The sequence below is a fragment of the Panthera onca genome, chromosome B2, assembly GCF_046562875.1.
Source record: "Panthera onca isolate mPanOnc1 chromosome B2, mPanOnc1 haplotype 2, whole genome shotgun sequence".
Lineage (NCBI taxonomy): Eukaryota > Metazoa > Chordata > Mammalia > Carnivora > Felidae > Panthera > Panthera onca.
Window position 1 is genome coordinate 106946722 of NC_138343.1, and position 288358 is coordinate 107235079.

At 38.0% G+C, this 288358-nt stretch overlaps 1 protein-coding gene and 1 pseudogene across 1 annotated transcript; both read right to left on the reverse strand.

Annotated features, from left to right (window-relative positions):
* Nucleotides 1-50234: 50234 nt before the first annotated feature.
* Nucleotides 50235-212459, reverse strand: MAN1A1 (mannosidase alpha class 1A member 1). The gene is made up of 12 exons (XM_060616531.3): nucleotides 211718-212459; nucleotides 172709-172805; nucleotides 170115-170230; nucleotides 155098-155178; nucleotides 118556-118650; nucleotides 77932-78055; nucleotides 75934-76027; nucleotides 68385-68500; nucleotides 63300-63519; nucleotides 62213-62385; nucleotides 53406-53521; nucleotides 50235-53004 (listed from the first exon to the last, which is right to left on the reverse strand). Exons 1-12 carry the CDS (start codon nucleotides 212336-212338, stop codon nucleotides 52878-52880), a joined length of 1980 nt encoding a protein of 659 aa, XP_060472514.1. The 5' UTR covers nucleotides 212339-212459; the 3' UTR covers nucleotides 50235-52877.
* A 5344-nt stretch (nucleotides 212460-217803) lies between these two features.
* Nucleotides 217804-223299, reverse strand: LOC144616416 (large ribosomal subunit protein uL6 pseudogene; annotated as a pseudogene).
* Nucleotides 223300-288358: the final 65059 nt, after the last annotated feature.

Consider the following 288358-nt stretch of genomic DNA (forward strand, 5'->3'; position numbering starts at 1 on the left):
ATAAAAAATATATAAATTTTATATATTTATATAATATATAAATTATATATTTATATATAATTTATAATATATAAATTATATATTTATAATTATATATAATTAATTATATATTACATTTTATATAATTTATATAATATATAATATATATATAATAATTTATATACTCCTCCTGTATAAAGGAGTTTTTCTCCTTTTACTAACTCTTATCAGCCCCAAGAAAGCACCAGAAGAATCTTCAAACAAACTTTACTCCGTTAGTTCTCTTCCATATATTTATGTTTCCACAATTTGCTGTCATTAGAAGCCTAAAACTCCATTGTAAAAATCAGCAATGGAGAACCACCATTGCATCAAATCTCCCTCATGCTTTGAATCTCTTTCCAGGGAGAGCCCAATCCCTTTAATGGCTCATCTGATTAGGTCAGGCTCACCAAGGATAATCTCCCTATCTGAAAGTCAACTGATTTGGGACCTGCAAAATCCATTCATGGCAGCACCTAGGTTAGGGTTCCATTGAATAACTGGGAAAAGATGTATGCACACTGGTGGCAGTGGGGAGTCTCAGAATCCTCTACCATGGGGTAACAGTGAGAGGACAAGATCTAGGGTCTCACAAGGGAAACAGGTAGCTAAGACTGTTCTCCACTCTTCAGAAAAAAATAACACATGCAGGCCATGGGAGGAAATATTCTGGGTTTCTCGTGATGTCATTGAACCTCATAGAAAAGGACTTAGCCTAGCAGTTAGGAGACCTGCCCTTTCCACTAAGTAGCTATGTGATTTTAGTCAGATCTTTTAACTTCTCTGGGTCTGGAGCTGAGGGGATTGAATAGATCAGGAATTCCCAACAAGATGGGGAAGCAGGAGTAAGACAACTACCCTGAAGTTACCTGGGGTGCTTTTTAAAACCAAGCCCTTCCCCTTCTTTCCTAAGCTGTAACGGTGCCGGGAGGTGGGAAAGAAAGGCTGACAAAGAAGCAGGACGGGCATACGAAATATGGAATTGTTCCTCAGGTCATTCACTCACTCACTAGTTCATTCCACAAATATCCATTCAAGACCACCTACTATGTGCTAAACACTGTGCTAGGCCCTGGGGAAGTTAGAAAAAAGCATACAGGCTCTTTGCTCACCTACCATCTAGCCAGGGAGACAGAGGCAAGTGAGTACAAGATGGTGAATGTTACTGAGTGGGGACCCTATGGGCCTGAAAGCAGGGGTCCTTCTTGAGGATGCTTAAGGAATAGGCATTAGCTGAGAGAAGAGATTGGAAATGCAATAGAGTGAGGAAGGTGGAGACATTCAGGCAAGGAAAAAGCATTTATGAAGGGGTGGAAGCCTAAATGGCTAAGGCACATTTAAGGCATTATAATCAGCCCACTGTGACCTGTTTTGGTATAGGCCATAACTGGCCTTATAAATTTTTTTTTTTTCAACGTTTTGTATTTATTTTTGGGACAGAGAGAGACAGAGCATGAACGGGGGAGGGGCAGAGAGAGAGGGAGACACAGAATCGGAAACAGGCTCCAGGCTCCGAGCCATCAGCCCAGAGCCTGACGCGGGGCTCGAACTCACGGACCGCGAGATCGTGACCTGGCTGAAGTCGGACGCTTAACCGACTGCGCCACCCAGGCGCCCCCATAACTGGCCTTATAAATCATGTTAATGAATTTGGATTCTTATCCTAAGTGCAATGGGAAAACATCAAAAGGTTTTAAGCAAGAGTGACTTAGAGATTAGCACTTTAAAAGTATCATCCTGGTTATAGTTTGAAAAATATAGTGAAGAAGGTGGTTATAGCAGAGTCAGGAATACCACGGCAAATGGGTAGGGCCAGGATGGTGTCAATGGGTTTAGAGAGAAGGCGGATATGAAAGAGATGCCGAGTTTATATAGTTGCATTTAAGGAGTGATCCGTGTTTCTCCAGATATAGGAGCCACAGGATTAAAGGTGGTTGCATGTATTTTAACTCACAATTGCCCCTTTATACTACTCAAGTTGGCTTCTCCATTCACAAGATGTTTAGTTACAATAAGACAGAAGATCTTCTGTATCCTTTGGACTGTTTATTCCATTGATTTGGAATATTCTACTGTCAATAAGTATTTAAGCAGGATACAGAAGATTTGGGTTCCAGTGCCTGGTTTCCTTATCTGCTCAGCGAATGGGTTGAATTGAAAACCTCAAAGACTAATTCTAGGGCTAACCCTTGTGAACCCATAAAATCCACTTGGAGACGCTGGGCGTATTCCAGTTCCTTCCCAGGCTCTCCTGAGTTGCTGGCTGCAGTAACAGAAGAATCAGCAGAACTCCCTGAATGCAGCTCACATTTGGATCAAGGGATACCCCAAAGGAAGAATGTTTGTAGTGCTCTTGTCCCAGGAATATTGCAAAGTTAAGGGCCAGAGACAGCCATGCATATAACTTTGGCTTTATAGCCTGGTATCTCTGGAATTTGCCCAATGTGACACATGGTAGGTATCTACCTTCGGCACATGGAGTATGCACCCAGATTCAGTTTCCCTTTAATTTCTCCCCTCTCAGTGAAAGAAGATGCATTGAGTACATATTCAACATAAAATGCATGGAGTTTGAAAACTTCATTTTGCTCTGTAATCAGAAATTCCAATCAGCAGTGGAGCTATGTGCCTGGGCGGACACCTGAATGCAATTTGCAGGGGATGGCCATGAGAAAGTTCTTCCTGTGGCTTATTTACTAGGGTCGACCTGGGCTCCCCCCACCCAAGGCAAAACCAGCCATATAGCAGACATTGTGGGACATTTCCACCCTGTTAGGGCCCAGACCCATTTAATTGGGTGCATATTGCCTTTTTCTGGCTATATCTCAAAATTTCTCCTTATGTGCATTTTAATCTAATTTCATTCTCATAACTGCCTGGATGATTTGTAGAAAGTGTGTGTTATCTTAGTCCACTAGAGGGAACCAGAGGGATTTAGACATTATTGCCAATGAGACTATCTAAGGTTCTTAGTGTCAGTATTAGAGAAATTTCCAGGAGTTCTTAAATTGGACTTACTGTCAGAATCACTGGGGATTGGTTTCTTTCTTTCTTTCTTTCTTTCTTTCTTTCTTTCTTTCTTTCTTTCTAATGCATCTGCATTAAAAAAATAGGCTTTATTTTTTAAGAGCACTTTTAGGTTTACAGCAAAACTGAGTGGAACAGGAGTTTTAAAAATATGTAGGTTTCCAGGCCCTGCTCTAGATCTATGAATTCAGAAGCTTTAGGGATGAAGTCTGGGAATCTCTACTGAAAGGGTGGTTGGAACCCCTGCCTTAAACCAAGAATGGGGCAAGAGCACACTGAACATTATGTAGCACACGGCAAGATGTAAGAAGAGAGGCTCACAAGGATTAAAAAGAAAAGACAGAGGTTAAACACTTGGAGATTGTCAATATTTAGAATATGAGTCATATTTCTCCAAATAATTTCATTTGTTAAGTAGAATTCACGTGATTTATTTAGAGCCAGAGGAAGAATCCAAAAACCACCATTACAGCAAGGCTTATAGGTCCAGAAATAAGATTCTAGGGAACCCCCAAATCATGAAACGTTATTTCTGAAATAAGCATTTCATGAAAGACTGCCAGATTCCTGTGGATCTTATCCAGGGAACAGAACTAAGTGCTCAAGATCCAATTGCCACCAGACACAGATGTTCCCATAGTATCAAATACATTCTGGCAAACTGGCCAAAAGACACAAGCTGCTTAAAAAATTACAGCAAGAAAAGAGGGCACATGGATCATCACACAAGGTTTAATTTTTTTCACCATAGAGAACAGCTTAAAATAAAATGAAAGTAGTCTTATTGATTTATAGGAAAATATGTTACAAAACCCAGATGATATGAAGGAAATTAGCAATCTAGTTTAAGAAACACTGGACTGCCTGTCCCCATGGGTGTTAAGAGCCTGTGGAAATTTACAAATTTGTTTTTTGGTGTCACACACCCAGAATCCTGTGATAAGAACTAGTCTTTATAAAAGGTCTCTGAAACCTAGCTTGACTATCAGATCAAAACTCACAGTAATGCTCTTACACACTGCCCAGGTCCACCCTGACTGGGAATTTGCCACAATGTCATGATCAGAATTGTAGTTACTGATGGCCAATGTTATTTCCTAAGCCAAAGGTAAAAAGGAACACCTCTTGATTTATTGCTCCTTTTAAAGACATAAAGATTCTGAGCACAAACTTGAAATATTTCTCCTTAAATATTTTTTCTGGATTGCCAGGCTCAAAAGGCCCAACAGACCCTGATAAGTATGGAAACAAGATTCCTCACTTTATGTGTTTGCCTGAGGAATCTGGGCAGACTGGCAGCAATTTTAGAATTCTTTATTATTCTTTTTTCAAAGGTTTGTTTACTATGTGTGAAGGGCCCTTACATGCTTCTGTAACCTAACTACTCAATCATAAAATACAGTCCTGTATGATGTTTTATGTTATGGATATATTTCAATACAGAAAAACATCAGAGTATTGGGAGATGAGGGGTGTGTGTGTGTGTGTGTGTGTGTGTGTGTAGGGGATCATTGTATGGGTAAATCTATTCTTCATTAATTTATTTTCAAACTAGTATTTGGAAGGGAAATCATGTGAAGGAGAACAATATGGTAATTTACACTTAACTCTCCCAAGTAAAGCATAAAGAATAAAATGAATAAAATTTCATTTCTAGCTAACTTGATTATCTATCCTTTCCTACATAATCATGTCCCATTGTGAGAACAAAATTTCGAGGTTCATTTCTCCTCATTAAAACATTCCACTTTTTTCTGTTTTGAAATAAATGCCAAGTTCCTTGTAGATTTTAATGATATTAAGTATCAGGATATAGAACATTTTTCTCATAATAAAGAATGAATCTACACTGTTAACCAGTCCCTAATAACTGCAGGATCAATTTCATTTCTTTGCCTGTGCCTATCTGCTAAATATTTTTCCTCCTATCAGCCTATGGTTGCGAATGCAATACAATTTGCAGTAAGTTAACTGGTTGCAAACGCTGGTAACTCCTACTTGGCTGGCTTGGCTAGAGGACAAGAGTTCTTGTTTGAGGTTCTGATGCAGCTCCAACCCCAGGAGACCATTAAAATTGTCAGCTGGTGCTACAACAGCTGCCTGGATCCCAGTTTCAACAACTCATGTGCACTCCAAACCTACATTTTTGAAGAAAAAGGTAACTCCAACTGTAAATGCCACTTCTTGTTCACTTGCAAATTTCTTTTTTACTCAGTCTCTTATTTTTTCACATGTTCGCCACTCCCCATTTTTCTACCCTGTTAATCCCGCTGGTGACAGATATATCTGATGGATTACAGCTTGCTTTTCCTTAGAATGGGATATAGCCCTCTAATACTTTACAACACAGTGATCCAAACAGTTCCTACCAATTGTTGGAAGTGGTCACATGAGGTGAAATCTATTTACTACTCTGGCTTTAAGTTCTACCTTTCAGATAACATTAGATTTCAATTAATTTTACACGTGGTAGTAAAAAGCTTAGAGGATGGGTAGAACTGGGACCCAGATGTTCACATAATGCTCCCTTCATTTTAACCAGCCCTTAGAGTTGAAAATATTAGGGGACAAAGAGCCAAACTAGGCAATAAAGACAGGCTTTGTTCATAAATATTGCTGGTCTAAGACTTGTCATTGAGTTGAAAAACTGAGTTGTAGTAAATCTTGTTTGATGGTGCTTGTTTATACTCAATTGTGGATATTTTTGTGTGACCAAAGAGTGATCATCTCATCAGAGGTTTGAGAATCAGTAAATTCTCAGGAGGAAGCATGTATTCAAAGGAGAAAGTTTGGCAAAGTGTTTGGCACATAAGAAAACACTACTAATTGGTTGTTGCCAACTGCATTCAGCAGCTCAGTTTCTATGCAGTCTTTTCCATGTGGGTTTTAATTTATTCTGGATTGTTTTACTAAAGAATTCTGAAATATCTTGATCACAAAATGCTGGAGATCTAATTTATATTTTTATTTCTGGTAGTGCGGTAGACTAGCTATCCAAAATGAGATTCCTACTTGAAGTACAGAAATCTTAGATAAATAAATTTTTAAAGCCTTCCTTCATTTCTTCCTTCATGCACTGGAAAGTCTGAAACAGAACTGAAAGCAGGAATTATGGAAGTTAAGATATTAACTGTAGTTTTAAGTATGTATGTTAAAAGAGGTTGGATTACCATTAAAAGGCTAGAAATGATATAACTTCCAAGCAAACAGAGGAGGGAAATGGAATGGGGAAAACATAGTCAATCTAAAAGGCAGCATGAAGAGGCATCCATATTGGTGAGGAAGAAGTCAAACTGTCAGTATTTGCAGAAGACATAATACTATATATAGAAAACCCTGAAGACTCCACCAAAAAACTTTCAGAATAAATGAATTCATTACAGTTGTAGGATACAAAATCAATACCCAGAAATTGGTTGCTTTTCTATACACTAATAATGAAGTAGCAGAAACAGAAATTAAGAAAACAATTCCACTTACAATTACTCTCAGAAGAATAAAATACCTAGTAATAAACTTGACCAAGAAAACTTTGAAAGACTTTCAAAGACTTTGAAAACTATAAAACACTGGTGAAAGAAATTGAAGGTGACACAAACAAATGGAAAAAAATTGTATGTTTATGAAGAACCAATATTGTTAAAATTTCCATACTACCCAAAGCAATCTACAGATTCAATGCAATTCTGGCCAAAATACCAAGAGCATTTTCCAAAGAACTAGAATTTGTACAGAACTATAAAAGACCCCAAACCGCCAAAGCAATCTTGAGAAAGAAAAACAAAGCTGGAGGCATCACAATCCTAGATTTCAAGATATATTACAAAGCTGTAGTAATCAAAATAGTGTGGTAGTAGCACAAAAATGGACACATAGATCAATGCAGAGAAGAGACAGCTTAGAAATAAACTTATGCTTATGTGGTCAATTAATCTACAACAATGATGGCATGAATACACAATGGAAAAAGACAGTCTCGTCAGTAAACAAAAGCAGAAACAGACCCATAAATATAGACAACAAATAGACAATTGCCAGAGGTGAGAGAGGTAGGGGGATGGGCAAAATGAATAAAGAAGAGTGGGAGATACAGACTTCCAGTTATGGAATGAATAAATCACAGGAATGGAAGTACAGCATAGGGGATATAGTTAATGGTATTGCAATAGCGTTGAATGGTGACAGATGGTAGCTACACTTGTGGTGAGCACAGCACAATGTACAGACTCGTTGAGTCACTGTGTTGTATACCTGTAACCAATGTTACGGTGTGTCAACTATACTTCAATAGAAAAATAAATAAAAGAAGGCAAGAAAGCTACAAGAAGAAAATATAGTAAAATAAATAAAAATCACATGATACAGATCTAGAGATAAATCCAAATAGGTAATCATAATAATTCTCTAGCTAAAGGCAAATTTTATCAAACTAAATAAAATTCCGCAATATGCTCTTTGTAAGAGATATACATAGCATAAAAAAAACACACACAAAAAATTGAAAGTCAAAGGACTGAAAAGGCATATGGGAAACATCTAAATGAAAACTAGTATACCTAAATTACTATTAGACAAAATATAATTTAAGAGTTAAATATGAAGTCACTTCATGATGGACAAAGTTAAATTCATTAGGAGGATATAAACAATTAAAACTTGTATGGACTTAATGAAGTCTCAAAATATAAAAAGCAAAAATGGGCAGAACTATATAAAGATAAATAAATCTATAAGCATAGTAGGAGATATTAAATATCTCTCAGAGTAAATGATAGTAGACAAAATATCTGTATGTATATAGAAGATTTAAAGAGCAAAATCAAGAAACTCAATCCCTCAATTTGGAGTGTATATATATATTTTTAAAAGTACACATGAAACATTTTGAAAATTCACATTGTGCCAGGTCATAATCAGAGCTTCCTCACTCACTGTATATAAAGCCTCAAGTCAAAGGAATGGTATCATATAGATCACTTTTCTAACACAATGCAACTAACTTAGAAATCATTAAACATAACTAAGAAAATCCTATATATTTAGATATTAAAAAACATATATATAAGGTTAAAAAATCATGGAAATTGGAAAACATTGAGATCTGAACAAATAAAAGTACTACCCATCAAATCTTTGGGGATTCAAATAAAGTGGATTCAGGCAGCTCACCTGTGGATAATGAAAAGTTTTGTGGTCAACAGGAGTCCTAATAATAGCTTCATTCCAGTAAACTGTTGAGTCACACATAGAACTCCAAATCTCACTCAAAGCCTCTCTTCCCCAATTAAGGCTGCTCCAAACTGATGCTATGGGAAAAGAGAGCATGATGGCTTTTTTTTTTTTTTTTTTTTTTTTTTTTTTTTACTGTATCTGAGCTTCTGACCATGCCTCTCTGTCCTCTGTTCATGGGGCTAATCCTGGATCCTCACAGAAGGGGACCCAGGGAGAGACAAGGGTAGGAGCAGGACAGTTACTGCCTTCACTTGTGGCAAGGAACCTGGCACTTGTTTCCTCCAGCTGGAAGAGGTTTAAAGCTGGTATTTCTCTGGTGTGTGTTTGTGGATCTATGGAGGCTCCACCTGGAATATATCCCTCCATTGCTCCTGAGATAGGGATGATATTTTTCTCCATTCAATGTCTTCCCTCAACCCCTGGGACTTGGAAATCCACTCCTTCTGTTAAGGTCACAGCCTGCTTTAAGAAGACTATTGGGCAGACTAACTCTCTCTCCATTGTGGCCACTTCTAACCCAGGGAATATCAAATAAAGTGGGTTCAAATACAGAAAAATTATATTAAAAAAAGAAGAAAGGCTCAAAATCAATGAGTTAAATATCTAACTGAAGAAATTAGAACAATGGAATAAACACAAAGAAAGTAAAAGGGAGAAAAAATGCAATTGCAGAGTAGAAACAATGAAATATAAAACACACAATAGAGAGGATCAACATATTTCAAATTTGATTCCTTGAAAAGGCTACAAACAGCAAACCTCTGGAAAAACTAAGGAAAAAAGGGAGAATATTCTCAAAGCATATCATGAATGAAAAGAAGGACAAAAATAAAGATATCAAAAAGTCATTATGAGAAAAATCAATAAATTATAAACCTCAATCGAATGAATACATTCATATGAAAATATGACTTGCTAAATCTATCCCAGGAAAAAATAGAATCTGAAAATTCCTATAACCATTAAAGACATAAATTAGCTAAAAATCTTTGCACAAAGAAATTTTGTTCTTCAGATAGTTCTAATCTTACACACTTACAGAGAATAGAAACTGAGGGAATATTCCCCAACTTATTTCATGCAGTCAACATTACCTTGATGCCAGATCTAGACAAGGACATTACAACCGAAATGAACAAGCAAAATACTCTCAATCATGACCATAGATACAAATCCTTAAAAAAATTCATATTAGCAAACTGAATCCAAAAAGGCATAAAAAGATTGTATATTATGATTAATTACATTTATCCCATGAGCGTAATATTGGTTCACTTTTAATTTGTTTACTACCTCATAAATTGAGAAAAAAATCATGAGATTATTTCAACATTGTGCAGAAGAAAAACACTAGAAAAACCTCAACATTTATTCAGATTTAGAAAAATTCTTGGCAAACTGACAGTTATTATCACAGCTTGGGTTCCTCAGTAAGAAGAGTCTGAGATGGAGATTAACATACAGGAGGTTTGTTAGGGATTGTTCTTGGTATCAGTACCTCTTGAGGGAAAAGAAAGAAAGTAGAGGTACACAGAGGGAGGAGAAGTTGGGTTGTAGTGTAGCCTCAGGGAAAGCCTCAGCCAACCCTAAAGACAGCTCTGAAAAGAGGCTGGCCCTTTGGAATTGCCCTGATTTGGAATGAGTAGGTTGGGCCTTACCTCATGTCAGCCAATCACCTGAGGTAGGCTGCTCCAGGAAGTAGGTGTGACATAGGTGAGGGGACTCTTCTCAGCTGAAGAAGGCAGACAGCTGAGGATTATCTGCTAGCAGGACTCCTACCTGCTGGGAAGAATTACTTCAGCTCAGAAGGGGGACCTCAGAAGCACACACAGTGTCCTTTACAAGTACATACAAAAAGCATATAGCAGATGTCAAATTTAATGGTAAAATGTTGAGAGATTCCCTTTAAGATTAGAAAATCAAGACAAGGAGGTTCATTATCACCATTTCTATTCAGCATTGTGTGGGGAGGCATGAAAAAAGAAAAGGTTTAAGGATTAAAAGATAAACAAAATGAATGTGAATTGCAGGTGATGTTACTTTCATCACAATCTACAAATAATTATAATAAAAAACAGTTTGAGTTTTTGGATGCAAAGTAAATATATGTAGGTATCTGTATGTATGTGTGTCAACTGCATTTCTATATTCAAGAAATAATTTAGAAAACCTTATTTAAAAATACAATTTACAATGGCATAAAAATAACTGGAAATAAATCTATCAAAAATATGTAATACCTTCATGGAGAAAATGATAAAGCTTTATCAAGAGATGTTAGAAAATGTGTAAATAAATAGAAAGATATATAATATTTATGGATATAAGACTTTTTAAAATTTTTTATTTATTTTGAGAGAGAGAGAGTGTGTGCGAGAGAGTACAAGCAGCGGAGGGGCAGAGAGAGAGAGGGAGAGAGAGAATCCCAAGCAGGCCCAGAGCTGTCAGCACAGAGCCAGATGTGGGACTGGATCCCAGGAACTATGAAATTATGACTTGAGCCAAAATCAAGAGTCAGACGTGTAACCAACCGAGCCACCTAGGCACTCCTAGAAGACTCTTAAATAACTATATTAGTTCTCTCTAAATTGATTTATAGATTTGATGAAATTCCAATAAAGCAAAAATACCGCTGTGGTTTTTGTGAAATTTAACAGGCTGATTTGAAAATTTATATGGAAGAATATAACACCAGGGAGGAAGAAGAAATATGGGAAAACTTGCATTACTGGATATAATGACTTATTATCAGACTACATAATTAAGAATATAATGTTGATACAGGATGAGACAGACAAATGGAACAGAACAGGAAATAGAGTCCAGAAAGAAATCTGTGCATATATAGAAACTTGATTTGTATAGATCTGTGGGAAAGAGCAGATTATTTCATAAATGGCTTAAGGACAATTTGTTATCCATCTATTTTTTAAAAATCTGAAGATAGATTTTTATCTTATAAATCAATCTAGGTGGTTAGATACCTAATGTGAAAGGCACAACCATACACTTTTAGAATAGCATATAGGAAATATCTTCAAATTCTTGAATAAGGAACAGTTTCTTAAAGAAGACACAGAAATGAGAATTACACAGGAAAACATTAACACACTCAACTGTCTTAAAATTAAGCATTCAGCTGATAAAAGACACAGTAACGAGAGTAAAAAAAAAACTCAAAAATTGGGAGAAATTATTTACAACTCCTATTATTAACAAAAGATTAATATCTAGAATATAAAAACTTAGATCAATATAGGAGAGGCAAAGAAACCAAATTAAAATGAAGAAAACATATGAGCTAGATATTTACAAGAAAGGAACACAGTCTATGACCAGAGGAAAAGATGTCAACCTCATGAGTAATCAGGGAACTTCAAACTAAACTAAAAATGAGCAGTATAAGTTATCAGTTATCTTTTGCTCCAGAACTCAACAGCTTAAAACTACAATAAGCATTTATCACCTCACATAGTTTCTGTGGGTCCAGAATTTGCAAGTGGCTTAGCTGGGTAGTTGTTGCCTGGGGGTATCTTCTGCGCTTGCAGTCAAGAGGTTAGCTGGGCTGTAGTCTTCTAAAAGCTTCACCGGGACTGGAAGATCTGCTTCCAAGATAGCAATAACCAACATCAACTTGCTAGCCATGCAAGTGGCCCTTGTGGAGAAATAGCTTAGTGTCCTTTTAACATGGCAGCTGGCTTGTCCCAGAGCAAGTGATCCAAAAGAAAATCTGGCAAAGCTGTGATGTCCTTTATGAGCTCACCTCAGAAATAAGAGCCTTTCATTTCTACAACATCTTATTGTTTATGTAGGTCAGCGGTATTTATTGTGGGAGCACAGTCTGGAAGGAGAGGAATATCAAGAGGCAAGATTCACTGAGAAACATCTTGGGTGCTAGCTACCTCAGGCATAATTGCACATCTAACAGAATGCAAGAACTTAGACATCCACCACTCCCTGTCATGAAAGGGACAAAATTATACTCACTAGGACCACATGGGAAAAACTCAAGGCAGGAGAGTTATTGTGTTCTATAGGCCCCCTTTCTTACTATTTTTCTGGCAAGAGAGAGGAACAAGGACCATTAAGACATGTCTCTCCTTAACCCAAGAGGCTAGAGCAATAGAAACTCTGTCATCTGCATGTGCAAATATAAACAGGCACAACCATGTTAAGGAATATTTGCATTTCCTAGGTGATTTGAACTCATTATGAGTTGAACTCATTTGAACAACCTGTGATCCAGCAACTTCACTCCTGGTATATATGTTAAAGATAGTTGTACACATGTGTCCTAGAAAAGATGTTCACAAAAGCCTTGCTCTAAATAGCAAAAATTCATAAATAATCCATTAGCAAATAAACTAATTATGGTATATTTCCTCAAGTGGAATATTATACTGTAATACAAAATGAATGAACTAAGTATATGCATCATCTTAGATAATCTCAAAGACAATGCTGAACAAAACACAAAAGTCACAAAGGAAAATGCACAATTTATTCTTTAGAGATCTATGTATAGGAGATAAAACTGTAAAGACAAGAATGATCAATACAAAATATCGGATGGTAGCTACTTCTGTGGGAGAGGGATACTCCTGGGTAAGGGAGGGGCACTGATAATGTTCTATTTCTCAATGCCATGCAAGTTTACTATGATTCTTTAAACTCTACAGATACATGTTGTACAGCTTTTTTTGTAAAGATGATATGCTTCACAACAAAAAAATTGCAAATTAAAGTATTCTTAAAAAGAGACATAGCCCTGGCATTTTAAATTATTTCAGTGAGCAAATTGTTCTAAAATATTCATCATTACACATCAAGTATCTATCCAACCTCCATTCTCCTTCATCAAAACAGAAAAGTATAAATATATCAAGCCTGAAAAAGGGAGCAGAGTTTCCTCAATTCACAAATGTTACCACAAAAGTCATGGTAATTTGCCCTCAGAGCTCCTTTTGATTCATTGTCTGGCTCCAGATCTTTGATGTGTATTTTCAGGAGAATAGCTAAAATAGACTGAGAATAATAAGCCCAAACCTAACCCTCATGCAAAAGAAAGATTAGAATTTCATTGAAATTGATTCACTGTGTGAATCCTACTCCTTTTCAAGTCTGTGGCATCCATGCCATTTTAATATTAAAATACGTATTACTCTCTTTATTCTTCTTAATGTTCTGCAAATATTTCAGCGTAGAAATCTCATCATCTCCAGATGAGTTACCCAGATGGCCCTAAATATTAGGATTCTCCTGTTGATAAAAGAATCAACAGAAAAAAATATTTCCAGAAATACAGTACAATTTTTCAAACATGTATGTTAATCACTAAAAATATTTTTAAATTCATTCCAAGTTGCAGACAGTTTTCAGTAATGTATATTCATTTTAGCTGCATAATTTTATCAAAAACAATTCATTGGCATTAAAAAAAATCAGCACAGATTTGATAGACTGGACTATCAGCAGGGTTTTGGGTTCTTGGTTTTTTGGGTTTTTTTTTTTTTTTTTTTTTTTTTTTGCATTTGACAGTTCATATTTTACTTGATTTGTCCATTAACAATGACATTCAGAGTAGAGCTACAGATCACCAGACAGGTGTGGCATCACACAAGCTTCTGTTTCCTGATCCATTTGTGGTGGCAGTGCCCATGGACAGGCATACAGGAACTCATGTTTAGTCCCTGTCTCTTACATTACTCCTTCCAGAGTTGTGGTGAGGAAACCAGAACTATAGAAAACCCAAGTGTTGAAAGCTATCTTTTACTTCCTTTGATTCAGGCAGTAAGTGCTGCATACGACCACGCAGTAGTGTGAAAGCCATAAAACATCTGAGATCGGCCTTGGGCACTTCTTAACGTGAGTATCCTGAAAAACAAGGGAACTTCATCATGGAGCTAAACATACACACCTGGCCCAGGAGTCTAAGAGGCTGAGGGATTACGGGAAGGTGGATAGTAGCAGGTCTGGCTGTTGCTTTACACCCAGGAGGTGAGCCAGCAGATAAGTGACAATGGATGTGAGCTACCAAAACCAAATCTGACTGATTGAAACTATAAAAGAATTTACTGGAAGGACTTGGGGTACCTAATTGAAGTGAAGAAATAATTGACCCATCAGACTTTGGAAAGGGCAGGAATTAGGGTAGATCCAGGAATCTAGATAGTGGGGCCTAGACAGTATTTTTTTCCTAGGTACTATCATAAAAATAAATTCACGTCAGTATTTCTAAGTTCTTGTATCACTGTGCTTAACTTTCAAATTCCTGTTATAGTCTGGCCTGGTTTGGGTCATAGGATTATTCTTGACAAGACGAAGTTATGCTGTGATGGAAAATTTGACCTAGGTTTGCTACAGTGATAGGTTTGGGATGGGATGGGAAGAGATCCCGTGTTTTCCAAAGGAAAATCAAGGGTCGTTCCTAAAGAATATGGGCATTGATGTTGGGCTAGAAAAATAGCAGATATCCACTAGAACCCTTTGATCAGAAATTAATTTTGCTGTATTCTTACCTAGAACCACTGTACAATTTAAATGAATGCTATAAACGTTTGGGCCTTAGTCTGCTTGGACTGCTATAACAAAATACCAAAAATTGGGTGGCTTGCACAGGAGAAATTTATTTTCTCACAGTTTTGGAGCCTGGAAGTCTGAGATCATGGTACCAGCACGGTTGGGTCCTGGTGGGAGCCCTCTTCCTGTTTATCGATGGTCACCTTCTCCTTGTGTCCTCACAAGGGATCTCCTGTCTCTCTCTTCCTCTTATAAGGCCACAAATCCTATAGGATTAGGACCCCACCCTTGTGACTTCATTTAACCTTAATTATGTCTTAAAATTCTCATCTTCAGATATAGTCATATTGAGGGTTAGGGCCTCAAAATATATATTTTGTGGGGACATAATTCAGTTCTTGGCAGGTGCCCACTATGGGGCTCACAATTTGCCAAATAACTCACTTTGATAGTCCTCTTGTCCTCATGCACAAATTTGATGCAATGTCTGCTGAGTGAGCGCCATTTCCTGAGCAATCTGTCGGGGTTTGCCAGGCTCTGTGGAGAGCCCTTCCTCTACTCCTGGACCAAGAGTGAGCCCCCAATGTGAGAGGCTCTGCCTCTGATGGCTCATCTGACTCTACTACTTTTTTGCAGTTCAGCTCTATGGCAGGCACTGCTCCAATCTTGGTAGTGTCTCCTCTTCTGTTTTTCTGACACCCCACCAGAAATTACTAAGAGAGGCCATGTGGAATTGTGAAGATGTGAAAGTCAGAGCACCTGTGTTCTATTCCCAGCTCTAGCATTTACAAGCTGTGTGACTTTAAGGAAATCACTTAACTTCAGTAAGCTCACAGATGCCACAAAAGTGTTGCTTTCTTACAAATTCAGGGCTAGGTGTTGAGAAGCCGGTGATCTGTGCTACGAAGAAAAAGTGTAGGATGCTATAGAACATGTGGGGAGGGTGGGCAGCTACCAACTAATCTGATAGCGTAGGTCACTGAAGTCTTTCCAGAGGAAATGATCTTGGATAAGAAAAATGAAAGAGGAGCAGGAGTTGCCTGGGAGCAGGGGAGGGGGCAGTGAGGGGTAGGGGTGGGAGAACACACAAGGCAGAGAGAAGAGCCTGTGTCCAGGCCCTGAAGTGGGAGGGACCTGGCACATTGAGCTTTGCCTGGATCAAAGAGAGGTGTGGCAAGAGTCATGCATGTAAGGAGAAGGTGGGCAGGAAGGCAGACGTAAAAGCATACAGCCATTAGCCCTGTCAAAGATTGTGTTCTCTTCGGTGCCTGGGTGGTTCAGTATTTTGGCTGAGGTCATGATCTCATGGTTCGTGAGATTGAGCCTTGAGTCGGAGTCTGTGCTCATAGCATGGGGCTTGCTTGGGATTCTCTCTCTCTCCCTCTCTCTCTGCCCCTCCCTCGCTCACACTCTCTCACTCTCAAAATAAGTAAATAAACTAAAAAAAAAAAAAAAAAAAAAAAAAGATTTTGTTCTCTGTCCCAGGACCTAAGGTAGGAGTAGGGGAGAGGCAGGTTCCAATATGTGTTTTCAAAAGATCATTTGGACTGGTGATTCTATTGGGTTTGGTGTAGGGTCAAATGAGATATATAAACTACTCATGTGTGTATGGTTACTTGGGATCTCTAGTTCCCTGATTACTAGAGAATATGATTTTTCAACTTCCTTCCTGTATTAGTTTTTATATGGCTGCTGTAACAAATTACCACGAACTTAAAACACTACAATGTATTACCTTCCATTCTGGAGGTCAGAAGTCCAAAACAGGTCTCACCGGGCAAAAATCAAAGTGTAGGCAGGGCTGCGTCTCTTCTGGAGGATCTTAGGGAGAATCTGTTTCCTTGCCTTCTCCAGCTTCTAGAGGCCATCTTCTTGGCTCATGGCCCTTCCATCTCCAAAGTCAGAAACATCCAGTCAAACCTTCCTTGTTTCCTGTCACACTCACACTCTCCTTCATCTCTTTCTCACTTACGAGGATTCGTGTGATTACATTGGGTCCACGTGGGTAATCCAGGAAACTCTCCCCATCAGATCTTTTGCTTAATCACATCTGCAAAGTCCTTTTTGCCACGTAGGGCAACACACCCACAGGTTCTGGGGGTTAGGACATAGACACCTAGGGTGGGGGGCATTATTTTGCCTACCACTCCTTAGTGTAGCTTTACCATGTCCAAATAATGGATGGAATTGTTTTCTCTTTTCGGTTTTGTTCTCAGTGTGTTACTGAACAGTAAGGTGAAACACAGGGGACATCCAAAGTTGGATGAGTCTTTTGTTTGTTTGTTTTCCTTGTATCTGAGAGATTTCAAGAGAATCCCAGAGAGCTTCCTCTTTATGAGAGGGTCAGGTGTCAAAACCACAGCCCTCTCTCAGCTGCTATGCAGAAGAGCTCAGCAGGTCGTTTCTGACTCTCACAGCTGACTCACTGTTCTCAGACTATTCCAGTCAGTATCTGGAAATCTTTAACTATGAGTGCTCTGTTGAGCAAGATTTCCTCCCTACAGGGTTACTCGTGGGAGGGGTGGGGAACACTTTAAAGAATATGCCCTGACACCTTTTAGCAGAGGTAGGAAAAGATTCAGGTAAATAAGAGAAGATAGGGACCTTGTTTCCTTATGGGGGAAAAGACACTGAGCAATTCCTTAACGTATTATACTTTCCCATACTGCTGCTATGAAGGTATGAGAAAAAACACCACTGGGGATTGTTAGTGACCCACTTAAAACTAAATTAATTGGCAGGATGTAGTTTTGGAAGTCCCTCCAGTGGCGGCTCTGGAGGAGTTCTGAAAAGGCAATTAAGGGTTGTGTTCAAGTTCTCTTTTTCCCTTCAAGCAAATGACTAGGGTTTCCTGATTCCAGGTGAAAAAGTGAGCATTTAGTCATGGCAAGTGAAAACTTACTCCCTTCAGATGCACGGTTGTGTGAGACATGTGTGAGTCTGTGGTGGCCTCACTTTGCTGAGACTGCCAGGTTCGGTTTGGGTGTCAAGCCCCAGCAAGTGACAGAGGTTAAGGACTGGCGGTGGGGGTGCTCTAAGCTGTGTGGTGAGAATGGGCTTGAGGAGGAGGAGGGTGGATACTGGAATGTTTAAGAACACAAGGCCATATCCGAAAGGAAAATGGTGCAGTCTGCCCTCGTGAGTTGCCTTCTGTGTGACAGGGACAGGAGTTGACAATAAAAAGGTATGCTGACAAAAGGGACAGGAGAATTAACTTTCTGGCCAAGTGTCTTTATTGTTTGCCATATGCCACACTAATGGGTCGTCTGGTCAGATTTGCTTCTTCAGGGAAAATGATTCTCCATTCCTCCCCCCAACCCCCTAGCCGCCTGGTGAGAAGGCCCTTGGGGGAAGCAGCCAATGAACTTCAGGCAGGGTGGGCCTCATCTTTGAAGGACAAATGCCCGTGGCACCCAATACGCAATATCCACTTTCCCGGACTCACAGGGCATCTCTTTCTTCCTTTCTCAGCCATTTTCAGGACTGTGCTCTCTGCTTTCCATCAGTGCCTGTAATCAGCACCATCTCCTCCTCACCTCTCCTCCGTTTGCAACACAATGCCTGAAACCTGGTTCCCTCCCCTCTGTTCTCTGTGCTGCAGTCTCAAGTCTCAAGGGCACTAGCAGAAGAACAGAGAGGCTCCTTTTGCCAGAAGTTGAGTCTCCTTTCCCACACTCCAAGAAGGAACATGCGAGAAGGGTTGGGGGGGGGGGAGGGTCTTTCTTTCCCTTTCAGAATCCTGGCATCAACACCCTGCTGGGATTTGTGCGTGGAGCTTCATGGTGCATTGCGGTCTAGGGCCGATGTCTCTATTAAAGCTAGAATTGATTCACTAGGTAATAAATTGAAGAATCCTCCCCAGGCTTTCCAGCAAAATTACTTATGCTATTAGTAGCATTAAACAGGCTTTTACAAGTGGAGATAAGCTCTCCTGAAGTCCTGTCTGTCTGGATGCGTGAAATCCAGGGCTACGTTTCATGGCTGCGAATTGGTGGCAGGACCAGAGGAGAATGTGGACTTTTGCGTCTTGAGTCCCTTACTTAGATTTGTTCCTATGATGAATCAATCTTTAATGCGTTCACTAGAAAGCCATAGCTCATTAAAACTGACTAGATACAGAGGACAAAAAATAACAACACTTTTAAACTATGACTTTGCCTTAGGGTTCAGTGGCCTGCCTATCAAATTGCCCTGGTGTTGATCTTAAAGCAAATCTGCCTCTGTCAATAAATCACCAGGTGGCCCCGTCCAAGTCTCTGAGCGGTCTGTGTCACCAGTCTGTCACTTCTCCCTCTGGCTGCCTGCAATTTTGACAGTTGGGTGCAGGGCTGGTGCAAATCTAAGCAGTCTGGTTGCTGAGCTGCTGAGCCGTTGAATACGGATCAGCTGGACTCCTTTAAATAAAGTCCATCTCAGGGCCCCCAGAGTTACAGGTCCTGGAAGGAGGCTGTGTGATAGATGATCAGGTGACATTTTCCAATAGAGGAGCTCAGAACAATTTTAAGTAAAATCTTCTATTATTGTTATTAGGCCATCTCCTTTAAAGACCCATGTTCACGAATCCTTTTTAAATACAATCATCCCCTAATTTTATCTCTTCTAGAAGTGCATATTTTCATATGTTGGAAAATGATTATTCCTCCAGAGGAACAGGGCACATGGGTGAGCGAGCCATTTAGCAGCAATATAGTTAAAGTGTGGAGAGTTAATTATTTCTCTTCCTACTCCCACTAAATCTGTTTTGTGTGTCCCAGCTTGGAACGTTATGGAGGACATGGAGGAACATCTGAAGACAATATATCAGTGAGGCAGCACGGGCCTCCCTGGGGTGCGGTATTTGTGGATGTGGGGACTATTGAATGGGCCGGGGAAGGACGCAGTGACCTTGTAGGCCTGATGGTTTTACTTCCCGACAGTGTCCCAGGCACATCGTTTCTGCCTGTCCTCCGGGAAAAGAGGGTAATGAAAAGCAGCAGAGGACATGTTCTTCAGAGACCAAAAGCAACAAAAAATACAAAGGGTAAGGAGCCGACTTTATCTACTGAAGCCCGCACTTAATGTTCTTCCTCCTCTCAGGAACAAAAACGACATTGAACATTTAACAACACACAGCGAATGCAGTCCCTGCAGGAAACCAGAGGGCCACTCAGTAAACAAGAATGGACTTAACACTCTAAACCAAGCAGCACGGAGAGAAGGAGTTGACTGTGATTACAAGGCACACAAACTGTCAGCCTAGCCATAATCATCACTCCCTTCCAACGTGATGCTACAGGATTTACAAAATACATCTGCTGCTCACAGAGATCCTGCAGGGTGGGAGTTACAGGTTGAAGTATATCTCCCTGTAAGTAATGTTGAAGTCCTAACCCCATTGCCTATAAACATGATCTTATTTGAAAGTAGAATCTTTGCATATGTAATCAAGCTAAAATGAGATGATACTGAATTAGGATGGGCTCTAATCCAATGACTGGTGTCCTTATAAAATGAGGAGAATTTAGATGCACACAGAGAGAAGAATGCCATGTGAAGATACAGATACACCAAGGAAGACAGCCATGGAACAATGGAGGAAGACATTGGAGTTATGCTGCTATAAGCCAAAGATGCCGAGGATTGCCAGAAACCACCAGAAACTAGGAGAGAAGCATGGAACAGATTCTCCCTGTGGGCTGCCAAGAGGGAACCAATCTTGCTGACATTTTGATTTGGGGCTTTTAGCCTTCAGAATCGTTACAGAAACATTTCTTTTGTTTTAAGCCATGCTAGTTTGCAGTATTTTGTTACAGCATCCCCAAGAAACTAATACTGTGGGTATTATATTTTTATTTTATAGAAGAACACAGGTTTCAGAGATGTTAAGGAAGTCACCCAAGATTGCATAGCCAATAGAAGGTTAACATGGAGACTTAAGAAAACCCAGAGCTGTGTCTTCAAATCCCGGGCCCTTCTCCCCACACCACCTCTGAAAGTAGTTGACATGGAGGTGAATAAAAAAGAGATGTGCAGCAATTTCATTCTGAGTATATACTCAAAAGAATTGAAATTAGAAAATTCATACCCCCATATTTATAGAAGCATTATTCACAACGGCCAAAAGGTAGAAGCAACCCAATGCCCATGGATGGATGAATGAATGTGTGACGAAAATGTGGAACACACATGCAATGGCACACATGCAGCCTTAAAAAGGAAGGAAATATCACACATGCTACAACACGGAATGAAAACCCGGAGGGCTGTTTGGTCACTGGAATAAGCCAGTTATAAAAAGACAAAGACTGTACGATCCCACTTGCATGAGGTATCTAGAGTAGTCAAATCTGTAGAGACAGAAAGTAGAAGGGGCGGTTGTCAGGGACTGGGGAGAGGGGGCAATGGGGGGTTGTTTAATGGAGATAGAATTCGGTTTTATGAAGTATACCCAATTTCCAGAACTCTTCAACAATATAAATGTACTTAGTACTACTAAACTGTACCCTTAAAAATGGTAAATTTCATGTGTATTTTGCCATAGTTGTAAAAAGAGAGAGATGTGGATGGGGCTTGTTCTGATAATAGGAGGGTTAGCTTGGCCTAGCTACGAGAGGGCAGCCAGACTGCACAGACTGGTTTCCTCACACCAGAAAACAGTGTGCTGCCTGCCTGCGACTTGCATCCGATGGAAGCTTTCAAAGAAGGAAGGTCACCTGCCTTTCTGTAGGAGGTCTGGAAGCCCACACACTGAGAGTTGCCAGCTTTGCCCTTCACACCAGTATACGCTCAGCCACTGTTACTCCAAATGCTGTGAGAGGCAGCTTGGCTCAGGGGCTTAGCATCTGCCCTTGAGACTTAGCTATGTCCTTCTCTCAAAAGATTTGAGGAAAACACCCGTTTATTTGTTACTAGAAGAGTGATTTTAATCACACCACTTCCTGATTTTGCTAGCTTGAGGTGAAGAGGAGAGTCATGAGGGTCCCTTCCATGGACTATTCCCTTCACCTCCAATCCCACGCTTGTTGGTAGCAGAGCTATGGCTCACCAACTGAGACATGGCTTTAGCCCTCTACTTTATGGATGGGATCTGAGTGCTGAGATGCTGTGAGCTCCTGGGCAGCGGCCCCTGGCCTGCTGGGGTGCTCTGTCAGCACTCTAGGTGGGTGGTACATGCCTCCATTTTGTTTGCTTTGCTTGTCTTTGTGCTGCTGACACACATTTATAGTCTGATTCACCTGACGTTTACAATTCCTTCTACTGAGAGTTTAAGGGGTGCAAAGGGGCTCCACAGATACATAAACATCATAGTGTTATATGAATGTGTTGGTTACTCTCCATCTGGCCCTTTAGATCCACTCTCTGCCCTTCTCTGCTGACCTCTGAAAATGACATTTCCAGGGCTCCCCTTTCTCTCTGGCTTCCAGTTGGGTTCAGCCCCTGGGAGACCCTGGCAGGGGAGAGCAGGCATTCACGGTAGGTACTCCCTCTGCTCCCTCCCTGCTGGCCTATGACTGCATTCCTCTGGTGAGGCCACAGTTTCTGTGGGTATAGAGTGGGGTGACGTCTCATGGCTTTGGCTTTCCCAGGGTTCCAGCAGTAGCTTCCTCCTGACAAATGACAAAATGAAAATGATTTAGTAGTAACGAGTTTGGTGTCCTTTATTCAAGGGAAAACAATCCATGGGTTGGGGGAGCACAGTGCCTCACAAACAGTGGAGCACTCTTCCAAAGGAGTCTGGACCAGGGTGAGTTTTATACAGTATTAGAAGTGGCAACATGGAAGCTGGGCAGGATTGGCTGGGGCTGCATATCTGACCTTATTGAGAAAGATCAAGGAACAAGGAAATAAGCATAGAGCCCAGAGTTGGCTTAGAGTTTGGGGACTGGCTGCCTGGGTATACTGGGTTCCTGGTTAAGTGGAACATTTACGGCAACACAAAAGTTCTGTTTGCTGACATAGCACCCTGGGAAGAAGCAGTTTCATCTTGGGTCTAGAAAAACTTGAACACTCCTTTTGCCCTTTAGGCTTTGGGGTGTAATAGCTTACTGTTGGTGCTAGGCCCTGGGTGTTTCATTGTCTTTTGCTGGCTCTTTAATTCTTGCCAACACCTCTATAAATAGCTCTATTACTAAACCCTTCAATTGCTCCTTTGAGTACCATCTGAATCCTGCTGAGACACTGACTGATATATGGTGAGTACCAGGAGAAAAAAATGTTATCACACAGAGCCAAGGAGCTGGGAAAGGATAGGTAATACAAAAAAAAAAAAAAAATACAAATCAAAAGTTGATGGATATACTGAGGTTCTCTGATTCACTGAGTGGAATTTTTAACATAAAAGGCCCAACAGTTCTACTGTTGATTCTGTGGCTTTTTATTTTTGGTAGTCTTAAAATCTTTCAAGACTTCCACCCTCTGTATATTCTGACCATGATTCCTGTCCGCAGATAAGTGTGAATGTTTTGAGGACCAGCTATGAGGGGGGAGCTACAAACTAGCAACCTTGTCCAAAAGGATAATATTAAGAACAATAATAGTGACATTAAGAGAGACAGCTAACATTTATTATTTATCATATGCTGTGAATTGTGCTCAATCTTTTATGTAGCATCTCACTGAATCCCCACAACAGCTCTGTGAAGCAAACACCCTCATTTACAGATGAGAAAACCAAATATAGAGACATTTGCTTTAGGTTTTACAGTTAGATTTCAAACACAGGCAGCCTGATACAAGAGCCAGATTGTTACTGACCACACGATTTTCCCCAAACATGGCCCTTATACCCCTGCTGGTGTAGGAGACAATTTGGGGGCAGTGTGTTGAGTGAAGAGTTTGATATGATTAGTTATGTGCTTTTGTTTAGGATTACTTCCTATTTATGACAAGTGATAATGGTTTCCCATTTTCAATACTGAATTAGTTTCCCTTTCCAATGTAAAGGGAAAGACTACATAAATTTAGAGAAAAATATTACAGAATTATGTAGGCTGAGTCTGGATATGACCAAAATGATGACTGAAGCTTGGGGAACACCGTGTCACTCCACACTGGCCCTCAGTGAGCTCTAAGTGTCGACACAAAACAAAACTCTGCTAGAAAGTAAAAAAATTAAATATCTGTCCATCTGCTCCCAAATGCCTTTTCTGATTAACATACCCATATTTTGCCTATTACCAGAGACTGTTTGAATACACTTTTGCCACAGCTAATGTGTCTGTGCCACCAGTTGGGTCATGTGGAGTTGACAGCGAAGGGAATAATGTCAGTATTATATGGCAGTTGTGTTGGTTCATGTGTAACTTCCTAGCTGAGGAATGATGTACAAGTGCGAGTATGGTTATAATCACTAATAGGACCGGAAAAGTCCGTAGATCCCCTGTTGCATAGACTGGGGTTCTTTGTGCTCTACTTGAATTAAAGTAGGAGCTCCCCAGCCTTGTATTTGCAGCACCCCTGCCCTCTCCAAATCATGGCCACTGCCTTTCTAGGAAATCAAATAGTTTCTCACCAGGATAGGGCAAGGTCCCCAAGCCCTCATTAGGGGCATTAAGATACCCCGTAAGACAATGTCAGGCTCTGATTCATGTTTCATACCTACCCCAGAGGTAAGAAACTGCCCACAAAATGTGCCACCATCACTGCCACCGTCACCACCACTGTCACCACCACTAACACCACTTTCCCCTCCTGAAGCTGAAGTCTCTTCCAAGTTCCTCATCTAGTCCTGACTCAGGCAGCAAATAACCAGGCCACATATTAGTGGCTACATAATAGTGGCAGGAAGGAGGGTGTTCAGCATGAGCCCATCTGTGCTGCTGGTCTGAGCCATTATATACCCCAGTACTGGCCACTGGGCTTCTAAATAGTTCTGTCCCCTGAAGACTTGGTTCTGACGTTGGGGGGGGGGTGGGGAGGTAGGGTGGGGTGAGGTTTTTGTTTTTGTTTTTGTTTTTTTCTTCCAATTCCAAGTCCTCATTGTCTGACTCAAGAGGAGGCCTTCAGCACAGATTGTTTACTCCTAGGCTGATCCTTGGGGCATAGCCCCTCAGAGCTGAGAGACTGAATGTAGCAACAGACCAGACCATATATAAAAATCTGTAGCAACCTGCCCAGAAAGCCTCATCTACAATAAAGAATGCAGGAAGCCAGCCGGCTCTTCGTCAGACTTCTAGGAAGCCAGATTGCTATCTCCAGTGACAATCCAGGAAGCTGAACAATACCTTCTGTACAATTGGCCCCAGCTGACCAGGACTTGATTAATAACTGACAGCTTCCCTAATTTTTGCCCTTGTTTTTAACTTAGGACCAACCACAGAAAGCCAAATACGTACCCTCACCAGTCATATAGGAAGCCCCACTTCTAGTTAGCCTGCCTACAGCTTCCCCAGACCAACAGCCTCCAATAAGGGCATGCCTGAGGTCTTCACTTCGTTCCAATCTAAAGCCTCCCACCCTCTGTCTGGAGACTATGCCAAAAGGAGGGTGGTGGTGGCTGACTCCCTTGTTAATAGCCAGCTCAGAATAAATAGCATTTGCTTTTCTCATCTGGTTGGGTTTTATTTCCACAGAGCACAACCCATGCCTCTAGCACCCTGCCTGATGATGAGACTCCAGATCCTAGAGTCTCCTCTGTGGACAAGATTCCCATCATCTTCTGGGGAGAAGAGTATGGCCAGCAGAGTGTGTCAGCATTAGCACTTTTCTTCCTTTCTTTTTTAAGTGTATTTATCTTGAGAGAGAGAGACAGACAGAGAGAGACAGAGACAGAGAGAGAGAGAGAAGGGGGAGGAGCAGAGAGAGAGGGAGAGAGCGAGAATTCCAAGCAGGCTCTGTACTAGTGCAGAGACGTGGGGCTCGAATTCACAAACCATGAGATCATGACCTGAGTTGAAACCAACAGCCGGATGCTCAACCACCTGAGCCAACCAGGGACCCAGGATGAGCACTTTTCTCGGGAAAACCCAGGCAGGGCTTGGCTGGACTCCCGAGTAACACGTGTGGGTTGCCTTGCTTCTTTTACGAGCCAGTGACCAGGCAAGACTGTAACTGGCTTTAGCTCTGTTTCTTTATTTCCAGGTTCTACCTACCCCATGAGGGTTGGGGTCTAGCCTTACTCTTGCCAATTCCTACTTCTCAAGGAGTAAAGTCTGTCTTGTGAACGCAAACCCACTAGAGTGGCCCTCATCCCCAGTGGCTATATTTCCTGTCTGTCAGCTGTCTGTCTTTAGGGCCAAGTCCAGCTGCTTGGCTTCCCCTTGTCCCACCCTTGCTCTGCTTTCAGGGATCCTCAAAGCCCTTTTTTTCACCCTCTGCCAGCACACACACTACTGCTGCCTGTATCAGATGCAGACTAGCCAGTTCTGTTGTCACAAGCCGCCCAGCACAATCCTATCTGAATCATTCCAAGTCTCCCTGCCAGGCTTGGCTCTAGCCAAATTTTTGAACAGATTGAGAAGTGACCACATGATGGCACTAGACAGCTGCCAATGCTCTCAGAGAGTTGGCAAACTAGAGTCTCTAGGGAGTCCAGATCTGTATTTCTCTGTTTTTGTGAATGTCAGAAAACTGAAAAATGATAATGGTCAACAACCTCCAGAAAAATCTTAATATTATTTTGCCAAGAACTCTTCCTAATCAATGGCCGTTGGTGTTTGACACTCGCCAGACATCAATCAACTATCCTTCCTCTGCACACATCCTCACCGCCCAAGGCCGTCTTCTCTTTGCACCAACACATGCACTTTCCGTCCCAAATAGTCTGTCAGTTGCCATGAACCCGAAAATACACACACAGAGATTTAAGAAAGATTAAAATGTCTTAGCTAAGCATGAGTGAAATGATTTCTCCTTTTGTTTTGGTCTATCGTTAAGCTAAGTAAATAGAAGACTTTTCCCTTTCTATATGCATAGCTGGGCAAATCACATGCACGAATGAAAACTGCCCACATCTAGAAAAATCCCTCAGCTGCTCTGGCTGATTAGTCACTACATATTTACATAGCACAGGCAAAGTTGCCCAGGTAATCATACAAACATTTGATATTTTCCTATACCTTCCCTGGCTGATTCAGATTCTTAGGAAATGAAGTCTGTTTTGTGCATGCCTTTAAAAACAGCACCGGTGAGATTTTCTTGGACTTCTTCTTCTTTTTTTTTTTTTTATGTGATGAATGATAGCCTGATAGTCTCTGAGCTCTGTGTGAAGGACAGCAAAGTGGGGAGAAATACATCTTCAGGATCAAGGTGGAGGGGCGGGGGTGGCCTGAATCCTGGCTCAACTCTTACTTTATTTGTGACCTTGGTCAAATGTTCTCAACTTCTTTGGCTTTTAATATGCTTATCTGTGAACTGAAGTAAAGAGTTTTTGACTTCTAAAGTTGTTTGGGAGGTTAAATAAGATAATACAAGTCTGCATAGTAGGGGCTAAATCACTGGTGCTCTGTGTAGATGCAGTGATCACAGAGCATAACCTATGGATGAACAACTGAAAGATCAGGAAACTTCCTGATGCTCTTTTGGAGACCCCATGTGGCGATTGGTAGTATGGTCTCTTGAGTCAAACCGTCTGGACTCAAACCCTTGTTTTGCCATTTTTGCAGCAGGTGAATTCAGAGAAGGGAAGATAAGCTTTCCAAGCTTTGGTATCCCAGTTTGTCATGGTGATAACCATATTCCTTTCCTCAACATTAAGCAATGCAGGTGTTAAGGAAAGAATTTTGTCCCCCCTCAAAAAGATGTTGAAGTCCTGATACCAGTACCAATGAAGGGGACCTTATTTAGTAATAGGGTCTTTGCAGATGGTCAAGTTAACATGAGGTCATTGAGATGGGCCCTAATCCAATGCAACTAGTGTCCTTAAACAGAGGAAATTTAGACACAGAGACACATACACATGAGGAGTACAACATATGAAGGTGAAGGCAGAGATCGGGTTGATGCATCTACAAGCCAAAGATTGCCACCAAAGCACCAGGACCTACGAAACAGATTCTCCCTCACAGGCCTCACAAGCGACCAAATCTGCAGACACCTTGATCTTAAACTTGTAGCCTCCCGAACTGTGAGACAACACATTTCCGTTAAGCCACCCAGTTTGTGGCACTTTGTTACAGCAGCCCCAAGAAACTAATACATGGATGCACTAACCCAGTGCACCTAGTAAGCATTCGACACATGTTAGATATTATTGCTGTTGCTGTTGGCCAGTAAGGTATCTCACCTTTTCTAAAATCAGTTCCTTTGCAGAGGAATATTCCCAGCTGTTTCCTCCTGCTTGGTTACTAGAACCTACATTTTATTGTGATGCTTAAATACATGCAGAAAGGAATCTATAAGAGCAGATTTCAACCAAGCTGTTGTTTAGATTTTAAAAAATCTAAACACTTTGAGCAGAGCATCACTAAACAGAAAGCCTGGTGTATAAAGAACAATTTTATGCAAGGTAAGGGTGGAACGAAACAACTTGTGTAATTAAATTGCGGGGTGTACTGGCAGGTGTCCTGCCCGTGGCTAGCAGGAGAGAGCTGGCAGTGCCGAGGGAGGGAAGTGGCATCCTGTTTTGCTATTCACAGACCTCCAGGGAGTGGACGTTCATCTCATGAAAAGCACAAGATTCCTAGCAGGGCTCCTTGGTGGCTGCTTTATTTTATGCTTGTCCCGTGACAGCACAAAGGAAGCAGTTTTATTTCTCATTTCTTGATATAACCTGTCTCGCTGGTGACAATGAGGCAGAACTCTTGACTGATCTGGCCTGTGACTAGGTTTTGAATCTTGGCATCCGGACTGACTCTGAAATTACCTACACATCAGAGAAGTTCACACAGCTTCTGACTCCCAGAAGGTGCTCAATAATACATATGTGCAGTAAGACTAAATGGGCGGCAAAAAGAAATATGTATTTTACTCATACTTGATTCTGGGCCTTAAAGATCATTAGGACAGTTGCACAGGAAAATAAAAGCTTGAGGTAGGAAGCGTTGGTGGTCTTCCTTTCTGGAGAAATTAAAATTACAAGCAGTCCCTTCCTCTCATACATGCTGTGTACAAACAATCCCTAGAAATGAACTGTCTGGAGTATTTTATTTCTTAATTAATCCAGTTTTGCTATTTGGTATAAATAGGATGATGTTCAGGCTGAATGAAAGAACAGGAAAGTTTAGGGGATACAATCCAAGGAGGAGTTTCAACTCCCTCCACATCTGCTGCTCTATTTTGCTTTAAATTAGATTTTAAAATTAATTTAATTTTTCATTTCAAGTGGCTCAGCTTTCTCTCAGCCCCTTCTCTTTTTTTTTTTTTTTTTTTTTCCTAGCAGCTGGTTCTCCTGTCTGTGTCTCTGGGACTTCCTTTGGAGACAAAACACTGTTTTCTACATGATCTGAGGATTCTTTTCTCAATATATGTATATGTGTATATATATATATATATATATATATGTATATATATGTATTTATATGTATTTATATTTATATATGTGTGTACATATTACATTGATATATGTGTATATATATGTATATATATTCCCACTATATATATATTTCCCATTATTTATAATTATAATATATATATTTATGACCTAGGCAAATAGGTAATGTTTTAGTAAGAAGAGTATGACATCAGTTGACAGGACTACACTTATCGGTATATGAAAACAATAACTCTCCTCCACTGATGTTAGAAATTCTACCCTGTGATCCACCTCTTTCTGAAAGCACCACCCTCTTTCCATATGCAAACACTCAAGGTACATAGTACACAGCCCGGTACCTCTTCATCTCAGTTCCTCATCTGGAAAACTGAGACATACCACAGGGCTATTGCACAAGGATATTGCTGGGAATCAATTTTTCATGTATTTATTAACAGCTTCCCGCCAGGCAAGATTTTTATCTGCTAACTGCAGATACAAATAATGGTAAAATAAAATTAGGGAATGAGGAACACGAATATTATACACAATAACAGAAAGTAAAGACTAAGTCAGGAAAAACATGTGCAGGTATTGGGGGTGGGGTGGACAAATAGTTTCCGTAATTAAGCTTTGAATATGATTCTGAGATCCTTGAGAGGTCAAAGGCCAAAGGTCAGTTACATGGTTTTCACCATCAGAGAAAAGAGTAAGTCCTGTAAGACATGATGTGTGGAACTTGAATGCCCTTAGTCCCACCAGTTGTGGGCAAAATGAATGACTTTTCCATTAATAATATACTTTCCTCTAACTTCTGGCCCCCACTTGTCAGTCTTGGCACCTTATCTTTCACTTACTGCTCTTCTCCACTGCTCTATATCTTTATATTTCCTTTAGTCAGCCTCACAAACAGTAACAATGGCAACCACCAGACAAGAACGATTGCCTGTGGACGTCTGTTTGTGCAGACAGTCACCCATCTTCTGCTAATTAGATGAAATGAGATTTGGGATCCCATTTAGGCTCTCCTGTGGAAAGTGTAGGATTGCATTCATGTGTCACTAATAAGAAACCATTTAAAAGGTGGAAATGTGGCCCCTTCCCCAGCTTTGCCTTGGCTCTAGGCTTTTTTTGCCATTGTGAAACCAAGGTTTCCTTAGTGTTCTTAACAAATAAAGGTGGCTGTCTTAGTCTACTTAGGCTGCTTAGCAGAATACCATAGATTGGGTGGCTTATAAATGACAAGCATTTATTTCTTATTTATTTCTCTGCTGGCAGATCTGATATCTGGTGAGAACCCACTTCCTGGTTCATAGATAGCCATCTTGCTGTGTACCTCACATGGCAGAAGGAATGAGAGCACTTTCTAAAGTCTCTTATAAGGGCACTAATCCCATTCATGAAGTCTCTACCCTCAGGACCTAAGCACCTTCCAAAGACCCCAACTCTGAATACCATCACATAAATTTCAACACATGAATCTGAGGGCACACTCAGTCTATAGCAGTGGCATATTCCTCTCCTGCGCAGTGGGGTGGGTATGGACATGGGAGCTCAGATCTTTTTTGTTAAAATTGGACTCCTTTTTAAGTTGCCTATTTTGAACACAGCTAAAGTTCCTTGAGTAGGAAGGATAATGCAAAGTTAGGGAGCTAAGAAACCATGAGTTTACCTGCATTTGGGCTGAGGAATAGACTGTTGACCAATAGCCTGCTATGGTTTCTTCCCTCCTTCCTTTGCAGACCTCCTCAAACTGCACCCCACAGATCCTCAGCAGAGTATTAACCCTTGTGCTAGGCATCATCATCTTTTATTAATTTGTCTGTCTCTCTTTCTGGGTTCTACAGTTGCTTGAGGGAAGGGATTTTTGTCTTTTATCTCAGAATCACCAATTCCTAGCAGATTCTGAGTTCCAAAAGGGCAGAAAATCCATTTTGTTATTTTCTGTATCTCATGCTCAATCTCTAATAAGTATTTGTTACAGGAATAAATAAATTAGCCAGCAGATTGTAGTCACTGAGTAAGTATTTGTTCAATTAATGAATTGTACGTGGAAATTAAATCTTTTATGCAATTGGGGAGTTAACTATCTTGAGAAACATTTAATATGTACAGTGTAAAGTGATTATCTTATCACTTAAAATCTCTAGTTCTGCCTTTAGGCTTTTCTGATTATACAAGTTATGCATGTGCCTTGAAGAAAATCCAGAAAACAGCAGAAAATAAAAATGAAATTATGAACTGTTAATATTACCCCACTCATACTGCACATGCAACTTTTTATGTGCTTTTTACTTGATCATGAATATTTTTCAACATCATTAAATCTTTTTGGTTAACATCTTTTTTAATGGCAATGCAATATTCTGACTTATTGATGTGGCCTAATTAATTAATTCTAATGTAGGCTGATTTTGAGTTTTCACTGTTATAAATAATATTGCAGTGAAAACTGAATATAAATTTCTGACTATGTTTCTGTGTACTTAGAATAGATTACTAAAAATCTTCTTTTTCTCCCAAGTTGTCCAGGGCAGTATACTGGCACATTCTGCTTTCCATTAGTGACCCTGGGTAAAGGTAAACACGGTTACCAGGTATTAGCTTACCAATTGTCCCTTTTTCAAGATAGTGACCCAATAATTTCTACCATTCTAGCCTTGTGACCTCAGGTATTGCACTGTTATTTCAGCCAATCTTGCAATGCCCTCCCCCTCTCCAGGACGGTCTGGGTGCTCTGGACATTTCTTTGACATCCAAGGAAGGGTTTTGAGAAGGGAGATTGATGGGGTCCATTTAGGAGTATGCTCTTTAGGTGGAAAGAATAAAAGGTAAGTGCATTTTTATGATAGCTTTCAGTCATCCTGAACACCTATCGACCTAACCAACCCCCTGAGTTTATGCCCCTTGTAACCCTCTGAAGAGTACTCTGGACTCACACAAACTCAAGGACATGCTGAGTCTATAAACACAGCATGTGGCAGTACGTCATCCTTTCCTCTTTCTGCCTAAAATATCTCATTAGAGGAGGAGATGGGTGTACTTTAGCCCAGTACACTACCTAATGAATGCCAGCTTCTATAGCAGGAGGAATAGCTTATCTTGACTGTCCAGAGGCAGTTCTTTTTGTGGCCAGGACCTAAGTAGCTATGGTAGATTTTAAAATGGGCTGAATAGAAATTGTGAGGCTAAAGACACAGACCTGGTCCTGGTTATGAGCTCTGCACTAGGAAGGCTCCTGTGTAAATCCTTGTGCTGCTGCCCTATGATCTCCACCTGCACTGGGATACAGGCTGAGTGGTCTGCATAATAAACCAGAGCTAATGGCTCAGGATGGCGCTCAGCATGGTCACATGGCTCAGAAGAGGGTCGAGAGGGACAGAATGCCAAGGGCCCACTTCTGTTTTTAGAAATTTTATGGGTTACAGTTCTCTGAGAGGTCGGCTGGTCCAGAAGAAAGAAAATCTTTAGGAAGTCAGGGTAATTGAAGTCATGTGTTGGGAAGCTGCGTATCCCAGGTATGAGTTGAGCACAGAGCCAAAGACAGGGTAAGAATGTTGGCAGACGGAGGGTGTAGGTCACCGTTAATATGCCCAAGTTCATAGCCAACCAGTAGTTCATTCTGCTACTCTGAGACTTTTTGTTTGAAAACAAACAACCCCCCTCCCACTTTTTCTGGAAGTCAATGACAGGCAGGATTAAAGTAGACATGTATTAATTAATAGCACGAACTCTAAATAAATGATACACACACTTAACTGTAGCCCAAACACTGCGGTTTAAAAGAATATCACATGGCCAACAACCCTTGCCAATATATTTTTACAAGGCTGTTAAATACTGCCAACACTCTGCAATGTTGAGCCAAATTACCCTGGAATATTGTGGTACAGGCACAACACCATGTTTTTGTGAAAGATTGGAGATGCCAGGGGAACAATCCATATAGTTCATGAACGTGTCAGCAAGAGCCAGAATACATCGGTGGGAGCCAGCCTCTTAGTGCCGAGTGTTTCTCCTCTGTACCTCTGATGGCTGTGGGCATAGAGTTCGGCTGAGTGGGACATCGCATTTGGAGGCAGGAAAGCCCAGACCTGGGTTTGTCTTTCAAAACCCCAAGAATATATCTCCTAACTAGAGCTGGGAACTTCTCCCAGCCTAACCTTTGCCTGAGTGCATGCTGCCCTGTAAAGTGCCAGTGATCTTTTCCAAGAGCCAATCTCAACACTGGCTGGAGCTCAGCTTTCAGGAGCCTAGAGCAGGTCTCCTTGAGATCATCAACCTTAAAACAGGCCCAGCATCCACCAGACGCTTCCTGCATCTGTGCCAGGCCAGGCTGCTACCTGCCTTAATTAATAGCTGTGCCCCCTGTCCCCTTCCGGAGCAGCACTGCTTCCCAGCCCTCCCAGTGTGGCTTCCTTCCTGCTTCACTGAGGCTCCTCTTAGTTCCCTGACATTTAGCCAAATTTCACGATTAGGCAGCTGTGGTTCAGGCTGCACTTCAGTACTAGGAGAGGCAGAGGCCCTGGAGTTTGGCTAAGGTTTGGTAACCAAACCAGATTAGAGCTGAGAGGCTGCCATGTGGGCAGGCGGGTTACTCACATCTGGCTTTTTCCTGAGGTTCTCCACACAGCTGGCTCTTGCCTCATGTAGCACACCATCTCCCACAGTGCAACCGGAGAGGTGTATGTGCTGCTGAGCGAAGGCATTGAGAGTTACTGGGGAGCAGCAGCTATGCAGACCATCAATGTAAGCATGTGCACTTGCCACGGAGCGTGGGCAAGTGTGCCATAACTGTTGACTGAATGAAGAGACCAAGGATTTCTGCCACAGGAAACACTGTGAGAGATGGAAAGAGGAACTGTTTTTTATACTAGAAAATGTAGATAACTAGTCCTTTTCCAGGCAGCCACCACGCTCCCCAGCCCAACCTCCACCCTCTGAAGGAAGGATGATCCAGAATATGTAATGAGGCTACATTTGCCTTTTCCTTTCCTCCCCTGCTGTTTTTCTGCTATTAAGACTAAGTTATGATGACTGAGTAGGGAAGGAAGAGGACTTGACCTATGGGAAGTCCTTGCCAGATGGAAAAAGGAGAGGTGACTGCTCCTTCCTTCATAGGTGGATATAAAAATGGGAGGGGGCATGAAGTGGAAGGTCAGGGGTCACCTGTGAACGTCCTGGTGACCATCTGCTGTGGCTAGGTGAGGTGTCGGCAACAGGCCGAGGGGTAGATTCTGTTACACCGTCATGGACCCTGAAGCCCCTTCTCACTGTCTCCCTCTCCTCACCCACCCCAGCTCTCTGTCATGAAATGTTTCCCCGGCCACTGTGGTTGGAACCTGGAAATGCAAAATAAAAGAACAAAAATGGACGATGCCAAAACAGTGCAGTCTGCGCTTGCCATCTGCGAGTTTTCAGAGTGATTTTGCTTCCAACCTCCTCTCCAGAGGCGGCTGACATTATTTTCATATGCAGAGCTTCCCATATCCTGGCAGCCTTCTTTGGCTGCCAGAAATAGAGTATCAGGGTCGAGAAGCTTCCCCAGAGATCCGATCCATTCAAGAAGAACATCCTCTGTGGCTGCCCACTCCCTGGGACCTGAGCAGCACTTGCTCCTGGTGATGAATTGAGTGTGTGAATTGGGTCTGGAGGAGGCTCAGGCCTGGTGTGAAGCTGAGAGGGGCCATGCAGCTGTGCTTCCATCATCAACATCAGCCCAACACGGGAAACCTTCAGTGACCCTGTATTTCTTCCTGGAGAATTTGAAAGTTTTCCCCTTGCTTTCAACACCCTCCTTAGTCTGGCCCCACCCTGCTTATGCAACTTGTTTTTCACTTGCTTTTCAACATCCCCTCTTGAGTCTGGTTGCCTCACTGGCCTTATTCTTAAATTTCTCATCTTCCAGTTCTCCTGGCTCTCTTCTCTAATCACTGGTGGCGCTTATCACACATTAATTCTCTCTCTCTCTCTCTCAAAGCTTCCCCTGGTCTCTCATGCCAATTTTGTCTCCCCCAACTCATCTAAAAATGCACTGAGGTCAGAGTCACTGCCTAATTCTTCCCAGAAGCCCTCTCTTGGTAAATACAGGCAAGGGTGGCACTTCCCTGGGGTTCAGGAATTGGGTCTCCTCCCTGGGACCCAACACTTTTAGCTGTGACGTGCTGTGGAACAGGGAGGGACCAGGCAGCTAGGTCCTGGAAGTGCAGGAGGAATGGGGAGCTGCTGGGTGACAACCTGGATGAATAATTCCTGGAACTCTTTTACATGCAAGTGGAATAGGTCCTGGGTTGGCCACTTGGGCTCCTGCCCCTTCTTGTCATTACTCATCTTCTCTTTTCCCTCTAGGCTGTAGGAGAGGGCTGGAGAGAAACCACTATGTATGGTCTGTGGGGAAGGAATCCACACCACCTCAGTGTGCTGGGCTCCTCCCTGCTTGGGGAGGTCTCTGTGAAGGAATGAGATCCTGCTTTTGGAAATCTCGCTGCAGCAGATGTCCATCTAAGCCTCTGCATCTCTGAAGTAGGAAGGGGAGACTTCTCCCTTTTGATGTCAGCATTTGACTTCGTCTCACTGGCCATAAAAGAGGTGAGAGAAGCCCCAGCCAGGGCAGTTGCAACTAGCTTCTCCTACCACCAAGGAATCCCAGAAAGGGGCAGCAATCCAGATTCCTTGGTGCTAAGCATTCCTCTCCAGGGAAGGCCCCCTCCTGCTCTCTGTCCCTTCTCCAGTGTGCCCCCTTCCTGTCCAAGAACCTGTTGGTCCACACGCACTTCACTCCTCACAGAAGTAAGTGCGGAGCTCTTAGTTATACCCAGTGGCATACAACCAGGGGGCTCACATGATACTGTACATCTGGATAAAACCCCACCACCCAGTTTAGAGCTTGGTCAAGCATGGGTGTGAGAACAGGGAGGGGAGACAGGGAGGGAAAGGGAAACCCCTTGGGAGCAAGATTTCACCCTTGACCTTGGGTCTCTAGGGTGGTCCACTGTCCACCTGCTGCCAGGGGACTGTGGTGGCTGCAAGCTTGGACTGCTGGTTGAAGGTAGTGAGAAGGTTCAAATTTGTTAGAAAAACCCCCCTTCGAATATTTTAAAATAATTGCCCTCTGCTACTTTGATGTGGGGCATAGCTCCTGTTTTCCAGACCTAAGTTTGGGCTCATTTGTAAAAGCTGTGCCATCGGAGGTGGAAGAGGTGGAAAGGAGAACTTCTGATGTTTGTGGAGGCTCACTTTGTACTATGTGGAACTTTAGTACTTGTGTACTATGTGCTTATTATCACATCCTCACCAGACCTCACAAAAAGCCTTGTGATATACATTGTGCCCACCAGGAAAGGAGGGCTGAGAAGAGGGGCTTGCCCCTGACAGTGGTATCAGTGCCCACCCCCACCTTTTTTTTCTCACTCATGCCCTCAAGCACTTCACTCCTGTTCCTTCTCCTTGTCATTCCTTGACCTTCCATGCCCCATCCCCTTGTCCCATTGTATCTAAGTCCTTTGTTCTAGCCAGCCCCTCTGTCTGGAGCACTCTTCCCCTGGATAACCCAAATAGCTCCTTGGCTAATTCTTCATACCCTTCATGCCTTTGTTCCAGTCTCTTGTTCTCAATGAAGTCCACCCTGACCACTTCATCTTCATTCTGCAACATGTGCAGCAGGTACTATTCCCACACTCCTGATTGTCTTACCCTGTTCTACTTTTAAATTTTCCTATAGTTCTCATCTCCTATTGTTTTTAGGGTTTCCTTATTTATGAAGTTTATTGTCTTCTGCTGAAATGTAAGCTGCTCAGGAACAGGAAGCTTTGTCTGTTTGTTCGATGTCTCCAAAGCGCCTGGAATAATGACTGGCATATGGTAGGCTCTCAATCAACAGCTGAGCTCACTCAATCAATCTAGCAAGAGGAGAGCTGGATTCGAACTCCCAAGCTAACCTCAGAAACCATGGCCTGTTCTGGTGGAAAGCGAGTTATTGGCCATTCAAGAGATGCCTGTTAATTAGATTTTTCCATCAGACTGCTCCCTCATGCAGGGATACCAAACATATCCATGAGCACAGTGCTTTGCTTTGTTTTTCCTGAGGAACAGGTTTACTGGCATCCTGCATGTCCTGATGAGATGGCATGGTTCTGGTCACAGCGCACCAAGCTCTCTCCTCCTTGGCAGTGTCCTGAATGGGCTTTCTGGAGACAACACAAGCTGTTGGGCCCATGCTGAGTGCTCAAGAAACATGCCTGAGATCCCTCCAAGTCAGACACCTGTCAAATCCAGAATTGGCTCCTGGCCTTGCTTGAAGGATTTGCTCTCTAGGAAATGATGGAGGGAAACAGCTGGGGCTTATAAGGCATGAGCTGGAGGTGTCAGGGCAGGACAGAGCCTGAGAGGGCATGAGAAAGAGCCAGGGGAGCAGGGGTACCAGGCACTGTCTGGGTGGCTGTTCTCTGGGCAGAAATGCAGCTGAGCCCCTGAGGGTTGGGTTGCTGTGATGGTTTTCTCTTTTTTGCTTTTAATTGGCATCTAGAATGGAGGTGTTTTACTGTGAAGAAACTGTAATGTGAAGGGAGAACTGGGCCAATGCTTCATTGGTTTCCTCAGAACAGATCTTCCCTGAACTCCCATTCACCTGATCCTTTGCTATTGTTATGCTGGTGGTTTTGGTTTCCGTTTTGTTTTTCTCGTTTTTGTTCCTGTTATTATTATGTTGGCATTAAGGACAATTTTCATCATAATCTCAATAGCTTGGTAATAGAAATTTAGGCATTGTATAGATTCTGAGTGAAAGGAAACGTTTATATTTATTCTCATATTTAGCGGCTCAGTGTTAGTGTTTCTAGGATAGCTCGGGAATTAATGTTTTAATGAATACCCCTACTGCTCAGGAATACCATTCTGGAACATATTAATCCAGTCAGAGAGCAGCCAGTTAGGCTGGTATTTGGTCAGCAACAAGCATTTCTTTCCCACAAAAGAGAGTAATGGGATTAATTTAGCATTTCCTAGCTTGTAGCATCCATTTAAACATAAATCTCTATATAGAGATCGATTGCACATATAACCATAAAATGGAGTATTTGGGGAAATAATATGATGAGGAAAATTGGAACACAATCACAAATCAGGCCTTGGCTTATGACGTACAGGAAACCAATGCATGTTCTCGGGAACAGCACTTAGAAAATGGACTTAATGAAAATAAATCACTTCTATATAATTTCCCATTGCAAGAAGTTGACATCTGTAGATATCCCAGTATTTGGAATGGCCATGGCATTGTTGTAATTAATTCCAGATGATCCTGGCTGATTCAGTTTTGCTCCCACTGGATATACATTTTCTCCTTATGAAAAATTTTGTAACAGACTCTTTTCAAAGTATGTCTCAGGATTCAGATGGTCTCTTTTTGATCACCTAACAAATGAATAAAACACATCTTTTAAACAGCACCTTGGTGACTTGAGAGACTATACTTGCCTTTCCAAAGTGTATAGTTTATCAGGATGCACTTGCCCCTGGCCGAGCTTACCTGGTCTAGCAGAAAATACATAGGGTGTCACACACAGTAGCAACTTCCTTTTTCACCTGTGCATCTCTTCCTTGGTATTATCATAAAAGCTCCCAAATGGATAAAAAAGAGGCTCACATTCTTCATCATACATACTGGGATCATACTGGGATCATGGAATAAAAATGAGCAATTTTAGCAAAATTCTCTGGATACAAATAGTGCAAGGAACTTACATTTGGGGAGCTCCTGGGTTAACTCGACCACCTATATTTACTTGGTGACTGTAGCATCTGTTTATAAGAGTGCTTTCCAATATTTTTCATCTTCTTTCCCCTTTGAGAGTCTGATTAAAATTTTAGATCCTCATTCCTGAAAAATGCACACACACTCACAGGCCCCATCCATGGATCCCTACATCAACAACTGCTCACCTGACACCATACCAGGAATTTCTTGTGTTTATGTTACTTGTGCGCTTTCAAAATGTGCCAAAATGCATTGTTTACAGTGAAACATGTATACGTACTACAGACATATATGAATGACATTTTCTCCATTAGAATGGTGAAATGAAATAATGTATGTGATGATATGCCATAAAAAGCCAAATATAAGAATGTTGATAATATTATTTGCACTGGGCATTTAAAAATTCAGCACTAAAACTGTTGGTTGACATTACAACAAATAATTTATTTTGTTTGAACTGCTCTAAAATACGACCTTTTCATTCTCATAATCCAAATGTCTCTGTATTCTTATTTCCTTTTAGTGATTCATTAAAAAAAAAAAAAACCCACAGCATGCCTACCCTCCACCATTTATGGGATGGGTACATTTGGGTATATACCATATGGGAGGCCATTTGTGTTCTATAAAATGACCACTCCTCTGCAGTACTCTGATGGGCTGGTAACTTACTGTAAGTCCAACAAAGGTCTTGCCAAAAGCAATTAAGTCCTGACATGAATTAATAATTTTATTAATTACATTTTAAGCAACCTAATTACTTGTTTGTTTAGCTGATTTCTTGTTATGAAATGATTATAGACCGTTACTGTTTATTAATATGCCACATTAGATTTTACATCTCCTGTACCATAAACTGGAAATAAAACCAGTCAACACTTTGCTAGGATTGATTATAAAGGATGTCTGTTGCAATCACCCTCTCATTCAGCCTTTGGAAGCAGATAACCACTCAGGAACAATTTATGAGATTGCTAATTCTTTTTTTCCCCCCTGTGCCTTTGGCGGTAATATACAACTCTGGTATGGAAAGCCCTCAAGAGTGTTGTCTAAATGAAATTCTTAGAGTTGGGCAGAAAATAACTTATGAAACGAATAACTTTGTTCCAGCATATGGTTTATGGATAGTGAGACTTTTGCTTAACATTTGGGGAGGAGGAGTAGGGAATGGAGAAGCTGGGAATTGGAGAAACAGACTGAGGGAAGAGGAGGGAAAGAAGCATTGTTTATTCCCTCTTTCTTAACTCAGTAGAATCACATTTGAACTAATGCATTCATGCAAAATCTTCGATAAAGAAAGACCTTTGAGCATACACACCTTTCAGTATACTGAAAGAATGAATGCCACTCATCCATATGGATTGAACTCAGAATAAAAAAGAACAAAAATTATATTCATACTGTTTCAGTACATTCAGGCTGCTATAACAAAGTACCATAAACTGGGTGGCTTATAAACATTTATTTCTCACAGTTCTGGAGACTGGGAAGTCTGAGACCAGGGTGCCAGAACATTTGGTGTCGTGCGAGGGCCTAATTCCTGGTTCAGAGTATTTTTGCCGTGTCCTCATGTAGTAGGAGGGGTGAGGGGGCCCTCTGGGTTCTCTTCAATAAGGGCACCAGTCCCATTCACGAGGGATCCACTCTCATGACCTATCACCTCCCCAATGCTACACCTCCAAATACCATCACACCAAGAATTAGGTTTCAAAATGTGACTCTCAGAGGAATGCATTTAGGCTACAGCACACACTCATTTATTAGATACTTATTATATATTGTGAGCTAGCATCAAGGATGAATAGGCACCATTATAATATTCTTCTATAAAAAGGAAAACATTACTTACATATTGTCTTCCAGCCAATCAATTTTGGACTTTGAAGTTGTTCCAATTTGCCTCCGAATACTACAAATTTGTTTCAACCAATCTCCTAAATTGGATAGTTTGGTTGTTTCAACTTTTACAAATAACACAGAGTAGCAACAACTAGCTGAAAATACATCAGCAAAAATAAGAAAAGCTCCAGTCCCAATTCTGAAAAAAAAAAAGGAAAATGACAAAAAATTCTTAAATTCAGGACTCACAAAGCATTACCAAACAACCCCATTCTGCAACCAAATGGTCAAACTTGGCAACGGGGACTGGGGGATTAATTTTTGACCAAATTGTAGTGCAAACTCAACTTATATTTGTCCAATTTGTAAAGTTAAATTGGTTTTGAAAGGTTGTTTTGATCTAAATCACTACTAGAGAGAGTTAGACTGGCAACAAATACTTCCAATATAATATAATAAGTACACCCATTTAGGTTTATACAAGGTGCTACCAGAACAAAATGGAGCAAGACAGACAACGGTTCAGAGGTAACTGTTTGAACTGGGCTTGGAAGAGAAAGCATTGCCATCTAAACCAAGTGAGGAATGAAGAGCAAAATGCTCCAAAATGTCTTTTCTCTAGGTAATTTTTTTTTTTAAATCACAGGATTCTATGCTGGTGAGGACTATTAAACTAATAGAGTCAGTGTCTTAAAAAAAAAAATCTAAGTTCTCTCTCTTGCATGATCATTTAGCTTTCATCATTTTTATGCTCCACTAAGTAGGATATAAAACTAGCCTGATGTATTTGGGTTGGCAGATAAAGGCTTAAAAAAGTGCTATCAGTCATATGAAAATTTGGACTTAAGATCAATTGCGATCTAAAGCAGGGTGGCCAAAGTTTAATCACTGACTTCTTAGACAATCATTTTGATGGCCATGCTTTCTGCAGGTTTTATTCTAAGCCAATATGCCCTTCTATTCTCTGAGAACAAGTGCTTCATGGACTCACAGATTTCTTCCCCTGAGTCTATTCTTTGATTGAAAGCACTTGTTAATATTTTTTTGAACTTTCATGGATGGGCAGATGTGTCTTCTCAGTAGCAAGTTGACTACTGAGATATGAAGGATCAAAAGTATGTGCAATATTTTTGCTGTGTAGCTCAGGGAGGGTGCATTGATCATTGCAGTCAAAGCTCTCAAGCTATCAGTTTCTAGCAGCTGGCAGTCTTAGGGCTTGTTTGTTTTTTTGTTTTTTTCTATAAAGAACCCTCAAGATAAGCAGAGATCCCAAACGGTGAGTATACTTACAGTCACTTTTGCCAGATATTTACCTGTTTTCTCTCATATCTATTTCCTGAACATCCTCAGCTTGGCTCTGCATTTTAGTGAACTACATTTCCCAGATTCCTTTGCCCTGTTTTCCTGATAGTATTGACCAGTGGAAAGCATTGGTGAAGACTGGAAGGTAGGAGACAGAGAGAAGCAAAGGTGTTTCTTCCATTCATTGTGTTTTTAAGGGTGTCTCTGGCAGTGCTAAATCACCTTCATGATTCTAGCTCCTGTTGGGACAGTTGCTTCCCTCTAGTTTTGGTTTCTGCCAGAAAGTCCTCTGTTGTAGATCTAGCTGAGCTTTGACCATTTCTCGTCTTTGATGACGTTAATTCCACCTTGTTTCTTTCCATTTCCTGCCAAAGACAGTGGCATCCTGCCATTGCTAATTCCTGAATTGACATCAGAATTCACCATCCCATTTGGCTTCTTAGTGCTCCTATCACGTATGCAACAAATTCCTTGTGTTAAACTTCTTTTTGAGACAGAGTGGTTTCTGTTTCCTGGCTGATACACTACTTGTAATAATTACAAAGATAACGACCATGTAAGAACACTGGAAATCTCACTTTAAACTGATCTCTTGACAATGTCACGTCTACTCCTGAGGCCTCTGTCTAGGAATTTTGGTATTTTAACCATCAAAATCACAGGAAAAGGAGGGTCTCCCTGACTCCTTTAGAGGTGTGGGGTACATCAGTAGTTTAACCAAAGGTGTTGGGGCAGTTCCTAATGCGTAGTAGGGAGTCACTCACCAAGTGACTTCTGCCCATTAGAGCAGTAACTGGCACTTGATCTTGGATTTTTCTTATTGTCAAATGGATTTTTCCTTCTGCTTCCAGCTTTTTATAGAAATATCATGGGAAAAAATGTAATGTAGCATATTTGCAGGGTGGGGGAGGGTACATATGTCTCATTTTTCCTTTACACCTTTTAGTCCAAAATAGAATAAAAAATTTATTTTAGAGAGTATCAAGATTCATTTTAAACAGAATATCCTCTACAGTTAATCAATAGATAAAGACTCTGGAGAAGTCTTTGCTCCTGCCTGTACGTGCTGAAACTCCTATTTAAAGATTGAGCTGTGCACAGGAGCCAAGAATGCTTTTTGGTTTGGCAGTCTTTATCTGATCTTTGTGAGAGGTTAAAAGCCCAGATATACAATGTGGAAAATTTGAAACTTCTCCTTAATGCAATCATCATTGTATGAAGGAGACTAAAGGAAAAAAAAAAACAATCTATCCTATACTTTTTTTAAAGTGGCAAAATAAGTCCAAGTTCTTATTAAAATTCATTATATTTGTTTACCTTTTAATCATGGTTTTGATGTATGGTTTTTATCCAGTGATTAAGAAAATCCTGCATATTGATTTATAATAGTGACAAAAGTCACTTTCAGATTTTCAGGGATCGATTAATCTCTGTAAGATTCTTTGTTTTTCTCCTTCTCTGTTATTTGTTCATTTATACAAACACTAGAAAGTGAGACCCCTAGAAGTGAGAGACAATGTTAATGAAGTGAAAATTTGAATCAGTCACCTGTTAGAATGGTTAAAGAAAGACAAGCTTGGGGAAAAGAAGCTGAACTTATTAGAAAAATATAATCATATAATTTTTAACAGATTTACTTCAGACCTAGCTAGAATTCTTTGTCCTATTATTGGAGAGGACTACAAAAAGGCTGCAGACACTAGAGAAGGAGCTCTTTATCATTTATATCACAGATAGTGTCCCTTGAGTGTTTCACCGACCTGAGGAAGCCAGTCCCAGATGTGTGGGCATGCTGTTGAGAAGGCTTTATCTATGATGACTGAAATGACAACCCCATACCCCCAAAATAAAATAAACTAAACAAGCCAAACCCTAATGGCGTTGAAACTATGTGTTGGGTCTGTTCATCTTAATGACAGCGAGTATTCCAGAGCAATTAAAATGGAGGAACACAGCTTGCGCTCCTATGGGTTTTCTCTGAGACAATTGATATAATTTGAGCATACTGAAAGATGAGAAACCTGTCCTATTTTCGGTGAGTTTGCTTTTGCAAGTACAGTGATACAAATTTTCTAATGACAGCTTATAATTAGGTATCTCACAGTTAAGATAAACACTAGATTATCCACTAAAAATAGAATTTACATTCAACTTTGAGTTAGTAGGGCCCAGCAGGAGCTGTGTTCTGTTGGAGGCAAACTTAAGATGAATATTATGTTTATATGTTTTGAACAGAAGTGTGAGACTTTTTATCCATTTCTTAACATTTTTTTTTTCACTCTTTACCAAATGCTCTCTTAGTGTCTCCTATGTTCAGGATGGAAGGGCGCAGTTGGGTTAGAGACAGGTATGTGCCAGGTGCCATATTAAGTCCTGCATTTATATTAATGAACAAGCCCTGGCATCTTCCTTTTTAAGTTTTATTTTTTTTTGTGCATAGTTGCCTTTTTCCTAGTCTTTAGCTCTATGAAAACAGGAAGCAAGTCTAACTCGCTGCTCCCTGGTGATTTCCTAGGACCTAGGACAGTGTCTGGAACATTCTTGGTGCTTATTATTTGTGGGAAGAAAGAAAGAAGAAAGAAAGAAAGAAAGAAAGAAAGAAAGAAAGAAAGAAAGAAAATAATGACACCATAGTATGATGCATGTGAATAGAAGCGTGGTGAGAGTGTGACAGGCCAGGAGAGGCAAGGGGAACTTTGAGCATTTTCTTAAGCAGAATCTGGAAGCAGAACCACGAGCCCCTTGCTAGAGGCTAACACTCTTATGTTCTTCTGGTGGGAAGTCCCAGAAGAAGAGGGAGGGGCACTCTCACATAATTCGTATTCTGCATGCTGTGTAAACTAAGGTCTTTCTTACCTTTCTTTCTTTCCTTCTTCCTTCTTCCCTCTCTCTACTTTGTCTCCTTCCTTCCTTCCCTTCCTTTCTCCTTCCCCTCCCTCTTCTCCTCCTCTTCTTTTGCCACCTCCTCCTTCTCCCCCTCCTTCTTTTAGGTGGACTGAGCAGACAAATCAATTCTCAATCAAAATAACTATGCACTTTTCTTTGGATGTGATTAGTTTTAAGTTACTATAAGTGATTTTCAAATATATAAGCTGATTTGGGGAGCAATACTGTTCTTTCAGAAGAGTTATCTCAGTAATCCTGCCTAATTCATAAAATTGAGTTCGTTGGTTTTCAAAGCTTCTCTGGGATGAAGACAAAACTAAGAGTTCAGTTTAAAAGGAGTACTTAAGTTGTAGCCACTGTTTTATTTTCAAGGGATTAGTTGAATACATCAATGACACAACCGATATGGTGTTCTTACCAGTGCAGCAATCATGCAGGGTGATCTCTATTTCTTTGTCTTCTCATGTCAGAAAATAAATGCTAAATTCTGACCTTGGAAGATAAGCAATAACATGTATTTGACACAGCCTGATTGAAGGATGGCATCCAAAAAAAGCCTAGGGTAGCTGGAAACAGCAGGCAAAGTAATAGCAAATGTGTTGTTGTAACAAAACAAGCAGGAGGCTTCTCGAGGTAGAGATGATTCTTTCATTGGCTGTAAAAGCTGAAAATAGGGGCTGGAACTTATGGATTAAAGGTATCATCCAACCAGGTATAGAGCCAAGAACTTGTACATATATTAGTTATTTTAATTCTCAGGAAGTAGGTACTGTTACTCCCATTTTATAGACGAGGAAACTAAGGTTTTGATGCTTGTTATCTGGGTGGAGAGGACTCTAGTCCATACACAGAAAGGTCCTGCTGTTTCCTGGTCCAGCATTCATGACAGACATCATTCAAGGCATAACTTAATTGCTACACATAGGCTAATTGCTCCTCTCACTTTACAGATGAGGGAACTGAGATGTGAAGACTTTGGTGCTTGTTCCAAATCAAACAGGAAGTTGGTAACAGAGCTAAGTTTAGAATTCAGTTGTCTTGATTCCTAGGGAAGTCAACTTCCCATTGGCCTAACTGCATTTACTTTCTACTATTCCTTCTATACTGTATCATATAAAGAAGAGACACTAGAGGGACTTAATTTGTTATATGGCAGAACTTAAAGTGTATATAATTTGGGGGTTCTGGTTAAGATTACGTAAGACACAAAGTTATCAGTTTGGCAATAGCAAGACAGAAGAGGAATATGAGTGGCAGTAAAATGTACTCAGGGTTATATACTCAGTAAGGTTAAAGTGTGTATTGTGATGAGATTTTGCACCCAGAAGGGAGAGTGTTTGTTTTTCTGTCACTAGAGGCTTGGGGTTACAATGAGCCAAAGTCATATCCATGAGATGGGACCAATAACACTGTGCCTACCTTAAGTTGATATGGTGGTCTCCCATCCCGCTTTTAAGCCACGTGCCTCTACTTTGTACAAAAAACTCCAAAGGAGTTGCAAAGTCAGGAACAAAGTTCCCAATGATTCTGTGAAGGAGGATCTTTCACTTGTTTCTCCTGGGAGAGTTAAAAAGCAAAAGAAAACAAAACTCTCAGGTGCCAGTAGTTTTGGAAAATGCTGTCTGAAAGCAGTACATTTATAGCCCTATTTGCAGAATTATGAATTAATGTGTGTTCATAGCCTATGGCCAAAATACCCCAGTATGTGGAGAAGTTTTTTTTTTTTGAAAAAAGCTATATACATTTATTACTGTTTTCCAAGGTTTCGTGGTAATTTGCATTCACTGGAGAATTAAATGGATCTGTGACACAAATTTACATTAATTTATTCAGTAAGTAATGGCATGTTTTAGGGGGTTCAAAGTGATCATCATAATGGTGAGCCAACAAATCTGACGATTAGCATTGCAATGAATGCAAAAACACAAGGCACAGGGGATAGAAATGAGAAATGAAGGTGCTCTTCAGAGGTTGTTTCCAAGAACATCATATATATTTACATGGCACAGGGCAAAACTAGGAATTCTGTGTAGTTTGTGCAAGTGATAGTCGTGTTAAAACTCAGCAAGATCCAAAGATAAGATTTGAGAACTGACTTTAGAAGCGGCTATTGGGAAAGAAAGCAAAGGAAACTCACTGAATAAAAAAAAAAAAAAAAAAAGCAGTGATTGAAGTTAATACTTTTGAGAGTCCCTCAATAAGAAGAATTACATTTGAAAATCCAATGTGAATCTGTTTCCAAAACATTTAGGGGTATGGCTTTTTGCTCAGAAATGCTTTCTGTAAAAGGACAAATCTCTGTTTCCAAAACGATGCAAAATGCGTTTCAAGTTGTGCTTAAATCTTGGAGTAGAAACAAAATATGCTTGTCATGACTTGCTAATTTATTCATTATTTCTTCTGGGAGGGTTGGGACTTATAATTCCCAATTTATACAGTTGCATAGCTTACAATTGTGGTTTCCAACTTTAGCATGCTCAGTAAGAACAAAAAGAGCTAGTGGTGGACTTCACCACAATTTTGATCTGCTAAGTTTAGGGAAAGTCTGTAAAATCTGCATTTCAATAGGACTTCCAAGAAACTCTGATATAGGTGAATAGTTATATCTTGAAAAAGAGCCTTAGACCAGTTTTCAAGGGTGAGCTCTGAATTTACACCTTTAGTTTGGAGTGGCTGGATGAATACAATATATTGTTTGTTTTCTATTACCATAAATCTTACCGAATCCCTGTGTCTGGAAGCACAGGACAAAAAACAGTTCCTGTCCTTGGGAAAATCCCCCAGTTTTCTCATATTTAAAATAGGAGTTAGACTAAATGCTGTCTAGACTCTTATGTAGTTCTGATCCTTTATATGCATACCTGATGCCTGGCAAATATTTCTTGAAGATTATGACTCATGTGTTGGCCAGTGTTGGTAGAATGAGCCAGGGAAAAACAGAAATCAGTCTTTGGGACATTAAATCAATTAAAAAGATTAAATAAGAACCCCACCCCCACCCCCCCATTTTAGTCCAACAGAGGGAGCTGGAATGGCAATTAGATATACAAACTCTATGCTCAAATGAGAAAAGATTTATCTAGTTTTCTTAAAATGTTTAGCAACTGTCTATATATAATTATCAGAAATTAGATGTATTGAGTGCCAAGCTGCCATCTCTGTGGATGGTTGATGGTTAGTATAATAAGAATCATGTTTACAATATCCTTTAATAATTCTGTCAGCAATGAGTAGACAGAGCAGGCATTATGTATGTTACAAATAACTCAGAAGGTTCCCATTTGAGTAGCTATATGTTAAGTGAAAAACCAATTCCTTTGCTTGATGCTGCAGAAAGTTTTCTTATGAGACAGGGATTATGAGATTAAATCATAGAAATAGTAGGCTCTTCAAATAATAATACTGAAAAAACTCTGTATTAGAAAATCATGACTTACATTTTTCTGCTGTGTATTTTCCAGAGGGCCACACATAAGTTTTTAAAAATTTGGTTGGTGGAGAGTTGATTCTAGCCACAAACACATATTTACTCCATATTTCCTTAAAACAACTACAGGTAGCAATAAAAAATGGCCATCCTTATGATGATTTGTTTAAAACAACAGCATGTTATATAATACTGATACCTAATATTAAAAAAGAAATTACTGCTTATTGGGCACCTGGGTGGCCCAGGTGGTTGAGCGTCTGACTCTTGATTTTGGTTCAGGCCATGATCGTGGGGTCATGGGATTGAGCTGTGCTGAGCCCGGAGCCTGCTTGAGATTCTCTCTCCCCACCCCACCCCTCTCCCCTCTCAAAAATTGCTGCTTGTTAAAAGCCATTTGAAAATAGCCATAGCAAAAGTTAGGAATATAAGGCTCATGCATTCATTCAGTCACGACATTCACCATGTGCCACCAAGTGCTATATGCTACTTAAGATGGGCCGCCTGGGGTGGAGGAAAGCCAAACAAACTTTTGGTTCTCATGGGGGTTAAATTTTAAGGGATTAGAGAGACAATAAGCAAATAAGTAAAGAAATATGTAACCCACACCTTGAGAAAGAGCCTTAGACTAGTTTTCAAGTGTGAGCCCTTGAATGCTAAGGAGAAAATAAAATAGAGCAAGGAACAAAGAGTGATGGGGAATTTTCTACGAATTTGTCAAGGAAGCTATTCTGATAAGGTGACAACTGAGCAGAGACCTGAGTGAAGTGAGGAATGTGCCAGAAAAACACTGGGGAAAGAGATGGACCTAGGGGTATTTACTAAGTGAAATACATCAGTCAGAGAAAGGCAAACACCGTAAGATTTCACTTATGTGCAGAATCTAAAAAATAAAACAAATGAACAAACAAAGCAGGAACAGACCTATGAACACAGAGAACTAACTTCTGTTTGCCAGAGGGGAGGGGGGTAAGAGGGATGACTGAAATGGGTGAAGTGGAGTGGGAGCTATAGGCTTCCAGTTTTGGAATAAGTCACGGGAATGACAGGTACAGCACAGGGAATACAGTCAGTCAGTGGTATTGTAATAGCGTTGTACGGTGGCAGATGGTAGCTACAGTTGTGGAGAGCATAGCACAATGTGTAGACTTGTCCACTCACTATGTCACACACCTGAAACTAATGTAAGACTGTGTTAACTATACTTCAGTTAACAAAAATTAAAAACAAACAAACAAACAAAAAAAACATCGGGGAAAGATTTCTAGGCAGAGATAACAACAACCAGAATGTCTGATGAGACATTCTAAAAAATCCAACATGAACTTGAAAAACCTAGGCTTTTTCATAAATATTGGAGGCTCTCCTGTAACTGAAGTTCTCCCTTTTCTACTAAGCTTCTTTGACTGCTCAAACCCTAGTGACCTCCTTCTCCCCTCCTCCCCCAACTTCTACAGAATTTAACTGGCGCCTAAATGCTGTTTTGTTTTGTTTTGGTGGTGGGGTGAATCTCATTTCCTCAACTGGATTGCAAACTTAAGAACAAGGATCGTACTTCATGCTATTTCTTCCACTAACTCCCCATCTCTACTCTATATGCCTGGTGTTGAACATATTTTGGAGTCTTAATATGATATTTGATTAATCAAAAATGTATATGCAAAATTTTTTGCAATTTTAAGTTTGTAATGAGAAATGTTTCCTTGTCTAGATTCTCTGGGTGTGGTATGGAATCACTATCAGGATTAATAATAATGACTATTATTTCAACTTGCAATTGTACGCACTCACCCCGACATATACAAAAGCTTACTTAAAAGGAGAAAAACAACAAATGAGGAGATATATTAAAAGGCTTTATTCACAATAGAGAAATTTTACAAATATAGTTTTTAAAAATTATGTGTCAATCTATTATGTTTCCCATAACATTAGAGATTTATATAAAGTTGGATATGGCAGAATAGACTTATGTACAAATTAAAAATAATCAGTGAACAGAATGGGTACTACTACATATGAAGGAGTCATGACAAACATCTTCGAGTTCTGTAAATTTCCATACAACTTATATGTGTAATATTAATTGTGCACAGTATACCAAAAACATATGCAGAAACACAAAATTAAGTGCTATTTTAATTATTCACCTTTCAGGATGTGAATACATATGTAAACTTAACTGCACAGTTTTGCTGAAAATGAGAGTGTCTACCTAAGGACTTAAGTTGTTTAAAATAACTAACACAAAGTACAACTTTAAATTACATCACCATAATAATCATCTCTCATCTTGTTTACATTTTTGGTGTTTTGGGGACTTACGTTAAAAAATCCAAGTTTTGGAATTGAAAAACTTTGTTCTTGCCATTGGCAGAGCAAAAGGTAGTACAATCATCTTGCCTATTTATATCAGGATACAAAAGGTACATTATAGTGCAGTGTGTACACATGACCTGATTTTAATATCCTCTCTGCTGCAGAAATGCAGATCACCTTTGTGCTCTTACAAATCAAACTGAAAATCAAAGAAAATAAATTAATTTAAGTTGCTAGTCCTAGGACATTCACGTGAGAATTATCATCTAAATACATATGGCCCAATTTTTGCAATAATCTTTCACACTTTGCTTTGAAGTCCTGGGAAGAAAGGACTCTCAACTATCTATTCATTTCATAAGGTGAGCTGAAGATATGAGTGGAAGGAATTATTCTGGGTCACAGGAACTCATTAACATGGCAATAATGATGTACTAAAGGATCTTTTTCATTTACTAACTTTATTAATTTATTCTTTGACATAAACCAATGTACAGTACTGAAAAAAGAGCAGGTCACACAGGTGGTCCTTTCAGACAAAGGAAATCTTGAAACACTTTCAAAAGCTGAAACAGCTAAAACAATGGAGTCTACTGAGAGCCAATAAAATAATTAAAAAACAGTATGTTGAACCATACGAAATTGCTGATATAGGATAGTTTTTAAACTACAAGTGCAGCAATTTCATATGGTTCAGCCTAATTCATGAGGTTGCACTGACCTATCTGACCCCTCCAGGTTGAAAATGCAGGTGCTCAGAGTCTCTGTTCCTCAGTAAATGCATCATCATTATTAGCCCTTTCATGGGAAATATGACATGGGGTGCCACCAAATTTATTCTTGGGAAAGCCACTCGTATCTCAAAATAATGCTTGTTCTTAAAGAAGAATCATATCATTATTTTGATCTGCTCTAGGACTGTGGGGAATTAGGAATGTCCATTCCTATATATTGCTTTCAAGCTGGGATCTCTATGTTGAATTTGACCACACAAAATGTACTATATTCTTATTTGGCCTAAAAGTTTATTAGATTTTCTTCAATTGAATATCTATTCAAAAGAATAGATAGATACACTAGCAGAGCTTCTTTCAGAGTTAAATTCTGCTTTCGTAAACTGAAATGAAATAACTTACTACATTTGAGAAAGGGTCTTTTTCAAATCTGAAAAATCTGAGCCAAATGTAATGCTTTTTTTTTTTTTTTGATAACAAGAAAAAAAAACCCTTAAAGATGAAATACAAACTAAAAACCATGTGAAATACCCTTTTTTAGAGAGACTCAATTTCTTCATATACTCAGTTAAAAGCAAAAACTAATGCACTAAAAGTTATATTGTTTCCTTTAAAAAAATATAATTCCGTAATAACAGAGCTCTGCAAAACCTGAACGATCAACCCATTGTGTGGTAGGGAATGGGAGAAATTAACCAGGGCATGATCCAGAAATGACACAGGACATTTAAAGTAAAATTTGAGAACTAATTCACAAATTAGGAAACACTAATATAATTAACTAACAAAAATATACCATGGTTCCAATGAAACGAGGTCAACATGAGATGATCCTTTTGGGATGACATTCTAATTTGAATTACAATGTGAGTGAAGTATTTTAGAAGACATTCTATCAAATAATGATAGACCCGCATAAAGAAGCTGTCTGTCACAGTTATAAGATCTGTCTCTGGTGGATAGACAAACCAGATTAACATAAAATTGAAAAGGAAAAAGCTTTTTTAATATTTAATTTATTATTATGGCTTTTTGCAACATGGCAAAACATTACAGCTTAAAGCAGACATCATCTCCTCATAGAGGAGGAAAAAGTTTTGCAGTCAAATCAAAATTATAATTAAGAGGTCACTGGTATACCATTCTATTCAGTGTAATAAAAATGATACACCTTCATGAACTCCAGATTACTTAAAAAACTGTAAAAAACCTATGATCCACTGACTGAATAATAAAGGATAGGATAAGGAATTTAGGTCCATCTATGCTTCTGATAATAAACCTAAAAGACTGCAAAACAATTTCAGAACTTAGAATAATCACAGACCTACTGATAAAAATTCATCATGTGCCTGAATACCAGAAAAGGAATCATTAAGGTATGCAGTGGAGGGAATGGAGCAGAGTAAAATATGAAATGTCTTTTTATTTTTCATTGACTTCAACTTCCTTTTTATTCGTAGAGAGTACAGGGAGAAGATGTGCCTCGGTATTGAAGATCCAGTGTTCCAGTGGAAGTAGATCGTCATCAGAAAATATTAAGTACAAATACCTGGAGGGAGAAACGTGAGCATATGAGACCCGAGAGACTGTGTCAGGCAGGGAAAGCAGAAACACACAGCAAAAACCACATCAATGTCTCCATTCATCTCACGGAGAATCACGGACAACAGTCAAGCACTGCAAAACCCTGAGGCAATGCCGTCACTAATGTGGAACAGAGAAGCTGCTTTGTGTTTGGGTAGTAGTATGTGAAAACCCACAAAGCAATTCCAAGTCATCAAACTTAGGTGATGACTGGAGACACGCCTGCAATTATTGCCAGGCATGTAAGGATGGCATTCGGAAGCGGTCGTACTTGATATTATTTGAATGTGTCCATGATGAAGACATCGCCAAAGAAGATCTGACCAGGTACCTCTGCCACATACGTTTAGAACACATTTTACTTACTTTAGTGTCTCTGCTAGGAAGAAACTCTGTTGCACATCGTCATAACTCTCATGTCTGAGGTAAACATCTCTTAGGCCTGAATAGCCTCCATTCACTCTGCAGTGATTTTCCAGGGCCTACATTACAAGGAAGAGGGAAAAAGATGGTCACATTTCAATAAATTGCCACCAATTTTTATTGTGAAATTGCCAAATTCAATAAAATAAGGATTCAAGTTGGATGATGCATTGGAAGAGTTTCAGGTGACAATTTAAAAGGCCACAAAATGTAAATGCATATAAAGTATGAAAAGTTAAAGGGCACATGGACAATACATCTCACCTAATTTGGAACACTTCTACATTTAATTTTGAGACAATTTTTAGTGATTTTTGTGAGTTTGGTTCCCGACCACTACAATAAGTGAATATTGCGATTAAGTGAATCAAGTGAATTTCTTGATTTCCCAGTGCATATAAAAGTTATGTTTACACAAAATCTATTAAGTGTGCAGTAGCATTATGTCTAAAAACAGCGTACGCACCTTAATTAAAAAAATACTCTGTTGCTAAAAAATGCTAAACATCATCTGCGTGTTCAGTGGGTTGTACTGTTTTTGCTGGTGGAGGGTCTTGCCTTCATGTGGATGGCTGCTGACTGATCAGGCTGGTGGTTGGTGAAGGCTGGGGTGGCAGTGGCAAATGCTTAAAGTAAGACAACAATGAAGACTGCCGCATCACTTGACAGTTTCTTTCGCAAATGATTTCTCTGCAGCACGCAATGCTGTTTGACAGCATTTTACCCATGGCGGAACTCCTTTCAAAATTGGAGTCAGTCTCCTGCCACTGCTCTATCAAACACATTTATGTCATATTCTAAATCCTTTGTGGTCATTTCAACAATCTTCACCAGGAGTAGATTCTATCTCAAGAAACTACTTTCTTTGCACACCCATAAAGAGCAACTCCTCATCTGTTCAAGTTTTATCATGAAATTTGGCAATTTGGTCACATTATCAGGCTCCACTTTCAATTCCAGTTCTCTTGATATTTCTATCACAAGTGCAGTTAGTTCTTCCATTGAAGTCTTGAACTCTTCAAAGTCATCCATGAGGGCCGGAACCAACTTCTTTCAAATTCCTATTAATGTTGATATTTTGACCTCTTCCATAAATGACGAATGTTCTTAATGGCATCTAGAATGGTGAATCTTTTCCAGAAGGTTTTCAATTTAGTTTGCCCAGATCCAGAGGAATCACTGTCAATGGCAGCTATAGAGTTATGAAATGTATTTCTTAAATGCTTAAAGTCAAAATGTTCCTTGATCCACGACCCGCAGAATGGATGCTGTGTTAGCAGGCATGAAAACATTAATCTCATTGTCTTCCTTATAGCTCTTGGGCTACCAGGTACACGGTCAATAAGCAGTAATATTTTGATAGGAATCTTTTTTTTTTCTGAGCAGTAGGTCTCAACAATGGGCTTAAAATATTCAGTAAACCATTCTGTAAACAGATGAGCTATTATCCAGGCTTTGTTGTTCCATTTTAGAGTGGCAGAGTAGATTTAGCCTAATTCTTAAGGGCCCTAGGATTTTTGAAATGATAAGTGAGCACTGGCTTCAATTTCAAGTTACCAGTTGCATTAGCCCCTACAGAAGAGTCAGCCTGTCCTTTGAAGTTTTGAAGCCAGGCTTCTTCTCCTCTCCAGCTATGAAAGTCTTAGTGGGCATCTTCTTTCAATAGAAGGCTGTTTCATCTACATTAAAAATCTGTTGTGTAGTGTAGTCACCTTCATTAATGATCTGGGCTGGATCTGCTGGAGAACTTGCTGCAGTTTCTACATCAGCACCCGCTGCCTCACCTTGTCCTTTGATGTTATGGAGATAGCTTCTTTCCTTAAATCTCATGAACCAACCTCTGCCAGCTCCCATCTCTTCTTCTGCAGATTCCTCACCTCTCTCAGCCTTCACATAATTGAGGAGAGTTAGGACCTTGCTCTGGATTAGGCTTTGGCTTAAGGGAATGTTGTGGCTGGTTTGATCTTCTATCCAGACCACTAAACTTTCTCCCTATTAGCATTGCACTGTCTTATCATCCATGTGTTCACTGAAGTAGCACTTTTAATTTCCTTCAAGAACTTTTCCTTTGCACTCACAATGTGGCTGTTTGGCACAAGAAGCCTTCCTCATTAAACCTAATCATTTCTAGCTTTTGATTTAAATTGTAAGATATGTGACTCTTCCTTTCATCTGAACACTTAGAGGCCTTTATAGGGCTATTAATTGGCCTAATTCCAGTATTGTCATATCTCAGGAAAGAGGGAGGCCCAAGGAGGGGGAGAGAGTTGGGGGATGGCTAGTTGGTGGAGCAATCAGAACACATAACATTTATCGATAAAGTTCTGTCTTATAAGGGCGCAGTTTGTAGCAGCCAAATCAGTTACAACAATAACATCAAAGATCACTGATTACACATTCACCATAATAAATATAACAGTGAAAAAGTTGTAAATATTGTGAGAATTACAAAAATGTGACACAGAGACATAAAGCAAGCAGCAAATATTGTTGGAAAAATGGCACCAATTAGACTTGGTTGACACAGGTAGCCACAAACCTTCAATTTGTAAAAAAACAAAAACAAAAACAAAAACACAATATCCACACAGCACAATAAAGCAATGCACAATAAAATGAGGTACGCTTTTAGTTGTACTTGGTCCCTATGCCTAATTTTCTCTGGCTCTTATAGAAAAAGTTTGCTGACCCCTGATCTAGAGAGACTGTTAATGTCAATTGGGATTATAAACCCCAAAACTTAGAACATATACTGGACCAAAAACAGCTGCTAGTACACTCAGAACATCTTATTTTATAAAAACTGATTGCGGAATACTAATTAGTGACATTGGTAACAGATATAAAAGAAGAAAATGCAAAGCAGTGAAAAAATGTGGCTGATATCTACTTCTAAAAAAAGTGTTTTTTTTTTTTTTTTTTTGTTGTTGTTTTTGTTTTGCTCTGGGATGGAAGAAAATAGGATGAGTCCATTTCTTAACTGTCTAGAGAGAAATGATGCTACATTTCTGAAGTTCTCTGACTATAACGAGTATTTGGAAAGGAGATGGGTTGGGCAGTGTGGAAATGAAAATTTAGGTAACAACCTAACACAATTTGCAGGCTACATGAATAAAGAAAATACCTCATGATTTGGTACTTTTTAAAAGCCACTGGGAAAATAAGATCAACTTAAAAAAATGCTTTGATTATATTCTCTGTTGCAGACAAACAAACCAAGCAGGGAAAGCCTGCGGAAAGGAACTTTCAGGTCCTAATATTTTTTTCCTTCCTTCCTTTTTTGACAGAAGTTCTTTTTGATTAAAAAGTCAAATACCAGATACACTGGAGTAGACCAGAGATTATTTGTAAAAAAGAAAAAAAAAAAAACAGGATTTGGAAGAAATGGACAAGCTTGTTATGGAACATAATTAAACCCTACTTCCAGACATTTCCTAAAAAAGATTTTAACAATGAAACTTTTTTCCCCCCTTGAAGTTCTTTGGTGATAAGCTAATGAGAGGACCAGGCATGATCAACTGCCACTCCTCTCTCCCATGGAAATTTCTGTTAAGTTCCCTCTTTCATTATAGGAAAAGAGTTGTTCTGTGGGGTAGACAATGCCCAATCTTTTTTCTTCTTTTCAGTTCACCCCCATTCTTCTTCTCTCTCTGTCCTAATGTGGTGAGCCATAGTGGTCCAGAACACATTCTAAAATCTTAGAAGAGGGGGCCAAATCCCAGCCCTAGACTCCCTGTGACCTCAGATGTTTCTGGACCTAGGCAATGTCCCTTTGCTCAACATGGGGCTGTCATGAGAATAAAACAAGATGAAGACACGCTTACCATAGTGACAGGGATCTTTCAGAGGCTTTTGGCAAATTAAAGAGGAAAAAAAAGGGAACTGCCACAGGCTTTTTTTTTTTTTTTTTTTTTTTTAACTTTCAAAAAATGAAAAACCTTCCTGTCAAGTCTAAACTTTGAAACTTTAGGAATATGGAGCCTCCTGGGCACCCATAACAGGTCCTGGTTTCACAGTAACTCAACAGTGGAAGCAGTCACGTATTTATGCTGCACAGTCTGATTAGAACATCATTTTACTACAATCTGTTCTTGGGACTCTCAGACTCTAGGCATAGGGGTCACCTCGATTTTATGTAAATGCTTACATTATTAGTGACCATATGTGGCTGGGATGTGCTAATAGCAGAGAATAGAAAATAGGAAAATGTTTACAGTTACTGGAAGTCTACACAAAGGATGAAGGACAACCCAGACACCAGTGACTATACCTTTTTAGGGGGAAGAAAGGTAAGAGAATAGGGAGCAGCATGAGTTAAAATCCTAAGTCAGAAAGATAAAGAAAAGCATTCTCTTATCTTTAGGTTAAACAGCTTAGATAAACAGCTGATCCGTGGAGATTTCCTAGAGTGGATCCCAGGCAACAATGCTAATAATAAACCTGAATGGTTGAGTTTGGAACCTAGCAAAACAGACATATCAAAGATTCTGGAAACAGGGTTCCAGCCTGAGAAGGGACAAGAAGGGACTGAGAAGACAATATGGAAAAGGTCAGATTTAGGAGACCAGAAAAAAATGTGCGTAAAAAGAAGAAATACAAAATCCCTATATAAGGCTTATCTGCTATGGTGGACCAGAGGAGACCTCATATAATTTATACATACCTATAATTATAGATGTTGTCAAATCTATATTTACCAACACATATGTGAATGTATATGTATAATTTGTAGTAGACCTTTATCAGAATATTATACCTACTTAATTGGGAGGAATTTAATAAAGTTTTCATGACATTATTGAGAAAAAGCAAAAGAACTATCAGGTAAATGTTATTTCTGCTACATAGATTCACAAATGCATGAATATCTGTGATTAATGGATTGTTGGTAATTTACGGAGAAGTTTCTAGTGCTGTATGCTGGATTATATAATCTCGTATCTTGTTCGACATTATTATTGTGTTTGGCATTACCATTCAGGAATTTGGTTAAGACATGGAAAGCAGGTTTACTGAGTGTATCAATGAAAGAAGGCTGGAAAGGGAGAATTTCATTAGAAGACAGCAGGGCTGACAAATACTTTACAAATAGCAAGTATGGGTGAAAACAGATATGGAACAAAAGAGCCGTCACAACAGTGGCTATGTAGTAGCTAACACCATTTGACCACAATTTCAGTGTAAGCCAGGAATTTTACAATCTACTAAAAGAACAAGTTGGACCATAGGCTGTGGGAAATGATACTCAGAAGAGAGGTTATTGATTTGCAAAGCTCAGCCCTGAGAGACCGCACATGTCATGAGGACGCAAATGGAGGGAAGTGTTGGGTGGGGAAGGAACAGGTGGCAGAACATGCTGTCTTCAGATAAATGAGGAGCTAAAATGTAGAAGAGAGAAGGGAGTTTTCCTCAGGACCCCCAGAACACAAAACACTGTAAATTCTGCTTTCAAAAAGTAACTTTCTAACACTTTCAGACATTAAAAAATTGGAATGAATTACTTTATTAGTACCATATTCCTTTTGCTACAAAGTCCTTGGATTGATGAGGAATATCCATTTGGCAAAGACGAAGACAAGTCCTTTCTTTGAGTGGAAAGCAGATAGACTAGGTTAGTTTGAAGGTATACTCCTATGTTTTAGTTTGGCTTCCCCTAAAAACAGAGCATGAGACAGGGTTGGATGCAAGAAGTTTTTAGGTGATGAATGGGAAAAGTGAACGAAGCAAGGGAGAATAGCCAGTGAAATATGTTGACTGGGTTACAGCTGTGGGCCGCAAGGGCTCCGTCCCACTGGAAACCATCTGAGGAACCACGCAGAAGGAATCTCAGAGTTATTCTTCAAAGAGGGAAGACTGACATAGTTGTCCATCAACTCTGAAGCCTCACTGCTTCAGAGTTGTCCCTGGAGACTTTAACTGTCCCGCTTCCCAGACCACAGCCTGGGAGGAAGCCCAGAGTCAGAGCAGCTGAGAAACACCAGGGAGCCCACAGCGATACTGCCCACCGCAGCTGCAGCTGAAACAAAGGAGGGCTGGGGGGTGTGACACAAGGGAAAAAAGTACCACCACACCATCTAAGTCTACGATTTGTGCTTTACAAAAGGCAAGTGTCCCAGCACTCCTCTGTCCCCACTACACCTCAAGTTCCAGCAGAAGCACTAGTGGCAAAAGACAAGGGTGGGGTTGGGGGTACACCTGTTTTGTGGCACAGGGAAATGATCTTTATTTTTTTTACTAAAAACATTTTTTTAATGTTTACTTTTGAGAGAGAGAGAGAGAGAGAGAGCACACGTGCGCGTGCAGGTTGGGGAGGGGCAGAGAGAGGAGACACAGAATCCCAAGCAGGCTCCAGGCTCTGAGCTGTCAGCACAGAGCCCAACGCGGGGCTTAAACCCACAAACTGTGAGATCATGACCTGAGCCGAAGCTGGACACTTAACCAACTGAACCACCCAGGAGTCCTGGCACAGGGAAACAATCTTACATCATACGCTATGCTAAAATTTGACAACAGACAAAAATCCTAACATCTGAAACCAATTTATTACCCCACAAACACACACACGCCCTGAAGAACCAAGCAAACCAAAGCTCTTCGACCACATGACAATATTGGTTTACTTATTTCTGTTTTTATATCAGTCCCTGGCCATATGCTTTTCACACTTTGCCATCTCTAAAATTGGCATGTCATAATTTAATTGGTAGTGTTGTATTCTCTTAGTGGTACATAAAATCACACTGTTATCAAATACCCTTATCAATTAGGGTGTTTTACATTTAATGAGATATATCCATTTAAACTGATATTCATAAGGTGACTCTTAGCCTTAATTATTTTGCTGGAGTGTTGAAAACCAAAATCATTTCCTATCACCAAAGTTTACATGAACTTCCATTTTTATACAGTTTTTCAGAGGGAAAACAACACACATTTAAAGAAACTGGAACTACTACTGGCTAAACATAACGAGAAAACTTTGCAAGAAAAAAAAAAAAGAAAAAAAGGGACCTAAAGAATCGTTATTCCTTAAAATGATTAATGATCAGTGATAAGACATGTTCTACACGGAGTGGGTAAAAAGCAATATTCATCAATGGCTTCCTAAGATATTAGTTAACGATTTACACAAAGGCAATATATTCATTTTAGATTTCCTGAGAGAAGGTCTTTTATTTTTTTAAAGTCTGTTTGTTTGTTTGTTTGTTATATATAGAGAAAGAGAATGGGAGAGAGGCAGAGAGAGAGAGAGAATCCCAAGCAGGCACCCTGCTGTCAGCACAGAGCCCAACAGGGGGCTTGATCTCATAAACTGTGAGGTCATGACCTGAGTCAAAATCAAGAGTTAGGCACTTACCTGACTGAGCCACCCAGGTGCCCTTACAGAAGTTATTTCTAATGGTCAGTTTTTAAAGACAGCTAACTTTGTAACAGAGTGTTAAAGAGTAAGTGAGTGTAATTCAAGCTTTGGCTTGCTCTTATTGCCTGGGTGCCCCATCACAACTCCTTCCAGAATAACAGCTCTTAAAATTAGACACCATTTGATACATATTCTGGAGGCAACGTCCGTGGGCACCAGCACACAGTGTTCACCAGATTAGTTTAGGAAGATGATATGCCATATTCGGCAGGAGAGACCCAAGGGGTGACAAAGACAATTAAAACAGTGTATTGGACAGATGGAAAGTTTATATAAGCCTGAGATCAGTGAATGAATACTATTGCACAAAGTAGTTCTATAGGTTCTTTCTAAAAGTTAGATCTAAGTAGTTAATTTATTCTGTGAAAGAATTTCAATCTAAAATGGAACTGGAAGGTAGAAAATGGAAAATCTTATGCATGTGCCCTCGGGAAAACAAAACTTGAGGACGGAGAGACTGATTTCCTACATATGCTGGATTTATAGAAAACTGATAATATTGGAATGGCAGGGAGTTGGTCAGGGGGTGCCTTATATCAACTTTGGGAAGTTTTACTTATGGTTTTCAGAGGAATGAACATGAAATGACACAGGCCTGGCTGGTCTCACAGAAGAGCTCCATTGAGCTATATTTGTAGGACTGGACTGGTTTTGTCTGCTCAGGGAATTTTCAAAGCTGGTCTCCATTTGTTTTTTACTTGAATAGACTCTAACTGAATTCTTTCTTCTTTACATTCCCTGTCCATAAATACAGCCTACTTCAAACCCTCAACTGACTCACCTGTAGCTTGCTACATTCTGTGTGTCCTGAATTGCAATTCCTCTGCTCTTCTGGAATCAACTTTTTTTTTTTTTTTAATATAATTTTGAGTTTGCCTCAATTTACCTCTTTATTTAGGTTGGAACTCTAAGTACAAGCATATATTTTCATTTCAATGCCTAAAGACTAACAACAACAACAACAACAACAACAAACCACAGAGCGGCTTCTTTAAACAGACAACAGGCAGGGGTGATTTTCCCCAAGTTGTCAACAAGTCCTTGTGGAATTAAATGATCATCATTTCTATGGCTGTGGGAACTTAATTTCATAATATGCCTTTCTACATACTTCCTTCAATCTCACAATTCGTATATTAATATCATTGTCACATGAAGCAAAGCCAGGGATATAGGATGACAACTGACAACACTCATTCCTAAGTTGGGAAAAAGTCTGATTAAAGCTTTCAAAACCATAGGAAAGTTGATATACTAGATTGATAGAAATCATTGAACATTTTTCCTGAGACATTTATGAACAAGAAATGTCAGCAGATTAAAATATCACCTCTACTGCTTCCCAGGCCCATTTCCTGTACTTTGGATCATGAGTCAGTCGCCACATGTACATGTAAGTCTCAACAACCTCTGGCCGCAGGATGTAGTATTTTTCATTTTGCCTTGTAGCAATGGCTTCAACACCACCATCGAATCTGAAAGCTTCTGGTCCCAGCTTCATAACTAAAGAGTATGCACAGTGACAAGGGTTATTGCCTTGGACACTGCTTAGTTCTATAACTTAAATGAAACTAGAAAGTACTTTACAACATTCAAGAGATATGCCAAAACAATCATTTTAAGAAATGGTTATACCATAAGAGACTCTTAAGGACTGAGAACAAATTAAGGGTAGGTGGGGGTGGGGGAGAGGGGAAAGTGGGTGATGGGCAGGAGGGAGGGCACTTATTGGGATGAGCACTAGGTGTTGTATGGAAACCAATTTGACAATAAATTATATTTAAAAAAAAGAAAAATAGAAATGGTTATAAACATCACATAATAATGTTCAAAATAATAATGTCTCAACTTTGAGAATATAGTCATCTGAGTCCTTTTTAGAAAATGGCAATGATCTTTTATTTTCTTTCATTTAACCATCATTTACTGAGTGCCCCCCAGGTAAATACAAGGCACTACAACACCCCTTATTAGTTAGCTGGAAAACTAATTCTAAGTCATTATGTCTTATGTTAATCTTTGTGCTTCAAACTCCTATTTCATAAGAAGGGACCCAGACTCTATTTCATAGAGACACTGAGAAGATTAATAATGGTTTATAAAATACTAAATTTCTTTTGCACTTGGGATAGAGAGTCTTACCCAATGTAATTTGCCTAAAGCAGGGTCAATAAATAGACTGGCTTAACCCTTTACGGCCTCAAATTTTGTTCCTTAGTAAACTAAGAGTAGATATTTTTATGTAGAAAGCAGTACTTCCTAAAGTAAAAAAATATAAATTCCTTTAAAATATTAATCATGAGCTTCCTATTTCATGAGGCACAGTGGATATTCTTTTGATGGCAGCAATGTCAATGTTCCTTAGGAATGAAATAAAAGCATGTGGGAATAGAAAATGAAGAGTAACATGTACTCACATGTGCGATTGTAAGATTCATAACAGGTCCGGGCAATTTCAGCCCCGAGTTGAAGGTAGTGTTGGGTCAGGCCTGCGGGAGCATCGTCCGCCCCGAGTGCAAACATGCCTCCAGCAAAGCAGGTCAGGTGGCCCATCTTGTGTTCCAGGAGGCCCCCTTTCCACTCCGCGATGTAAGTCAGTCCCCTACTAGACTTGCGGATCAAGTGAGTCTCAATTGCCTGAAAATAATAATTATTTTCAACATTTTTAAATCTCCTCTCAAATTTATACTAAAAACACTCTCAAGACTAAGAGAGAAAAAGAATATAACCTCACTCACGGTTTGAGTTTGTTATAAATCTGATTCAACCTGAAATTTTATGCTATTGCTTTCTGTATCTTCCTCTAGTATATGCTTTATTAGTTTGGTTCGTTAGAATTATCACTGTTGGGCCAGTCCAGTTGGTTTTGCCTGAGTCCATGATCAAACACTTTTAGTCCTCATACAACAAAAATGGTCTGCTTCTCAATGATAGGCCACTGGTGTAGACGTAATGCTTAATGCCTTTCCATTTTCACAATGAAGAAATAGCACAAAGCACAGGCCCTACTGTGGATGAAGAACAGAGCGTATCTGTATATAAAATCAGGCTGGTGGTATTACCCTTCTTTTTGCTCTCTTAGGCTCAGAGAGTGGCAAAACTGAGTGGGAAAGATGTGCTGTTCTTGAATCAGTTTGCTTGGCCTCAAAATTCCAGCTCTGACATTTACTATCTGTGAATTTGGTGGGTAATTTGCTTACTGTATCCCCAAATCTCAGTATCCTTATCCATAAAAGGAGAATAAGTAGTATTTACTGAGAAAATTCAGCAACATTTAGTTTATGAAGCAGTCAGTACTGTCCCTAGCACTTGATAAAGTTCATTTATCATCCTCATTCACATCTCCATTGTGGTAACATTTGAATTAAATTCCTCCCTAATAATTCTATTAAAAAGCACATTTGTGTACAATGGAAAAAAAAAAGACACATGAAAAAATGCTCATCATCACTTACCATCAAGTAAATGCCAATGAAAACCATGATGAGATACCACCTCACACCTGTCAGAATGGCTAAGATCAACAACACAAGAAACAACAGGTGTTGGTGAGGATGTGGAGAAAAAGGAACACTCACACACTGTTGGTGGGAATGCAAACTGGGGCAGCCGCGATGGAAAATAGTATGAGGATTCTCAGGTAATAATGGAACTACCATACGATCCAGCAATCACACTACTAGGTATTTATCCAGAGAATACAAGAACACTGATTCAAAGGGATACACGCACCCCTATGTTTATAGAAGCATTATTTACAATAGCCAAGATATGGAAGCAGCCCAAGTGTCCATCGATTGGTGAATGGATAAAGAAGATGTGGCAATAATAAAATATTATTTAGCCACAAAAACAAATGAAATCTTGCCATTTGCAATGACATGGATGGAGCTAGAGAGTATAATGCTAAGCGAAATAAGTCAGTCAGGGAAAGACAAATACCAGATGATATCGCTCATATGTGGAATTTAAGAAACAAAATAAATACAGGGAAAAACAGACAAATCACGAAACAAAGTCTTAATTATAGAGAACAAACTGATGGTTACCAGAGGGGAGGGATGGTTACCAGAGGGGGGAGATGGGTGAAATAGGTGATGGGGATGGAGGGCACTTATTGTGAAGAGCACAAGGTGATATATGGAAGTGTTGAATTATTATAATGTACACCTGAAACAAATATAACACTGTGTGTTAACTGGAATTAAAATAAAAACTTAAAAAAAAGGAATAAAGATCTGTAAATTGGGGGGAAATGATGTTTACAAATATGATCTGTAAAATATCTCTTATTTCTGCTGCAGGATTGTTGATATTCTTTTCAAATAGATAAGCCTTTCAAATAAGCCTTATATTCTAAAAAGCAAAAATGAAATATAACTGTTTGAAATCACTAACTTCCATCTACTGTAACAGGAAATGTTGTGTTTTTTTTTTCCCCTTTCAATTACTTCATAGAAGAAAAAGAGCTAAGACTACGTCTATACCTGTTACACTATTATAAAAAAAAAAAAAGAGTTTTTTAGGAAGCACATTTGGGAACAGTACACACAGATGAAACTTGAGATTGAGAAGAATGAATGAAAGTGAATATACAGACAGATAAAACCTTTCCTATTTTTATTGGAAATAAATACATGAAACCAAGATGGTAAGAAATAAATGAACATACTACTGTGCTCATTAACTGTGGTTAGCTAGTTTTATTGATGGTCTAGTTATATTAACATTCATTCTTATTCATGCAACTGAACATCTTAACTATTTACACTTCTTATAGCACAAATTACAGTAAAGGTCTTAAAGCAGATATTTGTTCATCACCCAAGAAATTATTCTTTCTACGTGGCAAAAGTTATAGCTTTGGATCATGGATTAGTGAAACATTATTACCCTGTTACAGATCCCGAAAAAAGTACTATATTCTTTCTTTTGGCATGGTTCTGACCAAGCTGCTACCTCTTAAATAAACTACAATGAAGTTCCAAGACTTTTGAAGCAATGTTTGTGTGACAGTGGGAAAATGTAAACAAATATAAAAGAGGAAAAAATAGTCTTTAGTGGCTCTAAAAAAAAAAGTGTCAAATCTACAGAGAATTGCTTAGGAAAAAAGAATATTACATATGTTGTGATTTCAGCCTTCCATATTTGAAAAGAATTAGTGTGATGAAACCTTTAGAAACTTAAATGTCTAACACATCATCAGCCCTGCTACCATTCATTCCAATGGACCTCTGGAAGAATGAACATCCACCACTGTGCATTCTTAGTGTGGTCTCTAGAGAAGAACTTAACAGCCAGCTGAAAGCACAAAGTATTTTGTTATTAAAACAACCAAAGAAAACAGACCATGCTGGGATTCAGTGCTTTCCAAAATCCACTTGAGGCTAAAATCGAAGAACTATATCCGCAGTAACTCAACTGTCCAGAACAATAACGTAAAGGACTCTCTCCTTAATAATAACGCTTTTTTAAACTACAGTTTAGCAGAAAGAAACTTTGCTATATGAGACATGGTTACTTCTCAAAATCAGAAATGTAATTGTTCTAGCTTTGCTTTCTGTGTTGAACATACAATGAATTGGAAATGTTTTTACTATTAAGAGAAACAGGAAACACTTTACTTCATTTGTTCTTAATGGATTTTCCTGTCCATGGTTTGTCTAAATGCAATATATTAAAAACTGTGTGGGTATAGTCTAAAAACTCAGGGAAAATATTTCAAAGAACATTTTAAAGTTACCTTGCAAGATCTTAGGGGACCTTTTTAAGATTAGAATAATTAAAATATCTGCCAGGATAACAAGAAAAAAAAAATGACACACTGGAAACCATAATGGTATGGAGAAGAATTCCCTAGCTTAAAACCTGAAACCTCATAGGAATGATGAGAAACAAACCTGGAAGAGGCCATATGAACCATATCCTACTTTGCTTTTTATGTTCATCATGCGCCTTAATTAAAGGTGTGCTAAACAAAAGCCAATGTACTAAGGCATTCTGGTTCCTGTATGTCAGGCAGTAAAGAATCATATCTGCTGTACTTAGTGATGCTTCTTATTGATCTTGGGAGGGAACCACAGTAATATTAAATCTGGACAACCAGAGCAAAGTAAGTTGCATTTATATTTCAATGAATAAATTGGACTATGTCTAAATTACCCAGACCTCCTTCTCAGGGAGACTAATTTTAGAACAGTGGCTACATTATTGGAATTATAAACTTCCACTTTTCTCCCCTATGAATTAATATTCTTGATTATAAAAAAGTTTCTGAGGAGTCAATAAAAAAGTCATTTTTCTGAGGATTTAGCCATAAGTTTATAACATTATTTGAGATGACTTGATAATAATTAATATTAAGAAAATGGGTTACCACATAAAATACTTATCGATCACAAATGTACTGAGTTCTGCTAAAAAACTTTGTTCCTGAAAAGTTGGGTATGAGTTCAAGCATTTTATATAAAACAATATTCTTCTTTTAAAGCTTTTTATACTTTCAAATTTTATTTTCAGTTTTGACTGAAGCTTACATTTGCTTGAGGCTTTGTTCACTCTTACACTGGCTACCTCCTATAGACTTTGCAGAGCAGTTTCGAACTTACTTTACTAACTTACTGCTCATACTTAAATGTACTATGGAAATTCTTTTTTACAAATAAATCCATAGTGATGAGGTAAAAAGAGACATGTGTTGACACAAATTTTAGTTTGACTTTTGGTTCCACAATCAACCTTTTCCAAGGTTCAGTTCTCTTATCTGTAAAACCAGGTAAATAATATCTAAACTACTGTGAGGAAACAAACAAATCCTTCATTTAAAGTATCTGCCTAACATACTACTTAGCACACAGTAGGCATTTCAACAAATATTTGTTCCCTCTCATTGCTCCTCCATTACAAGGATCATAGGAAACTATTAATTAGTTCGGATTTTTATTTGAGAGTGCTGTCTATTTATCTCTGGAGATAAGTTTATTTGAAATGGAAGTAGCCATTAGGGATGTTGTAATCATGGGAAATTTTATTTTTTCTTTCTTTTTTAATGTGTATTTATTTATTTTGATAAAGAGAGAGAGAGAGACAGAGACAGAGAGAGAGAGAATCCCAAACAGACTGCACTGCCAGCGTGGAGCCTGATGCAGGACTTGATCTCACGAGATCTGTACCCGAGCCCAAATCAAGAATTGGACACTTAACCGACTTAGCCACCCAGACACTCCTTGGGCAGTTTTAACTTTGTCAATTTTCAGAATACAATTTAGGATTTATTCCTCCTCATGATTTTGTGACTCATGCAAAATAAAACACTTTCAACTGCCCCGTTAGAATGAAACCCAAGTGTGATTACTATTGTTATATTAGCAGACACTGAACTCAGCCTAACTGGAAATACCTTGTAATTCACTCATGTGGTATTCCATTTCCCATTAAATGCTGATTAATATGCAAGTTGTAAGTTATTTTAGTGGCAAAGATGATTTAAATATTGGGCTTACCTGAACAGCATCAAAATACATCTTCTTAGCTTCTAGATCTGTCTTGTCAGACATTAACCACGCCTTTAGCAAATATTCATAAAAGCTGTCTCCGAGTCCTCCAACTGATACATGATCTGCAAAGAGAGGAAAATGAATTTTAGAGTGATTCAGGCTTTAACTCAGATAATGCAGCAAAATCACATTAGTAACTAGGATGCAAAAGCCTACGTCAACTGCAACTCGATGTTACATTTAAATTCCAACAAATCTCTTGTTTTCAGAAAGATATTCTGAACCGAGCAGATGTGCTGTTAACTAATGTGATATACTCTAAATAATTACCGGGGTAGTTTTGTAAACATGAAGATAAAAAATACGTAATCAACCTCAATTCCTAAAATCTGTTTTTCTAGTTAAAACTACCAAATTAAAATATTTCACGGTATATATTCAAATAAATTTTTAATTGCTTTAGCTTTCACTAACATAACTAAAGTATGTCAAATACTATGAGTATTAACTAATCTTAAAAAGGACTGGCATATGATAAAATGAAACTCCTCAGACTCTTTCATGATGATGATGGTGATGATGATGATGATGATGATTAGATAAAGTTTCTAGTGTTTTCAACCTATAAGGTCAAAATCCTTTGAGGGAGGCCAGTAACAAAGAAGACAGGGCAGGAGACGTTCTTCCTAACACTCCATTCCTACAATCCTCCCCTACTGCCAGTTATTATGCCACATCTACTACATATAGTACCACAATTTTGTAACTTATAGGGTAAGTATCCTCATTAAAAGTGAAAAAAATTAAGGCTTAGTGAGGCTAAATGAGATTGCATCACTGGTAAGTGCCATCTGACTCCACAGCCCATGCACGGTCTCGCACCTGGAACTTCTTGCTCTCTACCTTGTGACACTGAATGTATTCTTTTGCCTACTGCTTGAATTAATACTTTAATTTTTCAAGCATATCTACCTACAAAAACAGAGACATAATCTATTTGAAATATCATTTCTAGAATTCATAGAGAATTTGAGAACTAATAAAACAGGCTTATTTTGGAAATATGCATTTTAAGTTTCGTAACTCAAACCTAGTTTACATAACTATTTTAAAAAATTTTTGAATGTTTATTTCTGAGTGAGAGAGAGAGAGGGAGACAGAGACAGACGAGAGTGGGGGAGGGGCAGAGAGAGAGGGAGACGCAGAATCCGAAGCAGGCTCCAGGCTCCGAGCTGTCAGTACAGAGCTCAGCGCAGGGCTTAAACTCACAAACCATAAGATCATGACCCGAGCCAAAGTTGGATGCTTAATCGGCTGGGCCACTCAGGCACCCCAACGTAACTATTTTTTAAAATAAGACCTTTGTGTTGACTTTGTCATATAAAAGTGAACCCGTTTTTACACAGCTAACAAGACAATTTTCTCCTAACACCTACCTAACAACTCCACTTGGAGGCTTATGCGGGGACAGGATTAAACAGGTTAAAACTGAATTTATTCTCTTGTCCTTCTCAACCTTACCATCTGCCGTTGGTGCCCGTCTCACTAACATGGCACCATCATCCTCCCAACTGTGCAAGTTAGACATCAGAGAGTCATTCTTCACTTCTCTCTCTCTTCCCTATATCCAGTGAGCTACTGAACTCTACTAATTTCACCTCTTATATATTTCCTGAATCCATCCACTCCTCTGTCCTCACCAATATGATCCTGGATGAAGCTACCAATAGCCCCTGCTTCCAAGGCTTCAGTGCCCAATTATTTGGCCCGTTTTACTCCGATAGCATGCAGCTGTTTACATTTAAATTAATTAAAAGAAAAGAAAATAATTCAGTTCCTCAGCCATACTCGTGCCCAACAGCTACATGTGGTCCTTGGTTACTGTACTGCACAGGAAAGATACAGAACATTTCCATCATCACACCGAGTTCTAATGGTAGTGCCACTCCAAACTATTCCCCCATTAATACCAGAATAACCCTTTTGACATGTGAACTGGATCATCCCTAATTGGAAGCCTTCAATGGCAAAGACTCAAATCCTGGGTCTTCGGAGACTGAGAGGCCCTGCGTGGTCTCCATCTTCCCCATATTACCATCAATTCTGCTCTGATTGCTTTCTATCCTCTTGCCATATGGCTCTTCTTTTGTTCCCTTGAAACCAGCAGGCTCTACTGCAGGAATTCTAAAGGCGTTGTTCTCTGGGCCTGATGTGCGTTCCCTGACTCCTTTCCCTTTCAGTAGTAACTCTTACTCATATTTCATGTCTAGGATCAAATGTTGCTTCCTCAAAGATGCTTTCTTTCCCTGACCCTCACCCACTGGGTTCCCTCACTATACACTTTTTGATAACACGTGTTTACTACACTTGGCAATTTCAAAAGATGGTGGAATTTCTTCTCTGTCTTCTCTACAAGATCATGATCCAGGAGGACAGGGACTAGATCCACCATGTTGCCTGGTCCATTATCAGCCCCTGAAAGTAGCTTGCATATAGCAGGTACTCAGTAAACAATTGATGAACAAAGCAAAATTCTTGTAAGGACTATACCCAATCAGGGCTATATTTGTAAGTAGTGAAATATGTGATTTTTATTATTGTAAGAATGTCCAGATTTACAGTTTTAATTTTGATGTAAACATTAGTGTTTTTACAATAGTAAGGCTGATTCTTGAAACAGCAGTGTTTGAAGTGACCTTTGCAACTTCCTAAATAAATTACCACAGAAACCTCTGACATTTACAAACTAAATACACTAAGTACTATCTCATCAATAACAAGCCCTGTTGTTATAAACATGATTGCAGGAGACAAATGCAAGTGATGCATGGTAAAGCAAATCACTGTCTGGTTACTGTCAAAATAACAAGGTCTAGATGAAGTAATAGGAAATGATGGCCATGATCCAGACATGCCCTTCAGAGTTCAAGCACTGAGAGTTGAAAGCTAACAGCCAGAAGCAGCTTCATTTTCTTCCCCCTCGGGTTATGATTCTATAATGGACGGAAGAAGCAAGTTTGGGCATTTGATGATTTTTAAAAAAGGAAAAAGGGTTACATAACAATATATTTGCTTTAATTAATTTTGGTAAACACCAGATAATTTTCTATATTTTTATTTCCTGCCTATAGATTTTTCATATTTGGAAAGAATCAAAATAAAGGAACATAGAGGAGAAACAAGAGCAAGCTTTTTTGATAACTTAGAATATCACTCACTAAGTTTCCCCCAGTCTGGAGGACTGTTTGTGTTGGCAACAGAATTCTGTGTAAATATTTAGTGGGTGTGGGACAGAACATGCTCGATTTTATCAGCAGGAAGGGACCGCCCACTTCTAGAAAGAACATATATGGTATTTTTATTCCCAAATGTTCTAAACGTAATGTGTACTACGGTCACTCAAATATTATGCTCTTCTCTATGGAAGGCAATTTACTCTTTCCTTCCTGAGAGGAATAGGTCCCATAAAAGGATTCATAATACTTAAAGAGATAAAACGAGTAGCAAAAGAATCAAGACAAAAAGGATTAAATACTCAGTATCTTTAATGTTTAATAATTTGTACACTTCATCTGAATCTGAACTTCTCAAAGCATTCCCCCAATGATGCAAGTGACACTATATGTATATTAATCAAGAGAGAATGATAATTTTCCGTCTATAGACACAGAGTCCCAACTGGCCTCAACAGTTGCAAGATCTCTTTATATTATCAGTGACCAGGACCTGATGCTGTCTCTCAGCCACAACTGAGGAGCAGGGACAACTGTTAAAGGAGAATAAATAGAACCATTATTAAAAGCAGAGACAGAAGGACAGACTGGATACACAGTGCATGAGGATTCACAAAATTCAAGTAAGCAAACACCTACTAGGTGCAAGATATAGTGTGCTGGGCTAACAAACATCACTAAGGCAAAGTCACTGGCCTCAAAAGTTCTGGGTCCCTAGGAACAGGGATGTATACAAATCATTTTGAAAAAGACAATGATAGGAAAGCACTCAAAGTGTTGGGGCAGGGGAAGAAGAGGGTGAGTAGAAGGCAAGTGGGTGCTAACAAATTACAACCAGGGTCTTGAAGAAGAAGGTCCCCCAGAAGAAAGGGCAATTGAGCTGGATGTTGGCAAAGTCAGAAGAGAGGTAAAGGGCCGAGGAAACAGCACAAACCAGGACCTGGATATGCCCAAGCAGGCCTTGATTAAAGAATGAAAAAAACAAATTGGTCTCCCTTGTGGCTGGAACACAGGATGGAGGTGCAGGAGGCGAAACGGACATGAGACTCATCAACCCTATTTGTTTGCCATCAGGAAATTGGCCCATAAGCAATCCAAATATAAAGGGCCCTTTGTACCGGGAAACATGGCCAAATACACAATATACTGGTAACGCAGAAGGTGAAGCTGGAATATTCCAGTACAACTGATACTTTTTGTCCCTCTTCACAGTGGCTTCTAAATCACAGGAAGAAAAGAGTCAAAGATAATTTTTTTTTTCAATTTTTAAAATCATTCATGAGAAGGAAAATGCTAAAACTACCTGTCCTTTTAGAGAATCTTCTCTGGTCCTTGTACTCAGAAAGCAACTCAAATTCTATTTTATTTCAAATACTCTACTGGTCCTCAAACTTTTAGTCTCAGTACCCTTTTACACTCTTTAAATTTTTTTTTAACTTTTTTTTTTTAAATTTATTTTCGAGACAGAGAGAGACAGAGCATGAACAGGGGAGGGGCAGAAAGAGAGGGAGACACAGAATCGGAAGCAGGCTCCAGGCTCTGAGCCATCAGCCCAGAGCCCGACGCGGGGCTCGAACTCACGGACCACAAGATCGTGACCTGAGCTGAAGTCGGACGCTTAACCGACTGAGCCACCCAGGCGCCCCATACACTCTTAAAAATTAAGAAATACTCCAAATAACTTGTTTATGTAATATCTATAAATATCTACCATATTGGAAACTAGATTTAAAATATTTAAATTAAAAATATTTTATTCATTTAAAATAATAATACAACCATTATATTAACAAAGTTTTTTTTCATAAACATGTTATATTTTACAAAAGAAAAAAATCAGTGAAAATACTGACACTGATTTACATTTTTGAAAATCTTTTAAATTTTTGCTATACCAGAAGACAGCTGGATTTTCATATCTGCTGTATATTCAGTCCACTAGTGTATGCCATTCTGGTGGAAATACACAAAGAAAGTTCAGCCTCACACAGTTACATAGTTGGAAAAGGGAAAGGTATTTAAAGAATCTTTCTAGATAAGTATGGACATTTTTCTTTGATACTAAAATAAAACTTGACAAATTGTTTTTTAAAGGTTAAAAATGTCAAAAAATTTTTTTTTTAATCTTTATTTATTTTTGAGAGAGAGAGTGTGTAAGCAGGGAGGAGCAGAGAGAGAGGGAGATACAGAATCCGGAGCAGGCTCCAGGCCCCCAGCTGTCAGCACAGATCCTGATGTGGGGCTTGAACTCACAAACCGTGAGATCACGACCTGAGCCGAAGTTGGACGCTTAACTGAGCCACCCAGGTGCCCCAAAGGTTAAAAAGGTTTTAAAGGTTGGTTGTAAGGTGGAATTAGAAATCACATCAATGAATTTTTGTACTGTTACATTAAAATCCATTGGTCTATCTTGCACTTTGAATGGATCTTCTTTCTGACATGATTGTTTAATTGCATGTATTAGTCATTTGGAAAATACTGGTTCACTGAATTATGTGGATCTTCTGAATGCTGCACAGTTCACTATACAGTATCCAAAAACTGTATTTATTAATATGAACACCAATCTCATCATAAATGTCTCTAAGGATTGGTTAAAGGCATCAAGGTCATGGCAGCATATACACATTTCCTGAAATTCTAATTTTCATTTAGAAACTCAAATTCTGTCATGGCACCGACACCATCACTTTTCTTTGAAGTGACAGGCTCGTTTTTGAGAACATGTCTACGAGTTACCCAATTCTGAACAACCAAAGCGTGTCTTCAGTTGTTCTTTCAAGTAAAAATGGTACTGCACGGAGCAATCGATGGCTGGTGCAGTCTGCAACTAGAACAATCACACGAGTGCTTTTCTATGCGGCAAACGCTATTTTCTATTATGCAGCAAAGAAGTGTACTCAATGGCTGAGATTTACCAGACTCAATAATTTTTTTTTTTGACTTGTGATTTCGGCTCAGGTCATGATCTCACGGTTCATGAGTTCAAGTCCCCCATGGGTTCTGTGCTGACAGTGACGGGCCTGCTTGGGATTCTCTGTCTCCCACTCTCTCTGCCCCTCCCCCACTTGCACTGTCTCCATCTCTTTCAAATAAATAAATAAACTTAACAGGTAATTTTTTTCCTTAAAACTATTCATAAGTGCCTCTGGCATATTTTTATTTCTTATTGTCGATGAGGAATACAATGATTAGTACTCTCTGGCTCCTCTACCATGGTTCTCTCTGTGGCTTCAGTAGTTTTACCCACCGTTGCTCTTGCAACAGAAGTGCAAATATCAGCACAGTGAAGGTGGCAGAAAGCCTTAGTATTAATATAAAAATAGCTCTGACCTTGTGGACCTCCTGAAAGGTCCAGTATATGTAGACCAAACTTAGGTTAAGTGGCAACCATGATTATGGTCTTGTGGTCTCAACAGCATTGGGATGCCTGTCTTCCATAGGCATTACAAACACAGACTTTAGCACATTTTTTCCCCTACTAAATTATTCTTTGAGAAAAGTACTTCTAAAGTAAGGGTGAGGCACAATCATCTAAGAATCTAATTTTCAATATAAAGAAAATACTCAAATTAGAATTAAATTGTAAGGCATTGCTAATATCCCCAGCACAGTTAGGCACCTCACTTAGTATTCTGCACTTGCTCTTAGTTGCTGCGTTAATCTACCAGGTTTTTTTCTCCAAATCAACTTAAGAACATTTCTTTCAACTACTCTGAATCTTCGTAACACTGATCAAAGTCCTTAAGGGATCTGAAGTGAAGGCTTCTTGCATAATACTTTCTCCTAATCTGAAGATAATTCTACTGGGAAGAAACCTTTATCTGCTGGCTTAAAATTAAGTAGAGAAAACACCCTGTTTGCTCTTTCAATTTCCTAACCCTTAAAGATTCAGGTTCCTCTCTCATCTTGTAGCCAAAAAAGAAAAAAAGAAAACGCTACAAAGTAGAATGATCCAACTACTCTTGTACAAAACGCTAATAGTTAATAGCACAAAGGAACAATTTTTTCTTCTATCCACATGACCAGCTTGTTATAGGCTAACATCCCCACACAACCTGATCAGATCTTCCCTTCCTGATTAATAATTTAAATGTCCTTACAATGTCATCATGCTCACAGTTACCCAGGAAAAATAAGCCACCTAGTTCCCTGGTAACACAGCCTGTCTTACAAGAGACTCATGAAAGGAACCATGCCCACTTTCCCCTTTTCGAAACATTCCTCAAAAAGATTTGTGCTTTTTTGTGCTCCTTCTCTCTGTTACTAGAACAGTGCTGGATACCATAAAGAGCTAAAACAAGTCTAATCTTTTGACTTACATTGACCCCACTGTCCACTACTGGGATTCAGATAGTTAGGATAAAGGCCTTGTGGTTTTTCCAGGTTGTTCAGCACTGTTCGAATATTCATTACCTACAACAGAAAATGAAATGTTACTATGAAAATCTAAAAAACAATTTTGGTGCCATTCTTCTCTTTCTTCATTACATTTTTCCATGTTAGGAAAGAATTTAGAATTAGAACAAAGACAGTCGCCACTGGCTTACAAAAATAATCTCAGTAAGTGAATACAGTCACACTGATCTGCCAGACACCATAGAAGGAACTAGGGATATATCAGTGGATAAACAAAGTCATTACCCTCTTGGAGTTTGCATTCTTGTGGGAGGAGACAGATAATAAACACATAAATATGTCAAGGTGGCGATAAAGGCTGTGAAAAAATTATAGAGAGCAGTGAGACAGACTGATGTGAGGTGGTGAGGTTGCACGCTGAGTCAGGGGTGGCCGGGGAGGCTGACGTGAGGGGATTTGAGCAGGAACTTAAAGAATCAAATGAACAACATGCGGAAAGTTGGAGGAAGAGCAACCTAGGCAGAGGGAGGTGCAAGTACAAATGCCCTGAGGAGAAAGTGGGTTTGGCAAGACCACCGAGGCTGGAGGTGAGGAAGCAAAGGGGAGAATGTCAGAAAGCAGAGGAGAAAGGTAACCAGGGCCACATGCAAGCCTTGTGGGCCAAAATGAGGGCTTATTTTATTTCGAGCGTGATGGGAAGCCATTTAAGTCTGGTGCTCTTGCAGGATGGGCGTGACTGAGGGTACGGCGGAGTTCAGGTGAGAGAAGACAGATCCCTGGAACAGGGTAGCAGCAGAGTCACAGAACAGGGCCAAATCATTTTCTGATGGATTCGACCTAAGGTCTATCAAAAAGAGAGGAGCCTGAGCCTGGATGACCTCCGATTAGTGGTCTGAGCCACTGGGTAAACGGAGGGGTTCATTTATTCAGATAGTGGAGACTGAGGTAGAAACAGGTCTGGGGGTTGAGTCTGAGGCATTTTTTAAGTAGTAGCTCTCTTTTAGATCTTTCAGTGGAAATGCTGGAGAGAGAGTCTGGGACATGTTGGGACTGGAATTACAAATTTGGAGTCAACAGCACATAGATAGCATGTAGACCCATGAGACTGGATGAAATAATGTAGAGAGTGAACATAAAAAGGCCCAGGCTTGAGTCCTGGGGCTTTCGGATATTTAGAGATTGGGGTGCTGAGGAAGATCCAACAAAGGAGGCTGAGAAGGAGCACTCCACTGAGGAAGGAGGCAAACCAGGATAGCACCATAAGCCTGCAGCCCCATCAGTGTCTCATGGAGAAGTGACCAAGTGCATCAGATGCCGAGAGGGTGATGAAATTGGGAGGTGAGAATAATCACCAGACCTGGTAATGTGGAGCTCACTGGTCACTGAGATGGGTGTGGCAGGGAGAAATGCTGACTGGAAAGTGTTCAAGATAGTGGGACACAAGAAGAGGGGATAACAGAGACAACCCTCCCAAGGAATCTTGCTGTAAAGGGGAGCTGAGAGATGGGGTGAAAGCTTAGGGCAGAAGTGTTGGGCTGAATATAAATTTACCCAAATATCTATGGGTTTGTTTCTTGCAAATTAGAAATAGATTCAACTGCTACCTCAAATTTAATTTATATTTTGAGTTTAAAAAGTCACATACGTGGTTCATACAGTCCCACACAACACCTATATATTTTTAGATAAGGAAAAAATTCAGAGAGGTGAAGAGACTTGCTTGAGGTGTAGAGAAGCAGACATGTATCACAGGCTGCCTCACACAGAGTTAGAAGACGCCATAAAAAGGCTGCAGGATTACTGTTTGGTAAAATGAAATGCCGCGTGTAACAAAACATCATAAAGAACTATATTAAACTTGGTTGTTCTTTTCCACATCCAAAATTACTAAATCGTCCAGGAGAGGATATTGTTTCTCACAAGTGCAGCTTTGCAATGCAAGGTATATTGGAGGATCTCACCTTTTCAGCAAAGATGGGGTTTCCTGATAAGTGGCTCAAGTGTAGAAACTCCAAATGCAGAGTTCCGAATTCTGCCAAAATACTGCTGCCTCCTGAGGCCCAGGGCCAGTTCCTTCCAATCCCACTAAAGAAGAGAGGAGATTGAAGAGTTATGGGTCAGACTAATGCCAATTTTTGCAGCTCTAAATAACAGAAGTGAAAGAGACAGCTTTTGAATAATGGCATCTCAGCTGATAGTCCACTCTGGATATTTAAAAATATCCAGCATTGTTGGCTTTGGCTATTGGTTTCAGGCTTTGACTCTTATCTACAAACTGAAAATCAATGTAGACTTCAGTCAGAAAAAAGTTGCTATGTCCTTGCTGTTGAAGAACAGACAAATATTTTGGAAGGAACAGGTGCCATATAGAGATACATACCCATTCCAAGTGGAATATAAACATATCCCAAATCCCACATAAAGCCTTCCAACATTTTAATTAATTTCAGCCTGAGATTCCATGGACTATTATAGACATTCACATTATATTTAAAGTTTTTCTTTGATATACATTTCATTGATTCATTGGTTATAAACACACTGAATCTTTCCCCAAACCCTCCCTCCACTTACTACTTTCTTTCTTTTGTTTTCCCTTACACTATTTTACTTATTTTCTAAGTATATTTTCCAGAGCACTCACTTATTCTCTGACCCATTTAATCTAGGTTCAACACAATTATGAAATTCAAATCTGAAAGAGGTCAAAAGGCATGAGCTCCCAAAATTATTGCCTCATGGCTCATCTGGGAGAAATGGTTTCTAAAAAGAGTTAATCCTAAATATACATACACACAAATACACATAAAATAACTTTGGAGACATGGTCAGACTCTTGGGCACAGTGTATTTTTGCGGCACCATTTAAAACGTCAAGACTTACATGATATTTGAAATAAAGAGTCAAGTCAAGGATTTTACCAATAAATCCCCTTGGAGAAAGCTGAAAACCCACGTTTTGGTTGTTGTTCAAATGTGGATTTATTACATGCCTACCATTTGCCAGGGACTATGTATGGCATTGGGTTAAAGGATGATTATGATCACTCTTTCCTTAAAGACCTTATAGTATAATATGAGAGAATGACCTAGGCATAGATAATTCCAGTTAAATATGGTAAGTGCCAGGATAGATGTGTGAAAAGGTCTCTGAGACCTGAGAGCCAGGACATATAATCCTACATGGCAGAGGGGCACGGAAGACTTCTTAAGCAGGAGACTCCCCAGTGATTCTTGAAGAATGAATAAGATTTAGTGAGGAAGAATGGTGAGAGGGAGCATCCACATATTGAGAGCACACAGAAGGGCTAGCCAGGAACTGGAAGAAGCTCCTGATACTGGTGAGTAGAGGGAAGGGAAGAGAAGGCTACGAAGTTCAATCTGGGCCAGGTCTTGGAGGCTTATGGATTTCTCACTTTCCTCCCTTCCCAAGTTGACTCCATCTGAATACTGCTCTTGGTGTCCCCTAGATTTCCTCCCTGCTCTGTTTCTTTTTAGAGCAAAACCTAGATTTTATCTTCTAACACAGGTTTATAGTAAACATAATAAAAAAGTAAACAGAAATAAAAGAGTTCTGAAAATCACACATTTATTTATTTTTAAAAATGCCTTACATTTATTAAGTTCTAGGAATGTAAATCGGTTTCTATTTTCATAGCTGGCTTAGATGAAAGCAATAGCCAATCATCCAAATAGGATGAACAACTACTTTCAAATTTTATTAACATATGGCAAGTGCACATAGTAATTGGTCATTAGTTTGTTGTCATATGTTTTTAAATTCCAACCATTCCATCACTGACCAGAGTCAATAAGCCTAATGAAGCAAAAGCAAAAGTTTCTATGTTCTATAGAAACTACTAAAATCAAAGCCACAATATCAAGGTAAGAGGGAATGAGGACTTTGTCCTAGAGGGGGAGAAAGACAATGTGCTAGGAATGCAGCCCAGTTTCCAGATCTTCAAAGACTGGTTCTTTTCAGTTCAGGGTATGAGGGTGTGGCAGCACTCTCACCTGGGAAACTCAAGTAGTATATATGTACTAATCTAAAATTCAAATTACTTTTGTTTCCATGTGTTTGTTCCCTGCTATTAATGTGGTTAAGAGAAAATCAGAGACACACTGAAAAAATTTCAATATGTTAAAAAAAGTTAAGATTTAAAAAGGATTATATGTATTCCCTCTTTCTCCTTTGCACATTCATATCAGAAGGAAATCAGCACACTTCTCTATCACTGTTTAATTATATAGGAAGCAAGAACAGTAAAAGCATTAGCAAAGGATATGTCACGCTAACAGGAAGAAAGCTGGGTTTAGAATACATGGTATGTTTATATGAAAGAATGGCTTTGATTACCATTCTTTCAACCTACAGAATTAATGTATTTCAGTAAAACTGTAAGATCAATAGTTGTGCTAGCTGTTTAATATAAGTGAGAGAAGGATTTCAAGAAGTCAGAGAGAGTATCGTTTTATCTAGATATTTAATAAGGTCACTTACCTTTTCTTAGGCAAACCTGCAATGACTAGAGATTGGTCTGGGGAAGAGTGTGGGGCACACAACATAAGCCATAACGGCTAAAAAAATGTGTGTACTGGGGGAAATGGCTGCCTGTTTGTACCGCAAATGTGTACTGAATCAGAACCAGTTTTGGACACTCATAGAATGATTTCTAAGGTCTCTAAATTTTAAGTCTATTGAGGAATCAATATATTTATATGGCTCTAATTTCTAAACTGATATATACAAACGTTGAGCATTTGGCATCAAAATGGTGGGTTTATGACAAAGGCAAATGAGTGCAGAGAGAGTTCTGCTCCTTTGATCTGGGGTCAGGATACTCTGGGCATCCCATGATTCCAAACACTAAAGCTTTCTAGACCTCTGGGTCAAGATCAGTCTCATCTGAGAGAGTAGGGGATTTAAAATGTCTTTAATTTCAGTTCTGTTATCACAGTATTTTAAAGGCAGTCATGGTGTTCTTTATTTTATCTTTATCTATTTTCTAAACACTAATAATACTTTAGAAAAATAGTTAAAAACAAAATAACAGTTTGTGTTCAGAAACTATTAGTTCCATCAGGTAGGCATAAAAGGGAAGAATATTTAAATATTCCCAATCTTGTTATAATGATTGCATTATAACCATTATAAGCCAAATGATGAGTCAGCATATGGAAATGTATACACAAAAAGGCAATTAACGTGATTTGGGAAGCTGCCAAGTATGTGGTTCAAAGAATCCTGGAACAGAACTTCAAACTTTTGTACTACTCTAATTTCACTTACTTCTGTTTCTTCCAAGCCCCAGTTCTTCTATTTTAAATTGGAGTATTATTTAATACATATCTTTCAATGTATTGAAAAAAATTCTTTTTAATTAAAATTTTCAGTATTCTACAAAGGTAATAATTCCTTAAAGATAAAACATCACAACAAAAAATAACTGATTTTGGCAATCACAACTAGAAACATGTCTTTAAAAGCTGAGTCACTATGATTCTTTTGAAAATGTGAAACACTATTCTGTTGTTTTAGAGAGTACAACTTGAGTGTAGTTTATTAAGCAGTGTTAATATACTCCCACATCCTATTGCAATAAAAAACAAGAAGGTATAATTATCTACTGACCTCATAGCTCTCATAAGCAGTGGACATTATGCTTTTTTCCCCTCTCTCCTGGGAATGGCTAATATCCAGAGAAAGGAACTACCATTCTAATATTGCTAATCTATTCACACTTGAATCCCAGGGAGTGCTGCTGACTCCTCCTAGAGCTTGTAATGAATCAAGTAGCTGGAGGGTTGTTCTGGATTGATGGTATATCTCTTCAAAATAATCTTAAATTGAGGTACCCAAAGTGATATGTTTGCCCGGATATAGTTTAGATCATTAAAAAAATACATTTGGCTATTTACTATAATCAAATGAAACAAATAAAGCATTTACAGAACTGAGCTGATTCTAAAAAATTGCCAGATGAATATATAAACAAAGCATTACATAGTTATACAGTCTTGATTAGCTATGACTTTCAATCTACTCTTCCTTACTGCTTGCTGTTCTATACACAATGGGAAATGGGCCAATAAACTATTGTCTTGAGGATTCTTGCCTGAATAATTTCTGATTAGCTGATCAGTAAACAAATGCCCTTCAAGTTCAAAGTCCAGAATATGGGTTATTCCTCTGGGCTATGGAGTTAGCAAGTTTTGGAAGAAAAAAAATTCCCCACATTCTGTATATTATGGTAAAGCGTTACTTATGCATGCAAATAGGCACACAGGGATATTTAATTCAAAAGAGCAGATAATCCAATATTATTCCTTTTGGATTTTAGCACAAATTAGGAAAGAATAATTAGAAAAGTTCATGAACGATTGTTTCATTTAACTGTATTCCCAAAGCTAATTGATTTTGAGATTAAGCAATTTCAGCTTCACTTATTACAAATGCCTCCTTCCTGAACAGATTCACACAATGCTGATCTTTCAAGTTTGTCATCTAAGACCTCACTGAGAGTTGGACTAATAATCCCAGGGGACTGGCATTCTAGGACTAGGCAAGGTTCTACAATAGTTCATCCATACAAAATTCAGCTGGGGAGGACTACTTCCCTCAAGGCTACCCACAGGGAAATGATGGCTAATAAAGGGCAGCCATTTGATTGAATTAACTCACTATTCATGCTTTACTGCCTCTGAACAGCAGCATGTGGGTTAAATCTCCAAAGAATATGCACATTAAATTTCTTAACCAAAGACCAAAACAATGTTTTAAAATTAGCCACCTTGTTCCCTCTTATGGGTAGTTACTTTTGACAGAATTGAAACTAAATACTTATTATTTTAGTTTATTCTGACTGTCAATATTGCTGTCCTTGTATTTGACTATGTAGGATTGGAGCAGAGGTTGGGGTTTGCAAAAAATATAAATGGTGAGGGGCACATGGGTGGCTCAGTCGGTAGGGCATCTGACTTGGCTCAGGTCATGATCTCATGGTTCATGGGTTCGAGCCCTGCGGTGGGCTCTGTGCTGACGGCTCAGAGTCTGGAGCCTGCTTCGGATTCTGTGTCTCCCTCCCTCTCTGTGCCTCCCTTGCTAGTTATCTCTCTCTCTCTCTCTCTCTCTCTCTCTCTCTCTCAAAAATAAATAAAACATTTAAAAAAATTAAAAAAATGTAAATGATGAGAAGGCCTCTCTAGTTCCATAAATAATCTGCTCCACATGTCCAAAGATGCTAAAATTCTGTTTTCCAGCTGTCCTTTCAGTAAGATCTCCTTGCTAAACATTATCAAGAGATTGCAAATAAGTTGAATGCAGTTTCTACCCACTTATTGGGTAAACTGGGGCAACCTATCATTAGGTTTGGGGAACACTCCTAAAAGGCTAGTAATACTGATTAGAAAGCATTGTAGTGCATTTAGGATGTGTGAGTATGCACATACATTTACTTTACTGTACTTAAAAAAATCATATTCTACATGTTCTTTTAAACATACATCACATTCTTCATGGACTTTTCCCATACCCATCAATGTACATTGTTTTTGAGTGAATAGTACCTGACTGAATGGATATATAGGTGAACCTCTAACAACACAGGGGTTAGGTTGACCTCTTGTGCAGTTGAAAATCCATGTATAACTTTTGACTCCTCTAAAATGTAACTACTAATAGCCTACTATTGACTGGAAGTCTTATTGATAATATAAGCAGTTAATTAATATATTTTGTATGTTATGTGTATTATACACTGTTTACTTGTGATAAAGTTAGCTAGAGACAAGGAAATGTTAAGAAAATCATAAGGAGAAAATACATTTACAATACTGTATTTATTGGAAAAAGATCCACATATACATAGACCCACGCAGGTCAAACCCATGTTGTTTGAGGGTCAGTTATACTCTAATCTATTTAAACGTACATTTATTGATAGACATTGAAACCACTTTATTTTCATTTTACTTTTGTCCTATAAATAATTTGGTGGTAGGTCTAGTTCTTTTTAAAGCTAACTAATTTTCACGCAAAAATGTCTACACAGATTCCAGCTGGAAGATGTTAATTTAATTGTCGAAACCGATAATGAAGATGGATTTGGGAATACGTATTGGAAGCATAAATGTCTACTGTTTACAGAGTTATTTCTTAAAAGTGTGGACCTATTATATCTTGCCACATTTGGTAGTCTCTAGAGCTCTTGGGGTATCTTAAATTCATCTGCTGTAAATCATTATATCAAGTCCTTTAAAGCTGGGGATGGAGGAACCACAAATAAACATTTATAGCCAGACACTTTTCTAATAAACCTCAGGATGGAATAGGGGATACTATATTCCATCTTCAGAAGTGGCAACTAATATTAGTTTGCCAGAGATTTAGAAACAACAGTTTCATTACTGTAAGGGTTTAACAGATATCATCATTCTAAGACATCATTTAAGATCCATTAAGATCTAATCCATAATACAGTGGATACAGTTTCATAATACAGTGAAATTTGGCTATGTTTATTTATTTGCCTTTCATTCTATGGGTCTATGGATCATCTATGGATCAAGATAAATGAAATCAGTGCAGATTCCAGGCTTTTAATTCTTCAAATTCTGTTCTTCAGTCTCTTTCTGTAACCAGGAAGGCCAGGATTGCTCCCTTCTAGATTCTAAGATGCTTTATTCATAAAGCACCCAAAGTCTAATTCCAAAGTCTAGGTCAGTGCCAAGAAACAAAAGTATTTAATATATGCTTCATTTAATGAAATTTAAAAAATATGAAGGGTCTATGTCTTTGGCTCTTACCCCTAACTTGTAGCTAAATAATAAAATCCTATATTTAGAGTTACCACATACAAGCCCTTTTACAGACAATTTAAGAAAAAAATATCCTTTCTAGTCTGGATACAAGTTTTCTACCACAAACTTGAAGTAATCTGAAGTTGTGATTTCTAAGAGCTGAGGTATGGTGAAATGAGAAAAATAAGGACAGGGCAGTAAATTATTATGAAAGCTAAATTTTATTCAATTTAAATGATTGTCTTTTATTCCACTTTAATGTCCTTCTCACTTTTGTGATGTTAAGCTTTTCCTTTTTCAATAAAATAATGATGATAATAGGCAGGGTTCTGTTTTGGTATTTTTTTTATAAACAATAAAAACACTGGCAACCTAAAGCCAGCCTCTCAATTATTAGGGAAATTTTATGCGGCCCATGAAAGCTACAAGTCTGCCACCATTGATCTTAAGGTACAGCAGAAGCTATGGAACAATTACTATTGGGAAAGAAAGTTCACTATCAGTTATGCCAAAACTAACATTAGTTTTTGGCAGAAATTCTGAAGTATAAGAGGATAATATTAAATGATTTTGCTCAACAGGTTAAAACATAAGTACTCTGGGGGTACATCTTGCCAAAGTCAAGTAAGAATGAGCCAGTAAGTCGACCATAATTTATTGACAGCGTGGCACATGTACAACGTAAACATGAAACACTATAGGAAACACGCTAAGATTTTCTGTTTTTTCAGATGACAAATATTTTATTGAACTCAATAAAGGAACCAGTAAGATAACAAAACAATCAAGGAGCATTTGAGAAACTGGTTGTTTTTAGGCAATGCTAGGAGAGCCCCTCTAGTCTACCCACAATGCTAGGTCATGTACAACAGCATCATAAACGGTAACTCTTGGATTATCTTTTCAACCAGACAAAATATTTGCATCTCTACAAAATCTATATTTCATCAAAATTCTACAATTGAACATGTAACCTCACTAACTCTAGGACCTTTAATCAATAGTACGTAGTGCTTTGAATTCAATACCATCCTCTAGATAATCTTTTACCCTAACAGGACATGATAGCATACCAACCTTTTTGCCTTATTTTCAAATTTCAGATAACTTTTCTCTGTAAGCACAGTATTTATAAGCAAGAGTTTTGGGAATGATAATGATTTCATCTGGAATACAGGCTTAGAAAAGGATCATTGAAATAAAAATCCTCAATTTACTAAAGAACAACCTGACTTTGGAGTTGAAATACTTTTTTTCTTTTTCTTTCTTTTTTTATTTTTAGATGGAGCAAGAGACTGTGACAGGGGGAGAGAGACAGAGGGAGACAGAATCTCAAGCATCAAGTGCATGGAGTCTGACTCAGGGCTCGGGCCCACAACCCTGGGATCATGACCTGAGTTGAAATCAAGAGTCAGACGCTCAACTGACTGAGCCACCCAGGCTCCCCTGGAGTTGAACAAAATTAATGGGGTTTCTCAGTGAGCATGTATGGGAGGGTCTGGCTTTACCTGGAGACTGATTAGATTTACTTATCCTTCCAGCATCTTACTGGTCAAAATGGTTTGTTCTGAAATTTTGGAGGGCTGGGTTATCAGCTGCAACTCAATTAAATTTTTGTCCAGTCACCTGAGTAGAAGCAAAACAGTTTTTGGAGAACCATTCTGTTTTTCCTTTGGGCATTCTTCAGAGGTCTTCAGCAAAGAAATCAAGTGGGTCTAATTAAATTTTTATGAAAGAAAGTGAGCTTCCTCTGACTAGTATGGTATATAAAGCACATTGATATTTCATTACCAAGTTCAACAGATCCTCGCTGTATATTTTTTCCAGATATTAAACTACTTGAGAGTAATTGGGAAAGATTCATTCTCTGATGCTTAATAAATTAGCTATCACCATACTTCAGAGTGGGCAATAGATTCTTTTTAAAGGAAAATAAATAAAATAAATGTTAAGTTAAGGAGCCTGTATTGGCAAAATGTAGCTAAATGCTACAAGTACTATTCAAATACCCAAATGATGAGTTAACAGTGAGAAAGTTCAAGAAAATAGGTGAGTCTAGGTGATCAGAGCCAATAATTAATGTGTTCTTTTAAGAGGCATTAGGTAAATTCAAATTACTTCTTTTAACATCGAATAGAACTCTAACCAACCAAAAGAAACTAGGTAGGCAATTAAACCACTTTATAATTTAAAATAGTAGTTTTTCTGGGTTTTGAACTTTTACATAAAGAATTATCACAAACAAGTATGCATAACTTGTGGTAAGAACAAACAGATTCAGAGATTACTCTGAACAGATGCTGGAGAATAAAACTATCAAACTACTTCATTCTCATTTCCCTGCCTTCTGCCTACAACTTATGGTTTAGAGGCTGTAGACTACTGTGTTATGAAACAGTTTGGCAACTCAGGTTTTAAGAACATAAAGATTAGGAAAAATTCTCTTGTCTTATGACAAGAGAACTAAGAGGTGAGTAAGAATAAGGAGGAAGAGTACAAGGTTGAGGAAGACTCAGCAATAAAGGCAGGCATCCTTCTCAACAGAACAGGAGCCACTGTGGTTGAAATCCGCGTCTGTTCTGTGTGGCCCTCAATGACATCCTTATATAAATGCAGTCATCTGTGTATAATTAGCTATCTGCTGCCTTGTGACATCTTCTCTGTTATTTAACTTTTTACATGCTTTAGTTTATCTTCCTAACCGGAGAATAAGACCTAAAGACAATAAATACAATTCTGTTTCTTTACTGCCTTCCTCCCACCACCCCTACAGATATTCACACAGGTACAATAATTTGATGATTGTTTTATTTATATATTTCAGCAGCAAGTCCATTTCTAACATTACTGTAATCAATATGTTCCCTACAAAATTCAGGAATTACTTTAAGCAAGGTTTATTATTCATAATTAAAATATTTTATATATATTGATACTCTCATGCATCACTTTAACTCACGTGTTCATTTATATTCAAGCAATTAGGATTCTTTATGTTATAGGAAAAAGATACTGAAACATATAACAACACTAACTTTTACAAAGTGAGAATAATCAAAGTGGGTAGTTTACATAGTGTGAACTTTTGGTAGCCTCCTGATGCTAATATTGAAATTTAAAAATGTTTCAAAATATTGAGTAAATAGTTGGAGGAGCTTTGGTAGTAAAACTACCTATTATCTAGAAGAAATATTGAAGATATATGAGTGTTGGCAGATATATCTGTAGCTTTTAAAAATCTTTGTTTAATGTGCACTACCTATGTAAAATGCAAAAACGAAAACATCAGTCTAGTATCTTAGGGCCATACAATCATTCTTATTTTACCTTTAAGGAAATAAAGGAGTGCTGACACAAAAAACTGTAGCTTTTGGTAAATTCTTAGAGCACATTATAAAATGCTAAAATGAAAACATCAAAATAGTGCTTTGAAATTGAAAATGATAATCATCCATTTCACCTATAAGAAAAAGTTAGAGGGGCGCCTGGATTGCTCAGTTGGTTGAGTGTACGACTTAGGCTCAGGTCATAATTTCATGGTTTGTGAATTCAAGCCCCACGTTGGCTCTGTGCTGACAGCTCAGAGCCTGGAGCCTGCTTCAGGTTCTGTGTCTCCATCTCTCTCTACCCCTCCCCCACTCATGCTCTGTCTCCCTCTGTCTCAAAAATAGATATAAATATTAAATTTTTTTAATTAAAAAATTAAAGAAATAAAAATAAAAAAGAAAGGAAGAACGAAAAAGAGAGGAAAAAATACCTTCCTTTTTTACCTTATGGCTAATGGACTCTGAGCTTTACATTGCAGTAAGGGTACAGTGCTGGCCCAGAAAGTTCTGTGTAGTAATTAGGCCCCAAACACTAGTGTTCTTAAGTCACTGAGGATGGGGTTTGGTGATGTCATTAAAAGAATCTCTGAGAAATAGAGGAATCCAGAATGGAAGGGAAAAGGTGTCAATTAGGACAAATTCATCAAAGACTAAGTCAGACTAAGACCAGACTTTCCAGATAGATCTGGTCTGAAATGAACTGCTGTGAGATAAAGCAATGAACTAGAAGAAGCATTCCAAGGATTTATGGATTGAGGCTACTCTTGCTACAAAATAAATCTTACAGCTTTGATGAGTGCCTTCTTGTTTCTTGAATGCCAATTTAAGAACAATAACAATGTTTATGGGCTATCCCCATCCCTCCATTCAAAATGAAAATGTTCTCTTGTATCCCATGGGGAAAATGCACATTCTTGGAATTTAAGATTACCTACTTCAGTTAATAGCAGTCAGTGTGAAATGTCAGTGTTAAAAATGGCATGATTCTCCTGTAATGTCAAGCACTAAGAAGAAAATAAAACAGTACAATGTGACAGAGTCTGACACGGAAGCTTCTTTTGATGGGTTTATTGGAAAGACTATGTTGGAGGGAAGATTTTCAAGCTGAGACCAGTGAGATAAAAATGAACGTATCAGGAAAGACTGGGAAGTGTCTCCTGAAAGTACCCTAAGGTAGGCAGGATGCTGTAAAGTGTGTGAGAAAGAGGCTGGATGTGTAGCTGAAGGATAATCAGTTAGGGGACTCTAGTGACAGGGACACTAGCAAGCTGATAAAGGCAACTGTAAGGCCAGAGCAAGCATCTGGATTTATTCTAAGTGCAATGGAAAGTCACTAGGGTTTTACAAAGGAGGTGATGATCTCTCATTTGCATTTTTAGAGTTCATTCTTGATACTGTGGGAAGAATAGACTATACGAGAGCAAGACCGGAAGTAAGCAAGCAAACAGGTATTCAGGCAAAAAACAGATGGTGGTCTGGACTAGGTGCCAATAGATGGACAGATGTGGAGGGATTTGGGCTCTGTCTGGAGGTAAGAGTTGTCAGAAGTATTGGATTTGGAGATGAGGGAAGACAGGAATCAAGGATGATTTCTAGTTGTTGTTGTTGTTATTTGGCTTTAGCAGCTGGGTGGGTACTGATGCTATTTTTAAGAAGATGGCAAAGACTGAGGCAGAAGAGGGCAAGACAAAGAAAAACATGAGCTCTGTTTTTCTGATTTGGCTATAATAACCACACTGTTCACAATTACAAGGAAAAAGCCAGGTCTGATCATTTTAATTTTCTTTTTATTTTTTTAGTTTTTTATAAAGATCAATTTATTCAATGTGAGAAACTTTTCTTTTGCAATGGTAATCCTGAAATTATTTAAAAATCATGAAAATAACATGCATATAGCAAAAAAGTAAAAACAACAACAAAAGATTATGCAGCGGAAATGAATTTGTCTCTTCCTTCAGATCCTACTATTATCTCTGAATAAACATCAATCACCAATTTACTGGAATCTCTCCCAAAACTTCCCAGTACATGGTCACTAGACAAACTTGTTAAAAATATAAATGGAAGTATACTATACATGTTACTATGTCCTGTGTTTCATGAAAAAGTGAAGTATTTAGTTGTTCTGCCTCATTCCAGTTGCACAGTACTCCAGTGTGTGGGTGGGTGTAGAGTAACCTATTTAATCATTTTTTTTGGTCTCAAGTTTTGCTATTTCTAAACAATGGTGCACATTCATGAGTAGGTCTCCAGAATAAAATCCTACAAGTGGAATTTCCAGGTGATAAAGTATATATTTAAATTTAATAAACACCTCCTAATTATATTCTAAAAGGTTTGTCCCTATACATAGTCCCTCTGAGTACGCATGAGAATATCCTAGCTGCTAACTCTGGGCACTTATCAATTTTTTTAAATCTTAGGTGTAGGAGGATGAGTGAAATAGATAAAGGGGATTAAAGAGATACACACTTCCCCTTACAATGTAAGTCAGTCATGGAGGTGAAAAGTACAGCATAGGGAAAATAGTTAATAAGACTGTAAACATGTTTGGTGACAGATGAGGATGGGCACAGAAATGGTGAAACATTATATTAGACACTTGAAACGAATATAAAATTGTATGTTAATTAGACTTCAATAAAAATATGAAACATATAAAGAAAAAAATTAAGAACTTGATCAATCTTCTAGGTAAAAAAATAACATCTTAATGCTATTTTAATTTGCATTTCCCTTTTTGAGCTTCTGATGGTCAATGGCCAATGCGCAATCTTTTCTAAGAAGTATATGTTTACAAACTTGTCTCATTTATGTATTGGTGTCACTGTCTCTCCCACTTCTATTATTTTTTATAAATGAAAAAAATACACAGTTAAAAATTATACAAATTTCAAAATGAAATTTTAAGAAATGTGTACTATTATGAGTGAAACAATGCAATGATGAATGGAGAAGAAGCTCATACTGTATTCCTACCCTCCTAGAATGTCTCCCGCCTGCCTAGTTAGCCAATGTTCTCATCTACATGCATATAAGCATATGGGTATGTGCAGGTATCGAGGATTTGTTCTTCTCAATAAAACGGGATTACGTTATACACTTTACTTTGCAAGGTACTTGCCTCAATTAGTAGCTCATCACAGACACCTTTCTAGGATAACAATTTTTAACAGCTGCATAATAATATTTCATAAAAAGATAATCACATTTAATTAAACCAATCCTCTATTGACAAACAGGTAGACCTCTCTAATGTTTAAATACTATAATCATGCCACATTAGCCATCCTTAGTTATAGTAAAGCTCTTAGAATGAGGTTTTTATACATTAAGAAAACTTGCCTTTTATTCATCATGTGTTTTGCAATTTTTTCCCAAGGTGCTATTTGTCTTTTGACTTCAGTCATTTTTTTTTTCTCCCTCTGCTAATATTTATTTGGTAAACATTTTGCATTCCCCCCCACCCCCATATATGTTCTGGTTTCTGTGCTCTGTTTAAAAAGTCTCCTCCCCTTATCCAAGATTATGTTTTAAAAATCATGAAAATCTTAGCAATATCTTCCTTAAATTGATTTAACAGTGAAAATCATAGTATTATTATATTTAAGTATATTTTTTAACTATAAATATTTTTGTTTCTCACATCATTTATCACTTTTTAAAAAGTTGTATTAGGCTCTTCTATTCAGTAGCTTAGCTCATTATAGCTAATGAATATTTAAGTAGCCTAAAGTTAAGTTCTCTTAGTATTTTTCTCTCTTTTTTTGATCTTACAGCAAAAGTTTACTGATTTATTTCTTTCCTATAGAGATTTAGTAGTTTCATCAGTATTTCCTAATTAAGAGATGGGGAAAAAAAAGTTGTATTTAATTAAAAATGGAGAACATTTTATCCAGAAGAACTTAGACAACAGAGAGGCTGTAGGTAAATGAGAGAATGGGCCAGATCATCTTTAAACATTATTTATGCACTTAGAGAATTTTCAGGTGTGACCTTGGGCAAGTCCCTTAAACTCTGTAAGGCAGCAATTTCTTGATATTTAAAACAAAGTAATACCTGTGCAACCCACCTTGTAGGATTTGCACAGGATCAAATGGAATAATACACATGAATGTGCTTTGAAACTATAGAGTTTAGCCCAGAAAAGTATTTTTATCTCTTGCATTAAGCAACTGACATTTAGCTAACCAAAAGAAATCTGGTTTTGGGTTTTTCTCTTCAATTTTAGAGATGTCTATTCAATAAAAATAAATTCACCAAATGTTCACTTGGAGATAGAAATTATAACACAAGTAATAATGAAACAACGTAAGGCATTCCCAGGAGTTAAAAATGTAACAAATTGCTACTGTTACCAGCCAACTTTCTTACAGCAATTTAATTGCTGTTCAACTACCAAATATGTAGCACTTCAAGAAACCTCTTACATGTCTTACAAGTCTTCTAGAAAAAAGGTAATTTGAAAAATATTTCTAGTAGTAAGAGACAGCTGCACAGACCAATGTCATTTTATATGCATTAATTAGGAAGAGCACAAAATTCCTGTCCAGTGATTTTTTTCCTGTCCAAAGGCACAAAATCTTAATCTGTTTTGGACAGGTGCAGCATATCCCTTCTGTAAGGTAGCTAAACAATTAATTATGAGTCCCTAATGAATCATCATTAAAAAAAATCCATCTATGTATGAATATTCATATGCATAGGAAATTAGCAAAGATTATTCTCTCAAATTATCTCCTGCCAAAAGGGGACTTTTGCCACAATATTCATTTTAGAATGATTTTTAAAAGCCTACCACAGAAATCCTTCTTGGTCCAGACTTGCTCATTATATCAACTACTTTACTATAGATAATATGTAATGCTCACAAAGGACACTGTGATTTCCATAGCTGCTGATCCAATCAACTGTGCAGCAGTGGGTTAAACCCAATAGGAAGTTTAAAGAAACGGTAAAGATTTGATAACTCAAAAATTTATTTTACTTGGCAAGTTTGAAGAGACGTGCAAAATAATTTTCTTAAAAACTGATCTAAACTTTAAATTTAATTAAAATTATTTTCATATAATGTCTTGTTTGCAGGTAAAATTGTTTACATTTCATTCTTGTTAGAATTACCCGTACATAAATGAAGCAATGAAACCAATGTCAAAAATAACAGTTCTTGATAGACTTAACTAGTAAACCATACTTTAAACATAGATAGCCATTGGGTACTCTTTTAAATGAGGGCATGACAGGTAGGAGATTGTTTATATAATTCAATTAATCTTTTTTCAATAACCATTTAGGTAGTATTATTATCTTACTGTTTACCAAAAAGAAACTGAGACTTAGCAAGGTTAAGTGACTCATCTAGTTTTTAGTTAACTGACAGGGACAGGATGGGATTGATTCCATATTAGGTTGATTATTTTTTCTATGTGTGGGCTACACTTTTCACATACTACATCATGTTATTTTTCATGTTCCTATATATGTTAGGGGTTAATTAGCTAATTTGCAGAGTCTAGGAGACTAGTAGAGCAAAGGGAATTTATTAGCAGTAAAACTGAGCTTACGATTCAGTGTTTATTTGAAGCAATATGATAGTTTAAAGAAGAATAATATACACAGAATAGACTCCTAATATACTTTTTTCTTTATAATAAAACTCCCTGGTGCAAATGTGCTATAAAGAGGTAAAAAGAAAAATAATTCTGATAAGTTGTGACTAAGTAAAACAGTTTTGGTTTTTAATGCCAGTGATGAACTCTAAATGTCTAGGTCAACAACAGTTACTACATCCACAAGCCCAATACTTTATCAAAAGCTGAAAGCCTTTGGAGCAAGAAAAAATTATTTTTCTATTTTTTAAGGGTCAAATTCTTAAAAATCATGCTCTCTCTTAATATATATTTCTATTAGATATAAAATATTTCAAATTAAAAGCACAAAAAGGTAAAATTTTACTTCTAATTCCTATCCCATCCACTGTTTACATATTTTTTTTCTTTTTCACAGATGGTCACTATTATTTTTTTCTTGATTTTCATTCCAAAGAAAATTTTTTGTGTATACTAACCAATATAAGTAAATATCATATATGGTCTTTTAACATAAACAATAGCAGACTAAACACTATTAAAACCAATTCTTGTTTCACATGTAGAATGCTCACAGACTCATCTTTTAAAACTTTATTTTTAATAAAAAAATTCAAACATGTAAAGTAAGCAAAAGTTCAATAAGCATTTAGATTTACTCACATAGCTGCCACCTAGATTTAACCACTATTAATATTTACATTGCCATATTTGCTTCACCTATCTCCCTACTTGTGAGCATATTAGTATTTTGGGGGGGGGAATTATTTTAAAGAAATAATAGACATCAAGCTATTAAATATTTCAGCATTCATCTCCAAAAAGCAGAAAATTTTTCGTATACGACCATGATATTATATGGTACTGAAGAACATTAATTTCTTCAAATGGTCTAATGCCTAGTCTTTACTCAAGTTTCATCAACTAACCTCAGAATATGAAGAATTATTACTTTTTACAGAGCTCCTTTGGCTGTAGTATTGCTAGCATAAGAGAAATATTATAGCCTTTAATATGAAAAGTTTACAATGTTTATTTTTAAATTTTGGTTGTTGTTGTCCTTTTATTTTTATTAGTGCCTTTCACCTTTATCCAAAAATAAAAACAATGACAACAAACACCAACCATCTGGACTCCATTTTGACATTTGCCTAGGAAACTTTCTTCATCATGACTAGTCTTCCACACTTTTACATGTATAAAATTGCCAGGATTCTATCCTCATCTTATTATTCAAAAGGAAAGGAAATCATGGTTGTGCATCTCTGTGAATATACTAAAACCACTGAGTTGTACACTTTAAGTGGGTGAACTGTATGGGATGTAAATTATATCTCAATAAAGCAGCTTTAAAAAAAGGGGGGAGGTAATAAATAAAAACTCATTCTTAAGTAGTATCTGAATAAAGTTAGTTCCCTAAAGTAGAATTTAAAATGTTTCCAAGTATTCTTATTACTAAAATAAAAGCCTAATAATTAAACTAAATAAAGCTCCTACTATTCTACTATTTTGATTATGTGACCGTATTACAACTCTGACTTTTGTTAACATAAGCATAGCATGTGGAGACAGTTATTTTAAAAAAAAGGATAAATCAGAACTAACTCTCTTAGCAAAAAGAAAATCTCATAATATATTTAAAGTTATGTGACTTGAAAGGAAATAAATAATCTTGTTCCCTAGGTGGTACTGACAACTGGTACAAGCATTCTGTAGGGAAGTTTGGCAAAATGCATCAGAAGTATTAATAATATTCACACACACTAATTTAAAAATTTCAGCTCCAGAAATTTACCCTAAAGACATATTAATAATTTTATCCCCAAGTATAAATATTTATATCCTCAAGTAAATCCATGGCCTGTTCATTCAAATACTATTTATACTAGTATAAGACTGAAAAGAACTTGGCTATCTAACAAGAGAAAGGTTGAAAACTTACAGACCATTGAAAAGATCCAATAGTATGTAGCCATTAAAGATCATGTTGTAAGACAGTGCTTAAAAACATGGAGAATTCTTTATAACATTATTGTAAAAGTGGAGGGACTTGTGGCTTCCAGTAATGATGAAAGGTATTGGCTGGCAAATACTCCAGTAAGTTACAATATATAATCTGGCTGCTCCCTTCTCTTTGTGTGTGTGTGTGTGTATTTAATATATTATTTATATGCCATATATATATATATATATATATATATATATATATATATATATAAAATCAAGCATAAACTAAAGGAGTATTAACCACTGAAAGACAGCAACTGCAATGAGTTAGAACTTGAGTTAGTGTTTTTTTTCCTGATCTCACAAAATTGCAGTCTTACTTTAGGCAGAGTTAAAGGTTGGCAGAGCAGCTGACAATTTACTGAGGGGAGGAAGGCAGAGTGGGGGTAGTCCTAGAAATCTGTGAGCCATGGAAGGGGTAGGACCAAAAATCTGAGTATAATCTCTGCCCAAATCCCTGGAGGACCACTAAATAAGATACCAGTAGATCAACAGGAAAACAGCTGGCAGAAACCAGAAGAACCTTGTGAGTTCTACTGTGTTTTCTGACTCAGGTACTCCTGTTTCCATGTCTAACTAGGAGGCAGAAAGCAAAAGGCTGAATGATTTCATGTATCAGAGGACAGAGCTTGGTGACAGCTTACCACAAACTTTGCCCAAATCCTTGATCAAATGCTGAATTGCACAGATACAGAGAAGATCCCCAGGAGACCAAATTAAAAAAAAAACAACAAAAAAAAACAGCTTGAAACTGAAAAACTGAACAGAAATTTCAGCTGTTGCACACTGCAGGGGAGACAGAGTTATGGTTTGACTCTAACAGAGTTAGCAGCTTGCTAAGCAACAACAACAAAATAATTTTCAGAAGAATGTAACACATCTGGTTTTGGTAAACATATCCACAATATCTAGTATTTAGCCAAAAATTACTGGACATGTAAAGAAACAGGAAAATGTGACCTATACTCCAGAAGACGGACAGTTAACAGAAACAGACTCTGAGTGAGTGGGTCCAGATGCTGGATTTATCATGACTTCAAGACAACTATTTAAATACATTCAAAGAATTAAAAGGCAATCCCTATCAAAACAACACTAGCATTCTTCACAGAACTAGAACAAACAATCCTAAAGTTTGTATGGAACCAGAAGAGACCCCAAATAGCCAAAGTAATGTTGAAAAAGAAAACCAAAGCTGGAGGCATCACAATTCTGGACTTCAAGCTATATTCCAAAGCTGTAATCATCAAGACAGTATGGTATTGGCACAAAAACAGCCACATAATCAATGGAATAGAATAGAGAACCCAGAAATGGACCCACAAACATGGGCCAACTAATCTTTGACAAAGCAGGAAAGAACATCCAATGGAAAAAAGACTATCTTCAGCAAATGGTGCTGGGAAATCTGGAAGAATGAACCTGGACCATTTTCTTATACCACATGCAAAAATAAACTCAAAATGGATGAAAGACCTAAACATAAGACATAAAACCATCAAGATCCTAGAGGAGAGAACAGGCAACCACCTTTGTGACCTTGGCCATAGCAACTGCTTACTTGACATGTCTCCAGAGGCAAGGGAAACAAAAGCAAAAATGAACCACTGGGACCTTATCAAGATAAAAAGCTTCTGCATAGTGAAGAAAAACTAAAAGGCAACAATGGAATGGGAGAAGATATTTGCAAATGACATTATCAGATAAAGGTTTCGTATCCAAAATCTATAAAGAACTTATCAAACTCCACATCCAAAAACAAATAATCCAGTGAAGAAACGGGAAAAAGACATGAATAAATACTTTTCCAAAGAAGACATCCAGATGGCTAACAGACACATGAAAAGATGCTCAACATCACTCATAATCAGGGAAACACAAATCAAAACCACACAATGAGATACCACCTCACACCAGTCATAATGGCTAACATTAACAACTCAGGCAACAACAGATGTTGGGGAGGATGCAGAGAAAGGGGAACACTTTTTGTACTGCTGGTGAGAATGCAAACTAGTGCAGCCACTCTGGAAAACCAGAGCTTGGAGATTCCTCAAAAAATTAAAAATAGAACTACCCTACAACCCAGAAATTGCACTACTAGGTATTTATCCAAAGGATACAAAAAGGCTGATTCGAAGGGGGCACAGGCACCCCAATGTTTATAGCAGCACTATCAACAATAGCCAAAGTTATGGAAAGGGCCCAAATGTCCATTGATTGATGAATGGATAAAGAAGATGTACATACAGACAATGAAATATTACTCAGTGATCAAAAAGAATGAAATCTCGGGGCGCCTGGGTGGCTCAATCAGTTAAGTGTCTGACCGACTTTGGCTTGGATCATGATCTAGCAGCTGGTGGGTTCGAGCCCTGCGTTGGGCTCTGTGCTGACAGCTCAGAGCCTGGAACCTGCTTCAGAATATGTGCCTCCCTCTTTCTCTGCCCCTCTCTGCTCACGCTCTCTCTGTCTCTGTCTCTCTCAAAAAAAAAAAAAAAAAAAAAAAAACCCACAAAAACAAAAAAACAAACAAACAAAAAAAACACGTTAAAAAAAAAAAGGATGAAGTCTTGCCATTTGCAACAACATAGATGGAACTAGAGTGTATTATGCTAAGTGAAATGTCAGTCACAGAAAGACAAATATCATATGATTTCACTCATGTGGAATTTAAGAAACAAAACAGATGAACATAGGGGAAAGGAAGCAAAAATAAGATCAAAACAGAGAGGGAAGCAAACCACAAGAGACTCTTAAATACAGAGAACAAACTCGGGGTTGATAGAGGGGAGGTGAGTCGGGGGATGGGCTAAATGGGTGATGGACATTAAGGAGGGCACTTGTTGGGATGAGCACAGGGTGTTATATATAAGTGATTAATCACTTAATTCTATTCCTGAAATCATTTTTATACTATATATTAACTAACCTGGATTAAAAAAAAACACACACACACAAAAAAACAAAACAGAATCGAAACTTAACTTGAAAAAAAAAATTAAAGGGAAACTTGCCAACAGGATGGGCAGAAGGAACAGCAAACTTGAAGATATCAATAAAATTATCATATCTGAAGAACAGAGCAAAAATAGGATAAATATAAATGAACAGAGCTTTGGAGTCCTGTAGACTAACATTTAGAAGTCCAACAGAATGTAACTGTAGTCCTAGAAAGAGAGAAAGAAGAAAAGAAAAAAATATCTGAAGAAACAACAGCTGAAAACTTCCCAAATTTTGTGAAAAGCATGGAGGTATTAATCTTAAAAACTCAGTAAACTCCAGGATAAATACGAAGAAAACTATTCCTTGTTAGGTACATCAGAGTCAAATTTCTGCTGGCCAAAGATAATGAAAACATTTTGAAAGCAGGCAGAAAATGAACAAATCATTTACACAGAAACAGCAATAACACAATGACTGCCTTCTTACAGAAACAATCTAGGCCATAATATACAAGAATTACATATTCAAAACGTTAATAAAAAAATCTGAAAACTAAAAATTCCATTTCTGATGAAACCTTACTCCAAAGAGGAAAGGGAAATAGGTATTTTCAGATAAGCAAAAGACTGAGTTCATTTGTTGCCAGCTGAACTGCAGTAAAAGAAATACTAGAAGAATCTACTCAGCCTGAAGGGAATGATTGTGAATGGAAACTGAGATCTAGAAGAAGGAAGATAAGGGCATTGGAAATGGCAAATTATGGAGGTAAATGTAAGGTCAGTCTGTCTATCTATCTATCTATCTATCTATCTATCTATCTATCTATGTCTGTCTAACTATATCTATCTGCATTTTTTTCAAAAAGAATGATACTGTTGAAAAATTTCTGTATTTTACCTGAAATGCAATATAAATTCTAAGTAGATTACAATCCTTAGAGCAAATCTATATATCTATATACATACCTAAATCTATTACATATATGTGCATATATACCCATATATATGCACATATATGTAACACTACATTGTACATCTGAAACTAATATAATACTGTATGTTACCTAGACCAAAATAAAAAGAAAATTTAAAAATGTATATGATAATACAGACAAGGAGAAAAAAAGGAAGAGCAGGCAGCATGAGCTCCATATTTGCATCAGTTCCTCGTGTCCCCTTTCACACAGGGACGAGGAATGGTGGCCTGGGTAGACACTGCACATGCAGTTGGTTTGCATTACAGTCTAGGAAACCTTAATCTTTTAAAGGAACTGCTGACAAACTTGCCCAACTTTTGATCCAGAAGGGGATATTATCTTTATTAACTTGGATGGCAACAAAATAAAATAATACAAACCCAAACTGTCCACTTCCCTAGAAGAAAACATGTTAGACACTTTATCTTCTGAGGCTGTATAAAACACGCTTGGAAAGACTGGAAAAAAGTTGATGAGACTCAACAATTCTACTTGTAAGTACTTACCTCAGAGAAATTGATACATAAAATGCTCACATAAAGACTTGCTCATGAACTTTCAAATTAATACATAAAATGTTCACATAAAGACTTGCTCATGAACTTTCAAAAGCAGCTTTGTTCATGATCACCAAAAATTGGAAATAACACAAATGTCCATAAACAGGAGAATGGAAAAACTATGGTATATCCATACAATGAAATACTACTCAGTGGTATGAAAGAAACCAGGCAGAAAAAAGCAAATACGATATGATTCCCTTTGTATAAAATTCTAGCAAGGGCCAAACCTATTTATAGTGACAGCAACATATCAGTGATTGATTGCCTGGGGGTCAGGTAAGGGGTGAGTGAATGACTGCAAGGGTCACATGGAAAGTCTTGTGGGTGATGATGTGTTATACATCTTGATTGTAGTGCTGGATACATGGGTGTATGTTTGTCAAAATTCATTGAAATTTACCTTCAAAATTTATGCATTTTTGCATGTAAATTATGCCTCAATAAATTTGATGAAAGAAAAAAATAGCACAAAAATTTATTTCATTGTTGTCTCTTCAAAAATGAGAATTGTTTATACTGGATTAAAATTCTACAATCAGAAAAAACTAACATTTGTTGAAAGTATTTAGGAAAGATTAATTTATTTATTGGAATTATAAGAAAACTTGTCATTATTGAGATATACACCCATAGGATTCATTGCTCTACACTTTTAAATCCTTAGCAAACCAAAGTTTTTCTAGATATGTGAAAATAACTATTGGAGTGAAAAAGGAGACTAGAAAAACATGCTCGATTTTCTAGCTTTTAGTTTAACATATTCAGTGGAAAGTTGAACAACGTTGGAATGTTAAACTTATCAGACTTGTGAAAGTGACCTAGTTTGGAGAGACTCCTGTCATGCAGCTTTGTGGTAATTATTTATTGATTCTTCTCCAGCATACTTATTCCTTGATAACTTAATCGAAGACAGTTTTACCTTTAGTGCAAGAACAAAGAATCTGATTAACTTCATTCTAACCCTACAGGTGTTTCATGTGTTTACAATGAATCCAAAGCTTTGGTAAAAAAAAAAGTCACACTAATAATATCATGATATTGTGATATTGACTTAGGGTTTTCTTTAATATACAGCTGACCCTTGAACAACATGGGGGTTAGGAGCACTGACCTCCACAACACAGTTGAAAATCCTCATATAACTTTTGACTCCTCAAAAACTTAACCTGCTGTTGACTAGAAGCTTCACCGATAACATAAGCAATTGGTTAACACATATTTTGCATGTTATATGTACTACATACTGTACTCCCACAATAAACCAAGCTAGAGAAAATGTTTCTAAGAAAATCATGAGGAAGAGAATCTGTATATGTTTGTCTGCTGTCTGCTGAATAAATGAACAGGTTCCTTTAATAAATGGGCAGGTTTCCTTTAGCCGTTGCAATCAGAACACTGGTCTAATTCAACCAACTACTTTCCCCGAGCAGTTTCTCTGTCCAGTGCTCACCCCAGTTTTATATAACTGTAACTACAGTTATATATAAAATATAAAACTGGATCTCAGGTAATAATGGCAAGAATGTATCTTGGACCACAGGGTCTTTCTGCTGATTATACCATTCTATGTTGTTCTATACGTGAGCATGCTGCTTTCTTGTCTTGCCAAAGCATTACTGAAACTTATTTTACCCTGTCATTAACCCTTGAAACCGCTTATCAAAATGTTGGAGAAGTAGACTATGACTGGGTAAAGTTCCCTGAGTGTTAGAACTATCTTCCTGAGTCTAGAAAGATTTTCACATGAAGGGATCTACCTAGAGTTTAAAAGGCAAAGACAAGAGAACTGAATTTCTGGATCACTGTCTGGGCAGCAGGTCAGTGATTAATGGGGGATATTTGCCGCAGTGCACTGTGATACTCCACTTTTATCATTCCAGACTCACTGGACTAAAGATCTCATGCATACATTCTTAATAGGACTTATTTTCTACTTCATCCTCTAATTACAATGCTTTCATACTAGAAGATTGTGAGGGATGTTGTTCCAAAGTGGTATCTCCACTTTGAAAATAAGCCTACCTGAACAAAACATCCTCTTTCATTCCATTCTTCTTCCACTCCTTAAAGTATCCAGATATAATTTAAATCTTTTTTTAAAATTTCTTTATTTTAAGAGAGAGCAAGCATGGAGGTGGCAGTGAGAGAAGGAGGGAGAGAGAATCCCAAGCAGACTTTGCACCATCAGCGTGGAGCCCGATGTGGGGCTCGAACTCACAAACTGTGAGACATGATGACTTGAGCCAAAGACTGATGCTCAACCACTGAGCCACTTAGGTGCCTCTAATTTAAATCTTTCTTATGATTCATATATTTGGAAGTCTTGGGTTTTTTTTATCATGCCAGAAGAAGAGAATCTACACAGTATTTAGATAAATAATGGGACTTGGTACACCAGTTTTTAAGGTTGAGATAATGGGAAAGCCTTAATCTCTTATCTAGCTATGTAAAACAGAAAAACAGCAAATGGTGAAATACCAATTTGTAAAAGGATGCCTCATTATTTTCACTAAATAATTAATGCCTTATTTACAGAATGGAGATTTACCAAAAAGATACTATTTCCACTTGTACCTGAATGCATTGTTTTTTGTTGTAGTGGAAAAATAATTGATACTATTTTTTTTAAATTCACCCAGAAGCTTTCATCTCCATGCATTCAACACAGTTATGCAGAACTTTTTGAAGTCCCACAACTCAATGAAATAGCTTTTATCTGCAATAGGAAACAAAGTGTTAAGAGAACAAGAAAAGGAAGGTCATTAAACGTGCCCAGGGTGGGGAAGGGACAAGGCAGAGAGAAAGAAATTGAAGAAATCTTTGAGAACAGGTGACACAATTGGACCTTTGAAGATAGCAGAATTTTTTGGTGGTTAAAGGGTCTGCTTAGGACAAGGGGCTATATATGCATGAATGTGGGGGTTTGAGAGCACAGTGCCTCTGAAGAAAAGCACTACAGCTTTGGGGAAGCTATTAAAGATTCTAGATTAAGGGAGAATGTGTGAAGAGCAGAAGGATAATATATTTTGAGGAGATGACTCTAGTTGTAATATATATATCTGTATCACCTATTTGTGATATATATCATATATATATATGACATATATATCACATATATCATATATCTCACATATATATCACATATTCATACATATATGAATACAGTCAAGTTGGAAGAGAAATTGTCTGCAGGGAGGCTTTTTCCAAAGCTACTGTTCTATCTCAGAATGGAACCATTGGGGGCCTAGAACTGGGTGATGAAGAGAATGGGAAAGAAACTTGGTTGTAAGAGGTGTCAATAATACCATGGAAATGAAGTCAACATGATCTGATGACAGACTAGCCATCAGGGATAAGTATTTAAAGACTTCAGGATGTTTGGAATGAGGTTATTGGTAGAACAAGAGGTCTGGAAGGGGAACTCCTTTGGGGATTAAAATACTGCAGACAACTTTTGACAGATTAGCTGAGGAACTATCTGGCACTCAGTAGGATATAGGGATTAAATTCTGTAGTGAAGGCTGGGCTACAGATCTGGATTAAGGGGTGGCTACTGCCTTTTAAAATCTAGGGGGACTCTGTACGTATCTGCATGCAAAGGGTTTGAAAAAGGCAACAGAGTTAGCCTCAATTGTTGACCCACTCATATATACCTACACCTACCTCCGTGCAGACAGTGAAGACTAGAAGGCAGAGACGAAAACAGCTACTCCCCACGTGAACTGTCTGTGTCATGTAGTCAGGCTCACACCAAACTGTGTGTCTCTAGCACCCTTGTCTTGCTTATAGCTGCACTCTTTACTGCTTGCCTGAAGGTAATTGTGTTTCCCAGCATCTTTTGGAACTCTTCATCTGTGCCCGGAAGAAGGACCTGGACACTTGCCACTCACCTGTCACCACAAGAGCATTCCCAGCCTGGGATGACAGAGACAAGTAAGGCTGTTCCATCAGGGCAGCGTGGGGTGCTGGGCAACACTAGGACAGTCCCACAGATGCAGGGAGAAATAAGGAAAGCTTCCTGCAAGTGGTGCTGTCCCTGCCATGTCTTAAAGGGAAAGGGACAAAGGGAAACTTGTTCCAGACAGAGATAATGTAAATACACAGAGGAAAGAATAGCCATGTCACAGTTGAGAAATTCTACAGTTTGTACAACAGAAATATAGATCATAGAGCATCTTTTTGGCTAATTTTGATTTTATACTTAAGGTAGTGAATAACCACTAAAGAAGAAGACACAAGGAAGTGACATGATAACATTTCCATTTTATTTATTTATTTATTATTTATTTATTTATTTATTTAATGTTTATTTATTTTTGAGACAGAGAGAGACAGAGCATGAACGGGGGAGGGTCAGAAAGAGGGAGACACAGAATCTGAAACAGGCTCCAGGCTCTGAGCGGTCAGCACAGAGCCCGACATGGGGCTTGAACTCATGGACCGCGAAATCATGACCTGAGCTGAAGTCAGCTGCTTAATCGACTGAGTCACCCAGGCGTCCCTAAAATTTCCATTTTAAAAACATTCCAACAGTGTGGAACTTTGGAAGATGTCTTGGGAAACTGGTGGCAAGACAATGTTAAAAGTTATTGCAATGGTTGAAATAAGTGATGGTGAGGGCCCGAGTGGAAGAAGGAAGAGAAGGATCAGAAATAAATAAAGAAGGGAAACATTATGGATGAAGTATCAGCAAAAAAGTAAAAGGATGGAAGGGCCAGAGAGAGGAAGGGGCCCAGGAAAGAAGGTCCTGGGAGAAGGACAAGGGGGTACATTCAAGAATACAAGTGCTACCACTGAAGACTCTTTTAAAAAAAATTTTTTTTAATGTTCATTTATTTTTGAGAGACAGAGACGGAGCATGAATGAGGGAGAGGCAGAGAGAGAGGGAAACACAGAATGCAAAGCAGGCTCCAGGCTCTGAGCTGTCAGCACAGAGCCCGATGTGGGGCTGGAACTCAGAAGTCATGAGATCATGACCTCAGCCGAAGTTGGATATTTAGCCAACCGAGCCACCCAGGCGCCCCTGAAGACTTTTTAAGGAAAGGGGAAAGAATGGGATTCCAATGATTCAGGTACAAATTTAGGACTTAATAACAGAATACTTTTATGTCAGAGCATAAAAGTTTTCTTTAGTTCAAATAGCTCCAAATGATTTCAAAAGGAAATTCAAATTACAGAATTGGATATTTATATCTGTGCCAGACTAGATTAAATCAAATTAACAAAACTTTAAAACATACCTATATTTGGAATTCCTCTGTAGGCTACAGAGAATGGCAGAAGCATGAGGCATTGATATTTGCTTGTCTGTTTACCTACAGCTTGTACACGCATAATTCCTCTTGCTTCCCATTTCCTCCCCTTTACACTCTTTTCCTCAGGATGAACACAATAATAAATATATTTTGTAGCACCTTTTGTTTGAAGAGACCTAGGTTTTACTGTCTTCAGAAAAACTCAAAACACAAATTTATTTATTATTTTTATAGATTATTCTATATAGAGCTTATACTTACCCTACAAATCCCAGGTTTGAAACTTCTTTTTCAAATATAAATATGAAATCATCACTCTCTTGGTCATGGGCCTCAGAAACTCAAATTAGCAAATTCCGTAATCTGAAACCTTTTGAATCTAACAAAAGTTTTGGATATTAGCACCAAATATGCCGTCCATTTAAAAATATAACTCTTCCAGTGCAGACTGGTACCCTCAGCCATTTTACTGCTTACTCAATCAATATTAAATATTAATGTCTTCAAGCACTTTCTGACCTATTTCATATTAAAACCAATAACTCACCTTAGAAAAGTTCTTGATATAATTAACAATCTTTTCAGGCACACTTCCACAGCTGACCCACTTTAAAGTGGAGAAAATTAATACAAATAAAGGAGAATGTGCCACAGGATTATTTACCCTTATAATATTTAGAGCTGGTTAAAAGTAATTTAGAACTTCCCTTGAAACCAATTTAAAAAATATTCTCAAGAGTAACCTACACAGGATCAAAGTCCACTTAATATAATGAGACAATATGCCCATTATAAACTGCCAAACGATAAGACACTGGTCTGGGCTTGAGAAAGGTAAACGACATTCAGATATTTATTGTTTATGGCAGCAGCCTTTGAAGCAGAATGCAAGACTCTTAATTAGAGTGCAGGAAGAAACTATCAAAGCTGCTATTTCTAAATTTTTTATCTGAAAGGAAAAAAAAAAAGCTTTATCAAATTAAATATTCAGATATTCACTGCTCCCCTCCCTTGGTGCTTCTTGTAAAAAGCTCCATACAAGATAGCCCCGTGATGATTCTGCAGAGACTACACAGTGAGAAGAGGTCAGCAGGGTACCTCACTTGTTTTACAGCAGTCAGTGACTTCTGATGTATTATGGTTTATGAGCTATAGAATGTCACTGATGCAGTTAATTTTAACATCCAAGACCTTACACAGCAGAGTAATTCTATTACAATACTTCGTAAAGAGATGGGGAGTGACCACGAAAATATTTTGCAACAAACAGAGATTTTATGATTATCTTGAAGCAAAGAATTTAATCAAGAGTTGACCTTTCAGAAAAAGAAAATGGTCTTTATTTGCTGATGTTTACTGGGACATACTACCTGTCAGTAGTATGCTACCTATGAGATGATTTAAAGAAGCCGAGGAGGAGAAGGAGGAGGAGCAGGAGAAAGAGGAGAAGGACTACAAGAAAAAGAAGAAACAGGAAGAAAACAACACACTTATTCTACAACTTGAAAATAAAAGTAACAAGTTAACATGGATCAACTCTGAATTTGAAAAGAACTCTAAGGAAAGATTATTTTGAAATTGGACATTCCTGAAAATATTTCTGAAAGTGGCTCACCTCACAACTCATATTTGTATCAAACTTAAGAATGGAAGTTTCTATTCTGCTTTAAAATCTTCTAAAGGAAGAGTTCCAGAGGTTTTTGTTTCTTTTACTTTGCAAGAACAAAGGATGATATCAGGAAAGACTGACATTTCCTGGCACAATTACAAGAATATTCTTTGCATAACCAAAGGATGGGATTTAATGCAAACATCATGTTTTAGGAAAGTCAGCCAGTGCCACACTTCTCTCACCAATACAACTTTGCTACCTTTTCCTTCTGGACAGAGTTAAAACCAAATTTTGAAATAAGGAAAACAGAATGGGACCTTTGAAACACTCACTGTATCATAAGCCTTAAACTGAAATGAAAAATAAAATCACACTACACTGTCTAAAATGATCATTCATGTACTCCTTTTTAAAAAAAAAATGTTTATTTATATTTGAGGCAGGGTACGCACGTGTGAGTGCGCCAATGAGTGTGAGCAGGCGAGGGATAGACAGAGGGAGACAGGGAATCCCCAGCAGGCTTCAAGCTGTCAGTGTATAGCCTAATGGAGGTAGTGTGGTGAGGCTTGAACTCATGAATCTGTGAGATCATGACCTGAGCCAAAATCAAGAGTCGAATGCTTAACCGACTGAGCCACCCAGCTGCCCCAACACTCATTTCTTACTGAAATACTTTATTTCCTCATCTATTTCTTATCCTTTACAATTCTACTTTTTGAGTGTTTGCAGATGTATAGGACATATTAATACAGCGGTCCATATATACATAATTTACAAATAAGAGTAGATGTTCTGGGTGAGTGCTCAAAAATATCTCATTGATAAGAGGGCAAAAAAGCTTAAAAACCATGGGCTTATGGTGCTGATATAATAGTGGGCTGCAAATTCCATCATGTGATTAGCTACAGTAATTGCATGTAAACAAATGGTTAAAAGTGCTGCATTTATACGATGTTAACATGAATTTTTTCCTATTAAGTTCCGGAACCACTATTTTAATGCCTCACAATTAATGAAATCACCGCAATTTTAGTCCTTACTGCAATCCTTATTTTAGGTTATTACAATAATTTAAAAACAATCCTTCTTCAGCCGTGTAGTTAAATTGGGTACTTGACTTCCCTTTGTTGTTCCAGATAATGACAATTACTATGAGGTCTCTACAATCATTCCCTTGTTTGAGGAAGACCATGAGTTACAAACTGAACACGAGAGTCATGTTAGAATTACAAATGTGTGTATACCTATTATACACACGCACGTATGCACACACTTCTTTACATGAAAGTCCATTCTTCTGTGCTAAGGTCTAACTTAAACACAGGTACTATGGATGGGTGGTATGGATGTCTACCATGATGATTTCAGGATCCTGAAATTCCATAGTGATCCACACTTATGGATCTAAAAGACGCCTGACTTCTTGAATTTCTGCATTCTGTCATAAACATCATCTCAGGAAAACTGATACAATTTATTAATTCTACTTTAACAAATGAGAAAAACAAAGCTTGGAGAAAGAAGATATGTGGTCATGTTATTTTTTAATAGAGTCATATTCAGTAAAATGCAGCATTTTAAACACATAGTTTGGTGCTCTTGGAGAGATATTTATATTTGTCATACTATTCTTAAATTAGTGGAAGCAGGACTTCTATTCCCGTTCTTTCTGATGCCATTTTCTTAAATGCAATCAGCAAAGTCATAGAAATTGGCACTGTCAGATATTAAAAAATTATGGCAAATCTGTAATTCATAATTCATTTATTTCCCAAAGTCCATTTGCAGAGTGCCAACTAGGTATAAAAAGGCACTATGCTGACAGCTCTTGGGGACTGAGATTAGGACAGGACATTCTATGGCTCTCCAAGGAGAGAGGGCACCAACCCCAAGGGCACAGGCATAGAAAAATAAAGATGGGAGAACCCAAGAACGTGTAATCATTTTGTTCAAGGCATACAGAAGATCTCTTATAAAATCATATGCTTTAAGGGTTTAGCAAGCAGATTCACTGGCCTCTGAAATAAATGCAGTCATATTTAAAAAGGAAGTGACACAACACTACACTGTACTCACACACAGCTATTAGAAATGATATCTACCTTAAAATGGTTTATGTAACTTTTATTGTACTTCCAGGGGGTAGAATAGATTTACGCTTAAGTTTTGGAAAACTGCTCACTGACAGAACCATTATAGTAATTGCACTGGGTCTGTTTATTAATTTGTCACAATTAAGTCAATAAGAGCTTTACTAATGTCCTATTACTTGATTAGTTTTGAAAGTGATTATCTTAAGAACTCAACTTAATTGGAAGCCTCTCAATTTACAAGGTACATTAAACCCTCAGTAGCATCTTAAGATTATTCAACATATGCAGGTCAATTACCAGTAATCACTGTTTTGTACAAATGTTCCATAAAAACTATAGCATGACATGACAAAGAGGGAAAGTGAGACCTAATTAATAATGCTAAACTCCAACTGACATTTCCAGGATAAAAGGGCAATATGAGCCTTCATATAAGGTCTTCCTAAAACTAGGTCTGTTACTAAAAATCAAATAAAGAAATGCTAGCAACTCTCTACCTTACAGATGAAGATAATTTGTCATGATTGCTAAATCACCAAATTGCATTGCTTGTACTCATGCCCAGCTGCACATTAATTTCCAGATTAGTAAATTACAATTAATTCTTATTATTGCTCCATCACTTTTCTTTTTCTAGTTAATAAAAGAGACAGCAATCAATTACTGTTCATCCCACTTTTTAGAACAGATCAACTACAACCACTACTGCATGAGCAGAAAACATGGAGTGGTTAATATACCCACTGAGAGTGTAAGGCTTTTAAAAATTATTGGCTGTAGTATAAATATTTTATATTGACCTTCCAATTCCCAAAGATTCAATATAGTTAGTTGAATATTTACAACGATTAACAATAATAAGGGCTGAGAAATTGCTTTGATACCTAGGCTGATTTCCAAACATCTAATCAAACGATTTCACAAACTTTTAAATTAAACTTTATTAATTAGATATTTGAAAGGTTTGCCCCACACTAAAAACATGAGCCTGGTCTTGAGATTAATCACAGGAAAATTGATTGCTGCTTCATTAAAAATCTGGGATAGCAGGCTCCTTGAAAAGATTATTCCACTGCTGACCTGTAAAGGCACTGTATGAATTATGTGTTCTGACTTGTTCCTAATTTAAGTCCTGTACACAGAATACATTTCCAATTGCCAAGTCTGATTTGCCACCAATTGTGTGAATACAGTGAACAAAGCTGAATCCCTAAAATACTAGTTCTGAGCATTTGAAAAACTTGAGATGAAAGCTACTTTGAGTTTGTTGCATTCAAATAACTATAATTGTCCTTAAAATTGTCCTGGGGAGTTAACTGCTTCAACAGTGGGATGCTGTGGGGGGAAGTAGTGGTCATATTTAACAATCCAGTTCCATGCATTTTGTACCAAGGATCTATCTGCCAAGAACTGAATAGTGAGGAAGGCCTCTTACCAGCCTTCCCACATACCACAAGCCATTTTTTAAGGGATTTAAGCAGCCCTCTTGGGGTAGATTGTCTCTCAATTGCCTACACATCACCTTTGATAAATTTTTGCACTTTAATTACTCATATGCTGTAATTTAGCTTTAAGTGTGGGCACTTCAGGAAATACAGAAAAAAAAAACCACACATTTTTTCAGCATCTAATCCATGGTTGAATAAAACATCAGCCAGTTTACTCCATTCACATGTCAACTTTCTGCCACTGCCCCACCGAAGCGCAGCAGAAGTGGTCTGTGGCAGACGGGAATTCATGAAGCAAGAGGGTGGGGTGGTGTAGAGAAGTAATGAGGACTGTTAGAGGCCGTGTGCAAAGACAGATATGGTCTGCTCCTTCCTCCAGGGAATAAAAGACACTGAAAACCTCATTTACCTGGGTATTAACTTCAATTATGGCCAGAGGAGTGGGAAGAAATGGAACAGTTCAGACACCATTAGGTTCTTGAAATTCTTACTGCCTCACAACGCATGACTAAGGAATAGCAAAGCATCCTTTATTCAGAATTTCTTGTCCCTTATGTCCCAATAAAGGAGGATATACACAAAGTGCCTTTAAATTAAGTGTTGCTATCCTTATTTTCCACTTGCAATAAATAAATGCCTTTAGTTTGGTCAAGCTATGGAGTGCTTGGCACAGATATAGTGATCTGACGCTTGGCGAGAGAATTAAATGATCCAGAAGAAGCCTGGGTTCCCTCCTCCTCTTCTGATGGGAGGATGATCATAGCTTCTTGGGCTCTGGAATGCCCTCAGGTATAGGACCAGGTCACCAGCTGCTTAAAATAAAGTTGCTTTGCCTGAGCCATAGGAATGGCTTTTACACAAATGGCTCTCCTTTCTACGTTACTCCGAAGTCCTTCATTGAAAATGTTTTTTTTTTCCCCCTCTATGCTAAAATGGACCAACATTTGTTTTCTAGTCTTACTGAATTAAAAAAAATAATAATAGTGCAAGGGAAAAAACATGTAAACTTTTGTTGGGGGTAATTAATGTCTGGAATCAGTGCTTTCCAGAAGAGGCAATAAACTGCTTAGAATTAATTGAAAGAGTTGGGTAATTATTAACAAAATAAACTAGTCATAGAAACAGAATCCTCCCTCCCCTCTCCTCCACCACTCCTCACCCCTCAAGGATGTTTGGAGTTGGGGGCTTCAGTGAGCAGCTCTGAGATTTAAGAAACTAACTAGCTCTTATGGCTCATTTCTTATATTACGATGGTTCTCAAAGTATGGTCCTTGAGCATCAGCAGCATTGGTAGCATCAGCCTCTGCGTCAGCTGGATCTGGGTAGAAATGCAAATGATTGAGACTTACCAAAAACCTGTCCAGTCAGAAACTCTTAGGGGGCAGCCAACAATATTTGTTTTTAACAAACTCTCCTGGCAATTCTTATACACTCTAAAATTTGAGAACTGCTATTCTATTAAAGCTGGGTATTTTCATACCAATTTTCTAATATTTCTATATTTCAAAAGTTAAACTGACCATCAATTGGGCAGGGACATGTTTTCAAAGGTAATTGAGAAGAGAAATGAAGCTATTCTCAGCATATAAACACTAGACTTAATGCAGTGATTTTCAACCCCAGGTGAACATTGGAATAGCCGAGGAGATTTGAAAAATGCCAAGACCATACTCCAAGCCAAATGAAACAGACCTGGGGACAGGGAGGCAGCAAAAAATATGTATTTTTAAATGCCCTAGTTATTCTAAAGCACTGGAAAGGTTGAGAATCACTGACAGAAAGTAACCATAGCAGTCAGACCCTCAGTAGAAGTGAGACAGCCTAAGAATTAGGAAGGAGGGCTCTACAGATATTTACAGCAAGAGTGCACATACCTTCTTATGGACCAGGTTTATGCCATATTAATTAAACACTATCTAATATGTGGGGCATGGGAAAAGACCATTGCCTTTTATTGCCTCACACACTTCTTAAATCTTATGGATGGAGCAGTTCTTATTTCTAGAGGAGATAATTCACCAATAAATATAATTTTAGAGAGGAAACTGAGATTGGAACCTATAGGCTGATTCCAAAATATTCTAAAAAATAACAAATATTCGAGTATGGAACCACCACAATCCTACATGTACTACATGGAGACATTCTCTGTGTATTTCCAGCTGGTTCTACAAATACCATCTCTCTTCCTGACCTCAAAAATGAAACTTGAGAATGGGTTATAAGCACTGAGTAGCTTAAAAACTTAAAAACTGCTATAGCTATAAAAGAAGTATCAAAACCAAATTAGTTTTAGTTATGTGCTATTTTCTATAATACAAAATACTATACACACCACATAATTTTATAATGAAAATTGAGAAGAACAAAAATTAATAATAATTTCAATTTACATTTATTTCACACCACTTCGAAATGATATTTTATAATTAAACCATTAGATTTCCACAAAAAACTTTATGAGGTCATCAGGATAAGTAAAATTACTATTATTATTTTACTATGAGAAGGTAACTCAGTTTAGTGACTTATCCAAGGCCAAGAGCTATATTGACAATGTTCATAAACAGCAGCTTTAACTATGGTACTGATATTCTAATGTCTGACATTGATAACTTTGTGCATGTCAGTATGAAAACCTTAAAATATGGTTATTATTAAAACATTCAATCAGGAAAAATAAAAACAGAGTAGGTTAGCTTAAGATGCTTGGAAAAAGTGGAACTTCCTTCTTTTCTAGGGTTGCTTGAACTTTGAATTTTTAGCAGATCCACAAAATATATAAATAAAAGATAAAGATAAGACACAACACTGATTTTACACTCAGGTTATATCACTGCTACAGAACCTTTTTCAGCATTTTGCATCAGAATATTAGCGAATCATTAAATAAGTCTGATCTGTTCATGTTCAAAAAATTTGTTTCTTGATTTTTAAAATATTATTCTTGTGACTTAAAGTCTAAGATTGTATTTGCTTCATCTTAAAATTTAATAAGTTTAATAATGTGAACATTTATATTTCAACTCTCAAATAAAACACAGGGAGATATATGGAAAATATTTTTAAAAATATTTAGCTTAATTAGATGGTCTTTCATAGTTTGTGTCTACTGAAACCAGCTACAATAATACTTAAGCATTTACACCCCGAAGTAAAACCCAATAAGGGGGCTACTGCCTTTTGTTACTATAGTACATGCTTCACACAGGATAATCTTTCACTATTAGAAAACCTTAAGCTATGTAGTATTCTTAATTAAGGCCCCATTTCAGTTAAAGTAAAGCAATTTGCAATTTAATTATAATAATAATACAAATTGCAACGTAACTAATGATACAATATGCTGTTGTGTTGCATAATTAGAGCAGTCAGTAAATAAGGTTTTACAAAGCAGGAAATAAGAATAGGTGAAGGAGTTGTGCTCATTCATCACCTTGCTGACTAACGAGAGCTGGAACGGAGATCAGTCACTTCCCAGCACATCCCTTGACGTGCGCCACAAAAGCACACGCTATAGACAGTCCCACTAACCTAATATAACCACCAGGCAAGTGCCAGTTTGGAAAAATCCACAAAGAGAAACAAGTGATAAAATAGTATATAGCTAAAACTAACTCATTTATCAAGAAAGACAGAATAATTATTAGGAATGCCCAGATTATAGGCCCTGTGATAGAAATGAGTAATGGGAACATTAACTATATTATTTTAAATTAAGAACACACTGGAGAAAACTCCAAATCTAGTAAGTTTACTCTATCTAGGCTTGAATTATACCTAGAAATATGGAAATAGTGAAATGCTTGATTTTACAAACCACAGAGGTGATTTTTCTTCTGTAGGGTGGAGAAAAAGAATGCATAGGGCCTCCTGTTCACAGTAATAAGATCAGACATCAAATTTTGACATTTTCACATTAGAGAAATTGAGTTCTACCAAAAATCTAATCTACTAAAAAGGCCATGCTTTCCTTTTAGCAGAGGTGTTATATAATACGCACATCTTCATTCTGCTATTGTATTGGTGAAGCTGGTATGTTAGTCGAATCAGGTCCTGTGTATGACACCTAGGTATCTGTTCAAATTACCGCTTGCTATTAAATCACAATTCCGATTAACTTACAAGATAATATAGCAGCTCTTGAATTAAGAATTATTACAGATGTAGCAAAAGAGATAATTATATATCTATTTTTTCTGAACAGATTTTTGGGACAGAATTCCTAATGTGGAATATGAGTAAATTATTTAGATTCTCTGCTATTCTCAGTTTGCACAAATGCTGAAAGCCATTTTGGCTTATTGGTGTTTTGGCTCCAAATGCATAAACCTCCTCAATTCAAACTACTGCTTGCTTTAAATTCAACTCGGTGAGTACTTATTATCTCTCCTTGGCACAGACCAGTTTACATTCATCAGTTACATGAGTGAGTGTATAATATAGTAACATATAAAAAATATATTCTGCTTTACCAACCAGGCTGTGAATGCCCTGAGGGAAAGATCATGTCGGTTGTCTTTTTAAATAAAGTGAAGAGAAACAGAAAATCTTCCCAGGACCCAGTACAGAAACTTTATCACAGCAGGGACTAAAATAAATGCTTATTTCTTACAACAGAAAGGTAAAGAAACAAATTATCTTCAGGCAATAATCTGAATACTAGAGGGATGTGAATATATAACACCAATAAGTTCACATTTTTTGTTAGCATATAGGTGTTGGCAAAGAGCAGCATCCCTATTTTTAAAATTGAGAAGCAAGAGAACTATGATATTACAGACAGAATATTCTATACCTCTCCCATCGTAATTATTGCCAAAATTTTCAAAGCCAGTCAACAGTGAGTATGTAGCTACTGTATTCTAAAAAGCACCCTCAAGCACTTTTTTTCTTGTGGGAATCATTCCACAGACACTCCCTTATTCTGAGAAGATAATTAAGAAAATATGTTTTTGCCAGACATATTTTTCCCCTCTCCTTTGAAAATTTTACTGGTGACAGTCGTCAAAAAACTAGAAAAGAAGCTCCATGCCAGCTGTCCCTTATCCTCTGGCACATACTGTAAAAATACACATACTCAGAGGAAATAGCACATATACACAGGTTGGCATGAACAGCACATCCTGAAAGGCACTTATTACAGATAAATATGAAACTCTGGCTTCTTTTCCTAGAGGATATTCTTTAAGGTAATAAACAAGCCTCACAACTGGACGGAGAATGAATTCGATGAGTATACTTGATTACGCAAAGGGATATGAGGAATTTCAGTGGATTGATATCATTATTAATTCTGCCATGGCTTATTTTGTGAATTTGGGCAAGTCAGTGCTATTTAGTAAATGGGATTGAGAATGGAAAAAATGTATAATAAAAAATTTCATACAAATTGCCCAGGAAGAAATTAAAAGTGTTCCCATCAGCTCTTGGGTGGTCACCTAATTTCCTCTAGTTTTACGGGAAAACATTAGAGAATACAATAAAATGATACATTAGTTTTTAACATATATCATTTTCCTGTAATCTTTGAAATTAAAAAATTCTAATGTAAAATACTATACATTCAAAATAAGCTTTTATAAAAAACTCCATGCCCCAGTTGATGAATTTTCAAGAGGTATAGACAATAGAGGATAATGGAGGATTCCTCAGTATTTAAGTTTTTAGAAGTATTCCTTTGTGTACTGAAAACTACCTCCACTATACACGAAGGATAGTTCTAACTAAGGAAAAAGCCTCTTGGCTGTTGGAAGCAAACACTAAGTAAAATTAAATATGCTTGAAAAGAATCTAATTTCTTATGCTTATTTTGAGAGAGGCTAGAACTAACTGAATGATATGAGCACCTTACAGTAATTGACTGAACTTCGGCAATGATGGAGGTGCACACCTCTCTCTGCTAGTTTTAGCAGGGCCTTATTTAATTACCTTCCAGGAAACAATGCAAATTAGTTCTGCAGAATCTTAGAGTAGAAGTTGGAGAGATCATTCACGTCAGTATTTTAAACTTAAGGTTCTTAGGTTCTAGGTGGGCTCCGATGGTGCTGTTAGCTTTTGGAAATTGTGCAAAAATATGTGTAGTCAGGAATGTGCATTTTATGAGAAGAGGGCCATGTTCCATCAGAATTTCCAAATGGCCTATAAACCTGAAAAGGTGCACGAAGCAACTACTGAAGTGGCCTAACTTCCAGTTTACAAATAATCCTGGGGAGCTGAAATGATTGCTCGAAAGACGCTCAGAGTGGCTGTAAAATACCTGGAACCAGGTCTCCTGATAACCACTTAACTCAGTGTATTATTATGCTTATATCATTTTTTTCTCAGAGGGTAAGTACGAAAAAAAAAGTGTTAAATGTGCAAAGTGTTTTCATAACCAGGTCTTATTTCAGGTGGCAGAGTCGTTTCTAGGTCAGAGTATTTTCTATAAATACAAAGTCCAAAGATACGGAAGCCTATTATAGGTGATCTACATGAGCCAAATAAAAAACTCACGGACCTCCAAACAAACACCATACTGACTCCAGGCCAAGCACACACCCACTCTTGCTTTGAGTCCCTGCAGTGTATGCTATGACCTTCAAGATGGCAGAGAGAGCTGTCGGACCTCTAAAGGGAAAAGCGGATCCTGAGATATCACATCATACAATAGAGAACTCAAGTTAACATGGCCTACTTTGGTGGACTCTCCCTCTCCCAGCCTTACTGACTTAACATCCCCGCCTCAAACACACACACACACACACACACACACACACACACACACACACAATTATAAACAGGTACAGTGTGATGTCAGGTATCGATATATAACATACAAATGAAAACAAAGCGTCACATTTAACTGATTTATTAACCAAATAATTAATTTCACTGACTAAGATTAATTTCAGGAAAGAAAGTCACTAAAATAAGTAATTTAGAATAAATGTGCATTAATCCTGCCAAATCACCCTGCACATCCTCTTGGCATTTCTAAAAACAAGAAAACTTTTTAATGTATTGATGTGTGTATAAATGTCTAAGTACATATTCTATCTCTAACCATTTATATACAATATGATGTTAGGCAAATTACTTAGTTTCTCTGCGGTGTAAGTCCCACTAGTAAAATGGAGATAACAATGGTATTGACCTTTTTGGGTCACTGTGGGATTGAATATGGTGATACACGCAAAGACCCTAGAACAAAGCTTGACATTTTATGATAATAAAATAGCTATCATCATCATCACCATCACCACCACCACCACAAGGAGGTACGTATGTAACTAATTACTTATGGGGGAGGAGGGGTTAAGAAGGCAGCTTAAGATAAGACTGTTTATTGGCAAACTATTCAACTATCATAAAAATTCAAACTACTCCCTGGGAAAATACCAGAAAGTCTGTTTAGCCCAGGTTTTCTTGGAGCCAAATTCCCATGGACTTGGCATAACAAGATTCTCCACCCAAATGGGATGAGAAGGTTGGGCTGATCTGGGTCAGTGGAGCAGTTCCATTCCCTCCTTACAACTGTGGGCAGGCCAGTCCCAAGTGCTCCCCACCTGTCACACCAGTTCCTTACATGGGAGATCTGATTGGTCCAAGGTTCTGGCTCTGCAGTATCTCTGCCAGCAGCCTAATTGAAGTAAGTGCTCTTAGGACTTGGATTCTTTGGAAGTGAAATGCTTTGACAATGATTTTAAAGATAATGGGATGTTCTCGGTATCTACAGGGAGACAATATTCAACATCACCATGAATAGTGAAAACCTCAAATCACGTTTGGCTTGGATGATTCTGTTAGGGTCACACCATCCCATGATAGGGACCCATCTAAGGCTTGGAAAACTGCTAGCTTCCAACACTAGGACAGATGCCAAGACTCCCAGTGGTATCAGTCACTGACATCATACAAGAAATTATCCATCCAGTTAAACCACAATTGAATATTCCAACTTAAAATATGTTGTGAAAATGAAGAATTTTACCTTTTTATATTCAGCAATGCCCAAGGTATTCCAGAGGGAGTATGAAATGCAGGTAGCAATTTTACCCCAAGTTCCACTGCTTTCTTTCGAAATATCTGAAAAGTTAAACAGTTACGTAAGCTACTATTGTAAGCAAAACAAAAAAGTGTTATATTATCGTCTCACATTTAGTACTTTTCTACTTTAAAATTTTCTTTATATGAAAAAATAAGTTTCTCAAATTAATAGAATTACCTAGTAAAGCAAGAATGGTCCAGGGGCCACCGTGCTGTGGGGAATCTATTACTAATCTTGGTTGCACATTAGCATCATGTTGGGAGATCTGAATAATACGGACGTCTGGATCACACTCTCAAGATTCTAAATTCTATGGTTTGAGGCTCCCGGAACACAATTTTTTTTAAGCACCACAGGTGACATCAGATGATTCCAACATGCAAACCAGAGGCAGAACCAGGGCTGCTGGAGGGTAAGTCCTGGACTGAAAATCGGGAGATCTGGTCCTGTCCCATCTTTACTGATTCAGTAGAGCACAGAGAAAGGAGAAGTTTTAAAAACATATTATTACAATTAACCTATACGTCCTCTCACTTCTTTGCAGTTTTAACTTCCTCTGATGTTAAGTGTAGGTGAAATGGAAGACACAAAGTTAAATTAGGTACAAGTTATGCCCAGAATTTATAAGGAAGATGATATATGCACATAAATATCTAGAACATAGATAGAACGACAACTGGAGATAAAATCATCTGGGAGTTCAGATGCACTCTGTAATGCTCTATGGTGAAGACAGCATTTAGATGAGGGCTGTACTCAGCATGCAATGGGACTAGGAATACTAGAAATTAAGGCAGGAAGTGGAAGCGGTATCCCCGGGGGCCGTCAGTGTAATAAACACAGACACAGGCAAGTGGGGACCTGTAGCAGAAATGGAATAGGTCAGCTTGCCTAACCAAAAAAGAGGGAATACTGGTAAACAAGGTCAGACGTATACAACATGGGCCCAAACTGTGGAGTGTCATAAACATAAGTCTAAGAATTCTATTCTGTTAAAATGGGAAAATATCAAAAGTTTTTAAGCAGCCAGTTCACTTGAGCACACTGTGCCTTAGGAAGGGTAATGAGATGACATCCATTCACAGTCTCACTGAAGGAAGGCATGCTACAGCTTTCCCTGTGACAGTTGAAGCAGCAAGCAGGTGCCCCGCCCCTTCTCCTTCCTATACTGTATAGGACTGAGCATGGTGGGATGGGAACTTAACTATTTCCCTTTGCCTCTTGCTCAAACAACGGAGATGTGAGAAAGGCTGGGGAAACCCTGAAAAGCATGGAAAAAAATGGAAACAAAGTCCTCTCCCAGACAGTGGAAAAGCATTCTTTAAACCCCCTGTCAAAGAGGTCTTGTGTAGCATCTCCAGAGGGAAGGGTTCCAGTCCATAATTCCTGCTGTAAGTCCTGAGCCTCCCCACAGAGAAATCCTGGCATACACTTGGGCTCCCAGAATGAATACACTCCAGTAATACCAATGTTGATGCTATTTTGAAAACCCTACTCTTTTGCAGACTCTTATTTAGTAATGAAAATTAAGGAAGTAATGAGTTTTACTGTAAAGTTTTGGTTGACAATCAGTTTAGATAAACTAACATTCCTGGTATAGAAATGAGGACACAGACATTTGTAATACATAGAAAGCACTAGAAAACAGAGGGTTTTTTTTTCCCCCACAAATTACTATAACTCTCTTTAAAGTGGACAATTTCCCATTTCAATCACTAACAGTATATCGAAGGAGAGGAGAAAAAAAAAAACAAAACAACAGACCCAAAGATATATTCTTCTCTTTCTCTGCCTTACTCTATAGAATTCTACATTCTTTTCTGCTGAAAGGGATTATCCAATCACCGCCCAGCCATCTGCTGACTTCCTAGTTTCACTTTTTAAACTGTTAGTTAATTAACTCCTTTTTCAAGAAACTTACATAAGATGGAAGTCAAACGATGCAATTAAAACACCATCGTGGATATTATAACCATATGGCGTGGGAGGTTAAGGATGCAGGCTTTGAAAACACAATGCCTATACTTGAATATTAGTTTCAACTTCTTCCAATTGGGTATTCTTGGACAAATTGCTTAATCCCTCTATGCTAAGCTTCCACATCTATAAAGTGGGGATAACAATAGTATTTACTGGGGTGCCTGGGTGATTCAGTCAGTTAAGCATCCAACTCTTGATTTCATCTCTGGTCATGATCTCACAGTCTTGAGATCAAGCCCTGCATCAAGCCCTGCTTTGGGCTACACGCTGAGCATGGAGCCTCCCTAGGATTCTTTGTCTCCCTCTTCTTCTGCCTCACCCCCCCTCTCAAAAAAAAAAAAAAAAAAAGCCCACAGTTGCATTTACTATTTTAAAGATTGTGGAAAGAAATGACTGTTTCTATATTGAAGGATCTTAGGACACGCAGCAATCACATTAAAAGGTTAGCTGTATCGTTATGGTGATAGTGATAATGGTATTTCCCTAAGAACTTTCCCTAGAAGGAAATGCTTGAAATTCTTTCTTGTCTTGGCTTTTATCCCACTGCTGTTTTGGTACCTTCTCCTCAGGTTGTGTGTGTGTGTGCTATGACCCCATTACACATACTCTTATCATCAGCATTCATTTTCAAGAGCTAAGCCCTCAGTTCTCATCACCTGTTTGCATTTTCTAATTCAACCTTCCATGTCAGCTCTAGTGCTATACTTCTACTTGTGTACTCACATCACAATTTGGGTATCTTGTTGTCTTCTGAAACAACATGTCCAAGATGAAATAATCACTTAATATTCCAGGCAAACTTCCCCAGTTCCATCACTGACACTGTTCAACCAGTCCGTGGGTCCCAAGAGAGGAAGCATTTTGACTATTGATTTATCACTCTTTAGTCATCAAATGTCAATGTTCATTTCCCCGAAATGTCTCATATCCAATTCATTCCCTTTCTGTGATATGAGCATAGTCCTCATTTTCATCAGCAGGTACAATGAAATGGCATGATAAAAAAAGAAGGCCCTCTTGGGGCACCTGGGTGACTCAGTCAGTTAAGCGTCTAAATTTGGCTCAGGTCATGATCTTTGGTTTGTAAGTTTGAGTCCTGCATCAGGCTCTGTGCTAACAGTTCAGAGCCTAGAGCCTGCTTCAGATTCTGTGTCTCCCTCTCTCTCTGCCCCTCAGTGAACGCACTCTCTCTTTCTCTCTCTCTCAAAAATAAACAAACATTAAAAAAAAAAAAGGAAGTCTCCCATTCTCCAGGATTTCCCTTCTTGTTTCCATTAGTCTGTATCTGTATTACCGAATCTTTTTACTCTACGACTTTCTTCTTCAAGAAACAATAATGATTCCCTCTTGTCTAAAACATCAGGTTAAAACTGATCTGCTGACTTTTCAATGACCTCTATGAATGAGACCAATTTATTGTCTTCCATTCTCTCTAAGACCACTCTGGATCCAGCTTGAGTCTTCATGGTCTTGGTCACTCATTCAAGGTCCATCCACTTTAGTATCTTTTTTTTTTCTTAAGTGATTTTCCTCCCAACTTTACTGAGATACAATTGGCATGTAAAATTGTATATACCGTGATGATCTGATTCATGCATACACTGTGAAATGATTACTACAATAAGCTTAGTTAACATCTCTATATTTTTGCATAATTCCTTTATTTTTTGGGGGGGGGTGCAACCTTTGTATACTTATTTGTAGAGTTCTCTCACCTTGAAACACCCTTTTCTGCCTCCTGGTGACCAATCCAAATTCACCCATTCCTCAAGGCCTAGTCTAAATCTCAACTCCAGGCCAAGATCTTTGCCTCACGTGAACTCCTACACTGACAACTGGCATCACATAACGTAGCATTTGATTACAGAAATCAAGATATAGATCTCTAAAGCTTTCTTGTGTGACTCTCTTGTACCCCCAAGTAACTTTCTTTTCTTTCTACAAGTAGAGAAAAACACCTCCATTTCTCCTCACTGCCTATTATACATATCCAACTCAGATTAAGTCATTTTGTGTTTATTTAAGATTTTTAAATGTTTATTTTTGAGAGAGAGAGAGAGAGAGAGAGCATGAGTAGGAGAGGGGCAGAGAAACAGAGAGGGAGATGAATCCAAAGCAGGCTCCAGGCTCTGAGCTGCCAGCACAGAGCCCAACATGGAGCTCAAACCCACCAACCCTGAGATCATGACCTGAGCCGAAGTCCGATGCTTAATCAACTGAGCCACCCAGGTGCCCCAGGTCATTTTGTGTTTAAATTTATTGATATCACCACAGTATTCCTATGAGTAGTGGGTGGGAGAATATTTGTATTCTCAGTTAACAGAGAGAAAATCTCAACCCTGTGTCTTGAGATTCCCTAGTCCACCTTTGCTGGCTCCCTAGCTCTCTGCATGCCTAGTTCATGCTTAGCTTTAGGAATCCACTTTCATGACCCCTTTGGAGGTCTTTCTTAACAACACCATGTAAAGTTAGCCATTCCATTTACTGTTCATCATATCATCTTGTTTATTTCTGTCCCACCATTTATCACGTCCCTAATTAATGTATTGTTTATTGTTTGACAATCCCAGCAGGCATAAGCTTCACAAGGGCATGGACTGTTTTCTTTGTTGAGGTATACATACACCTAGTATCATATAATGTAGCTGGTACTCAGTAAATGTTCATTTAATAAACGAATTAATCCAATATTAATAAATATACCTTGGGCTCTGTAATCAGAAACCATTGATATTCTAGTGTTTGTGAAGTGCTCTATCCTATTCTACTAGTTTCTGTTGTTGGAAAATAATGAATTATGTCAAATATTGTGGAGTCTCAACCCTTGGGCACAATTACAAAATAGTTTTGGGTAAAAACATTAATTAACATATTCATGCTTTAAATGAAATCATATATGAGCCTGAGTCAATTCTAATTCTTAATGTTTGATTTGTTATCTCCTCCTGAGATATTAAGACAAGTTACTTGGAGGAGGAATCCAGATCCTCAAAGATAATGTCTTTCTCCTTAAAATAGTGACTATGTAATAAAATTTGAAACTAGTTTGTTAAGTTAATGCTGTTATAAGAATGAAGGAAAAATGTCACAAATCATTCTAAAGAACAGTTAAGTTTTAACTAGCACATGCTGGACAATGTGCTGAAAGGCAAATGATCACAAAAAGCACATTTAAATGGTGCTTCTGTGCTCTTTCAAATGGGGCAAGCAGGATGAAGGCCGCACTGGACCAGCCAGCACTTGCATCCTAGGACTGGCTCTACCATGACTTCAAGAGGCGCCTGGGTGCATCACTTAACTTTTCTGGTTCTTGGTTTCCCCAGTTAAATGGGCTTATAGAAAAGCAAGTACTCTAAAGTCATAAAGCTAGTACTAAAATGGGACTCACAAAAAAGCAAACCTATTATCATTTTTATAAAGATAGGAAGTGTTAATTTGCCATCAAATTCTTAGTCAACCTTGGTTTCCAGGATTTACTGGTACTTATGTTTGGTAGGAAGGATTTTATAAAGATAGCAAAAAGAAAAATGACAGTTAATAAAATGCAATCCATGCTGATAATAGAAGATATTTTCTTTTTTTTTAAATGACCATTAAAATCAAATAGTTTTTGTACAACATGTACCAATCAACTTGAGATGGGCAGACACTTATGACCCACAAGGAAACTTCAAAAAGATCCTGCATCATAGAGATTCTGATGATATCCATAGCGAAAAATTAAAACTAATGTAATCTGCTGAAAGAAGGGTAGTAAAATATGATGAAATAGCTTCTAAAATAATCTTTCAAGCATGTATCTAACAAATAGGTTTAAATAAAAACTTTTATGGTCTCAAGTTAAGAATTTCAAAATAACTGCACCAAACCTGTATCTTTTCATTACTTTTAAGGAACATCATCATAGTCTTACTGCTGTTTTTGATCAGTGTTTTAAAAACTTCAGATTGTAGAATGTATCAAATAAAAACATTTATCTTTTTACTTTTCCCTTACAGATAGGATTAGACAAGGCTGTAAACAAGATGTATGGCTTTTTTTGCCTTTCTAGTTTGCAGATCCCCGAAGAACTGTACAGGAATATTTACACGCTAGAGCAAAGAGTAAGGAAAGAGGAAATGAATAAGAACAGAAGGCTCTGGCACTGGAAAGAACCAGTTTCAGTTCAGACATGCTTCAGTTTGAAGTGTGCAATCAATATCAAAGCCTTTCTTCAAATGCTTACGCTGAGCTGAAAACTTCACTGTTAAAAGATCAAACACTAATTCCCCATTAGTATAAGCAGTGTTTACCTATTACTCATTTTTGCTACATAAAGCTTTCAGCACAAGATGCCATAGATATGATAAATATCTTTGGCTGAAAACAACTAAAATAACCTATATATTGTTAGCTGAGTTGATTAACACACATGACACGGGCCAAATTTAATCATTCAACCAATAAGTAGTTATTGAGCTACTGTGGCTTTATAATTTAGAGTAGAATTGCTAAAAGTTTAAGTATTTAAATAAAGATATATAAAAATAGTTAATCCAGAAGAAATTTAGAGCTGGAAGGGATGTCAGAGGTCATCTAGTCCTATAATCCTAGTGTACAGATGAAACTGATGCTCAGAGAGGCCCTATTCCCCCAATTAAATGCTCTGATGTGGGACAGTTCAATAGTAGCTGTGGTCAAGTGAATGCCAGCTTCATTCCACCCCAGAAACAAGTAATTCTTCTGACTCACAGAAACTCCCCTGTGAGTTCTATGTATGTATGTGTGCACACATCTTACACTGCCTTTTTCAAATTTTGCTTTCTCTCTGTAATTCATTAAACCCCCAAACTGACATTTTTCTAAATAAGAACTATTTGTTGTATTTGTCAAGTTGCATTATGAACTTCATTTTTTATGAATTTATAAATTTGATTAGATGAATTCTTTTGTCAATTGTTTTGTTTTTCTTCTCTATGATTCAGTATAATTCGATTTTTAGTCCTTAGGCAATTAGATGAAGCAAGTGTTCTTCCTTTCCCTGCAAAAGTAAAGCACTAAGATCCCCCTGAACTTGATTATTCGGAATAAAAAGAATATGCATGTTAATCTGCCAGTAACCATGAGTCATAACCAAGAAGAGTCAATGTAACTGTGCCTTAGACTTTTTTTCCAATGTATGAAAACCACAAAGTTTAAGTGAAAGGAAAAAACTTCTGATAGGTATAATTTTAAAATCTGGATATAGAATACCCTAGAGAATAGGCATTTTTGACTTAGCTAGCTTTTTAAAAATATTTCTCATGAAAAAATTAACAGTGAAAAGTTTTTTTTTTAAAGTTTGCTTTTATAGTATCTCCTAGTCAAAACGAATAAATGTTGATAAATGAATTAATAAAATTGCATCTTGGTACTGATTCTTCCTTGAGGGTTCCAATTCTATTCCTTAGCTTCTTAGTTTTTTCCTGGGGACTCTAATTTCATTCCCTAGCTCCTGAACAGGGAAGATCTTATAAAGTTAAGTGAGCAGGATGAAAAATGGGGAGAAATACTAGAGAGAATTTCAGGCTGTTTAAGGTCAACATCACCAGTATCCATGTGGCAGAAACCATGGCCATCTCCTCCTGGAACTGGTCCTACGATTTCCCTGAGCATAAAATAAGCCAGAGTCAAGGTGGCCTAGTAATAGGTACACTGAACAGGCGGTCAGGAGACCTGGGTTCCAGTTCAGGGTCTGCTACTTTTCAGTTCTGTCACAATGAAGATGGCCTTCATTTTCATCTAGGGCCTTCATGAAGGGCACTAGACAAGACACTTTCTGAGTACTTTTCTTCTCTATACGATCTGGTTTTAAGACTTAGAAAGCACTTACTGCATGTTTCTCAATGTGATAAGGACTATAAGAGAGATCCGTGAGAAAACAAAGATCCGTGATCTCAAGGAGCTTACAACCAGGAAGGCAAGTCAGGCATATAAAACTATATAAACATAAAATATACACCATAAAACAATAGTAGCACATAAATAGAGACTAAATTGTGTGATATAGGCTGTAACTATGGGAATAAAACAAAGAAAGAGATTGAGTTAGGTCCTGGGGGGGTGAGGTCAGATTGGAGAGGTGGCACTTATGTGGGTGTAGGTGGGTGTTTATTTGGGGGTAGGTATGTACCTGTTTGTGCACACTGTGCATTAATGTGGTGGAGGACAGGAGATCAAACAGAAGGGGAGAGGAAGGAGCCGGACAGAGAGCAGAGTAGAGAGGTAGATTTATAGGGCCCAAATGAAATAAGACAAGTTCATTAACCTTAAATATCAGGGAAAGAAGTTAAAGGGTTGGTTAAAAGAGCATATCATGGGTCAAGCAAGTCCCAACACTTATCACTGTAGTGCCTCCCATTCACAACAAATGTAGGAATTTCTGAATCAGGACCCTGAGGAATGGGGCAGGAGAAAGGCAGGAGTTCTCATTGGTTATGCAACTTTTCTTAGTTATAAGGGGCAAAGGTACATAAATGACAATGCCAAGAAATATTACAATGGTTTTGTGATAGAGAAAAGATCCTGAGAAATAATTAGGGTCCTTTAAAAAACTTTCTCAAGGGGAAAGTATATGTTTATTGTAGAGATAAATGGGGCAGTGCGGGGTTTAGAGAAGGTAAATAGTATGATGACAGAAAGCTATGTGTCCCTCTTCTAACATACATTTAATATGGAAGTTCTAACATATATCCAAAATGCACAAAAAAGTGAACAGAACCAATGGTTATGTAGCTCTTGCACTGAGAATTATCCTTAGGTGTACCATACATTGTGTTACCTTAGATGTTCTAAAAAACACTGGCCAAAAGAACAATAAATAACAGCATAATAGTCCAAGCCATTATACAGTGCTCAGAGATGGGCATTGAGCTGCTCATTCTGTCTCAATTTTGGTCTTAAAAAATGGGCAATTCACCAACATGAGGTTTGAAAAATATGCAGTATATTGCTAACGATACTTAATACTACTTAAGTATGCCAGATAGTGCCTGAACACACATTTCACATCAAAAAGAAAACATCTTTTTAAAGAAAACATAGTCCCTGCTAAAGAGACAGGAAATTATGAAAATCTGTACCCTATCTATGATTTCTAATAGAATTTGTGGAATCCACCACATAAAGCTTATTAATATGTGCTATCACAGTGTTAAAACAGGGACTGTTCTGTTTATTATTACATTTACAGGCAAATATCACAAATCATTTGAAATACACAGAATCGAGGCTTGGAAACCTTTGTCCAATAGAAAGATAAGAATAAAATGACAGCCTCATCTATCCAAGTATATTATGATTCCTTGGCAGTTTTGAGTTTTAAGACATTCTATGCTAGGGATTTTTCCAGATGCTGAACCTCATCTCTAAAGTGCATCAAAATATCTTTAGTTTAACCTTGTTATTTGGTTTTAGAAACATGTTTATCTGTTCTTTTGATCTAGTGAAATGTACAGCTATCCTGTCTTGCTGACTCAGCATCTGTATCACATACAGACACTGGCTTGGGACTAAGAGATCTAGCTCCTTGCCATCTGCTAATGGAGCTATAAGATCTTGAGCACTCACTTAACCCCCTCTGTGCCTCAGTTTTTAAATATGTGAACAGGGAATCATTTTCCCCACAAGATGATTAAATGTTATTAAATGTCCATGTGCTTTGTAAAGAGCCATAATAGTTACCATCCTCATTGTTCTTTGCTATAAGATCACGGTTCCCTCAGGAATAATTGGAGGATATTAGGCTTTTTGTCCATACACCAAATGGTCCAAAAACTACTGAGCTTTTATGTCTGTTTTCTGTAGTTGTAATGTTTCTTTTGGTTATTAGCTATCAGTTCATTATAGTGAAGATTTCTCACTGTTGTAGTATATTTGCTCTCCTTCTAAATTGCTGACTAATTTTGTAAACAGTCGTCTGTACCAGAGCCTGAGGATGCCAAATGTCTCTTGCATGTTTGTCTTCTGTTGAAGGGCATGAGCTTCAGGAAATGTGCCCTAATTTTGTGTCAGGTGACTGAATATGAACTATTAACTCTACATGGATGAAATAGCAGTGAATTAGTATGGTATTTAGCAATAGTAGCTTGCAAATGTGCAAAGTCAACTAAATACCTACATCTACACAGGTTCTGTTTGCTTTTTCTAAAAAAATGCAAAATGTAAGTGAATCCTTTTTCAGTCTAAGCAAATGTAAACCCATCTGATTCTACATCTAATCCCATTAATTTGGTGGTTTTGATTTCTGCATAACCCTCTTTTATCAGATAAAGGACACCTCTAAATTGCCCCTGGGCACAGAGTTCATAATTAACCAAGTCAACTGATGGATGAACATTTTAAGTTATCAAATGGTGATGTTGCTGGACAAAAAAACTTGGTGCAGTGCTATTTTTCTTTTATGTTTATGCCTCCCTCAGCAAGTTGATTAACCTCCCTTAGCCTCAGCTGCCTCATCTACAAAATGGACAACTATACCTTTGCACCTGAGAACTCACAAGTTCCTTCTCATCCCCCATTCTTTTTACCTAACACCAAAAGTAAATTTTTAATTTTTCCTATCTTACAATGAATATATTCTCATTATTGAAAAATCACAAAATTATACAGACAAAAAAAATAGGGTCCCATTAATCCTATCCATCTAGATACAAACTATTGTTAACATCTTAAGTGTCTATTCTTCTAAATGGTATTGATTGCATTTTTTTTTTTTTTTGAAAAATGGCAGTCTTCCATATGTAATGTTTTAAATCCATCCACAGCAACTCAATCTACATCAAAAACAACACTGCATACCAGAGGTCAGCAAACATTTTCTGTAAAGGGTCAGATGGTAAGTGCCAGTTACATACTCTCTATCTCTCATAGGTTTTGTTTTTTTTTTTTTTTTTCTTTTATAATCCTTTAAAATGTAAAAGCCATTCTTAGCTCTGGTAGTAAAAAACAGGTCTCAGGATGAATCTGGCCAGAGTGCTGTAGTTTGCTGACCTGTTTTACATTAATGCATACATTTCTGTAGTATCTCTCTTAAAAAAGTTATATAATATACCAATGTATGCCAGATGTGCCAGAACTTAGCCAGATTCCTATTACTTGACACTGAGGTTTCCACTGTCTTGATATTACAAAGAGCAGTGGGATGAACAATGCTGTACACGCTTATTTATATATATGACTATTTCCTCAGGGTAAATGATTGGAAGCAGAATTTTTGGTCATAGGACATTTCTTCATCCATTCACTCACTAACTGGAGATGTAGAATCAGAGCAGTCATAGACAAAATGTAAATGAATGGGTGTGTCTGTAGCCTGCCACCCCCGTATTATGTTAACTTTCCTGAGAGCACCTTAATTATTTTTATTTACAGTAAGAGGTTTAAAAATTTTTTCATATATCCTATTCATGACAACACTACATGTTTTTAATAGACCAGTGTTCTATTCTTGCACTAAATAATTCAATGCCTTATATTAATAATTGTCATCAGAATATCAAAATGTTATATAACTCAATACTTTTCTATTAGTAGAGCTTCAAAAATACCAAACTGAAATATTCTGGGGGTACCTGGGTGGCTCAGTTGGTAAGGTTTCTAAGTTTGGTTTCGGCTCAGGTCATGATCTCATGATTCGTGAGTTCGAGTCTTCTGTTGGGCTCTATTCTGACAGTGTGGAGCCTGCTTGAGATTCTCTCTCTCCCTTTCCCTCTGCCCCTCCCCTGATGATGCTCTTTTTCTCAAAATAAATAAAGTTAAAAAAATAAATTTAGAGTTATCACTTGGAAAAAAAAGAATGGATCTGGGAGGCATTTCCTCTTTAAAATATAAATATATAATAACTAACAGAAAATATGATTTGCCTTGTACATTGTGGCTACTCTTGCACTATCTGAATGCTTTGTAAAGCTATTACATACACATACACACACACATGCACACACACACTTCAACATAGCTGAAACTTTCTAAATTACAAACTTTCAGAAAGAGACCTCTTCTATAATTCTGACCTTTAAAAATGTCAATTCATTTATTCAACAAATATTTATTGAGTGCCTATGTACTACATGCCAAGTTGCAAAAGGCACTTGGAATACATAAGTAAATAAGACAGCTGTGGTCAATGACTCATAATAACACTTGTTTTTGAAGTGTAACTCTAGAAAAATGTCCACAGAGTAAGTAGTATTTGATGATGCACAGGAAAGGATCAAGTAATAACTTCCATTTCTTCTCCAAAAAGAAAGTGAAGAAGAAAATTATATTTTTGTGAGTACTGCACAAAGTATTAGACAAATCCTTGCCATCAGACAGACCATCTAAAATCAGCAAAAGTATCAGAGATATATAGAAAGACAACTGTATAAAACTATAGAGAAAGTTATCATTTAGATGTTTTTAAAGATCTTAAACTCAGTTTTACACAAAGCAGACTTCCCCCAGCATGATCTATGTACACTATACATGCATCTTTTATTCAGTGACTGGTCAACGTCTTGAAGGTTATTCCGATGGGAATCACCCTAAGTAGCTAAAAAACTGATTAGATCTGTTCAGAAGGGCTAACTCTAATAGAAAGACTGGGATAGTAGCACTGTGTGTTTAAAAAAGTAAAAGTCACAAAGAAAGACAAATACTATATGCTATCATTATATGTAGAATCTATAAAGGCCGAACTCATAGAAGCAGAGAGCAGAATGGTGGTTGCCCAGGGGCTAAGGGGGAAAAGGGGTTGGGAAAATGGGGAGATGTTGGTCAAAGGGGACATACATACTTCCAGTTATAAGATGAAGAAGTTCTGGCTATCTAATATACTACACGGTGACTGCAGTTGACAATGGTGTATTATATACTTAAAAGCTGCTAAAAGAATAGACCTCAAATTCTCTCCACAATTATGTGAGGTGATGGAGGTATTAACTAATGCTACTGTGGTAATCATATCATAATATATAAGGGCATCAACTCATCATGTTGTAAATTTTACCTACACAATGCTGTAAGTCAGTTATGTCTCAATGAAGCTGGGAAGGGGGGAAGTATGACTCAAAGTTCTGAAATAATGCATGGTGGAGAAAACATGGCATTCAAGGATAAAAGAGGAGTAAAAGAGAGGTGATAGAAGACGCCTAGTAGTCCTAAGGCCAGTCTAAGCCCAGGCAGCAGACCCATAGGTCAAGACGACATAGAAACAGAGTCAAGTTCTTCTAACATAAAACAAGGAGCAATGCACAGGATAAAAACTTGATATGAATGCTGAAAATCTCACCTTTTAAAAAATAGAGTAAGAGTGGAGTACTGTAACTTTGGCCCTAATTTTAGTCACTACAGGGCAGTATTGTTGAAGATAACTGACTGAGAACCATGGGAAATAGCAACTATCTTTTTTTTTAGGGGTTGTGATAGAAAAATAAACACAAAAATTCTGGTAAATTCCAGCATGGATCTTGGACTTTGAAGGAAATAAGATTTCAAAACACTTAAAATATCTCCATTAAATATTAGAACAATGACAAAAATTTGTGCCACATATTCTTCTGGGATAATGAGATGGCTCTTCTATTTACTTTATTTACTAGAGCTTCCCTTCATATAAATGAAACCCCAAATAATGTATGCTCCATTTGATACAATGTTTATTAGGTTTTAGGAAAGGAATCATCATGGTTCCCAATAGAGGAAATGTTTCCCTCAATTTTTCTGATGTAGTAAATTAGGACAGGGTTTCCTAAACAATGGTGACAGCCAAGTCTAGATGTCTATTTTTTTAGTTCATTTTTTTTTTTTTAAAGGAATCCTATTGGTTGCAAGAGGAGAGCTCATGGCATTAAGTCAGTGGTTCTCAAAGTGTGGACGGATTTCAGGCTAGTGGCATCAGCGTCACACGGGGACTTGTAAGAAGTGAGAATTATCAGACTCCCATCCACATCTACAGAATCAGAAACTCTGAGGGGGGCCCATAAATCGGTGTTTAATAAGCCTTTGGTGGGCTTTGGATATACACTAGTTTGAGAAGCACTGAATGTGAGTGGACTCAGATAATTCGATAAGAATGAGAAATAAATTGATTGGAAACAATACTTTCATCCAAATATTTATATAACACCATGAGTATTACATGGTTTCTGCGGTGAACCAAGCAAAAATCTTCAATAATCTTTAAGTTTAGCAAATTGCACAAGAGGTATTAAGCCACATGACCCTGAATTCACCGTTTAATAGCCAACTCTCCATTTGCTGTTCGCCTGATATATAAGAGCAAATGGGACAGCCAATTCCTAAATGAATGGCAGTCATCACTGCATAATTTCAGTCTTATGCGCTTGCCACTGTGGTTTAGGGGCTTATTTTACTGTTAGTCATGTCTCTAAGTCAGTTAATAGCATTAGAATGGAAAGATACGGTCAAATTTATGAGGCTGAGAACAAACCTCCTGTGAGTACTTTATACCACATTGAGAATCTAATTACTGGTTGGCAACACAGCATTTATTACTTTTTTCTCCCTTCACACAGACTCTGTAGCAAATCAGCACACAATAGCATTCAGTTTTGAAGGGACATTTGTATGTAAAGTAGCTCTTGTATCTAATTGTGGTAGTTGACAGGTAAAATAACCCTGTTTCAGCATAGGACTGATAATACAAAGTTAAAAACAATAACAACAACAATTATTTTCAACAGTGAGAGCTATGCCAATATTATAGACCAGGAATAATGTAATTGAGAAACATTTGTAAAATTAAGCATGTCTCATATTAATAGTAGGAAGAAGATTTACGTACAACTTTCTTAAGAGATATTTTGGGCTTCTTTTCATTAAAGTTCTTAACAAGGAAATCAGCAGGAAAGAAATGGAAACTAGCGAATATATGTAAATATTTCTTGAGGTCTAGATCCCTCAGGAAATTTGGAAAATCTAAATACATAAACATTTAAAAAAGTTTCCTGAGGCCTTTCCAAACTCTTATCGGCTAAACTTCATTTATCAAGGACTGATTAGAATCCAAAACTGTGGGGGAGGGGGGGCAGGTTTTGTGCTGGTTGAATAAATTTCTACATTTAAAAAATTCATAATAAAGACTTTACAGTAAGGAATACAAATGTATTTAAATAAAGTAATCACACAACTAATTATAATGACAGACCACATGCATTTCAGTAAAGTGGACCACAAATCAAATATTTTGAGGCAAATCCTTTCCTCCCCATGAGTTTCCTTCTTTCATTTCTTTCCTTCTTTCATTTCTTGCCTTCCTTCTTTTATTACTGTCCACACTAGGATGACAACCTCTGTGAAAACACAATCATTTAGTGGGAATGCCCAAGTTCAGGGATGCCAGGAATGAGGATGTTTAAGTAGGTTTTCAGCCATATAACTTCCCAAAGACTGGACTGCATAAATGATTTTGGCCAAGTAATAATAATAATAGCTGATGCTTATATAGCATTCGGTATATTCCCGTGACTTTTCTGCGTGTCTACATCTAAGTCGCTTAAGCCTTTAAAGAAGCTTCAGAGGGTGGGAAAGGTTAACATCCCTCATTATGTTCACACAAAGCTATGAAAAGGTAGATCTGTGATTTGAATGCCCAAATCTGATGCTCGATTCTAGGATTGACCATTACTCCATGCTACTGAAACCAAGTTTCAGAGTTAACTCTGAACAAAATTCAACATGTGTTGTAAGACAAGACTGAATTAATGAAAGGATTGCTTATTGTTCTCCATATAATAAATGTTAATCACCATATATGCTATTAAGTATACAGCTGTTTATAACTTGAGAATTTACTACCACACCTAGGTGGTAAATAAACTGTTTCAAGTTATTTGGATGATCTATTTTATAAAGTAAAAAGATGAATGCCATTTACCAAAATACCTCTTCAGCCAGCACTTTAAGACATGTAGAATATTTATATATATATATACTGTATATTTGAATTATGCTTGCTTTATATCTGATATATAATCTATAATTTGTATGTATCAAGTTAACTCAAATACATTAAACATTCCTTTAGAGAGAAGATCCCAAGATCCAAAATAGATCCCAAGATCCAAAATTGATTCCACCCAAGCTTGAATCCCCTTCTGGGAAATTTTTTTGCTGTTAATTTATTTTAAAACTTAAATTCTAAAGATGCACAGAGATACAGACACCCCCTCCCCCAACACACACATATACAACATGTACTGCCTAGTGTAGTATCATAAGGCACATATCCTAGTAATTACCATCCAGGTCAAGAAACCAGTTTTTGCCAGCCCCATCAGAGGCCCCTGTGTGTCCCAGCTGAGACAGCTCCTTCCTTCTCTCCAACTAACCATATCCTGGCACTTATTCCCTTCTATTAATCAACAACTGTTCACCCTTAGACTTAAAAAACAAACTACAACTTTTGGGGCGCCTGGGTGGTTCAGTCGGTTAAACCTCTGGCTCTGGCTCAGGTCATGATCTCATGGTTCATTGGTTCAAGCCCCATGTCTGGCTCTGTGCTGACAGCTCAGAGCCTGGAGCCTGCTTCAGATCCTGTGTCTCCCTCTCTCTCTCTCTATGCTCCTTCCCCACTTATGCTCTCTCTCTCAAAAATAAAATAAACATTAAAAAACAAAAAACAAAATACTACCACTTTTATGCCTGTTTTAAACCACAATTCTCCCTTTTCCCCTTTCTTTTCCTTATAATTTACCAGGGCAAATTTGAATTATTTGGACAACAGCAGCCACATTATGCACATGCATGAGTAGTGTAGTTCAACACATTTTTTCCTCTGTATTTTTGACAGATTGGAAGCTGGATTCAGAGACTTGATCCCTTTGGCAAGAATCAAGGTGATATGTTCTTTTATCAGGAGGCACATACGTGGTTTGCTCTCCTTTTGAGAAATTAGCAGCTGTTGATGATCATGGCCTAGATTCATTAATTCCTCAGGGTTTGTAAAAATGGGTGATTTTCTACTTTGATCATTTTACATTCATTTATTAACAGAAATAATTCTATTAAGAGACACTTGGCTTATCTACTACTTGGTTACCAGTGATACAGTTCATATAGAGAGGGCAAGATAAATGCTTTCTTTTTCTCTATCGATTTTCAAGGTCTAAATTGCTTCATCACTGCTTTGCAGGTGATCAATTCTTTTTGTTTTTTAATATCATTATGAACTCATCTATTTAAACATACCTAATGGATTTTAATGTTACATTTCTTAGTTTTACTAAAACAAAATTCTCATATTTGTCAGTCAGGGGAAGCCTCTTTTAAGTTGGCTCTTAAGTTCTTCTGACATTACATTAGTAGTCTTTGTTATCCGGTTTAATGAGATGTTTCAGACTAGTCTTGTACATTTTGTATTTCAGCCATTTCTGCAGGAAGCCCTGATTAGTAAGAAACAGGAATTCAAAACTGAATCTGGGTGCTGGAGATGCTCGCGACCACTGAAGTCATCATTGTTTTTAGACTTCTTCAGACCTAAAAATGTGTGTGTGTGTGTGTGTGTGTGTGTGTGTGTGTGTGTGTGTATGTGTTATCCAAATACACATATACTCACATTAATGAATATTAATATTTTAAGATAAAATATCTCATAAATTAATACTAATATTTCCAATTAAAATTCAGGACTACAATGTTTTTCCTTTTAACACTTTTATCATATAATTCACCCACGTAAGTGTACGTTTCAGTGGTTTTAGTATAGCCACACTAAATTGATTCACCACAATGAATTTTAGAACATTTTTATCACACCTAATAAAGAAACACCAAATCCATTAGCAGTCACTCCCCGTTTCCCCCCAACCTCTAATCTACTTTCTTTCTGTCTCTACAGATTTGCTTATTTAGGACATTTCATAAAAATGGAATCATACTATGCATGATTTTGGTTGATTCAAGCTTGTTCTATGCTAGATTCACCAGGAAGGGCTCCTGGAAAAAATATTCTCTAATTTCCTACATGGTGATAATAATTTGCCGGCATCCTCTGCAGCTGCCAGAATTTCCCCTGAGTTTATCATTAAAATGGGAGATCTATTTATAATGGAAAATTTGCATTCAAGTTTTGGATAAGGAAGGAGTTAAGACTGTAACTTATTCCATAAGAAAAGAATCAGCGCATGGTCCTAATCCTCTCTGTGTCCATAGCAGTTAGTTTTCTTTGCAGTTCTTCTCTCTGCTTCTTAACATTTCTCTTCCATGGAACACAAGATTTTTCCAGGGCGTAAAGATGACCAACTTGCCTACTTCTTTTTCAATGCCAGGGATTTACATATCTGCACTGCCTAAGCATTGTACACAAGAAGCATAAATCCACATTACACCAGAAGCAGTCATTGTGTTTACACCCGAAAATGAGTTAGGGAGATCTGAGTTATAGGAAGAAAATTTCTCCCACCACACCCCTCCTCCAGTTTACAACATTCTGTAAACTTGGAAATCAGTGTATCGTTGTTCTAGAACACTGGATTTAGACGATACTTTGAAGACATTTATTCCACATTTATTTTAAATCAATGAAAAAATCTGAAAGTGATGAAAGGGCTTGCTCAAGGTAAAGTCAACATCGAAACAGGATCCCAGATTCTAAAAACAATCTTCTTTCCACTCCCTAAGAGCTACTTCTTAAGTTTATTAGGTGGACAACTCCAATACAACGAATATGTCAAGTAGCCCATTTACAAATTGTTTATCTATAGGCTCAAAATCTGGCGATTTCCCTCAGAAATACAATTTTAAGTCATGAGAGGCTCAGGATCACTACACAAAAATCTATTTCCATTACAGGATCTCAGACAAGTAAATATCTCATAGCTGGAAGGCAAGGCAGAGTTTTCAGGCGAGGAGAAAATGAAGTGAAAAAAGACATTGTTGGCTTTTTATTGCATCTGTAGATATGCCCTCAAACATTTTTAAAAATTATATTTCATAAATATAGAAATTTCCAGTACCTGAACACTCATAACTAAGCTCTATCAATTTGTATCACAGTCATATAGTCATAATTGTTTTGGATTAAAAAAAAGATAAAGCAAAATAGTACAAGTTTTAAAAATACAGTTTCTAGTTACCTTGGGTTTGCATCATAAAGTAAATCTAGATTTTGATTTGAGAAGCCTCAGAGTGTCTGGTAGATTATATGCTTCCCTCTTTATAGTCACGTCCTTTTTCTCTCAGACAAGGTTTTCTTTTTTCCCTGGCTCATTACTGAACAGCCTTTTGCTTTCTTCTTCCTCAAACAAGCATGCATTGCTTTTGAAGTTTCTTAAGGGATATTTACTGCTGTAACAACCGGAGAAAGGCTCTCTGCTATGTCCTCCCTAATACCTTCTTTCAATTAGATCTTGTAGAGAAAAACAAAGACACAGATTGTACCCAGTGCCTCAGTGTTCCCAGATTTCTTTCTATGTTAGCAATGAACATAAACTTTATTAATGAATCTATACATTTAACAAAAATAATTCTACTCTTTTGCCTTTCAAGTGGTTGATGATGGAAAATGCAGAGAGATTTCCCATTCACATGTTTTTAGATATGAAATACTCAATAATTTTGTATCCTACATTAAGTTGTTTTGCATATGTGCGTAACAAAAAAAAATCTCATTACTATAATTAGCCCTTGTCTTTTTAAACTGCTTTTGGTAATACAAAGACTAAGGAGTTGATCTGAGACGATGCAAGAGTTTATGACCAATCTGTTTACTTAAGCTTTGTGTCACCTCTATTTCCATGTGAACTGAGGATAATATTAACATCGAAAAGATGGTGTTTTAAATAAACCACCATCTGAAATGGAAATCTATAAATTGACTATAAAGAGGGAAATTCAATTATCACTGAGTAAAGTCATTCTCTTTATGAAACAGATGTCAGAAAGGGAAAAAGGTGACTTTCAAGACTCTACAGGCTGGATTCTTGTAAGAAAAGTCAAAAAAATTTTAAATCTGAAGAGAGGCTAGAACTGAATCCTGAGTAAGTCTAGGGACAAAAGCTTGGTAATCATTTTTCCCCAAGTATATTGTAATTTTCCTTTAATATTTTTCTGATCATAAGATTATTACTAACTAGCTCACCACTGAAACTTTGATAAGTACCAAAAAAAAAAAAAAAAACCCAAAAAGGTAGAGTCAAATATTATTTATATTTAAGAAGTTTCTTATGTAATTATTCTATTTTCCATAGCTGAAATCATTATACAGGAAATTTTGTATCTTGTTTTATTATATCAATAATTATCCATGCCATTAAATAAATGAACAAGAATAAATTTTAATGGTCGCACAGTAAACCACTGTATGGGAATTTCATGATCTGTTTCATCATTCTCTTATTGTTGGATATTTGAGATGTCTCCTCCTAATAATGAGTACATAAAATATATCCATTAGCTGCTTTAGGCATAATATGATTACATTTTGGATTATTTTCTTTGGATAGATTCCCCAACGTAGAATAACAGAAGCTAAGTAAATATCTTTATTAAGGATCTTCTTATATGCATATACTTAATAGCTTTTCAGAGCAATCGTATCAAATTACATTCCCTTCAGCAATGCCTGAGTGAACTTTTGCCCTACTCTCACCCAACTGGGTAGTAACATAGTTTTTAGTCTTTGCTAGTTTGATGGCAAAAAGGGGAGGGGGCAGAGGAGTTGAAGTGTTGGTATTTTACTTTGAGTATGTGTAAATTATTATTCTGCATCTGTCTGAACACGGAGGAAAAGCACTGAATAAAACTCATGGAAAGTGCAACAACAGGCACTGGTGAGATGAGACTGGCACTACTTGGAAGCGTGAGAACTGCTCATTTATCTACAGACTAATCAAACTCGATTATTTGGGGTGGTACCTTGGAGTTCCACAATGTATGGACCCCTAGGAAAAAACTCCTGGCAGAATTCCAGGTCACTGGATGTAATGTTAGTTAAACATTAGGCGTCCCAGTTTTGAGTCTTGTCTTTTGACAACAGTTAGCATAATTAAAGGAAAACATTCTATTAAATGCTGCCTCACTGCAATCTTTAATAAGTATATTTTTAATCATTTTTTGCAGTGACTTTTATGACGTATGATGATAAATCTGAGTTTTCCAACCTCTCTTTGTTGAGTGAATATAATAGAAAAAGCAAATAGGCAATAGGATTTCAAATTTTTATTCATAGTCAGGAGGAATTTATTAAAGTGCTGTTGACATATGGTAGATTTATGAGCTATTTCTAAATCCTTTTTGGAATTCTCTAATTACATAAAAGCATTCCAATTGTATTGGTAAACCTTCACAATTTATGTCTGTTAATAAAGCCAAAATATTTTAGTGTCATTTGAAATAAGGTACTACTTTTTTCCTTCATATTTCTTTACCAGAAAATATGATTCAAAATTGAAAATACTATTCTTTTCTAAATTATGTACACTTACATCATTCCGTGCTCTCAATTGCTGCCATCTTCAATATGTGCCTTACTTATAAAAAAGTTGAATATATACCTTAATCATTACAGTGTCACACTTAAATGTACAGAGATTTTATTAACATTTTGAACTGTATCTGATACAGATAAAAAAGAAAGATTGATGCTAAAATCACATAGATGTTTTAGACACATTGCAAGGTTTTTGCTACATGTATTCACTGGACAATGAGAAGCATTTTATTCTACTGATGAAGAAGGTGAGGGAATGAAGAATAAAAAAATGGAGAAGGAAAATAAGAATGCAACTGAAAAATTATCTGAAAAGAAATTCAAGAACTTTGTCTCTGTTTTGGAAAATGACATGAATGCAGTGAATAAATAATTTCAAATACAACTTGAGTACAAATCTGTTATAATGTCACAAGTGTTATGCATGTATCACACAATTTAGTTTTCATACCTCAATTATTTTTTGCTGCTCAGGAAGTGTAAGATTTCACAGGTTATGGAAGATTGCTGCTAGCTCATTATATGAAGTTGAGAAGTTGGAAAGATGAGCAAGCAAATAAGAAAAAAGATTGTGGTACTAACCCTCGTAGCTCTGGCTTTGGGAATACTGTGTGGGCAGCCCTAACACCTCCTGTGTGAATCAGGAATCAGGTGCACAGGCTTCAGTGTATCTGCAACATGGAGATTACGGAATTTCTCCAGTGTTGACTATGACACCCAAGAAACCCTCAAAAAATCATCTTAATACCACCATTATTATCACCACCACCATCCTCCTCCTCTTCATCTTCGTTCTAAAGTTAAGAGAAAAATCTGTCATAAACTCAACTCCCAAGTTCCTCTAGAATATTCTTTTCTCCAAATCCTCAGTGGTGTCATTTTGGTCCTGGCTCCAATTCGACCTAAAGTAGACCTCATCTTCCTACTCCTCTTATCACATTTTATCACACGATTGTCTTGTATTTTCTTCACAGCACTTATTGCTGTCTGAAATTATCCTGTGAACTTATTTATCATACTATTTCATTGCATGTACATTTCCTGAAACTGGGAGTTTGTCAAATTTGCTCCTTGCTGAATCTTCCAAAGATAAGAACATAGACTGGCACATAATAGATGCTCAAAGTAATCACAGATGGCCCATAATATTTGCTGAATAAAGGTGTGAATCATAAGTGGTTAAACGTGTTGACAGTTGCATGCCTGACAAGATGATAGAGCTTTAAGGTCCTCTCCAACTAAATCTTCAGAGTTAAATGAGTTAGTATTATTCTAACCCCAGTCATAAAGCATTAGATAGTCATAAAGATTGGACAGCGGAAGCTCAACATAAATGCTATAGTCGTTTTCCAAAATTAGTGGTTAAGTCTAAATTCAGTGGTAAGTGTACTTTCTACCTGACCAGAGGAAGTCTGTGAGAGAAGGCTAAAGTAAGAAGCCCCTATTTAATAATTATATACTATGTTAGCCATATGAATTGAAACACAAAAGTTAACAGTGATTTATAAATTAGAAAAACAGTGTCTATTATTATATCAAGAACTTAAAATAATCTATTAAAACAAGATTAAACAAGTAAATGCATCAACCACATGGAACTTAAATGTGACAATCTATTCTGCTTATCTGGTCTAACTCTAAACTTCTACCTAATGGCGAGAATAAAATAGAACAAAAGTGCTTAGAATAATGTGCTATGAAAAAAATTCTTGTATTCTATGCCTATACCATTAAAACTCTTTGACTTCCTCATTTTGCAGGACCCTGGAATCAATCGCTATTTGTACTACTTTAGAGGAATTGGAAAACTCAAATTAAAATAAAGATCAATTATTAAGTTAAAAACAAACATTACCCTCAAGACTTACATTTATTTTATCATCATTGTAAAAGAATTTTCAGTTAAGTTATAAGATGAACTGTTTGCTTCCGAGCATACAATTAATGGTAGCATATTCAGATATAGCAGATCTCTCTTAGAAACAATTTGTAATGTAGTAGAAATGGATTCAGTTACTACAATGGCTAACCCTAAGACTTGCCAATGAACTATTTTCAAAAATGTCTTAAAGAAAAAACTTAAAAAAATACATAATCTATAAACCTATATCATAAAAAGGTAACACAAGAAAGCTTTATAAATGAAATCTTCAGAGGAGTTATTGAAAAGGCACCTGCTACAAACTGAAAGTTTGTGTCCTCCCCAAATTCATTTGTGAAGTCCTAATACCCAATGTGATGGTGTTTAGAAGTAGGGACTTGGAAGGTGATTAGGTCTTGAGGATAGAGTCCCCATGAATGGAATTAGTGACCTTCTAAGAGACCCCCAAAAGCTCCTTCATCCCTTTTGCCATGTGAGGACACATGGAAAAGATAGCTACCCGTGAACCTGAAAATTGGTTCTCACCAGACAGTAAATCTTCCAGGACCTTGACCTTGGACTTCTGAGTCTCCAGAACTTGGAGAAATAAATGTTTGTTGTTTGTAAGCTATGTGTCTATGGTATTCTGTTGCAGCAGCCCAAACGGACTAGGATAATACCTAAATCCCAAACCATAAAATTTTTGCCAAAGCAAATTTTTGTAAATAAAATAGTTTCATATACTAGGTAAGATGTAATTTTTAAAGAAAACCCAAAACAAATTCACATCACACAATCAAATTTACTGTATTTATCGCAGGTAAAATTTCATCTAGTTGTAGCTTAAAAGAAACAGCTCTGCATAGGTATACAGATGCATTAAACCCAAGTAATTAGCTAATATGTGTTGTTTACATATCTACTGTCAACTCTAATCATCTGTACTAACTTCTTAAGGCTCTAGAGTCATGAATATTTGTCCAACAATCTTATATTTAAATTTCAGACTGTGTGAATACTTCCCTCGTTGTTTAAACAGTGATCTTTGTTCAGCGCATATTTTCACACACATTTATGAATATCTTATAAACAGTGTTTACACTTTATCAAATTTAAAAATAAATTCACTGATGCTTGGCAGTTTTTTTTTAAAGACCGATTTTTACATTATACTTTTTCAGTCAAAATGTATTGCATAGTCAGGCATGCAGATAGACTCTGGCAAATCCCACCTTAACCACTTAGTCTTGTGATATTATCCTAGATCATGACATCACTCAAAACCCCTTCATTTTTAAAATCCCTTATTCACCCATCCCACTATATAGCCTTTACTTTCAGACCTTTCAGTCACCTGTAAATTACTGCTACTCCTGTTCTACTTTAACTAAACTTTGGGCAATTCAACCAGTCCATTTTCTAACTATCACTCACCTGCTTTTTTTCATACTGTCTTATACTCGTTTTGGACAGTGTAGTCTGTAATTTCAATAATATTTTTGCCAATAGCACAGAACCCATGCATTTCTTTTTCTCTGTCACTTCTGCCTGGTAAAACCCAACTAAAACCAACCACCTACCTTCTCCTCCTTGTATATGAGCTACTGAGCAATATATACCTGGGAACCTAGGAAGACTGATGCCATCGTGAATTCATGGTCAGCAACCTAGACACTCTACCATGTTTCTAGTCAACTGTCTCTAGAATGACAATTCTATATTATATACACTCAACATATGTTCTCTCTTCAAGTCTAGGCAGATGTCCTTGTCTTCTACTTCTTCGTATAGTTAACAGGGGCCATCAGATGGCCCATCAAATCTACAGAGTCACTGATATGTTTTCTCCTCTACTCTCAGTCTGCAATGGAGGAAGGACCCCTTCCTAAGGTCATCTGTCCTCTGAATCCTATCTTCCTCCACCTTCTTAAAGACTGTCTCCTCTTAAATGAAAGATAATTTCGATTCTACGCTATTACTCTATCAAAATACTCTCAGTAAAGTCACCTATGACCTCTGTATTGCTATGTAACAAAGATACTTTTCAGTCCTTGTAACAATTTGCCCTAGCAGCAGCCTTTAACACAGCTGAATACTTATTTTTTCAAAATACTGTTTTATCTTGGCTAATCACATTCTACTGGTTTTCCTCCTACTTCTGGGCCCACCACATCTCAGTCTCCTTCTCTAGTCCTTCTTCTCACTAATGCTTAAATGTTAAGGCCTCCTTTTCTCAACCTATTATATGCTATGGGCAACCCCTTCCCCTTCTATTCCTTCTATGGTCATTTAGCTGTTGATGACTCATCTGTTCAGGCTATAGCCTACTACATCTATCTTGTATGTTTGAGATCCCTAATGTCTTGCTGTTACTTGGTATCTTGTAGCCAGAATGTCTGAGTTTGAAGCCCAGCTCTGCCACTTTGCATGCTTTTGAGCAAGTTACTTAACAACCTATGCTCTGTTTCTTCCTTCATAAAATGAGGATAAAAACAATACCTATTCTTATTTTATAGGGTTGTTGTGAAATCTAAATGATTAATATTTGTCAACAGAGACTGTCTTTCCCTTGTTTGTTGTTTCTGCAGCACCAAGTGCAGTGCCTCAAAGCAGGTATTCCATATGCATCTGCTGATTCAGTAAATAAGTGAACTTACCAGATGGTAAATTACTACAATTCTGAGGAATTTTCTACTAGCCCTATTAAATTTCAAATTCCTTGCTACAGCTACCTCTTGGTACCCTTCTAAAGGACACCACAATTTCAAAGAGAAAGAATACAAAGGGTATCCTGGAAAAATACAACTTTTGTTTAAACACACACATACGCGCGTGCGCGCGCGCACACACACACACACACACACACACACACACACCCACACACACACCCACACACACACCCTGGTACTAGAAATCCAAGTTGATGTGATTCATACAGTAAAAATGACTTGGAATACTGGTTTTAACAGACATTGTGAATTATGAAATGATTCAACATAAATATCAATATGTTACCTCATCTCTTTTATTAGACTTTTGTAAAACCAGAAACGACTGGCCTGGAAACACTTAAGTCAAAGAGAAAGCGGTTGAAGGAAGAGCACCAGGTCCTCAACGTCTGGTCAACACAATAGGGTGCTGCCAAAAAGCAATGATTCACTCTCACATCAGACAACGACAATAGTGGTGACAGACATTCCTTTTTGATAGAGTACTTTATGTCTGTTTGTCAACTTTATTTTTAAAATCTGGAAAGTTAGGCGAGAGGTCTACAATAGAAGATACTTCTTGGAGAAGCAGATCTTTGTAGACTAATGCTAACAGGTAGCCTTTTACTTGAAAAGTTCCTGAAGATGAGAATTCCTATCCCAAGGCACAACCCTCCACTTACTACCTTGATGCCACAGGGAGGAAGTTTCTTCCTAGCAGTACAGATGGATTATGGTTTGGGGATCCTTGGAAAAGTTCCTCTCTTCTCACAAATCCCTGTCTTCTGCTACTCCTGGTGGTCAGGAAGGCTATACATTTTAACTCAAGTCAGTGGCCACTGTGGCAGTCATTAACACTGTTCACTAAATTTTCCTCCTGGGGATACAGTGATACTATGCATCCCCTCCCCCAACCTTTTAAGTTACAGTGGCCATGTGACTTGCTCTGGCCAATGAGATGTGGGCTGAAATAACAGGTGTCTTTCCAATAGATGCATTACAAGCCAGTGTGCGTTTTCTAGATTCTCTTTTGCCAACTTCACCCTCCAACTTCCTGACTCCTATCTTGGCAAATGGAAATGATTAGATGGCAGTTGCTCCATCAGTCTGGGCTCTGGAGGGTGGATGATGAGACACAACTTCCTGACTCCCATCTTGGCAAATGGAAATGATTAGATGGCAGCTGCTCCATCAGTCTGGGCCCTGGGTGGGTGGATGATGAGACACAGAGTCATGGGCACAGCATATAGCATGGGAAGAACATGTGGAACATACAGAGCATACTGTCTTAAATCAGAGATTTTGAGGCTGTCACTACATCAGAGCCTGGGTCTACACTCACTGATGTGAATTTGTAGTTTTCTTACTGTGTGCAAAGTACTGACCTAAACTAAAAGGGATACAGATATTTCATTAAGAAATAAGTTAGGGGTGCCTGACTGGCTCAGATGGTAGGGAGTGCACCTCGATCTTGAGGTCGTGAGTTTGAGCCCCTCCTTGGGGGTAGAGTTTACTTAAAACACAAAAAAGAAACAAGTTAATTTTCTGACTTTCCCTTTTCTTTGGGTGCCAACCTTTCTTGTTTGGTTTACAATCAGAGAAATCAGACCAGCTTCTGCCACTTATACATTAGTATGAATAAGTTTTAGAGCTGGAATTATTAGCAAACTGTAGAACTACTTTCAGGAATTGTAGAGAGAAAGTCCTTACTGATAAAATTTCTGTGCTTTTGCAAACCACTATAAACATAGGATAGATTTTTATACAGAGATAAACACATATAGCAAACCTGAGTTAAGGAGTAGATATGATTTCAGCAATTCACTCTAGGACAAAAAAATGTAGTCACTTCATTTAACTAAAATGTATATTATTTATAATCAATTTCATATACTCCTAGCTGTTTCATAATTTTTTTAACGTTTATTCATTTTTTGCAAGACAGAGAGAGACAGAGCGTGAATGGGGGAGGGGCAGAGAGAGAGGGAGATACGAATCCCAAGCAGGCTCCAGGCTCTGAACTGACAGCATAGAGCCTGACGCGGGGCTCTAACTCACAGACTGTGAGATCATGACCTGAGCCGAAGTCGGACGCTTAACTGAGCCATCCAGGCGCCCCACTCCTAGCTCTTTTAAAGTACATATTAAAGTTCCAATCATAATAAAATATTCAATGAGAGATGATTATAACTCATTAACCATGGAAATCTAATTAACAAATAAGCAAAATTACTATACTCTAATGTCACATTGAACCTTTTTAACTGCTGACAACAGTGAAAACTGCTGTTCACTATATCATTTTTGTAAAAAATTCAATAATAAATGCTAAACAGTAAATTTAATGCCTAAAGTATATGCAAATATCAACCTAAACTAAGAAGCATAAAGTTAAATACATCAGTACAAAATAACATAAGGAAACAATCAATAGCCTTTAGTAAACATGATTAAAATTGTTCTTTTTCAGAAAAGTAGCTTAAGTGTACCATTAAATGGCTAAGAAAGTTTTAGCTGGATCGTTTCCTCAAACTAAAGCAAATATACATTGCACAATTCCTTTCCTTTTTATAATTTCTTCTTTATGTTTACAATTTCACAAAATGTTCTAATGTCTATTCTGTTTTAAAGGTCCACCATAAATGACCAATGATACTTAGTAATTAATTAAATTTTGATGTAGTCTCTAGCTCACTGGTTTTCAAAACTTTCTCCTTCACAGAACCAGCAATTACAGAACAGACTTGAAAAAAAAAAAAGCAAGCTGTTCTGCCAGGATCAGTGGGAGAGGTTGAGGTGGGGAGTGGGGTACAGCTGTGGGGGCTTACACAGGGGATCAGAGATTGTGCATATTTTCAGCTACCTTGTTATATATTCTTTCTGTCTCAACACACCGTCTCAATCTTACAGGCCATTTGCTTATTTACATTATCAATGCACAGATTTTGCTTTAAAATTAGAAGAATTTTCTGTTGGGGTTTTAAAAAAATAAAAGTCACAGAAGGCCTGATAAAGGTTTAGTCAGAAACATTTACTAAATATTTTCTAGTGCTAGACACACAGTGTTCAGCAAAGGGATATAAAAACAGCAGAAACTTAATCCTTATTTTTGAGTTACACAGATTCTACTGGGGAAAGGGACGATGGAGGAGTAAGAGGACCAGGAACAACAAGTGGTAACAGCATGTGCAGAGGATGCAGGAAGGGAGTCTTGGACTCCTCCTTGTAGGAGTAGAAGTGGTACCAGCAGTCGGGTCAGGGAGGGCCTCACTGAAGGGCCATATCTAGGTTGGGGGAGGTGGGAGAGCCATTCTGGGGATAGCAAGTGTGGATATAAAAAGTGCACAGATGTGCTTGGAGTATTTTAGGAAGGAAAAAAAAGCACATTGTAGTTATAGAGGAAGGTGTGTGAGGGGCACAATGAACAGAACTAGAAAAGATAAGCTGAGGCCAGATTATTAAAGGCTCTGCAGGCGGAATCAAAAAGACTCAACTTACAAAGTCACACGGACCAGTGGAGGTTTGCCGGAAGGGCTGTGTGGCATGGTTACATCCTTATATGGTGTGAAAGTGCAAGCCTGAGGGAAAGGCTAAGAAGCTGGAACTACGTCGGGTCATGTGGATATCCTTAAGTCCGTTTTCTGCCTCCTTATCCTATCATTGCAAAAACAAAACTAACAAACCAAAAACACAAACCTTTCTTCTTACAGGTCTGTTCAAGTGTCACTGTTTTGGTTTAGAAGAGCTACATTTCCTCGCCAGAAGATAAAATCCACAGGGCAGGGATTTGAGGTGCTTTTATTCTCAGGTATGTCTCAAGGCAAGGAACAGTGTGCAGTGCCTGGCAGGAATGCGACCAGCATCACTGAAGAGATAACACGACTTCTCTCATGTTGTGACTCCCCGCTTTATCTGCATCGCCGTTCAATCCCACACCACTTCAGGGTGCAGCTCTGCCCAAACACACACCCACGAGAGCTCTCCTGCTGGCACCCTAACTCATCTAACAATCCAACACTTCCCTGTTAGCCTCCCTAACTCCTCCTCCTCCAACATGGGTCTTTCTGTTACCAAGTTCTTCCCCCAAAACTTTTTCTCAGAATATTGATGAAAAGGAGTTTTGGAAATCCAACCCTTTTCTCATCTTACAATGTATTTAGTATTCTTACTTTTGCTGTTTCCCTTTCTTTTCTGCTAATTAATATAGACTTAGTTAACCATGTAGTATTTTTTTCATACTATAGACATTTAAAATGAGGTGTTTTTCTAAGAACAACCTTGGTTACTTTCCACCGAATTTAAAGGGATGCTTATACTTTAGTTGTTTGTTGAGTAGTCTATTTTAATATTATAGATTCATTCCCTGATCCAGTTATTTAAGAGATTTAAACATTTTCAAGTGGTTTCACCATTTTAAATATGTGTATCATTTATGCTCAATCTTATATATTTTTTAAAAGTTTTATTGATTTTGAGAGAGAAAGAGAACCAGCAGGGGAAGGATAGAGAGGAAGGCAGAGGATCCAAAGCAGGCTCTGTGCTGTCAGCAGGGAGACCCACGTGGGACTTGAACTCTCAAATCATGAGAGCATGACCTGAGCTGAAGTTGGACACTTAACCGACTGAGTCACCCAGGTGCCCCCCAGTGTTACAGTTTGACTGTGGCATTACACATGTATCTTACTAAAAAAATTTTATGGTCTGTAACATATAATAAATATTCTTCAAGAATTCGATTACTTAATTTTTCTATTTCATTATGCCATTATTTCAAGCCTCCTTTTAAACTGTACTGCTCACATCTGTTATTTATTAATTGCATAGGCTTAATATATTTTGATCTTATAGTTTTATGACTTTTTTTCAATCCTTTTTGTGTGTGTGTTTTTGCAATTATGCCCTCTATTGATATTTCTGCTTTCTGGATTCAAATCAACTTTATTAGAGACCATAATTAAATTACTATCCAGAGAGGAGGATATAAATCTAAACCCAATTTTTACAATTTAGGCAGGACTTGGGGAGATGGATATTAATGCATTTCTGCTGGATTTTTTTTCCTGTTTATACCAGATAGTTCTACATTTTACGGAAAATTTAGTATGTATAAGGTGACATGTGGGTTATTTTACATTATCCAATTTTTAGTGTTTATAAAAAAGCGGTAAGAGAGAGAGATACAAAAAAGAACTCTTAATTATAGAGAACAATGTGATAGTTAGCAGAGGTGGGGGATGGGTGAAATAGATGATAGGAATTAAGAACAGCACTTATCATGATGAGCACTGGGTGATGTATGGAAGTGTTGAATTACTACATTGTACACCTGAAACTAATATAACATTGTATGTTAACTAACTGGAATGGAAATAAAAACATTAATTAAAAAAATATTCTGACTTCATTCTCTGTTTTCAACAGCTCTGTGTGGATTATGCACATTTACTGTAAGTCACTTTAATTTCTTTGCAGAATAAGGCAGGAGACAGGTGGATGGTCTGGAAGACGACTTTATTCTCGTAGATGGTGGCAGATATTGAGTTTGAAAGGGAACCCCATCAATGCATCCTGAGTTTCCAAGGGATTTCTAAACATTTTTATAATTATTAGTCACTAATCAAACTCTACAAAATTAATGGCTAGAACCTTAGTACCCCAAATGTCTGAATCCTATTATGAGAAAAGAGTGAATCTTTCTACCACTAAACTCATATTCTCAATCTTATTTCTCTCTTCTCCACTCCATAATCCTATCAGTTTCCTATATGTTTTTCCCCTTGACATTCCTAAACTTAGTGGCATTAGCTACTTCTCTTTTCAGGAAGTCCTTCAGCAATCTTCTGCAGTGGTGTATGGAGCAGTTGATTTCTTTTGGTGAATTTGGGTAACAATATTTTTGCCACCTGTAAAATGAAGGGTATCTTGGCGGAGTAAACTGATTTAATATAAGGATCCATTATGTGTGTTTCCCCTGTGTTAGATCAGATGTCTTTGTGACCTTTATTCATTGACAGCTAGTTCTTCAATGGTTTTAGCACCCAGGAGTTGTTTTTTTGTTTTTCTAGTTCACATACATAAAACATACTAGTCAAATGTTTCCTCTGATCTTGGTAGTTCTAAATGTTCTCTCTTAATTTACAGAATAAAGTAGTTTTGCAAATCAGGAAAAGTTTTTTCAAGCGTATCATTAAATTTATCAGTTTCTATGTGGTTTGTCTATTTCCTGTGACACCTTTACTCATCATAGTGACGTTGTGTCTTTTTTTTTTTTTTTTTTGCAGTGGGGGTGTTTCAAAATATCTACTCTTTCCACTCTTTGAATAGGGGCTGTTTCCTCTTCAGGAATGATCTTTACTCAGTCTTCAAGGGATACTGAATTCAAACCCTATGGAAGATTTTTTTCTGTCATATCCTCTCTTTCATTCCCCAAGATCCCTAAGGGGCCACATGCCAACTGATGTCATTCTCCTGGGCCTTTGTGTCTTAACAAAGGTAGAAAAAATAGGGCATGTTTATTAATTCTAAGATGTCCCAGAGTGATTATCCAGCCACAGAGATTCTCTGTGGCAACTTGAGACTTACTTCCAACTTGTTTTCAGCCCTCACTATGAGTCTGTGGCATTACTATATCCTGTTAAATTCTCTTTCTGCTCAAGAAAGCCATTGGTTGCTCCTGTAAAACAAATAATATGTGATATATTTATGCATGCTACTTCCCACATGTATCATCTTCTCTTGTAATATCTTTTTTTTGCATTTTCCAACTTTCAATATCATTTTTGCTTAGGTTACTCTTACTCTACAGTGAGGTTTCCTAAAATTTGTTCTGGGAAACATTATTTGTAACTCAGCAAATGTTACACTAGGAAAAAAGGAGAGAGGTTATAGTTAAGTATGGAAAACACAGGGATAAATAAAATTCAATTAGTTTCTTTTTCTGTACATTGTGAATTTCTAAGACAGAATATAAGATGTAGCTTTTTCTGAACTTATTTTTAGTATGTATACAGATACAAACTTATCCTGACATGTCTAAAAAAGAAACTCGTGCTCTGTAGAACACATTTTGGGTAATGATATTCTAGATACTGCTATTTACTATCTCCAATGAGGATTTTAGTTTCCCTTGAGCTTATAATGGAGCAATACTATCTATGTTATTTATATTTAATACTACTCATTCCTATTTACTATTCATCTTATCTTTAGCCTGTTTGTAATTCTTGTGATTATTTGCATTTCATATATAGACTGAAAATCTTGTGGCTTGACTGTTTTTTTTTTTTTTTAAGTTTTTCAATATTTATTTATTTTTGAGAAAGAGAGAGACAGAGACAGAGAGAGAAGGAGCAAGTGGGTGAGGGGCAGAGAGAGAGGGAGACACAGAATCTGAAGCAGGCTCCAGGCTCTGAGCTGTCAGCACAGAGCCCAACATGGCCTGGAACCCACGAACCATGAGATCACAAGCTGAGCTGAAGTCAGCCACTTAACCGACTGAGCCACCCAGGCACCCCATGGCTTGACTGTTTTTAATGGCACTACAAAATATTTTAAATGAGCTGGGGTGTTTTAAAAGTTTTGAATATGTCCCTATAATCAAACTATTTATCAACAGGTATGTCATATTCCCGTTGTAATTTTGGTAGGGTTTAGAATTCCATTGGCATTCTTGATTACTATTTAGTGTTTCTAATTGTAATTTTCCTGAAGCATGTAACATAAACAATGGTACTTCCTCTTCTGTTTTTGCAATATAAGTTTAAGAATCTTGTGTTTATATCAATGTGGAGCTATATACTTCTGATGGTGATTTATAAGATGTTCTCAAAATACTGCTGAGCCTCAGCAATGAAATGGGAATGTTAAATTATTGTGACTTAGAGCCCCTCTATGAGATGATTTAGGAAGATGAATTTTCCTAGACAAGTAAATACCTTAGTTTACATAAAAAATACAGTATAGAACATTATCAACAATCTGAAACTAACTAATTCATAATTTGGCCAAATTGATGTTCTTTCTATTAATGAATGCTCAATTATTATTTTTTTTTTGTTTTGATATGGAGACAAATAGCTTAAGCACAGATTTGAAGTAAAGTAATTTTTCTTGACCACATTCCTGATAGCCTATTCCCTGAGTGTTTGGGGTAAAATAATTTTTCTTGACCACATTCCTGATGGACAACTCCCCTGAGTGCATTGGTCAAATGAAATTGTCAGTGATGAGGTAACTGAGAGGAAAAAAGAGGAGATGGTGTTACAAAAGTCTAGTATTTATCACTTCTCACCAAGAAATCCCACTTTAGAGAATAAATATTTATTAGCTACATTATCCAAAATACAGGAATACTAGAAAAAACCCAACTATCCAACATTTAGAGACTGGTTATGCAAAAACTATGCTGAGAAGATGAATCCTTATGTACTAAAAGTATATTCTATAGAAACAGAAATGTATGTAGGAAAGAAAATACCTTAAGTAATTTTTATAAAATTAAAATGTAGACAATCTAGATGTAATGAAAACAATGTTTTGCATGGGGATAAGCATAAAACAAATACACTAGAAGAATTATTTTCAATGGAGGTGTTCTTTGTAGTCTTTAGTTTACTAAAGTTATCTAAGTATGGAATAAAAAAGTACCTTTACAAGATCTGAGGCAAATGATTTTATCTATAGGAAAAATATCTGTGGGTATTATATAAAGTACATAAATATACGTCTATAATAAGCACACACGCATATGAAATATATATGTACATAAACTTAAGTCACTGTTACAGGTGAAAAAAAATCCCAATTAAATATGCAATTTTTTTTTTAACGTTTATTTTTGAGACAGAGAGAGACAGAGCATGAATGGGGGAGGGTCAGAGAGAGGGAGACACAGAATCTGAAACAGCCTCCGGGCTCTGAGCTGTCAGCACAGGGGCCCGATGCAGGGCTCGAACTCATGGACCGCGAGATCGTGACCTGAGCCGAAGTCGGCACTCAACCGACTGAGCCACCCAGGCGCCCCAATATGATGCAAATTTAAAAGAAATGTTACTTGTTTCTCTTTATATGCTCAATTATCCTATTTGAGCCCAGATATATGCTAGCATGCCGTTCTTACTTCCTCCAAATTGTCTCACCTCCACATAAATGATGAACAAAGTTAAAACCAAGTTCAATATAAGTATGTCATGTCAAAAACAATGAGAATACCAGGCACTGGACACTCAAAGACAAATATTCTAAAAGCAGATACTTGCTAACTAAAATAACATTAATTTTCAGTATGTCTTTTTAAAAATGTGGATTCTCTGGCTTAATGCTTAGAACATCTTAAACTAAATTGAACACATGAAGTTATGTGGGACTGGAAAAAAGGAAGAAGAGGCATGATGTGCCAGAAAGTCTCTTTACCCTGGCTGAGAAGGCGACAGAATCTATAACGAAGAAAAGAATTTAACACTTCAACAGGACAGATATAGGGGAATATAGAAGCCATTTATATACTTTAAAAATATCTACGGTAGAATAAAATCTAAAGACGGAGAGAATGTTAAGATTGCGCAGGCTGCTTTGTTATGGCTAGGAAAGTACCCGAGAGACGGGAACAAAGTAAAGCAGCTTTTCTCATTAAACATTTATTGCTCTGCTTAAATCTGTTTGAAGGAGCATAGAAATACATGAAATACTACACTAGGTAAGATCCACTCTAGCCAGAATGCTGAGGCTCACACAAATCTGACTGACATGAAATTGAAATATCTGACTGTTTTGCCTTGACGTCAGCTTTTAATACTGTCAACATTAAAGACGAAGTCCGTTCCAACAACTTAGTGGAAACTTAAGATATTCATAAACTTGTCCAAAACCTTTCAAGAAAATAGCATTCATACTCTATACAAGCATGATACAAAAATCCTTTCTTAATCTGTCAATAAAAGGCAGCTAAACGAAAAATTCCTGCTTTCCTCGGAGCAGATAATTAATTGAGTTTTGCTCTAGGAAGAGCTCCAAAGCACTTTACACAGGGACACACTGGCCTACAGGGCTTCTCACTGCAAGGCTGAGTATCTCACTCACCCTCTCAATTTCTTAAACACTGTAATTTTTATATCTTACCTGTCAAAATGTCTCTACCTTAAAAAAGGTTTTTATTAAGCTAACATTATGCTAACATTAAAATAATTTTTAAGGAAAAAACAATCATTCACAGGCCTGCCATTGCACTAAGCCTCTTTAATTGGTCAACAGGCATATGTGATTTATGGTTGTAAACCACACCACACCTAATGGAATGGAGGCAGGCTTTTTTAAAGGCATTGCTTAACATCTCCTTACAACTTGTGCCCAAATTTCCCAGTGTGCCGGTCTCATTAGTATATATTATATGACAATTCATTGTATGCTTGAGGCCCATCAAAATATGAAAATAGGTACCATAGAAAGCACATTTTACTCCCAAAAATGTAATTTTATTGTTTCATCTTACCTCTTCTCCAGACAGATAGTAGGCTGAGAGTAGTCCACCAACGAAGCGTATATTTACTTCAAAAACAGAAACTTCAGCATTCTGTGGAAATAGAATAAAGAAGGTTCATACATAAATGATAGCACACAATTGAGGAAAATGCCATCATGATAAAATGTGCCAAATATTTAAATTTTACTCCATCTTATGTTTGCCCAGAGCAATTTATATACAAGAGAAAAAGTTCCTCTCTTTTAACAATGTCAAAATATATGTAAACAAAAATAATTTTGACTCTTAACAATTATAAAATATTTCTAAAATTAAGTTACGCGCCCTCTGCTCAACAACAGATACGGTACTTAGCTGGTATTCTCTATTTGTGCAGATGCCGCAGGGCCAGGACATTTTATTTTTCTGTTCTGTTGTGTTCTCCTTTATCTTATTCATCTGCCTGCTTTTCTTCCTGAAAGGCCATTCAGACTCTGTACTCTGGCTGGTGGTTGAACATTATTCTAGCGTTCTTCTCCCACCATGTTAAAGTAGCACAGCTAGAATGCAAATAGAATTTGAAGTTGGGGGGACCTGGGTTCCAAGTGCTTGTTCCCAAATTCCTGCCTGGGGCCTAGGATGGACATCTTCCTGGGAAGAAATTTTATCTGCATAAAGGAGCCTGCTTTTATTATCCACAGTGTGCCAGATCCTGTGCTAGTCTCTTTACCTGAACTACATCCTTTAATACTCACACCAGCCCTGTGAAATAATTACTAGTCTTATGTCTATTTTACAAATGGAGACACTGAGATGTAGAGTGGTTATTGTGACATTTTTAAGGTCGGACAACAAATAAGTGGTTGAATCAGAATTTGACTGGAGTACTCCGATTCCTGGCCCATGGCTCTGCACTGTCCTGACTCCTATTATCACCTCCATGATAATGCACCAAGTCCCTTTATTAATGGTCATACCGTTGTGGCATATAATTAGTAATTATCACCAATACTTGTATTATTTTACAAGACTTGACTACTAAATAGACGTGTCCTACATGCTGTTACTAGAAAATTGCACACAGCTAACCAACAATAGGGGTAAGATCCTCTTTAATCTTTGGTTAGCTTCCCTTCATGTTCATTGGCCTACTCAGTAGTTGTTCCCTTTTACATAAGGTCCAACCATTCACTGATAATCATAGGGGCTAACAGCAAACTATATTATATGGAGTCAATGTCTTGCAGATGAGCTTAGTTAAAATCATCCAAGACATTGTTTCTTTTAACAAATATTTATCAACTACTATGTGCCAGGCACTGTCATAAGCCCTAGGGGCAAGGTAATGAAGACTGACAAGGTCCTCAAACTCATGGAATCTACACTTTAGTGGGAGGAAACAATTCCAGAAAAGACAAATACACATAGATTTTCATTTAATTGCCCCTGCTCTTGCTAAAAAGTTATAAGGATCTAACAATGAAAGCTAGCCAACTACTTATGGTTAAAAATTTTTCAAAAAATTTCTTGTAAAGGATGAAAACAACTTATGAGAATTAGTGGGCCAGAGGTAGGCAAAAGCATCATAAGACTCTTTAGTGGGCTCGTTTAACAGTATTTCATAATCTGCAACATGCACCTGATATGATTTGACTCTATAGAGGTGCAATTTATCATTGAGGTGCATCATTCAGAATGAGCATTGTAGGCATATTGGTAAAAGCTTCTTTATTCCACAAAATCACTGATAAGGAAAAAGGAAGGGAGTTCACTAATTTACTTTGGTTCACACGCTATATTTCTTATGTCTAAAGGTAACAATGTCTTATAGTAAAATCGAAGAAATTTAAACTCTTATATTTTACTTGTGTTTTTCAGTTTTTAAGTCTGAGAGCAGTCCTCTGCATTTCTACCTACTAAAATCTGTGAAAGTGATTTTTATATTCTTATTCTGGCTATGGGTTTATTAGATATGCATTCTCTTCCTCCTATGAAAATTTTGGTTATGAGGACTTTGATATAGACATCTGATAAAAATTACTGCAAGGTAGAAGACTGAGCCATGTCAAATATCATCAGAATATATTTTCAGCTAGACATCAATCACCTATTGGGTACAGCTGTTCAACCAGATATTGATCCAGCAATGTATTCTAGAACCTAAATTCTGTTGATCTTGCTCTATAAAATATTGAGAAATGACCTTGCAAAACACCATGCTCAAAGTCAGTTGCTTTGCCTTTTGAATTTCATGGATCTAACAGTCTAGTGAGCCTGTCCAAGAAGCAAATCTGGCTTGTTAGTGAACCCATGCAGCTTTCCAGTGACTGCTGTGTCCTTGTCTTTAAAAGCCTTGTTCAGGAATGTCACATCACCATTAGGACTACTCAAGAATCATCATATTTTCCCCCTTTTGAAAACTGGAATGACATTAGAACTCCCAACATTATTTTTTCTACTTCTTTTTATCAAAGTTAAATCTAAATTATTTATAAACCTTAATTTGAGAGATCTTTCAACATTCTGGGCTGTATTATGTGATTAGGTCAAAAGACTGAGATTTAGATACTTTTGTTCACTTTACAGATCCTTAGATGAAAAGGACGAAGAAAATAAAAATTCTCCCACCATAGCAAACTGGTTTTCTATTTTGGAAACAACAGACCATAAAAAGACTACCTTAGAGTCAGAAAGACCTGGGCTTGAAGGCTGAGGGTGAGATCCCAGGCAAGTCACTTAGTCTCTTTAAGTCTCTGTTTTCTTGTTTGTAAAAAGGGACAATGCATTCCTTACAAGGCACTAGGAGTCTGTGAATGTAAAGCACTGTGTATGGTGCCTGGCATAATGCACTCAGCAGAGAACGGCTGCCATTACTCACAGCACAGTAACTCAGGCGACATAAACCAAGGCCTATCTTAGTTTATTTCCTCAGGGGTTACTGGAATATCAGAAACTCCAGAATCCTAATATTCTAAATTCTAGAATGCAAACTGACACATCTTCTCTGACCCTCATGGGAGTCCTCTTTCTCAATGTCTAAAAAATCCTCTTTTGAAATACAGTATTTTGACCAAACTTCCTTTTGGGTTTGATATACTTCATATAAGGTATCGGGATTTTCTTTTTTTTTTTTTTTAAATTTTTTTTTCCAACGTTTTTTATTTATTTTTGGGAGAGAGAGAGAGAGACAGAGCATGAACGGGGGAGGGGCAGAGAGAGAGGGAGACACAGAATCGGAAACAGGCTCCAGGCTCCGAGCCGTCAGCCCAGAGCCTGACGTGGGGCTCGAACTCACGGACCGCGAGATCGTGACCTGGCTGAAGTCGGACGCTTAACCGACTGCGCCACCCAGGCGCCCCAAGGTATCGGGATTTTCAAAAGGGAATTTCTACAATCAGGGTTGTAGGCTATCTTTATTAATTTCTGATTATGATTTCCATTAAAAATATTATTAAATTAAAGTGAATATATTCATCCCACCAATATTCATGCAGTATCTTTTAAGATGTTTTAAAACTTTTCCAGTGACTTACTCTAATGACAGAGAGGGATTAGGACAGGGAGAAGATAGTATGTGAAGGAGGGGAGCCGCAAAGAGCCCGTAATACTAAAATCTTGTGTGATTTATTTCTAACAGTATGAATTTTCCAATCTCCTTGATCTGTGTTTGTTTTAAAATAAAGTTACCTTCCTTAAATCTTTAAGTAAGGTTACATCGCAGGGATATGCTCCAATATTCTACGGCTTCTAGTGCACTGTCATATGTGGTTGCCAGGTTGAGAAGTTGATCCAGACTTCTGGCTAAATTGCATGCACCTATTAGTTAATATCACAATTAATAAACAAGTGGAAGTGGACATTTTTGGCTGAAAGCCTAACCATGAAAAAAGGCTTGGAGGCTTGGAGAAAGCCTCCTTCATTTTGACTTTCCTCTACCAACAGTCTTTGAATTGAAGGGCACACTTAACCACATTCATATATAGATTAAGTAAAATATATTGTATAACTAAGGTCACACCTAGAATCAAGAGGTGAGTATGACAAATTATGGAAAAATTAGGCCACAGTACTAATCTTTTATACTGGTTGTCTTAGACTTATAATTTCTGTAAGTTTATCCCTTAACATTTCTGTCATCTAGTTCACTATACATTTATGTGAATTATGAAATAAACTGATAAAGAATGCTAAAATGGATAAAAGAGTTTAATTCAACATACCATTTTGCATGTCTCCCTCTCCTAATCCTTAATACTATGCTCCATATTTCTACTGACTTCCTTCAAGTCAACAGATTTGATTTATGAGCACAAAGAACCTAACTCTATCTGGGCAAGAGGAAAAGTGAACACTTCAAAATCCTTGTTTCAGAATGAATGTCTGAAAGATTAACTTTCTCCCACTAGGCAAGATAGAATTTTAAACAAGTAAGAAACTTTATTAGGGATTTATTTGATATTTTTATAAGCAATTTATTCACCAAAATTTTCTGTAAAATGATAGATTTTAATTGATCTCAGTGAATGAAATGGGCTTCACCATTAGAATAACAAATTTAGTTTATAGCACAGATTTACCCAGTTTTCTTTTGATTGAGGAACTACAGAGGCACAGCCTTTCCCTAAAGGACATATTATTTCTTTGCATAAGACTTATCATAATTATTTAGACTCAAACTTATACTAAAGGCATTCTTAATTCTTATGATTCTACATGGCACAGACAGATCTGATTAATTGTATTTAATTGAAAAAGCCCTCTTGGGAAGAGGACTTTTATTTTCAAAAATATTTTAATAATACTCTATTTGGTCCAAATTCTTAGGCTTCTTTTTTTTTTTTAATTTAATTTTTTATTTTTTAAAATTTACTTCCAAATTAGTTAGCATATAGTGAAACCATGATTTCAAGAGTAGATTCCAAAATGCCCCTTGCCCATTTAGCCCACCCCCCCTCCCACAACCCCTCCAGCAACCCTCAGTTTGTTGTCCATATTTATGAGTCTCTTATGTTTTGTCCCCCTCTCTGTTTTTGTATAACTTGTTTCCTTTCCCTTATGTTCATCTGTTTTGTCTCTTAAAGTCTTCATATGAGTGAAGTCATATGATTTTTGTCTTCTCTAATTTCACTTAGCATAATACCCTCCAGTTCCATCCACGTAGTTGCAAATGGGAAGATTTCATTCTTTTTGATTGCTGAGTAATACTCCATTGTATATATATATCACATCTTCTTTATCCATTCATCCATCGATGGACATTTGGGCTCTTTCCATACTTTGGCTATTGTTGATAGTGCTCCTATAAACATGGGGGTGCATGTGTCTCTTCGAAACAGCACACCTGTATCCCGTGGATAAATGTTTAGGCTTCTTTTTTTAAGGGTAATTCTATGAGCCCTCAAATCAGAGACTACTTCTTTGCTAGCTATTCCTCCAAACTCCCCACCAGCTTTCTACTCAATGAACTGTAAGTGAAAAGCAAGCATTAATAACTGCCCTACCACAATCCAGTGCAGTAACTATGTTTAATAATAACTGCTCCACTCCTAACATATATGATAATTACGCTTTGTCTTACTGAAAAGTACGTTGGAAACAAGATGAGACTTTTCAAAGACATTGATTAAAGAGTGGTAACTGCCCATACACCTTGCCTATGTTTAAGCTTAGCAGACACCTTGGATTATAAATAGTATTTCAAAGTGTGTTTTGTATTATTATTTCGAGGATTAAAAGTATAAAACTCCTTTTAACAGATTAAATTGAAATATTAAACAATGTAACTTAGTGTAACATATGTCCTGGCAGCTTTTAGTTTCATGTTTAAGTAACATGATAAGCCTCTTAAGAGGAACAAAGCGTTAGGCCACAAAGGTAGACCATCTTCTCTATGTGAATAGATTTTACTATGCAGACCCAGAAGGACCCTCAACTAATAGTCCAATCTATCACTAATTATTGACAGAACATCTCAGTATCCTTTTAAAGCCAAAACTTAAATCATCACGCTTGGCGGGCACTGATTTGCATTCAGATAAAAATACTGAATAACTCCATTCAACAGGATAATTAACTTATTTGCCTCCATAGAGACATAATGCTATTCTAAAATAGACTAAGGCAAATACTAAAGCAGAAGTCACTTCTTTCATGGTCTATGGCATAGAACTCTGGACCTATGTCAAGTACGCATTCAGGTATTTGAGATGATCCAAAAATTGCTTTGTGAGGTTAACTTATTTACGTCTTTCCAACAGGGAGCCTTATAGCTTATTTTCTTGAAAAGTAGGGTAAAAGAACAGTCTGGATTATTAAACTGTTGGTGGGAATAAAATTGGTGCAGCCACTGTGGAAAACAGTATGGAGGTTCCTCCAAAAAATTAAAAATAAAATACCATATTGAAGTGCCTGAGTGGCTCAGTTGGTTGAACATCTGACTTCGGCTCAGGTCACGATCTCGGGGTTTGTGGGTTTGGGCCTCACGTCAGGCTCTGTACTGACAACTCAGGGCCCGGAGCCCGCTTCAGATTCTGCCTCCTTCTCTCTGCCCCTTACCCACTCACATTGTGTCTCTTTCTGTCTCTCAAGAATGAATAAACGTTAAAAAAGTTAAAAAAAAATACCATATGATCCAGTAATTCCACTTTCGAGTATTTAATGAAAGAAAATGAAAACACTAATTCAAAAAGATATATGCATGCCCGTGCGCACACACATAAATATTACTCAGCCATGAAAAAGGATAAGTCATTTGAGATAATATGGATGGACCAAAAGGGTATTAGCCTAAGTGAAATAAGTCAGATGAATACCATAAAACTTTACAAATATCATATATGATGTCATTTATATGTGGAATCTAAAAGACAAAACAAAGGAACAAACAAAACAGAAATAGCTTCATAAATACAGAGAACAAACTTTTGGTTGCCAGAGCCGAAGGGGTGGGGGAAACAGGCAGAGGGGATTAAGAAGTGCAAACTTCCAGTTATGAAATAAATAAATCACAGGAATTAAAGTACAGCATAGGGAATACAGTCAATAATATTGTAGTAACACTGTATGGTGACAGAGGGCAACCACACTTAATGTCGTAAGCATTGCATAATGTAGAGAATTGTGAAATCAGTATATTGTACACTTGAAACTTAAATAACATTGCATGTCAACATTGTACTTTAACTTAAAAAAAAAGGGAAGAGATTAAGTTCACCTGTTATCTTAAACATACAGTACTCATTATGACAAAAAGTACAATTCATGCAAATCAAGACTACAATGAGATATCACTTCACATCTGCTACTGATGGCTACTGTAAAAAACAAAATCAGAAAATAACAGTGTTGGTGAGAATGTGGAGAAACTGGAACACTTGCACACTATTGGTGGGAAGGTAAAACAATGCAGCAACTGTGGAAAGCAGCAAGGTGGCTCCTCCAAAAATTGTAAATAGAATTGCCATACAATCCAGCAATCCCACATCTGGGTGTATACAAAAAACAATTGTAAGTAGGATCTCAAAGAGACATTTGGATACCTGTGTTCCTAGAAACATTCACAATAGCTAAGACATGGAAATAATCCAACTGTCACTGACAGCTGAATAAATAAGCAAAACGTGGAATATACATCTGATGAAAATATTACTCAACCTTAAAAAGGCAGGAAATTCTGACATATGCTGTAATATGAATGAACCTTGAAGACATTATGCTAAGTGAAATAAGGCAGTCACAAAATGACAAATACCATATGAATCCCCTTTACAGGAGGTGCTAGAGTAGTCATAATCATACAGACAGAAAGTAGAACGGTGGTTGTCAGGGGCTGGACGGATAAAGGCTGGGAAGTTAGTGTTTAATGGGAACTGAGTTTCAGTTTTGCAAGATTAAAAGAATTGGATATGGATAGTGGTGATGGTTGCACAGCAATACACTATTAATATTATAGTACTTAATACTACTGAATTGTACCCTTAAAAATGGTTATGATGGTACCAGTTTATGGTACCAGTGTATTTTACTGCAATAAAAAAAAATTAAAGAAAAAAAGTACAATCCATGTGCTTGCCAAAGACCACCATCTTAGTGTGTTGCTAGGTAAGTGTCTGGAATAGGCTAATCATCTATCCTTTGTCATTCTCAAAGCTCCCCCTGTCATAGAGACACCACTTTACCTCAATGAAGAAAAATGCTTTTTAATAGTTAATATAACTTTGGCATTTACTGAGGTTTTATATCAAAATTATTATCTGGAGAAAAGTTCTACATATTCTATAATATTAATACTGAACACAGTTTTCAATATTTCTCCTGCAAGGATCTAGGTAATCAATACTTCTTTGAGGTGACACTAAAGAATAGGCAACACTCAGACCTGAACTTAGAAATGCCTAAATATGAAACTCTTGATCATTTGTTCTTATGTTAAAGACTTTCCAGTAGCAGGAGCCACTGCAAATCTCTTCTGGAAGTAGGCTAGATAAAAAACAAGTAGATCAACTGCACGTGAAGTCCAGATCATTTCTAACTATTTCAAAATATGACACAGTACAGTTATCCTTGTGCCCTGTCATCTTGTTCTCTGAGTCTAGTATAGTCTGTTGAGAAGTAGGACAAGATAACTTCTCGTTCATTTAATTAGAATTTACTGAATACCTGTGGAACAATACACTTTAATGTGTGCTGTGATATGAAGATTACATGCCTAACCTGGGAGGATTCAAATTCTCTGGCTGCCTATATGTATTTCACAACTCTCTGCACTTCCTCCTCTCTAATAAAAACAGGGTCGCTGAGTTAGGCAGATCTTGTTCACCCACAGCTTTTACTTGCTGTGTGATTTGGAAATTAGTTAATCACCTCTTAATCTATAAAAACAGGGACAATACCACTTACCCTGTAAGGTTGTCACAAACACTAAATGAGATAACCTATGGAAAAAAATCACCTAGCATAATACTTGGCATGTCTCTGTACTCTTTAAATAGTGGTTTCCTCTTTCCTTTCTTCCTCCCTCAAGAGAACTTGGCCCCAGCTAAGTACTCTATTTTTCCTGCTAGACTATAAGCTCCAGGAGGATAACTGACCTTAAAATGTGTTTAGTAAATAACATGTGAATGAAATAAATAATGAGTAACCAAGGGTGTGTTTCAGATTCTTGGTTTTAGGATTACTTTGAATTAAAACCAGAAAACTCATCCATTGGAATCTACCTTTAGAGGTCTGCCCAGATCTGTGTTCCTCTACAGATGCTTGAATGGAATACAAAGCTCCACCTGGGAAGCCCTTGCTCCTATATATTATCTCAGTGATTTATTTTAAGCCCGTTATTAGAGCCACTTGAACTCTGTGCTACCAAATATGCAAATGGAATCAACTTGCTATGCCTTAATTAAAAGAAAATGAGTTTTAGTTAATGATAGTATAAACCAATAAAAAAACATTTAGTTTACACCTGTAAGTGATGCAAATTGAATATTTCACATAAAAACACATTTATTCTTGATGCTCAAGAGCACCACAGGATAAACCAACCCTCAACAGTAGTGTTTGTTTCAGTTTCATTCTGATTTTTCCCTTGCAATAAATTTGGATGCGTTAACTTTTCTGCAATACCCTGACGCCGTCAACTATAATTAATACTTTATCAGGAAAAAAAGTTAATTTAAAAACAAGCAATAATTTATCCAAGCTGGAATCATATTACATGTTATCCATAAAAACAAAACAAATTTTCTCTCTTTGTTTAATAAGCTTCTCCAATGTCTCCGTCCTTCAGATAAACGGAAAAAGTTTGCATTTTCAAAAAGAAAGCTGTGTAATTATTGATATAATCACCTGAGCCTCTGGGTAAATTGAGCAAATATAAAACGAATTCTCATATAAGACATATTAAAACCAACCAGAAAACTGGAAGCTGAAGAATTTTATAAAACAATGATTAGGAGAGCAAAACAATACAGCTTCCCTGAATTTTATTTACTAATTTTAAGATGAGAAGTACTATCACTTGGATGTTACTGGTAAGTGCTTTTTTAAGGGAAAATATGGCAACACCCAGAGAGAACTATAACAAATATGTTTCAAGACCTCTCACATTAGGAATAGTATTATAAGAAACAGAAATTTGAGACCTGTGGCTGTGACTTTTAAAGTATATTTTGAAAGACATAGGCCAAGATTATCAATAACAGTTCTAAAATGGTATTTTACACAAGTCTGTCAATTATTTGGATAAAATCTTGTTAAAAAACAAAAATATAGCTTTAAATAAACAACATTAAAGGTCAGTATTTAAGCAACCACTCAAGAACAGTCCAACTGCTTTATCTTGCAAGTAAGGAAGCACAAAAATTGGCTCTTCTCCACAGCCTAATTTCCCCTATTAGATTCCCTCTGCTTCCTCACAGGTCCCCACCGCCCACGGAACACATTCATGTCACCTGGTAGTGGTCTGAGGTCAGCCAACCACCTTCTGTTACCTTGTCTGTTAGCTTGAGAGGCCTTTACGCTTTGTTCTTTTAAATAAATGATTCCACGGTTTCTCAGACTACTGCTGGTCATGAAAGCAAAGAATTGTTGCAGGATTTGGGGAGTTTTGGGGAGCAATTCTGTAATTAAAAGACAAGGGACCTGGATACTATTCAGGTCTAGCATCACTGACATCTACTTTCCTGTCTTCAATCATTCGATCTTGGATAAATGAATATGGTAAAACTGCAAAATTAATTACAGAAATATGTTGCATTTATTTTCTTTTCTTTACATTTATTTATTTTTGAGAGACAGAGACAGGGCACAAGTGGGGAGGGGCAGAGAGAGAATGAGACACAGAATGAAAAGCAGGCTCCAGGCTCTGAGCTGTCAGCACAGAGCCTGACTTGAGGCTCAAACTCAAAAACCGTGAGATCATGACCTGAGCTGAAGCTGGACATCCAACCGACTGAGCCACCCAAGTGCCCCATATCTCTATACACTAACAATGAAGCAGCAAAAAGAGAAATTAAGAAAACAATCCCATTTACAACTATACCAAAAATAATAAAATATCTGGGAATAAACATCACCAAGGAAGAGTACTCTAAGAACTAAAACCCTGATGAAAGAAATTGAAGAAGTCACAAATAAATGGAAGGATATTCCATGCTCATGGATTAGAAGAGCTAATATTGCTAAAATGTCCATACCATCAAAGTAATCTACAGATTGAATGCAATCCCTGTAAGAATATTAACAACATTTTTCACAGAACTAGCACAATAATCCTAAAATATGTATGGAACTACAAAAGCCCCCAAACAGCCAAAGCAATCTTGAAAAAGAACAAAGTTGGTGGTATCAACAACCCCAGATTTCAAGATACACTACAAAGCTGTAGTAATCAAAACAGTATGTTACTGGCACAAAAACAGACACAGAGATCAAGAAAACATAATAGAGTCCAGAAATACACATTTATTTGGTCAATTAATGTATGACTAGTCAAGAACATACAATGGGGAAAAGATAGTCTCTTCATCAAATGGTGCCGGGCAAACTGGACAGCTACATGCAAAAGAATGAAACTGGACCACTTATACTATACACAAAAATAAATTCAAAATGGATTAAACACCTAAATGTGAGATCTGAAATCATAAAATTCCTAGAAGAAAGGATAGGCACTAATGTCTTTGACATTGGCTGTAGAAACATTTTTCTCGATATATCTCCTCAGACAGGGAAACAAAAGCAAAGTTAAACTATTAGGACCACACCAAAATAAAAAGCTTTTACACAGCAAAGCAAACCAACAAAACAAAAAGACAACCTACTGAATGGGAGAAGATGTTTGCAAATGATATATCTGATAAGGGGTTAATATCCAAAATATGTAAAGAACTTATACAATTTTAGACCAAAAAACCCCAATCTAATTAAAATATGGGCAGAAGACCTGAATAGACATTTTTCCAAAGACATACAACTGGCCAACAAATATATGAAAAGATGCTTAACATCACTAATCATCAAGGAAATGCAAATTAAAATCACACAAGATATCACTTTACACCTGTCAGAATGGCACAATACACAAGAAATAACAGGTGTTGGTGAGGATATGGAGAAAAAAAACCTTTGAGCACTGTCAGTGGGAATGCAAATTGGTGCAGCCACTGTGGAAAACAGTACAAAGGTTCCTCTAAAACGGAAAAATATAAATATCCTCTTAACAAAGGGGAAGGGGAGGTGAAATAGATAAAGGGAGTTAGGAATATATTTATCTTGATGAGCACTGAGAAATATATAGAATTCCTGAATCACTATATTATATATCCAAAACGAATATAACATTATGTTAATTATACTTGAATTAAAGAAACAAGTAAAGAAAGAAAAAACACTGGATAACAGGAGGAGAAAAAAATCATTTGATTTTGACGGAATCCAGTTCCTATTCTCCCAGCCTTTCTTGAGAGGGGTTGGGGGAGGGAATACATTAACCATTTTCTCTCCCATAGATAGCTGATGACAAGCCCTATTTAAAGGTAGGTATTTTAATTTAACTTATAAATAACAAGATGGGACAGAGATATTAGTAAGAGACGACAAACCCTCAAGAAGAAACAATTTTTTTTCACTGCTTTGATTTTTCATTCTCAGTTCTATTGATAATATTAGAGCTATCTATCACAAGTCATTCCAATCAAATGGCTGTAGAACCTTGAGCAAATCACCAGCTCCCTGGGTCTGTTTTCTCATTAAAAAAAAATTTTTTTTTTTTACATTTATTTATTTTTTGAGAGACATAGAGAGACAGAGCACAAGTTGGGGAGGGGCAGAGAGAGGAGGAGACACAGAATCTGAAGCAGGCTCCAGGCTCTGAGCTGTCAGCACAGAGCCCCACGCAGGGCTGGAACTCACAAACCGTGACATCATGACCTGAGTCAAAGTCGGACGCTTAACTGACTGAGCCACCCAGGCGCCCCCTGTTTTCTCATTTTTAAAATGAAAGAGCCGAACACATTGATCTCCAAGGTCCTTTTATGTTGGAATATGTCTCCTTTATATTCAAAATTCAATTATAAGGCAGATTAAACACAGACTTATCTAAATGTCCTTTACGGCAGTGATCTCCAAAATGGGGCATACAAGGCAATTAATAAGAAGGCTGGAACAAAATATTCATTCTTTAAAAATATATATATATATATTTATTTTAGAGAGAGGGAGAGAGTACAGATGGAGGGAGAGAATCTTAAGCTCAGCATGCAGCCTTGAAACAAAATATTCAAACTTTTAATTTATATAGGTTTTTAATGCAAAGAGTTAGGAAAAAGATTTAGTTTTATCGATCTTTAATATTCTGACTGACACTGTTGTCCTCACTGGGTCTGTGAGAGAACAAGAGCTCCACAAAGTGGAGGTGTTGAGAGGGAAACACTCTTTCTATGTCCAGTTTCAACATACAGCATGTTGCTTGTGCCTGGTTATGGAGATTTACAGATACTATCGAATGCTTACCAGATAGACAAGAAGCTTATAAGGCTTTCTGTGAAACAATCTCTGATTAAAAATACTAATAATGCAAACATAAGTGAATGACTAGAACATAGCTGGGCCAACAGTCTTCTGCTTTTTTATTTTTATTTTTTTAATTAAAAAAAATTTTTTTTTAACGTTTACTTATTTTTGAGACAGAGAGAGACAGAGCATGAATGGGAGAGGGTCAGAGAGAGAGGGAGACACAGAATCCGAAACAGGCTCCAGGCTCTGAGCGGTCAGCACAGAGCCTGACACGGGGCTCGAACTCACAGAACGCGAGATCATGACCTGAGCTGAAGTTGGACGCTTAACCGACTGAGCCACCCAGGCTCCCCTCTTCCACTTTTTTAAAACAAGTTTTTTGCCAATCTCATCATGAGGCAAAACACTGATTATGGAATTAGATGGGCTGCCCTCCCAAATCAAAATTATCAAGAAGTTCTGAAGTGTCCGCTCTCCTTAATTCTGAACCTTTTCCTTGGTATACAATAGATTTTGATGTATTTGTTAAGAATGATAGTACACGCACAAAGATTTTTAAAGGCTTCAAATACATATTGACAACATTTTATGCAGACAAGGGTATAGAACTAACAAATTTTGAAGCCTTATTTATGTGACAGTGGATGCATATTGAGAGTTTAGTGGAGGTCTCCTTGGTATTGCAGCCTTGGCAGCCACATAGCCTGTGGGGGGCCTTAAGCCCACGCAGTCACAAGCAAATCCAAGTTCCTGGCATGACTCCCCCAATCGCCCTTGTGATCAATGGTCTCCCTAGCCCCTCAGGGCCTTCCCCTTGTGCACACCTTAGAAAAGACTCCGGTGGACCTTACCAAAACGTAGCTCTTTCTGGTACAAATTGACCAATTTGACTCCAAAGCACTATACCCACCCTACTAAAGGCATGTGCCCCAGGTTCTGTCTATACTCTGTCTGACCTCCCTGTGTGGCCCCTGGAGACCTGCTGCGTACCTCCTCAGGACCCGTGAGTAATAAGCTTCTCTACTGCAGTTTCTCTTGTGGTCTTTTGTTGGACTGCAGCTCACTACCTGGTACCCTGTACTCCAATTAACAAAAGTTAATTTAATAAAATGAAAACAATGTGCCATGGCCCACGGTGCAAAAGCATGAGCATGGAGCCACACAGATTTCTGCTAGACTCACAGCTCTGACACACAACTAACTGTGTGATCTGGATAAGCCTCTGAGGCTCCAATTTATAGCCTGTACAAGTGTGAAAATAATGGCCATCTCATAGGGTGGTTATGGTACTTGAACATCAACACTTGGCACATGTTGGCCTTGACAGATTTTAATTTCTTTTTCCTTACTCCTAATTTGCTAAAAAACAAAAACATGTACTTCCACAGTAACGGGGGAAAGAATATAGTATGGTACTATTTAAAAATGCATTCTTTGTTTCTGCTATGGTATATAGCACAATAATTGGCCCCACAACAGAATTTGTCCATGTTAAACTGAGATTTAAAAACTGAATTGGCAATTTTTGTTTAACTCACCACATTAAAATCTAGATTTTCTTCAACCCATGATTTTGCCTCTTCAAATTCATCTTTCATTTCCATTATAAAAAGTGTATCCAGGGCATCTACTATTGTTGCTCCTTTAATACTACCTGGAAATATCAGAAAAACATTTATTGATTAAAATATTTGACACACATATAAGCAAATTGACCATCCTTGGAAAAGGGGAATACAGAATTTACTAATAATAGTAATAATGAACACAGTCTAAACTTCTTTCAGTAAAGAGAGTGTAAAAGCTGCATCAAAACCAAACTAACAATAATCACAGGCTATGAATTGATACACTAATCTTTAAAGTTTCTTCTGAACTTGTAGAAAATAATCTCTTAGACATTTCATTTGTGACTGAATTCTCCAGCAACAAAAAATAGATCTGAAACAAAGGAGCAACACACATATTAATTTGAATGTAATCACATCAAAGTGCACCTGTGCAAAATTTTTAAATATAGTTAGATCTAAAATTATGATAGCTCTAAGAAGCCATTATTCTAAAATGGAATTCACTCTCTTTGAAGGCCTGACTGATCCTAACCTCCCCTTCCACCCACCCACCCCATCTTGACTTTATGATTCATTTCCTTCGAACTCCCTTGACATGAAGACTTTACATTGGTCTTGCATTCATCACTTTCTGCCTTCCATTATAATTACTTGTATGCATCTCCTTTAGCCTGTAAACTTCCTCAGAATGGAAAAGACCTGTCTTCTTCATATGCACATTCCATACTAAGAGACTTAGTATGTTTCGATGCTTAAGAATAATTTAAAAAATCATCAACATGTTAACAAAATAATCTCTTAGACAAAGATTTTGACAAATTTACACAAAACTGAGTTATTAATTATACAAGCAACTTTTATAGGGATAAAAGTAAAAACAGAATTAGATTTTAAAAAGTTATAGGAAACAATGAAAAAACAAAGGCCTCTGAGTCTGCATGAAGCTTCTAAATTTGTCTTCAATTCCTAACTCTCAACACCCATGTTAACTGGTCACTGTGTCCTGAAAACACTACTTTATAAAAACATCTGAAAGCACTTCTGTCACTACTCCAGGTTTGGGCTCTCTTCCAGGTCTGCATCACTGTGATGGACCAACCAGTCTTTCTTCTACTCTGCCAGCTCTCCCTAACTGTTCTTACAATTCTCTTCTTCCCACCTGGAATCAACTTCATATGAATATCTGACCCTTCTAATGCTCTGACAACTCACTGTTTACACACAGCTCTTCTGCCCAAGGCCATGAACTCTGCAAAGACTTGTATTGTGTTAACACCAGTACTGGAAGGAGATCCAAACACATGGAAGATCCTGAATAAATGGAAAAGAGGACCACAGACTCTGACCTTAGACACACCTGGGTTCTGCCCCAGCTCAGCCTGTTAGTACGTGGCTCACATGGGCAAGTTATGCTCTGAGCTGCATCTTTCTCATCTATAAAATGTGTATAATAATGAGGTTAAGGGAGATGACACACAAATGGCGCTTAGTACATAATAAATGTCAGTTGATTCTGTTGTTTGTTATATGATTTGATACTATTTAACACCGTCAGTTAAAGTATAAAAAGTCACATTTTCTATGCGGAATTAAGAAGTGTTGGAATAAGACTGTATCCCCTTCATCCTATTACTTACAGGCAAAATTGTGCAGGATAAAAAAGAATCAAGTGTGAGGAGAATGACAATGGTAGCTCTGTGACCCAAGGAATCCACCTAACACTTCTGTTCCCTAGCTTCCTCACGTCACAATGGGATTGCTATTAATACCCACCGTACCAAACATAAAGGGATGCTGTGAGGACAAAATGCAATGAAGCATGCCAATGCAGATAAATGGACATTCATTTTTTTTTTTTTCAACGTTTTTTATTTATTTTTGGGACAGAGAGAGACAGAGCATGAACGGGGGAGGGGCAGAGAGAGAGGGAGACGCAGAATCGGAAACAGGCTCCAGGCTCCGAGCCATCAGCCCAGAGCCCGACGCGGGGCTCGAACTCACAGACCGCGAGATCATGACCTGGCTGAAGTCGGACGCTTAACCGACTGCGCCACCCAGGCGCCCCTAAATGGACATTCAAATAACTGACCATCCATTCTCACTTTCTCTTCCACGGCACAAACAGGAGAAACCCAGAGCTAAGTTGAGAGTCACCAAGATACAGTGAAGATCACCATGGCAGGCTGGTGATCAATAAAGCTTATCGATAAAGACACAACTTTACCTGACAAGAAACAGTTAATGCAGCCAACCAAACGCTCCTCTGCTGGGTATCACCCAAAGAGCTAAAAATCTTGATGCTGCACCCACAGCCATTAAATGATAATCTTTGGGACTGTTCCCCAGGCATCAGTATTTTTTTTTAAAGGTACTCAAGTGATTCCAACATAGAGTGCTCTGTCTGAAGGACACACTATGCCCAGTCCTTGCAGATAATTGCAGCAGGTATGCAAGTTTCCTAGCAACATGGCCTGGAGGGGCACACAAACTTTACCACCCACAAGTTCCATCAATCGGAGAAAAGTTACTGTCACTAAGAAACCAAAGCACATTCTACTCACCAAACAAACTGCTCGAATGGCCTTCTTTTGATATAGGTTTCAGTTCATTTAATCCCCAGGCATAACGTTTATAATTATTCCAAGCATGTTTCATCATCTGAGAAAAAGAAATGAAAATAGGATTATAATTTGAATTTAAGATGTTTTTGCTATGAAATAGATCATTCACTGAGGACCTAAAGGTTAAAGCCTTAAAACTTATGGCTTAGGGGCGCCTGGGTGGCGCAGTCGGTTGGGCGTCCAACTTCAGCCAGGTCACGATCTCGCGGTCCGTGAGTTCGAGCCCCGCGTCAGGCTCTGGGCTGATGGCTCAGAGCCTGGAGCCTGTTTCCGATTCTGTGTCTCCCTCTCTCTCTGCCCCTCCCCTGTTCATGCTCTGTCTCTCTCTGTCCCAAAAAATAAATAAATGTTGAAAAAAAAAAATTAAAAAAAAAAAAAACAAAAAACTTATGGCTTAGTTAAAAAGATGATGATTAATTAAAAGGATGACAATGGTATGAATAAACTAGAACACACACACACACACACACACACACACACACACACTGTCCCTTTATATTTACAAACGGAGATTTCTTTTTTGAATCTAGAGATATCACTTTCAAAAGTCATTTCCCAGTAACAAAATTTAACTTACCCTTAAAGGATGAACCATTCTTACATTTATCTATTTTATTCTCATGAAAGATTAAATCTGCAAAGACTATATTTAAGATTCTGATTTTTGCACAAGGTTCTTTGTACTTTGTCAACCTCATAGTATATAGACAAATATCCAAGGTTATCACTTTAAACACTTTGATGTATGTTGACCAAGTTAATGTGGAGAAGTCTACGGGCAATAAATGAAACTCTATGGTTATATTTAAATCTGGGGAAACTTCAGCTTGTTTTAATATAATCAATCTTGAATTGTATAGATATCTGTGTACCTGTATAATAAAGACTGATCCTGTATATTCCCAATCTAGATTCCTTGTACCAGGATTATTTTTAAAGCCAAACTTCTCTGTCATACATTATATAAATTATTTTTTATTAATTTTAACAAAATTAATTTATCTACATATAATGAAAACCAAATTAATTTCTCCTGGCTTACAGATAAAGTTCTGACCTATTGTGCTAGACACTAACTCTAGTAGAAAGTGAATGATTTTTAAGGAGAGAAATTGTTCTAAGAGCCTGTCAAAATAGTCGTATAACCACTGTATAATAGCTGTAGAATTTTTTTTAATGATTCAAAGAATATATATAATTAGTTTTGTATGCATTTCTTAAAGAGGGCTGGGAACTCTTCACCTGTCAGAATTTATTCATGCCATTATTCCCAATCCATTAGCAAAATAATTAAAATATGGACATAACCTAAAAATGTTCTATTCTGGTTCCATATTTTAAAATATCTTAAAAAAGCATCACCTAAAGTTGACAAATACTTTACGCGGGCTGTTTATAACCAACATCTTCAGTGAGATCAATACAATTTTATTAATAAGAAAATTCTTCATAATTCTTCAAAATTCTTCAAAATTCTTCACAATAAACATCTTTTGTTAGCCAATTTGTACTATCTTCTTATCCCACCACTATCTCTATGAATAATAACTGCTAAGAATCTGTACAATTTGCTGGGTGCTCTGCTAAATACTCTATGTTCAGTATTGTACTCAATTCTCATTACAACCCTATGAAATGTTGTATTACTATTGTTTGGTAAAGAAATTGAGGTTTGCAAGTTAAAACCCAAACATCTTTATTCAAAGTCATGACATTTCTCCACAGCTGAAGAGCCAGGGTTCATCCCCATGTTGGCCTGACTCCAAAGTCATGGCATTAACCAACATCATCTTCCTTTAATGAGTCAGCAACAGAATCTTCCTTTGATGAATCAGATTGTTGATCCTGCAACAATCAATAGAATGTGGACAAGGAAGTATTTTCAAGACTTTTCTCCTTATAATTTTATTGGAAGGTATAATCGATTTAAGGATAAAATAACATGATTTATGATTCCTATAATACCACTGATTAGTCACGTAATCATGGATGAGTCATAGTTTTTACAAGACTTTCTTTGAAGTAATAGGATCATATTCCTCACCGGGTATATGTAAGGATTACATGAGCACAGTCCATGATTGCACCTAGTGTATGGCTTTGCACATGGTGGGTAATCACCTGTTTACTGAATTTAAACTTATACTGGAACCAACTAAATTCACATCACAGAAAAAGAAACCAATGCCCCTCTGAAAAGACCAGGAATATGAAGTCCACAAAAACACCTTGAGATTACATCTGAGTTTGATTTGGTTTTCCCATTAAGTGTACATTTGGTCAACTTCATTCCTGTAAATTTCCAGACATTTTATAAATTCAAAAGCTTTTGAAATATACCTGATACAAGAACAACAAAAAACTCTACGATGATTTGTTTCAGCTCTGAGTGGAAACCAGTGTCATATACTATTAATGACTCAAAGATGGCATAAATCTCTCCCAGAGAAGATAGATTGTTGCTTTATCAAAAGTTATCATTTATACAATGTACCACTAGTACAGAACTTCCTTGAGTTACCTCTGTAGTGTGTGTATGTATGTATATATATATATATATATATATATATATATATATACATATACATATATATGTGTGTGTGTATATATATGTGTGTGTGTGTGTATATGTGTGTGTGTGTGTGTGTGTGTGTATAATCTTTTTTCCCCAAGGGAAAATCTGACACTAATTGCTTGGCTTTCTATATTTCAAAAGTTGCTGTGACTTATTTCTCAGAATGGGTTCCTCATCCCATGGGATTTTGAGGAGTTAAAGAGAGAGAAAAAAAAGAAAACTCTGTGGTCAAAATGCCTTGAATGGAGCATAAAGAGTGGCTTCTCCAGGAACTTATGAAATGAGGAGGAAACACCATATTGTTAAATGATTCCAGTGTTTGATCACCTCTGGAAATGATTTACCAAGTTAAAGCCAAACAGAAGACAACGTGTGTGTGTGTGTGTGTGTGTGTGTGTGTGTATAATAGTGAGACTGAACTCACAAGTCATATATAAAGTCAACTTTGTAACTAAGGCTATGACTTATACAAATATCTGGAAACATCAAAATGCTATAGCTTCTAATTTTATAGTATTAAGCCATTAGTCAGCTGAGGGATCTTGGGGATGAAGGCATTTAATCTCTCTAGACTCAGTGAGCTTGTGAGCTGACAGGACAGAAGGTCACTTCCAAAATTCAACTATTAACAAAGAAGTCCATGGACAGGATTAATCTCCATCTTCACATGTTCCTTAATTTTGTTTTGTAGTCTTTCATCAATTTAATTAGAGTTCTACAGCTTGACATCCCAAGTAGAAGGATTAAAATAGGCCTAAACTAGAAGTTGATTAGGACTTCAAACACAGTACTGAAGCCCTCATGAAAAAAAAATGAAAGCATACCAAAGATTTATATTTTCCTGAATGTTTATATTTGCATCAGTGAGAGGCACAGCTAACACATGGTGTGAATGGGAACAAACAGAAGAGAACGATACAAAATTCTATTACAGCAATTTATTATCTTGACCCAGAGAAACTGGAATTAAGACATAAAATATCCATAAAAGTAGCTTTATTTCTCCTCGACTCTACTCTCATGGAAGATTCTTCCACTAGCACTTTCTTTTCAATTGGCAACAGAGTTAAGTAATTAGGCAATGTCATTTATTGAGTGTCTGCTCAATAAATGAATAATAAGATGCTAAAGCAACGAAGGGGAAGTGTACATGACTCTATCATGCTTATAATCTAATAGATAATGTATGGAACCTTAACATTATCCATTCGTACATACTCATAAATGTTTATAAATGTAACAGAAGAAGAGAACTAACATTGTATGTAACTCTGCTATCACAACCAATGATCTGTTTTCCATTTTATGTCCTGACCTAATCAGTGACATGAGAAGCCACAAATAAACAAAAATATGCTTGAATTTCCCCAGGTAAATATGGATTTCACAGCTTACATTTTTGTTGCTAGGAACTACCCTTGAAAATGTTTTTATTTGCTGATGCTTTCAGCAACCATATAGTCTTAGGTTGTTCAAAATAGATACATTAAAAATCTTTTTGAATATCTCACTGTTTTTGCCAGACAGATCTTATGAAGACTTGGGCTTTTGCTGCCTCCTTACAAAAGTCTGCAAGCTCAAGTCCCACTTGTAGCTCTGTCCTGTGTGGTCTTACACAAAATTTCCATCATTTGTACAGTGTGATTGAAGTAAGTCCCTGGTCTCAGCTGACTGATCCAGGGCCTGGTGCCTGACCCAAAGGCAGACAACTAAGGACTGGCCATGAGCCCTGGAGGTGAGGTGTCCAGATATGAAGCTCTCTGTTAATGGCTGGACCAACCCAATCATCTACTCTACCTATGAAAGTGTAACAGAAATATTCACAGAGAATCCAGACGCCAGAGTGACGAAGAAACAGAGAAGTACAAAAATACAGAGAAGAAAAGCCATGAAAAAAGGAGTTCTGAGGCAGATGAAACCATGAGGGAGATGGAAGGTGAGGAGAGAAAAGCAAGAGGCTGGGAGGCAGACAGGATGCCCCAGGGGAATTAGGTTAGGTCCTGGAGCCACTGCAGAACTACAAACAGTGCTGTTGAATCCTGAATGTTGATGAATTGTTTTCCTCCACTCCATGAGGTGTGGCTCTGCCCACTGAGGCTGTTTACTTACTTTCTCATGTGTCCTTATAGAAAACCCTCTCACTTATTGAAGACATATGTAAGAGAGCGGGCCACAGGTGTAGGCATCTGACAAACTGGGTTCATATCCAATGGCAGCATCATTAATGTGACTCTAAATGAGGCAACTAATCTCTCTGAACCCACTTTCCACACCCATAAAATGTAAAGAAATATAAGTACTAGCCTCACTGGTTACTCTCATGATTAAGTAAAATAATGCATGGAAAGAGCTTAATATATTGCCTGACACACAGTAAGTACATGATAAATTGTAGGCACTATACTTATTTTTATTAAAAACCTAAGTATGTCTCTGATCATTGTAATCTGAAAAAGCATCATACTTTTTTCTAGTAACATATACAAATAGGAGGGGGCAAATATACATAAAACCAGGCAAACTTATTTAGTACACAAACTATAAATATACACACTTAAAAATATATACAACTATTTGATATCCAAAAGGTAGAAGAAGAGACAATGAGAACCTTTTCTACAAAGGGTCTTTTCCAGATGTAGGCAGTATGGGTCAATTTTAGTTCTGAAGGTTCTTGTGCCTGGTTTCTTGAAATGTTAGTTGTGCCCGGTCTGCTTGTGTAGGGGGTCTTCTTGAGGGATGTGGGGGCTAATCTAGGGCATCGATATGCCCACAATAAACAGTAATGCACAATAAGCTTTACTGCGTGCTGCCTGGACTGGGCTCATGGAAGATGGAAGTCCCTCACAGCAAGAGACTGTCCAGAGGCTTAAGGAAAAGAGGCCAGCCTCCTGAAAGGAAGGATGGCAAGGGAACTCCCAGGAGAAAGGGAGCTTATGTGCTAAGTGACTTCACTCAGAAGCATGGGAGGAAGTCTGTGGGTGAAAGAACTCCAGAAGGCAGTAGCAGCCTGGGATATTAAAACCACAAGGCCCTCTCTTATCAATGGTCAACAGATGCTGGGTAAGGTTTCATAGAGTATATAAAGCAGGCAGGCTCTAAATGGCTAAAACTCTGCTTGTTTGTTTTAAATAATTGCATGTGTAAAAACCTGAATTTAGTGTCAGTGGGCTATTGAGCTAACAATATTTCAGACTACAGTGGACACATGAGCAACTCAGAGGCCATCTCTGGCTCATTTATGTGACAGCTTGCCATGTGGTACTTAAGGGAAGAAACTGTAATCCAGTGACACTCACATTCCCCCTGTTCTAGAGGACACGAAGGGCTATGTTTGGTTGAGGTGAGGTCTAGGGTGTGAGGTCAATCAACCTCACTGATTGTTAGCTCTTAAGATTATACTTACAGTTGATGTTTTGAAAAACATGAATTTTAAAGCTGGACAGTAGATTCCATCAAACTGCCTGAAATGACTTGATTGTCCCATGAAAGTAACTTCTGGAACTTTCAGATAAAATCTCAACACAGAAAATTTTTAGGATCACTTTATCCACCTTCCTTCTTTTAATCTTTGTGGACTGGAAAGTGGAAGGAGGAAAAGATAAAAAGTAACTTCAGGGAATTAAGTCACAGCTTCTCGAAAACCCATTCTTATCCACTGGAGAAGAATCTCTAGGTGTGGGAACACGAGACAACAATCTACCCACACCTTCCTCTTATCTAAAGCTACACCTGCCTACATTCCCCTGTGAGAATGAAGGCTGAAAGGACCACAAGGAGCACCAGACCAGGGAGAGACTTGGTGCTGAGGCAGCTGTGGAAACAAAGCAGGCAGGCTTCCACCGGCAAAGACAGAGCCCTGCTACCTGACTCTGACCTCACAAACCCTGTTTTCTCATCTTTAAATAACAATAGTCAGTTGTAACAAAGGTACCACTGTGGTACAGGACGTTAATAGTAGGGTATGTTGGGGCACGGATAAATGGGAACTCTCTATATTTTCCACTCTATTTTGCCCTGAAAAAAATAACTGCTCTAAAAAATAAAGCACATATTTAAGAAAAGAATAACGTTACCTTCCTTACAGCATGGTCAAGAGATCAAATTGGATAATGCACCTGGCTGATAGAAGACGTCCAATGAATATTGCTGGCCTCTAGTCACACCACCTCCTCATTTCCCTCCCAGGCCACAAGAATTAGAGATAAGGGAGAACAGCCTGAAAAAAGAGGAAACTCAGCTACACTCGGAGTAGGCAAGGCAATTGAGGGAGAAGTGAATTAACAGGATAGAAAAGGAAAGAGGCCAATGTCACCTAGAGGTGACAGAATGCAGAGCTTGGTATGTATGACAGGATTCACAGAGACCGCAGGCCTGGAGTCTAACACAATTACAGTGTTTAGCATCCTCTCACTAACAGGCATCAAGATGCACTGAAGACAGTCCTAGGAATGATGCTCCTCCTGACACAGTTCTTCACTGAGCAAGGCCCGAGTCCAGTAACCTTCGATCTGTCATTGCCCAGCATGAAGAAAAACCCTCCTAGCTATGACAGTTTCCAATTTTACCCCATATCAAATTAAAACATTCACTCATGAGCCTTGCTCAATTTATCTCTTTCAAATGCTGAAATATATTAGTTCTCTCTCCCTTTCTCCAAGGCTGCTAAGGTGTTCTGTTTCCAAGATTCCTTTTCCAAATGTTACAATGACAATTACTACTTATGGAGTACTTTTGGTGCCATGATGTGAATTATAAGTGAGGGTAGAGTAGGACGCCACATTTAGGAAATAAGAAGATTCCATGCGACATACTTACATAAAATATATATACTTAGGTTTACCTGACATGCAAATTTAACAGAGTCCTGTATTTCATCCAGAAACCCTGAGATAGAGGAGAGAACCATTCAATGGCTGCTTCTGTGTCCAGGGTCAGGTCCCTGGCTTGTGTCCTGCCTTGCCTTGGCCCTGAAAGAGGGACTAAAAACTCATGGGCCAGATAGAAACAGAATGGCCAGGTCTAGAGCAACTGGAAATGACAGGGAATGTGGTAAAACAAGAGTGAAGTCCCTGACTAAAGCCATTTATAAAAATTACTCAAAAAAAAACTAAGCTTGCTTTTAAGGTTTTGAGCCAGGTTTTCCAGAGCTCTAGAAAAAAAAAAAAATAGTATGCTAGCTAAGGGAAAAAAAAATCTGTGAGGCACAGATAGCCCACAGACAGCAGTTTGCAACGCAGTCCCTGGTTTGTAGGCACATGTCTAAACACCGCTCTGTGTTTAGGTCTGTGGGCATGTTGTTTGCCCACATGCCCTCAATGGGCAGCTCCATGGCACAGGCTGCCCTCACTGCCTGCTCTTGGACTGTCCTGACCTCACCTTTGCTGGCGTCTCTTTGCCAAGAATTAGTGGAATTAGCAAGGTCTTGAGACCTGAGATGTGTAAACCATAACGCATACACTTCTCAGCAATTCTCTTCTGCCGGATTTCACATTTTAGAAAGCATTTAGAATTCTAAATGCTCTGTTTTACAAATGAAACTGCAGGAGCTGAAAAGGAGAAAGTGGCTTAACTTTGTCAATCATCTACCACAAGGCACCTTGAGGGGGAACTTGATAACAATTTACCTCACAATGTCCCTCTGGGGTATGAGTACCCCATTTTACAGATGAGAAAGCTGAGGCCAAGCACAGCGCAGAGGAGCAGTAAGGCTATAAACTCGCCAGTTCTCATTCTTGCCACTACAACATTTAAGAGAGCCTCAACTTTTTTTTTTTTTTTTTTTTTTTTCTGCTTGTCAACCTTAAGACAACTCTCCCACTGCTCCAGGCACACAGGGCGGCCCTATCTGGGGTCTAAGGAGACACGGCCAGGCCTGGCACCAAATGCATTCACCAAATCAAACCGGGTTTGTGAGTCAGCTCAAGGAAAGAAGCTTGAAGCACCGCCTCTCCCCGCCTGCCTTGCATCCTTCATGACCTTCCTTCCCCTCCATATCAGGGCTCCCTCCACCTTATCCCTGCTCTTGTCCTCCTAGTGCTGGGGGCTAACTGCGCAGAGAAGATGGCCACCATGCTTGTCACTGGATTTAGGGAGAACTGTGGATCCCTCTCCTTCACACCAAGCTGCAGACTGTACCTACACCTGCTCCCTTCAGCTCCACTAGTTCCTGAGCTTTATCACCACCACTTGGGCTACTGTGGCCAGTTTTTCTTCGCTCCTTTTCTTTCTTGTCTCTGTGTGAACAATTTGCTTGTTACGGAGTACTTGAAGCTGCCTCTTAACCACCGAGTGGATATATATGTGTGCATATTTTCTTCACAGTTAGATGTCCTGAGTTCTCGCACAGCCAATTTTAGTATACTTATTTTTTTAAGACAGCAGGAGATACATAAAGGAGGAGTAATTATTTAATGCTATTGTATGAACCCCAGTGGGCCACTGAGCATTAATTCCCCAGTGAACTGAAAGAGTGGTTAGCAGTAGCAATCTCTTTAGAAAGAGTCAGAATGCCTGATAAAGCCAGTTTTAAAAAATGAGAATTCTAGTTAATCGCTACTTGTGAGGACAGACTGTCCTTTTTCTAAGTATCTCATTCCCTAAGAAAGAGCCAGTTTTTCTAGATCCAGCTCAGGGAACTCGATCATATGATTTTTAATGGTTCTCTTTCTTTGTGACCAAAATTCTACATTATTTTATAAAACTTCTGTGCAGTTATCAAGTGGAAGAGGGTACAGGGCAAACAAGAAACAAAAACCCTCAAACCAAAAAAAAGAACCCCCAAACTTGACTAAAACGTTCAATACATGTCTCTAAAATATTCTAAGGGATAGTACGTTAGCATCTCAAAAGTTAGAGGTTAGGGGGTGCCTGGGTGGGTCATTTGGTTAAGCATCTGACTTTGGCTCAGGTCAGGTTCTTGGGTTCAAGCCACACCTCAGGCTCTGTGCAGACAGCTCAGAGCCTGGAGCCTGCTTTGGATTCTGTGTCTCCCTCTCTCTGCCCTTCCCCTGGTCTTGCTCCATCTCTCTCTGTCTCTCAAAAATAAATAAACGTTAAAAAAAAAACTTATAAAAAAAAGTTGGAGGCTAAGAAAAGGTTTGTTGATATGTGAATATCTAGTACCTTCCTTTTCTGGAAAGAAGCACTATTACTGAGATTACTGAGAAGGTTTTCTACATCAGTGAGCTCTGCATCAGCCCAGGGCCTATCACTTGCAGTTATTTCCTCATCAAAAGTATCTGTCTTGTGTTTAATGTCTATGGTCTCTTAACACAGAAGTTGTCACTCAAGTTCAAAGGTTCAACCTCAGGGTTTTGGGTCTGTCTGATTGGTTTTTAATTGACCTAAAATTGCATTCATTAGATTACCCCTGCTAAGACCTCTGTGGTCAATGGGACACCAGCTGATCTTCCCTGCTAGGTCCCCAGGCAGAGTTGGTAAGGGTTTTCCAAACTGGGAAGCATCAGCAGCTACAGAACTTTGCTAGCCATCAAGACTAAACTGGTATCCCCTGCTGGGATATCACGAAGCTCTCTTTATTCTAAGATGGAGATCTGAAATATTATTCCATAGAAAACAAATACTATTCTCATGGAGTGTCTCATCTCAAAAGATTTTTTGAAGTTTCAATATTTGTAATAAAAAAGCAAGTCCAAACATCTTTTTAACTCATGCATGTCATTCTACAGTTTCAAATTTTCACTGCATTTACCTTTTTGCATTAGTGACACAATGATTTTTTCGAACTGACATACACTCTCTTCAAGGGATTTGTTTATGGGTTTGTCAAGTTCATAAAGACAGATAACCTTTTATTTGTTATTTAATATTCCTTTTTTTTTTTTTTTATTTTTGGGACAGAGAGAGACAGAGCATGAACGGGGGAGGGGCAGAGAGAGAGGGAGACACAGAATCGGAAACAGGCTCCAGGCTTCGAGCCATCAGCCCAGAGCCTGACGCGGGGCTCGAACTCACGGACCGCGAGATCGTGACCTGGCTGAAGTCGGACTCTTAACCGACTGCGCCACCCAGGCGCCCCTAATATTCCTTTTTTAAACTTTACAAATACCATGAGTTAGAACATAATTAATGATAAATGAAAAAAATTAGCTTTAATTTTATATAAAAATGGGCAAAAATCAGATATTTATTTTTTTTAGTATATTATTTTCTTATTATTTTTTAAGTAAACAAACTAGCCCTAGATGTCAAACCCTGTTCTGCTTCAGCTAGCAAGAGGGTTACAGGGCACAGGTGTTTCCTTTTTTTTCTTCTGTGTGTGTATTTTTTAAAGAGACTTTATCTCTAAAAAATTTTTTAATGTTTATTTATTTTTGAGTGACACAGAAAGAGAGAGAGAGAGACAGACAGACAGACACAGAGCATGAGCAGGGGAAGGGCAGAGAGAGAGAGGGAGACACAGAATCTGGAGCAGGCTCCAGGCTCTGAGCAAGTGGTCAGCACAGAGCCAGACGCAGGGCTCGAACCCACAGACTGCGATATCCTGACCCGAGATGAAGGTGGACACCTAGCCAACTGAGCCACCCAGGAGCCTTGAGTGTTTATTTTTTAGAGCAGTTTTAGGTTCACGGTGAGATTGAGCAGAAAGTACAGCGATTGTCCATATACCTCCCTTGCCTGAACACCATACAACCATGCCATCAACATCATGTGCCAGCATGGGACATCTGCTGTATCAATGAACCTACATGACATATCATAATTACCCAAAGTCCACAGTTTACATTAGGGTTCATTGTTGTTGTACATTCCGTGGGCTTTGACAAATGCATAATGACTTGTATCCCCTGCTCTAGTGTCATACAGAAGAGTTTCACTGCCGTTAAATCCTCTGTGCTCCCGCCATTCATCCCTACCCTCCACCCAACTCCTGAAAACCACTTATTGTTTTATTGTCTCCCCAGTTTTTCCTTGTCCAAAATTTCACAGAGTTGGAATTATACAGTATAAGCCTTTTCAGATTGGTCTCTTTCACTTGGTAAATATATATTTAGGTTCCTCCATATCTGATTTTTCATGGCTTCATAGCTTATTTCATTTTAGACTGAATAATATTCCATTGTCTAGATGTACCATAGTTTATTTATCCATTCACCTTCTGAAGGATATCTTGATTGCTTCCAAGTTTTGGCAATTACAAATAAAGTTGCCATCAAAAAGAAAGTGGCAGGGCACAGTTGTTTTCAAATTAAAACCAGCTAAAGCATTATAAACTGCAATTTTGTAAGTTACTATTATTTGAAGGTAGAATTCATAAAAAATGTATTAGTTATAAGTGTCACATGGTATAGGAAAATAATTTTTAAACCTTCTGAAATGATTATCCTTAAAATTTGATCATTATTAATAGTTGGGATGCCCATTACCATCCCAGAATCCATGATTTCATTTGATTCTGAAAGTAATCCTTCTATATTCTGGAGGTAACAGTTTTAGACACTACTATCTGGGCACAGCAATAATAAAAAATGTTGTATTAAAAGGTATTATAAGTTACTTGTGAAAAGTAATATTTATATATACTAAATATCAGAAGTGCTGGTTCCTAATATACTCTTGGGGTAGCAACTAGTGATTCTATAAGACATTATCCATAATTGGTGTGTCACATATGGCACTTTGTTATCATCCTTAATAATAGAACCAGCATTTACTGAACACTTCTATGTCAGGAAATATGTGAAGCACCTACATACTCTCTCAGTGCCTCATAACAACCCTGCAAGAAGATAGTCAGTCTCCTGACTGAGATTCTCATTGCACAGATGAAGAAATCAATAGGTTATGTAATTTTTGCAGGGTCAGGCCTCTGATGAGTGGGAGAGGTTGGCTCTCAATTTGGGCTGACTCTGAAGCCTGACTTGTACATACTGACTTGTACACTGACTTGTACATACTGACTTGTACACTGTCCTGAGGTAAACATATGACCCATGCAATCTGGGGACTTTGCCTTCCAAATAAACTTCCAAAAAACTATTAACTCATGCGTCACTGATAGACATCTTTGTATGTTTTCTATTACCTATTTAATTATTCTAGAGAAATTAAACTTTTTAATAAAGACTTTCAGAAACATGACATGCAAAACCACCTTTTAATTTTTCTATTTTTGAAAACCTTGCTGGTATAGAGGAGAAACATTAAATATATTGGTAGATTAAGGAATTGAAATGAAAATGAGACTACCTCTTGCTTCTAGTGCCCTGTAGGATAAAGATGTCTTACATACAATGAAAAAGAATTTTGCTTTACATTAATTTTAACATCTAAAATTTCCTTCCTTTGAAAAATGTTAGTTTGTGTTTATTTGGACACCCTATAGTGTTAGCTCATTTTGTTCTTGGTTTCACAGCAGATGACATTTTATCACCAACGGAACACCCTAATAATTTTGTTTTGTGGCTACTGAAAAAAGACATCTTGCTCAAAATGTATTTAAATGTCAGTAGCACTCTATAAATTGCTCCTAAATTGGCAGCATCAGAGTTCTCACTAAACACCTTCATTAAAAAAAAAAAAAAAGTAAAGAGATACTGATTATTTTTCAATGCTCTTTCTACTAGCTTCTTTTAGACTTTTACTATTACTGAAGATGGAAAACAATTATCTTGGACTGTAAGTGATATGATTTTTAAAGTAAGCATTAACATCTCATATGCTTGTATTATCACCAGTCTATAAACTATGATTCTCTATGGGCAGAAGATCATCTGAAATGTTTTGTAAGTGATGGCAAGTATTTCCTGGGCTTGAAAATGCATACTCTAACCATTCTATGAAAGCTTTAAAATCTGACAAAGCCTGGGTTTGGTTTTTTTTTTTTTCCCCCCGAATGGTAGAAAAAGATAATAATCATTCTTTCTGTTGCAGGATGGCAAGTGCCCAGAATTAAATATATGCCAAATTCAGTGACCTGTTAAAGTAGACTGCATTGCTTAGTATTAGCTTTGGGTACAAATGACTTCCAATTTTCTTCAGCTGTTTTACAGCTTAAAAAGCAGGCAAAGACCTTTATAAATCTAAGAAGAAGGGAAAAAAAGATGCCAAGTTTATTAGCAGAAGTCAAATTATTTTACTGTTTAAAAAGATGACACAAAGATGAAAAACAATAATAAAAATGGGGAAAAATGAATATATATTCTACATATTGCAGATAATATAGGTTGGTTTAACCACACCCAAGTCTCCTTCTCTCTTGCTTGTCTCTAGAACATAAGATACGAAAGCCAAATGTGTGCTTTCCTAGCCTCTCCACAGCTAGAGGTGGCTATGTGACAAAGTTCTGCAAGTGAGATATTCGCCGACGTCTGTTGGTAGTTCTGCTTTACCTCTTCTTTCTGCCCTAAATGAAGGCAAGATGTGGGTAGATGAGCTGTCAGAGTGGCCATTCTGCTACCATAAATGAGTGTGAACTCAGAAGCACCACAGAGGCATCATTCTGATGGAATGGACAACCATGGCCTGCCCCTCAGCTATAAGTTGAAACCAAGGTTATTGCTACTTAACTCATAGACCAAACACCACTAATGAATTTGACATTTCAGTAGCTCTCCTTTGGTTGTTTTTTGAGTGATCAGATCAGAACTGGACTTAAGCCATACCTCCAATTAGGGGAAACAGGAAGTTTTTCTTTGCATTATTTACTTTCACAATATTGTTTGCTAGCTGAAACTACTCCAAAGGTTTGATCCGAATAGTTGCAAAATAATAAATAATACAATTTATCAAAGAAATTATGGTACCGGAGTCCTCTGTCCAAGCTTTAAATGGCTAATGTGTTGCAGGGGTTATGGGGAGAGCCATAAGTGGTTAAAAAAATAATAGGTATGTAATCAGGGTTTCTGGATTCACCTAGAAAACAGTAACTTTATTGAAGAATGTGAGTTTTTTTCCTCCACCTTGCTCGAAAAAAGGAAAATATTTCTTCTAAGTGGAATAAATTATTCAAGTAAGTAGTGCCATTAAAGATGACTATGTTATATTTTTGAATGAAAATCTCAAATATTAGTTAAGGTATCTTCTATAATAGAATTTATCCACAGTGCTGGTAAAAACTGAATTACTCTAATATTTGCATCCCATTATTGTTAACTATATTACATAGCTTAAGCTATCTGAAAAGGCCTCTGGTTAAAAAAAAAACAAAACATGTAAAAGGTATTTTTACTTAATACTATGCTTCCTGTTAGTAAAACTAGTCACACTAGTTGAAATATTTGTTGTCTACTTTTATAGAGTTACACAGCTGAGTTACAATTTCTTTTTCTCAGTGTAAAACTTCTCTTCCTCAAATATGTCTATATATTTATATGTACAAGAATACAACTTTTCCTATGTTTTATTATAACGACACCAAATCTGGTTTAAAAAGGTCAGTATACTTGTGATCTTCAACTATCAATTTCCATATAAACTGACTCTCTTCTACCATGTATTTTCTTCTCATTGTTTGTACAATATTAGAATTCCATATCCTTTGTTTCTGGAAACGAGACTGTTGTTCCAAATAGAGAAGTATGACCTTCTACAGTTGACAGAAAACACCTTCCAAGCACTGAATATAAAATACTGTCCTTGGCTTAGGACTCTTTAACTTGATTTAAAATATCCTTGTTTAAAATGTTCCTCAGAACTAGCAGAATATTTTGCCTTCTCCCAGGATGCTCTGTCAGTATTTAAGAGGAATCTGTCCATCCTACCTGCTTCCTTAGCCCTGTCTTAGAAGATGGATGCCCTTCCAGCAACTAATTACTCACCTTTGAATTCACCGACAAAGATCCAAGGTCCTGATCTAATGGATCAAATGCATGGCCTGTAAATGTTTATCTTTGTTTGCCCAGGAAAGAAGCTGGGCAAAGGTGCGGGTGTCAGAGTGGCCTCGGGTGTGACTGCCTGCCTGTTCCAGTACTGGACTTTACAGACTCCAATTCCAACTCCATTCCCACCTGTTGCTCTGTGCCCAGCTAAACTGTTCATTCCTTCCACAAACATCTGAGCATCTACAGCTACGTGGTCAACACTACATTCCATTCCTATCCACCAGTGGCTAAACTTTACACAGCTGTATGTCCATGACTCTTATCGGTGTTACTAAGAGCTTCAATTCTGATTCCACTTCTCCTTTTTCTCCTTTCTCTGACTTGGATCTTTGGGTACTGGGCTCTGTTCCACTCAGATCCATGACTAACACGATATACTTCGCTGATATTCTTTGCAACCCAGACTCATGCCTCAACTCTATTCTCAGGATTATTAGTAACCATCCCCTGTAAAGGAACTGCCTTCCTAGCATGCATGGTCTCTAGTCTGTGGGCCCCATTAGCCATTGGCCTGGTCCACCAAATAAAATGCCATGATACATGTACAGTTCCACAAGACTAGAAGCACAATGCTGTGATGGTTGCCACTGAGATAATCCAATTTACAAGTTTTTTCTATAGAGTAACATATTTAAATGCTGATTCATTATAATTCAAGGTATCCTCCCCTAATTCAAGTCATTCCTGATACAGAAACTTAGGCATTCTTCCACATTTCACTAGTAAAGCTAATAGTTTTGCTATAATGAAGTAGCAAAGTAAAGCTAAGAGTTTTTCCAAAATGTCTTCAGCACAAGACTTTAAATAATGAAGTGGCAAAATAAGATTTGGGTAATAGTCATTTCAAAATTGAAGGGGGGCTTTAACTAGTTTTCAACTATTATGTAGCTTGATTTTTAACACAGTGCTCAAGGGTGTAACCAAGTCTACAGTGAGGTAGCTGCGGACAGATAAGGGTCTCTATTCTAACAGCCTGAGATCATAGGAAACAAGCTGGACTTTGTCCAAACCCTTGAAAGATGCCAATTATACTTAAACCGAATTCCTCTTAATCATGAAGTCTGTGAAGAAGTAGTTATCACTGTTCCACCACTTCTAGAAAGTGCCACAAAAATGAACCTGTGAAGTTTAACAAAAGACCACATTAAAAAATGTAATTCTGTTGTTATCTGTTTTTCCCAGTTTCTAGCCCTGATGACAAAGTATGGCCGATATGGTTTGTACGGAAAATGTTTTGTTTGCTCCTTTTAAATGAAGTGCCTGGGTGTTTCTCTTTGTACCTGTAGATTCAAAGTTGTAATATAATGACCCAAAAAAGGATGGAGTAGATGTCATCCTCACTTCAGCAAATACTTCCTTTTTGCTGACATTTGTAAAAACCAAGAATTTGTTAGCTAGAAGAAAAATATATTTCCATTATAACATGATCACAATCATGTATTTTACCAATACTTAGCAACTGTCTCACGTAACATGAAATCCATTATTAAGTATTTTTGAGTACCTAATTGGTGCTCAGCATGTCAGTTTCCTTCTGCTTTAGCCACAACAATTCAGATCTGCAAGCTACTGCTGTGTTTGTGTCTTGTGGTTATGTTTCTCCAGGTACAAAACACAGTGGAAGATATGGGAATGTACCCAGATTCTTTTCTTTCCCTCCCAGGATGTCAGGCTAATCAGCTCTCTGTACCCAGTGGTAATTCAGGTATTGATGACTAACTGACCCAAGCATCAGAAGAACAAATTCTGAGACAAATGGATAGTGAGAAAGACAACTCAATTAGTTAAACTTGAGACCGAGGTGACAGGGGAGAGGGATGATAGCGAGAAAAAAGTAATTGGAGAATATTCTAAGTCATTACTTATGTATAAGAAGGGAATGGGAGGGAATGAAAACAGCAAATACACAAGCCTTATATAATAGAAATAAAAATGACACTGGTAAAATCATTTAGGGTTTCCAAACAATACACTACAATAAAGGTAAATTCAAAATAGGTAACTACAATGGGTACTTATCTTGCCTATTACTGAGTTTCAATGTAAATTGCAACAGCAAATTCCCAAACTCAAATAATTTCCTTCCTAAGACCTCCAGAAGAAAGCTCACTGGAAAATTAGGAAATGAAGAAAATTAAAAATTTCACTCAATTTTTCACAGGAACCGAGTATTTCTAACCCCTAATTGTGTATTGTAGGGGTTAAGCACACCCTTGTAGAATCTGTTACATATAAAAATAGATACACAAAGGTTTGTCTTTTTAACACCAGAAAATGTTTTCTCTATTTTGCTGTAAACCCAGAGCCCCATGTCTGTCAGGCATGAGTATCTTCAGTGTTAAAAGTCACTAATTAAACGTGATTATCTTATTTGCAAATGAAGTTGCTACTAAAACCATAAAAGGGCACTGATTTAAAACATGGTTTCTTAACCTCAGCACTGTTGACATTTTGGGTAGATAATTCTTTGCTGTAGGAGTTGTCCTGTGCTCTGCTGGAAGTTTATCAGTATCCCTAGTCTCTACCCATCAGATGCTCTGTAGCACATATCCCCAGATGCGATAGCCAATATCTCCAGACATTGCCAACTGTCTCCTGGCAAAGGCTGCGGGAGGGCAAAATAGCCCCAGTTGAGAAACAATGGTTGAAACAAATGGTTAAATTAAAATAATCATCCTAATACTTTTTTAGCACTATGAACTAGGCACAATTCAACTTAATCCTCAATAACAATTCTTCTGAGGTAGAGCCTATTTTAACCCCTATTTTGCAGATGAGGAAACTGAAGTACAGAAAGGTGAAGTTACTGCCCAAGGTCACTGGACACATAAGTGGCAGAGAGGGAAGTCAAACCTAAGCAGTCTGGCTCCTAATTTCCACATGATAGCTGCGATGACATAGGGAGAACAAACACAACTTACAATTATTTCTCATTCAAGATTTTTAGTAGTCTTATAATATCGGACACCTTACATACCCCTAGTGAGTTCAGAACAGTGATTGGTAAAACAGGAACAATAATGAGATAAAATAAGATAATTTATCAAAAGCAGTTAGGAAAGCCTCAAAACAAAAGTTCTAAGAATAATGAATAGAATATTCTTATTTATTCACACTCTTTACATGTGGATGTATCTTTGGTGTCTCTTCCCTGTTTATATGCATATAGCAATTAGAATCGGTTACACAGAGAAACTACTATAAAACGCTGCTTCTGCTTTGGGTTATCCCTACCAGTAACCTGAAGCACGAAGTACCTCCTGGGTAACAGCCTGATTGGTCGATCATAAACCATAGCAACAGGCCACACGATTCGCCAGTGGCTGTTGAGTAGCTCTTGTATATGGGCTGCACCAGTTTTCCCAGACCGCACACACATAGTATCCACAAGTAGTAGGTAGAAATCCCCCCAAAGATGTCCGCTCCCTAATCTAGGTACCTGTGAAATGTAATTTTACAAGGCAAAAGGACAGATGTTTACAGATGTAACGAAAGTTACACCTAATTATCCAAGGACAGGTAAGGTAACCTTAAGACACAGAGAGAAGCCTGGATTATCAAGGTGGAGCCAATCTACTTACCTGAGGCCTTGAAAACAGACAATGTTCTTTAGCTGAGGCAGAAGAGAGGCAGAAGGGAGAGTGAGAGATTTAGCTGAGCAGCACTCAGTGAGGTGTTGTCAGTTTGAAAATGGGAGAGGCACTGTGAACATGAATACAGGCAGCCTTGAAGAGCTGAGAGGCTCCCAGCTAACAGCCAGTAAGGGCACTGGGACCTCAGCCCTGCTGTTGCAAGGAACTGAATTTTGTCAACAAGCTGAATGAACCTCTAAGTGGATTCTCAACCAGAGCCTCCAGGTAAGAGACCAGGCCACCCAGTGCAGAGACATCAAAGAAGCCCACTCACGCTGACCTAAGGAACTGTGAGACATTAATTTTATATAGTTTTCAGCTTCTACGTTTGTGTAATTTGTTACAGCAACTACAGAAAACTAACAGAGCATGCAACATGCCTGAACAAGGAAGAACAGTAACTTACCCACTGCCACAGCATAAATTACCAAGTGGCAGACAAAGATTCAGAAACCCAGTCTTTCAATCCCCAAACTATTTCTTTAAATAATAAATATCTGCACCATCCTGGAAGCAAATGGTTTTGCATCCATTTACTCGCAGGCTCCTCACAACAGCCATGAAAGCATTTTACAGATGAGAAAGGCTCAAAGACATTGTGTACTTACACAGGGTTAGACTGTTAATAAGTGACAAAGCCATGAGATCTTTTATCTCTTTGCCTTTGCATGTGCTGCCTTTAACAGTGAATGTGTAGTAAATATAAAGGATTAAACAAAGCAAGCCATAAAAGCACTGAAAGACAAATGATTTTCTGCTGAAGGGAAACAGGTAAGAATTTGTGGAACTAATAAGATTTAAGTTGGGTCTGGATGGACAGGTAGAATTTCCAAAGAATGCTAAGACCTGATCTTTTTTTTAGAAACGTGGAATCAAATTCGTGTGTGTGTGTGTGTGTGTGTGTGTGTGTGTGTGTGTGTGTGAATTGGCCACCATTAAGGTTAAAATATTTGAACTTTATCCCATTATGAAGCAGCACTATGAGAGGCTGTTAAATAGAGAACATCTCTGGGCAGGTATGTTTGATTCATGAACTAGTGTTTTGCAGGCATGTTTGTATCATAGTTAGTGGAACAACATGAAAATGCTGGTAAACTGTCATTTCAAGGAGGCAGAATTTTCTGTAGTGAATATATACAGCAGAACCCCAGACAATCCGCCTCTAACAAGTAGTCCCATGACAAAGGAACCTCCAATAAAAGAAAAGCAGCTGGATGCAGCAGAGATGGAGGGAGACCTCTGTGTATCCAGGCAACCCTGTCTTCTCCAACACTCAAGGGGCTCCGTGTCATGGCTATATTGGTATTAAAAATCAATACTCTACCACTTGGCCATAGTGGATTAGACACCTAACTACAGCTGGGTCAGATTCTCCATTCTGGTAATTTAGAATTTAGTCTCTGAGACACTTTTTTGGAATATTAGTACTTTAACTCATTGGCCATGGAAACTAAAGAAAGCGTTTGTTTGCAGAGGAAAGAATAAAACAGATATGTCTACAGACAAAAGATCAAGTAACCCAGGATAAGAAACTAGAGGCATAGCAGTCTTGGTTCCAGATCCCTTGATAGTTCTAGGCCCTGTAGCATCTTGCTGCACTTCTTGACTTGAATCCATGACATAATCTCTCTTATCTTGCAATAAATATCCCTACCCACTTTCTTTAACCTGAGTGGATTTATATTCTTAAAAAAAAAAAATGATCCTTGCATCAAATTCTCAAAACAAAACAAAACAAAACAAACAAACAAAACTTGGGAAAACCCCAAGACTACGTCAATCTACTTGTCTGCCTTCTTCAACTATGTCAGAGTGGCTGAATCCTGCTAAAGAAGAACCAAACAAGTGAGCAGATGGAGCCATCACAAATCCACGGCCGCCAGCCCCAAATGTGTGCTTGGCAGTGCCCAGCAAGCTGACTGTTTCTGTACTTAATGTTTGCACTGCCCCTAGTCATCTTGCAGCTACCATCCCACCCCTCCAGTTCCAACCACTTTGGCCTTCTTGGAAGAAAGGTCTCTGTACTTCCTTCCCTCCCCTGCACTACGGATTCCACTCCAAATACACCACTGAATATGTTCTAGTAGGGATCTATTTCTGCCTGCTTGTTACCAAATCTGCAGGCCAATTCTTAGTCCTTATCTTGTTTCTCAGCATCATTTGACACTGCTGACACTCACTACTTAAAATGTTAAATATCCAAAAATGCCCAGGGTGCCATATTCTGCTAGTTTTCTTTCTGTGCTTCTGATGGCTCCTTCTCTGGTGTCTCTTACCCTGTGCATCCCTTAAATGTTGATGTTCCTCAGGCCTTAGGTCTTGAACTCTCGTAGTAGGATACCGTATCCCTGAGAGAGCTTATCTACTTCTGCAGCTTGATGGTCTTAAGATTGGTATCTCTAGTTCAGTCCTGTCTTTGCAGTGCTTGCTCTTTATTTCCAATTGCCTGTGAGAGACCTTCTACACTTGGACATCTTTCTCATTTAATGCAAAGCACGCCAAACCAAATCCATCATGCCTCTCCATTCCTCTACTTTGCCTAGGTCCCCACCATTACCCCATGCACAAAAACCAGGAACCCAAGGACTGTCTTTGATTCTACTTCCTTCATCTGTCTCCGTGTAAGTGTTCACAAAGTTCTGTAAATGTTATCTTTTAAATATCTCAACAATCTGTCCACTTTGGCTATCCCCACTGCCCCCATGTTAAACAAGCCATCATCACCTCTCACCTGGATTACTGCAAAGCCCAACACGTCCCTGACTCCAACCTTATCCCAAAATACAAATTTGAGATTATTTCCTCAATTTAAAACCCTTTCATTGCTCCCAGAGATCTCAAGATAAAGTCCACACACCTTGTGAGATCCCTTCTCTGCTTTACTTCTCTGGCTTATTTATTAGCACTGGCTTCTCAATTGTTGGTTCATTGCTCATTTAGCTGGTTCAGTTTTTGGCTTACCCTCGGGGCCTTCACACAGGCCTCTCCCTATTCTGTGCCCCCTTCCTCCTGCTCTTCAAGTGGCTAATCTCTACTCACCTCTAATGCTCTACTACTTTTAGAAAGTATTCCTGAAACTCCTAAACCTGAGCTAATGGTCCCTATCACACTCCCCCACTGCACCCCAAACTTCCCCTACTGGAACACTTATCACACTTCTCCTCCCTATCCTTGTGGATTCCAGATTGGCACTGGTCTCATATACCTTGCTTACTGTTGTCTCTCCAGTGCTCTGTACAAGGAAGTACTCCCAAATATTTCTGGAAAGAGCACTGTTGGAAATGTTTCTTCATTTGGCTTATTTTAGAAAATTAATATTAAAGTTGTTTTTTAAAAACATTTGGATATGAATGATTACTGTACTGCTCCACCTGAATATACTTTAGAAGGAGTTATACTGTCCAATGTATCATCATCGAGGACCAATTAAACATGCTTTGTTGTTACTTCTATGTAAAATCTGAGCGTCAAGTCAGTAACGATGCTTACTTTGACTCAAATCTTTTTTGGTAATATACCTCATCATGAATTTTAAAATTAATATTTCACTTGTGTTACTATGGTCATACTTTATGAAATGTCTCCCTTAAAAATTAAATAATTGCAAGATTATTCATTCTAAAATTTAGGAGTCATAGTTGCCCCAAGACTAAGGGGAGAAAAGGAAGCAACTTTTTTTTTAAATTTACTTTGAGAAAGAGAGAGAGAGAGAGAGAGAGAGAGAGAGAGAGTGTGTGTGTGTGTGTGTGTGTGTGTGTGTGTGTGCAGGGGAGGGGCAGAGAGATAGGGAGAGAGACAATCCCAAGCAGTCTGCACACTGACAGTGTGGGGCTCAAATTCATGAACTGTAACATCATGACCCGAGCTGAAATCTACAGTCCAATGAACCCACATGCCCCAGAAAGGAAGCAAATTTAGACTTTTTTCAGAGACTGTCCTCTTTCTCTCCATTTTGACTTAAACAACTTTCCAGGACTTCCAATTATTTTCATTAATGCTTAACGTATAATTTGAGATAATTATATACATACACATAATCATGTATACATTATGTATAAACATATCATTAAGGTGTATATGCTTACATTAATATACACTAATAAACATGTGCTGAATGTGGACCACAATATCATTAAGAGAAGCCTTTGCAAACAAACTGATCATGGGTTTTACTTTCAGAATTAAGTCTAAAAACAAGACACAACAGCACAAACAAACTGAAAACTAAAATGAAAACAAACAAAAACAAAAACCCAGCAGGTTGTTTGCCACAAGCTGAGATGGAATATCAACCCTCATGCTCCTGTTTCCCCCTTACTTCTCAGGCAAAGGAGTGACTCCAGTGACTCCCAGTTCCTTAGTCAAAACAGGTAAGATCCTCAAGGACGCCAAGGCAAGGGGAGGGGGGTGCATTCACCAGGAGTGAATGCAGTCTTGGGAAGATTTGTGCCAGGGCCAGATAGAGCCAATGTCAAATCCCAGGTGAGCCACCCAGAAGCTCTGTAACCCCAGGCAATTTTCACCAATTGACCCTTCTTGACCCCAATTTCTTATGTGTAAAATGGGGAAAATAAGACTGAAGTCACAGGGCTGTTCTGAGAATTAAGCAAGTTTATGTATGTAAAGTGGTTAGCACAGTGCCTAATAAGAAGTAAACACTCAACAATGGTATGCTATAATTACTTTCATATTTCTCATCCCTCTAGAATTAAAATTACAGATAAAAGAGACAAAATCCATACAAAGATGAGACTGTAAAAATCTAGTTATTCGTTGTTTTAATTATCTATAGATCAAGCTACAGAGAAAATCACTTAAAGGGGCTATTCTCAGAACAAGAAGAATAACATGCATTCTATTGGGAGAAAGAAGGAAGCATGTTATAGAGTGTAACTGAGAAAGTATATTTTTTTATTAAATGTGTGGTCCTAACTGCTACCTCTGTTTTAAACCTAGAGAAAAAGAGAAAATTAATGGCTATTGTTGTTGTTGTTCATAAATTAAATATATCTGCAAATTAATAGCTGAAGTTTAAGAGTCATTTAAGGAATAAATGCGTTATCTCAAATATTCAGGCAAAATTCTGTTTAAGAAAGAAACAGCTAATGGGGGGCTTCTTATATAATGATGGAAAACTCTAGAATGCATTATATACAGACATTCTCTTTTATGATCACTAATGTGTTCTGTGCCTCTGGGGTTTGTGAAGACCGGGTACTCCAGAGTGAAGTACAAGAGCAGTGGTCTCACCTAGAGATGGAAGAGGGATTTCCCTCCTTACCAGTTTAGTTTACCACCTTCAAATCAGCTCTTGAAAGTGCTGACTGCAAAAATCCCCCAGTGCTTTGGAAAGCCCTAACAACCCTATGGTGATGATGCCTAAGATTTTGACTCAGTCAAAGGCATTCCTTCCTGAGACAGCCTTCCAGCAATTCCACTGAGACCCAAAGGCCCACAGATACACCAACCAGTCATGTAACTAGACAGCTTTCTCCATAAGGAATTCTAAAACCTTGCAGCAAGTGCCCCACAGGTCAGGGAAAAGGTGATCTACCAGTGCTAATGTCTGGAATTCACCTCTTAAACTTCCAGGAAAGCAAGAGTCCCCGCTGATAACATAGTCCCTTCTTGATGATTAAGGTGACTAGTTAACATCCCACTTCTGCTACTGTTATCTACCTTTGTGTCATTAGCACCACCTCTCTGTGAGAGAAAACACAAAAGGATGAAAGATGACTAATAGCATGGGTTAAAAAGTATGAAAAAAAAGGGGTGCCTGGGTGGCTCAGTTGGCTAAGCGTACGACTTCGCCTCAGGTCATGATCTCATGGTTCATGGGTTCTAGCCCTACTTGGGGCTCTGTGCTGACAGCTCCAAGCTTGGAGCCTGTTTAGGATTCTGTGTCTCCCTCTCTCTCTGCCCCTCCCTCACTCGTGCTATCTCTCTTTCTCTCTCTCTCAAAACTAAATGAACACTAAAAAAGTATGAAAGAAAAAAAATATAGCTAAATTAAGCTAAACTAATTCAGCTAAAATTAATAGTTAATTATCTACGGCATATTCAGCTCTAAAATTCTAAACCTCTATTACAACATCAAAGACAAGTTAGAGGAATTAGGTCAGAGCTTTTACTTATCAAGAATACATACGTTTTCCTAATGAGAAATCCATAGTCAGTTAACTCAAACCTGGTAATATAGTTTGTTAAAACTTCTAGTCCCCAAAGAAGTCCCTTCAAAATGCCTAAATTCTAGTGCCTTTACTTTATGAAAACCTAGAGTGTAATTCTACAGATCACAGGTGGGTGGAGAACTACAACCACAGAAGCAACTACACTGAATCCCAGATTTACAGGCATATTCTAATGGAACTACATTAAAGAAGCATCAAGAAAGAAATAGATGCACAGCATCTCCCCCAAGGGCAACTTTTTGTATTTTAGTTCATCACACTATGCTATATCTTGGAATAGGACTCTCTCCTATTTATAAAATTATTGTCTATTCAATTTCAATCAACTTTAGAAACACTGTCAAGGCATAGAAAATGCAAGATTCTTTTGAATTTAGCTTTTCCTATTTCCTTACCACCAATGTCAGTCAAGTAGATTTAAAATTCTAAGACCGAAACAAATAGATTGGGAGCGGGGCGTTAAAAAAACAAACAAACAAACAAAAAAAAACAGCTAGAAAAAAGGAGACTAAAACATAAGGTCAGCAAAGAATACCTTTAGCTCTCTACACTAATCAGTTTTAATCAAATAAATCCTACTTTGAAATCTAATGTGACATGACTTAAAAATTAAAATAATACCCATAAGTCAAAAACCCTCTATTATTTTAGGTTGAATCATAAGAACTTATGTCTTGTTTCTTAGGTTAAGATTAAATTCAGTTAAAATGTTCTTCAGAAAGCCTTGAAGATTATAATGTTCCAATAAAAGGAAGTAAACTTTTAGAACATTAGTGATGTTCTGTTTCCAAATCTAATCCTCCAGGCATAAGCTACAAAGTTAATAAAGAGCAGATTAAAACCAACCAAGAACAAATTATTAGTTCCGTTTTCCATTTCACTCTTCAATTCTTGTTTTAAATGCACTAGGAATCTCAGCCGCAGACGTGGTTAAAGCTGCAGCGGCTCTAATAATCAGCGGATCTTATCACAAAGGGTGTAGATACTTCCTAAATGAAAGCACCATATGCCTAATTATTGAGCTAAATTTATACATGTAGCTATCTCTGAATGAAACATTTTCAGCCTTGCAGCTCACAAAATATTTCTTTTCATGCCTTTAAGGTATTTCTCCAGATTTCATTCTCCCCTGCTTTTTTTCTCCTCCGTCAGTTTGAGCATTGTGTGACATACCAGGCCAGGAAGCTAGAGGTAAGTGGACACTGATAAACAGTCACCCCCTCTATGGTCTCCCCAAGGATGAACATCACTTCTGTGAGATAACAATTGAAACAAGGCAAAACAATGCTTACTTTCCTGTCACAGGAAGCAGGAATTTTGGCAACAACAACAAAGTACAGAGGTAACGGCAGAAAATACAAGTGAACTAGCATTGGTTAGTTCAACAATACTGCGGCCAAAGCTTCCCCTTCTTTCCTGGAAATGACTTCTCGAATCCACTTACTTACCGACAATCCCTTTCTTAACAAAAGTCCAAGCTTACTACTCCAACCAATCCCTAGTTACTGACAAATAAAATACTATAAATACTAATAATGAATGCTATGTGTCAGGTATTACATGGAGAGATTCACATACATTTTCTACTTTAATTCTCACAAGGACTCTGCACAAGAGAAATGTTAGCCCCATTTCACGGGTGTAGAAAGGGAGGCTCAGAAGGGATTCTGCTCTGCCACAGTGCTTCACTGTCTGACTAGAATTTTGGTGATAGACTTGAATTGTTTCTCAATTTGGTTACATTTAAGACAAATTTCTTTCCATTGTTAATTCTGGACCACGAACCGATGGAATAGAAAAAGGTCTCTTCATACTCAGGGGGTCTAACATCTAGTTGGAAGATAACATATATGCTCATGAATTAGCAACCCACAGGGCAAAGACAGAGATAACAAATGCCATGGGAATTTGGAGAAGGGAAGAGCAGCAAAGGCTGGGAATGTGAGAAAGGGCTTCATGGGGAACATGGGGAAAGTAAGAGGACGTGCTAACTGAGAGGAATAAACTAAACAAGGCAAAACAAATGTTTTGGAGACAGTAACTATGCAAGTTTAGCTAAGGCAGTTTAGTTTAGTTTAACTAAAGCTAAAGTCTCTCCCAATTTAAGAGCTATGTATGATTCAAGAAGCAGAGCCCGATTTATAGAAGACTATGAATGCCAGCCCAAGGAATGGAGACTTCCTCCTAGAGCAATATTTTTCACACTCTAGTCACTTGGCCAGTGGTATCAGCATCAACCAGGAGCATGCTAAAAATGCAAATTCTAGGGCCTACTCAGATCTACTGAATCAGAAATTCTGGGGGCAGAGCCCAGCAATCTGTGTTAATTTGTCCTCCAAAGGATTCTGAGGCTGGCTAAAGTTTGAATTGTTACTCCACAGGAAATAGAGACCCACTAAAACCTCTGAGATAGGTGACTTAAGAGAAGTGATGTTTTAGGAAAATTCATCTAATAGTGAGCTGCAGAATGAATTAGAAAAGGGACCATTTGCAAATTCATAAAGTTCACAGAGCTTCTACCGTGCAATTATTTATATGAGATGGCCCTTTTCAGGAGCTACAAAATATTAAATTGGAAAACAGGAGACCAAGGTTCTTTTGCAAAATATCACACCTTCTTACAGAGAAATTTTTATTAAATTCTAATTTCTCTAGTGGAAAATAACCCCTAACCTATTACTTTTCATTTCAGGGTGGTACTGTAAACATTACTTATAAAAACATCATTGTCTCAAAAATATTTGCTGGCAGGAGTGGCAGGAAGGGGGACACCCAAACCAACTTTAATTAGGTGTCTCATGTATAAAATTGAAATCTAAGAAAAATGACAACTCTTCATAAATGTAGTCCACAACTCTAGATAATAATGAATAGAAATGAATGAGGACCCTACCTAATTTAAAAGTCACACACCTGAAAAATAAAATAGTGAATGTAAACATAAAGCAGACTAACTTTTAAACAAACACAAACTTTTATATTCAATTAAGTGTTGACTTCCAAAAATATCTCACAAGTATCTACATTGATTTCAGCACTGTTACATCCGGTCAAAAGGTTTTTTATGAAAAATCTTCACAGCCAGTTTATGAATCATATAAGAAAATGAATACAGGTTTTCGTTTTATAAATGATTGTGAAAAAAACTTTAAAATGGTTAAAGGTATTTCCTACATTGATTAATTTCTATTCACTAGATCTGATTATGAATGACTTTTGACTGTTAAAAAGTATCAAGCTTTCCCTCAAAAGACAATGGCTTGTAGCCTATGATGATTCATAGAAGGGGCTTCAAAGATGAGTGGACACCATTTTTGGATTATGTGATTACATAAAGTGGGGGTAGAGGCGCCTGGGTGGCTCAGTCAGTAAAGCATCCGACTTCGGCTCAGGTCATGATCTCACGGTTTGTGAGTTCAAGCCCAGAGCCTGGAGCCTGCTTCGGATCCTGTGTCTCCTTCTCCCTCTGCCCCTCCCCCGCTTGTGCTCTGTCTCTCAAAAATAAATAAATGTAAAAAAAAAAAATTAAAGTGGGGGTAGGTGTGTCACACTTGAGTAACTCCTCTTGGTATGTTTGCTTAAATAAGCACATTCATTCAACAAATATTTACGGAGTCCTATTATGGGCAAGGCCCAGAGTTAGCTGACCCATTAGGTACATAAGGGGGAAGCTCTGTCCCGCTCTCAACATGTTAGTCCTGGAACCAATTCACAACAATGAAGAGCCAACATCACAGTTCTCTTGGAGTAAGAGAAAGTACTTCTAACCTATGCTATGGCTTTATCTTATTATTGATAGACCACTTACTAAATCATAATTTTTATTCACCCTAACTGCTAAAACAGCTTAAAGCAGTAGTTAATAAATCATCTTCATTTTTTATGCTCCTTAAATTGCCCACCCCACCCAGCTTCCTTTTTGTTGCTTTTTTTAAGCTAATAAGTTCTTCATCACATATCCAAAGTTAAGTAATCCCTAGGAGGATTAAATAATGAAGACTAACCAAAATGTTTAATATGAGTAAATATACACAATGTATTAAATACACGCCAATTACTAAGTAGAGGTCCTTTTACACTTAATAAGAATGCCTTATAAAATTGCTGACTCGGGCTAATAACTCCTGAGGACACAGTATGGACTGTTGAAACATTTCTAATTATGAGATGAAAACCTGTAGTTGACTAGATACATCATAACATTCAACACTGCTAGTTGACTACAAAAATAACATGTCTCGGAGAACAGCATCCTAAACATTCTAAAATTACTATCATCTTAAACCACAATTTATAAAAATAATATAGTACATTTATGTCAATCGTTATTCACCATGTTAACGCAGTCTCAGAGCCAAATTGAAACAGTTCTGGTGTTTGGCAGACTTTTATGAATTAACCAAGGTCAGAGTAAAAATACATCTTGAAATGTGCAGCTCCTCACTATCTTAAAAACGCATGACTAAAAGCACGTTATTTGAAGGAGTAGCAAAAAACAAAAAGCCCAAATTTCATAAGCAAATCATGCTTTTCTTGCACTCTCAAAATACCTTACGCAAAATGCATATTTATCATATTTAAAACATTAAATACCTGTAAAATAAATAACATAATTTTTCTTCTGTAAGAAATCAGCTTTGTTAAGACTTGCCATTTTCTGGCATCACTAAAATCACTTCTGAAATTCTGTTTGGACTATTTTTGATCTTCAACTATAATCTTAAAATATTAAGAAACCATCCTGATGATTCTAGAAGGAGAAGGATGTCTCCTTCCTTCCCCAGATCTTTAAAGAGGCCAATACTTTCCTCAAATATCTGATGCAAAAGCCCAACTAGAACTTAACAATGAAGGTCAGCTGATGGAAGCTGGCTGGGTCTTAGCTGCGGAAAAGCAGACTGTTCCAAGGTTCTTGGTAAGTACCCCTATCGATAAAGAATACTTTTTTATTCTAAGGGTCCAACTCAGGGAGGAAGCAAATATTATTGTAAGTTTTTTTGTATGTTTTGTTTTTTGTTTTTTTAAATAAAATGCTGTCTATCACCTTATAGGACCTTGCCTCCTTTGGGAGCCCATGTCTAACCAGCCAGCTTGTTAGATCCACCTTCTTTGATGGACACCCCACTCCTTGGGCTTCCAGGCTTTGTTTGCCTTTTCCCTAAATCCTGCCCTTTAATAACTTCCTTGTTCTATCCAACTCACAATGAGGAAATGCAACTAGTCAACCAACACAGAAGAAATTGTTGCTCAAAGGAACGCAAATTAAATATACAAGATACTGTTTCATCACCTATGAAATTTATAAAGATTCAATAGACTACAATCACTATATTACAAGTGGAAGCATAAATTCTTTTCGGAAAATAGCCCTCAAAATGTACTATGATCCCTTGATCCATTCATTTCCTCTTCTAGGAATTCAAGGGGAAATCCTACTTATGGGGGGTTAGAGCAATAAAAAATGATATGGAAACTTAATGGACAAAGGTGTTTATCTCGGCATTTTTTATATGAAAATAAAAACTGGAAATAATCTAAATGTTCAGATCCAAGGGAATGGTTAAACAAACTATGATACTTCAATTACATATATTATATTATCATAAAATGACACAGTTATAACTGTGGGGGAAAAACCCTATATGTTGGGGTGAAGTAGTGTTGATATTACCTGTGACTAAATGATAGGACTGTGGAGGATATTTTTTTTCCTTTTTCTGTTCCTGTGTACTTCTAAATGTTCTCCCCACCACCACCCACCCCTGGCCAGCATTAGTTTGCAATGAAATAAGACAATGAAAGATATTTCCTTCTTCTACAAACCTATTCTCGTCCTTGCTAAGACAAATCTCAAAGTATAATAATTTCTGCTGGGCAACTTGAGTGATATACTTTTAACAGCGGCCTTTAAGAAGCAATACATCTATGAAAGGGAGGCACTGATGGCAAAATTTCAGGCAGCTGGGAATGAGATTTTGAGACTGGGAACACACCCCTGCGCTTCCTTAATCATTCCACAGGGCTGTCCTTTAGCCTTATACCCTGACAGAGAGTCAGTGAGGAAACACACACTTTACACAGTTCCAGCACATACTGTTGTGAAAGGGGAACTAGGGTCAGACAATCATGCCCAAACATCAGCTCAGGGAATTTGGACATGGCTACCCCCAGCAGGGATCATGAGCCCTGACCCCCTGTCTCTGGACCTTCTGGACCCTTAGAAAAATCAAGTGCTCCTCATAGGACTTTGAAAAGACCATTCAGTGAGAAAGGACTTGGTAGATAGATTCCAGCAATAGCTCATGGTCTTTGCACAGCTTAAGTTCCCTCTGCATCAGTTCACAGACTGTTTACATGCCTCTTGGCCACACCCTTCCTCATAAACGCACACCCTCGGCAAACAGGTATCCCTGCTAGTCTGTAGCAAAGAGGGTGTCAGCATATGGCATGCTGTTATTAGACCCCCCGGAGGAAGCTGGTGTGCTTCCTCATGTCCTCATCCCTCTCTTCCATGCCTCCTCTCACACCAAGTGCCCTCACCGAACTAAGGACTGGGGACAGGACAACCCAGTGGGGGACCCACATACCAAAGTGTGAAGAAGTGCAAAGGAAAGTTACTATAATATGGCCTGTCACTAAATGAACAGATGCAGAGCAAGAGTGATGGGAAAGCAGTGAGGCAAATCAGGAACTGGGCCTTTGATAAGCTTAAGAACCGGGACACAAATGGACTGAAAAAAGGACTTGATGGAGGCAGGCATTCTAGTTACAAAAGACAAGTGACTACAAAGGATAGCGGGCCTTTTAATTTTATTATCTCTGTTCTGGATTATCTGCTCGACTCCTAGGCATTAGTGTACCTAAAGCAACTGCCAGAGTATTCAAGATGGAAAGGAGGGCTGCGCCTTTTAAATGCTCTTAAGCCTAATCTCATCTAGTTTTCTTTCAAGTACCTAATGATCACAGAAGTCTGTCAGGACCCAGTGGGAGCAGGGCAGTGCTGCCCCCTTCTTTGGAGCAAAGGAATTAGTCAGCATTGCTTTCTCAGGCAATACCTTACCAAGCAAAGCTGTTCCTGTCCTTCTAGGATGGTCTCAGTGGGGCTTCTCACTGCTGGTCTGCCATTCGGGGCTGAGGAGGAGGGAGGGCCAGGCCAGCCAGCCTCCAAAACATATGATCTCATTAGAGTCAAAAAATCACCTGCGGAGTGGGGCCTTCAGGCTAAGATGCAGTTCCCAGCTCTGACTTTAGTGCACTGGGGGGAATTTCAGGAAGTCACAGCTCGCTGGGCCCTGTGTCTCATGGAAAATGAGTACTGGGTTTCAGGATCTCAGAGGTCTTTCTGGGCCAGAAACCCTAATAAATCTCAATTCATGGCTCTCAAAGAAGGGCAAAACCTTTGAGTTATAAAGTATAAATGCTTTATGTGAATTTTGATTGTTAGGGGATAGACTGAGCTCTGATTATAGCATTGATCATGATGAAGTAAATTTCTGTCAAGTCTAAAATAATTTTCTTCTCATTTCTTAAAAACATTCCTCCAAAGGTAAAACTGGTTAAAACACACTTAACTCAATCTATTTCAGGGAACAGTTTCAATGCCTAAGAGGTAACTCAAGGACTGTGATGGCTCTGAGAAGATGGCAGTTCAGCAATAAGCACATTTGACTATGAGAAAGAAACTAATTCTTTAAGAAATACTTGAAGTACAGAAGCTGAAGAAGTCTATCATTTTAAAGATACCTGAAGTTTTTTGGAATTCGGAAGGAATCTGAGAAAATCAGAGTTGACAGTAACACAGTAAAATCATAGCTGTCTGGAAAGATCATCTTGATGAACTGGAAATGTATCCTTTTAAGCACTAAACTTAATTTGAACTGTTTTTGGTAACTTTTTGAAACTTCATTATCCACTTCCTGATTTACTAAACAGTATGAAACAATGTAATCTTAGATTGACAGCTTTAGGTAGCGACTAATAACCATAATAATAGCAAGTGGCATTTATCATACACACACCGGGCACGCTGAATATCTTTCGAAGTGTTCAGTGTGGATGATCTCATTTGAGACCTCTGATCCAACAAAATGGGTGCCATTATGATCTTCATTTTACAAATGAGAAAAGTGAAGCTCAGAAAGATTAAACTGTAACTCCTTTAAGGTCAAAGAGCTGGAAATGGAAGAGATTCAGGTTCAGGTCATCTGCCTCCAGACCAGCCCTTCTCACCACCACAGCACTGCAAGTGGTTGGAGCAGGAACAGGCAAGGGCATCTGGAGACTCTTCAGGACCTATTTGGGTAAAGAGAACTGTGCTCCCACAATATAGAACCCATAGTGGTGTAATGTTTAAATGTATGTCTACTTTTTGAAAAATACAGTCCTGCAGGCCAGCTATCAATTCTTCTGTTACACATGATGCAATGTCAAAAGAATATGCACATTTATAGTTTGAAAGCACTCCCCCACACAGTCACACTTCTTTTCTCTAAGCTGTCTCTCTTCTCTTTTGCTTCCCCACCTCTCTTTGTAAAGAATGTCCAACTGAATGTTTACAAATGCCTCGGCTTCCCACAGATCTTTATAAAGAGAAAAAAATGTCACATCAAACTTTTCCTGAGTGGCTTTAAAAAGAAGAGGTCTTCTAAATCATGCCGCTAATAAGATTTAAAAAACAATGACTACAGTTCATGTAACTTAACTAATATAAACTCAGATTTATAATACTGCAGAATTGTGTTTTGTACTCATCCTACATTAAGGCCTTCAAATAATGAATATGGCCAGTCCATTTATACACTTCAGTGGCATTTGATTTAGGAGGCAAACCATGGTAAGACAGTGAGCATGTTGAGATAGGGCTTCTTCCACCCTCAACTCTAATGTGATTTCCAGAAGAATCTTTGCGTCTCAGTTTCATCTACTGTACAATGAATAAGCTGAGCTATCTTTAAGGATTCATACAGATGAATGAACACTTTATGGCTCAGAGAATATATTTACTTTTAAAAATCAGAGAGTTATCATTTTTACGGCATATTGTTAGTAACAGAAAAAAAAAATTTGCATAGTTTGCGTAAACGATCTTTAAACAGGTTTGGGAGTGGGGGTAAAGGGGTGGGGGCGTGGTTAGTTAGAGGTAGTTCAATTACTTAACACTAAACAAGAAAGTAGGCTAAGAACTGAGGGAAAAGTCATGACTTAGTTTCCCCAAAGAAAGAATCTCTTCCTTAAACTACCAAATGCTGGTTTCTCCTTTACCATGTAGATCTGCTTAGGGTCAAGCATTTCATACTATCTCTGGAGTCCACCAGGTAGATGCTCCTATTTGACCATTCAAAACTCATCTTTGACAAACACATACATTTTTATGGTTTTGTAGAACCATAAAGAACTTAAAAGGCCACAGGTTCTCTATTGGGCCAGAGGGTATAATCAGGTTCCAATGTAGTGCTGATCTACCCATGTATATTTGTCCCTCATCACTCATACTGGTCTGTGGGTATTCCTCTTCTCTGACATTGAGACACATGCTTTAAACCCTCCTTAATAAAGAATTTGTACTACCACAGTTTATGGAATAATTCAATACAAATATGTAAGCTCTCCACTGAAATCCAAAAATTCAGATGTCATACAAAGGCATATGTGAAATACTAAGATATATTTCTTAGGATGGTTTATTTTACCAGCTCACCGAAGACATACAGAAGCATTGACTTGAAAATGCACTTTTTAACCACTTTTCATACCCTTAACTAGGTTCTCAGGCCTAGTTTAAAGAGGAAGACAGAATACTCCTCTCAAATTATCAACAGCTTCCAGAAAATTAAGCTGAACGTAATTGATTATCCATTCACAGTCTTTTCTTGCTTTCATGTATTAATATTCAACAGTCAGCATCTACTCTAGTACTTAGACCATTGAAATTTGAATTTATTCATCTATTCATTATTTAAAGAGAAAAAAAAGATTTTATTAACATTCTATGACCTACCTGCTCTGGGGAAAGACCGAAGGGTGGGGAAATCTGGCATTTGCCCATTGTTAATATCAAGTGCGTTTCAGACCAGGATGAGCAGGATAGGTGAGGTAAACTGAGAGTATTTCAGTTCCTCTGGAGTCAGGTCTTCAAATTGTGACTTTTAGTATTATGCAAATATTATTTTCCACATCAGAACTACCCATACAAATAAACTGTAAAGCTGAGTTTCAAAATAAAAGTATTAGTCTGTCAAGGTAGATTATTCCTACATCTGATCTTTAATAAAAAGGGGTTAATCGTCAATAGCTGACTTATAGACTCAAGAACAACGTAAGACTAGACTAAGGCATAAAAATATGTATTTAACCATTAGCTATCAATATGAACATTTTCTTTAAACTTATGATCATATAAACAGGTCTGGAATAAAAAACTAAAGACTGCTTTGAGAAGCTTAGAGACAACTGTGACCCATGGCTAACCAGTCCTAAAGCCTTACCTGATAGACCCAAAGTTGACTGTCAGCCCCTTCACCTCTATCCCATTTAGGTTGGTGGAGATTCCAGCTGGAGATTCCAGTCTGAGAAAGGAGGAATCCCTCTGACAACTTAACTGTCTTCAGCCCCTATTACTCAAGGACTCTCCATAATTCCAATAGATGAAAAATGAAATTATTCATCCTCTAAATTAGGAATATGGCTCTAATCCTAAAGGACAGTGCAACTTCTTTGTATAGACTCAACAAAACAAAACAAAACAGGAAAAGAGCTTCCCGATTTAAAAAAAAAAAAAAAAAAAAAAAAAGGTCAAGGTAGAAGAGAAACTATTCTTCTAAAAATTCCATGGTGCTATTTTAACTTCTGTACTTCATTATTTTAACACTGCTTTTTACATTAAGCACAACCTGAGTACAATTTTAAAAAGATCAAACTCATGAAAATATGTATTATGTATTATAAAATTCAGGGAAATTCCAGAGTTGGTTTACAAAGTTGTTTTGGGGGGGGTATCTTGGTTTCAATTTTAAGTTTTACATCAAAGATTTACCATCCATCAAATTAGTATTGAACAGCATATAATTCCTTTTTGTAAAGGGTGCTAGGCAATATCCTATTTGAAATTATGGCTGTCTGCTCGTGGCACAAATTTGTTAAAAATTTACCAAAGTGCCAGTAACAATTGTGTTGAAAGTATAAAAACAGTATTCGCTGCCTTTAAACCAAATTTACAAAATAAATGTTTGGCTCAGAAATTATAGTCTATGCTCTCAACATATTAGACTTGCCTATACCTTCTAAATTTTAGCTATAAAACTGTTAGTACATTCAGGTGTGATAGAGAACCTAAGTATATAAAGAAAACTACAAAATACAGGAACAACAAAGATCAAAACCAAGGCAAAGATCCACTGGTCCATGACAAATGTCCACGGTGGTGCCAGAAACAGACTCTAAAAGTGTGAAGTTAAAGTGCAGGGTACTCACTCTATTCACAATGGATAACCACTCTTTCCCCTCTACACCTGAACAGTTTCAGAATGGCATGAGTTACTTTTTTTTTGGGGGGGGGGGGGAGTGGTTTACAAAGGAGCACATCTGCCTGAACTAATCTGATGAAAAACCATAATCCATTTCTTCCCATTAGCTTTTGACTAAACACTGAAGCTAATTATGTCAGCTTTTTTGGGTTTTCACAGCAACATGGAATTTTAAAGAACACATTTAGTTCCACCACTTTATGCAAGACTGGGCAGTTTCAAAACATCTAACTGCTAAGATGTTAGCACCACACAGACACAGAAGGCTACATAAATTTTCCTTATAAGGCTAATTAAGACTTTTTGATTTAGAGAGATAACATGGATCTAATACGGGAAGATACACATACTGTTAATATGCTGTCCTGAATTCCCACTGCTTCTGCTCTAAATGCACTTTTAATCACTATTGGTCAGTACCAATCGCTTTTTAACTTCCATGCATCTTTAGTATTTGAAATAATTTCTTTGGACAACTGTGATCTGCACTAAGTGGCAGCTCATAGGAATTTAAAGGCATGAAACATGTGAATTACACTGTTTTAAACCTAAGGGGAACGTAAACATACAGATTTGGGGTTAATTTACATACAGGTTTCATTTGGAGATTTTTAAGGAGGATGGGAGATGAAGAGGAGAGGGAAACTGGTGAGAAGTAGAGCTTTTTTCCCCCATTTTCCTGGTGTGGTAGCCCTGGCAGGATTGAAGGGCTTCCCAGAGAAGGGAATCTGCACGACAGAAGTTGTCCAGGTGCATAAAATCCTTTCCCTCAAGTCTGGGGTTCTATGCCTAAGGAAGAGTCCCAAAGTAGAAAGGCTGATGGGCTGTTGAAGGAAGCTACCTGCACAAAAGGAAGAAGGCACCCTCCTCGTGCCTAGGGTAAACTGAAAGGGATTCAAATCCACTTTAACTTGCTCAATTACAGCTTAACCAAATTCACCTGGTCTTATAGTTAAGGTCATAAATCCTGTGACAATCCAGCTGCCTCTGTTCTGTAGTCACTCACGCTAAATACCTCTTCACCAACTTGAAAATTCTGTTTATTCTCTGAAAATGGGGGAATGAGGATGCTTCCTTTCCTGATTACCCACCCAATATCAAAACACAAAATTTATTTTCAGAGACTGTGAAATTTTTTAAATGATAAAAATATTACTTCCCCTCATAATGCATTTTAGAATGATTTGGGATGAAATGCTTTTAATATGGTTCCTACAGCTCTTGGATTGTGTAAAAATCCAGGCGGGCATAGTTTTACACAGGGGAGTAGCCGTGGAAGGAAGCATGTCCACAAAGAGCCTGCTGACTGGTGACAGTGATGGGGCTTCAAGTCCTGACTTGGTCACTAACTGGTTCTGGGGCTTTTGGGCTTCTCAACTTTCATCTTTAAATTGACAGCCCTAAATGACTTTTAAGGTCCCCTTCAGCTTTAAGCCAGTGAAGTAACCATACGTTACAAGTATGAGAAAGAAATTATGAAAGACTTATCAAAGTCCATGTTTGTCCTAGATTAACTTTGTCATCTCTGTGCTACTGTGGAGGCAAACCTGTTGCATCACATAAAATACTCTTTTTCTGGCTACATTAAAAATGCAAGAAGAGACAATAGGCTGGCTCTTTAAATGTTTCATTTTTTAAAGTGTAAACAACAGCCTGTCCCCTGTTATAGGGAGTTCTCAAGTTTCACCTTTATAGTCTGTAAGTATACACAGGATGCCACCTGGCAGAATAAGGCCACACCAGGGTGTGCTGGCTTGCTGTTAGAACTGTTATCCTGCGCGATTGATGCTTTGCATTTATTTCAAACCATGTCCCAGCCTTATTTTGGGGCTGTTTGGGACCTTCGCTGTCAGTGTTCGCAGGGACGATTAACCGTGTAGTGGCCAGTGAAAGACGACGTTTGCACACCACCTGCCCATGTAGGTAATACGTACCTCTCGTGGCTTACGCTTACCAGAGCATGCAAGTTAAAAGCAACGGGATTCAACCTCATATCCTAACTGGCTACATGTACTACGATAGCGAAAAAAAACGAAAGAGCCTTTGACATTGCACCTGGTGGAAGCGAAAAACCTCTATGTCCCCTTACACGTTAATGTTACAGTCTTAAGAGTTTCAAAGGTTTGTCTTTTCTCCCAGAAAAACGCTGCCAGGCAGGAGGGGTTCCCAGTACGATGCACTCACCTCTTTGATCTTTGCCCTCTTCTCGCGGATGGCTGCGTCGGCCGGCTCCCGGCCAACCGCCCCGATCGGGGGCACGAAGTCCACCGGGGGCAGCCTCCTGAACACCGCCTTGTCACGCAGCTGGTCCTGGGCCACCTTCTCCTTCTCCAGCAGGATGTCTCTTTGGATCTCCTCGGGCAGCTTCTGCAGGGTCTCCTTGGCTTCCCTGAGAGCCCGCTCGTGGTTTTCGCGGATCCTGGCCAAGTTGTCCTCCAGGGCGGCCGCCGGGTCCCCGGGCGCGCCCTCCTCGCCGCGCCTGGCTCGCCCATCTGCCGCGTCCTCGGCGCGCGCCCCAGGCCCGGACTTGTGGTCGGCGGCCGGCTGCAGGGCGGGGCTGGAGTGGAACAGGACCCCGCTGAGCAGCTTGGAGGAGTCGGGCAGGAAGAAGATCGCCCCGAAGCAGAGCGTGATGAAGGCGCTGAACACCAGCAGCAGGACGAACTTCTCCGTCAGGCGGAAGGCGGCGGGGCCGGATGCCTTCCTGCCGCCGCTGCCGCCGCCGCCGAGCCCCCCGCCCAGGCCGCCGCCCAGGCCGCCGCCCGCCGGGCTGCTGAAGAGCGGCAACAGGCCCCCCACCGGCATCCCTCCAGCCGCCGCGGCCGCCGGGGTGCCCGCTGTCCAGTGGCCCTGCGCCGCGCCGCTCAGCAGCCAAACTTCGCCGCCGCCCGGCGTCAGCGGCTGCGGGGCTGGGTCCTGCGCATCCAGGCCGCCCGAGCCCCTGGGCTGGGCTGCAGGTATGCGCCGGGGAAACAACTCTTCCGTGGGTCTTCTCCCAGGGGCAGCTCCTTTGGCAAACAAGCACGCGCGACAGACCGCTGGCTGCAGCCCCTGCGGGGAGAGAAACAGTAAAATGTGGTAATTACGATGATGGTGATAAAGTTTCCAGAGGGTCTCCGCCCTCCGACGGCCGTGCGAGCCGCCGGGACAGCTCCCCCAGCGCGGAGTGGGGAGTCCGGCTCCGGGCACCGCCCTCTTTGGACTTGGGGGGAAGTTTTCGGGTCCCGGGGGGCGGGGTGTCCTGCGCACACCTGGAGCAGGGCCGCGTGCGGGCACCTCCTGGAGAGGGCAGCGCGCCTCTGGTCAGGAGGGACGCAGCGCGGGTCGGGGAGCTCGTCAACTTCGCCAGCTCCCCATCTCGGAGCTGGGACGAGCTGCCTCTGCTTCCCCGGCGGCGGCTGAGCGCGCAGCCCGGCCACCCCGCAGCCCCGGTCGCGGCTCGGCAGGGCTAGCGCGCCGACCCGCGGGCGAGTAGGAGCGAGCAGGGCTGCACTACGCCCTCCACCGCGGCCCCGCGAGCACTAATACCACTGCCGGTCTCCGGGCTTTCGGAAACGAGGGCGGTGACGCGTCCGGAGAGTGATGGCGCGGCCGGGCCAATCACGCACCGCTCAGGGTCCCGCGGGGGCGGGGCCGAGGCGGGGAGGGGGCCGCGCGGGGCGGGGAGTTTACGGGAAGCACAGCCTCGCGGGGGCCCGGCCGGGGGCGGGGAGGTCGCGGGTCTGGGAGGCGCGAGGCTGGCGGGAGTTGCGGCTGGCTGGCCGTCCAGACCCGCGCCGGAGGCCCGGGGCGCAGGAAAGCGGGTGGGGAGAGAGGGGTTTCGGGGTCGGGGAGTGTATCCCGCGCGGTCCTCGGGCCCGGGTCGCAGGGGCTCCTTGGCCTCGAGTGGCCGGGGAGGCGCCCGGACTGACGCAGGACCTCCCTGCCGGCCCTCGGACCCGCCCCCCCGGGCCACGCCAGGCCCGCTCCGAGGGGTCCCGGGAAGGCCACGTCTCGCGGAGAATCGTCCGACGCCGGGTTGTTCAGAACGTGTCTTTTCTCCAGTTCCCTCTTTTTACCCAAGGCGGGGATTCCCCCGGTGCCCGGTGGCAGTCAAACCAAAAGTCCCTCGCCGAGGAGCTGTGATCCGAGAGCATTCGAGCTCTGTGGTCCAACATCCTTTAGCGTCCTAAGAGACTCATCGTTTTGTGGTTGCTCAGGATGCTTCGTCTGCATCCTTCCCCCTCCCACTTAAAGAAAAAAAGTTGTGTACCTCCTCCACCCACTCCCACTTTCAAAATTCATTTACCTCATAGAAGTTAGTCAAATTTTCCATTTAAAGAAGACAGTTTTATGCCATAGCTTCAAGTAATAAATTTCAACACTGTGTTGAAATTAAGTCTTGGCTGTGACTACTTCCAGGGAAGTAAGGACTTGGTCCAATAGAGATGGTTTTCAAGACAGCGTTATTTTCCAAAATGTGTTTGTAATTTCCCCGTTACTCTGCAAACGAAGGGTTATCAGAGAGGAAAAAGTTGACTACTGACTTCTCATTTCTGAAGGCTAGTTTGAAGCAGCCTTATCCTATGCCTCCCCCTTTTCTGGAAGCGTGACTAGCTCTGTTTCTGCTTGCCTAAAAACAAAGGAAACAGCTGGCAATTTACAGGAAGGTGCCCACAGTACCGTTGTTTCAGGTGTTAGACTGCATAAGAAAATATAAAAAGTCTCATTACAGTTTTCATCTAACTGTTCATTTTAACCATCACTATTTGTTGTGTCTTTATTTTGAGTAAAATGAGTGACATGCCCAGTGTTTCTGTTGATGGGAAGTTGTTGTTTGATAAAACCGACCTATGGCTTTAGTTATTCTGATAACTGCTGTGAAATTCTACGCCCAGAAGAGTGCAGCATATCCAAGCAGGGTAACAAAGTTTAGAAGGACTGAAAAAGAAAACAACGATGTTTTAAAAATTAAATGATGGAATAGTAATTTTTGTTTCAAACTACATTTGCTAGTTGTGGATGGACTGAAGAGTTGGAATCGGTGTGAAATAAAATTGCTTATTTTCAACAGCTTTAAAGTTCAGTACCTCATGCATAGATAGATAATAATTAGGGTTAGTACCCTAAACGCCAATCCCTTTGTGATCATCTTTTCCGGAATGACTTATTATTTTAATTATTATGTTTTGGAAATGGAATTATTTCTTATAGCCACAAAAATATTTAGAAACTTTAATTTAAAATTAGTATTATTAAATATTCCAGAAAGGTAATAAAAACTACTTTTCAGTGCATGTTTAAAATAAATGGTACTGGAAGGGGGTTACAAACTTAATTCTACTTTTGGCGTTCTTCAATTTCAACACCAAACAATTTGGGCAACTAACCCATTGAAATTGTGGAACTATTCAAAATTTAGCATATGGTCTTCAAGATTATTTGTTTCCTAAAAATTTTAAATTTGATTTATCTATATTGTGTTTGAAGTGACTGCTCTGTTTATTTCTGTTTCCCTTTATGAAGGTTACTTTAAGATTACTTTATTAATACCTGTATTTCTTATAAAACAGAGATTTATTATGAGTGAAGCCTGGCTTAAGTGGTTGATTATAGGATATGTTTTAAATGGGGCCAGTCTGTGTTAGGTAGGATGAGAAATATGTGGGAGTGCTCATATTTGGGCTACAGCAGGTTAAAAAAAAAAATCAGACAGTATTTAAAGAGACATACCAATTTAAAGAGAAACTAACCTAGTAAAACCCTTTAAAATAACCACACAAAGTCCTGTGTATTCATGGTAAAGGAGGAATGCAGGATGGTCAATAAATTAGAAATTGCATTTTGTTGAAGCAAAATCTGACACTTTGCTCTGATTTCACTACCATAAACACTTCTCATTGTACAGGTGGAAAACAATGTTTTATATGTTGGGATAAGGCAAAAAGTAAAAATATAGGTTATGGTTCTGGTCCCCAGATAATATAACCTTGACTGTGTCCAGTAAATCCATACTCGCCTACCTCATCTACCTGAAGATATGTCATGATCTTTGTGAATACAATGATTGTGATAAAGTTGCTGTTTTTGTTGTTGTTGTTGTTATGAGTAGTCTAATGTGAACTTAGCAACCTTAGTGATTCTGTGTGGTTTTTCTGTTTAAATTCTTGCTGTGTTTTCCAATTTGACGAGCTAGTACTGAAGTATGTGTCCCTTGTACTTTTTTCAGGTTTGCCTGCAAACCTAATTCTTACTTTTTCCTTTTTCAATGCTTATAGCTCTGTATCTTTTTTTGTAAATTGTAAATTTTTGTGTGTCAAGATAAAATCTTTACAATCAATTAATTTTTTAAAACCTGCTTTTGGTTAGAGATATCCCCCCAAGGCACAAAGAAATCCCCAATTTATTTGGCTGCTTGGATTTGTCTGTTTTTAAAATAATATTTAACAAGGGGTACATTTAACTCTTATATTAACGTGCCTAAAATTGTATGTAGTAATAATTATAAACAGGGCTATATGGGGGAAAAGTGATAATATTTTTATTAAAACTGTGGTGAATGAATATTTTTTTAAAGTTTCAAATCCCAGAAAATTAAAGTGCAAAAGTATTTCTTAGTAGGGAGTTTCCAGAAGGTACTATGTAGAAGTTTATGGAAGAATCCTTTTGAATTTTTTTCTTTGATTTAAAAATAAAAAGTAATATGACAAAAGAAATGCACTTCATATATACAGGTAGCATTTAACTACTGAAGTTGTCCAACATGTTAGATTTCTGATACAATCTTATTGTTGCTGATTTTCTAATTATCTTCAAATTTCATGTCACAATAGGTTTTGGCCTTTATTTCTAAAAAAAAACAAAATGTAACATGTAAAAAAATAGTTCATTGTTAATATTAATCTTTAATTTTCAATACTTCATCGGGCAGCTCTGAATTTTACATGAAGTTTATTAAGATAGGAACTAACCAAAGTTTTAAAGTAAAGTGTCAGTAACATTTGTGGTCATGTGAGGGGCTACAGTTATACCCTGGTTCTTTTTCTCCCACTCCTCAATTTACTTTGGAGTATAATAGATTATTATTACATAGTAGATTATATATTATATCTGTATAATAGATTATTTTTATAGGACTCCAATCACCTTTGTGTATGTGTGGGAGGGGGCAGTAAGAGGCTGAATCAATGAGACCCCTCTGTCCCTGCATGTTCCTGTTGAAACATCTGTTTTTGTTTTGAACACTCATTTCATAAATATTAGCAGTCCCCAACTTAAAAACATTGTGTTCCACCAAGTATTTGTGCATTAGCTCTTTGGAACTTTCAAAGCGCTTCTCTCCATAGAAACAAAGTTGTAAATGGTGCTTTGGGTTGCTAGTCTACTCTACAAAGATCTAAGACCCTAGGGAAGAATAAAATGTTGGAAAAGTCCTGTGGCAATGCTAGTAATCAAAGCAGCATTAAATTAGAAAGTGTTTTATTTATCTTGAATGTTGGAGCCTGAGGACAAACATTTATTTGGAAGAAGAGGAGATAGAATGATTATTTCAAAAAGATTCTAAGCCTACTTTCAAGGTCAGAAAGGTTGATGGAAGGTCTTAAGTATAGTTTTCCTTCATTACATACATATAGCTTTCTTTTGGTTTCAAGTGTATCACTAGAATTACCTTTATGATGTTTTTGTTTTTGTTTTGTTTTGTCCTGATTAACAAAAGGACTGAAAGAGATAAGTACAGGGAGAAATTTTTCTGAGTTAAGTTGGCAAAAGTTTGAATGAGAGAATAATTTATTATACAGGACATGCATGTCCTTGGTTGTATGACCATGGGTGATAAGTTACCTATCTCCTACATCTCTCATTCTTCATCTGTAACATTGCTGTGGCTCTTAGATTAAATGGTATAACTAATGTGTCTGGCACAATAGGTATTTGAGAAATTTAATTCAATTTTTCTCCTTCCCTAAAAAGGGAATTAATGTTCAAGATAGTCAAAGAGCAGTGTCTAGAGGATTCTTAAAAGGAAGAAACCAGAAAAGCATGGCAAGCAAGAAATTTAGGATTATGTGGTTCTTCACATGGTTGTCACTTTTTAACTTCCGTCTTCTATTTAAATAATACCCACTAGAGGATTTGGGGGAACAGTCTCAGGTTTGGTAGGCAGCGGGTCCTACAATGTGTCTCCACTCTATATATAAATAGGACCAAAAAGTTTGCCAACTAACCAACTTTATAGTTCTTTAAAGCCTTTAGAAAATGTGAATGATGGCAAAGTCTCCAAGTGAGGAGAATATTACTGCTTAGTGGTCAAAGAATCAGGAAACCAAAGATTCAGGGCAAAAAGGCTACGCAGAGAAGGCCAACAATGACCCTTAGAAGTCCTTGTATATAAAATGTTTGAATTTTATGACTTGAAGAGCATATACTATTTCAACTGAGTGAAATGAAAGGAAAAAGTTTCTTTCTATGGTTAGAGAAAATACAAAATGTTTCCTTAGTTTTGAATTCATTAGGTACATTTTTAAAAGGAGTCACTTTTTCTTCAAAAATTTTTTCCTCTTCATTCTCTGTCCCATAAAAGATCATACACTTTTCCAGAAAAGCCAAATAAACTTAGAAAAGTTATAATACATTATTCTGCCCAATTGAAAATTTTTTTCATGAAATTAAATGAAATGAAACCACATGTGCTTGTTCCTGTTTTGGAGAAATGATCTACAACTATGACACAACAGCACTTTGCTTCCCAATTTCATTGCAAAATAATTGTGCTGTTTGCACTATGTGTTCAGTTTTTCATTTTGTCTTTCAAGGCAGAATTTTGTCTTAGCCCTGGGTTTCTGTAAACAGATAGGAATTCACTTACAGTTCTTTGTCCACTGAACTTATTTTTCAAGTTCACTTGGAGCATTCTTCTGCAATTAATAGATTCATGAGGGGCTAAGGTAAAAGCAGATCTTTGTTGCAGATTGTATCTGAACAAATTGCTTCTACTGAAAGCACAACAGGTAGTCTATTTGTTTAGCACAATTAATGCTGGTCCTGCCTGTGGGAATGAGAGGGACATATTGAAATTAACATAGGAAAAATGAAGGGAAGAATTCCAAATCAGTGACCCATATATCTGTTAGACTTAATGGTCTGGAACTAGCAGATAGGGTTTCTACAAATTACTAAACTTAAAATGTGTTGAGTTTGAGATACTTAATCTGGCTCTTAGGTTATAGTTATTGAACATCCACTGAGATTGTTAGGTTTTCCAGTTTCTCTCAAATATTAAATGTGTGTAATGAATTCCACTATTATGATGCTATTGTCGCTTGAACAGTAATGAACAAGAAATTAAAATATCAAGTGCCTAAACTTGCCATCCATTCTTTTTTTTTTTTCAGTTTCAACAAATATCAATTTATAGGTAATCTGTTTCATTTAGAACTCCATCCAATGCCCTCCCCAACTCCACTTCAAATATTTCAAAGCAAACTATAGTTGACCATTTCACTCATATTTCTTAAAAACTTAACCATTATCATCAAATCAAAGATCAATTCGTTAAAATAAACAATCTAGTTGGTTCATTTTAAATCAAGATCCTCAGTAAGATCTATATATTACAAGTGGTTGCTCTTTTTCTTAATTTTTTAAGTGTTTATTTAAAAAATTTTAATGTGGATTTATTTTGAGAGAGAAAGAGACAGAGACAGAGCATGACCATTAGAGTGGCAGAGAGAAGGAGACACAGAATCTGAAGAAGGCTCAGGCTCCAACAGCACAGAGCCTTATTATGCCGGGCTCAAACTCAGGAAACATGAGATCACGACCTGAGCCGAAGTGGGAAGCGTAACCGACCAAACCACCGACGCACCCCCTTTTTCTTTTTAAATTTCTTTAAGTCTTTAAACATACCTTATTTTGAAGGCAGAGCGTGCACTTTTCTGATGGATTGAATGTGTAGTGTTGTATTTTGCCTGAGAAATCACAGTTAGGGTTTCCATCGAGTGAGATGCGGAAGACTGCAGGAATTGGGTGCGGGCAGGGTGGGGGGGGGCAACCCTGCTAAATTAAAAATAGTCTAGCGTGGTAACATATTTAAAGTGTGGCACACGGTGGGGCGCCTGGGTGGCTCAGTCGGTTAAGCATCTGACTTTGGCTCAGGTCATGATCTCATGGTTGGTGGGTCCCAGCCCCACATCAAGCTCAGTGCTGATAGCTCAGAGCCTGGAGCCTGCCTAGGATTCTGTGTCTTCCTCTCTCTCTCCCCCTCCCCCACTTGTACTCTGTCTCTCTCTCTCAAAAACAAATGAACATAAAAAAAATGTTTTCTTACATGAAAAAATAAAGTGTGGCACATGGAATTAAGAAATTATGAAGGGTTATCAATTTCTAAAAATATCAAGGACTAGCATATGGGAATAAATAGCTGAGGTAAAGTAGAGAGTAAGAGGATTTTGGACACAACAACCACACTTATCATGAACACAAATTAACCTTACTAAGGCCTATCACTTTGTTCCACTCCTCAACTGCTTTTTCACAAAAAATTACTGGTATGCAGACAAGTGACTCAAGCACACTTACCTCACAAATACTCAAATTCATGCCTCTGCAAAATTAGATGCCTTCAGAATCTCCCCCAAAAGTTCTATATCCAGCGATGAACAGCCATGTGGTGTTGAGTGTCACGGGTACCATATTCCTCTTGCTTGAAATACCCCTAATATTCCTTCAAAAATCACATTCAAACCACTTATCCCATGAAGTTTTACTGGAAAAAAATTCCTGTACAGTTCCTTCTGTTACTGTTCTTAGCACACTACAATTTACTTCTGAATGGTTTGCTTGCCAAATAGTTGTAAAGAATATTGGGTTTAAGAAAAGCCTCAAATTAATACAGTTTTTATTGCATCTTTAACATATCACAAATAAGTCTGAAAAATCATCTGGACAACTCAGATCTTATTCATCAGCATTTTGGACTGTTCCTTTTTTTAGAAACAGAGACACCATCCCCAAATTTTCTGATATCCTTGCTTGTAACTGTTGTGGCTTTTTGTGTCAAAGCAGCTGAGTTTGATACAAGTTTGATGTCATTTCCTTTAAGAATTAACTCATCTTTCTGGGCCTGAGATACTGAATAAGCAACACCTGGCCTCATCTGAACCCTGCTGATATATTTTTCATCCCAGGAAATTTCGAATTTCAACGAGAACCATTCTCCTGAATTACAACGTTGATGGGGAAGTGAGCATACACAGACTTCATCTTGTAGTGAATCCCAGTTTAACACCCTTGATCATGTTCTGTGCATGACTACGGATAGTGCAAACAGTAGCCAGTTCTTTCCTATTTCCCCACCATTTGTCAACTAGGAGCCTCTTCTTTTTCTTTCTAAGGAGACTGAGTTCTACATTGATGTAGTTGACATCCCTTTGCAGGTTTCCTCTGGGGCCTTCACAATAACAGTGTGTCCCTTCAGAACGATGTCAACATTTTCTGGAATATCAACAGTCTGATTGCTGAGAATGTTCTTCATTCTTGCAGTAGACAGGGCAGAGGGCCCGTTTTATATTCTTAATATCGAAAACCACATATATCTCTATCAAAAAATTAATTGCGGGGCGTCTGGGTGGCTTAGTTGGTTAAATGCCCAACTCTCGATTTCAGCTCAAGTCATGATCTCATCGTTCATGAGTTTGAGCCCCTCATCAGGCTCTGTGCTGACATTGCAGAGCCTGCTTGGGATTCTCTCTCTCCCTCTCTCTCTCTGCCCCTTCCCTGCTCATGCTTGTGCTCTGTCTCTCTCTCAAAAATAAATAAATTAAAAAAATTAATTTCAATATTCTTAAAAGTAGGTAGCCATTAGGGGCGCCTGGGTGACTCAGTCAGTTAAGCATCTGACTCTTGATTTCGGCTCAGGTCCTGATCTCACAGTAGTGAGATTGAGCCCTGAGTCGGGCTCCACGTTGGTTGTGGTGCCTTCTTAAGATTCTCTCTCTCTGTCTTTCTCTTTCACCCCCCACTCTTCCAGTCCCCCTCCCCTGCTCATATTCTCTCTACCTCTCCTCCTTAAAAAAAAAAAAAAAAAAAGTAGCCATTATAAGGAATTCAGTTTTCTCAAGTAAATTTCTTTTATTCCATAGGTGTTTATAGGATAGAATAAATTACTGAAAGAAGAAAGTTAGGAAAGGTAAATTTGTGAAACTTCAATTAACTAATAGGCTATATATAATGTTCCATTAAGTACATTTTATTAAGTGTATGTAGCATCATCATTTCCCTCTCCTTGCAAAAGTATTTTGAATTCACATACCTGGCTAGTGGGAAAGTAAAATGGTGCAGTTGCTTTGGAAAGTAGTCTGGCAGTTTTTTAAAAGGGTAAGTATAGAGTTACCAAATGAACCAGCAATTCTAGCACTAAAGCCTATACCCAAGAGAAATGAAAGTATCTGTGTACATAAAAATCTGTCCATAACTGTTCATAACAGCACTATTCATAATACACAGCAGCATTACATTATTTATAATAGCCAAAGGTATAAACAATATAAATGTCCATAAATTGATAGAATACAGTGTATCTATCTATACAATGAAATATGATTTAGCAATAAAAAGGAATGAAGTACTGACATATACTACAACATGGATGAAACCGGAAAACTTTATGCTAAGTTAAAGATTGCATTCACAAAAGACCACATATGGTATGGTTGCGTTTACAGAAATGTCTAGAACATGTAAATCTATAGGGACAGAAAGTAAATTGGTGATTGTCTTGAGCTGGGGTCCTGGAGGAATGGAAGGTCACCACTAAAGGGTATTAGGTTTCTTTTGGGGGGTAATAAAAAGGTTCTAAAGTCAATTGTCATGACAGTTGCTTGGCTCTGAATATGTTAAAAAATATTGAATTGGGGTGCCTGGGTGGTTCAGTTGGTTAAGCGTCCAAGTCTTGATTTCGGCTCAGGTGATGATCTTACAGTAGTGAGATCAAGCCCCAAGGAGAGCTCTATGCTGGCCACGGAGGCTGTTTAGGATTCTCTCACCCTCTCCCTCTGCCCCTCCCCAGCTCATGCTCCCTCTCTCTCTCTGTCTCAAAAAATTTTGGATTGTACACTCTAAATGGGTGATTTTTGTGATATATGAATTATATGGGAATAAAGCTATTACAAAAAGAATGTATTCCTTTCAGAACTAGCTTATAAAAAAATATTTCTCAAGAACCATGAAATACCTTAAGCAAAAAATAAAAATAAAAATAGCAAGATGAAGTGACATGGTACTAAATAGTATTATTAAATATTTAAGTTTGAAAAGTAGTAAGTAGAGAATATAATGTCAAGAAACATTTTCAAGTCCACAGAGGAAAATACTACAATTTCTCAGCTTGAGAAATACATACTTTTATTGAGTAGTCAAACCAAGGGAATGTTTTTGAGTTATGAATCACTTGTATACATTCTTTCCTATTAAGTAAAACATAGACAAGTAACATCATTCATATTTTGACATATGGAAAATTACTATTAAGTTAAATGTAACTCACAGCACTGTAGTGACCAAAACGTTGCTGGGAGAAGTTAACTTGCTCCAAGTAGACAGACAGCTTAAACTAGGCAAAATGATGCAGGGGCAGAGGATTTGGATTAAGAATCAGAAGACCTATTTTTAAAACTAGCTCTGATTTCTGTGGATTATTTAAACACTTAGCCTCAATTTCTTCTGTAAAATCATGGCGACTCCTAATTGAAAGAGTTGTTGTGAGGATCAAATTATATATCATATGCATATAAAAGAATACTCTACCACTGTAAGGTATAACAACTATTAATAATCAATAATATTAATTATGTCATATTATTTAAATGTTAGTTATGATTAATCCAATATTACATTATATTACATTAATTAAATTCAATACAAGATTAAGTACAGTTAATAAACTAATATTATTTATTAATATTAGTTTATTATTATTAAGCACTTGGGGAACCTGGTATCAGAATTCCAATACAGTAATCACTGGGAAGACCAAAGAGATAGAATTTGTATCTGTCTATTCTATCTATCCACCTACCTATCATCTCCAATATCTTTAACTGAAAAAGTTGAAATATTTTGAAGAATTGACTATTCTATTTTGTAAAGAAATTATGGGTATTTAATAGGACATATTATCAAGTTTATAGCAGAATCCATGTATGACTCTTCTATGTTCACTTAATCCTACCAAAATAAAAACCATTATGCTCCACGCCTTCAAGAAATAATAAAAAGCAGGACACAGTAAGAAATTTTCTATTTTTCCGCTTTCTTACAGTATTCATACTCCCATTAAACTTACATTTTTCCCTCCTAAATTGATTTTTGCTTTTTGTATTTTTATAATTTTACATTCTTAGCACAAATATAATACATGCTACAGAAAATATAGAAGATATGGACCAACAAAAAAGAAAGAAAACTGAAAATTCTTCCAATAACAGTGTGTTTGTACCTATCTCATACAGCAGCATAGTTGTGCTCTCTTTCATATGTTCAAATAAACATTTTTTTCTGGTTTTCCTCCCTTCTCTGTCTTGCCTTTAAAAACTTTATTTGTAGTGTAGTGAGTAATATCTCTCTTTCCTACTTGACCTTGGAGGCAGATGTGTAATGCTTTTGTTAAACCTCTAAATTTTCTCATTTAAAAACATGGAAACAAATGAAAAATGGAAGAGGTTTTGTGATTGATTTTCTCTTTCTAATCACTATCATTTTCTGTTTATGTGGACCACCTGTTTCTCTACTTTCTTTTGATACCAAATCATTAAAATGTAATAATTTTATTTTAGTACAGAGACATGTTTTTGTAAAAATTTGAAAAGAAAAGAAAAAATATTAAGGAAAATAAGAAATCATTCTTCCTTCCTCATAGACAGTCAAATTTAATATATTCTGTATCTTTCCTTGTCATTAAAAAAACACACATAAAGGCACAAATTTTTAAACACTTAGATGTAGGGGCGCCTGGGTGGCTTGGTCAGTTAAGCGGCTCAGGTCATAATCTTGCAGTGCTGAGTTCCAGCCCCTCTTTGGGCTCTGTGCTGACAGCTCAGAGCCTGGTGCCTGCTTTGGATTCTGTCTCCCTCTCTCTCTGCCCCTCCCCCACTTGCGTTCTGTCTCTGTCTCTGTCTCTCTCTCTCTCAAAAATAAATAAACATAAAAAATGTAAACACGTAAATGTAAAACAGGTGAAATTTCTTTTTCAAGGTACAGAAATCTGGCATGTAGAGAGAATTATCTACACTAATCGAAGAGGACTTTTCTTAGCTGAGGTCTGTTCTGCCGTGCTGCTTCTGCTTTTTTTTTTTTTTTTTTTTTTTTTTTTTTTTTAGTAGATTCAAATGATCCAAACCCTGTTTGGTTGACTAAAAGATGTAGCTACTTTTCAGTTTTGGTTATGATTTGCTTTCCTCTTTGTTTGAAAGTTTTTAGTTCAATTCAAAATAGGTTGTTGTTATTTGGCTGTTGTTGTTTTGTTTTGCTTTGCTTTACCCCTCACAGGCTATATCCAGTTAAAAGAAACTGGCTCATTGGTTCTTCCCACCTCTCAAAATAGACTTTGTCATTTCTCCCTTCAGCATTACCGAGCTTTCTAGAAAATAAAGATTTAATTCTGGGCACTGCTCTACAACAGCTTTTCAAGACATGTTCGTGACCAATCTTTAAGTAAAAAGAGTCCTTAGTCATTTCATAAGTGCCTCACTGTTTGAACATTACCTGTAACAAAACAAGGGACTTGGAAACTTGAAATGCAAATGTAAACTTGCAACAGTTTTCAGATCTAGTTCAGGAGAAACTGAAAAGAGAAACAATATGTTGAAATTGGGATACAAAGTAAATGGAACTTATGATGATGAGGATGATGATGGTGATGGTGATGATTTAGGTTTATTTATTTGTTTTGAGGAGGAGAGAGGCAGAGAGAGAGTGAGACAGAGAAGAATCCCAAGCCGACTCCACATGGTCAACACAGATCCCCACTCAGGGTTCGAACCTAAACCGTGAGATTGTGACCAGAGCCAAAACCAAGAGTCAGAGGTTTAACTGACTGAGCCAACCAGGCACCCCCAGAACTCATATTATTTTCTATTTATTCTCATTTCCTTCATTTAGTACATGAAGAAGTGATGATGTAAAACTGTTTTTGAAAAAAATGTGTGTGTGTGTGTGTGTGTGTGTGTGTGTCTGTGCATCTTAAAGATGTTTAGGTCAAAACTTCATTTCTAGCTCCTAAACTTATTACAACATTCTTCTTTAAGAAGAGAATATTTTTCATCTGCCCTTTTCCCCACGACCTGCTTAGATTCTGCGGTTCATAATTTCAATAAATATCCTACCAATATTCTAAACCTTTTGTCCTTCTGTCTTTTTGTAACATTTCTCTGGCAAAAACCTCAATCCCCGGGGAACACAAACATCTACTTTTTCAGTGCCTGTGCCCCAGCTGACAGTCCTTGGTAGAAAAACTCCAGTACGACAGACTGGTTGCACCAGGATCCATATCCAACTTCAAGTGGGCCTCACAACTGCCCTTCGAGCCTCTCTCGTCTATTTGGTCAATTTACTTTCCCACCCTACACAACACTTTCAGACCTTCTCCATCTTCTTCTACTTTCGTTAGCTCAGTAACTCCCAATCCTTTTGCCCCCCACCCCAGTCCCTAGGGGACATTTGACAGTGTCTGAAGACAGTTTTGATTGTCACAGCTGGAAGGGCAGGGCTGGGGTAGTGCCGCTCAATATCCTATATGCACAGGAAAAGCCCACGTAATACGGAATTGTCTGGTCCCAAATGTCAATAATACTGAGGTTGAAAAACTCGACTCTAGCACCTTCGTGTTCAGCAGATGCTATTCTTCATTTACAGAGAAAACAGCAGCCAACTGTTAAGATCTCCCTCAGCTTGTCTATTTCAAACACAAAATATACACTTCTGCACAGGGTCTCATGTCATTACAACAGAGGGACTCTCTCCTCCTGCCGGAGACTAACCCACCACCTGTGTTTTGGACTTTAAAGCCTCTCACTTTCTCCATAACATTATACTACTTATTATTTGTTTTCTCTTGTGTATTTTGATCTTGCCTTCTATATTCTTCCTTTTGATTTTAAACGCGATAAAGTTTCAACTAAAGAGACCAAACTAACAAAAAACACACACAAAAAATGAAAGAAAAAACAAAACAAAAACCCACAAAACAAAAAATAAGACAAAACAAAAAAACAAAAACCAAAACAAAACCAACCAACCAAAGAAACAAACAAAAAACCCAAACCCAAAACCTAAAACCCTCTCTCCCTCCAGGCTCCAGGTACTACCCTGTCCTTCTCTCTCTTTGCAGCCACATTTCCTCAAATAGTTGTTAATGACACCAGCTGTCCACAATTCCTCACCTCCCACTCATTGCTCAACCTACTCCAGTCTGGCTTCTAGCCTTGTCACTCCATGAAAACAAGCTCTAATTAAGGTGACCAATGTCCTCCATATCATAAATTCCTGAGATAATTTCAAATTTTCATTTGACTTCACCTCTCAGTCGCATTCAACAATGTTTATCACTCCCTGCTTTTGGAAACATTCTTCCCTTGATTTCTGTGACACAATAATCTCTTGGTTTTCAACACCTCTGACCAATTCTTCTATTTTGTTTCTTGCTTATTCAGCCTCGTCTTGACCTTTAAATGTAGGCATTTCCTTAAGGCTCAGTTCTGGAACTTCCTATCTTCTTAATTTCACTCTCTTCCTGACTAATGTCATTCAGGATCACTGCTTCATTTAACATACATATGCAAAAAATGTTCAAATTAATACTTCTGGCCCAGGCCTCTCAGAGTTTTAGATCTGTGTATCCAGATCTTCTTTTATCGTATGTCTCAAAACGTGTCAATCTCAACACATCTCTAATTTCATCTGCCTCTTTTCTTAGACCCTGCTCCTTCCAACATTGCCTTTCCAATCTAGGGGAGACTCCTCAGTCCCAAGAGGCGGAAATTCTCAACTCTCTACTACTGAATCTAGAAGAGCCTGTTTTTCATTCTCTCCAATGTCAAGGCAGCCAGTTCATAGCACATGATCAAGTCTTTTCTGATTCCTTCCTTGCCTCTCAAGTAACTGATTAAAACACAAAAGTGTCTTTAGCATTTATTCCAAGCTTAGATGGCAATAATGGTATTCTACTGCAGTGGTTTTAGTCTTTGGGCCAGATTATTCCTCCTAAAAGATGTTTACGGTCCTTTGTGGTTCTAGGACCTCCAGAAGGATCTCAGTTCCTGTTGATTTCCCAAGCCTGTTTTTGAGGACAAGGGTACTTATTTGGAAGGGGTCCTTCCCTCTGCTCTCATCCAAATTCTTTTGATACCACTTGTTTGCAATCTTATTTCCATGTGAGAACTAGCTAACTGGACATTAAACCATGACAAACCCCCAAAAATCCATGCCAGGGGTGATGAAAATCTGATTTGGGATTAGGTTTTGCTAGAGATGAAAGTTTCTTTTAGTCAGAACTGGAATAGTCACTTCCAGAAGAGTCACTCGATGTTCCCAGGTTTTAGTTCATACTGTGAGCCAAACATTTAGGTATTTGAATTTAATTCTCTCTCTCTTTAATTTTTTTCTTTAATGTTTATTTATTTTTGAGACAGAGAGAGACAGAGCATGAACGGGGGAGGGGCAGAGAGAGAGGGAGACACAGAATTGGAAGCAGGCTCCAGGCTCTGAGCCATCAGACCAGAGCCCAACGCGGGGCTCGAACTCATGGACAGCGAGATCGTGACCTGAGCTGAAGTCGGCCGCTTAACCGACTGAGCCACCTAGGCGCCCCCCTCTCTCTCTCTTTAAAGGTAGTCTCCACACCCAGTGTGGAACCAACATGGGGTTGAACTTATGACCCTGAAATCAAGATGTGAGCTGATATCAAGAGTAGGATGCTTAACTGACTGGGTAACCTAGGCGCCCCTGATCTCTTTTTTTAAAGATTTCTAATGCTATTAAAAACACTAACACTAACATAGTCACTGAATTGGTCAAATCATTTACTGGTGGTGGCAACAATATCTCCCTAGATTGTTATAGCAGTTGGGTGCTGGAGTGCAGGTGACCAAAGATGATAATTTAATTACCTTTCAGTTATTGTATACCATGAACTTCTAGATTATCTTCCTGTAACACCAAGGAGGCTTTCATGATTTTCTGTAACTCCCTACTTCCTGGTTCTAAATTCTTTGATTTTAGAAGATGCTTTTGATTGCAAACAACAGAAAGCATTACTGGTCTCCTTCAGCCAACAATAAAAGGAAGAACGGGATTTATTAGAAAGATAAATAGGGTTTGTGGAAACATGTGACTATTATTCCCTTATATAAAGTGGTTATGCTGCTAGAGGGAACTGGAATTATTTGCAGACTTGTATTCACAGTTAGAATACCAAGAGCTCCAGGACACCAATTATAAAAATGAAATCTGGGAGTGTCTGGGTGGCTCAGACAGTTAAGCATCTGACTCCTGGTTTCAGCTCAGGCCATGATCTCATCACGGTTCGTGAGTTTGAGCCCCACAAAGGGCTCTGTGCTGACTGTGTGGAGCCTCCTTGGGATTCTCTCTCCCTTTATCTCTGCCCCTTCCCCCCACTCTCACACTCACACACACATTCACACACACACACACACACACACACACACACACACACACTGTTTCTCTCTCTCTCTCTCTCTCAAAAATAAACATTAAAAAATCTTAAAAAGTGAAATCCAGAAAGAGAAGGCTTAGACATCAAAGGGTTGTAGGACTTTACCAATTCACATCAGCAGTAATTTGGAGAACACATAATTTTAGTGTATATGGCCAAAGATGGAGGAACAGTTTTAGATTAGGCTGAATATAATTATTGATATGAGTTCACCTATTGGAGATTCCTAATTCCGGATACCATGTGATGGAAAGAAGATGGGCTGAGTAACACTAAGCTAGACTTACAGATGAACTTGACACGTCAGAAATGTCTTAGAATAACGTAGAGAAAATAACTCAAATGATAGGGAGATTGGAATACTGGATTTGATTTATCATAGGTGTCCTGGTCCTGTTCACCCATCCAATGAATACATTTCTCAAGCAGTCTTAGAAGACATTCCATTTTCTAGGGCTCTGAGACATACATTGTGATTGAAGCTCTGGCATATTACAAAAGAGGAGTAGTGGTTGTTCTTTAGAGGCTGTGGGAGAAGCTGAAACGGAAATGGGTTTTCTGATTTCAGTAGGAACAGTGAGTCTGTGAGGTGGTAGAAGCCAGATAGGTCACTCATCCCTGGAGGAATGGTGGGCCTGTTAGTATAATGGCAGCAGCATATGAAATGGGGGTGACTATAGGGATCTTTGCCAGTGACTAATTGATCACAGAATCTTTGGGGTTCAAATATAAGATTAGTCCCTTAAGACCACATTTTTTTTTTTCTGCAACCAAAAACTACTGGCCTGGTGAAGAGTTCTTTTCTCTATACTCTATACTAGAGTATAATATATATGGCTTATCAGTGTTGGTTAATTCTAAAATTTAGCCTTCAGGGTAAATAATATATATCACAATGAAACTAGAAGAGTGAGGAACATTTCCTGGAGTTCAGGCTTGTAACTTGATAGAGTGATGAAAGAGTTGGGATTAATTTCATTTGGAAAAGAAGTGTGTTTTTGTGGTATGAGTAAAATATACATTATGTTAGGAGGAACAGTCTTTTGGGAAGTACAATTTAGGAAGAAGGATATGAGTGAATATTGGTCTGCCAAAGGTGTGCACCACTGTGTATATATTTTCATTTTATTTCTGACTCTCTAGCATTTTACCACATTGCTATTTGGGGCAGTCCCCAATGAATATAGTCTTGGAAAGGATAAGTGCCCCACCTCCCACTAATGACATTGAAGATGTCAACTCCTCTCTTACCTGCTCTTGGAAGACAAAGCTTAGGCATATGACCTAGTGAATTGATACTGCTCCCTTGGATTGTAAATTTGAAAATGGACCACATAAATGAAGATAGGATGAAGATCCATGTTTGGTTATAGTGGCATGATTCTTGCAGTGTCAGGGGTATTCTGGCCAGATTATTCTTGTCAAAAGACACTTCTTATTACTGCTGATTCTTGGACTTCTGGACTTGCTTGGATTCCTGCCTCGTTTCCAGGTCCTGTGCTCTAGCATCCTTCGATTTGGTGGATTCATGATGCATTTCCTCTCCATTTCCTTGCACTCAGATAGCCAGAATTCACTTATATAACTTGCATATGTTAGTTGTATCTTAATAGACACAGAACTTAAATGCTCAGTGAACAACAACATCATTTATCCAGTTAAACAAGTCAAAAGTCCAGGGTATATCCTTGACAATTCCTCCCTCTCTATCCAACATTTAATCTACCACTAAATTGTATTGATTTTCTTTCCTAAGTATCCCTTGAGTCTATCTACTTCTCTCCAGCTTTATCACCATCAACATCAACACCCTAGCCTAAGCCACCATTATATCTCACCAGGACAACAACAACGTTTTTGGTCTACCTTTACTTTTCCTTTCTTCTAACCCATTCTTTCCTAAATGTAAAATCTGATCATGTTATATAATACTCCACTACCCAGCTAATTCCTCTTTCTTTTAGTCCCCTGGGAATGTGTCTTGCTGCTTCTTACCACTAGGTCTCTGCACATGCTGTTCCCTTTCCCTGGAACTCTCTTCTTCTCCTATTGACTTTCCATAGTTAACTCCTACTCATCTTTCACATCTTGTCACATCTCCTTTCTTGGTGATTGCTATCTTAGGCTGCTATGACATAATTCCATAGCCTGGGTAGCTTAAGCATAGACAGGTATTTATCTCTCACAATTCTGGAAACTGAGAAGTCCAAGATCAAGGTGTTGGCTGATTCAGTTCCTGGTGAGGGCCTCCTTCCTAGTTTTCAGACAGCTGAATTTTCATCATGTCCTTAAGTGGTTTTCCTTTGATGTACATACATCGGGTTCTCTTCATCTGATCACAAGTCCTATCAAATTAGGGCCCCATTATTAAGACCTCATTTAATCTTAAGTACCTCTGAAAGACCCTATCTCCAAATATAGTCACATTGGCCGACTTCAACAAATGAATTTGGGGGACACAATTCAGTCTGTAGCATTCTTTCCCTGCACCCCAAAATTCATGTCCTTATTGCTTGCAAAACACATTTATTCCATACCAACAGCCCCCAAAGTCTTAACTCATTCCAGCATCATTTCCAAAGTCTAAAGTCTGAAGTCTCACGTAAATATCATCTAAATCAGATATGGGTGAGACACGAGGTATGACTCATCCTGAGGCAGAATTCCTCTCCCGCTGTGAACCTGTGAAACCAGAGAAGTTATGTCCTTCCAAAGTACCGTCAGGACAGGCAAAGGATAGACATTCTCATTCCAAAAGGAGAAAAAGAAGGGAGGGATGATGAATCCCAAGCATTTCCAAAACCTCATAGGGCAAATTCCATTAGATCTTAAAGCTCGAGGGTAATCCTCTCTGGTTTGATTCCCTGCCTTCTGGACCCTAATCAGGGGGTCACATCCTCATGTCAGGCAGAGGCGATCTGACTTGTTGAAACTGTGTTAGCGACCCTGATGATCCCTGAATCACCTTTAGGACAATTTTCCCCTTTCTTTGAAGGATAAAGCATGATTGCAGTCAAATGCCTCTATGGTGCCATCCTATAGAATCCAAGAAGTCTGACAGCCTTCCGTCATTCTGTTCCACTTTCTCTGCCCCCTTTGGTCCAAATTGACAGCATCTCTGCTCGTACAATCCCATCTCCATTCCTGGTTTCTGCTGAGATGACTGATGAAATCCACAAGCCACATCTATGATCTCTTTATCAAGTGGTTGCTCAGTCATACCCTTAGCGTTCTCTTCAGAACAAACTTTTTCACTTTTTTGCAATATGAGTAGGCTTACAATGTGCCAAATCTCCAAGTTCTGGTTCCGTTATACCTAACAATGCCTTCTTCAATTCATCTCTCTCCTCTTGAATTTTACTAAAGCAGTAAGGAGGACCCAAGCTGCACCTTCAATACTTTGCTCAGAAATAGCCTCCACTGATGTCCAATTTTACTGCTCACAAAACACTAGAACATAATTCAGCTAAGTTCTTTGCCACTATATAAGGACCACCTTTCTTTCAGTTTCCAGAAACCTATTTTCCTCATTTCCCTCTCAGACCTCAGCAGTCTGGGTGGAGGAGGTTTGAGAATTTGCATTTCTAACTTTGAAAATCACTACTATGAGCTATGAAAGTGCATCTCAAACTTTAAGGTGCATGCAAACCCCAGGTCATCTTGCTAAATGTAGAGTCTGATTCTATAGGTCTGGGCAAGGCTGGGGAGTTTGCAGTTCTAACAAACTACCAGGTAAGTAGCAAACTGCTTCCAGGTGAGTTCAATTTGTATCATCTGGAAGCTTGTTAAGAAAATCCCCATTTTGGGAATGCCAGCTGGTACAGCCACTCTGGAAAACAGTATGGAGGTTCCTCAAAAAACTAAAAATAGAACTACCTTATGACCCAGCAATTGCACTACTAGGCATTTGTCCACGGGATACAGGTGTGCTGTTTCGAAGGGACACATGCACCCCCATGTTTATAGCAGCACTAACAACAATAGCCAAAGTATGGAAAGAGCCCAAATGTCCATTGATGGATGAATGGATAAAGAAGATGTGGTATATATATACAATGGAGTATAACTCAGCAATCAAAAAGAACGAAATCTTGCCATTTGCAACTACATGGATGGAACTGGAAGGTATTATGCTAAGTGAAATTAGTCGGAGAAAGACAAAAATCATATGAATTCACTCATATGAGGACTTTAAGAGACAAAACAGATGAACATAAGGGAAGGGAAACAAAAATAATATAAAAACAGGGAGGGGGACAAAACATAAGAGATTCATAAATATGGAGAACAAACTGAGGGTTACGGGAGGGGTTGTGGGAGGGGGGATGGGCTAAATGGGCAATGGGCACTAAGGAATCTACTCCTGAAATCATTGTTGCACTATACGCTAACTAATTTGGATGTAAATTAAAAAAAAAATAAAATATAAAAATAAATTATCAAATTAAAAAAAAAAATTGAAAAAATTTAAAAAAAAAAGAAAATCTCCATTTGATCCCTAGCCCTCCAAATCTGAATCTGCATTTCACAATGCATGTTAACATGATTTGTATCAATATTTGAGAAGCACTGTTTTAGGTGCTTGTATCACAAGGGAATTTAGGGAAACTGTCTGGAGTATATACTGGGCTGGAGTCACAGAAAACTATTTTCCTATTTCCATTTTATGGCTGAGAAACTAAAAATTAGTGTAGGTAAATCACTTATTTAAGGTTACACAGCTAGTGTACGTACTAGTACTTTGCCCCAAGTACAGTGTTATTTTCCATTAAGTCACATTTTCAGGCCTTTCTAACTATTAAAAAATATGGATTTGGAAATATTACCTAAGAGGGAATCATTTCAATCAAATCATTTCACGTAATTTGTCAGCTTGCCCCTTCAAATTCTCCAAAAAACAGCTTTCACCCTATCATCAACATGCTCTTCTAAGATGTTCTTTTCTGTATGCTTTACTTTTTTTTGACATTTGAAACATGGCTAGAAGTCAAAATAAAGAAATATCTGCATAACCAAGGTGGGAACAAGATCAAAATGCCAACGTTTATACAACTTACTCATAGATCAATAGTCTCTTACCTAGAAAAGCTCCTAGAGCTCTCCCTGAGAGTTGGAACACTCTGGAACAGGTCCTAGAAGTATGGAAGTTTCTTTCATTCCTTCATCTCTCCCCAAATCTAAAGCATATAAAAAGGAGCATTTGAAAGAGGAAGAGTTCCTGTCACAGGCAAATAAAATGACAGAGGTGAAAAAATTCTTGGGCCTTTCTTAATAGAAAGGAGACCATAGCCATAAAAGAAGAAAGAAGAAGTGGGGGGTGGGGAGGAGGAGGAGGAAGGAGGAAGAGGGGAAGGGAAGTAGGGGGTAGGGGTCAGGGAGGAGGAGGAGAAGGGGAAGAAGGAGAAAGAACTCCAGAGTCTCAGCAACACACAGTCCTCTGCACCACAGCAGATCACACAGTTACCATTGCTTTATGCTGGAGTGGAATTTCATTTTAAAATAATGATGATTGAACATCATTTAAGAAAAAGTAAAGTTATATTTAGAGTACTTTGTTGCAGAAAGCTATAAGATATGCAATGTTATTCAGAAAGATTTCTAGAAAGAGAGTTAAGTGAGTAAATCTTCAACATTTCAGGGAGACACATCCTCTAAGGGGTGCTGATAGATTTCATTACATTTTCTTTCCTTTATCTCTCTATTGTAGTGTTTTAGAGTATGGAAAAGACATATCCACTTGCATTTCACTTACCTGGATTCAACTATATGTATCCAGGCCAAAGGAAGAGAAAAAGAGAAAGGAAAGAAAAGAAAAAGAAGAAAAAAATCTTGGTGGGTTTTCTACCAGCCATTCATTCAGTGAGCACATATTTTGGCAGCAGCAGGGGAGGGAAGACAGGCTTATGTTGTTACTTCAAACTCAGATACTCTCAGAGCTCTTATTATGCCAGTATCTTGCTTTGTGATTGTAGTGTCCAGAGGCATGTATCTTTTATGCCCCATTACTGACAAAATATTTTAGCTGTTGAACAACTGAGAAAATATTAAACTCTTCAAATGCTGGAGTAAAACCTGATTGCATTATACTTATTGAGAGATACTGTATTGGTGTCCAGTGAGTAGTGTCAAATAAAAAACAAATCTGGATTAGTAAGGACTTAATTTGAAAGGATTATTGTGAAATGGAGAAGGCAAGCATCTCAAGAGGGAGGCAGAAAGGATCGGTTTATTTTATAGAGAGGAATAAGCAAGGCTGGAAAGAATTAGGTAAGGGAGAAGTGGATGAGGAGCATGACCTGATCGTGGTTCAGAGAAAGTTTTACCCTGAGACCAGCCTGTTTGAGGTGGGTTGTGTGCTGGCTCAGGATGAGAGTGAGTTCAGGAACCTTGGGGAAGAAGAGGAAATGGAAGGGTAAAGAAGGAGTGTTCCCCATGAGACTTAAATAAGAATTACAGATGGCCTCCCAGTTACCTAAAGTGAGTCCAGACAATGTCCCTCCAAATTCCCACTCTTTGCTTCATAAATGATCAGCAGAACTTCTCCTCTCCACTGATCAATGTGAACAAAATGCTTCTTAACCAAGCTTTGTCTATGTTCTAGCACCTGGTCTATATTAGATGCTCAGTATGTTCTTGTTGGGTGAATGAAAGATGTTTCTATTATTCTCTCACTATAGAATAATACTGTTATAATATAATATAACATAATATAATATAATATAATATAATAATTATTATTGTACCTAAAAGAGTTACTTTATCCTATTGTCCTCCTTTGCATATTGTATATTGTTTTGATCAGCCATTCCTTGTAATTTAGGTTTGTGAAAACTGGAAGAAGTGTCTTGAGAATCATTTTACAATATTCTGCATAAGATAAATCTATGTACATGGAATACCATCACTTATTAATCAATAATACCTAATATTTATTAATGCTTATTATATTTAAATTCATTATATACATTGTTTTTTAGTCTTCAAAATAATCTCATGAGTAAACTGTGATTGTATAGGAATAGTTTTAGACAATTTCTGTATAAACAAAGGATAGGGTAGTCAAAATATGTAACTTCTATTGTAATCATGAATATTCCTGTAGCATAGGAAAAAAAAATAGATTCCAATGTAAAACTGCTATCTTTATGTCTTGCAGTAATTTTTGCATAATACTTCTGAAATATATAAATTATGAAAACATGGTATGGTAAAAGGAATTTGGGAGATAATTCTTGCTTATGGAGGCCTACCCCAAATTTACTACCATTGTAGTATATAATGGTTTTTCCTCTAGTTATAAGTACAGATATTTTTGTGGGTAAAAAAAACCACATAAAATAGGAAGTTATTTGCATTAGACACCATTTATACAGCATAAACTCATCTCTATAAATCATAGAAAATGATGACAGAGAATGGTGTAAGCCAAAAATATTAAGCATGAATTAGGGACTTATCAGATAACTCTACATTAAGATCACTTTGTCTTAGCAGCAGACCCAGAGCACAGAACAGATGGGTGTAGATGCCTCATACAGAGGATGTTGGTGCTGGGTCCTTTGGCTGGGTCATCACTTAATTCATAGTCAGTTGAGTGGATAAAATAATTGAACAAGCCTCTCAAATATGGAGCAGCTTCACAGACTTTAACCACTTCCAAAATTCTTGGACTCAAATCTGTTGGAAGCTGTTGGATTATGATGGTAGGAGTAGGGGTGGGTTGGCAACTCCTTCCTCCTTCCAAGGAAGTTTGGCGCTTCATCCTCCTCTCCCTTCCCTCCTTCCTAATGCCTTTGTGTACTCAATAAATGGGCAGGGTTTGGGGAGGATGAGGGGCAATTAAGAAGAAAAAGGCTCTCTTATCCTTTGTTCTTTACCCTCTATTGCCCTGAGGTGGAACCTTAATTATAGCTTTAAAATTAAAAGCTAGCTTGTTTAGATTAATAGAAAAGGAACTGTACTTTCAAGACTGCCAAACTTGTGTGTTATTCTTGAATTCTTTCCAGAATCCAGCCTACTCTAAATCTTCTTTTTCAGAATTTTTTTGATATGAGGTAGTAATGGTTATCAGAATTAATCCAGGCAGTTGTTGAAGGGCAATTTTTTCTTAAGCCAGTTCTATGTGTCAGCCACCACTGTTCAAGGCACTGAAGATGTGTGGGTGAACAAAGTTCTTATCCTCATGGAGCCTAATTCTAATGATGGAGATTAAGAGATAATCAACAAAAACATATTATGATTTCAAGTAGCACTATGTGCTCTGAAAAGAAATAAAGTAATATAAAACATAAGAAATGAAATGTGTGTGTGTGTGTGTGTCCTTTCTGATGAGGTGATATTGGAGGAGAGATTTCCATGAAATGAGAGAGCATGAGAAGTGATAAACTGCAGAAAGAGCTGCCCAGGTAAAGTGTAGAGCAACTTTCAAGGCTTTGAGAAACATGTACTTGACAGGGGACCAGTGTGATTGAAGAAGACTTAAGGTATGAGTGAGAGAAAAAAATTAAATCTGAAGGGTGGCCTGGGACCAGATGATGTAGAATCCAGCAGGTTATGGGTTAGAAATTTGGGCTTTACATTAAGTGTGATTGGAATCCTTTGAAGAGTTTTTGTGAAAAGAGTGATGTGATCAGATTTACACTAGTAAAAGAAGTCCTTCTGGCAGAAGAAAAATTACACCAGGTAGAAACTTAGATCTATGTAAAGAAACAAAGAGCACTGGAAATGATAACTAGGTGGCTACATATAAAAAAACTTCATTTTCTTTACATTTAAGAATTTGAAAAAATTGCTTAAAGCAAAAATAACTTTGGAGTTTATAATAAACATATAAGAAAAATATGCATAAATAATAGCACAAAAACAGGGATAGGAAAAATGAAAATGTGCTACTATAAGATTATTATATTATATGTGAAGTGGTAAAATGGTAATTGAATGTAAACTGATTATTTAAAAATGTATACTATTAGCCATAAACAACCACTAAAATAACAAAACAAAAAGTTATAGCTAATAAGTAACAAATGAGATAAAATGGAACCACAAAAAACCTAATTAATTCAGAAGAGAAAGGGAACAATCTTGTAAATGTGAAAGACAGAAAACAAATAGCAATATGGTATATTAAACCCAACACATCAATAATCATTAAATGTAAATGGTCTAATTATTCCAATTTAAAGGCAGAGGTTACCGGGTAAAAAGGCAAGACCCAGTTACACATGGCTTACAAAAAACCCACTTTAAATATAAAGACACAAATAGGTTGAACATAAAAGGATGGAAAAAGATAAATCATGCTAAGGCTAATCAAAAGAAAGTTAGACTGACTATATTATTTCAGATAGATTTCAGAGCCAGAAATATTATGAAGAACAAAGAAGTGTTAATTCATCAAGAGGACATAACAATCCTCAATGTTTATGTATCTAGTTACAAAACTTCAAAATACATAAAACAAAAACTGATAGTACTGCAATGCAAAATAGACAAATCCACAATTATATTCAGAGATATTTTAACTCCTCTTTCATTAGCTAATAGAAAGAAATAGAGAATTAGGAAATATGTAGAAGACCAGAACAGCACTATCAACTTGCCTAACTGACATGTGCATGTGTATAACATTCCAGTAGACAACAGCACATACATTCTTTTCAAGTGTACAGAGAATATTTACTAAGATTGGTCATATTCTGTGTGATGAAACAACTGAATTCAATAAATTTAAAAGAATTCGAATTATACAGAGTATGTTTTCTGACCACAGTAGAGCTAAGTAAGAAGCAAAAACAGAAAGATACTGTGAAAATCCCTAAATATTCGGAAAGAAAGTAATACTCTTCTACATAAACTACGGATCAAAGAAGAAATCAAAAAACAAAATAGAAAGTATTTTGAATTGAATGAAAATTAAAATATCAAGTAAAAATTGTGGAATGTATCTAATCTAGTAATTAGGGGAAGATTTCTAGTATAAAACATTTATATTAGACAAAAGAAAGGTCTTGAATCAATGACGTCAGCTAACAGTAAATGAAACACTAAGTTGAAGAAAGAAAATAATAAAGACTAGAGTGGAAATTGATGAATTAGAAAATAGAGAATCAACAGAGAAGATCAATGGTATCAAAGTTACTTTTTGAGATAAAAAAATTGACAAACCTCCCGCTAGACTGATTAAGGTAATAATAGCAGATCTAAACTCCAGTAGTATGAGAACTGATACCACCATAGATTCTATATATAGAACTTTATAAAAATACAGTTGACCATTTAGATGAAATGTTTAAATTCCCTGAAAGACACAAACTACCAAAGTTCACTGAAGAAAAAAGAGACAACCTCAATATTCCTAAATTTGCTTTCAAAATGAATTTGTAGTTTAAAATTTCCCTTAAGGAAAATTACTGGCCCAGATGTCTTTACTGATGAATTATATACTTGAGGAAGGAATAATGTAAATTCCACACAAATTGTTTTAGAAAATTGGAGGGGAAGAAATAGTTCCTAAATTATTCAATGAGGCTAATACTATTCTGGAACCAAGAGCAAAGATATTACAAGATAAGAAAACTATAGATTAATATCCATCATGAACAAAGATGAAAATTATTCTTAGGAAAATTTTAGCCAATTTGATCATACAAATATATAAAAATGAAAATACATTATGGCCAAGTGATGTTCATTCCTTAACATTTGAAAACTAATGAATGCATTTCAACATATTAATAGACTGTTTTAGTTGGCTTATACTGCTATAACAAAATACCATAGACTGCGTGGCTTACACAACAGAAATTTATTTCTCATAGTTCAAGAGGATAGGAAGTTCAAGATCAAGGTGCCAGTCAATTCAGTTTCCGGTAAGGACCTTCTTCCTGGGTTGGGGATGGTGCCTTCTCTCTGTGTCCTTATGTGGCAAAAAGAGAGAGGTCTGTTATCTGTTATCTCTTCCTCTTATAAGGGCACCAGTCCTACCAAATTAGGGCCCCACTCTTATGACCTCATTTAACCTTCATGATCTCTTTACAGGCTCTAACTCCAACTACAGTCATGTTGTGATGGGGGAAGGGCTTCAACATATAAATTTTGAGGGGACACAAACATCCAGTTCATAACACAGATGAAAAAGAAATAAAAGTATATGATCATCCCAACTGATGCGGAAAAGCATTTCACAAAATTCAACATCCATTCCTGCTTAAAAAAAGAAAAAAAAAATCTCAGCAAAATGATGAAAGGCTGCTTGCATTCCCCACAAAACTCAAGGATTTTTGCTTTTACCTCTCATTTCTTTTTTTTTTAATTTTTTTTAACATTTATTTATTTTTGAGACAGAGAGAGACAGAGCATGAACGGGGGAGGGGCAGAGAGAGAGGGAGACACAGAATCAGAAGCAGGCTCCAGGCTCTGAGCTGTCAGCCCAGAGCCCGACGCGGGGCTGGAACTCACAGACCGTGAGATCGTGACCCGAGCTGAAGTCGGACGCTCAACCGACTGAGCCACCCAGGCGCCCCTTACCACTCATTTCTATTCAACATTCTACTAGAGGTTCTAACCAGACAATAAGGCAAGAAAAACAAAAGTTATCCAGATTGGAAAGGAAGAATAACTCTCTTTATTCACAGATAACATGATCATCATGTAAAAAAATCTTATGAAATCTACAAAAAAAGATACTGAGAGTAATAAGCGAGCTTAGCAAAATTACGGAATATGAGATTGATATAAAAATCAATGTATTTCTATACATGAGGAGATAATAATCAGAAATTGACATTAGATAATACCATTGATAATAGCATCAAAAATATGAATTACTTAGGGATAAATCTGGCAAGATGAAGGAATTACAAAAGGGACAAAGATAAAGAAACTTTTGGGAGAAATGGTTATGTTCATTACCTTTATTGTGATGATATTTTGAGTGCATACGTGTGTTAAAACTTATCACATTGTTCATTTTAACTAATACAGTTTATTGTATGCCAATTGTGCTTCAATATAGGGATTAAAATATACTTTATCTTATTATTAAAGTTTTTAATGTTTATTTATTTATTTTTGAGAGAGAAAGAGAGAGAGAGGCAGAGAAAGAGGGAGACAGAGAATCCTAGGCAGGCTCTGCACTGTCATCGCAGAGCCTGAACCTGATACAGGGCTCGAACCCACAGACTGTGAGGTCCTGACCTGAGCCGAAATTGAGTCTGACGCTCAACTGACTGAGCCACCCAGGCACCCCTAAAATATATTTTAATAAAGCTCTGATACATGTACTTTTGTTCCTTCTGGGTAAAGTAAGTTGTTCTACCTGAATGTTAAATAGTAGGCAGAGTTATATTTTTAACATTTTTTTCACTGAAACGTTAAACATGATCTATTACTTCATTTTACATCTGTCATGACCATTTTGTTGTATGTGCTTCTCCTATTTGAAGAGATGATTTCACTTTCAATTTTCGTTTTAAATGATCTAATAGATCAGTTGAATAAATATGATACATTTACTCTATGTTATAGCACACAATTCTTTTTTTTTGTAATATCACATAATTCTTAAAAAGAATTAATTAGGGCTATAATTATAGACCTGGAAGAATATCTATACTATAATCTTGCAAAAAAAGAAAATTTGAGGGTGATATAATAGAATCCTATTTTCTATAGCAACAAACAACAAACCCTTATGCATAATAAATTAGTGTATATGTGATCATAGAGAAGGGTGTGGAAAGATTCATATCAACTGTCAGCATACATTGCTGTTGATGGGAATGAAAATATAATTTTTTCATCATTTCACTGCTTACAATGAATATTGCTTCTATAATAATAAGTTACAAAATCAAAAAAACAATTTGATAATTTTTCTGTCATGGAACCTATTGATTTTTAGGTAAATCGGCTTGAATTATTACTTAAAAACATTTTAATTATGAATACCATAATTTAATTCAGTACCTAATAACATAAATTAAAAATATTTTAATGTTTATTTATTATTTTTGAGAGAGAGAGAGAGAGAGAGCGAGAGAGAGCAGGGGAAGGGCAGAGAGAGAGAGGGAGACACAGAATTCAAAGCAGACTCCAGGCTCTGAGCTGTCAGGCCAGAGCCTGACACGGGGCTTGAACCCACGAGCTGCAAGATCATGACCTGAGCCAAAGTCAGATGCTTAACCGACTGAGCCACCCAGGCGCCCCACCTAATAACATAAATTTTTTAATATTTATTTTAGTAATATATTCCTCTTGTCCTACCCATACACATAAGCTACAGACATGATTTTAGACATGTTGAATTTCCTCCTAAACTTATTTTTGAAAATTAAATGAAATATAATCCATACTAAATCCATACTTAGAACACGGACTGATACTTAGTCAATATATAGTAAGTGCCAGTTATTATTACTAAATGATACAACTATTTTTTGTTTTACAAGACTTAGTATCAAGTTGTTACAGATTATGTTTTCCAAAGATGGCTTAAATAATATTTCCTAATGCATATGCTTTTCTCTATTGCTACATCCAGAAGTAGAGTCTATTTCTCTGTCCCCTTGAATCTGAATTGGCCTTGTAATTGCAGGTTAAAGTGGAAGTAAGATGATGCACCAGTTCTGGGCAGAACGTTAATTAATCTGCAGCTTACATTTTTTGTCTTTGGAATGCTTGTTTTTGGGACACCTTCTTGGAAATTAGCTGCCATTCTGTGAGAAGCTGAAGTCATGGAGAAGACCACATGAAGACAATCCCATTGACAGCTCCCCCTGAGTTCCCAGTTGGCATCCACCCATCGTGGCTAACTGGGTTGAACCTTCAGCCTCCTCTAGACCCAGTTACCAACTGAGTGCAATTACATAAAACACTTCAAGTGAGAATCACTCGCCTGAGCCCAGGTAACCCCTGGACCTATGAGAGATAATGATAAATTGTTTTAAACCATTTAACATCGATCGTAGTAAAATTTTCTTATCACATATTACTAAATATACCTTTGCATTTTTAATACAGTGTACGGTTTAAAATGCTTAAAATCATGACAGTGAAGCCTGTGAAATATTTATTTAAAAGTTAAATTATTGCAATCTTTAAAGGTGCTGTCTCATGGACCAGTTTTGAACTAACTATTCAACTTGGCCTAGGCTGGTGTTATTTTAAATTAGCATAATGTCTGTAAGAGAACAGACCTTTTTCCTTTTACATATGCTCATTTCTCAGTTTACAAATATGTACAACTTTTATCTTTTTAGTACAACTTGTGGATCCACTAGGAATTATGTTACCTTCAAATACACTTTCTGAAAGTCACCAGCTACTAGGAGGTTTTTAATAAAAGTAATTTGAGACTGAGTGGGTTGAAGTCATCCTTCAACTTCTCTTTAATGTAGTTGATTTGTGAATTTATAATTCTTACTTTAAGAAGACAGATTTCATTTTATAAATGTGTGCGTATCATAGATCTTGTAGCTCAAAGGGTATATTAGTTATTATCTAAGGCTTAAAAAGGTAGCAGAGTGTGTGGAACAGGGCCCTGGACTAGCACTCAGAAAAACTGGCTTCTTTTCCAGTTGGACTAGATTTGGTCATTTCACCTCATTTTCTTCCTTTGTATTCAGATATTGGCTTCTGTTTATCTTTTTTAAATTTTTTAAAATCTTTATTTTTGAGAGAGATAGAGACAGAGTGGGGGAGAGAGAGAGAGAGAGAGAGAGAGAGAGAGAGAAGAGAAGAGAGAGAAGAGAAAGAACCCAAAACAGGCTCTAGGCTCTGAGCTGTCAGCACAGAGCCTGACGCGGGGCTCAAATTCACGAAAGCAAGTTCATGACCTGAGCTAAATAAAGTCTGATGCTTAACGGACTGAGCCACCCAGGTGCCCTCATTAGCTCTTCTTTAAAGTTCTTTCCAGTGGAATTGGTTGGAAAGTAAGGCATTTTGCCTCCCAGATGTGTCCTCTTTGCCTGCAATGATCTCTTCTGGCCCAAGATTTTGAGAAGAGGCCAAGCTCTGTTGGAGCGAAATGATCTTTAGCTTGGCTCCCAAAGTGAGCCAGGCACCTTCCGATGTTAATCATATGTGACTTTGAGAGGCTGGTTGTAAAGTTAGAAATGCACAGGCTTAGGAGGGCAGTTACTGATTAATTCTAATTGTTTTGTGTGTGTGTATATATATATGTATATGTATATATATATATATATATATATACATATAGATATATATATACATATACATATATATATGTGTATATATATATGTATATATATATCTATATGTATATATACATATATATATATATATATATATATACCAATTTATACAATATAATCCAGGATTCTTCCCATATGATAATTTTCTTGATAATATAGTTACATACAGAAGAATTGACACAGAATAAGAATAAGATGTCTAAAAAAAAAAGATGTTTGCACATTCAATTCCTTTGTTTTCTGTAATTGTTGTATGCACAGCCTTTAGTTTTAGCCAACCATGAGAAACAAGGTGATAATGTCACCCATCCATTCACAGAGTTGTGACAAAAGTAGTTCAGGACAATGCTGTCACCCATAGTACATTGTGCTTAGGAGTGAAGAGGTAGGATGGATATAGAAATTAAACTTTGATAGACAGTTTTGCACAAATCATTTTAATTCAGCTTGCTCTTACTCAATATGTTTACAAGAAAAAATAACATTAAAAAGCAGATCTCACTGATAACTTAAAAAAAGACATTAATAGACAAATCCATAAAGAAAAAAGAAGAAATGAGACATATGGAAAGATGTTCACCTTTTTGAATAATTGAAGAAAAGCCAATGTATCATGAGATATGTATCAAAAGTCTTTAAAATGTTCATATCTTTTTATGCTGTTTGTTGCTTATGTTTTATGACAGATTCCTTTTTTGCATTATTTATGATGGTAAATAATGGAAACCAATGCCCAACAGTAGAATAATGATATGTAAACTATAATACATTTGTTCTGTGTAAGCTAAATTCTTTATAAACAATATTTACAAAGGCTGGGACATAACATGGGAAAAGGCTCTTCAAGTCATAGTAAGTATATGAGTAAATGAAAACTTAACACTCAATAACTTCACTGACATTCCAAAAAATACTGGATTATCTATATATTTTTAAATCTTTGAAAAATATCCATAAGCTAGAAAGTAAGTAAAATAAGATCAGGAACCCAGAAAGTAAGCAAAGAATTGAAGCTGGGGTATTTTTAATTTGGTGAACTTGGACTTTAATCTGCATTTGGAGTAGTAATCTTGGGCTGTGGCTCTGGGACCAGGAAACAGGGCCTAGGACCTATCTACGATGTGGGGTTAAATAGAAAGCATCTCTCATTACGCAGGAACAATGTAGGTTGCACCTTCTGTGTGGGGGTGCAAGAAGGACATTTTAAACAACAAAAACTGAAAAAGTTTACATCCACCAGAGCCTAACTAAAGGAAATCTGAAAAGTTTTACTCCAGGCATAAAACAAACAAGGAAGATTTGAGATGCAAGAAAAAAGATAAAGGCAGACAAAATGGCAAATATGAGTAAATCTAAGCCTCTAAAGCCATATTTGTACCAATAAAAAACCTACCCTGTTGAGAGGACACACAAAAAAAGAAAGAAATAAAATGCTTGATAATAGCATATAAATTAGGAGGGGATTACATGGAATTAAGTATTCTAAGACCCTTTTATTTTTCAGATGGAAAGCAAAGATTGATTAACTTTAAACATTGGTAAAATTTCTAGAATGTATATGTAATTTTCAAGTTAGTAGTATGATAAAACATTCTGCAATCTAAAATAAGATGAAAAAAGAGAAAAGAAAACAGAACAGACAGGATACATTTTAAAATTTGGGGGTAGAAAGAAATTCAAGTATATGAACCTGTTAAAAAATCAAAGATAATTAGGCTAGACTATAAACAACACCAAGTAAAATTGAGATATAGGCTGCTTACAAGATACACACTGAAAGCTAAAAAAAAAAAAAAAAAAGCTCAAAAGTGAAACCTATTTCAGGCAAAACCTAATCAAAAGAAACCTGATGTAGCTTTATTATTTTTATCATACAAAACAGATTTTAAGTCAAAAAGCATAAAAATAAATAAAAAGGGTCAACTATTTTCAGAGATTTTAATATACCTGTCTCAGTAACTGACAAATATGGCAAAAAAAGTAATATATAGAAGAGTTGACTAACAGATTTACAATAAAATGATCAAAGTGTCTCACAACTGAATCATCAACTTTAAAAAAATTTTTTTTTAACATTTGTTCCTTTTTTGAGAGACAGGAACAGTGTGAGAGGGAGAAGGATAGAGAGAGAGGACAGAGAGGCTGTTAGCACACAGCCTGGTGTGGGGCTTGAACTCATGAACTGTGAGATCATGACCTGAGCTGAAGTCGGATGCTTAAATGACTGAGCCACCCAGGCTCTCCAATCACCAACTTTTTTTTTAAACACACGTGAAACATTTAAAAAACTTACTACATACTGGGCCTTAAAGTAAGTTTGAGAAACTTGCTAAAGATTGGCATTTTGCAGACCATATTCTGGGACCACAATAAAATTAATCTAGGAAATTCTAATTAAAAGATTATTTGAAAAATAAAAAAAAAATCCTGTAGATAGGAAACGAAGAAACCTATTTCTATTTTATTTATTTATTTATTTATTTATTTATTTATTTATTTATTAATATATATTTACTTTGGGGGAGGGAGGGGCAGAAAGAGAAGGAGACACAGAATCCGAGGCAGGCTCAAGGCTCTGAGCTGTCAGCTTAGAGCCTGACGTGGGGCTCCAACTCACAAGTCATGAGAGACTGAGCTACCCAGGCACCCCAAGAAACTCATTTTTAAATAAATCATATACCAAAGAAGAAATCATAAAGAAAATTAGAAAATTTGTAAAACTGAATGATAGTAAAACTAAATGGTAACAAAATCACTGTCTATAAAAACTTACGGGGAATGGCTAAAGCATTATTAAAGGAAAATATATAGCCTAAAGGACTTTTATTAGAAAGACTGGAAGTTACTGAGTTATGCATTTATATAAAGATGAAGTTAGAAAAGAGAGAGCTGGGGCACCTGGGTGACTTAGTCAGTTAAGTGTCCAACTCCTGATATTGGCTCAGGTCATTATCTCACCGTTCATGAGACCAAGCCCCATGTCTGGTTCTGTGCTGACAACTTGGAACTTGCTTGGGATTCTCTCTCTCCCTCTCTCTCTGCCCCTCCCCCACTTGTGTGCACTCTCTCTCTCTCCAAATAAATAAACATTAAAAAAAAAAGAGAGAGAGCTGAGTAAACCCAAGAAAGAAGGAAATGCATAATGAAAGTAATAGTAGAAATTAGTGAAGTACCAAACAAACATTACTTAGAAAGGACCAACAAAGACAAAAATTGGATCTTTGTTAGATCAATACAGTTGATAAACTTATGACACCAAGATCAGAAAAAAAATGGGCAAAAGGCAAATGAAAGATATTAGAGATGGAAAGGGGGACATAACTTCAGTGTGCAGGAATTAAAATAAGAGGATGTTATGAACAATTTTATTTAAATATATTGAAAAATCTTTTTAAATGAACACATTTCCAGAAAAATGACACCTATCAAGTTGACTCAAGGGGATATAGAAAACCTGGATATCCATGTCCAGTAGAGCTGAGGCTGTTAAACTATGGTACCTGGGCTAAACCTAGCCTGAGGTAAGTTTTGCACAGTCTGTCTGATGTTTTTTACATTTTTAAAGGCTGTAAAAAAGGGGGGGGGGAGGAAAAAGGGGGAAAAAGAATATGTGAGAGAAGAGGACATGTACAAGAATATTCATAGCAGCATTATTCATAGTAGCCAAAAACAGAAGACCACTTCAATCCCATCAAAAGTAGAATGGATAACATAGATTGTCACAACAGTAACAATGAATTAGTATAACATATACCAACATGGATGAATCTAAAAAACAAAGGTTGTGGGAAAACAGAAGCCACAAAAGAATACAGGAAATATGATCTCATTAAATAGAGTTCAAAACTGAGGCAAAATTGAGCAATATTATGTTTAGTGATACATTACCATGGGGCAAAACTATAAAGAACAGCAAGGAATGAGGAATATCATAGTTGAGGAGAAAGGTGAAGGGACTTCTAACAAATGGTAAGAGTGCAAGATTGTTAGCATGGCATGTTGCCACTTTGATTTTATTTTACTTTATTTAAAAATTTTTTTTTAAGTTTATTTATTTATCTTGGGAGAGACAGAGACAGCACCAGTGGGGGAGGGGCAGAGAGAGAGGGCGTGAGAGAGAATTCCAAGCAGGGGATGCAGAGCTGGAACCCACGAAGCTGCGAGATCATGACCCTAGCCGAAACCAAGAAACCAAGAGTACGTCCCTCAACTGACTGAGCCACCCAGGCGCCCCTTTGCCACTTTGATTTTAAAAACAGAGAAGGCTAGAAAGACTTATACCAAAATGTTACCAATTGTATTTGGAGGGTGACTTCAGTCTGATTTCTGTTGATTTGAATGTGAAGTGCAGGAAACCAGCAAGGACAGAATCAGTGACTTTATTTCTTGTTTTAGTCAATTAACCTAATTTTGATCACAAACATTTCCTCATGCTTTATAATTTTTGATAATCTAGAAAGACTAAGGATGTCTTTCTCTGACTTTATTTATTTATTTATTTGGTATATTTGAACTTAGAGTATGTTGTATTTATAAGATAAACTTTAAAAATAAACTATAATTTCCCCCTTTTTTTTTTAAAGGCAAAACAAGCTATTGAAAAGACTTTCAGGACATCCTGATTTGTTATTATAAGCTAGAAAAAAATCACTCTCTCTGTTGCAAGCACGACAGCAACATCATCCTTTAAATCCCACAGCCTAGCAGGCAGATTTGACTGGGTGTGTGCCCAGGTCAGAGGCCAGCTTAGCATACGGACAAGGCAGCTGAGCACCGGGACAGCTGTTGGCACCTGCACCAGCAGGAAGACCTTGGCTTACATGTGATTTTAATGCCTACGTTTCTGGGAATCCCTACCAATCTTGTTTTCTGCCAATGGTGCCTCTGTGACAGGGAAATACGATCTGGGAGCCCAGGAAGCCGAGAAGAAATGCAGTCTCTTCGATACTCAGAAGTAGTACACAGGACGTGATGAGAATGGAATGGTGCCTGCTGTCCTGTGTCGTGGGAATCTGCAAATCTTGTGAGTTTCTGAAAACAAAATATAATGAACTGGAAGGAGAGATGTCCCTACACACGTGCCTGTAAAGAGCTTACTTCTTGTCCTGTCTAAAAAGAAGAATGCATGTGGAAAACTACGTAGATTTTTCACTAGATAGCTGAAATATGTTAATTTTACTCTACATTGTTATTACTCTTCTAATAATGGATTTGTTTCTCATCTATAGTAAACTTGGTCCACAGGATAGAGGAACAATTTGCGAATTTCCTATTTTATAGGGAAAAAAATAAAGATGATGAGTTGATGGTTTTAGTGAAGTTAAGTGATTCAAATTTTCAAATAAAAAATAACATGAAGGGGTGTCTGGGTGGCTCAGTCAGTTCAGTGTCTGACTTCAGGTCCTGATCTCACGGTTCATTGGTTCGAGCCCCACCTTGGGCTCTGCACTGACAGCTCAGAGCCTGGAGCCTGCTTCAGATTCTGTCTCTCCCTCTCTCACTGCCCCTGCCCTGCTCACTTTCTCTCTCTTTCTCTCTCTCAAAATAAATAAATAAATAAACATAAAAAATTAAAAACAATAACATGAAAATTTTTTTTTTATCTTTTACAACACATTTGATACACCTATTTGCTTTGCTTTATCTAGTGTGTCTTCCCTGAAAGCTGGGTAAAATTTTTAGTTGGGCCAGCTGGTTGTTTGGTAAGCTTGTTAAAGACTTGAGCAGTTACATTTTCCTGACTTATTTGTTCTTACATAAGACAACCAAAGAGACCAGGCCTGCTACTTTTTCCTCGGAGACAGGACAAATGCACTAGAAAGAAGACAGTTTCTCAAATAAACTACTTGCACAAGAAGATTTCTCAAACACATAAACAAAACACAAAACCTGAGCCATAATTTTTGTTGGGGTGCATAAATTTGAAGCTGGGGTGGAAAAAAAACCTCCTGTTTCCCAAGCCAGGTTTTAAAGACGTTTCTTCTTTTGAGCTGACTTGCTAGTGGTGACCTTTGTTCTCTGAGCCTGTATCACTTAAAGGGAGAGAACAAAAACCGTTTTCATGCTCTAAGCCATCTATAGTTGTAAGGTCAGGGATTAGAAATGAAAAAATATGGTAACTACGATGGAGAATATAACAGATGTCTGAATATCCTCAAATTCTCCCCCTTCCTTTCTGCCACGTGGCCTTGGCTAGGTCATCCCAGGGCCTTCTTGTAGAATTGGGACAACAGGTAATTGTCTTAGGTCGCAGAAGGAAGTGACCTAGATTTGCTTGATTTAAAATGGATAGAGCCAAAAATTTCTTCAGGATAAAAAAAAAAAAAAAAAAAAAAAGACTAGATCTGGGAAAGGAAGGAGAAAGAAGAAATCAACAAGGACTGGTTTTGAGGGGAAATATTTTGGGGAGTTTGGGAGCAGGGGAAGTAGGAGAGTAGGAAGAAAAAGGCTCTTCATGCTATCTGAAGCATTGGAGAAGGATGAAGTGAGGGGTAATTTAAGTTTTGCCTTCGATTATAAATGTCATGACTCTTCGCCATCTTTGAAAGACTGCAGTAAAGGTTTTAATTACTTTTCATCTATGTTTGGAGGGCAGATAGGTGAATCTTCTGAATGGGACACGGTATAGAAACTATCCTTAAAGGGGGTGGGCTGAAGATGCACCTCTGATAATCCCTAAATTTAAGGGCACTGAGGTGAGAGTATGAGTGTAAGAAGGACAGAAAGGTAGAAGAGAGAAGGAGCCTTTTGTCTTCGATCTCCCTTGGCACTGTCATCTATGTCTTTATTATGTCCTCGATTCCTGAGCACAGCAAAAAGGGAAGTAATTATTATGTTTTCTTCTAATTAACGCATAACCGATGAGATGTTTCTAACATCAGAGAAATAGATTCAGCTATGAAGAGCAATAGCATTTTAAGCGGCAGGAAGTGAGAAGCCGACTCAGACTCTTGCCTTCTGTCTTTACCTTCATTTGACTCCGAGGTTGTCTGGGAGTAAAGATGAAAATGGAGAGATCATAATGTCTAGGAGGCTGACCTTACACAGCGAGCTGTGTTCTGGGATGTTGGAATCAAGCATTCCTCTTTCACATCCCCTTCCCTAGGATTGCTCTCCTCCTCCCCACTTTTCCCTGGGTCTATCTCTTCATTTCTTTGCTCACATTTTCTGCTGGTGTTTTTATTATTTGACTTCTGTATCCTTGCACACACATACTTTCTCTTTTCTCCTTCTTCATCACTTTCTCTTGTTCACATTCTCCTGTCTCCTGAAGCCCACCAACACCATTGTTTTTGCCTCCTGCTATTTATCAAGATTGATATTTATCAAGATCTGGTATGTGCTATTTGAAAATGGTGACAACAGAGTGGCTGATTCCATCACTGACCCCTCACTTTATACTTTTGGCACAGCTAAGAATCGACACTCTTTGCTCCTTACTGAGCTAAGAGCTTACCCATTCAAAGGGACAGGACTGAAGGCTCTGAGTGCCTGCCCAATGATTGTTCCTTCTGAGGAATGTTATTACAGGTGATTTCTCATGATTTGCTCAACAGCTGATTGGACAAAGGACTGATCTGAAGGCACCATCCATAGCATGTCAGTGACCTTGAGTGAGCCTGGCAAGAGAACTCTGTTCAGCAAGAATGTTCTTCCTGGGTTGTGTCTGAGTAACCCATACAAACTCTCTCTCTGGAGAGAGTTTGAATGTAGGTTACCAGGATAGGTAGAAGTAGTTTAGAACACATGTGTACTCAGAAAAAAAAAAGCAGAAGTCGTGAGATAGTAGAGGCTATTAGGAAAAGGCAGAAAGTCACAGATCAGAGGGAAAAATGCTGTGGAGGCAGAGACAGAGAGAGATGCTAGTAGAGTGACTAGAGATGCTGGAGGAAGGATCAGGGGAACTCACTTTTGAGAGTCAGCTGCCTCCCTCTCCAGGAGGCCTAGCACTATAGCTGATGAGAGTGAAGCTACCAGAATATGCACGCTTTTCCCTCGCTACTTGAAATAACTATTGCACATATTACTTAATTTAATCTTAACAATTCCAAAAGGTTATTCCCATTTTATTGGTGAGACGGCAATTCAGAAAAATTACATGACTTGATTGTGATCTTGTGAAAACCCCCAAATGCCTCGTTCTAACGAAATGCTTCCTTCTAATGAAGTAGTAAGGTAGAGTTTTTGAAGCCTATGAGCAAGTAGAAAAACATGAGATTTTTTTCTATTGCAATTCTTTTTTCTGTCCACATTCCAATGTAACTCCAATGCTTTATTCTCTCCTTTCTTCTGTCTGCCACTCCCTCTCTTTTTGTCTTATTAACTTGTACCACATATAGGCTACTTCATCCAGGCACTACTTGATGTCAATATCTAAAAGGCTTGCTTTGATAAAACCAAATTGGGATGTTTTATTTTGACACAATTTAGAGAACAAAATAATCTGGAAATGTTCAGTCAGGACCACACCTGGTTTGAGTTAATTAAGAGTGTAGCAGGGATTAATTTGTGACCTGGAAAATTTAATTCCCCAATTAGGAGCTAAGAGCATGATATAGTCTTTGGGGTTCATTTTGGTTTAATATGTTCATATACAATGCTTAAGGTTCTCTGTCTTTTAAACTCAGGGTATTAGAAAACAAAAGAAATTATTTGAGAACTCATTGTAGTAGGTATAAAAAAGAAGGCCTTATTTAATTACTATTCCCTTCTCAAGATAATGTGGATTTTCTATCTATCATCCATCTATCTATCTATCTATCTATCTATCTATCTATCTATCTAATATCTATCTCCATTCTTCCCTTCCCCTTCCTCATCCTAGGACTAAAGGCCAGTTCTGAATACTAGACAGGGTCTCTTTGTTTTCCTTTGGTCCTCACATGCTTTTCACCGTTGACAGAGAATTTCAGTTTTCCTGTGGGCCATTTTCCTTCCTGATTGGTTTAGTATGATGACTTGCTACCTTGCCTCAAATAAACTGTCTGCTGTTTAAACAACTTGCTGTTGCTTTCTGCTCTGAGCTCTTGGGCTCTGTGTTGCAAGCCCTTTGCTGGGCTTGGGTTTCCCTCATGCTTGTTTTGTGCTGAGCTATGTAACCTAAGTGTACACATTCTCTTTCGCTTCCTGAGCTCAGAAAGAAGGTCTGAGGCCTCCTTGATTTAGTTGTCAGGCACTACCATTTTTGCTCAGACTATTCTGTGGTGTTCTACTGTGAACTGTGTCCAGTGATTCACATGGACTCCCCTTTACCATAAAGGGAGGGGCTGTTATCCTGTGTCTGAGTTTTGGGTGGGGAGGAAATGCCTCTGGACAGACAGTATTTGAGGAAACACGGGCATCCTTGTCCATAGTCATTTTCTTTCTCCATGTTTCCACATGTGGCCCATTAAAACCATGCTGAGGCTCATGGCCAGTGCTGTGAACAGCTGGAGAAAAGCTTCATGCCATGTTGTATTTTTCAGTCCTCCATCTCTGTTTATACTGCAAAATGGTCTCATTGATGAGATAGGATTATAGAAGCGTTATTAAAGAAAATAATGAAAATAAACAGATTTGCCCCCAAATTGGGATATAACAGTTGAATCTTACCTAAATCTCCCCCAAAACTGGGTTTTAAAAGGTATCCTTTCATTCTAGATGGTCCTAAGTTATCATCCCTCAAAGATTTCTGAGAAAGAGAAACCATTTTGGGCTGTCTCTTCTGGTGAAGGCCTGGTTTAGGTGTAGTGGGGGTAGTTTCTGTTTCAGTCTCAAAGTGCTCTGGAGACATCGAGGTCTGGTTTAAATGTTATCTGGAGTAGTGTTTATAAACTCCTGAGCAGGGCCGGCTTCATGGGCATGCAACCCACGTAGTTACAGAGGGCCCATACTTAGAAAGGCCTTGCTCTTGGTCTAACACTCTGCTGTTGCCATCTTGAAATTTCTAATTATTTGTGAACAAGGAGCTTACATTTTCATTTTGCCCTGGGCTCCACAAATTCTGTAGCTGGACCTCCTCCCTAGACCATTTGCCTCAGAATCACCTGGTATATGTATTATAAATCAGATTCCTACTGTATGAGACCCAGTAGGGCTAAGACCTCTGAATCAGCATTTTAAAAAACATCCAATTAATTCTTTCACAAAGTTTGCAAAGCCAAGGAACCACTGGGAGAGAGAGTCAAGACATCAGGTTCTTGGGCAGCTTTGCTTGTTGAAAGATTTAAAACAGAATTCTTGGCTTTTATTTCAATGGGGGTGGGGTGGGGAAAATGCATTCATGATTAAAAATGTTTTATGTAAAATATATTAGGCAGTTTTGTCTTATTTCCAAGTTAATTATTTGGAAATATGCCTAAATTGTGGATTTAAGAATTCTCACTTTCTTTGTTCATTCTAGCATTATTTATTTATGTTTATTTTTATTCATCTCTCATTAAGTCGAGGCAATGCACCCCCTATCTGTTAACTAATTAGACCCACTAAGAGGAGTAATATTGCCCTCATAATTTCAAATAATTTCCTCCAATCCTGTCAACATCCTGGCAAATCAGAAAAGATGGAATCCTCATCCATGACTTATAGGTTTTTGAGAAGTGCTAGCTGACAGTCCTGTAGGCATATATATTTAGTTTATATTCCAAACCTCAAGACAGGAAACTGCTTCAACTTCCCAGACAGTTTTACCAACACATGGTAATCTAGTTGTGGAAGGAAAGGCCCTGGATCGAGGGTGACAGGACTGTTGTCTTCTTGAGGATCTTGTTGGGACTGGGAACATGAAGATAATTAGTGTTAGTTGTGCTAAGATTGTAGCATTAAATATTTAATCGAGGCTAATTCACCATAGAGCCATTAGAAAGAAACAGCTTTTCATGACTGCACAGAACACAATTTCAGCCAGCACTCCAGTGATGAAAAGTCTACCCGACACCTGAAAGCCCCTGACTCACCTGACTGCAGTGCTTTTTGAGGTCAAGCCTTGAAATTCCACTCTTTCTGACCGTATCAAGCTCAAACTGTGAATATGAAGCATTTTTCTGATCCATATTCTTAGACACTTGCTGATCGATGGACTGTTTGGCCTGATTCCCTGTGTATTTTAAAAGTAATATTTATTACATTTTTTCCTTCACAGGAAAATAAGAGGATTTCATGGCAGAAAATTTAGAGGAAAAAAAAAACCTATGTATTTTTGGACAAATTTTCTGATGCCTTTTGAAATTTAATTTTGGTGAATCCATTTTACTTAATATTTAGAACTATTGTAATATATAGCTTTCATCTTTGATTCAAACATATGAATAAGAATTTTTGGAAGTTAATTACCAAGACGATTAATTTAGACATTTTACCATTACTGATTTTCTCTCATTGTATGAGGTTATTTAAAATTAAAATCTTTAAAAAAATTTTTTTTAAGGTTTATTTATTTTTGAGACAGAGAGAGAGACAGAGTATGAACGGGGGAGGGTCAGAGAGAGAGGGAGACACAGAATTTGAAACAGGCTCCAGGCTCTGAGCCTGGGGCTCGAATTCACTGGCCGTGAGATCATGACCTGAGCCGAAGTTGGACGCTCAACCAACTGAGCCACTCAGGCGCCCCTAAAATTAAAATCTTTTAGGATGGAGTTCATTCTTTTTAAGAATAAATTCTTTTAACCCTGAACTTCCTACTGTCTTTTGATAAGTTAAAAACATTTTTTTAAGTTTATTTATTTATTTTGAGAGAGAGAGTATGGAAGGGGCAGACAGAGAGGGAGAGAGAGAATCCCAAGCAGACTTCGCACCATAAGCACAAAGCCTGATGTGGGCCTTATACTCACGAACCATGAGATTATGACCTGAGCTGAGACTGAGTTGGTCACTTAAGCAACTGAGCCACCCAGGCACCCCATTGATAAGTAAGTTTTTAAATGAGTAGTGAGAAAATAAGTCATAGCCCTGTAAATCGGACCCCAAAGATAAATGTTATGAATGAGTTTTTGGGAACCTCACGTTTCTGTTTCCCTCCTGATTCATTTGCCTCCAAAGCAGGGTGGTGGGCAGCCTCTCCATCCTGCTGCTCATAACCACCCTTATCCTTAATGCAAGCCTCGTCCAAACCTCTCCCAGAATGGCATTCAGGCATCTGCTCCATCAGGACACAGGCCAGAGAAACAAACTGAACTGTACTAATTATCTTGATTGCTAAAGTGAGTCAAGCAACTGGACAAGAGCCTAAAAGATATAAACAAACAAAACTTCACAAATCTCTGAGATGTACTTTTTGTTTTTAATGTTATTGCCCAGTTAAACGGTGAAGATGATTTATGTATGTGGTTATTCACAATTCTGTTTGGGCCCTTTCTCTATAAAAGATCTGTCTGATTATTAAAGAATAAATACAAAGTTCTATTATAGACTACAGATTTTATGTAGTCTACAATTATTTGGTTAAAAAAAAAAAAGGTAAACACTAGCATGATCTGGGAGAGAGATTTGTGTACTCAGGATCATTGTAGTATTATTTACAATAGCCAAGAGGTAGAAGCAACCCAAATGTCCACCAAGGGATGAAAGATAAAGAGAACATGGTACATGCATTAAATCTAGTATGAGTCAGTCTTAAAAAAGACAGAAGTCAGGTCTCATGTTATATAATGGTTGAACATGAAGGACAGTATGCTAAGTGAAATAAACCAGTGACAAAAACACAGATAATGTATGATTCCCATCTACATGAGATATCTAGTCAAACTCACAGAAATGGAGTGGAGTCGTGGTTGCCAGTAGCTGGGATGAGGGAGAGGTGCATGAAAGAGGTATTCAATGGGTAGAGTTTCAGTTTGCAAAAAGAAAAAGTTCTAGAGATCTGTTGCACAATAATGTGAATACACTTAACACTGCTGAACTGTACACTTAAAAATGGTCAAAATGGTAAAATTTTAATGTTTTTTTAATCACAATTAAATTTTAAAATCTTAAAGTAAAAACTACAGAATGGCTGATTAGCTCAATTAGTTAGAGCAGGCAATAAAGTTAACCCTGGCCTTAAACTTAATTTTAATCCCAAACTTAGCAGTTATTGTCTTTCTCTGAGTCAGTTAGCTTTCCCTCTGTTATATGTTTTTTTAAATTTTTTAAAATTTTATTTATTATTAAAAAAATTTTTTTTTAAATTTATACCCAAATTAGTTAGCATATAGTGCAGCAATGATTTCAGGAGTAGATTCCTTAATGCCCCTTATCCATTTGGCCCATACCCCTCCCACAACCCCTCTAGTAACCCTCAGTTTGTTCTCCATATTTAAGAATCTCTTATGTTTTGTCCCCCTCCCTGTTTTTATATTATTTTTGTTTCCCTTCCCTTATGTTCATCTGTTTTGTCTGTTATATGTTTTAATACTACATGGGTTAGCTTGGACACCTATTTTCTGGATGTTTGCCCAATGTTTCAAGGCATTGCTACCAGGCTGAATATTTAAATGGTGTACCTTTATGACAACTTTATAAACCTAAAGGATAGGTCATTTGTGCCAAAAGCACAACTATTTAATTTTCTTAAGTTTAAAGGTTGAGAAGTGAAAACACACAACAAAACTCACCATTCTCCTTTCATTTCTGCTTTCAAAATTTTCAAGTAATTGTTCTGACATTTAAAAAAGTATCTTGACATTTATAAATAATAAAAGCTAGGGAATTAAAAGGGAGGGGAGCCCGGGTGGCTAGTCTGTTGAGCATTGAGCATCTGACTCTTGGTTTTGGCTCAGGTCATGATCTCGTGAGCTCTGTGATGAGTGCACAGCCTGGTTAGGATTCTCTCTCTCTCTCTCTCTCTCTCTCTCTCTCTCTCACTCTCTCTCTCTCCCCTGCTCCCACACCCTCTCTCTCTCTCTCTAAATAAATAAACATTTTTAAAAAGAGGAATTTTAGTTGAAATTAACCATTTTGCTTAAACTATGCATTAGTATTTATTAGGTAAAGTTAATCAACAGATTGCCCATGTTAAATTACAAATTCTATTCTATCACCAGACATTGAATTATAACTAGGGGATTGTTTGTGTAGGGCTTTCTGTTCACCAATGTAGTGCAATTCTTGTCAACACTAGAAAGAGGCATGGGGTTAGATGTTTAAAAATTTTTTGCCAATGACTAATCCTTGACTGTTGTAAAATGAAAATGGTTTGAATTCAAGTTAATATAGTCCAGTTACAGAAGTGCTTCGGAAGGGTATCACCGAATTCAATCTATCTAACAGCAAGCTTACTTGGCACACACATATCACTTTGTATCAGTATTACTCCAATTGAGTGATCTTTTGTCATTCTCAGTAGCCATTTGTCTTTTATAGGAATGAAACAGATTTCAAAAAATGTATTGAACCAATTTATTACTTAGAGAAATGTCCAGCTCAATCTTTGTAGGTGATACTAATTTACAGTTCATTGCATTTACATTCCCAATGAATTATTGGGAGACTTCCACCAAAGTTTTTGTTCAGATTTATATCATTACTTTTGGCTTAAGAATGTGAGTCTGTAGGAATTCAACTATTAACCACATATGAAATACAGGTTGTTGTTGTTTTCTTTCCTTGAAATCTCACTCATGTAGCATATTTCAATTACCTCAGTTATATATCACTGAACTGCAATTCAAGCTAAACTAGTGCTGTGTCTAAATCACTGTGTCATTTATTGTATTCTTCCCTTTCAGATAATCAAAATGCAATTAAAGTGGAATTAAAACAAAATGACAGCATAAGAAAAAAATTACAAGTAGAAGTGTATTATAATGTAGCTCTTTGTTAAGGATTTAGGTATACTGTGATTACACTGTATTCCCTTCCTGAAAAAAACGAATTTACAGTTTTCCTATTACCATAGACTTAGACCTGTCTCCCACCACTACCGTTACAAAAGAATTCCACTGTCTTGGAAAAGAATGGAATTTACAGTAAATGTAAACACAAGGCAAATATATCAGGACAAGATTTTTTAAAAATATTTGTTCCAATAGCGTTGCAATTTGCCTAATAGCATATTGCTGAATGTGTAGAATATTCTTACAGTGGTGGTGCCACTTACTGGCAGGGAATAAGGACCCAAATGGAATTCAGAAATAAGAGTTAGGGAGTGAAAATATTCACAAGAATATTTTTTAACTCTTTCATTTTGACAAATGTTTTTATTTGTGAAATTGTTGTTTTTGTTGTTTTCCCAGCAAGCTATTTACCACAAGCAAACAAGCACATCCATAATATGTTCAGCTATTTCAGACCTTTAACATTCTTACCTGGACCAGATTCCATGGCTTCCCCATTGCTCCTAGCAGGTGATTTTCTTACCTCCTGAATCACAGAGCATCTATCTGAAGGCAACTTCCTCAACTTCCCATTTCTTTCTTCACCCCCTTCTACTAACATAGCTCTGTCTAGACCAGGATATAATTTATTCCCTCCACTTTAGACGAATTGATTTTAAAAATTTTGCCACAAATTTATTCTCCATTTGTTCTGTTGGTCCTATTCCTCTTTGCACTGCTGATTCTCTCTTCTCTCCTGTGTTTTGTCTTCTAAAGATCCCCTCCTCAGTCTATAAAGACACTAAAGTCTGTATCACATAAAAACAAAGGGAAAAATTCACCCCCACTTCAGATCCCCCATTACCTCTACAGCGCCCTCTATCTACTAGCTTATTTTTCTAATTAATTTATAACTGAAAATTTCCCAAGAAGATAACACTGGTTTCCACCTTTTTTTTTTTTTTGTACCTGAATCCATTGCAGATTCCACTCCCATTATTTAACTAAAAATTTTATTTACAAGTCATCAGGGTCCTCACTGATAAATTTGAGACATTTCTATCTTTTTCTTACTGCATCGCTCTTTAATGTTTAGCATTATTGTCCATTTTGTCTATGAAACGTTTTCACCTTGTTTTCCATTATAATAAGCTTTCATTGTTTTCAGGATATCTTTTTGGCACCTTTCTTTGTTTATCTTTCCCCTAAACACTGGTATTTCCTCATAGTCTATGCACAGACCTCTTTGCTTCTGAATCTACACATGTTCTATGAAAAGCCTTCTCTACTTTGCTGGCTTTAGCTGTGTCCTACATGCTGATGAATCTCAGACTCACATCACATCTTAGATTTCTCTTCTAGATTTTTGTCCTTCATCATGTCACAGGCACCTCGAACATAATGTGGTCAAAAGTGGAGTCTCCCCACTGAATCTGGTTCCCTCCTGTGTGTTTTCTTGTTTACTGGACCAGCAGATATCTAGTTACCCAAGATAAACTGGGACCCTCTATGTTTTCCCTTCTCCTTTTAAGTCATGGCCAGTTAGTGGCAGAGCCTTGTTAAACTTATGCTTTTAATATCTTCTGAATGAACCCCCCTCTCTGCTCACTGGTTGAATTTTGCTCACTGGTTGAATTTTTCTCACTGGTTGAATTTTGACCATTTTCATCCTTAGGTAGAGACAGTCACCCTACTAATCTTTCTAAATCCAGTCCTGATGTCATAAAATCCATTCTTTATCTTAAAAAATAACCATTTTTCTAACATATGAATCAGATCTTGTCATTCTCACTTTAACACTTTTAATAGTTCTTTAATGCCTTTAGAAAAAAAAATCCTGACTGATTAGCACAGTAAAGAAATTCCTTTATTTGGATCCTAACTGACTCTCCAAATCCACCTCTTAACACACTCTGCCATTTATTTCTTGCATGCTTCACTCAAATCATGGTAAGTCTCCTGTTTGTGGAAGGGCCAAGTGTCTTCCCACCTTTGTATCTTTGTGAATCCTTTTACTGCTGTTTGGTACATCTTTCCTGTCCCTTTTACACCCATGTATCCTTTAAAACCCAGCCTGATCATCGATTCCTCAGAGAAATTTTCCAGCAGTTTAGTTGTCTGTCTTGTGAGTTCATATTAAATCCTGTGCTTAGCTCATAGCACTTTTTCATTTATATTGAAATTATTTTCCTCTTCAAACTCCTAGAGGTCAGGGACCTATATCTCTGATATCTCAGTGGCTGGAAACACAGTAAGTGATAGAGTTGGTGCTCAATAAATGGAAAAAGAATGAATGAAGATAGAAAGAAAATCAGCTGTTTTGTTAGAGCCAAATAAAGAACTCAGATCCTGGTCTAGTTTATATTGAGATTTGAGAGAGCCACTCAATTTTATTATCTAGGAGATAGAATCTACTGTGATGATGATTTCCAGTTTTCCTTCTGAAAGGTTTTGGCAATAGAATTTCCTAAGTATAGAATTTTGGAACCAGAATGTGCCTTAAAAATTCAGGTGGTGTCTACTAGCCACACATATTTTAGATCTTATAATGTCCAATAAATATACGAGTATATAAGCATTATTAAAAGACAAAATGCAAGATCCTCTGACAATTACTCTTGAAACCATTCTTGCTTATTAAAGCATGTTCAGTGTTGTGAAGTACGTAAAAGCAAGCAAGACAATCTTTTAACTATATAGTTTCAAAATCCAAAGGAAGAAAATTCTCCCTTTTTACTTTCAGTTTTCTGAAATTCCTTAAGTTTATCAACCACAGACAAGTTTCCACTGCCATTTTAATGTCTCTGCCTTGACAAATGTAATGGTTAAAAAGGAAACCAAGTAAGTCACTCAAATGTTTGGTCTACTTAACCTGAGACAATGGGTTTGACGTTTGCCTGTGTTACCTGGAATCATGAGTAAATCAGCCAGTAATTTTGATATCCTATCATTTTTAGGGGATAAAAACATGTTGTTAGGTATTGCAGTTGTATGCACTCATGTGTCTATTCTTTGGACATTATTGCATCTCTGTGGAATGGTTAAAAAATTCTTACAATTCAAAGTAAATCTGAAAAATACTTTAATAAACTGATAGGCCTAATGATTCTTTGATCTAAAAAGTCAAAAGTAAACAACTAACGAAAAGATAAGCAACTACCACAAAACCCACAAATCCTTCTGAAATCCACCACCCAAACATTTCTCTTGCCTTTGAGAATTTCCATCAATAACCATATCCTACCTGCCTATGTAGGACTCTAGTCTCTTATATATTCCCTTTCTCAGGGTAGCACTGGGTGTTATATGCAAGTGATGAATCACTAAATTCTATTCCTGAAACCAATATTCCACCACATGTTAAGTAACTAGAATTTAAATAAAAACTTAAAAAAATAAATTCCATTTCCCCAGGAATTTCTGGAAGTCCTGACCTATATACACACATACTCATCAGTTACTGAGTAGCCCCACCTTCACTCTTCTACCTTCCAAAGTTTGTCTTCTTTAAGCCAGTTTGAGGAGACATCCTTTCTTTATTTTGATGTAATATTCTGTTAGAAAGTTGCCAATTACCACTGCTTGTGTCCAGTGTTTAATGAGGCTTTTAGGGCAACCAACTCTTAGACCATGGGAGATGAGGTTAGAAAAAAATCCATCTTGCCTGTCATCCTTGTTATATGGGTTATCACTCAAAATGCAAGCCTCGGGGGCGCCTGGGTGGCTCAGTCGGTTGAGCGTCCGACTTCGGCTCAGGTCATGATCTCACGGTTCGTGAGTTCGAGCCCCGCGTCAGGCTCTGGGCTGATGGCTCAGAGCCTGGAGCCTGCTTCCGATTCTGTGTCTCCCACTCTCTCTGCCCCTCCCCCATTCATGCTCTGTCTCTCTCTGTCTCAAAAATAAATAAACATTAAAAAAAAATTTCAAAACGCAAGCCTCTCCAAGTATCACTAAACTCTTGTACAGAGGACCTACATCCTACTTGGGGGTTGGGTTATATGGGTTATATAGGTAGTGTTTAAGGCAAAATCAGGATTACTCTTGAAAATCCTTTAAATTACCCACACAGGATAGTGCATTTGGTTTTGAGGATATAGTTCTATACAGCAATTCTTTGAGAACCACTGAGGTACAAAGGGAAGGAACAAAGGGGAAATACATAGGTCTTGTCTCCTTCATGGTAATCATTATATCCTTGGTGGTAAACAGGTGGAGGTTTCTGAAGTGTACCAGTTTATCTGCTGACTAATCTGCAACGTTTCAATATTAAACCTTTACAGTCTTCACACACATACGGTTTGATTTGTGGTGGTATAAGGATTAAAAGAGATAATATACGTGAATGTACCTAGCTCAGGTTCTGGCATACAGTAAATGCTAAAAAAAAAATGTTTGTTGGATTCAAGGCTAAATTTTGTTTGATCAGATTAATGTATACACTCTTCTTTGGAAACAGGCCACCTGTTTCCTGTTTTTCCTAGTTGCTTTTCCTCTCTGAACAGGTGTCACTTTCATGGGTATTGGTCTTATGACCCTTAAGTGGAATCACAACTTCCTCAAGGATTAAGATCTAGGCAGCCTGAGATAAGTGTGTGCATATGATGAGTCCCCACCGGATTCTTAGCTCCACCACCCTCCTCTGTGTGTTTCCCTTCCCAGCTCAGCTAAACCCATCTTGTTACCCTCACCCTTGCTCCCTGTTTTAAAACTCCTCTTTTATGAATAGCAAACTCTTCAATATTTGTAGTTTTTTCTCTCTTTTTTTTCCAGTTCCTTTCCTTGCCTGACTCTCAGCTGGGCACTCTGAGCCAGGACTTTTATTGTATTGGACCGGATTGTATTGTGTTTTCTAAATTGGAGTACAATTGACATATGATGATATATTAGTTTTAGGTGTGCAACATATTGATTCAACAATTCTGTACATCACTTACAGAAAATTTCCAACTTTGATGTTGTGTTTTGTTTGTTTGCCTAATGCTCTGTGTTCTTCAAGGCCAGAAGTTCGGCCAGTGTCCTTTTTGCTTCTGAATGTTGCTTGTAGACCGTCACTCCTTCTCATTAAAACCCTACTCTTTTGAGGCTTTTTTCCTCCTATCTAACCCTCTCGGTTAACATTTACTGAACATTTCCACTGAGCCAGGGAGTGTGCTAATCATTTGCCTAGGTCATTTCACTGAAAACTCACAATAATACCATTTAGGTAGAATCTATCATTATCAAACCATCATGAGGTTTATAGAGGCCAAGAAACTTGTTCTCATTTTATGATACGAGAATGCCTAACTCATTTGGGTTGCTGTGAGGTATCTCTATTTGTAAGGTGCTCAGTAAATACCTTGCAAGTGTTTTCTGTTATTTTGTTGCCCGAGGGAACTCTGTGAGAAAGTGAGGGAACTGGAATTCAGACCCTGGCAGTCTGACTCTGGAATACACATCGGTGATCATTATGCATGGCAAGGTGACATTCTACTGACCATTCCTCATTTGATAGTTATATCCTTGGGACACAGCCTTTAAAGCCAGTTCTGCTTCAGTTGTCCTAGGCTTTTTCATAGTGCAAGGGCTGGCTCACTTCACCCTTGCTCCTATTTCCTTTGTCTCCTCTGCTGCAGCTCGTAGCAGGGAATCAGATCCAGAACACATTTAGAATCTGTCTTTACCAAGAAGAGAGACATTTCCTCTGTATTAAGAGGGAAAAAAGGGGCTAAATGCAGAGGTGGTTTTATGGGTCTGACAATGGGAAGTTGAAGGAGTTTCCATCTTGTTATCTCTATTTTCTTAACAAAGTAGGAAATGAGGTCATCAGTGAGAGTGAATGTGGAAATCTGCACTGATAACACTTTGCTCTGTCATTCTGCCCCAAAGTACCCCAGTGTCATAGGGACACTCCTAGTTTTCACCGTCAGTATGCTTCACCAAGTGACCACAATAGCTTAGTGGCTAGATGAAAGAACTCAAGTCTGAAGATAACTTTGACCCAAATAGTCAGGATTTCAGAAGACTACAAACAAGATCTCTAGCATCTAATTCTTCACATTACCTCAGCCACCCACTGCCACAACACATCCCGCAATTCACTTCTTCTGAAATCACTACTAGTGTATTTCACTATCTCGCCACCACCCCACACACAGTGGTGAATCCTCACTGAGACACCTACCCCATAAATGCTACCACACTTCTATTTTCCATCAACGATCCTTCACTTCTTCTTTTGCCCAGTTTAGTTTTCATGGCTCAAATCATAACCATGTCCTTGGGGAGACGCCCAACTCCTTATTCACCTCTCTGCCTCTCACACTCACTTGGCAGAACTTAGGCACTTGTTGAGCACGATTATTTTCCTTCTTTGTTCCTACATCTGAGCAATTGTGTATGACTAGAGAAAAATAAATAACTAGGCTGCCTGATTTTGACAATAAATGAATTCATCATCATATTTAAGTGCACTGCACGATGGTGTAGTGTTTCCCTAGTAAACTGAACCACCGTCGAGGTATTATACACTTTTCCCCCCTTCACTTCTTGCACACCTCCTCTCACTCTCACTGATGACCTTATTTCTTACTTCATTAAGAAAACAGAGATAACAAGATGGAAACTCCTTCAACTTCCTATTGTCAGACCCATAAAACCACCCCTGCATTAGTCCTTTTCTTCCCCCTCCCTGTTAATACAAAGGAAATGTCACCTTTATTGTTAGAGGCCAGCCAGATCCAATTTCCTACTCCTCCTGCTCTTTTCTGCATGTCGAAAGCCCTCTCAGCAATGTTCCAGGATGAAACCCTCCTACAGCTGCACACACCCTTCCAATTCCTCGAAAACTTAGATCTGAAGTGGACTGCTGTCCGCAATCTTTATCCCTGCTTCCCTATCTCACATTCACTGTATCCTCACCTTATCAGCCTGCTCCCACCCGGCACTTACACCACTTCTTCTCTGAAACTGCTTTTTCTAAGGTCACCAATGAGTTCCATGCTGTCAAACCCAATGAATGCTATCCATTCTTTAGTTTACTCACTCACAGGATGGCTTTTTTTTCTTCATTCAAATTGCATCTTTTTAGAGAGATCTGCTCTGATGACTCAAGCTGAAATAGTTCCTCCCTTCCCCCATAATGGTGCCATGACATCACTCTGCTTTATTGTCTTCATAGCATTTATTATCTGAATTTATAGTGTTCATTTATTTGTTCACTTGTTGACTGTGCATCTCATGTCCTCACCTAGAACAGTGCCTGGCACATCACAGATGCTCAATGAGTATTTGTTGAGTGATCGACACAATACTGTATTTAGAATCTTCTCTGCCCTCCAACAACTAAGCTATTATTAACTGGATGAAGTTTGTCTGCCTAACTCTCTCTAATATTGGTGTAACCATCTAGTCCCTCAAAAGAGTTCCTGGTGGGTTCCTTCCTTCTTGGACAGGTCTGACTCCATGTAGGACCAGCTTTATTTTGGGCATGTGTTTCCCATCTTTCTCCTCCTCCTTTTCTTCCCACCCATCTGTACCATTCTGGCCACACATTTCTAGTCTCTTCTTTTCTTTTTCAATAGGATCCCCAGTTTTAGAAACTTATTCTTCCCAAAATAACTTCACAACACAGGTGGCTGTGTTGGTGGTGATTGGTGGGCATCTCTGAGCCAGTTTGGGAGTGTCACAGCCCTATACTTGCTCTATAAATCTGGAAAACTTCCCTGTTTGGGGCCAGCTGGCTAAGTTCCAGATCTTGTCTCTAGTCTTCTGAAATCCTAAGTGTCTGGGTCAAAGTTAGTTGCAGACTTGAGTTTTTTTCATCCAGCTACTAAGCTATTGTGATCACCTGGTAGAGCACATTGATAGTGAAAACTAGAAGCAATGTCTAACCTAGAGGTTTTTGTAGGGTGAGTTTGCCCAGTCCGACAGTGCAAAAGAGAATATGAAATTTAAAAAGTCACCACCTTCCAGGCACACAATGTTATTCTCCATTCTCCTATTGTTAAACAAACATGAAAGCAAAACAACACCCAAAAGGGTATTACTGAGAAACATTCTGAATTCTAATTTTAAAAGTTTTCTTCAAGTGGTCATAAATTCCTTTGAATCATGATTTAACGATGATAAAAATATTGTCATATACACACAGGTATAATCATCTCCCTGATACCTGGACTCAGCATAGATGTATTTTAGAAACCTAAGGACCACGAGGCCAATTAAGTGTCATTGGCTATTCAACTTCAGCTCCTACTTTGATCATACCCAATAAAGGATCCATATCCAAGGTAATAATTTAATTTACCACCCTAACTGGAATACTATTGATAATTATTCTGGAATAACAGGAACAAATCAGGGCTGTCCTGAGAAAATGGGAACAGATAGTCATTCTAACCATAAGCTCTTATGATGACTGTAGACCAGTCCAGTCTCCTGCAAGCCAAATGGAGGCTCTGTCTGCAGCTGCAACTCATCGCTGCCCTTGGTCCACAGGTTTAAAGGTGTACAGACACTGTTAGTCATGAACTAGGGACTTACTTAGCTGTTACAAGTGCACTTAAATAATCTCCTAAGTTTGTGATCACACTGACAATATCCTTTTTGGTGTTTCTTACGCTACCTCTCAAAAAATAAAGCAGGCCCTCCCTCAATACATGCCTTTGAGAAAGAAGGAACTGAGAGAGAGGCTTCTATGAACTAACCTCCCTTACCCCAGCCCAACCACTGTTTAATTCAACACATAGTCTGCTATGGTAAATAAAATTGAGTCCTTGTCAGACAGCATCTTACCCTCAATGCATTTGCAATTTCTAACAGAAGCAAAATGTGTGTGTGAAGGATACATACATACATACGTCTCTATCTCTATCTCTATCCCTCTATATATGAAACACATGAAAAAAACCACGAATTTCTTAGAGAAAGGTTATTATATACATGCCAAAACCAAACCAATAATTTGTTAATGTTTATATTCCAATAAAATTTTTAAAAGGTGGGGACACGGAAACACTCTCCCTCCTTCAGAGTGACTCCTGTCAGCTGATCCTGGTTATTCTCCTGTAACTGAAGCCCTAAGGCTGGCCCTGAGCAAGGGCACCAGCACTGTTCTCCGTACTGGCTTTACTTTGTGAGCAGTCAACCATGAGAAAAAGCTATGAATACTGAGACTATAAGACATGTTTGGAATTAAAGAAACTCTTTTCCTTGGCGGCTCACAGAATTTATCTCATTTCACATATGCCTTCTATGTGTATGAAGTTCCAGACTCCATAGATGGGCTTTTCTTTGAAAGTCATCAACACCCACATCCCTTTGAGTGTCAGCCTCGTGCTGAGCTGAGCTTGAACATGTCCAGACAACAAACTCATTGCCTCCCATTGGACAGTTCTGTTAAAAGGTATCTTCCTTTCATTGAATCTGTCATCCCAAGTGACCAACTGTTATTGTTTGCCCACAAATGTCTTGGTTTTAACTGAAAATTCTGCATCCTGGAGGACCCCTCAGTCCTGGGCAAACCGAGACGGTTGGTCACTCCATCTTTAGTTGCCATCTGTTGGCCCTCTGCTCCATCTTTGGCTGTGCAAAAAAATGCTATTATTTCCTTCAGATGATGTCCATTCCGACACATTTCAGGTATATTTCTCTTGTTCCAAAAACCTCAGCTGGCATAGCTCTAGATACTGTATTTTCCACATGGTCTCCTCAGAATGTATGGTCCTCTGTTGAGGGAGGAACTTCCCATTTCTATCCATGTGTTTCATAGAGGAGATGAATTTTACTTCTCTCTCCATGCAGGGGAAGGGTGGGGTGGGGAGAAGGTAAGTAGGAACACTTTTGTTGTTTCTCTACCCACTTTTCCTCCTATTCCACTGAGAGGAAGAGTCACAGCTCATCTGATTGTTGAGAACCACAACTTTTGGGACAAGGTTCTCAGGATTCCTTTACCTCATAGGTGATAAACAGGTTCTGTCTCTTTCACTGCCAGTCTCAGACTCACAGATCACAGAAGACCTGACTTTCCCCTTCTTGCTTCCAGGCAGTGAGCACACTGAAGCAGGAACCAACCCTGTCTTGTAGAGGCAGCTAAAAATTCCTTGATATTGCTTTAATTTCTGATTTCCCTGCTTTCTGGGTGAGTAGGTCGGGTCACCCATGCCCTGTAAAACATGGATGTTTTTAATTTAGAGTGAGTGAGAGTGAGGAGGCCTCACCACTTTCTCCTATTTTTCTAAAGAGCCCAATACTTGTTATAACAATTAATTAGTCTAATTCTTTGGTTTTTCCTTTGGCTTAATTCCTCACATCTTGTCTTCATCCTTTGCAACAGTGATGAAAAAGAGGAGCAAATCCTTGAACTTAAAGCCCCATTAAGCTAGAATTTATGGCACAGTGCCCAGAAATGAGTATAATAAACTACATGTGAGAACTTTTCTATTCCAGGCATAACACTCCCTTAATCCAGCCTATGATCGCAACAGTTATTTTACTGACTTCATTCTAGATTCCTAGTTTTCTTAATGATGACTGAAATTCCTGATAAGGAACATGTTTGTCCTCAAACGTCTGTACTGGCTGTTTGTACCAAAGTCCAAAGGTTTGACAACCTCTATACCTACCATTCACTTTGAACTCACTGCTCTGAGCCTCTTGTCCCCCAGGGCTCTAAAGCAAGTGCTGTCATTAAGGTTAACTGATGATTTTCTAATAGACAATGATCTTTGTCTCTGACCTGCCTTATCACTATTCATTTACCCTGGGTGACCTCCTTCAACCCACTGGCCTTTATCTGTCACCTAGATGTTGACGATTCCCAAACCTATACCCACAGCCCAGACCTCTCTCCCAAACTCCATATTCAGGTAACCCAGTTGCTTATAAGACAGCTTTACCTGGATGTCATTTCTGCACTTCAAATTCAACATACCAGTAACCAGACTATTATCTTGGTATAAGATTCTCAGTTTACTCCAGTATTCCCCATGTCAGAGACTGGCACAACTATTCGCATAACCTCCCAAGCCAGAAACCTGAATACTGGTCTTAATTCCACTCTTTCTACTTTTGTATTTTCAATTTATGCTGTTAATCCTACTTCCCAAATACTGTTGTACATCCCTCTCTTGCTCTCTGGTCTTATTGTCACTAGCTTTCTTGTTGGAATTCCTTTAATACCTTCGGAATTACCCTCTCTGCCTCTGGTCCTACCTGCCCTAATTCTCCACACTGTTGCCAGAGTAACCTTTCTACAAGGCAAATTGTATCAAGTCATGTGCCTGCTTTTAAAATCCTTGAGTTCATTCCCATATACTTCAGAATAAAGATCAAACTGTAAAAACAGTTTAACACAGAATGTCCTTCATGGTTTGTCTCCTGACCATACATTAGCCTCATTTCCTGCTACCCTCCCCACCTCTGGCCCTCATTCCTGCTCAGTAACATGCAAGTTCTTGAGTACATTATGCTGCCCCACGCTGCAGAGCTGTTTCCACACACTACTCCCTCTACCTGGAATGCCTTTCCTCCCCTTCCTCCATCAAGCCCCAGCCTACTTGTCCTTCAGGATCATATCAAGGGTCATACTCTCTAGAAATCTTTCTTGACCCCATTTTCCTCCATTGTCAGCCAGTTTCATTTTTGATGCTCCTGTTGTGATCTAACTAAAACTCACGCCTCAATGAATGGTCATTTCAATGTTCCACTGAAATGGCTCAGAAGAAGATCTATGGGTGGAACGTACAATTTTCTATAGAAAGTTCCTCTATATACACCATTCTATCTGCACCATTAACAAAAACAAATGAATGATCAATTCCCCAAAGCTCTACACTATAGAATGCGGTGGGTATAATATATCCTGGAATATTATCAAAGGAGGAGCTGCAAATAGCCTGTCACAATCATAGAGAGCTCTTAGTAGTTTGCTCAAGAAACATCTGGTTTGGCAAAACTGAGCAACAGAGATTCCCAGTGAAACTGCCAAGGTCCTAAGTAACCACATGAATTATTTGTTTCATGGAATTATTGAATATAAACTAATTGAACCAGGGAGTAGCTGCCAAAAATAGTGATTTTTACCTTCGGAATTATTGGTCATAACCTATCCTTTCTAACAATCATTAGACAGCTGGACCAATTAATTGTCTATTGCTGCTATTAGTTCATGACAATAAAACTATGTCGTTAGCATATAGGAGGGATATTTTTCTCTCTGTAGTGAAGAATGTGCTTCAGATCATCCTAAATAGGTTTTATTTTATTCAAATATAAGTTTAAAAGAAATTTGGATTATCATTTGGTCATATAGGAAGTTTTCTACAGACCCCGAGTCTTATGGTGGTGGTAAAGAGAAGATTTACCAGCTTGGGGATATACAGCTTAACCTGTAACTGCTTTTGGTCTGCAGAATTAAAGGCCAAAGACAGTCAACAATCTTTCATTTGTACTGAAATGACTGCTCACGTGGCCAGTAGTGCATTGTACTTTTTGTCTTGACAAATGTTTTCACAAGATGATTAGAGCTTAATGGGTTCTACAGGAGAGAGGGGATGCTGCAGACCATCAGCTCTGCTTATGCTCTTGTAGCCTAAAAGTTAGAATTAAATAGCCATAAGAGTTATACGGAGGGTTTAATAACAAATGTAGCTGTAGCTGTGGAGAAGTAAAGAATTTTTTCTTTTCCCAAGTGAGATGGTAATATCTCACACCTAGCTAGCTAATATCATGCCTAAAATTAATAAAGCCCAATACATAAGTTTGCAAGAATTGGAAACCATCAGTGAGAACACACAAATCCATTTCTTAAACATGGATTATAAAACAGAGAAAAATAATTCTCCTGGGTGTTCAATGGGATCTAGACTTCTGCAGGCTTTATCAGATCTACACCACAGATGAATTCATCCCCAAATTACATCTAAATGTTTAATGTCTAATTAAATTAATAGATGTCGAAAAAGTTGTGTCAGAGAATAATTACAGGGGCACCTGGGTGGCTCAGTCAGTTGGCCGTCTGGCTTCAGCTGAGGTCATGATCTCACAGTCCGTGAGTTCAAGCCCCGCGTCGGGCTCTGTGCCAACAGCTCGGAGCCTGAAGCCTGCATCAGATTGTGTCTCCCTCTCTCTCTGCCCCTTCCCCACTTGCACTCTCTCTCTCTCTCTCTCTCAAAATAAAATAAAAGCATAAAAAAATTTAAAAAAGAGTAATTACAAAAACTCTTACCAAAGAAAATTTAATGAGAGCATAAAATGTTTAAGTGAAAAGTTTAACAGAAGTCTATATAGTATGATCTTAATAAAAAAAAATTCATAGATGTACCTATAAAAACACTGGAGGAATATTCACAAAAAATTTTGTTTATTTTGAAGAATTAAAGTGAGGGAAAATGTTTAAAACCATCTTACTACCTTTCAAAACCCATCCTAAAGAGTATGGTAAGCAATTTATGAGCGAACTATGCTATAGAACTCCAAGGATGAGTATATGCATGGCATTTCCTCAAGTCTTCTCAGGTGCAATATCAGTTTCTGTTTCTGACTATTTTTAATGAGGAGTTTTCTCTGTGAGTTGGAACAGCTGATCCTAGAAGAATGGTAGAGGGGAGACAGCTCCCCTCCGCCACACTGATCCTGGTAGAGCGTGGTACACTGTGGATAATCAGCCTGCACAGAGCAGTTTTCAACTGTACTGTGATTGTTTATATGCATTCTCCACTGTGCAGTTGTGCTCATTATTTCGAGACGAGCATGTGTCTGGAGAAGCACAGAGTTTCTGGCTCCTACACAGGAGCCCCCATGTAGAAATGTGTGCCATATCCACTGAACAAGGACACCAGGATTGATTTGGGGAGGTGAAGTAATGTTTATTTCCTTGTTTCTCTCTCTGTCACGTGGTGAGTGGACATATGGAAGAGAAGGTGGCCACCCCTGATGTCACTGCATGTGTGCACATGAGCATGTGCACCTGCATGTGTTTGTGCCTTGTGGGTACACTCACGGTATGAAAAGGATGAAAGTGGTTCAGTCTATAGGATCAAAGGGCTTGAGCAGTGTGGGTGAATCTTGCCCACCAGGATCTCATTTCATAGGGATAGAAAAAGAGGCTTTTTTGTTTCTGATGGCTTTTTTGATCAGATGATAAGCTCACTTGAGCCTTTGTGCTTCTAGAAAGCAGGCAGCAAAGGTAGCAGAACTGGCCCAGGGTGAAGTCCTGATAATCCTGAGTGAGCAAAGGAATGGGGTGGGGTGTGTGTGTGCCTGTGTGTGTGGCTGTGTGTGTTTCCAGATTCTACTGTGGGGATCCCTCGCTAACAAGCCTTAAATACGAAATCTACTAGGGATTCTAGTCCAGTGTCCTTTTTAGATATGCATGAGAAGAAAAAGTTGGGAAACACACATTCAGCTGGCAGAAAGTTCCTTTCCTTTCCCATTCAGACATGGTTGAGAGGCCATCTCTCCAGTACAGTACTTATGGTACTCTAGGCTGCAGCTTTGAAGCTTTGCCTCATTTCAGCTATTCATAGAGGAGCTGATTTTTATAAGAACAGAAAATGTATTCTTGAAACCAAGCTTTCCTTTTTCTTGTTTAAGATTTCTTGAAAAGACTGTAAGATGGTTAAACAGTTACTATGTGGCCATACAGTGAAAGTCATAACACTGTTTAAATAAGGGAGTCTTTATGAAAACACCATCATGCATTTACAGTGGTTTCTGCATGAAATCAAATTGTCTGCTTTCAAAACATAATTGATATTCTTAGGTGGGATGGTGGCTTGGTCCCATCAGAATATTGAACGTACTGGTGCCAGCCTGGAAGGGATAATTAAGTAAAAAGAAATGACACCAACAGAGGGGTACAAATAATCCACATTAAAATACCAACAGAAAGTTGAGTTTGGGAATTATTTATAACCTTGAAATTCAAAAGGATTGCTAGGGTACACATACAAGTACATACAGAAGATTTATCTCAGCATCTATTGGAAACTTTGGTTTTCACTGGTTTTGGAAAACAGCAATTCTTAGGTGGAATTGTGTATCTCTGGTAGGAAAATTATGATAATTTGCCTGGTCTTGGAAATAGTAGGAATAAAAAAGAGCACAATTCATAAATGGAGGCCCTATTTTTCCCCTTTCAGTTTTTCTTAGCATATATTTTTTAAAAGTAACTATTTCAGAAAATAAAATAGATACAATTTATTGCAGGAGAATCCTTCTTTTTGAGTTTACAGTCCCTATGGGAAGAAATGCAAAATTCTTTTAGCTATTGGAAAGCATTGGAGTGTGATGGCAGAGTTTAAATAATATCCAGCATTCAGTCAGGGAGGGGGCTCGCTGTGTCCCTTGTGAGCCACGACAAGAACAAATACACAAATACTTACATGACATTGGGCTGTCTTCCTCTAAATGTTTTTGTTCTGTCAGTCGTGTGAAAGAAAAAAAAAAAGAACCCTGTAACTCATAAAAATCACATTTCTCCATTTCATTTCAAGTACAAGTTTTGTTCCAGAGACATATTCAAAGTGGAGAATAGGACAAAATATGTTTTATGTTCCCATTCATCTTTAAAATAGCCTCTCGACACTGTTAACTTGCTACTGGACAATTACTTGGCACATAACCCATGCAGACACCAACCTTGACAGAATTAGAGGAAATCCTACTTCAAGGATGAAGTGTTCTTGAACAATTCATTGGAAGCATGAGGCACAGACGCACTCTTTAACTACAGCTCATGCATGCCAACCTTCTTGCTCGCTCATTTTCATGTGCTATAAATGGTTTTGTTTCAAGTTTCCTGTTCTATTTCCCCAATCATCCCTTCCCCATGACAGACCAGTTAAGCAGATAGGGAGGCATTCCACACACGTGTAATTCAGGTCTCCTCGAGAACTTTTCTTGTGCTTCTAGAGGGTGCTTACATGGCATTAACGATAACCTGCATCATTCTTCAAGTGTTGTAAGCTCTTTAGAAAAAAAGCCTTTATTTAGCTCACTTGTCTCTCCTTGCTGAACAAAATAAATCCTCTGAGCATGGATTATTGGTAAGAAGAACAGCACTTATTCTAGCCCAATTCTGGGCCTTACTTTATGCTCAATGTGACTTGCTACCTAGGGAGACTGTTGGGTGCCATTGTGATCCTTAAGGAAGCAGGTAGAAACACACTTCTCAACACACACACACACACACACACACACACACACACACACACACATATGCTTAATATAACATTACACTTTATATGCTTAATATAAACATGTAAAGAACTGGGAATACAATACTGAACATGTCCTGACTAGCATGATACCCTTCTCTTTCCCAACCACCTGCCTGAGAAAACATGCATGCAGATTCTCACACCCTGTCCTGTAGCATTGTATGCAGGACATTTGGGGGCTCAGTCTCCTAAACTCACCCTCCCGGTCTTGCCTGTTCTCATTCTTTTAGACTTCGACTTCAGATTCCATTTTGCTGTTTGGCTTTAGCCTTGATGCTTTCGACGTTCCCTTGCTTTCCAGAATGTCCATATGTGATACTGTGAGTTATAATAAATATACATTTGGTCTTTATCCCTGTTTCCAGCACAGAGATCCGAAAACCCTTGGAATTTCTTAATTCCAAGAGTCTGATAGATAGTGTCAGAACTGAGTTGAATTATAGGACACCCAGCTGGTGTCCAAGAATTGCTTGATGGTGTGGGAAAAACCCGCATACAGTAGAACTGGTCAGAATTGTATCGTATCTAGGATGCTTGCTCCTCTTTGCTCATACGTCTTGCCTTCATGGGAAACCTACACATTTACTTGGCATCAGTGTTTACTTTTCTTTGTTCCTCATCCAGCAGCCAGCTGCCTACTCCTATAACCAGCCATGGCCCCAAGACTGCGACTAGGGTCAGATCTGAGGGAAGGGGTATCAGTAGAGAAAATAAAACATTTTTTCTCTTCTTTCTTTTGTTCCAGTCATGGCCATGGGTATCTGTGAGCATTCTGTGGGTATCCCAGAGGGAAAGAGATTTAGAGTAAGGAGCTTTCTTATCCATTTACCTAGGACCCATTTCAAGTCCTCTTTCCTTTCATTCTATAAAGTAGAACATTCCACATATCTTGTGTTTATCTTTTATTATCACCCACTCAAATGTAGCCTCTGTGTGTACGATTTGAGAAACATTGAACAAAGGTGCTGCTCTCCATTTGCCTTCCTTGGCCTTTCCTTGTGTTCAGCTTTCTCAACAACAAGGACATGGCCACCAAATTACCATCCTGAAGGGAAGTGAAAATCAGAATAGGAACTTGGGAGAGCCCATCCATCTGTGGCAACCATGTTCTTGAGTGCTCTCCTTTTGCCACATGTTCTGGAGGTTTACATGGTGCCTGTCATGCTCCCCTGAGAGGCACAGAAAGCTGGAGGTCAGGATCAGGCAAACCAGCACAGAAAGCGCTCAGCATCCTTACAAAGTGGGGCTCAAAGATCCACAATATTTTAATTTTTTTAATGTTTATTTATTTTTGAGAGAGACAGAGACAGAATGTGAGTGGGTTGGGGCAGAGAGAGAGGGAGACACAGAATCCGAAGCAGGCTCCAGGCTCTGAGCTGTCAGCACAGAACCCGACCCGGGGCTCGAACTCACAAGCTGTGAGATCACGACCTGAGCCAAAGTCAGTCGCTCAACCGACTAAGCCACCCAGGTGCCCCAGATTCAGAACATTTTAAAGTTGCAAAGAGTTAGATATTGAGATTCTATTGCCACAAACATTACCAAATGAAAGTGTCTTGCTCTGCAGTGTTATAATAAGCAGAAATCTTTTGAATGTACTGGGCAGACTTCAACATAAATGATGAGAGTGGGGTCACTGCTCTGAAAGAAATCTTAGCTTGGAATCTGAGAATTGTTAAATTATTATACAGTTCAGATAGGTATTGAATCCATTCATTTTTGCAGTACAAAACCAAGAAAAACAAAACAAAAAGCCCATTAATGCCTTCCTAAAGACTCCCACTAGTAACAGTTTTAACCAAGGTGAAAATATATTTAATTTTGTGATCTAAGGCTTCAGACTAATTTTTCTGAGGGAAGACCTTTCAAAAGAGTAATTGTTTGTTTGAAGCTTTTAGATAATTCAAAACGTATTTTATTATAATTTCAAAGGGGTTGTCTATTTTTTTTTTTTAACCTTACCTGTGGCACAGAAGACATTAGCATTCCCGTGCAGCCTAAGTAATGCTAGGTTTTTCATGTGAGAAGCAAACTTATACATAATGCAGTTCTTTCTCTCATCTCTAGTAGTAGGGATTGCTTAGTGTATTGAAACTGCAGGAGAATTATGAACTGATGTAACTCTGACAGAGGATAGACTGTGGCCAAATGGGTTGACTCAGTGCTGTAGCATAATCTTCACTTTGGCAGTTGCCCTTTAAATCACTTCTAATCACTGTGTACACACCCATGCTGGTCCATTTAAGAAAACAAACAAAAATAGTTGAAAACATGGATGTTTGATTGATGCACTATTAATTTCTTGAGCACTCACTATATGCCAGAGGCTGTCCTAGGCACCAGGGACACAGTAGTAAAATTAAACAGATGAGTTTCTGAGCTCATGAACCTGTAAAACAACACAACTAGATGAATCAAAGCCAGGATCAAAATAAACCATAGGTTTGCTTCAAGTGTTTTTGTACTTGGCTTTTTTTTTTTTAAATGAACTCTTGGCTCTACACCAAAATGTGGGCTCTGACCATTTGTCATTTGGGCAACACACCATGTTTGATGCTTTTTACACTCCCTTCCAGGCATTTGGGATCTTGGCACACCTCATATTCTCCAGTTTTGCTCTTCCCTTTGACTTATGCTTTCCCCATTGCTTCAAGCTGGACTTAGTGCTGGTGACCTTAGTCCTAAGAAACCTGTCCACTTCTACCTCTTTGTGCCCTGGCAGTCTTAGAGGCCAAGAAATCTTGTCGTGCTGCCTGCCTGAATGGTGATGGTTTCTGTGATAACAGAGGCTGATTGGAAGTGATGTGGGTTGTTTCTATTTCTACCATCTCAGGTGAGGAATTACGTGGAAACATTTTTGGGGATCGTAGCTGAAACCTCATCATGACAGATTTTCAAATATGATCAGACAATGATAACAAATTCGGAGAACAACATCTGAAGATACTGGACTCGCCCTCCTGACCGTTTCATTTCTTAGAAGTGAAAAGGGGAACTGTTGCTCTGAACCAATTTCTGACGAATAAGGAAAAATGAACTGCTGAGGTGCAAGTGACCATGTTGTGATCTATGTAATATATGATATATTCAATATGTAATATCCTCCGGAGAGGAGAGAACCCTAATTTCTAGGGAAAGGCAGATTCTCAAAAAGCATAATCCCCCCATCCAAGACTCTGGAAGAGCCCAAGAAGCACAAGTGACTATCAAAAAAAAAATTCTGACAGTCCTGTGAGAAATGATTCTTACAAGGGATAAAATTTAGTTATCCAAAGAAATAAGGAGCTATCAGGTGAGTGCATATTTCAGAAGGATGTGCTCCAAGCATGAGAACCTGTAGAACATCAATCCCATTTTTAGAATCTGAAGTGAATATAAATAATGAGTTATATTCCCTACTCACTTTGCTCTGTTTCCCATGTTTGCTTTTTAATGTTTCTTCCATCTTTTGATTTCCTTCTGCCTGTGAATTCACCTTGTCTTTAAATTTCTCTCTCTCTCTCATTCCTGTAATTTCTTCTTGTGGTTTCTCTTCTTGGATTTCAACCTACACTTACGTGTGTCCTCTTTCTCCCTTACAGTCCTGGGGTGCTCCTGGTCTGATACTTTCTTCTCCCTGCTTTCTTTTTCCCTTCCTTAGTCCACTCTCCCAGTTACAATGGTCAGAGAGGATTCATTAAAAGACTGTACCTCCAGTTGGGGTTGGGGCTAAAAAGCCCAAAAGCTTTCTATAGTGATACTTCCTTCCCTTCAGCTCCCCTCATTCCCAGCCCATTTTTTTTTGACATTAATAGCAGAATGCTTACTTGAAAACTGGAAGATAAATTTAAGAGTGGATTCATTTCCTTAACAAAGTACAGAGGGATCAGAGTCCCTTTAAGTAGCATCTTTTCAAGTGTTTGTTTACAGATCATTAAATACTTAACTTAGTGAGAAACTAAAAGCTGAAGTGTTCCAAACCACTGCTGATTAAATAGCAATCTGGAATTAAGATAAGGCAAATCTAAAATTAAAATACCAACAAATTTGAAATGTTCATGTTTTCAGATAAGAAGCTAAAATACTTGAGTATTTGGTTCAACAGGAGACAATCTAGCCAGCCCAGACCTTGCTTTTTCTGGTTACTGAGATCCGATGTCAGTTTTTGTATCTTTCTGTCACCTGTGCTGCTTGTATTACTGGGATCTCCCCAGGGCGGGGGGCAACTGCTCCATTCTCAGCCCAGCTCCCTATCCTCTTCCACTGATACTCTGGTCTCCCTTGGCCAGAACACAAAAGATTGAAGGAGGGGCTCATTGCCAAAAGTGAATATTCCTATAGTGACTAAAAATGTAAGAATAAAATCAGCAAGTCTAAAACTCATCATGATAAAAATGCTAAAGATAATAGCAAAGGACAGTCAAAACCATATTTCTAACTAAATAATTGGGTTAGGATAAAGGCTTGATGGAGTGGGGATGGATGGCATAAGGTTAAATGATTGAAAGAATATGCCTACTAAACTTTGATTTCACCTCTGTCTTTTTTACCTGGAGAATGATCTTCAAATTAAAAAGAGCAGAACAAACATAGTTAAAAAGGAACAGAAACCTGAGATAAGGGAAGGAATAGTGAGAAAACACTTAGATCCCTTAAAGGTGCTCAAGCCTCTGGGAAAACTGCATTCTAGCAGAATTAAAGTGCTTACTTGTGTGATTATGAAAATACTCTTGGTGATTTTGGAGGATTTATGAAGAGAAGCATGCAAAGTCCAGATTGGATAAATATTATTAATTATTAATAAGGACATAAAGTGGATTTCAGACATGAAAGACTAATTTAAAGGTGAATTTGAAATCATGATAGAGAAGGGAGGTGATGACTCCTACCAGCAGTGTGGATTTAGGAAATAATTCATTTTCTTTTTCTTGTGTGAGTATTTAATCTATTTTTATGAAAGTTACTCGACCATGTGACATAATTCACTTTGTTGATTCATGCATTCAATACACTAATACATTATTAAGTGTTTGTCTGGCTCTGAGGTCAGGTATGGGAGGTCAGAGATAATTAGGCCTCAACTCTGACCTTAAGAACTCATAGTCTATCTGGGAACTAAAGGAATCCACAAGGAGGAATAGATTTGGAAGAGCACAGTGAGTTTGGTCTTTGGGTTGTGTTGACTTTGGGATGTGTAGTTGCCCTTTGGAGATGTCTGGAGGTCCAGGGAGATCTTGTCTGGAAAGGTAGTTAAGTGGTGAGTAAAGCTGTGGTCTTGAGTGAGAACAAATGAAGGTGAACTATGCAGGACACTTGAAAGGCAGGTAGTGGCATGGAGGGACCAGTTAAAGAGACTGAGACAGAACCAGCAGGAAGGTAAAAGGAACATCATGAAAGGGGGGCTATGTGGAAGCCAAAAGAAGTCACAAGAGAGCCAAAAGAGAAATGTCCCTAAAGAAAGAATACAGAGACTAGAACAATGAGACAATCAGAGTCCACTACTTTTGGAATTTAGTCGTTGATGATCTTAGCAAGGCCACATTAGTGGAGTGTGGGGACGGAAGCCAATTGCAGCAATCTCAAGACTGATGAGATGTGAGAAAATGGAGACAGGCAATGGAGACTTTCCTGGGCTTGGCTGTAAAGGTGAGAGTGGGACAAGGGAGGGACTTCTCTTCCAGCTTCCATTTATTTAAATACAGCTTCCATTTATTGAATATTTAGGCATGGTAAGGAGAGCTTTACTTGTATTATCTCATTTAATCTTCATTACCATCCACAGAGGCAGATATTATCATTCCCAGTTTATAGATTAAAATATTGAGGCTTAGGGATGGTAAGTCATGTGACCTCCGTGCCCAAGAAGGGACACAACAGGGATCAAACTCAAATTTCCTTGGATATAAAGCCCTGTTTTTACTCAAAATGCCGACCAGTGGTTTTGAGATGTTAGTGTGTGTGTGTGTGTGTGTGTGTAATAGACTGCTTGGCCCTAGCCCCCAAATCTCTGATTCAGTAGGTCTGGAGTGGGGCCTGAGAATGTGCATGTCTAACTGTTCCCAGGTGGTGCTGATGCTGCTGGTCCAAGGAATGCATTGGGGCCACTGGAATTTAGAAATGCAAAATCTTGGGCCCCTGAAACCTGTGATTTAACAAGACTTCCAGGAGATTCTGATGCCTGCTAAACTTTGAGAACCTCTGTGCCAGGCTAAGGAAGAGGTGGTACAAAGGAGCAGGTGGGAAACAGAGAGAGGAAAAATGATGCATTAAGAGGCACACAGGAGATTGAAGTGCTGGGATTCCTCATGGCCCAGGTGGTGGCTTCTGTGGCAGAAGGAGTAGCTGTAACTTCGAGGTGGGAGGAGGAGGTGAGCATGCGTGTACAGGTAGCTGACTGCATGACTGGGGAGTGGAGAGTGGAAAACCTAGGGCAGAGCTATGACTGCCAGCGTTGCGAGCTTTTAGCAAGACAGCTGACAGTACCTTTTTGGATGCTTTTGTAGAAAGGCGAAGAAATGGGGGCTTGCTGAGAGTGTCTTCAGTGGTTTTGAAGTTGGCTATCCCCTAGAGGGAGACTTTAGGGGTGTGTTACAGGGTTCAGTCAAACTTATAACAAACCGGCGGCAGAGCATGGGAAGCTCACTCATCAAATCTGAGGATGGCATGAAGCTGGGAGCAGCAACTAATTACTTGGATGACAGAGTCAAGACTCAGAAAGATATTGACAGGTCGGACTGGTGGGCCAAAAGAAACAAGATGAAATTTAACAGGTATAAATATAACTTCCTGCACTTAAGTTTAAAAGCTTATCAACCTCGCCAGTAGAGGGGAAATTTCCAGAACCTGAGTCCCATAGCTCAGGCAGCTCAGCACCATAACTGGTTCCAATAACAAAATTGTTGGCCTTGTTTCTTATGCCCAATTCTTTCCTTGTAACCTGCCTCTGGTAACATGCCATTTTCTCTTGTTTTCTGCTGCTGTGGGCACACCCCAAAACCTGCAGGAATTAAGTAACTGTAGAGACTTTTAATGATGTTTCCTTTTGAAGGAGTGAGAGATTTAGTTTCGATTTACGTATAATTGCTCACAAAAATAAAATTCTGTGCTCATATTGCATTCTAAAATGTATGAAGTACTTTCATGTACTTTTTTTTTTTTCATTTAAATGCGATCATAATCCTGTAGATAGGTATTGCTATGTTCATTTCACAGCTGAGGAAATTGAAGCTCAAGACGGTGAAATGACTTGCCTAAAGCCACACAGCTTCTAATTGGCAGGAATGAGATCAAAACTCAGGCCTTCTTATGCCAGCCACCCACCCCCCACAACAGCTGCACCTGTTCATCAACTTGTAATGAAAACTTGAGTTGTGTCCCAAGTATTAGCTTTTCCTAAATATATATTTTGGGAAAGTGTCAAATAGATAATGACTCCAGCACGTGAAACGAAAAGGACCGCAAGGATCAAGAAGGCAATTTTCAGTGTAATTTATCAGGGTCGTTTTCATTATTAAAGGCACCAGCAACTACTTCACCACTTAAGCCAAGTAACTTAAACAGGTTAAGTGTCCTAATGAAACACAAGAAAGGTAGCTAAGTCCAGTGTTGAGATGTCATTCCCATTTCTATCGTCCCTGTCTAAGCTCTCACTAGTTCATGCTTGGATTTCTGTACCCATCATTGGCTGGTACCTCTGGTTCCATTCTCTTTTTAGCTGTAGTCTATCCAGACCACATTGTAGGGGAGAACCTTTCTGAAATGTTGCCTTTACCATTGTTATACCTCTAGCCAAAGGCTTTCATTGGCTTGTACTTGTCTGAAACATCAAGTTTCAACTATTTTCATGGCCTTCTGTGCCCTTCCTAATCTGACCATATCCTGCCTGGCAAAGCTCTCCTCATACAGACCAGTCTCCTCTGTCTGTCTTATCCATGCTACTTGCTTCTCATGCTTCCTGAACTCTTCATATTGAATTCACCTCTTCACTCACTTTTGATTTGTTTTTTAATGTTTATTTATTTTTGAGAGAGACAGATTCAGAGTGACAGCAGGGGCGGGGCAGAGAGAGAGAGGGAGATACAGAATTGGAAGCAAGCTCCAGGCTCCGAGTTGTCAGCACAGAGCCTGACACAGGGCTTGATCTCACAAACTGTGAGATCATGACCTGAGCAGAAGTTGGATGCTTAACTGACTGAGCCACCCAGTCACCCCTTCACTCACTTTTAGTATCTCCATTGGGTAGTGCCCTGTGTGCAGCCCTGCATAATTGAGAGAATAATATTATGGAACCTGGTTTAGCTAGGGAAAGCATTTGGTGTACAAAACAAGGAACCACAGTGGAAAGCGAGGTTCTCAAGCATGAGCTGAAAACATTTCCTTGGAAAGAGCACAGATTGGGAAATTAAAAGCCACTCAAATAAAGAAATCTGACAAAGATAAGATATTGTTTGAAATTTATGAAAATGGTGATTTTATAGAGATCATGGAGTCTCTTACTTTTAGATTTGCAAAGGGATACAAAAAGTCAATTATCTTAAATGAGAAATATAGTGTGGTAAAAAGAACATGGGACTTGGTATTAAAATCTCACTTCTAACATTTATCAACTTGTTAACTTGGGTCAATTATTTGCCCTCCCCAAGCCTCATTTTCCTTATCTCTACAGTAGAAATGATGATTCTTATGTGTATACATATTGTAGTCGAGAGGATTAATGAGTGAAGTGGATTACATAAGCGTGTCCAAAATTTAGCTGCTGCCAGCTCAGAGCCTAGAGCCTGCTTTGGATTCTGTGTCTCCTTCTCTCTCTGCCCCTCCCCAGCTCACACTCTGTCTCTCTCTCAAAAATAAATAAATAAATGTTAAAAAAGTTTTTTCAAAATTTACTACATAGTGTGCAGCTTAATAAAGTGTAGACACACTTTTAGCCTTTGCTTTTCTTGTCCACAGGCCCCGAGGGCACCATCACCTCTTCTCAGCCCTTCCTCCCTATCTTGTCCCATCCACTTCCTAGGCAAGCTGCCCCAGCACCTGGCCCAGTGCCTCGGAGAGACTCAGAGCAGGTCAGCCAGAAGAGGAGGGTGCTGGGTGGGGTGTCAGAACTGCCCTGTGTACTTTGAGGTGTGGATACAATTGAATTTGATGAACTTTCTTTAGGGGAAGTAGGAGATGTCTAGTTGATGCTTATTTTCAGGAGATATGCTGAATGAAACCTCCCCTTGAACCACTGGAGGGAGTGTGGCCCTGCTGACATCTTGATTAAGGACTTCTGACCTCCAGGACTAGGAAAGAATACACCTCTGTTGTTTTAAGCCACCAGGTTTGTGTTCACTCATCCATCTTTTTGTTTCATATATTCATCTATCAATTATGTATTGATCACAGACTACGGACATTCTTCTAGGTACTACAGGCATGACAAAACATATCTTTTCCTTATATTTTAGCATGTGTGTGTGCGTGTGTGTGTGTTGGGAGGGAATGGCAGGAGTAAGAGAAAACACAGAACACAACCACAAACATGATGTTTAAAATATTATGAAGAGGCATCTAAGCCTGAAGCATAGCTGCCTACAGAGTAGGTAGTCAGATCATAGTTTATTAATATTCATTGATTTAAGCTCTCTCTTTCTACCCCCAAATCCTGAGGAAACTCCAAGTTCCTTTGTAACTCTAGGAAGCTATATTCTCCAGCTCCAGGCTCCTAGCAACATTTCCTTCATGCATGGCTGTGGTTTCTCAAGAATGATCTCCTTTAAAGCAATATTTATATTACATCTTAAAAATGTAGTACTGGCATTTTAAAGTCCAAAGACAGATGTAGTCTCCTTGGACCCACCCATTATATCAACAATGATCAAATTCTCAATGTGGAAATCATGCCACACACATGCTTGAAAAAATAGTGTTCTTAACAAGATTGCACATTAATTAGCAACATTCTGAATCATGTGTTCCTAGGCACTGCCACTTAATTTTAAGTTTATTTTATAGTGGTTAAATATCCTCTCACATATTGTTTATATCTTAGTCATTCTTAAACTTTAGTTATGCTTCAAGTTTCTTGCTAAGTGAATACACATTATTCCCGATTTTTTTTTTTTTTTATTTTCGAGAGAGAGACACAGTGTGAGCTGGGGAAGGGGCAGAGAGAGGGAGACACAGAATCTAAAGCAGGCTCCAGGCTCTGAGCTGTCAGCACAGAGCCCGACACGGGGCTTGAACCCACAAGCCACAAGATCATGACCTGAGCCGAAGTCAGACGCTTAACCGACTGAGCCACCCAGGCGCCCCTATTCCAGCTTTCTTAACACCACTTGTAATAAAATTATCTGTTAACCTACTTATACTTGCACATTTCACATTTTTTTATACCAGAGTTACATTAGTATACCTAATAGCATTTTGAAAGAATTTCAGCTTAATTCACTAAAAGGCCATTAAAATTACTTGGACAAGGAGCTGATTATATTTCCTTTAAACGATTTTTTTTAATGTTTATTTATTTTTGAGAGAGAGAAACAGGCAGAGTGCAAGCGGGGGAGGGGCAGAGGGAGAGGGAGACACAGAAACTGAAGCAGGCTTCCGGCTCTGAGCTGTGGCTCTGAGCTGTCAGCACAGAGCCTGTCACGGGGCTCCAACTCACGAAATGGGAGATCACGACTTGAGCTGAAGTTGGATGCTTAACTGACTGAGCCACCCAGATGCCACAAGCTGATTATATTTCTTATGTGTACAAATCATGGGACACCAGAAATGCTAGAGACACCAGGCTGGAGATACATGACTTCATTAATTTTTTTTTATTTTAGAGAGAGAGAGTGCGAGTGGGGGAGAGGGGATTCTTTATCTTAATGCAGCAGATACATTTTTTTCCCTGTCCACCACCTACCTACCCTCAGTAGGTAGGGCAAAAAATCAGGCAAATTTCACGAATTAACCTCGTATTTCTTAACTGCTTTCAACGCAAGAGTGTCAAAAGCAGTAAAGTTTACTGGTTACTGTCCTACCTGGTGATTTCGTCCCTCTACATCTTTCAGTGCCTCTGCAGGAGTCACTCCCAGGATGTTAGTGGGCTAGGATTAAGATAAATATTGCTAGTAGTTATTGATTATACATAATTTGCCAGGCACTGTATTGTTTTATCTGATTTATCACATTTAAGCATTATGGCAAACAAAAGGGGGGAGGATTATTGCTTTGAGCACTTTACAGAAGAAACAGAGTTTAGAGAGTGTGTGTGACTTGCCCAAGATCATATAATTAAAAATTAGCAATGGATGGTCTTCAGCCCACTCGGGCCACTGCAGTTCATGTTCCTATTTGTAGGTATCCCACAGATGAAGACAGTTGGGATCTTCCGCAAATTTTCTCCCTAGGTCAGGAGCTGATTGCGGTTATTAGATACCCAGGGTTAGCTGTGAATACACTTCGGATTATTGTTTCCATTTCACTCAGTGTGGCTAAACGCTTTTCCTTGTAAGAGAGAAAAAGATGGATGAGTGCCCAAGGGAGTATTGGATTCAAATACCTTAATTTTTTGGTGTGTGATTAAATACATTCTTATCACAGAAGGAAGATAGAGTGAGTATGTGAAGTTTGGGAATATAGAACAGAGCTAGTATGTGGAAAGTAGCCTTAAATCTCTTTAAGGGCAGCATTTCTGCTGCCTCTTCCTCTCCCCATCCAGGAAGACTGGCTCTTTGGAAGAAAAGGAAAGATAGGAACCAGGTGGGCTTTATGCATGGGGCTGAAACAGGGCCAGTGGCAATACCATCACAGCAGGAAAGTCATAGAAAAACAATCCTAAGGCTGGTCAAGAAAGAGCAGCTTGTGGCAGATGAGTACTTCTAATGAAAATGGCTCAGAAAGCTGGAGGAAATATAAAAATCTTCAGCATGGTCTAGGAAATGAAAATAGTACTAATTGATGTTAGGTTCTTTTAACTCAAAATGCATGTGATAATCTCAGGAATAAAAGAAAGTATATATAAGAAGCTAACAGAGGACAATAAGTGGAATTATAAAACAAATACTGGATATATCCAAAGAAAAACAAAAAATGAAAGGGAAGAAAAACAGATGGAATAAATAAAAAAGAACAAATGGTTATATGAAAGTTATAAATTTAAGTATATAAGTAATAAATGAAAGGCATCTAAACTCTCCAATTAAAAGGCAAAAATTTTTAAAAAGGCAAAAATTGTCAGATGTGTAAGAAGATAAAAACCAATAAAGACCATTATTTGCAAGAGACATAACTTAAGTATAAGTATACACAAAGCCTGGAAGTAAAAGAAGGCAAAAAGATGAGTGTATTAGTTTGCTATTGCTGCTGTAGCAAATTACCAAAAACATGGTATCAAACAGCATAAATTTATTATCTTACAGTTTTGGAGTCAAGAAGTCGGAAATGGATCTTATGAGGCTAAAATCAAAGCATCAGCAGGGCTGATGGCAGTTCCTTCTGGAGGCTGGAGGGGAGAATCTGTTCCTTGTCACTTGTAGCTTCTAGAGGCCACCTGCATTTCCTGGCTGTGGCACATTCCAGCAATCACATCTCTCTAACTTCTCTGCTTCTATGATCACATTTCTTTCTTTGACATTCCTAATCAGCATATATGAAGCGCTGCCTTCAACAATGTAACTGCACACCTTATTTCAAGTGTATATGGAACATTTACCAAAACTAATCATATATTGTGTCATAAAATAAATCTCCACACGTTTGAATGAATTGAATGAATTGAATGAATTGAAATCATTGAGTATGATATATGATCACCCTATAATTAAGTTTGAAATCAATATTAAAGATATAAACAAAAAATCCCCAAATGTTTGAAAATAATACATGGGACATAACGAGGGCAATTAGAAATATTTTGAATTGAATGATTCAAAAAAATATTTTGAACTGAAAATATGGCATCTTAAAACTTGTGGGATATGGCTAAA

Coding starts and splice junctions, on each gene's coding strand:
- MAN1A1 (XM_060616531.3), bottom strand. CDS start 212,338: ATGCCGGTGGGGGGCCTGTTGCCGCTCTTCAGCAGCCCGGCGGGCGGC. Junction 170,231..172,708: donor CCATTCGAGCAGTTTGTTTG/GTGAGTAGAATG, acceptor TGATATTTCCAG/GTAGTATTAAAGGAGCAACA. Junction 53,522..62,212: donor GGGCCTGGGAAGCAGTAGAG/GTGATATTTTAA, acceptor CTTGTAATGTAG/GCCCTGGAAAATCACTGCAG.